Source organism: Podarcis tiliguerta, assembly GCF_965153285.1.
Source record: "Podarcis tiliguerta genome assembly, chromosome: 2".
NCBI lineage: Eukaryota > Metazoa > Chordata > Lepidosauria > Squamata > Lacertidae > Podarcis > Podarcis tiliguerta.
The window spans coordinates 119,503,705-119,751,300 of record NC_139535.1 but is presented as its reverse complement, the minus strand read 5'-3'; the positions used below and the strand labels follow the sequence as shown (position 1 = coordinate 119,751,300).

The 247,596-nt window shown below is 46.8% G+C and overlaps 2 protein-coding genes and 4 long non-coding RNA genes across 15 annotated transcripts; 2 read left to right on the top strand and 4 right to left on the bottom strand.

Annotated features, from left to right (window-relative positions):
- Positions 1 to 2,687: 2,687 nt before the first annotated feature.
- LOC310671931 lies at positions 2,688 to 22,301 on the bottom strand. Its single transcript, XR_014508283.1, has 4 exons — positions 22,162 to 22,301; positions 21,606 to 22,053; positions 3,579 to 3,761; positions 2,688 to 3,009 (listed from the first exon to the last, which is right to left on the bottom strand). It is a non-coding gene; the product is annotated as an uncharacterized lncRNA (long non-coding RNA).
- A 4,726-nt stretch (positions 22,302 to 27,027) lies between these two features.
- On the top strand, positions 27,028 to 210,939 carry HDAC7 (histone deacetylase 7). Of its 10 annotated transcripts, XM_083428200.1 has the most exons (27): positions 27,412 to 27,638; positions 30,080 to 30,304; positions 96,129 to 96,203; positions 159,769 to 159,977; positions 161,444 to 161,534; positions 170,504 to 170,606; positions 173,409 to 173,524; positions 174,450 to 174,572; positions 175,860 to 175,969; positions 177,286 to 177,408; positions 178,116 to 178,299; positions 179,879 to 180,090; positions 181,249 to 181,440; positions 183,179 to 183,404; positions 184,025 to 184,158; positions 186,910 to 187,030; positions 187,198 to 187,247; positions 190,365 to 190,472; positions 192,895 to 192,950; positions 194,994 to 195,081; positions 195,521 to 195,640; positions 200,248 to 200,345; positions 204,593 to 204,711; positions 205,533 to 205,666; positions 208,329 to 208,413; positions 208,886 to 209,018; positions 209,910 to 210,939. In XM_083428200.1, the coding sequence occupies exons 4-27, from the start codon at positions 159,816 to 159,818 to the stop codon at positions 209,950 to 209,952; spliced, it is 2,931 nt and encodes a 976-aa protein (XP_083284326.1). In that variant the 5' UTR covers positions 27,412 to 27,638; positions 30,080 to 30,304; positions 96,129 to 96,203; positions 159,769 to 159,815; the 3' UTR covers positions 209,953 to 210,939. The 10 variants fall into 10 exon arrangements, 9 of the variants coding, with proteins under 9 accessions (XP_083284325.1, XP_083284327.1, XP_083284324.1 ...); XM_083428201.1 differs by lacking the exon at positions 96,129 to 96,203 and having other exon boundaries at positions 27,031 to 27,638; XM_083428198.1 differs by lacking the exon at positions 30,080 to 30,304 and having other exon boundaries at positions 27,167 to 27,638.
- Positions 116,263 to 128,743, bottom strand: LOC310671951. The gene is made up of 3 exons (XR_014508310.1): positions 125,588 to 128,743; positions 122,134 to 125,327; positions 116,263 to 120,545 (listed from the first exon to the last, which is right to left on the bottom strand). It is a non-coding gene; the product is annotated as an uncharacterized lncRNA (long non-coding RNA).
- LOC310671953 lies at positions 129,547 to 139,034 on the top strand. The gene is made up of 3 exons (XR_014508312.1): positions 129,547 to 132,374; positions 132,601 to 132,831; positions 133,037 to 139,034. It is a non-coding gene; the product is annotated as an uncharacterized lncRNA (long non-coding RNA).
- Positions 170,279 to 172,544, bottom strand: LOC310671944. The gene is made up of 2 exons (XR_014508302.1): positions 172,424 to 172,544; positions 170,279 to 170,571 (listed from the first exon to the last, which is right to left on the bottom strand). It is a non-coding gene; the product is annotated as an uncharacterized lncRNA (long non-coding RNA).
- Positions 210,940 to 216,243: 5,304 nt separating the features above from the next.
- LOC310671909 (twist-related protein 2-like) lies at positions 216,244 to 238,632 on the bottom strand. Its single transcript, XM_083428351.1, has 2 exons — positions 237,828 to 238,632; positions 216,244 to 218,753 (listed from the first exon to the last, which is right to left on the bottom strand). Exon 1 carries the CDS (start codon positions 238,340 to 238,342, stop codon positions 237,842 to 237,844), a length of 501 nt encoding a protein of 166 aa, XP_083284477.1. The 5' UTR covers positions 238,343 to 238,632; the 3' UTR covers positions 216,244 to 218,753; positions 237,828 to 237,841.
- Between the last annotated feature and the right edge of the window lie 8,964 nt (positions 238,633 to 247,596).

Here is a 247,596-nt window from a genome sequence, read left to right as displayed (position 1 = left end):
GCGCTGCCTCTTTCCCAAGCAGTTGCAGTGGAAGGGGGAGAGGCCTTCTCAGGGTTCGTTTCCTTCTGAAGTCTGGAGTCTCATGGCAGTTTTGTTTTACTTTACCATTATTATTTTATTTGGGCTTCAGTAAATATCTCTTTTCCCCTCCCTTATTTCTTATGGGGGCAGTGTTACTGTTGGTGGAACAATTCACATCCAAGACAGAGGAAAGGAAGAGACTGAAGATTTAATGTAGATGGTCTGCAAAGTGTCTGACTCAGTGCTTCCTTTGTAACCTCTGAACAACAAACCTGAAAAACCCTTCCACTCCAGGTCAGATTTATTCCCGGCTTAAGAATATGTGCAGTGCTTAGATTATTGGGGGGGGGGGGTTATTAACGGAATCCCGCACCTCTCAACTCCCTCTGTTTTGGCCAAAACAACTCCTCTCATATCTTTGTCAAAACAGCAGCTTTCTAAACTTGCCAGCCCACTCTGCCCCTCCTTAAGATTTGAGGGTTCAATAAGTCAAACAATTAAAACCACAGAGCTGAGTTTGTGTCACAATTCTGTGCAAGTGGAGAAAAGGTGCAGCAACAGAATCCAGCCTCCTGGCACATCAGCTTTCATGCACGGGTGTGGGTGTGGGTGGATTTTTTTTTAAATGGAGGAAGTTTCTAGTCCTTATGATTTCACTGATATGCTTGAGAGCACATGGACAGTACCTGGCAGAATCTCGGAAGCCTTATGAATCCTATTTGCTGTTCAGAAAAAAGGAGTGCCACAGAAACAATCGGTGTCCATGGATGACATGCTATAGAGGAAGTGCAAGGGGGTCCCTTCCCTCACTTTTCAGTGTGATGGTCCTGCTGTCATCTTCTTCCACAGTCACTACTGAGCTAGATGGACCAATGGTCTGATGTGGGAGAAGATAGCTCCCATGAACAGAGAGGCAGTTGGGGAGACGGAGAGCTGGGAAAGGAGCTGAGGGCTTTGAAGCTGGCCAGGTCAGAGGAGAGAGGCTGTCAAAGACCTTTCTGTGCATTGCCTGCAAGTTCACTGTTACTGGTGGGAGTGGAGCACATGGTGGAGCAGAGGCACCCTCATGGAGCCAGTGGTGCATAAGAAGACAAGAAGAGCCCTGCTGGATTAGGCCAAAGGTCCATCTAGTCCAGCACATGTTTCTGACAGTGGCCAGCCAGATCCCTATAGGAAGCCACAAAGCAGGACCTGAGAGCAACAGTCACTCTCCCCTCCTGCAGTTTCCAGCAAGTGGCACTCAGAAGCACACAGCAGCGCCATCAAGATTCCTTATCCTCCATGATGGGACTAGGAAGGGTTGGGGTTAGGAACATGCCTTGGCCACTGCATTGGCCACTGCATTGGCTTGCCAATGTTCTGCCCCAGGCCTGTTCAGGAGAGCATCTCCTCTACTCTGCCCCTGCTAGTTAGAGACAAGCCCCACTGGCGGAGGAAGAGGAGTGCGGGGGGAGTGCACCGCCCCCAACAGCGTGGTCCTGGCAGGGTGCCATCGTGGCTGCCCCCCCCCCCCCCGCGGCGCTGGGCACCCTGCCCCCAGGATGTACGCCAGCCCCCATTCTCCTGCTCTCTGCCCCGGTGCCAGAGCATGAAGGTCCGCCACTGCCAAGCCCCACTTTGTTTGAAGGGACAGGAAAGGATGCAAAGGTCTGGAGCCTGAAACTCAGTCTCTTCAACAAAATGGTTCAACCGGCACCAACAACAGAACAAGCAGAAGGGGCCCCAAATGCAGCAGAACTGACTTCCCACATATTGGAGGAAGTGAAGTAATACACATTACTGGATAAAGAGCACCCACCCACCAGGGTAAGACCATTCTGCCCAGTCTAAAATTATTGAGCTATGCCTCTGTGAAGACTCCCTAGAAGTGGTCAACCTGAAGATGGGTTTGCACACTAGAGGAGAGGACAGGAAATGCAAGGACTCTCTCCCTTCCATGCCCCTCTTATCTCCTTAGGCTGAAAGAAGCCCCTTCTTTCCTCTCTCCCTCCCTTTCCACCTCGTGTCCCAGCTGCTTCTTGGAGGGCTCATCCACACTGCTGCTTTTCCAGTGCAAAGAAAGCACAGGGCCCAGCTCAGAAGCGGCGTGGAGCTTCTGCCCTGCACCACTTCTGAAGCAGGTTCTCAGGATGCAGCAGCAGCCGCATCCTCCGAGCTCAACAGAGCACACCTCAACTGAGGGTTCATCCAGGCTTCCTTTGCTGCCATGCTTTTCAGGCTCTGTGTTCAAGCAGTTTTATTTTTTGTCCCAGCAAAATCTACTACTGAATCGGAGGAAACGGTAGTATGCGAAAGACCAGATTCAGCAGTTAAAACGTGCGTTTTCCTGGGGAAAGCGCTAGAACACACAAACACACACACACACACACACACAGAGAGAGAGAGAGAGAGAGAGAGAGAGAGAGAGAGAGAGAGAGAGACTGCCAGGACATGGCGCTTTAAAGGCTGGACCTGCACCTAGAAATGTGGCACAAAAGGAAATCTGGATGATCCCTTAGTCCCGTTTTTGGCTTGAGACAGATTAACCTCCTCCATCTTCCCAGGGCATCATCAACGTCAGTTGATGAGTTACAGTATACAGCGGTACCTCGGGTTAAGTACTTAATTCGTTCCAGAGGTCCGTTCTTAACCTGAAACTGTTCTGAACCTGAAGCGCCACTTTAGCTAATGGGGCCTCCTGCTGCTGCTGCGCCGCCAGAGCCCAATTTCTGTTCTCATCCTGAAGCAAAGTACTTAACCCGAGGTAATATTTCTGGGTTAGCAGAGTCTGTAACCTGAAGTGTCTGTAACCTGAAGCGTATGTAACCCTAGGTACCACTGTAGTCTGCTTGGGAAAGGGATCTTAGCACTATGAGTGATCATAAGCTTTCCAGTCCTTGCTAAAGAGCCCGGGTTCAGTCCCTGCTATTCTCAGGTGTGTGTTTTCAAAAGGGTCTCAGGTAGATGGTGATGTGAACAACCTCTGCTTAAGATCTTCGTGGAGAGCCTCTGCAAGACAGAAAAGGCAAGATGGGCTGAATGGACAAATAGCCTGATAAATTGTTAGGGCCCTGTGCCAGATGACTCTGGAACATATTTTACTCCAGTACAGCAGGTGCGGGGACCCCCTAGATGTGGCTAAACTAAAACTCCCAGCAACCCTAACCATTGGGCCATGCTGGCTGTGGGAGTTGGAGTAAAACATCTGGGAGACCCACAGGTCTGTCCCGTCCCCTCCCCCGATCCTTGCTTCAGGTCACAGCTTCTCAAATGCATTGAGCCTTCCAAAACCTTAGGGAATTGACTTTTGACCTTCGGCTTCCTTACATGCACTAGCTGCAGTACAGAGGTTTCTGTGAGGGCTCAGCACACATTCCCAGGTAGACATCTTGAGATGTTCCTTCTTCAGCCAAGGCTTGCCTGTGGTGCAGCTCTACTTTAACCACAAAGAGCTCTTCTCCGCCAAGCGCGTAAGGTAAACATGAGGAGGAATTAGCTGATAAGACTACCCCCCTGCTAAAAAAAAATGGAACAAATACAGAAACAAAGATAACAGCAGAGAGACTCGGTAAATTGACCTCAAAAACACAGCTCCTGGATATCTGCTTGTGTCCGCCGTCTGTCAGGCGCACAGCCTCCCCATCTTGCACGTCCACATGCAGATTTTGAAGAGGTTCCAAAGGGTCCTGCTTCCTTATCTGCAGAAGCAAAGCTTTCCTCACCCTCTGTGATTAAGGAGACATTCAACTGTCTTCCAACTGCTGTGATAAAAAGAAGGTGGAGTGTTGGTGGGTGGGGTGAGGCAAGCAGGCAGAGAACATGGCTTGGCAGAAATAAATCCCTCCCTTGCCTTTTTAGATACGATGGATCAGCAGGGATGGATGAAGTGTTCCCATCAGAGGGTGAGTTGGCACGTTGCCTGCTTTCATCCCTCGACAGCTATGATATTTTTGTCAATTAAAAAGCCTTTGATTGATCAATCAATCCATCAATCAATCAATCAGTTGACTTGCTGATTTGAAAGAGTAGGAGTAAGATCTTGGCACACAGGGAAGGAAGTTCCACAGCTGTGGCAGCAGATCTGATAGATCATGTGTCTCTTAGACCTGTCTGCCTGACACTGTATGTCGCTTTCCATAACATGTTGTTCACTGGGCATAAAACAGAGAAGAGGTATCTGCACCCTACTAGATGCTGCGCAACTACGACTCCCATCATAGTCTGTAGACCTGCTGGTCAGGGACTGATGGGAGCTGAGGCTGCCATCATTATATTTCAAATTTATGAAGTGCTTCACAGCCTGAAGTCATTAAAGCAGGGGCCAACAAGATAAAAATGAAATACAGTCATACCTTGGTTGTCAAATGCCTTGGTACTCAGACATTTTGGCTCCCAAATGCTGCAAACTCAGAAGTGAGTGTTCTGGTTTGTGAACTTTTTTGGAAGCTGAATGTCCAGTGTGGCTTCCATGGCTTCTGATTGAGTTCAGGAAGATCCTGCAGCCAATCGGAAGACGCACCTCGGTTTTCGAACCATTCCGGGAGTCGAACGGACTCCCAGAGCAGATTAAGTTCGACAACCAAGTCAGAAAAACCCCCTAACAAACTCTAAACACAATAAAGCCATCTGTATGAAGTCTAAAAACAAGGAAACTATTTCTATAGGTGTAAAATCAATATCCCATAAATAAATGGGCCACATGTCATGAAAAGCTTTCTTAAAAAAGTCTTCAAGTAAATGCCTAAACATCCTGATGCAAGGCGTCTGTCTAATTGCAGCTGGTAATTGTTTCGGAATTTGGAGACCAGCAAAATCTGGAGGGCCACAGGTCCTCCCCTCCTGGCATAAAGACTTCCACAACTATTACAGTTTAGCTCTCAAGTGCTACATGCCTGTCACTCATCCCAGGGCCTTTGCACTCAGTAGCCAGAACTCTGGAGTCCTGGAAGGCGGGAGTAAGTTTTCTTCTTAATGGACAAGAGGGTCAAATGGAGCTTGCAGAGTCAGTCTCACCAGGCAGCTGCCACAGTCCAGCGCTTTGGAAGGGGCCCCTGCTGCTGACCGCTTGGATCCTGTAACTCCTGTCCCTGCTCCTCCTGCCACTTGCTCATCCACTCCGAGCGCCAGAAAGCCGTGGGTATGAGCAGAAGGATCAGCAGCTGCTCCTGCAAACTTGTTCATCCGCCTTTTCCCTAGGGGCGGTTGGTGGCAAACTTTGGGCTCTCAGATTTCAGTGGCACCTTGTGCGATGCTAAAATTCGGAGCCCTCCTCCACTCACACTCCATTCTGCAGCACTGCAGCATTGCAGTCGGGGCAGCCACAGTGGTCGTGCTACCCTGAAACTGCACAGTGGTGGGGCTTGGGACCAGAGGGAGACTGCAGTATGCCTGAGGGAGCCAGCCCTCCCTCTGGGCTTGGTTACATGCAAAAATGGTTCTTACTGATGATCTGGTTTATAACAACAGAGGCCAGGGAGGAGCTGCAGCTTACTGGTGGAGTATGTGTGTTCCCTGGTCAGAGCCGAGCTGAGCATTTCTAGGTGAAGTAATGGCCCAATCCTCATGCATTCAAAAAGACGACTTTCTCAGATGTGTGCATTGGGATGTCCCACTGTTTTGCCCTGAGGTTCCCAGTGGCCGTATCAGAGAAGGACTTTGGAGCAGAGATCTGGGGGACCCCTGAGTAGAATGAGTAAGAGGGCCCTGGAAAACACCATTTAACATGTCCCCTTCATAAGGCCAGGAAGTCCAGAGTCTAAAATCACTGCACATACCCCACTCTTAAGGCGGGACCTTTTCATCTCTGGACTGAACATGGGGACATAGGAAACTGGCTTATTCCAAATCAGACAGTTGGTTCCCCTAGCTCAGTATTGTCTACACTGACTGGCAGCTGTTCTCCATAGTTTCAGACAGGAAGACTCTCACAGCCCTACCTGGAGATGCCGGAGATTGAACCTGGGACCTTCAGCATGCAAAGCTGCTGCTCTGCTGCTGGGCTCCTGCCCTTGCTCTGCTTCCTGTCAGGCTTCATCTGCAGCTCAGGCTGGTTTATGGTGCATTCCCCCCCCCCCCACCTTTGCTTCTGGAAAGAGGGAGTGATTATGAAGCAGAGCTGGGATGAGCCCCAAGATCAGGCCGTGGGAAAGTGCACGGGGATTTGCAGTGTTTGTGATTAACTAATCCAGCTCAGAGCATGACTAGAAACCAGATCCTCTGGGCCTTGTGGGCAATTGGGTATCATCCCGGCCTTGCAAAGTGAGCTGCAGACCACAGACGGCTGTAAGCCATCGACACACCCAGACAGCTACGCAGGACAGCATGAGCCAAGATAGAAATATGTGCACACACAAACACACGCATTTCAAGAGGACTGTGTCAGTGAACACACAAACCTGAGCGTGTGATATGACCACACACACAATGCACTTCCACTTACTTCCCTGTTTAGGGAAGTTTTTAATATTTAATGCTGTATTGTTTTTAACACTTGACTGGAAGCCGCCCAGAGTGGCTGGGGAAACTCAGCCAGATGTGCGGGATATAAATTATTATTATTATTATTATTATTATTATTATTATTATTATTATTATTATTATTATTATTTTATTTATTGTACTTACATCTTGCCTTTCCTCTAAGGAACAACATCTGGGGGGGGGGGCATCAAGCTTCCTCCCCCAGGCATGCATGGCTCTCCTCCCCTATTTTATCATCACAGCAGCCCTGTGAGGCAGGTTAGACTGGGAGTGCAGCAGGCCCAAGGTCGCCCAATGAGCTTCATGATGGAGTGAGGATTTGAATCTGGGTCTCCGCGTCTTCAAAGGATCTCAAGTAGCTGGGCTGGCAAAGGTTGATAATCCTAGGACAGATCAGTGTGGGAGGAGTTAGACTTTGACCTGGGAGACTGGGGTTCAAGCCTCCCCACTCCCACATGAATTTCACTGGGTCAGTGGTTGTGTGGGATGAGCTTCACGTGGGATATCAGTGAAATAATAAAAAGATCAGACTGGCAAACCCCTTTCACAGATGCTGCCCAAAGTCTTTTAATTGGGCTCACTTTGGAGTAAGGGAGAAGAGACAGCAGCGCCCCCCCCCCCCCGATTTCCACCCCCACCAATTCCCAGGTTCTGAATGTGTCTTTTCCCTTTTGTTTGCAAAAGGATCAGAACAGCACTAATGATGTATAAAAAAGATCCCTCCTCCAGCGGAAATTAGAATGTAGTTTGGAAAAGACTTGCTATGCTTTGAGGAAGCCTTTGCTTTCCTTTTTGCCGTGTACACACATTTATTTTGTTCCACAGGCTTTAGAGCAGCCCAGGAGAAAAAGTCTGTGACCCTGAAGGCGTTCTTGGGCTCCAGCTCCCATCAGCCCCAGCCAGCCTGGCCAATGGTCAGGAATATGGGAGTTTTAGTCCAACAAACATCTAGAGGGCCAGCAGTCCCACATCCCAGCCAGTAGGGCCAGAGGTGAGCCTCAGATGAGCGCAAGCCAGCCTTCTTTCAAACTGCCTTCTTTCCTTTCAGTTGTTCAGTCGGAACAACTATGGGCAAAGAAGACTTTGCAAAAAAAAATTAAAAATAGAGAGAGCTCACAGTGGCTCTTTCAGCGGAGTGACCTTTAGCTTTGGCAACTGAAATGTTTATTGTTTTAAGAAAGAAGGGTAGGGTAAAACTGATCAGGCTCTATCTAGAGTCCAGCCCTGGGAAACCCTAGCTCAGATTACATCCCTGTTGGAAATTTAAGAAGCTGCTTTATGCCATCAGTCTGTCTAGCCCTGTATTGTCCTACTCTGACTGGCAGCTGCTCGCCAGGGTATTGTACAGACAGGGAGGTTTCCCCCAGCACCTGCTACCTGATCCTTCTTGCTAGAGATGCCAGGGGCTGAGTCTGGGACCTTCTGCATGAAAGTATCATCTGCTCCATAATAATTCAGCTATGGCCCCTGACCCAGATGTTGGGGTAAACAGAACATCTCTGAACAGCTGAACAGGGCAAAGGATTCTGTGTAGAGATAATTCTCTCCAAATCAGACTCCCCAGTTTGTGTGTGATCAGCATCTACACTTGGTCCCAACAAAAGCCTTTGAGCGAGACTTCCTGCTGGGGGAAAAGAGTTTTTTGTTTTGTTTGGCCAAAGTCCTATCCAGAAAAGGGAAATGCTCTGTGTGTCAATGGTTTATCTGAGATTCCTGTCTTTGTGGCCCAGGATCTCAACAATCCCTGGCTTTGCTAAGTTCCATTTCTTTTCTGGATTCACTTATACACACAAACGGAATAATCATCATCATCATCATAATACCACAAAGCAACTATGCAAAGCCTGAGTAAGGGCTGCTGCAATCCTCCTGTGTCCTTGTGCCAAATCCCCAAACCCAGGAATGGAAATTCACTTAAGGCTCCGGCATTCTCTCGAAACGAGCCAGCCAAATAAATTGTGATCCTCCTTGCCAGCTCATATGTTCCCCTATAATCCCACATACATTAGCTGCCACTTTTATCATCACAAACTACACCACAGTTATTTGCTCTGATCAGGCCTCTAAATCAGAGAGTTCAACCAAAAGAGCTTCCCAGAGTCAAGAAAAGTGTTCAGCTGAAGCTGCCCAGTACCCAAGGCCTGGGGCATCTGAGGCAGAAAACCTCACAAGCAACTGTCCCAGGGAGTAAAAGGGAGAAAATTAAATAAAGAACGATCTATTTGCTACCCTTTCTGCATACTCAAAATCAGCTGCATTGAGGGGGTCACAAGGAATGACAGAGGGATTTATCAAATTTTATTTGGCAGGGGGGAAAACCCAGGATAAAGCATAAATTATTAATTGATATTAAGAATAGAGGGGAGCTTTGCATTGCCAGACTTGAAACTTTACTATGAAGCATCCTGCCTATGTTGGATAAAAGAGTGGATAATCTTGCAGAATACAGATTTATTGAATTTGGAGGGATGGGACAATAGATTTGGATGGCATGCTTACATAGGCTATGAAAAAGTCAAAGTACACAGAGCTTTCTGAATCATATAATAAGGAAATCATTATATACAGTGTGGTATAAAAACCTATTAAAACAAAAAACACCCTGGTGGTTATCCCCCTAGAGGCCATTTCAGTAAAGAGGAAACATACGGGGGGAAACTGGGCAACCTATAAAGAAATATTAGAGGAGGAAGAAAACCAATTAAAATAGAGAAAGTTTGAAGAAATAAGACATCGTTTCATGGACTGGCTGCAGTACCATCAAATAAATGACACTTTAAAATTAGATAGAAGAAAAAGATTTGCGATAGAAGTTTTAAGGTTGGGAAAAGACTTAATACAAAATAAAAGGAAACTATTATCTAAAATGTATAGACTCCTGCTAGATTGGAAAGTAAAAGAGGAAGAAGTCAAGGAAGCAACGATTAAATGGTCAAAGGATTTTGGGTATACCATTCAGATGGATGCTTGGGAAAAATTGTGGACTAAATTTCTAAAGTTTACTGTTTGTTAAACACAAGGTAAACTTCATGAAAATGTTTTATAGATGGCACATGACCCCCAGCAAATTGCCAAAAATGTACAAAACAAATTTAAACATATGCTGGAGGTGCAAACAGGCTGAGGGAACAATGTAACACATGTGGTGAGGATTTTTTAAAAAAATTCAAACAAACATTTACAATAAGAGAAGGATATTCCTATACACAAGAGCAGCAAGAATGCTTAAGATTGCTAAAGGTTGGAAGAGAGAGAAAACTCCAACGAGAGGAGAATGGAGGATAAAACTCTTTGAGTATTTGGAACTTGCAAAGATGACAGAAATAATCAGGAATCAAATAAACGAAAAGTTTATAAATGAGTGGGAGCGCTATAGAGGGTACTTAAAAAAACATTGCTCCCAAATAAAATCTTTAGTGTGCTTTGCTTAATTTTTGCAAATTGCATGAAAGATGGATAATGTATTTTATTTGATGATGGTGATTGATAAGGTGAAAAAGGATGCAGTTAAAAAAGAAAGAATGGTCCTGCAGTGAGGTAGACAGAAGTCACATTAGAAAAGTAGACGATTATTTCTTTATGATTTAAAGTTACAGAGATACATGGTGTTGAATATTTTTAATAAGTAGGGGTGTTTCTTCATGATTTTTTTTCTTTTCTATGATATTTGTTGATGATGAATGGAATACATGTACTATCTAATGAAACCAATAAAGAGCCATGACAAGAGAGAGAGAGAGAGAGAGAGAGAGAGAGAGTCACATCGCCCTGCCAAACAGTAGAGCTGGACTCGTCCACCTTCCACTCACCCTGAATCAACAAGAAGTTGCATGATGCAGCAAGTGTATTGTGTCACATAAGCTTCTGTGAGCCAGAGACCACATTATCTGGGGTTGCCATATGCCCGGAATTTCCCAGACACAGCTGGAATACTGCAGTCGGAAGCTGTGTCTGGGCAGAAATAGCTAAAAATGTCTGGGGAAATCCAGTCATATGGCAGCTGATGTCAGGAGTCTACATTTTGGAGAATTTCCTTAAAACTAGCTCAAAATTTCACTTTTTGAAGTATGACAACCCTACATCATCAGATGCCTGAAATGGTCTCAAACAAGTACCGTAGGTGTGGCAAGTGGAGCCAAAATAAAATTTAATCATTCGTTTTGGTGTTGTTTTTATAAAGGAGACCAGAGTATCATGCAATGCAAGGAATATTGGTCTGGTATGTCACAATCCTATTGGGAGCATGCAGCATTCATGCATCCAATCACATGAGCGCAAGATCCAATCAGTACGGGTGCCACCCACACCAACGAGCTACTGGCATGAATAGACAGAACAAGATCCACAGGGTAATCCAGTGTTTCCTAACCTTTTTCTGACCATGGCCCTCTTCTGACCTTGTTTCCTTCCTGTGCCCCTCATGGGTGTAGCTAAGGGGGGCAGCTCCTCCCCATAAGTACAAATCAATAAAAATCAATACAAATATGAGGTTCTGCCCTCCCTAACAAAAATCCTGGCTACGTTCATGCTCCCCCCATCCTACCAGTAGAAAGGTAGCTATATAAATGTTTTGTTTTTTTGTAAATAGAACGTTTTATTTTAATAATTTATACAAAATACAATTACTTAAAATGATAGGGCCATAGTGAAATATTGTTGAAGCAGAAAAACATAGAATCACGGAGCTGGAAGGGGCCCCAAGGCTCATCTTCCTAGTGCAGCCCCCTGCAATGTAGAAATCTTAGCTAGAGCATCCAAGACAGGTGGCCATCCAAGCTCTGCTTAGAAACCTCTAAGGAAGGAGAGTCCAGAATCTCCTGAGGGAGATCCATCTTCCATGTATTATAAAAAGTAAACAGCACTTATTTGACCCCAGTTATTTGTCACAGAGGGGGAAATCAACAGATACAGTCCAAAAGTGCACAGGGAGTTCTGTATGAATGGGAGAATTTTAAAAAGCAAGTGGTCCTCACTGACCTGGTGTAAAAAGATCTTGTCATCCGGAGGAGCCCTGGCTGCCTAGATTAAACACTATAGCCCCCCCCCACCCTTACCTGGGAGTAAGGCCCACTGAAACTCACTGAACAAAAATGGAAGCTGAACCGGGGGACGGCAATACAAGGGGAGGGGGTTAATGATGTAGTGAAGACATTCTGTAAAAAGTGAGTAAACAGAGAGCTGTTATTACCCAGAAAGTATCCAGCGCAGAAGCAATCAGAAGAAGTCCTGCCAATAATAATAAAAAAGGCAACATTTGTGTCAGGAGCAGAGGGGTTTTGACAGAGCTATTTGTGGAATTGCTCAGAAAACCCACGCTGCCCAGTCAATGAAGCCCTAAAAGATGCAGCGCAGCCACACAGAGCACTTTCCCAAGCCTTCGGGCTCTCTTGGTCACATATGGATGTCTCAGAATTGCTGGCACACTTCCACACTACCTAAAAGTGTGATTCTCAGAGAACATAGGATTACTAGAAAAGTTTGTCAATTGTGTGGGTGTTTCCCTCAAACGCAGCAACGAGGCCAAAACCTTTTTAAAAAGAGCAGGCCCAGAACACACATTTCACCAGCTCCTAATGGCCAGGTGCCTTCAGAGGAGAGCTCCCTTGCCTGGAAACTCTTTCTCTGCTTGTACTTTAGGAGAAGAATATTGCAAACCTATGTGCATTTATCCTAGTAAGCACGCTAAAGCTGGTAGCCATTGCTCCTATGTAGCATCACAGAATTGTAGATTTGGAAGGGATCCCAAGGGTAATCGGGTCTAGCCCCCCTCCCCCCATTGCAACGCAGGAATCTCTTTGCCCAATACGGGGCTTGAACCCACAACCCTGAGATGAAGAGCTTCATGCTCTACCAATGCTCAGAAGAGAGTTTGTTTTATCATTTATGTATTTTATTATATTTATATCCCTCCGCTTTCCACCAAGGATGCAGAATGGCAGATAGTGACTAGCCCAAGGCTACAATCCTATACTCACTCACTTGGGAGCGCTGCAGTTGATGCGGCTTATTTTAAAATAGGCATGTATATAATTGTTTTGGTTTGCGGGGTCAGTCAGGATGACATCTGTGGATCCCTTCCAGGCCTTTGAGGTTAGAATCTACACTGAATGGATCAGACAAGTCTCTTTGTAAGATGCTGGCCAGTTAAGAGCTTCCATTTGCATGTCCTCCCTGTTGCCATACAGACAACGGGTGGGCCTTTTCTCACCTTACCTGGCTGGATGCCACATCATCCTTGGCTGGAAAACAACAGGTGAAAAAGCTTCATGCCAGAGGAGGGATTTGAGCCCAAGTCCTCTCCGGTTCTAGCCAAACACTCCACTAAATCACCCTTACAATACCAATTACAAGTTGAGTGATTTAACCCCTACCCTAGATTAAATTGTAGTTGATTTGACCAACATTTGTTGGGAACCCCAACTGGAGAGAAGGTTGTTGCCCTCCTGTCCTGCTTGTGTGCTTCCTCCAAGCACTGCGAGGGCAGGGTGGTGGACGAGATCAATGCCTGGCCTGACACAGCAGGGCTCTTCTTATTTTCTTAAGTTAGAACTTTTAAAAAGGAGTATGTCACTCACAGAACAGCGTGTTGCAGTTGGTCAAGGAAATTCAAAATTTGGGGAGGAAAAATCAGGTATGGCCCCAGGTCATGCTTTGCCAGCATGCAAGCAATTGAATCATGCAGGGATCGGCGGGTGCATAGAGCCATCTGCTTGGTTTCATTTGGGTGACAAGGAGCAGGGAAGGGGGTTAGCGAAGAGGGCAGGAAAGAGAAATAAATGGAAAGACAGGGCTGCCCCTGCCCACCTTTGGCCCCACCCACTTTTTACTCCAGCCCCAACCATGAAGATTGCTAAATCCCAACCCTAGGATAGGTAGCTGTTCAGGTGGGGTCCTGCCCTAGCTAAGCAAAAGACCCACAACTGAGCAGATCAGGCCAAAGCAGCGGTCAGCAACCTTTTTCAGCCGTGGGCTGGTTCACTATGTTTTGAAGGGAAAAAATGAATGAATTCCTACGCCCCACAAATAACCCAGAGATGCATTTTAAATAAAAGCACACAGTCTACTCATGTCAAAACACGCTGATTCCCGCACCATCCGCGGGCCGGATTGAGAAGGTGAATGGGCCACATCCAGCCCACGGGCCTTAGGTTGCCTACCCCTGAGCCAAAGCCCTGAGTATGTGGGTCAGGGAGATGTCCCAAATCTTGCTTACTCCACCAAGGAAAAGATTATTGTGCATTAGCTTCACAGAGGCTCGCTTATGTCATTCATTTTGCAGGGGGTGGGGATGAGCCTCCCATTTTACGACTTGGATGCTCAATGAGGGATCCTCAGCCTAGTCATCTAGGCAACATGCTGCCTCCATGCTAGATGCCCCAGGCAGCATTGTAGGGACTCACAGACACCCTGGAAAAGGAGGGCGGTGTGCAAAAAACCCAGACAATTATTTCATACTCCAAGTATTCATAATTGCCAATTCGATTCTGGGTTGAAGGGAGTTTGCTGCTCAACACTATTATTCATCATTACTCAAAACAAAGGAACTGAAGTGTATGTCAATTATTTTTTTCAGACCATCTGCCTGACCCAGAAAGTTGACATGTTAACCAAGATGCCACAGTTACTCAGCAGAGTGCTGGGGAGGTCTGAAACTGGGGTGCTTTGGGCATCATATGGTCAGAAGGCAAGACCCAGAGCTTACGTCTTTACAGAGGTCAACACAGTGAAAGCCAAGCCATATATGGGGCAGTAGGCACACTGTTTCCCCATTGCATGCTTGATGTCCTGAACCTCAGCATACCAGGAAATAAGTCTGATGGTGCACACGGTCTCAATGCTAGAGAGGAGTCAGGAAGTCCACTCTGCTCCGGTGGGGGATTGCTCTGACGGCGGCAGCAAGGGCTGGGGTGGCACAGCAGGCTCCATTCACCCTGCGCTCTGTGCCCCCCCCCCAGTGCCCACGTGCCCCCCCGGGCACTGGCAAACCACTCAACGCTGCTGCCTGAGGTGAGTCCCAAAGTCACAATCTAGTGGTGTCCCCAAAGCAGCCAAGCCATGGTTCATCAATGGAGAAAGCTGAGCAGACACTGAGTCTCTGCCGTGCTTCTCTTTTATCCTTCCCAATTTTGATTGATGCACCAGAGTTTGGAGGGAGAGGATATGAGCTGTAGCAATGAAGAAGACATCGATGTCAAGCCATAGCTTTTGTTTGTACAAAAGCCTCATTTCTCCCCAGGCCTGTCATTCTGCCTGGTCCCTTCACACCTTCTCTCTCCTGGCTTCTGGAATATATCTATAGCTGTCCCAAAGCCAAAATTCATGGATGTTCTTCCCACAGTGAAAAAGAAATACATAAGGTGCCTGGGTGGAGCCGGGAATTATTTTAGGGGGTGTCAGGCTTTATGTTGGGGGGGGGGGCAAAACCAAGTTATCTGTGACACAACTGAGTTCAGTGTTTTTATTTATTTATTTATTTGATTTAGTGGGGCAGCTGCTCCCCCCCCCCCCGCACCCCCTGGCTACACCCATGATAAGGTGCTGCATTCTCCCTCCCCTGGGAAGAGACTGGAGTGGGGAAGAGATGGGATGCAGGAGAGAAAGTTGTTGCTCTTTCTCAGAGTATACCCCCCCAAGCACCCCAGTTTGACTCCCTGACAACTCGTTCACTGGCATCGCTCCTTTTGAAGAACTGGCAGGTTGAAATGCCGTATCCCCTTCCTTCCCTCAACATCCATCCACCAGTAGATATGAATCAGCCATTTAGTTTTCACTGGCAAGGTGCACAATATTTCACAGCTACCACACTGAGAATTTTGGACAGGTAGTATTGAATTCACCAGTTAAAGAATAGGTCTCTCTGGAGGGATTTGTTGGCATCCTAGACCCAGGGACAGGCAAATATCAGGCTTGTTAGATCTACTTTGTTTTTCAGTCAAACCCTTACTCCCACTGCATGATCTACCAACCAGAGCCACACCAGACATTTAAAGCACATTGCTTCCCCCAAAGAATTGTGCCCCTCACAGTGCCACAGTTCCTAGAACCCTTCACAAGCTATGCTTCCTGGGATTCTATGGGAGAGTGGGATGTGCTTTAAATGTACTCCAAATGTACGGCAGCTTGTGAACTGGGTTCCTCTCTCAAGCGCACCCCCAATAATCTACCACAGGGAGTTCAAGCTCCCTCCTCCCCATTTTATTGCTGCAACAGCAGCCCCGGGAGGTAGGTTGGGCTCAGAAGGAGCAAGTGGCTCAGTGAGCTTCATAGCTAAGTGGGAATTTGAGCCCTGTCCAATGCTCTGGCCACTCTGCCCCAGACTTGCAAAAATGAATGAATGATCAGGGCTCTCTGGCCTTTGCCCACAGACCTTCCCAGCAGCCACAAGTCCCTCTCCTTAGCTATTTTTTATTTTAAGAGTTAGCAACCATAATTCTAGAGCTCAGCTCACTGGCATAGCCATTGGGGAGGGGGATCCTGTGGCTCTCTAGATGTTGTTGGATTACTAGTTCTATCATTCCTACCACTGGCAGCCTGGCTGTGGCCAAGGCCTCCTCTTTACTCTGGCTTTTGACACCTGGGTGGGGGGAGGTTTTAGGATGCACCTTCTTTCTGTAACTGTAAGTTGTTTTCAACTGTTCTCATCATTGTGCTTTAAAACATCTGCAGGGCCACTCTCTGATTTAAGGCACTTCTTAAAGAGCCTTAAAGAGCTCAACGTTTGCTTGCTTCCCTCTCCCTCCTCCTCCCTCCCCAACCCCACCCCTGCTGCCACCTTCAACCTGGACCTGGTTGCCTCAAAAATGAGATGTTAAACGGACAAGCAGGAGCAGACTTCAGGTGTCAAAAGCCTGGAGAGAAAGAAGGCGCCAGCAGGCAGGCGCTGCACCTGCCAGTGACATGGGAAACGTGGTTTGCCTTTTGATCTGATAAGCACCCACAGTGCAGGTGCAGAGCGGGAAAAGTGAGAGGCAGGCTTGGGGCTTTTGCATTTTCTCCTCCATGCAACTGCTTCCTGCCTCATTGCTTTCCTTTAACCCTCACAGCACCAAGCAGGTAAGGGATGTAGGCTGTACACTGCAGGGACTACAGGTCAGGGTTAAAAACGCAAGAACAAAGCTGCTGGATCAGTTGTGGGGCCATCTAGTCCAGAAGCCTCTTTCCAATCTTGGCTGACCAGATAAAGCCCACAGACAGGGCACCAAGGCAAACAGCCCTTCCCCCCTATGCTTTGTCCTCAGCATTTGGTATCAGGTATACTACCTTTGAGCAACAAAGACCCATTTGGAATAGAATTATCCTCCAGCATTTTGTCCAATTTTTGTTTTATTTTGTTAAAGCCATCTGGGCTAGAGGTGATCAGAAAATCTTGTGGCAGAAAATTCTACAAGCTAATTATTTAGTTAGTTATTTTATTTCTTAAATTTGTACACCGCCCTTCATCCAACGATCTCAGGGCAGTTCACAGCGTAAAAACAAAAGATAAAATGCAAAGTGCAAATAAGAACTTGTTTGTTTCTTCTTCTGAATCAACTGCATCTTTTGCCAACCTGGTGCCCTCTAGATATTCTGGACTACAACTCTCATCAACTCCAGCCAGCGCAGCTGGGGCTGTTTTGCAGGGGGTTGGAAGATGACCCTTTGGGTCCCTTCCAGCTCCACAGTTCCATGACTGGTGGAGCCTGATCTCCTGCCTATGAAGTCCTGCTGTCAGTGCCAGCATTGGGGGACGGGGGGTTGGGGGGGAGGCTTTAGGCAAGACACCCTCAGCAGGTCCCATCCATCAGCCTATCCCCTTCTTGCCATTGTTGCTAGCTGTTGCTGCTCCTCTCCCTCACCACTTCTTGCCAGGTGCAGCCACTGAGCAAGCAGGTCCAGTGGTTAGCTCCTCCCCCCAGCTGTTGTTTGCTAGCAAGAGTGAGGGGCAAGTGAACAAGAGCTTGCAATGGAGAAGACCAAGTCCAGTAGGCTGAGTCTTCTCAATGGTGCCCCTGCTCAGATATGGGCCCTTGGCAGGTGCCCAACCAGACCAAGCTTGGATGCTGGCCCTGCCTGTTGTTTGCAATGAGAAACGTTCCTCTCTGTCGACATTCTCCCCACCATTCATGATTTGGGAGATCTGTATCAGCTCTACCCACTGGCCTGCTTCTTCTTTTCTTCCCAGATTGGGAGATTTGCCAGGGATGCTGTGAGGCAGAAGGGCCTGGCATCGCAATCCTAGGCACGTTTGCTTAGAAATGTGTCCCACTAACATCAGGGAAATTTGCCCCTCAGCAAGTAGGTTCAGCATTGCAGCCTTCCTATGTCTATGACCACTGTTTGAGCTTCTGGAATTGGTCAAGTGGTCATCCTGGCCTGAAACCTTCAGATTCCTTCACCTCTCTTTGTGTGGGTGAGCAAGAATTGCCACTATTTTCCTGGCCCTGTTTCAATGGCAGCTTGAGACACAGAAATGTAGGAAGCGTGAGAAGCATTTTCCGCAACGTAATGGGGTGGCCAGGCTGGTTTCTAGAGCCCACGTTGTGTATTGTTCCATCAGCCTTAGCCACAACCTGGTGTCATCTGCACCAGCTTCTAACTCATTTCCAGACACAATTCAAAGTGCTGGTTCTGACCTTAAAAGCACCAAATGGTTTGGGGACCAGGATGTTTGAAGGAGTCCCTCTTCCCACTGAATCCTGTCCACCCATTGTACTCAGCATCAGAGGCTCTACTATGCATCCCACCACCATCAGAGGAATGATGGGCTGGGACCCGAGACAGGTTTTTTCTTTTGCGGCACCAAAGTTACAGAACTTCCTCTGCACAGAGGCTTGGTTGGTGAGTTGTGAAGGCTGAATAACTTCTAGTGGTTTCATGTAGATGTTAAACAATATGAAAATGGGGGGAGCTCCCAGAATTTGTGGCCCTCCAGATTTTTTTTTGGGGGGGGGGCTTCCAACTCCTATCAGCCCCAGCCAGCATGGCTAATGGTCAGGGATGATTGGAGTTGTAGTTCAACAACATTTGGAGGACTCCGGATTCCCCATCCCAGCCATCAGACGGGGGGGGGGGTCTCCTGGTGGCTATCGCTCTGCAGGAACCATCCAACCAACTCCCCAGGTTTCCCTCTCCATCTGCACACAGACACGGTCACCTTGCACATGTCAGTGCACAACTCAGAAGATTTTGTGGGTTGTTTTATTTGTTGGGGGGGGCAGTCAAAAAGGCAGCAGCACAGGGAAAGCAGAAGCTGAATAAGAGAGAAAGGAAAGTCATTGAGAAGAAACACACTCAATACGCTGGGTACTTTTGAAATGGTGGGGTAGAAAAGATACAGATGAGAAGCACTGGGCAAAATAGAGGTGCCAACTAATTGGCGGGGGGGGGGGGGAGGCACTGAACCAACCAGGCTTGTTCCTGTACCTTTAAACAGCCACTTAAGATGTACAGACATCAGCAGGGGAGCATTGCAGATTTTCCCCTGCTGAAATCTGCTTGCTTAGCTGAGGCTAAATGCCCAGCTACAGCAACAGGTAGAAAAGTTGGCAACCCTAACTCGAAACGAATGCTTCATAATATGCCAAGGGTAAGACTAGCTGTTGTACTATTCACCAGTAGAAATCCAATGAGGGAGATCTAGTGCTCTGCCCTGGCCCATTTCCTAAGGCATACTTAAAAGAAAAAGAAAATTTATGGAACTCTGGTATGGCCTTTATGAAACACACCCAAGCGCACAATGTGGGAAACCATTTTTCCTTTGGGGTCTGTGGGGTGGGGGTGAGCATGGTTGTAATGCAAGGGTGGAGAGAATGAAGCCATCAGAGCCAAGCTGCCTCTCCCTGCTGAGTCTCTGTTTAGTTTGCAAAGTCCATCCATTTCCAGCTTAGTGTGATTTCATAGAATTATAGAACTGTAGTGTTGGAAGCCCCCCTTTTAGCATCAGGGTGTGGAGGCTCTGGCTGGCTCTCCCCTAAATCCCAAGGTGGAATCCTAATAAAGTCTCTTTTTATTTTTATTTTTTTAAAGCATCTGTGGACCTCTGTCTATTTCCTGAAGTCTGCTGGGCTTTCCCTATAGGATGCATTTCTTCCCTCCCCTTTAGCAGCTGTTCCTCATTCAACCCCCCCTTCCTGTTTTGTTGGAATATTTGAATCTCCCCTCCAGGGGCTACGACAGGAAAGGGGAGCAAACAGCTGCACATGTTCTTCGCAGCCTCCTCCTCATGCCCCTCTTTTTTTCCTATTTGGAGCGGCTATAAATAGCTCCAGGCAGACCGAAAAATCATGGCTTGTAACTGGGGTTACTAGTCATAAAATGGAGATCAGCTGTTGCTGCCACACATTACAGCTGCTTCGGCTGCTTCGACGCCAAGCTGTGTTTTGGCAGAGGGTGCCAAGAGGTGCCAGGCAAATGCATTCTTGTGCCCCATAGAGCACATTGTTACAGAAAATAGGAGGAAGGAAAGTAACCAGGGGCAATAACATCAGCTGCAAACTTCTCAGATATGAAATAAGGCAGTTTACTTCAGGGTAAGCCACCCACACTGAAATCAGCAGGCTATGTTTTATTGATTTGATTTCTGTACCACTGCTTGTCATCTGTGATCCCAGGACGGTTTACAAATACAGTTGCTTATTTAATTAACAGATTAAAGCCAAGAGGAGCACTCATCAATTGCAACTGGCCAAAGCAAATCAGCCACACCAAAAACAGGCACACAGTAGAAGGCTATGGCACTGCGGGGGGGGGGGGGAGATGGGATCGTGGCCCTGGGTGCAAAATTCTGAAGGGGTACAACCAGGTGCATCCACAAAGGCATTGGCTTCCACGTCCTGCCCCAGGGAAGGTGGCAGAGCAGCCCGTTGGGTAGCTGCCGCTGCTGCCCAGGCATGTCCTGGCAGACCCTGTCCCCCTGTTCCCTGTCTTTCACTGTCTGCTGCCTTTCAGCTCTTGGGGGTTCCAGGCCACACCAAGGTTGGTCCCCTTGCAAAATGGCCACCTGGTCAGTGCTTGCTCACTCTGTGCTTGGCACACCAAGCTCTCCAGATGGCAGCAGGAGCAGCCCAGGCCCACAGTGAGCAGGCACAAATGGAGGGAGGTGGGCAGGGGGTGACCCCAGTCCTCTCCATGGATGTCAGGGGGTTCATTTGCCAAGGGCTGCATTGGCTGGCTGGGCTCCCCACTGTGCGGGTGGGCAGGCGGCACAGCATGTCCCCGCTTGGCTCTGGAGGGAGGGTGGTCCTGTGGCAGCAGCTTGCCTGCCCCAGGTGCCTGCAACCCATGCCATGCCACTGTGCCAGTGCTATGGCAGGAAGAAACTCTCTGAAGAAAAGTGCATCTCATGAAGTGGACTTGAGTCCACGAGAGCTTATGCTGCAATACCATGTGCTGTTCTTTAAGTTGATGTTCATGCATGCAAGTTTTTTCGCAACATCCACAAAATGCCAACTGACAACTCCTCCTTTAACCCTGATAATCCTAATCACCATCATTATCATTTGTAGTTTAACTTCTTAGTTGCTTGATCTCCAAGCATGCGCATGGGTGAAAGCATATTATAATATAAACACATTTACATGAAAACATGTCCAAAGCAACCCCCAACAATGCGTGGGCCTTTCTTACACATCGGATTTTCCATAGAAATGGTGCATTCTGGATTACATCATAAAATAATATGGGGTGTCATTTTGATGAGGACTCTGCTGTGTGAGTATTGTGCAAAATTTGCCATGTATGAGCAGCGTGGGGTCCACAATAAACTGCCTTGTAGAAGTACGGTACGTGGGAGACACAGTGGAAGGACAGGGGTGGCGGATTGGGTACTCTGCAGGCCCCGCGGTGAGTGCTGCCTGGCATTTTGTCACCCCCCTCAGTGGTGACACATGGGGCAGCCCGCCCCCACCTCCCCCCTTCCTCTGCCCCTGCTGCCGTAAGTCCCGGGTATTGGCCACAAATACCTTCAAACTTATCTCTACAATTTAATGTCTGACAAGTTCAGTGCCTGCTCTGAGTGACATTTCCCAGTGCCATAACTGCTTTGGAAGTGTGTGTTTGTGTGTGTGTGTTAACACTTGCAAAGGCAGCTAAAGGAAGTTCACACATTCCTATGCATCATATTTGTGTATGGATAGTATAATGAATACCTGGGAGAGAAGCGGTGGCTTGGGTGCATCAGCTCCGCCTACATAGGCCCACTGCCTTCCTGCTGTAGGGTGGCTGAGTGGGAGGAGGCAGGCAGACTCCCTGCGGTGTGCCCCGCCCCTATGGACGGCTTGCGCAGCCCCTCGGCACGCTGCCCCGGGTGCCCGAGTGGCTTCCTCCGCCACTGTATGGCGGTCAGCAGGTGGGATTTCAGAACTCGGCAAACCCTTTTGGTCTTTCCCTTGTCCAGCATTGGTTTCTCTGGCTCCACTGACCACTGGCATGAGGCCCACAGAAGGCTGCCCAGAAGGAAAAGTGGCCCTCAGTCTGAAAAAGTCTCCCACCCCCATCCTGGATGAATCAGTGAGTCCTGATTTTGACCAGAGAAGGGCAAGGAGTTTAGAGGGCACAAATGCTTATTTCTGAAGCCATTTTGCTTCTGGTGAGTTACTGTAGAAGGAAATGAAAAAAGAAGATATTAAAGATGGTCCTTTCTAACAATGGCAGCTAGTTTTGCTTTATGGTGGTTTCTTTTGTTGTCTGTTACACATCCCTTACCTTTTTCCCAGGGTAGACCTCAAAGTACCATACAGAGAATTCCTGACCCATCCTCACTGACCAGATGCAGCCCTGCTAAGCTTCAGCAAAGGGGCTGCTTAATATATCTTCATACCAGCCCCTGGGACCTATTAGAACTTAACCTGTTGTGTCACAATGCTCTAGTTCTGCATCAACCACCACATCCACCGCTTCACCTCATTGGCTGTTGAAACATCCCAAGAAGAAAGTTCTAGCAGACACTACAGAAGAGGAGCTGGATGTGTGATGTCATACTCACATGAGTTTGGATTCTAAAAACGGCATCTGTGCTGAGGTTTTGGTGATAGGTAAACTGACTTAAACTTAGTTGGTCAAAGGTAGACAAAAACAAATATTTTAAGCGGTTGACAGCTTAAATCACCAAATCTATCCAAATGAGATAGATTTGCATACTTTTATAAGGTCTTAGAATTGCTTCCTCCCATCCCCTTGAGAAAGAACTTGGTAGTGCAGTGTGTATATCTGTTCTTACCTTCCTGCCAACTGTCTCTCTTAGACTCTAGGAGCGTAAATTTCTTGCCCTTGATTGTTCATCCCCAATAATAGTGTGTGAGGTCCAACTGAAACAAGGCTCTTTGGCTCTTTGGCTCTTTGGATACAGAGCCTTGCTCACTGCCTGCCATCTGCAGAGAGATGCAGCCCCTGGTGCCAGAACCCCAAATAAGAACTTCATTTCTGCCAGATTGGGTCAAACTCTTTACCATCTTGCCCTGTCTCCAGTTTCCTGTGACCAAGAACCAACCCCAGATGCAGGGTAGAGAAGACACTTGATGCACTAATCTGCTGTGAATCAATCTGAAGTTTTTCCAGCCACAGGTAGCCTGCTTTGCTTGGCTGCTCCAGCACTAGCTGGCTCCCCTGGAGTTGTTATCATCCCTTCTTTCAGTTACCATAGTGTGTCCAGATGATGTCGCTGCCAAGCCATTGTATTCCAGTGTTTTCCCCACTGCCCTTCCAGCTTTATTGATTTAAAGACCTAGTTTGTGGTGATTGTTCTGGCTTTGAATGCACTTGCAATGCCAGCCTTTCACATGTGAGCTGGTAAAGAGCTATTGCCCTTAGTTGGCCACTGTGAAAACAAAGTGTGAATTTGTAGACAGGACAAGGCCTTTTGGGTGGTAGACTGGTGGCCCCTGTTGCAGCTGAGAACATGACCGGTGATATTTGCTCTGCATCTATAGATCTATCTCCTTACGAATCTGCCTATTTTTTGTAGTTTTTGTTTTAAAAAGTCATCTAGGCTAGTGACCTTTCTCACATCTTTTGGTAGAAGAATGATAACGTAACACTTGTTGGGGGTGGGGGGAGGGTAAGTGCACCCCATTGTCTGTCCTGAACCAAACAAAACGCAGTGGCTCTTGATAAGGGAATCTCCCTGGGGTGGAAAGCGATATGCAGCTTCTTCCATGCTGTATTCATGGGGGACGCTCAAAGCTCCATTCATCAGCACAAAGTAGCCTGCGCTGGGGGGCGGAGTGGAAAGGCGGGGGCGGGGGGATTGTGGGCTCCATATTTAGCACTGCAGCTTCTGTTCTGTGCCTGATTGAATAGGCTTTTCTCCAATTCCCTTTTCCCATGAGAAGATCCAATGACCTGTCTGGGGTGGGGGAAGGGAATGCCAAAGACCTTGCTCTGCAGTACCAGACCTCTTCACAAGAGTGACACTAGAAGTCGCAATGGCTTCTACAACTAGTAGCAATGACTGATAAAAGCAACCCTGTTTGGTCAGAGGTGGGATGCCAGTTACCGGGCAGAAAAGCCGTAAGAGAGGACCTTGGCCTTCAAACTGTGCACCACGGCGAGTTGCCATTTTTCATTTCCCGCCATGTTCCAGAGTGCCTGGCACAGCATCCCTTTGGGACACGATAGGGAATTTAAAATGGTGTTTGTCTGGACACTGCATGGAGGGCACAGCACCCACCTGAGGAGTAGCAGTCCCTGTGGTTAAGTCTGCTGCAAGAGGGACCCACAGGAGGGGGCTTCCATGGAGGAAGCTATGGGCAAAGGCATTTTGGGTGGTGATTCCCCATTGGTGGAACTCTCTTCCTAAAGAGGCTTGCCTGGTGCTCAGCCTCCTGTCTCCTCAGTAACAGGTAAATATGTTTTTATTTGCCCTGCCCTTTTAACATTTTAATTTCAAATCTGACATTGGATTTCTTTAATTCTACTGACCCCTTTCATATGATTGCAAGAGTAGAGTTTTAGCTATCTTTGTAAGCTGTCCTGGCAGTAGCATAGGAAGCCGGGGCAGTCTGTTTGGCGCCATGGGGGTCTGTAGGGTGGCACAGTAATCCCTAATGTGGCAACTTTTATTTCCTTAAAAAAAAAACCTCAAAAACTTTGATTTCCCAAGAAAAGCCCCTCTGTAGCTATGCAGCTGCTGTGTCCTGGGAGATTTATTGTAAATTGGAAGGCTAAATATTTCTCACTCACAAATGATAGAATAAACAAATTAACTAATTGCAATACACATTCTAGTTTTATTTTCTATATTATGTGATATAATGCTGGGTCTTGCAAATGCTTTAAAGCAAGACTGGGGAACCTCCAAACATTTAGATGTTGCTTGATGCTCATCTTTGTTGTCATCCATCTGTCTCAGGAGTCCATGGAGGAGTGTGCCATTGGGGGTGAAGTCAAGCTGTTGGACGGTTGCAGTGCCTGCTGTGGCTGTAGAGACCAATACCGGAGAGGCATATTTTAGTGCAGCTGATGCAGATGAAGGCATCCAATTGTGCTGCTGCAGATGCACCATGGCCTTTCTTCTCTCTGCACTCATCCCAGCAGTCATTCCTCCTCTGGTTACTGCTATGAATGCACAACCTGACTGTCTGTCTCCAGGCACTGTGGTCCTCTGCAAGAGATTCCCATATGGCAGGGTTAATGTTGCCAGCCTTCACGCCTTGTTTGCAGCCATCTTTATAATGCAGAGTTGGTCTGCCTGAAGCCAGCTCCCTGTAGAACATGTCCTTTGGGGCCTTGCCATCTTCCATTCTGTGGACATGACCAAGCCAGTGCAGATGTTGCAGAGGAAGGAGTCTGAACATGCTGGGATCACCTGCTGACCATTAGCCATGCTGGCTTGGGAGTTGGAATCCAACAACATCTGGAAGACCCATTTTCTTCATCCTTATTTTAACCCTCCCTCTTTCTCTCCCCCTCTCCCTCTCTCTCACACATATACACATCATATACTTTTTCTTATTATTATTTGTAGCTGGTGCTGATTTCAATAAGTATAATCCTATAGACAAGGCAGGCATCTGGTCTAGATAGTTCCACTAACAGATGTCATATAAGTGAATATAATGCCAGCTATATTCTGGCTTAAACTGGAATTTATTTTTAAGTTATTCAGAAGGCAGTAACATCATGTTTTCCTCATCTATTAAATCCAGTACTACACGTAGTCTAGCTTCCACACAGCCCTTCCAAATCACCAGCTTATTCCCAACGCACATTATTGGGTCATCACAAATATTCCGAAACAAATGTGCAAGAGGACCAAATGTTTGCATTGCATGATGAGATCTGCCAATCTTGTCTGCCTGCAGAGATTGTACATGGTAAACTGCTGTTGCTGCTGTGTTTTAGATACCACTGCTGACAATTCCATTAAACTCTTTGGGTATGACGTTTCTAACTGAATCCATCCTAGAGCCCAAAATTATGTTGCTTTAACAGAGGCTTCCCCAACCTGGTGCCTCCAGATCTAGTTGGGATACAACTCATGTGCTTTAAATGGGCATTGAATGTGCTTTAAATGGCTGTGTAGGCTCAGTGATAAGAAATGCCAGGCCATAGACACATAAATTAGGAAGCCCTTTGGGATTGGCTGCTGTAGCAGAGACAGCAGTATCAGATCTTCTTTAGTCCTCAAATCTCTTTACAAAAATCCTGGGGAATTGTATTTTGGCGAGAGTGGGTGCTGAAAATTCTCTGTTATTGATGTCTCACAGAACTGCAGTTCCCAGAATTATCTGGGAAATGGGATTGGCTGAAGCAGTTCAAGTCTGTTGTGCGTAGAGAAGCCAAAGAACACAAAGGTAGTTTGTTTTTGTAGAGGCAAAAAGAATTCCAAAATATCACCTGCATGTTTTTACTAAATTTTATTCTGTAAGAATGTAGGATGTGAAGAGTGTTGTCCTCTACCAATCTTAAAAGATGTGTGCAAAAAGCACAGTTGTGAAAATGCCACGTCACACCCAGGCTTAGTTAAGATATTATTATTTCAGCCAGAAGTCGCAGGAACTCAGTTCTGGCCCCTCTCAGGTGGACGCCATTGCCACTATAAGAGTGCAAGGGAGGCGTTCATGCTGAGTTCTGGCACCATTTCCCCCCTAGAAAAATAGCACAGATTGTTGTTGTTGTTGTTGTTGTTACTATTACTACTAATAATAACATGGCACTTGTTATCCAAAGATCTCCAAGCGAAAACACATTTAAAAACAAAACATACATTATGCCACCAGAAAGAATACAAAACACCCCACAAATACACAAACACACAAAATAATCATTTGTACTCTGCACCTAAATTCAGAAGAGTTCACCCAGGGACAGAGAAGCTGTTGACAAAAATCGCCCTGAGATTTTGCAGTTTGGTGGTGGGGACCTGCCTGGACCACAAAATGTCCTTTGCACAAGTTTGGACTGGGCAGGGGTCCGTCTTGATGGGCTGCGCCACCTGGGAATCCTTTTTTCTTTCTCCTTCAACATATGTGTATGTGTTTTATTAGCTATAAACTCTCCCGGATTCCACGTACCACATTGGTAACATTACGGTAACACATTGCTAACATTTGACTCACAAGATCTTGGAAGGATGGAAGTCGGGGAGAGAGAGAGAAAGAGAGACAGACAGGAGGAGGGTGTGTCTGAAAAATGCTGTTCAGATTCTAACGCTCTCTTTCTCTTTCTCATTCCCCACGTCGCGGTTCTTAAAGAAACTATACCTCATTTTATTATTTTCACATTTATTTTTTTAGAAAGCGGAGTGGACTGTTGCATTGTCTTGTGTGTGACATGGTGCTTTTGAGAGGACATCTGCTGCCAAGGGAGGGGACCACAGCAGCTTGGCTAACTTTTTTCTCTTCTGCAGGATCTCTCTCTCTGCCTCTTTTTCTCTCCGCCCCTTGTTCCCAGGGTAGAGTTGGCTGGCTGGTCTTTCTGAGTCTGATAAAGCATTTCCTTCCATTGTCATTCTATACGGCCTCTGGGCCTTTCTTTTTCCCAGCCCCTCCCCTTCTGCCTGCCTGCCCCTCTCTCCCTCTCTCTCTCTCATTCTCTGTGAACCTCGGTAAATCTTGTGGTTTAAGAAAACTGCCTCCTTCTTAAAAAGGAAGAGAGAGAGAGGGAGAAGTTATCTTCGAACGATGAGACGTTGCCTTCGAGGATTTTACTGAAAGCTCCCTGGATGCATGGACTTCACTGGGGTGAGTCGTTGCAGCTCACACAGGTTGCTTTATTTGCCTAAGAGAAGAAAACGGGAACAGGCAGCCTTGCGGGTAGCTGGCTGCTCTTGATGTTTTCTGTGCGTCTTGTCTTGTGACTTCCTACTTTCTCACATTAGGCAGACAGATGCACCCAAAGGGTTGGTGGTGGAAACCACTAGCTGGTAAGCATGGCCTGACACTATGCTGCCCCTTGAACGTGGTGGGAGAGAAAGAACTCTGTGGCCTGGCTCCTGTGACAGGCCTGGCCATGCCATAGCTGCCTTCCGACACATGCCTTCACAGCCAGACTCTGGATTTATGGATGTACATTCTTAAAACAAGTCAGCAGCGATTTCAGTCCCCAGCATGGATAAAATGGGCAAGGCACAGAATTGTCTAAGTTGTATTAACTGTTTGTTCAGCTAGCTTTTCTAGTCAGCATTGTCTGTTGTGGTAAATTGGCAGAGTTCTGAGTTACACAGAATGCTACTATTGGGAAGCATGGAAATAGAGTTAAATGCTTGGTGTTGTAACTGTTCCTTGAAGCACTGAATGCATTGCCCATTCTACCTGACTGAAAAGAAAGAGTTGCATGAGAAAGGGTCCACGGCTTTAGGGTGAGTCTGGCGAATCTGTGGCCCTCCAGATGTTGCTGGACTACAACTTGCTGGGACTGATGGGAGTTGAAGGTTCTCCCCCTCTCTCTGCTTCAGTGAGCCAGCCTCTTTTGTGATTTACCCCTCTTTCAGTGGCACCCCAGCCTGCACAGGCAATGTGCTGCCGTTTTCCTCCTGGCCGTCTCTTCTTGCCCATCCTGAGTATGAGCTGGAATGCTGTTTCAATGAGGATATCCTTCTGGAGACAAGGTGCAATCCTAGCTAGAATTTTAAAGGGGGTGATAACAAGGAAGGGAACTTTCAGGAGAGATCTTCAGGCTGGATGAAGGCAGGAAGTTAATAACTTTTAAGTATGATCAATATGTAGCCTGGCCCTGGGCGCCCCCAGGGCAGGCCCAGAGGCAGCTGAGGTGCAGCAGCGGGTGGGTTTGTCTAATGGGCAGGTGGATGGAGGCAGCAGGTGTGGAGCCTGTTGGAGGCAGGCTCTGTTTGCCCTCCACATGGGCTCCACACATGCCCCTGGCACATGCCCCTAACCCAGCTGCCTAGTCCATTGGGGGGCCGCAATACTTGCCCCACCCCAGGCACTAGCAAACTACGCTGCGCCACTGGCAGTAAGTCCAGCTAGGGTTGCAATCTATCCATTGAGTTCAAGGGGGCTTACTCACAAGAAACTGGGTGTACAATTGCCGCCTAATAGATCCAGAGCAGATCACTTTTTCCTCAGTGATGTGCTGTTTGCTCACTTTTGTTACCAGCTTCCTTCAGGAGCTTCGCATAGTTATTTGTTGCAATTGGCATGCATTGGGTTCCGGGTGTGATGTTTGGTACAAGGGTTTCAGACAGTGAGGCAAAAGCAGCAAAGCAGGGAGACTGAGGAAGCAAAAGGAGTTTTGTGAGTGGAACGAATTCTTAGGTTGCTTAGAAGCATGACTGTGTAAAAAAAAAAAAGGAAAGGCATACATATTTACGTTTCTGAGAGCGAGAGAGGAAGCATGGTTTGATGAGAACAATAAAGTTGCATCTGCACTGGCCAATTTAGCCAGTTCTGTTCTGGACTCGGCATTTGTGAGTTGTACTAAAATAGACACACAGGTTAGGCCCCCGCAGAATGGAGGCGGGCAAATGTTGTCCCCATCTTAAAAAAAAAGGGGGGGGGGGGAGAAGACCCAGGTAACTACTGACCAGTGAGTTTAACATCGATACCAGGGAAGAACAGAGGGGGTTCTGAATCTGAATTCCATTTCTGAACATTTGAAAATGTTGTGTAAAAAATGGGTTTTTTTTTTTTAATCAAATATTGTTGGTTAATAAAATATTCAACAACACTTTAGAAATCCAGTACTTTATATCTTTTACTTTTGAAAACATTTGAGTATTTTATATTTTTTAAAAAATAAAATATCATAAATTAACATGGAAAACCCATTATATATTCAGTTGAAAAACTCTCAATGATCACAGCAGCATGAATGTTCAAAAGTACCAGGATGGAAATGAGAATTAGGTGAACATAAATGTTTGTTTATTTGTTCCTAAAACTGATTGAAGTGTTGCTTGAGAATTTCCCCCCATTTATTCCAGTCCTCCTAAATGTGCAAGCACTGCGCGGGGTGAATGCGGAAGAGCTTGCAGCAAGTGGCAATTTACTCCCGCCTGCATGCAGCCGCTCAGGGCTCTCCCTTTTTGATGCAGTCATCATGATTTAGGCTCACAGTAATACCAGGGCAGTTATTCCTGATCCCACTTTCAATACTGTTTGTGCACATGTTCCATAGCTTCCTGCTGAAATCCTGTCTCTCTTTTATATCCCAAATGCTCCAGGTTTATTTTTCTGCCCACTTTTGTTGTGCCATAGCACAAGAGTGTCCCTCCAGATGACAATAATGCTGCAACATTGGGGAAGCATCTCTGAGCAACTAATAAAGCAGAACAATGTGTCCAGTACGGATCCTTTGCTGATGCAGTGTGATTGCATCAGTGGCGTGTTGTAGCAAAAAACACCAGTCTGGAGAGGCACAGCTGCTGGGAGTGGGCAGAGCAGCAATGGTAAATGTTGCCTTTTTGTCATTCCTTCACACATTCACACATCCCTCTCTATGACATGGCAAGCAGGCAAAAACATTCCACGATGGTGTGAGGCAGGGCCAGTAGCAGGTGGAGCTGGAAAGACGGTGTGGTCTTGACAGAGTCCTGAGGGCCAGGTGGAGGGACTTGGAGGGGTGCATGTGGCTTCAGCCCAGAGGTTCCTTATGCCTATCCTACTGCATGGAATAGGTTTTCTTGCAGCTTGACTTTTTTTATAAATGCCGTTTGAAGTCCAGTCCTATCTATACCTATATGTTCTCAGAAGCCTCACTCTGCAGTGCAGTCCTGCACAACTCACTCAGAAGCGCATCCCATTGCATTCACTAGGACTTGCTTCTAAATAAACCTTAAGTTGTAATCATGTTAATTTCCCTGTAGGGAACGTTCGACTAGACTCACACTGCTAAACTCATCAAACTGTACATGGGACTGTGACCTAAATCATGGCTGACTCTTCATATTGCTTCATTTCTAGTTTTCTCAGGCTAAGGATTGTCTTGTGACTTGTGAGATACCCTGCAGCCTGGGGGCAATGAGGCAAGAAGCCTGTGGCAACCAGTCGCTTTCCCTGCTAATGGAAAGGCCATAGCTCAGTGGTAGACCAAGCTCATTTTCTCCTGCTCTGGAGGGTAGGACCAATGGCTTCAAGTAACAAGAAAGGAGATTCCAGCTAACCATCAGGAGTAACTTTCTGACAGTAAGAGCTGTTTGACAGTGGAATGGACTCCCTCAAGAGGTGGTGTACTCTCTTCCCTTGGAGGTTCTTAAGCAGATGTTGGATGGCCATCTGTTATGGATGAATCTCTAGTTGAGATTCCTGCTTGCAGGGGGTTGGAGTAGATGACCCTTCCAGCTCCAGAGTCCCATGATTCTATGATTCGCTCTGCTTTGCATTCAGGAGCAGCCAAGTTCAGTCTCTGGCATCTACAGGTAGGGCTGGGACTGTCCCTTGTCTGAAACCCTGGAGAGCCTGTGCCAGTTGGTGAAGACACTCTGGCAGCTTCCTGTGTCCCCTAGGCGTCAACTGCAGCATGGGGTTTTTTGTTTTTGCTGCGGCAGGAACCTGAGCAGCTTTTCCTGCAGTCCTGGCAAACTCTTTGGCGATTGACATCCTAGAAAGGAAACTGGACAAAGGGAGGAGGATGTTTACTTCTTTCTTTGTGGTGCATTTCCTGGTGGGCTCCCTGGCTTGATCTTGCTTTGTCCTTGAAGGATGAGATCTGAGGCCCAGTTAAGAGGAAAGCAGCCCTTAGCAGGAGAAAGAAAGCCATAGACAGAAGGCTACACATGAGACAGTGGGGTGGGGTGGGGGCAGGGGCACTACCTGGCTGGTCCATTCTTATATATCCCGTCATTGTAGTGGATGGCTAGCTGAGAGGCAAATGTTGCATTACTCAAGGCATCTGGAGCTCATTGTTCAGGTCTGTATGCTCATAACAAAGGAATAGATCAAAGTTCGGGGAACCTAAATGTGGCCCTCTGGAACTCTTTATCAGGCCCTTGGCACTCTCCCTAGGCTACACACCCTCCTCAGCCACATACCCTTACCAGCCTTTCTCCACACCCTCATTGAGTGCTGTGTCTTTGTACTCCATACCTGTCAAATGTCCCTATTTCCCCAGGACATTCATGGGATTACAGAAGCCATCCCAGCTTCTGATTTCATCCAAGAATGCCCTGTTTTCTCCGCTCCAGCACTGCCACTGCCAAGCGGAGGAGGAGGAGGAGGTGGAGCCAGCACTTACGCTTAGCAGAGGAACTTTTGTAGAGCAGAACCCTTGTGTGCAGGGTGAGATGGGGCCTTTTCCCCACCATTGCGGACATGTGCAACGCTCATGCTGGCCCCTCTCTGCCTCTGCCAAAGCCACAGCTGCTGTTGTGGTGGTTTGAGGTGCAGTGCAAGTGGAGGAAGCAAGCGAAGAGGGAAGAGAGTGAGCAGCTGCCAGGTAGGGGCTAAAGCAGGGTAGGCAGCCAGCTGATTCACGCATCTTTGGGTGTCGTGCTCCTGCCCAAGCCAGCCGGCACACCAGCTGACACTTGTCCCATTTTCTGCTGGAAAACATTGGAGGGTATGGCACTCTGATAATGCCTCTTGCTTGCCTGCCTTGGGGATAGAAAGGGGGGGGGGGGAGTTTGTGTGGCTCTACTGCAGATACTGCAGGCTACGGGCAGGTCTGCATCATACGTGTAAAGTGCATGACTTTCCCCCAAAGAATCTTGGGATGTGTAGTTCCCGCCTCAAAGCTGCAATTTCCAGCATCTCTGGCGAATTACAGCTCCCATAATCCTCTGGGGAAAACTATGCACTTTAAATTTGGGTTGAATGTGCTTTCAATATATGTGTTGTTCTGTCCTCCAACTCCTATCATCCCTGACCTGGCTGGAGGCTGATGGAAATTGAAGTCCCTCAACATCTGGAGTGCCACAGCTGCAGGGCCACACGCCCCCCTCCTTAAAGCCTCTCCATGATTCCACTGAGAAGAACGATGTCTACATGAGATGCCACGGTGATGATGCATTGCTTTATTTTATTTTATTAAGAAGATTTATAAACAGCTTGCTCAGAAATATCTCCAAGTGGTCGACATATTTAATTATATATAAAGCAGGAGTAAAATAGACACAAACCAATTAAAAACAAATGTACATAAAATCATGTTAAAGAAAAAGATGAAGTTAATAAATATCTAAAACAGATGTCTTAGGTGGATAGCTTTCAGCTATGTCTTGATCACCCTACTGTTTTCTGTATACTTCCTGTGTTTTCCTGACTAGGAAAACATGTGGGTTCTCCAGATGTTGTTGGAATACAATTCCCATCATCCCTGACCATTGGCCATGCTGTAAAACATCAGGTTGGTGAAGGCTGTGTTAATTTTTTGTGGTTTTCTTCTCAGTTTAGTAGGGCTGCCATGCATCTAGATTTTCCTGGACATTACCAGGATTTCAAAGGCAGAAATGACGCCCAGGGGTGGGAATTTCCGAAATGTGGCACTTTATCCTGGATCTTAGGCAAGTCAATCAGATAATTGTGTTGGTGTTTTGGCATTTTTGTAAAAAAAAGCTCAACAGCTTTCAGGGTGTCCTGGTTTTTTAGACATGTTTTTAACCAACTACGAATTCTGACTTTTAAACAAATTTGGCAGTTAGGCCATAGGCACAAGGACTCAGCTGAGTTGGGTTTGTTTTCTGGTCAGCTGACGATCCAAGCTGAGAAGCAGACTGCAAACATTCAAAATAAATTAGATTAAAAAGGAAGAGGAGGAGGAGGAGGAAGAGTTGCTAAACTGAATTTACTGTTTTCACAATCATGGCCCCAAACTTGTGTGAAGAAATGTGCTGCATGTCCAAGGGATCACACAGAATTTTCCAAGATTTCTAGGTAAAAACTCACTCATTCTTGTGGTTCTTTGGAGCACCCCCTTGAAGCAAAAACAACGAAGAGTCATGACACCTTCCAGACTGCCAGATTTATCATGGTGTAGTAAACTTTCATGGACTTAATGCACCAGTGGACCAGTCCACAAAAACAACTTATGCCACAATAAATCTATCTTAAAGGTGCCACAAGACTCCTGGTCACTTTTACAGCAACAGGATAACAAGGCTGCCCCTCTGGAAGTGGTTACCCCTTGGAAGTATCCTGCTCTTTAATCTTCTCTCCTATCTCAGCTCCTGCAGCTGCTTGATTGTTTCTGTTGCTGCTCTCTGAACTTCTGCCAGTTTATTTGCCTCTTGATAAAACAGTGCCCAGAGCCAAATATTTATTGCAACCAAGCACTGACATAGAGCAATTTCCCCCCTCCCCTCTGATTACTCAGAATAAAAATGGAGTCCTTTCAGAGCCTTGTGAAGTGGGGAGCATCACAATATCTGACGTTTAAAATGGAAGCAGAGATATAACTCCCTCTGATTTCAGCAAGAGTGATTCTTCATTGAAAAATAAGCGTAGAATAGCAGTAATTGGGTTCTGCAGAACATGGGGGGTTACATCTGGCATCACAAATTGAGCAAGAGCCATCTTGAACCGGAGTGTTTGTGGAAGGGATAGTCTGAGCTGCTTTAGGTAAGAATTGTTAATTGATATAATTTGCACAGAAATGAAAATATATGTGCATTAATGATGGCCTAAAATTGAAAATGGCTAAAGGTATATTGTAGAAGGTTTAGCATGGTTTTTCCATGGGGCTATATTAAAGCCAAGGAGAACAAAGCTCCTAAATGGGTTAATGAATACCTGTGGATTGTTTTCTGTTACTCTAAACTTTTGTAATCTTAGATCATGTGATGAAGGTATTGAGTTGCAAGTCTCTATTTTGAAGGGAGTTGCCTTTGAGTCTTTGTCTCCCAAACTTCATGGAGTGAGGATGTAAATGAAGAGAGAGTAAATAGTCTAAGGCAATGAAAGCTGGAATGCAGATTGTGGAGAGAGAGGTACCTTTGTTTATAGGGCTGTTTGGATTATTTCATATTTTCTAAGATACTGAGCCTGTGCACAAGATATTGTATGGATAATTTTGGATGTATCATTTGATGTTCCTGTTTTATTTTGAAGAGTTCTGCTAGTAAAATTTGAGTAATATTTTCATGGGTCTCTAGACAATGTTTCATTGTCAGTTGTTGGTTTTGTTTTGTTTTTTTAAAAATATTTTCCCAAAGTTTTAATACATACACATTTTGATTACCTTCATCTCTCTGGTGTGTCTTTACTCCACCCCCTCCCATCTCTCAATGGTTTCCCAATTCCTCCTTGTCCTCCTGCATATCATTCTTTGCCACCCTCTTTCACTCAGCTTAGTATCTAATTGTTTATTACTGCTGCTCACAGTTCAGGTCCTACTGGTAAATTTATCCGACTGTTACACTTCTTCGAATACTCTACAAAGGGTTTCCATTCCTCCCTTAACAGCGCCTCCTCTTGGTCCCTGCTTGTAATTCATGTACTAGTAACAAGGTCTTATTTTAAAGTCAACAAATGCAAAAGTAGTTTCACGTGAACCTGTTTGCTAAGGGTAAGTATTTTGTTATCCCTGGCTATAACCTGACACCTTGCCTCATGTCCCTCTCTATTGCCTGCTACAGAAAGAGTTGTGGCAATGTGCAGTGGCAGCAAGGCATTTGGGAAGACCATGCCCCACTCCCTTTTCAGAGTGGCCCTCCGGCAAAACTAGTTGCTGACCAAGGTGCTGGTTATTTGGGTAGCTCAAAGAGAAAATTATTTTGTGATATGGGTGTAAACCTATATACACACTTACCTGGGGCTTACTTCTGAGTTGGCGTGTATGTTGATCTGTTAGTGTGTTGTTTGCTTAGCAGTGAGACTTTGCTATGCTAACAAAGATGGGTAATGTCCAGATCTGGAAACATAATCAGAGAATTGTAGAATTGGAAGGCACCCCAAGGGTCATCTAGTCCAACCCCCTGCAATGCAAGAATCACAGCTAAAGATCCCCTAGGCTGAATAGCATTCTATGTCCTTTTCAGTGTGTTTGGGGAGGGGTGTTATGGGTCTGTTTTGTTTTGTTCTTGTTTTTATTATACATTTTGTGTTTTCATTTTGTATTTTAATGCTGTGAATCACCCTGAGATCTTCAGATGAAGGGCAGTATACAAATTTAATTAAAAAATAAAATTAAATAAATTGATTGATTGATGGCCACCCAACCTTTGTTTGAAAACCACCAATGAATCATAGAATTATATAACGTTTTAGTTTCTTTTAAAGCTCAGAAAATAATTCTGAATTCCAGACAGTTCCCTCTTTCCCCAGGCTGGCTGGTTGGACTACATCTTCAGCCATTGCATCACAGCAATGGTGTTCAGTTTTTGCATGGGCAAATATGGAAGCCCACTTGACCCAATTTGTGGGCATTTTGAGTGAGTTCATGCAGAGGGCAGAGAGTCCGAGGGTTGCTTCATAGATGTTTAGCTATTAGTTGCCACAGTTTCCCAAGTATGAAGTAACTAGGTATACATCTGGCATGTGATGTTAGATAAGAGTGTCAGCCGCGAGTGGGAAAGGAGTAGGACCCTGCTTGCATATATTACTTTTATGAAGGGGGAAAACAACCATTTTCAAAAGCGTGGGCCCTTCATATCTGATTGAATGTGCATGCATTTTTGTTTTCAGGTTATCACCACCCAAGTGCCAATAGTCATGCATGAAAACAGCTCTTAAATTCAAGCATGGCAAAGGAAAAAGTTAGTGGTAAAACAGGCATACAAGAAAATATTTTGCAAAATGTAGTGGTAAGAGCTGAGAAAGATCAGATTCACTGATGACTTTGTAAAGTGTTTCCAAAGCAGTTTTGAAAATACCAGCAAAGAAAACACAACATTGCCTAGGAATTAGAACCTTGGTTTAGAGTCGTGATAAGATGTTTCAGTAATATGTTTTCAGAAAACCAAGTTTACAGACAGGTAGATCTTCAGTGAATGACAGATTTCTGTCCCTCTTATTTTTTACATGCATGATCCCCAGTTTAACCTAAGAATGGGTATCTTTTGTTTCATACAATCATAATAGGATTGTGTAGCTAATATGATATGTATTGATTGATAAAACAGCACTGACATAAAAGTGTCAAAGCCTTTGACCTCGTCTTTGCATGTAGCAGAATGAGATGGCAGCATCTTGAGGGGGCCAAGTGGACTGTACCACTTCAGACTTCAGGACAGGGATTACCATTTTGGAATGCTCCTTCACATTAATAAGAAAAAAATCCTGCATGTTTTTTTAAAACAAAAAACCAAGAACTATAGGTTTGGAGAGAGGTGCTGTAGCTGAGCTTGCTACTTTAGTTTTCTACTTGCAGGGAGACCCCCCCCCCCATTTGAAAGCAGTAGTCTGAAAGTATTACATTCTGTCATTCACCTCAGTCATCTGCCGTGTTATTACCACTTTTTCTGCTCCAAATATAGCTTAGACCAGTGCTTTTTTGCTGGGGGGACGTGAATCTAAGTTTGGCGTCATTGAGGGGCAGTATTTCAATATGAGTAGGAAAATGAGAGTACCCCTAAACATTTTTTAAAGAAAACACTGGCTTAGACTAATTCGTTTTTCCCATCTGGAAAACAGCAAGTAGTTTCTCTGGGACAGCAGGGGTTGGGGCAGTTTTTGGTTGAAATGAAAAGGGTTTGGCTGACCTATTGACTAGCACAGGGAATTAATGCTGTCCTCTTCTAGGATATAGCAGCCTCCCCCTCCCTTTTGATCCTTTGAATTAGGAACCCTGCTGCAGGCCTGGGTTAGGAGCTCTGCCAGTAGGTTGTAAAGAGCCTTGCAAACAAACCAGTTATGTCACCTAAAACTTGTATGGAGCTTGAATTCAGGAGGCAAGCTTCATCAGATGACACAACAGAATGCATGAATCAACCACAGGCTTAGCAAATTCCATGGACCATTCTTGGGGAGACCCTTGCCAAGCTTTATAAGAGCTTCAGGGGAGTGAAAGCAAACACCTTGATAGTTTTTCTGAATGTCACGAGTCTTCTGCCAGTAAGAAAACAGCTGTCTTGAAGTTCCTGGTACAGCACTTTTTTTTTGTTAATTACAATGAAGTCCTTCTGTATTCTATACTCGAAAGACAAGCAGCTGCATCTGTAACCACAAGAAGGCCAGGAGGTTAGGTGTCCAAATTCAGCTTCTCTATATGGAAGACATGTGTCTCAGCTCATTTTTTGCTTTCCAAAAATATTAAGTTGATAGCTCAACTTGGGTGTTGCACAATGAGTTATTTATAAATGTATACATTTCTTATGTACATGCAGAGTTGGTACTGTGTTGGAGGTAGCTGAGGCTAACTGGTGTGGCAGTGGGAGCTGTGCCTGAAGTGGTGTGGTGGTGAAAACTGTGCTGAAGACTCCAGCCTGTGGTTGACCATAGGAAGCCCTAGAGCAAGGGTAGCCAACAGGGGGCCATCCAGTCATTTTTTTACTACAACTCCAATCAACCCCAGCTAGCATAGCCAATGATCAGGAATAATGGGAGCTGTAGTTCAACAACATTGTTGGCTATCCCTCCCCTAGAGAGGCTCAGAAGTGGTTTCTAATCATTTTTTTAAACTAGAAGTGCCAAGGGTAGGTCCTTGGACCTTCTCCTGGCAAAGCATGTGCCCTGCCCCTGAGCCCTCTCACTTCTCAAGTCTTTCTTTAAGAGCTACTTCTGCATAAGTAGAACCAGGTTATGGTGGGAAACCATATGAAGCCACCACTTTGCTGAAGCTAAGCAGATCTGGGTCTGGTCAGTGACTGAATGGGTATGACTGAAACATATGCAAATAACTAACCAATCAACCCTGAACTGGCCTTGGTCTACCAGGTTGATACCTTCCTAGTCAACAGACTTTCCTTCCCCCTGTTCATTTCGTAATTTTGCCCACTCCTCACAACCCCATCTTGCTTGTCTAGCATGTATAATAGCCTTTTTCTGAGAAAAGCCCATAACTCAAGAGTCTTCTGTACAACAACTGCTCAAAGCCAGCATTAAAAATAAATGCAAGCTAATAATAGCATTGGCAATTTATGCAAATGATCACTTGCAAATGAGGAGGTGGCTGTAGTTTGCTGGCACAGTCTTAAAATATACACACTAACGTTGTTCTAAGCTCTGTACAAAAAAAGGCTGGGGGAAGTGACATTAATAAAAGTATTGAATGAGAGTACCAGGAGGGCTGTCGCACCCCACCCTCTCTTAGCAGCTAAAAACAAACACTCTACACATTACAGTCAAAAAAGAAAAAAAACGAGTCATGCATATAGAAAAGATTAATATGAACACCCACCCCACTCCCAGGATTCCAGTAAGCTTGAAGCATGCAGAATGTTGTGTCCATGCAAGATCTCTAGTGGTGGAGCATATGCCTTGCATGCAGAACGTAGCCTTGTACTGAATTGGGCTGCTGGTCCATCTAGCTCAGAACTGACTACATTGACTGGCAGCAACTGTGTAGTTCAGAGCCCTTAGTTCAGAGTCCTACCTAGATGGGGAATTCAACCAGGACCTTCTGCCTGCAGAGCAGGTGCTCTGCCCCTGAGCTACATGACTCTTGCTTGGGGGGGACGGGACACGACCTGTTTGAAATTGCACTGCCACTTGCCAGTTAGTTCAGACAGACGTGTGCAAGGGACCATTGGTCTGACTCTGTATAAGGAAGCTTCATCTTATTTGCCCCAGGGAACTCTAGGAATTATAGCTCTGTGCTTGAGGGCCAAGGGATTGTTGTGAGAGAGTTCTCAGCTTCCACAACCTAGAATCTCCAGGGTTCTTTGGTAAAAGCCATGACAGTTAACGTCACATACAATCATAGAATCATAGAAAATGTAGAGTTGGAAGGGATCCCGAGGTTCATCTACCCCAACCCCCTGCAATGCAGGAAGCTCAACTAAATCATCCATGACAGATGGCCATTCAGCCTCTGCTTAAAAACCTCCAAGGAAGGAGAGTCCACCACCTCTCATGGGAGTCTGTTCCACTGCCAAACAGCTCTTACTGTCAGAAAGTTTTTTTTGAATGTTTAGTTGGAATCTCCTTTCTTGCAACTTGAAGCTATTGCCTTGAGTCCTCCCCTCCAGAGCAGGAGAAAACAAGCATGCTCTCTCTTCCATGTGACAACCCTTGAGATATTTGAAAACCTCTCCATTCTTAAGGAAATCAACCCTGAGTCCTCACTGGAAGGACAGATCATGAAGCTGAGGCTCCAATACTTTGGCCACCTCATGAGAAGAGAAGACTCCCTGGAAAAGACCTTGATGTTGGGAAAGATTGAGGGCAGAAGGAGAATGGGATGACAGAGGACGAGATGGTTGGACAGTGTTCTCGAAGCTACAAACATGAGTCTGACCAAACTGCGGGAGGCAGTGGAAGTCAGGAGTGCCTGGCGTGCTCTGGTCCATGGGGTCACAAAGAGTCGGACACGACTAAACGACTAAACAACAACAATCGTATCTCCTCTCAGTCCCCTCTTTTCCAGGCTAAACATACTCAGCTCCTCCAAGCGCTTCTCATAAGGCTGTTTCCAGACCCTTGATCAGCTTGGTTGCCCTTCTCTGCACACGTTGCAGCTTGTCAACATCCTTCTTAAATTGTGATACCCAGAACTGGACACGGTATTCCAGGTGTGGTCTGACGAAGGCAGAATAGAGTGGTACTTCCCTTGAGCTGGACACTATACTTTTGTTGATGCAGCATAGAATAACATTAGCTTTTTTTGCTGCTCCATCACACTACTGACTCATGTGAAGCTTGTGGTCCACCAAGACCCCTAGATCCTTTTCATATGTACTGCTAGTAAGCCAGGTGTCCCCCATCTTATACTTGTGCAGCTTCATCTGCTGCTGCTTGTGAAGAACCTTACATTTGTTCCTGTTGAAATTAATTTTGTTTGTGCCCAGTTTCCCAATCTGCTAAATTCATATTGAATCTGGATTCTGTCATTGGTAGTGTTAGCTATCCCTCCCAGTTTGGTATCATCAGGGGGTTGGACTAGACCATCCTTAGGGTCCCTTCCAACTCTTGGCATCCCCTTAGATATTTTGCTGATGGGAGTTGTAATCCCAAACATCTGGAGGGGGCTGGGTTGGCGAAGGGGGCTGTAGGATGAAGCAGCAGCAAAGAAAACAAACATGAAGGATTGTTCTCCTAACAGCGCTACAAGCCTCCCTCCCGCCCTCGTTTCCCCAACAGTGGTGTTGACCTGGGCTGCAAGTGAGTGCTGGAGAGACTTTTGTGGCCCTTTTTGTTTGTTTAATCAAAGCTATGCTTGTTTTCTGATTGGAGGCCTCAGATAGGGCTCCGTGTTCTACAAGCAGGAAACAGGGACTTCCTGTTCACTCTCCTCATCGCAGGAAGTAGGGGCTGTGCTGCGTGTTCATTTTTCAAACAAGCCCTCCCTTCCCTCTCCCCACTATTATTTTTTTTTTGGGGGGGAGTCTTCTATGTTTATGTGAGCGTGTGTTGTTTTTATTTTCTCTTTCATCCACCGTGAACATGGTTTTGCATTGTCAGGCTCCCCAAGGGAATGATAACTGATGACGACAACCAAATAAGCATTTGCGAGTCTTGGAGGGGTCATAGCAACTATCCCCAAATATTTACCGTCCCTCTGGAAACCTCCAGCTGAGATTTATGCCTCCAGTAGACAAGAAAGGCAAGAGGTCTGGAGTTTGCAGAGGTCTCTCTCTCCATCACCTCTAGGCTTCTGCATATGCCGAAGAACAAGACAAACACTGGAAGTAAGCAACAGTATCTTTCATTTGACCCACTAAGAGGTTCAAGATTCTCCAGGGATTATTATCACAGGGTTGGGGAACCTGTGACCCTTCAGATGTTCCTGGTGGACTGCAGCTCTCATCCTCCTTGACTGTTGGCCAAGTTGGCTGGTGAGCGCTGATGGGAGTTGGGAGCCCAGGAGCATCTGCAGGGCCACGGGTCCCCATCCCTGACCTACAAAGTGCACTCAAAACCACAAATGAGGCTTGTGGTACCTTAATGACTAAGAAACATATTTTGGAGCTTTCGTGGATCACTGTTGTGATGGCCTGGGATTCCGATTCGGAGGATGAAACAGAGGAATCCCGGCCTGCACAGGAGTCCCCGCCTCCAGGGCCGGCTGAACTGGGGCAAGGCCTAGATGCTGAAGAGCCTGCACCTGTGGCAGTGCATCAGGAGCTGGCCCCAGGTGAAGCCCGTCTGGCCCCAGAGAGGCTTGACGACTCAGTGGCCACAGGTGAGCCTCCTCCAGGGCCCAGTAACCCTTCGGCCTCTCCTGATCTGCAGAGGTTTAGAGCAGAGAGGCGAAGGGAACTGGTTGCCCCCAGGAGGAGTGCTCGCCTTAAGGCCAGAGGAGGCGGGGCTCCTGGGGGCCGGGACCGCCCCTGGCCTTAGAAGAGGATAAAAGCCCAGTCAGCCCGGCCCCAGGTTGCGGGAGCAACGTCGTTGTTGGCTTCGGACCTTCCTGCGTTCTTGATCCCTGCTCGGTCTCCTGTTCCTGACTATCCGGTACTCCTGTTCCCTGCTCGGCCTCCTGTTCCCGACCATCCGGTGTTCCTGTTCCCTGCACAGCCTCCTGTTCCAGCGTTCCTGTTCACCGCCTGGCACTCTGCCTCGGACCTTGCCCCTCTTCGTGTGGACTTTGCTACACCCAAGGTACCTTACCCCCGGGACCAGCACAGTTTGCTCCCGCCACCTCCCGCACTCCCCCTTCGTAGGGGTGCGTTCGGGAAGAGCCAGAGGCCATGGCTGAACAGGCGGCTGCACTGGTGGCTTTGGCCCAGGAGAACCAGGCCTTGTCTCACACCGTGCAGCAGCTCAGTGACGCGGTTGAGGCACTTCAGCAACGCTTGGAAGCCCTACCGGCTCCTGGGGCCGACGCCCCGGCTCCGGGCAAGTACCCAGTGGCTTTGCCTGAGAAATTTGATGGAGCCCCGGCCAGCTTTCCCATGTTCCTGGCCCAGGCCAAACTGTATATTCAGGGGCGAGCCCGGAACTTTCCTGACGACCGTACCAAGGTGCACTTTTTGATTAGCTTGTTAAAGGACCAGGCGGCCAAGTGGGCGTTGCCGCTACTCAGGCAAGACTCCCCCTTGCTGGCAGACTATACGGGGTTTTGCAATCGTTTGGAGGCCGCGTTCGGCAACCCCCAGAAAGAGAGTCAAGCCAACCGGGCGATTCGGCATTTGAAACAGGGCAAGTCCACGGTGGCCACATATACCACGGAGTTTCGGCTGTTGGCACAGGACTTGACCTGGAATGACTCGGCACTGCGGGACCAGTATCTCGAAGGGCTTTCGGACGAGGTACTGGACCAGTTGGCCACAATGGAACGCCCCACCACGCTGGACACTCTCATTCAACGGAGTCTACAAATAGACGACCGGTTGGAGGATCGTCGTCAGGCCCGGGGTCGCCGACACTTCCAGTTCACGGCACCAGCTTTTTCCGGCAGCCCCACGGTCACAACTGATTTAACGGAGGAGCCTATGCAGCTCGGGGCAGTGCGGCCACGCCTTTCCCCCGCAGAGAAGGCGCGGCGTCGGGATGGAAATCTCTGTCTTTACTGTGGCGGAAGTGGACACTTCGCTCGGTCCTGCCCTGAGAAACGCCAGCCGCAGGGAAACCGCCAACCCCAGTAGCTGATGGCCCTAGCTACCGGGGGTCCCAAACCGTACAGAATGGGCCCGCACCAATGGACTTGCAACATCTTATGGTTTCGGTACGTTTATACCCTCCAGGTGGGCCCTGGATCCTCACCCATGCTTTGGTAGATTCAGGGGCAACCCGCTCCTATATGGACGCTGCTTTTGCCGCCCATCATCAGGTGCCACTTCGGAACAAGCCAGTACCGGTCCAGGTGGAAGCGATTGACGGACGACTTCTGCGGTCAGGTGCCGTTACTCAGGAGACCCAGCCTCTGGTCCTGTGTCTCCAGCAGCACCGGGAGTTGCGAACTTTGGACATTGCCTCTATGCCCCGCTTCCCCCTGGTGCTCGGGATGGACTGGCTGGAAGCCCACAACGTTCAGATTGACTGGGTCAAACGGACCGTGCACTTCCCAGTCCCATGTTCCCATGCTCAATCCGGAACGCTGGCGTCCGCGCCCTCAGAGGAGGCAGCACCCACGCTCCCAGCCGTGTACCAGGACTACCAGGACGTGTTCGAGGAACGGGGGGCAGACCAGCTGCCGCCGCATCGGCCTTTTGACTGCGGCATAGACCTCCAACCCGGAGCGCCTTTACCAGTGAGTCGCTTATATTCCCTAACAGAGCCAGAGCGCGAGGCTTTGCAGGACTTCTTGCGCAAGAACCTGGAGCGTGGGTTCATTAGGCCGTCCACCTCGCCCACCGCGGCACCGGTGCTTTTTGTTAAGAAGAAATGTGGGGAACTCCGCCCTTGCCATGATTACCGAGCCCTGAACAAAATTACCGTCCCAGACCGGTACCCCTTGCCCCTTATCTCGGAGCTGCTGGAGCGGGTGCAAGGGGCACAGGTGTTCACCAAGCTGGACCTCCGGGGGGCCTACAACTTGATTCGGATCCGAGCCGGGGATGAGTGGAAGACAGCGTTTGGGACCCGGTACGGGCAGTTCGAATATTTGGTTATGCCTTTCGGTTTGTGCAACGCGCCTGCTGTGTTTCAACGCTACATCAACCACGTGTTTCAGGACTTGTTAGACAAGTACGTGGTGGTGTATTTGGATGACATACTGATTTACTCCCGTGACCCGGCCCGCCATGAGGGACATGTCCGGACCGTGCTGCAGCGCTTGCGTGAGCACCGTTTGTACGCAAAGCTCAGCAAGTGCGAGTTCCATCAGCGGACTGTGGACTTCCTTGGTCACCGGCTCTCTCCAGATGGGGTGCAAATGGACCCGGGGAAGGTGACAGCGGTTCAAGAATGGGCGGCACCCCGGAACCGCAAGGACCTACAGCGTTTCCTGGGGTTCGCCAATTACTACCGGACCTTCATCGCTGATTATGCTCATCGCACCACCCCGTTGACCCGGCTACTGCGCCCAAAGACGCCGTTTTCCTGGGACAAGGAGGCAGAGGAGGCGTTTCAGGGGTTGAAGGCCTGTTTCCAGAGGGCACCAATCTTACAACATCCTGACCCCTCTCGACCCTTTGTGGTGGAGACCGACGCTTCCAGTACGGCTCTCGGTGCCGTCTTGTCTCAACAGATTGGTCCTGAAGCGCCACTCTTACCCTGTGCCTTCTATTCCCGCCAGCTCCTACCAGCGGAGCGTAACTATACTGTGTGGGAGCGGGAACTACTGGCCATCAAGGTAGCCTTTGAGGTCTGGCGCCACCATCTTGAGGGGGCACGACATCCGGTGGAGGTGAGAACCGACCACCGGAACCTGGAGTACCTCCAGACCACCCGCAAGCTGAACCAAAGACAGATCCGGTGGGCGTTGTTCTTTTCCCGGTTCCAGTTCCGGATCCGCTACATCCCTAGCTCTCAGAATCAGAAGGCGGATGCCCTGTCCCGGAAACCTGAAGACAACGCAGACACGGTACAGCAAGCAGAACCCACCACGATCCTACCTCCGGCTGCATTCCTGGCCACCCAGGAGGCGCAGCCACTGCAGGTTCGGGTGCGGGAACAGCAGCGGGTCGACGCTTGGGCCCAGGAACGACTCCGGGAGCTGGCTGAAGGGTCCAGCCCACAGTATCCGGGGCTGGTCCTGCATCAGGGCCTTCTGCTGCACCACGGTCGTCTGTACATCCCGCCAGGGCCACTACGGCTGGAGGTTCTCCGGATGGCCCATGATGCCCCAGCAGCGGGGCACTTTGGACGGTATCGGACCACCCATCTGGTCAGTCGAGAGTTTTGGTGGCCCCGCCTGAAGGCTGACGTGGCTCGCTACGTTGCTGGTTGTGATGTCTGCCGGCGCGCTAAGGGACCTACCGGGCGACCCCCCGGCCTACTTCAGCCATTGCCAGTTCCACCGCACCCTTGGCACACGGTTTCGTTGGACTTTGTAGTGGACTTACCCTCGTCTCGTGGCTGTACCTGCCTTCTGGTTTTCTCCGACCATTTCACCAAGATGGTGCACTGCGCTCCCTGTCCATCTGTACCCACAGCCAAGGAAACTGCTCAGCTGTACCTTCAGCATGTCTTCCGCCTGCATGGCCTACCTGAGCGCGTGGTGTCCGACCGGGGCGTTCAGTTCACATCCCGGTTCTGGCAAGCACTACACCAGACCCTCGGGACGGAGATCTGCCTCTCGTCAGCCTATCACCCACAGACCGATGGCCAGACGGAACGGGCGAACGCGGTGCTGGAGCAGTACCTCCGGTGTTACTGCAGCTACCAGCAGGATGACTGGGTCGACCACCTGGCATTGGCGGAGTTCGCCTACAATAACGCGGTGAATGCGTCCACCCAGCAGACCCCGTTCCAGGCCAGTTATGGTTATCATCCACGGCTGTTTCCAGAGGTGCTGCCGACATCCGCAGTCCCGGCGGTGACGGAGTGGCTTCAAGAGCTCCAGTCCCAGCAACAGCTTTTGGTGGAGCAACTGCACCAGGCCAAGGAAGCGTACAAGGCCCAGGCCGACCGCCACCGCCAGGTGGGGCCGGAACTTCGCGTCGGTGACCTGGTTTGGCTCTCCACTCGCCACCTCCACCCCTCTCGACCTTCGCGGAAGTTGGACGCCCGCTTCACCGGCCCGTTCCCTATCGTAGACCAAGTCTCTCCTGTGGCATTTCGTCTCCGGTTACCCGCAACCCTGAAGGTTCACCCGGTCTTCCACAGGTCCCTTTTGAGTCCGGTGGCCCCACCCGACGAGTTCCACCCGAACCGTCCCCGACCGCAGCCAGTGTTGGTTCGGGGAGAGCCTGAGTACGAGGTGGAACGCATCCTGGACTCCCGATACCGCAGGGGAAAGCTGCAGTATCTCATTGACTGGAAGGGGTACGGACCGGAGGACCGTTCCTGGGAACCTGCGGCCAACGTCCACGCACCTGCCTGCCTCCGAGAGTTCCATGCGACGTACCCCGGCAAGCCGGGTCCGGACCCTCGGTTGAGGGGGGGGGCCTGGGAGGGGGGATGGTGTGATGGCCTGGGATTCCGATTCGGAGGATGAAACAGAGGAATCCCGGCCTGCACAGGAGTCCCCGCCTCCAGGGCCGGCTGAACTGGGGCAAGGCCTAGATGCTGAAGAGCCTGCACCTGTGGCAGTGCATCAGGAGCTGGCCCCAGGTGAAGCCCGTCTGGCCCCAGAGAGGCTTGACGACTCAGTGGCCACAGGTGAGCCTCCTCCAGGGCCCAGTAACCCTTCGGCCTCTCCTGATCTGCAGAGGTTTAGAGCAGAGAGGCGAAGGGAACTGGTTGCCCCCAGGAGGAGTGCTCGCCTTAAGGCCAGAGGAGGCGGGGCTCCTGGGGGCCGGGACCGCCCCTGGCCTTAGAAGAGGATAAAAGCCCAGTCAGCCCGGCCCCAGGTTGCGGGAGCAACGTCGTTGTTGGCTTCGGACCTTCCTGCGTTCTTGATCCCTGCTCGGTCTCCTGTTCCTGACTATCCGGTACTCCTGTTCCCTGCTCGGCCTCCTGTTCCCGACCATCCGGTGTTCCTGTTCCCTGCACAGCCTCCTGTTCCAGCGTTCCTGTTCACCGCCTGGCACTCTGCCTCGGACCTTGCCCCTCTTCGTGTGGACTTTGCTACACCCAAGGTACCTTACCCCCGGGACCAGCACAACTGTCCACTTCATCAGATGCAGGAAGAAGTGGACTCTATGAAAGCTTATATGCCACAATCGGTTTGTTAATCTTTAAAGGTCTCTTTGCTGAAGCAGACTAGCATCTTCCCTCTGGGGGAAAAACTTACAGTCAACGGGATGTGTAGATGTTGAATGTAGAATTCAGCTTTATGGAAATCTCAACTTTCTTTCTTTTTGAAAAGCACATTTCTAAGCCTTCTGGCTACAAAGTTATGCTTAAAAGCTCAAAAGCTAAATAGAGCCTCCATGTTTAGGGGTGTACCTAGGGGTTGGCTGCGTTAGCCCCTGTCAAAGGCACAAGCCCAGGGGGGCGGAAAAATCTTGCCTCTGACTGGGAGTGGCTAGGAGCCCACAAAGGCCACAAAAAGCAAACTTTTTGAGTTTCTTGTCCATGGTCCTCCTGGCTTTGGAGGTGCCGATACAGCTCCTTGCCAAGGGTGCAAGGGAGCCTAGGTATGTCTTTGGGGGGGGGGGTGTTCTTCAGAATATCAGATGGACATAGACGACAGGAGAGGATTGTTGTTGCTTTCAAGTAAGCTTCTCAGAAGCATCTGGCATACCCTCCAACGTGGCCCAGAGGAAAATCGGGACACACATTCTTGGGGCTGTGCTCCCACATGAGTCATGTGACTCTTGTGAGAGCATGCCCCCCCATGGAATGTCCTGCTTAAATCGGGACAGTTGAGGTTGGCCAGTACTGGGAACAGAATTCTGGGCTAGATGGCTTTTAGTTCTGATCCAGCAATCCTTGGACCAGGGGTAAGGAGTCAGTTTGTGTCAATAATGTTTCCTAGTGGGTGGAGCCGGGGTTTGAATGCCCTCCACAGATTCTTGCCCCTCCCCACATGTAATAAAACCAGGACAAATTGTGCAAAACACAAAATATTGCACAATAAATTGCACAAAATAAATGAAATTGTGCAAGTCTGCTTGCTTTGCGCAGGCCACAAAATCCAGACTTTCTTGATTTTGGTGCCCTGGGTGCACAGTTGTTGTTGTTGTTGTTGTTGTTGTTGTTGTTGTTGTTGTTGTTGTTGTTGTTGTTGTTATCATTGCAGATTTCACAAAGATTTCAGAATATAGTGCAAAACAGAGTCAATATGCAACTGTAGAAATAGTTTTCAGTGCCAGGAAGAGTCAAGTCCAGGAGATATGAGAGAGTACTTCTAAGCATGTACAGAGTGCTTCCACTGAGTCACTTGAAGGGGGAAATGACATCTGTCTGGAGGGTTCAGACTGAATATAATTGTTGTCTGATATGGGAACCCAGGTCAGTGTGAAATCCCAGTGTGTGGTTTTAATTGTGGATATTGTGAGACTTTCGCATAACAACTGACATGTGCCTCTCCCTTTGCCGAATGTAGGGATGGTCATACTGTGTTTGAGCTCACTCAGAAACCTCCATCTGTGCGGTGCTGTAATGACTCCTTTGATCCTGCAAGCCATTACTTAGTGTTGCAGTCATCATGCATGCATGTTGCAAGTGAGGAGCAGGCATGTGTGAATGGCGCTTGTCCTTCAGAGGTATCACCAGCAAATTTATGGTGGAAAGGTACCATGGGTTCTGTTTGCATAAAAATCAAACCATCAAGGATACATGAGACATTTGCGGTACCTGCACATCAAAGTGCAACTGCTTAACACCGTCCACAAAAATGCTCGCCCACAAAAAAGTTTGCGTGTCTGGCTGCCCTTAGAATCCCCACATGAGTCATTTGTGGTGTAAAAAGTGGCAGCGGAGGGAGGGGGACACACGCATCAATTTTTAATATGTTTTCCTTTCTGGTCGCTTCTGGGTAAATTTTACTCACTAAGTCTGTGCTATGTTTTTTCTTAAACCAGCCAGCAGGACTATCAGTTGTGGATCAGCAAGGTCTGGGGGGCAGAAGAGGTTTCCCACACCTGGTTTGACCCTTCCAAGGGACACTCTTCTGCTTTCCAACCTTTGGTGGTGGTCAGCCCAGTAGAAATGGGGAGGGCTTTCTCCCCCTCCCTTTCTGTGTGGGCAGAGTTGGGGCTGGGGAGTGTCCTGCCATTCTACTGGGGGTTGAAGCCCCGAGATCCAACCCAAGACCTTTTTATTTTCTCCCTTCTGCATGAAGGGGGTGATCCTGGGGCAAGATGCACCAGAGCCAAACTTGGGTTTCTAAAGCAGATTCCGCTGACTCGCTGTAATCAGCATGAGTCATGAAACTTGAGACCCTTTTGCGTCACCCCTGCTCTGAATTGTTTAAACCTGCCCCATTCGGAGCCAGAGTGATGTTTTTTGCCTGAGCAGGTTACGCAGCTGGGGCTTCCTCGCCTTCAGGCTGTCCAAAGACAATATCTATTGGGTTGCATTTCAGCTGACCACATTCTTGCCCCCACCTCTCTCGCTTCTGAGGTGACTTCCACTCCTAGGCACCAGTTCTCTCTGGTGGCTGCCTTTTGGCAACATCACTAATGGTTGCTATGGGGAGCCATGATGGTTCAGAAACATGACCCGACCGATGGTTTCATTCCACAAACGTACATAAAGGTGGGGGGGTAGGGGATAGTTTTCGTAGTACATTTTGTGATGGAGCAGCATAGCTAAGCCAGGGCACACTGGGGTTTAGCTCAGGATTGCAGTTAAAGAACCAGGACTCACCCATGGAATCTGTGAAGCAATTATTCCTAGAAAGCCTCTGAGCATGCAAAGTGTGCTTTCCCTTTAGTGCTGAGTGCCTCGCAAGACGAAAAGAATCCGTTCCGCGGGTCTTTTCGTCTTGCGGTTTTTTCGTCTTGCGAAGCAAGCCCATTGACGGAGTAGCGCTATTAGCGCTATTGGCGATTTAAAGGCTAAAAACGGCTTTTTAAGGGGTGGGGGATTAGTGGTTTTGCCGCTAAAATGCTTTTAGCAGCTTAGCGATTCAAAATAAGGGGTTTTGGAGCAAAAAAAAAATAAATTCAATTTTTTTCGTCATTTTTCGTCTTGCGAAGCAAGCCCATAGGGAAATTCGTCCTGCGAAGCGCCTCTGCAAACGGAAAACCCTTTCGTCTTGCGGGTTTTCCGTCTTGCGAGGCATTCGTCTTGCGGGGCACCACTGTACATACAACAAGAGGTGGGATGGACTTCCTTTTGCTTAATTTCAATTCAGCTAAGAATACTAAAGTATTCCCCCTCCAAAAAAAAAAGAAAAGGAAAGGAAAACAACTTGTCAGTCCACCCCTGTCACCCCCACTGCCTGAACGCATTCTTAAAATACAGATGCTATTGTACTTCTTAAACCAGCCAGCAGGACTATCAGTTGTAGATCAGCAAGGTCTGGGGGGCAGAAGAGGTTTCCCACACCTGGTTTGACCCTTCCAAGGGACACTCTTGAGAGCACGAGAAGGCTTGAATGAATCATAGAATCATAGAATCATAGAATCATAGAGCTGGAAGAGACCACAAGGGCCATCGAGTAGAACCCCCTGCCAAGCAGGAAACACCATCAGACCACTCCTGACATATGGTTGTCAAGCCTCTGCTTAAAGACCTCCAAAGAAGGAGACTCCACCACACTCCTTGGCAGCAAATTCCACTGTCGAACAGCTCTTACTGTCAGGAAGTTCTTCCTAATGTTTAGGTGGAATCTTCTTTCTTGTAGTTTGGATCCATTGCTCCGTGTCCGCTTCTCTGGAGCAGCAGAAAACAACCTTTCTCCCTCCTCCATGTGACATCCCTTCATATATTTGAACATGGCTATCATATCACCCCTTAACCTCCTCTTCTCCAGGCTAAACATGCCCAGCTCCCTTAGCCATTCCTCATAAGGCATCGTTTCCAGGCCTTTGACCATTTTGGTTGCCCTCCTCTGGACACGTTCCAGTTTGTCAGTGTCCTTCTTGAACTGTGGTGCCCAGAACTGGACACAGTACTCCAGGTGAGGTCTGACCAGAGCAGAATACAGTGGCACTATAACTTCCCTTGATCTAGATGCTATACTCCTATTGATGCAGCCCAGAATCACATTGGCTTTTTTAGCTGCTGCGTCACACTGTTGGCTCATGTCAAGTTTGTGGTCAACGAAGACTCCTAGATCCTTTTCACATGTACTGCTCTCAAGCCATTTTTTTTGCCCAAGTGCAATACTTTACATTTCTCCCTGGTAAAATTCATTTTGTTTGTTTTGGCCCAGTTCTCTAATCTGTCAAGGTCGTTTTGAAGTGTGATCCTGTCCTCTGGGGTGTTAGCCACCCCTCCCAGTTTGGTGTCATCTGCAAATTTGATCAGGATGCCCTTGCCCAGCAATGTTATAGGCACAATGAACTTGGGACATGGAGTTTCCAGGGAAAGGACAATGATGGTAAGAAGTCAGGAGCCCTGGGAAATGCCCTGGGGCCCTGGTGTCGCAGCATTCAGCTGCATGGAAGGAGGTGCTCAGTTTAAATCCTGAGTTGGGTAAGAGAGGATTAATGAGAAATGGTGCTTGATTTGTGATGCGGGGTGAACATGAGCTTCCAAGTGACATTGCTGACAACAATTGACTTTGCGCATCTGGAATTTGGGAATGGGTTTCCAGGCCAGAGAGTGTGACAGTTACATGCAAGCAGTGTTGTGCCTTTAGAGTGCTTGCCATTGCTTGCACCTGTGTACGTCTTTATTTTCCTGATTTCATTTGTACCCTGCCCTTTCCCGAGATGCACAGCACTGTTTAGCCTTTCAGCAGCCCTCTGAAAGATATGATAGGTTTTTTATTCCTGTAGTGTTATCTCTGTACCGACCCATTTATACATGCAAGTCCTCCCTTGATGTTAGAGGAATGAGCATGCTTGTGTGAACAGGGCCTAAGTATTCATTTACCCAGAGGTTAGCCAGAGAGAAGGGGAGAAGGAGCGTGCAGAGCAGACCCAATATGTTTTGCTGCTTGAAGCAAAGGAGATGATGGTGTCTCCTGTTCCCCATTCCCATAACATCTGGAGGGCCACAGCTTCCCCACCCCTGGCCTGTAGTACCTCAGCTAGTGCCTCTTGCAGGACATCTGCATGACTTTGCTAACTCCCCAAGTGCTCCAGGGGAGTGGGTTGTTCAGGGCTGATGGTATGCTAGCAGGGGGCTCTTATTGCAAAACCAACTTGTAGATTGAACGTCATGGTAACAGCCGAGCTGCTCAGAATGGGCTTTGGCTGTTGAATGGCTCCCTCATGGGATGGGTGGAAACCTTCTTTCTCAGCGTGTTTCGGCCTAGGTTGGACAGAGTTTAGGAAACAAGCAGTTAGGAACAACCCTCTTCTTCTCCTTCTGCTTAGATGCTCGTGAAAGTGCTCCCCTCTTACACAACAAATCTGAAAAGGTGCTAACTTGTGTGGCCTGTCCCATCTGGAAACTGGGCTGCTCTCTCTCTTTCAGACCTTGGATCAAGAGTGGGAACAGTTTTTCCAAAAGGTGGCAAGCTGATCTCAAAAGGTCCAGTCAAGTAACAATAAACTGGAAGAAGTGGACTCTCCTTCCTTGGAGGTTTTAAAGCAGAGGCTGAATGGCCATCTGTCATGGAGGCTTCAGGTGAGATTCCTGCATTTCAGGGGGCTGGACTAGATGACCCTTTGATCCCTTCCAACTCTGTGATTCTACAAAACAGCCAATGCACACAATAGTGGTCCAACCCCTCTCACTTTGTTGTGCTTCCTGCATTCATGTACAAGATCGGTGCAAACCACAGTCCAGTGCAGGCTTGCTTGAGAGTAAGTCTCACTGAAAGCAGTGGCATGTCTGGGTAAGCCTACAGGGGACCCCCTTGCAAGTTACCTGCATTAGGATCCAGAACAGTTTTGATGCATTTCAGTGGCCATTTGGAAAGAGACGTGCCTTTGGTACAAAAAAGGCAGGGCAGGGCACAGAATCACGACCCATTTCTAATGCATGCCAATGGTTATTTGGAAATACACAGCATTCTTACGTTGTTTCGGAAGGACTTCATGCATTCCAATGGTTGTTCTCTGTCATTTGTTTTAGTTGCATTCCTCCCCCCCTCCAACCCCCTTTCCCAGCATAAGATGCTAAATTGAAGGTTCATTTCAGCAACAAGCTCATAATTGAATGAGCTGCATATGACACACAGATTGCAACATCATAAAACAAATAATAACTGGCTTATTTTATAGCATGTTTTCATTCATTGTCAGGTTAAAATAAGCCAGGTTTTTAAAAATAAATTATGCAGCATTCTTGAAAGTTTATTGCAAACACACACATACACAAACACTCCCCCATGCTCAGTTCCTTAGCATCCCTTCCCTCCCCACTCCCAACCTACCTTAAGCCAAATATCTCTGGTTGTAGGATACTAGCTTAAAGAAAGAAAAAAGGGTAGAGTAAAGGGTTGATAACTGGCAAGGATGCCATGATAGGGAAGGTGGGTGATTATCATGTCTACTCTACTTTTTGTACCCGTAGAGCAAATGTGGAGAACCTCAGAGCCCAAATGTGGCCTTCCAGTGGATGGAAATAGCAGGAAAGCAGTTTGGGGTTAAATGTTAGGAGAATGGTAAGAGTTGCTTGATGGGGAAACAAATTGCCTTGAGATGTGGTGGAATCCCCATCGCCATTTAAGCAAGAGGTTGTACTAGCCCCCCCCCCCCCCCCCCGGTCTCTTCCAGCTCTATTCTGTGATTCTCTTTAAAAAACCAATCTAAAGAAGAGGGTGCCTATTGGCTTTCTGCATGAGTTACTGTACTGGGTGGGTCTCCTTTTAATCTGGCAGTATAGCCAGAACAGTGACTCATGCAGAAAGTGGGTTCCTGTGAGGGCAGGAAACGAAATCCTTTCCAGTGCAATTTATAAATCCAGTGATTTCATTTTTTTAAAAAAGAGGGATGTATTTTGGGTATCAAAAGTCTGAGAAGTGCTGAGATATGGCATATGCAATATATCATCATCATCATCATCACCATCATTATTAACTGCCCTTCACCATCAGGTCCCAGGGGTGGGTTGCAACAATTTGTATAGATATGTCAAGTGCATATATTTTGGAGGCAGCAGCCACTCCACCACTGCTCCCCACCAGATCTGCTGCAGTGCTGCTCTAGTTGTGTTATTTGCCCTTGTGAGCAGAAACCGTTGCCAGCCGTAGCTGAGAAACTGGCAAACTCCCAACAGAGCAGAGAGCAGATCAGCCTGCTTGTACTCTCTAGCACAAGGCGCACCATGGCGTGGGCGTTCAAGGGTTAAAAATAGACACCAGATTTTTTTTTTCAGTTAGCAAATGTGGAGGAGGGAAAACAGAGCGCTCTTTATCAGACCCAGTGCTTCCCCTGAGAGATTCCGTAATTAGTCAGATCAGAGGAGTGAACATAGCTGTGTGTGTACGTGTTGTGTTTCAATTTTAGGACAGCGATGCGACAGATGTTTCATTGTGTGCTGGACAAAAATTTCAGGGGCAGGAAGCAGAACTTCACTGGGGTGGGTGGAATTAAGTTCACCCCATTTCAGGATCCAGCATGTCTTATAAAACATTCCCCACACCTATTCTTACCATCCACATTCAGAGAAAGAATACAGTACCATTGTGAGTGCAAAGTGCTTTAGTGGCTAAAGGCAACTCATGCTGTTTGTGTACAATCCTAACATTGGCAGAATGGTGTCAGGAAGATGTGGCTTTGTAATGTAGGAATGTGGATGGGTCAAGGCAGGATGTTGCAGAAGAAGAAAGTTGATGTGGCTTATGAGCTTCTCAGAGATATCCAGGAATGGATGGAGTCAGTCTGTTTCTTGCACGTGTCAGTTTTGTATCTGCCCGTCCCATCCCATTTCCACATTAATCTGTTAAAAACTATAAGAACACCTGTGTTTTCTCTCAAAGTGCCAATTAAATAGATATATTATTGCAATGTATGCACTTTTTATTCTAATTTACTTTTTCCAAAAAAAATATATTTTTTTTTAGCTGAAAACCATATCACAAAATCTGGAGAATTGCAGCATCTGAAGGATACTGAATATCTTGCCAGCTGCCAGTGCTTTAAAGTACCATAGGCAGGTGTTGTTGTAGTTGTTATATTTAATTATGAATCACCTTTCATACAAACGTCAAGGTCATGGAAGTCACAGCATTGTGGAGCTGGAAGACACCCTGAGGGTCACCCAGTCCAGCCCTTTGCAATGCAGGACTCTCAACACACGATTCCCCATCCAACTGGAAAAGTGATTTACAACCACCAAATAAAAGCAACTAATAACTAGTTTCAAAACAATTTTTTAAAATTGGGTTCAGAACATTACAAATAAACACCACCACAGATATCTATAAATGGAAAAGGGGGCGGGAAAACATGATCTTAAGAATGCATGGCTGTGGTACCCTCATGGGAGCTATAATCGTGTTTCCATATGTGAAGCCAAAATGGTTTTTAAATAAATGGTCAGATCAGTATATCCAGATTGGTGCTGAAACATTTAGCTCCAAATTCCAGATGTATCTGCTGGCAAACCATCTGACAGTATTCACCCTCCGGCCTGTCAAAAACCCTGAGCAGCATCCGTTGCCTGGACTTGTTCTTTGCTTACTCTCTCTCTCTGCTGCTGCAAGAGGCTTCCTGATTGACTCAACATGCCCCACCGAAACGACTCAGCTCTATGTTTGTTCGCAACAACTGAATGGGGCTGTTAGTAATTAAAGCATATGGGCTTCCCAGAAAGTGGCTTAGACCGGATATCCTTCATCAAAATACCCTAGGCATCACTACCTAAAAATAACTCCAGCAGAACAGAAACTAAATAAACAAGAATGAGAAGAGAAGAGGAGGCCGGGAGCCAAGCAGCAAGAACTGGCTTCCTGGGACAAGGGTGCGGCTCGCAGGGTGCCGCTGCTGACCCTGAAGAGAAGAGGGTTAAAATGGAGCAGAAAGTCTTTGAAATGTTGGTTCTAGGATGGCTGAGCGGCACCATTTGGCTTCAGGCATCATCATCTCTTAGGCTGGCGCTGCTTTGAGGAGTCTTGCAGTGTTTCCAAGGACCCCCCAAGATTCCCTTAAACTGGGGTGGGGAACCTGGTGCCCTCCAGATGTTGTTGGACTCCAGCTCCCATCAGCCCCCTAGACAAAATGGCCAATGGGATGATGGGAGCTGGAGTCATAGAATCATAGGGTTGGACGAGACCATGAGGATCATCTAGTCCAACTGCTGCAATGCAGGAATCTTTTGCGAGTATGATTTCCCCCCAGTATTTATAAAACTTTATAAAAATTGTTTTGAAAACCAGTATAATGAAATGTAATGCTGCTCTTTGAACTGAGGGTGGGGAGCCTGTGGTCCTCCAAGTTTTGCTGGACTCCAGCACCCATCAGCCCCAACCAACATGGGCAATGGCGTTGCAGTCCAGCGTTGCATGATGGGCATTGCAGTCCAGCAACATCTGGAGGGCCAAGGATCCCTATCCTTGCAGCACAGGGAAAACTTTTGACGGCTCAGCTTACACCTTCAGGAGTGAGGTGAGCAGCAGAACTTCTCACTTCCGTACAGGTAGAGCTATGGAAGGTACAGGTGATGTCCTCTTGTGGTTGGCCATCCCAGATACCTTTTGGTCATTTTGTTAGTTTGGCTTATGCCTCTGTGTGCTTCAATAGTTTAGCAGTTTAGGTTGCAGCACATGACAACAGGGAAGGTGCTGTTCTATTTTATTTACTCCACTTGGTGCAGAATGTCTGAGCATGTGCAGGACACCTGATAGTACTGAGACACCCAAGCCTTCCGTGCTGCCATTAGCTTAATTAACCTACGAGCAGCCATGATAGAGACTGGCCTCAGCATGCTTTGTGGACCCGTCTTAAGAGATCAGTCATGGATGCTACAATAGGTAAGAGACTTGTAGGGAAAGAGAGAGGTTGTAATGGAAGGGGCCAGTCCTTTTTTCCTAAAAATATGTTTAGAGGTACTCTCATTTTCCTGCTCATATTGAAAAACTGCCCCTCAATGGGGCCAAACTTAGATTCACAAAATGTTTAGGGGTATGCGCACCTTCGTCCCCCCAGGAAAAAAGCTCTGGAAGGGGACATGAGATTAACAGGCTGGAGGAGATTTGGGGAAAGAATGCATGGTCCCCAGCTTATTTCCCCTTCTTTCTGCAGAACATTGGGGGAGTTAAATAGACACACATATAGTCAGGAGTGATTCATGCTTTTGCTTTTTGCTCTCTGTCCTTTACTTGGGTGTGTGTGAGAGAAGGGTGAGTGAAAGGATCCCTCTGCTTGAGCTCTAGAAGACTGTGGTATTCTAGGTGGAATTATTATTTTAGGCAATAAAAATAAAAATCATCAGCCACACTGAAATGTTGTAAATCTTCCATATTAAAGTATGGAAGGTAAATGTGTTGGCAGCTCTCTCTCTCTTTTAATTGTTTAATTGCCTTGATAGTTCCCTTTTTGCACATTACATTTGTAAGGTGTATACATAAAGCTTTTAAAAATAACGCTAGCAGACCACTAAAGATGTAAGGCGTAGGAGAATAAGCAGTGCAGGTTCATCCATCAGAGACAAGGTAGTAGCTGTGGCTCCCCAGTGAGTACAGTCCGAGCAAACCAGTGTGTCTGGTGTGCTGTCATGTGGGAACAGCCTGTGCCATGCAGCAATTTAGCCAGCAACATTTTCCAGATCTGTGTGAAGATAAGGCCAGTTTGCTGTTGAAGGCACAGCAGCACGGTCAATGCATATGGGCAACCTTAGGAATTATAGTTGGGATGGAGTAGAGATTTTTTCCCTAGTGATGGCTAGCAGAGGAAAGATGGCTAGCAGAGGAAATGTAGAGCACCTGCTTTGCATGCAGAAGGTCCAAAGTTCAGGTCCTGGCATCTCCAGGTTGGACTGCGAAAGACCCTATATGAAACCCGACAGAATTGCTGCCAATCATTGTAGATCGTGGTCCTCAAATGCTGTTGGAATACGGCACCCATCAGTCTTGTCCATTGGATTTGGTGGCTGAGGCTGATGGGATTTTGAGTCCAACAGCGCCAGGATGGCCACAGATTCTCCATCCCTGGTGCAGACAGTACTGAACTAGATCGACTGGCTGACTATGAATTAGCTTCCAATGCTCTATTGAGGGAGTAAACTCCCGTATGAGGAAAAGCTACCTTTGCGGGTTTTTTAGTTTATAGAAAAGGAGAGTGAGAGGCAACATGATAGAAGTGTCGGAAGAGCATAAAATTATGCATAGTATGGAGAAAGTAGGTAGAGGAAAAGGTTTTCTCCCTCTCTTATAGCCCTATAACTCATGCTCATTCAATAAAACTAAATGTTGGAAGATGCAGGAAGACAAAAATATAATAATTATTCACACAGCACATAGTTAAACTGTGGAATTTGCTTCTACAAGAGGCAAAGATGGCCACCAACTTGGATGGTTTTAAAAGAAGATTAGACAAATTCCTGGAGGATAAGGCTATTGGGGTTACTAGGCACAGGAACTATGCTTGGCCTCTAGTGCTGGAGTTTGTTGACATCTGCTTGTCTTGGGAGCCCATGGAGAAGTGCACCTTTAGGAGTGAAGTCAAACTCAAACTGTTGGAAGGCTGCAGAGACCGACATGGGTGAGACATGTTTTGTTGCAGCTGGGGCAGATGAAGACATCTGGCTGTGCTGCTGTAGATGCATAACAACAACAACAATTTATTTATACCCCACCCATCTGGCTGGGTTTCTCCAGCCACTCTGGGTGGCTTCCAACAGAATATTAAAATACAATAGTCTATTAAACATTAAAAGCTTCCCTAAATAGGGCTGCCTTCAGATGTCTTCTAAAAGTCTGGTAGTTGTTTTTCTCTTTGACATTGGTGGGAGGGCGTTCCACAGGGCGGGTGCCACTACTGAGAAGGCCCTCTGCCTGGTTCCCTGTAACTTGGCTTCTCACAGGGAGGGAACCGCCAAAAGGTCCTCGGCACTGGACCTCAGTGCCCGGGCAGAACGATGGGGGGGGTGGGGTGGAGACGCTCCTTCAGATATACTGGGCCGAGGCCATTTAGGGCTTTAAAGGTCAGCACCAACACTTTGAATTGTGCTCAGAAATGTACTGGGAGCCAGTGTAGGTCTTTCAAGACTGGTGTTATGTGGTCTCGACGGCCGCCCCCTGTCACCAGTCTAGCTGCCGCATTCTGAATTAGTTGTAGTTTCTGGATCACTTTCAAAGGTAGCCCCACGTAGAGTGCATTGCAGTAGTCTTAAGCGAGAAATAAGTAGAGCATGCACCATTCTGGCAAGACAGTCTGCGGGCAGGTAGGGTCTTAGCCTGCATAGCAGATGGAGCTGATAAACAGCTGCCCTGGACACAGAGTTAACCTGCGCCTCCATGGACAGCTGTGAGTCCAGAATAACTCCCAAGCTGCACACCTGGTCCTTCAGGGGCACAGTTATCCCATTCAGGACCAGGGAGTCCTCCACACTTGCCTATCTCCTGTCCCCCCAAAACAGTATTTCTGTCTTGTCAGGATTCAACCTCAATCTGTTAGCCACCATCCATCCTCCAACCACTTCCAGACACTCACACTGGACCTTCACCACCTTCATTGGTTCTGATTTGAAAGAGAGGTAGAGCTGGTTATCATCCGCATATTGATGAACACCCAGCCCAAACCCCCTGATGATCTCTCCCAGCGGCTGCATGTAGATGTTGAAAAGCATGGGGGAGAGGACAGAACCCTAAGGCACCCCACAAGTGAGAGCCCAGGGGTCTGAACACTCATCCTCCACCACCACTTTCTGGACACGGCCCAGGAGGAAGGAGCGGAACAGCTCTCACCTTTCTCCCTAGCCCACCAGAGATCATCGACCAGTGCAACCAAGGCAGTTTCAGGCCCATGATGAGGCCTGAAGGGATCCAAATGGTCTGCTTCTTCCAGGTGTGCCTGGAGTTGTTCAGCAACCACTTGCCTTGCAAGGTTTTAGCCTGTCAGAGGAGCTGTGATTGGAAAGTGAAGGAAACAAGCTTTAAACAAACAGACAGGCCATTGACAGGTAATCCAGAGGGCAAACAAGGAGGCTGTCAGCAGTAAGGCTGGGTGCTGCTGTCATTCTGAAACCAGCCTTGGAAATTATAGTGGCTCTCACACAATGCAGAATGCAGACCACATGAGAGAACAAGATGAGATATAGACAGGGAGGGAAGGCCCCCTCAGATGGAGAGATGTACAGAATGCAGAGCAGACATTTGAAACATCCTATGCTGCTGACACGCACATGGGCACCAGCCACACAAATAGGACTAGGTTTCTGTTTTTTGGTTCCCCTGAATTGCTCTTTAACCAGTGCTGTCAGGCTTGACATTTCGGCTGCAGAGTTATCAACCAGTTTTGCTGTTACTATCCTATGCTCCAGTGTCTACCGAGAACACTGCCGGCTCCCTCAGCCTATAGAGTGGGATGAGTGTGCAATCCCAGAGATGTCCACAACTGAACTTACCGGTCAGGGGTCCCTTTACCTTTTAAAGACACCTGCTTCTTGGGAGAAAAGTGATAATAAACTAGACAGCATATCAAAAAGCAGAGACATTACCTTGTTGACAAAGATCTGTTTAGTTTAAGCTATGGTTTTCCCAGTAGTGATGTATGGAGGTGAGAGCTGGACCACAAAGAAGGCTGATCACCAGAGATGCTTTTGAATTGTGGTGCTGGAGGAGACTCTTGAGAGTCCCATGGACTACAAGAAGATCAAATCTATCCATTCTGAAGGAAATCAACCCTGAGTGCTAACTGGAAGGACAGATCCTGAAGCTGAGGCTCCAATACTTTGGCCACCTCGTGAGAAGAGAAGACTCTCTGGAAAAAAACTCTGAGGTTGGGTAAGATTGGGGGCACAAGGAGAAGGGGACAGCAGAGGATGAGATGGTTGGACAGTGTTATAGAAGCAACCAACATGAGTTTGACCAAACTGCGGGAGGCAGTGGAAGACAGGTGTGCCTGGCATGCTCTGATCCATGGGGTCATGAAGAGTCGGACACGACTAAACAACTAAACAACAACAACAACAAAGCAGAGGTGTCTTTTTTCTTGTTTTTTTTTAAGAATCCAAATTCGTGTGGCACACCTTCAACATAGTGTTCCCAGGGTGTCTCACAAGAAATATAAAATACAATACGGCATAAACAAAACGTACCTGCAGATCAAACCCTGGTCCCAGGGTACCTATGATTCTATGATGCCTGTCTCTTTAAAAACCCACTTGGCACAGTGGTCTAGCACCCCCAATTCACAGGAGCCTATCTGTCACATTGTAAGCAGCCTCCATGCACACAAACTGAAATTCTACCTGATAGTTCTACCAGGGTTATATTGTAAATCTCTCACCTTTTCCTTTCACCTTTGTGGGTCGCTGAAAGATGTCAGTAGATTCTTTCTTTCTCCATATATAAGGGGGGGGGGGCAGCGGCTATTGGCAGTCCCTCCAGATCCTGTTGGACTCCAACCCCAATTAGCCACAGCCAAAGCATGAAATTCACACTTCTTAGAATTTTGTTACTCAGTCTTCCAACCCAAATGTTGTGTATGCAAACATACATATTAAGGGGAAAGGATGCATTGGGGGAATGTTGTACTTTCCAAAATATGAGATGAGCTACAATGCTGGTATCCTTTGAAATTCACACTTCTCCAAATTTTGCCATGCAGCTCTCCAACTTGATAATGAGTGCAAAAAAAGCAGTATTGAGGAAAGCAATGTGCAAAATGCGTAGCCCTATTTTTGCTTGGGAATTATGTGGCCAGATCCAGGCTGTGTCTAAACTGATTCTTATTGCTCTGACACAAAATGTTGTTGTGCTGCTTTCCCCTATATGCTCTGCACAATCACCCACCCAGAAACTGAATATTGTCGAGGGTGTTTAAGAGGCAGCTATTCTATTTTTTACTAAAGAGATGTCCGCTATAGTTTCTCCTTCTATCAATGCCCTAGCTTTGGATAGTTGCAGAGATGGCTTTGGTTGACTGGTGCTGTGGCCAAAATATCACGAGACAGGGAGCTATACTACCTTCCATTTTAGCAGCTAGAAAGACGTGGTGCATATTGGCTCATTGGTTCAGGAACTTAGAGAAGTGTGGAACAGGGAATGAGAAGGTTTTATACAACCTAAACATTTGAAAATTGCTTTACAATCTATACTGGAGGTTCCGTAGAGCTGAAATTGATTTAGCAAAAATTATTACTTTGAGCATATTGGACTCCACTTTGTTTGTATAGAAATATAATATAATATACATAATTTATTATTTATACCCCACCCATCTGGCTGGGTTTCCCGGATGGATGCTCTGAATGTCGTGTTGAGGCACATGGTGAGGGCTTGTTCAGTGATACATTCCTTATATCCTGAAGTTGTAACTCGCATCAATTTTGTACTGTTGAAGTTAGGCTCTGAGGCCAGGGCATGTGCGTGATGTCAGGATGCCACACACTGGGCACCCATAAACTGGGGCCCAAGTCGGCTCCCCTGCCTCCCCCCTCCCCCCGCTTCAGCTTCTGCCTCTGATTCTCGACTTCTCTCTGCCACGGAGTCTCCTAGCTCATTAAGCCCTGTTAACTCCTTGGCACCTGACACTCCCTTTTCCCAGTCTCCTCCCTCTGACCACTCATCGCTGTCCCACCCCCACTTCCCGGTTCTGAGCTTTCTACCCTTGGGGGTTCTTCAGCTGGTTCCTCCCACTATTCCTCTGTGTCCAGCCAGTCCATGAGAGCCAGTATCTACCCCCAATAAATCACACCTATCTTCTATTCAAACAAGCAAAAGTCATTATCAAAATTCAGGGACACACCCTGGCCAGGCAGAAACACCCAAGGAGGGTGTGAAGCAAGTCCCATCGGGGATGTGGCTTTGGAAGAGGTTGTGTGGCTGTGGAGGGTATACAGCCTGGGGAGAGCTCCCAGGGCCAGCTTGAGAGGCCACATTTGGCCCCTAAGCCTGAGGTTCCCTACCCCGGAATACAGGATGGAGCAGGCCAAGTCAAGTCTTGTTTACAGCAGTCCTAAGCTAGGCACACACAGCCCATTATGTGCAGCAGTGAGCAAGACTGGAACAAACTTGAGCTGCTGCCACCACTGCCTGCTGGAATCTTTGCTACCTTTCCTTGTTATTCTATCGCCTGGTTGCCAGACAGAATTGGACTCTCAACATGTTTGGCAGCTACATGGCTCACAACCAATGAAATGATCCGCATCTCTCAGAAAGTGGACGAGTGTCAGTCCCACCCCCTGCCTGAGACAGCTGGCCGTACCGCTTTGATAGCTTTTCATTTGGCAGGTTTTTGATTGATCTGCTTTTCCTTGTCAGAAAGGTGGGAGGATGGAGTGGGGCTGTTGAGACAGGCAGGAAATGTGTTCAGTTGTCTGACTTTCCAAAAGCTGAGCAAGTGGGACCTCAGGACCCATTTGGAGGCTCTCTTGGCATTCAGAAGGGGGGGGGGGCTTTTAATGTGTGGGCGCTGAGCGGGGAGTGAAAGTCACAAGTAGTAACAATAAGTTGTGTAACGTTTTTCAGGGATTTTTCAAAAAACTGGACCCTAGACCTCGAGACCTAAAATACTGACCCTGGGTGTGTCGGGCAGAGAGAGAAGCATATGCAGATCCAGCTGTTGCATTTGCTGCTGCATCGCATGAGCTACAAGAGACATTTCCATCTGTGGTGCCTTGAGTACCAAACAGTATTCTGGAAACACTGGAGGACAAGATGGGTGCTAGACACAGACCTGGGAATCCAAGTCTCGGTGGGAGAGGAGTGTGTGACTTGCAGTGAGGGGGGGTCACAATTTTTCCCGCTTGTACATTGACGCCCTCACCATCCCTCACTGCCTTCCCCTTGAAAATGACAACCATTCCAAGAGAGAAGTGGCTGGGAGGGAGGGGTTGATGGAAGGTGGCGGGAATGTATGAAGGGGGAGGATTAAGCACCCCCCACCAGCAACTTCTCACTCCCTTCATCACTTTGCAGCCATTTGTCCTGAGCCAAGTGTACTGTATGTCCAATTCCAGCAGGAGGTGCTCTCCTTCCATAACTGGCACCACACAAAGCCAGCATGGTGGAAATTGTTTTATAGAATTGTAGAGTTGGAAGGGGTCCCAAGGGCCATCTAGTCCAACCCCTGTGATGCAGGTATCTCAACACATGGTCTCCCATCCAATTTGAAACCATACCTAGCCCTTCTTAGCTTTGCAAATTTGCTGGCAGTTTTCTTGCTACGCCACTGATGAGACTGTTGTCTCAAATTGGTGGCCGGTGGGGGTGGAGGCTGCCGTGAATGCATTTTACGCTGAGATCTCATAAATAATCTCAACAGTGCCTGTCTTATCCATGGTGAAACAGCTTGAACTCGGCACTTCAGATTCCAAAAGTGGATCGTGCTTTCTTACTGCTAATACCTCTTGTGTCATTTCTAAAGAAGGGTGCTTTGATTTGGAGCAGGAGGGTGTGGGGGGCATCATTTTAACTTTGGGCTTCTGTGCTGCCCCAGACTCTCAAGCTCTGATCTCAGTTCTTGAAGGCATTTTCATTCTCCTCTATGCTGTCTCAGCCACAGGGAAGTTCAGTATCAGAAGACTGGAAGTGAAATGGTTCTCACTCCCCCATCTGCAAAGGGAGAAAGACACCATGTGGCCGGCGGGGGTGGGAATTGTTGTGGGCAACACAAGAGGCAATAATATGTGTGTGTGGACTTGAATTGGGGGCATGTCTAGCAACTGCAATATGCTACTTATATTTATGAGATGCTTCGTAAAAATAAATCCCCTGGGCAGTGTACAAATAAAAAGAGAACAAACATGGAACCATAATGCAGTGAAACCACAGTATGGCTAAGAGGCAACTGGAATAAAAACCCAAGCACCATAAAACACTATATACAGCCCAGAACTAAACCAGGAGGAGGTGGTGGACCAGCTGTGTCAGCCACAACAGCTGCTTGGCTCAGCGAGGAGATCATCTGCTTTGCATGAAGAAAGTCCTGGGTTCAATCCCCAGCATCTCCAGGTTGGGCTGGGAATGCCCTCAGTCTGAAACCCTGGAAAGCCACTGCCAGGCAGTGTAGACAATACTGAGCGTGAGGGTCCTACTTGGCACAAGGATCTGGCAACTCCACCTGACCTGATTTGGATGGGTCTTGAGTCAAATCGAGTAATTAATTAAGACGAAGGGCTTGTGGCAGTCCCGTGGATTCTTTGCAGCCCATGACCTGTTGCAAATGCTGAGTTAGTGGCTTGCTCAGCACCCGAGTCCCCTTCTGCGGGTATAGTGATCCTCTTAAAGTCTACCAGTTTTATACTGGTTTCACTGTTATGGCTTCCCACTACAGAATCCCGGAAAGTGCAGTTTTCCGGGGGGGGGGGGTCGTAGCTCAGTGGTAGAGCAGCTGCCTTGCATGCAGATGGTCCCAAGTTCTATGCCTGCCTTCTCAAGGTAGGACTGGGAGAGAAACAGGCCTGGAATTGCAGAGAGCCTCGGCCAGTCCGTGTCGATAGTAGATGGGTTGGTGGCCTTCCTATATTCCAAAATCCACTCAAATCCCACCATGTGATGTTTTCCACAGCAGAAGCTGTGGAAGCTCAGGATCAGTGACCTGGGTCTGCACTAAGAAACAGCCTAGATGGTCTCTGGCCTCTTCAGCACCCTCAGCTTTTGTAGCTGGAATCAGTCAGGGCCCCTCCCTCCCAGGGAAAGGCTCATGGGGGTCAGGAGAACCCCTGTGGGGGGAGGAAGGGAGTCATTCATGCACCATAGTGTGACGTTGAATTCCCCTCACTGAATCATTTCCCCACACCTGCTATGTGATCTTTTTATCCAAAGATGTCAAGGATTGTACTTGAGAGCTCCAGTCTCTTCAACTTTGCGTACAAGCCAAGTGTTGAATAAATGCTATAACATCTTTTAATCTTGCAGAACTTAGCCGTCCAAGTGGGTGGATTTATTGATTTATTTTCTTGCGGCCCATGGAGTAAGCCTTGACTTTTCACATTGTACCCAGTCGATCACTGCTTCGTGGCAAAGATTGTGCAATTCCACATAGTCCTTTAAATTCCTTTCTGGGATATTTTCAATGTTACCTCAGCGAAACATTATGTGAAAGTGCAAGATCAGTTTATATAAAGCAAGCACAAACTTTGGCGAGAAGTGACTACTCAGGAGCTGGTGCTCCTCGTCAGTTCTTGGAAGAAATCTTTTGGAGGAGACTGAAGTGTTGGTAGTTGCTTTGGCTCCTCCAAATGAAAGATGCAGACCAGATTAAATATCCACATATTTATTGGATGAAGTGTTTGCTTCCAAGGTCATGGACATGTTGAGCTGTTCTTCTGCAGTTCTTGAGCTGTTTAACTCACTTTGTGCGGCAGAAGGGATGCAGAGTTGTGGGAGATAGAAAGGGTGGAAGAGCTCTGATGGGCTTATAGGTTGGGATGCAGCCAACCTGTCAGAGTTTGTCTCAGGGCCAGCCCTACTATTAGACAGAGTGAGATGACTGCAACAGACGGCTGGTTTTGGGTTCCAAGAAAGGGCAGCAAGTTGTTATTTGTCCATCATCATCATCATCATCATCATCATCATCATCATCATCACCACAATATTATCTTTTCCAATGTGTGAGATGGATGTTGTTGTTTTGGATACTTAACACAACCTGGGCATGACAGTGCTGGTTTTACACCTGTTGTGTGTCCTCAGTATCTGGCAGTCAGGGGTATACAAACTTTGGATGTGGAAATTCCACTTGGCTCTCATAGCTGATAGTTATGGATAGACCTCCCCTCCTCCACAGATTTGTGAAATAAATCTTTTTAAAGATAACTAATTATGTCATTTCTCAAAAGTGAGTGGAATGGGTCTTACTCTTAGGTAATTGTGTGGGATTACAACCTTATCCCGTGGTTGTCTCCAGATCTTGTGTCAGTGAGTTCCATATGTTTGTATGTGTGTGCTTGTGAAAAAAATACTTCCTCCTGTCAAATTTCATTGGATGGGCCTAAAGAGAACCGCATGCTAAGGCTGTCACTTTGCCTGGGGAGATCCACGTTCGAACCCCTGTTCAGTGGTGAATGTTGGTCAATAACACTAAGTCAGCTATAGCATTGCTGTGCAGAGGAAGTGGGAGAGAAGGACTGTATATACAGTGGTACCTCGGGTTACATATGCTTCGGGTTACATACGCTTCAGGTTACAGACTCCGCCAACCTAGAAATAGTACCTTGGGTTAAGAACTTTGTTTCAGGATGAAAACAGAAATCGTGTGGTGGCGCCTCAGCAGCGGGAGGCCCCATTAGCTAAAGTGGTACCTCAGGTTAAGAAGAGTTTCAGGTTCAGAACGGACCTCCAGAATGAATTAAGTTCTTAACCCGAGGTACCACTGGACTGCCTTGAGCTACTCAGAGGAAAAGACAGAGGTGCAATAAAATAAATAAATATACTGGGGTGGGGGGGGGTTGCCTGCCTCTCTTTATACCATTCATAATTTTATATGAATTATACGTGCTCCCCTTAGGCTTCAATTCTGTGCACACTAACCTGTGAATAAGTCCCATTGAAATCAATGGGTCTTACCTCTGAGTAGAACGACCACCTATCAGGGATGGGGTAGCAGCAGATTCCCTGTATTGACAGGGCGTCGGACTGAATGACCTTTTAGGTCTTCTCTAACTCAGTGATTGTATTATTTTCCCCTTAAACAAAGGAACCCCACATGCCTTTGCTTTGTTTCATGTGACAGCTCGTCTAAGACCTTGAAGCCAGGGGTATTCCTCCTATAGCATCTGATTAAAGTTTCAGGCTGGTTCACATATAGAGCCTCCATGTGAAAGGATGACTTTCAAGTGTGAATGAGCCATTGCAGATGGAAAACCACAGAGGCATCATTGGCATCACCCCATGCCAACCTCAAGCAAACCCTTTTTCAGCTCAATCGCTTTACACCTTCAGCTGTCAATCACCATCAAGGATTGAGTAATCTGGTGACTGTGAAGCAGCTCCCTGTTTCATTTCTCGCTCTCCCTGCTGCCCCCAGAAGCTGGAGAACCTCCTAACAGGGTCAGTTTCCTTATGCACAAATAGCGCTGAAAACATGCTGAAATTATTTGTCATATCTGTTCATTTACTTTTTACTTTTTATTTACTTAGAAATATTCAAGCTGAGAAGCAGGCAGCAGGCAGGCACTGTCAATCTTTGATGTAGTTATGCAATTATTTATTTAATAAAACATATATACCACTTGATCATAGAAAACCTCAAAGCAGTTTACAAACAGAATAAAGCTGGAATATTATTAGTAAAAAAAACAACAACTTTTTTTTTGGGGGGGGTGAATGAGGATCCAACAATAAACTAAAACCACATTGGCATTCTAAATATCTGGGTAGGCTTGGCAAAACAAAAATGCTTTTGGCAAAGGCTGCAAAGAGTACAGTGAAGGCGTCTACCTGATGTCAATACTACCAGTTCCCCTTGAAACCCTCTTCCTCTGGTCTCCTTTCTTACCAGCCAGGCACACACCTCTGTCTCTTAAAACTCCCTGTCCCCTTCAGCTCTGCCCCCAAGCAGGTGGAGGGGTCTCTCTCTCTCTCTGTGGTGCAGTCTCCAGCAGCCACCAGGGGCCAGGCATCAATGGTAACTGACAAAGCACACGTGGGACCTGCAACAAAATGTGGCAGCATGGGGCGCTTCTATTCATTGTTCCAGCCAGCCAGCCGACTCCATTCCACCCCCCACCCTATTCTTTATTTCCACACATGCAAACCCCAATATCATCCAACATGGTCTGACCTCACTGGGCTGTTGGGGATGTGTGTGTTCCTTTCCGCAGTTCTATCCCTCAAAAGATTTTTTTCCACTTGGGACTCCTGCAAGCTTGGGCGTAGCCAGGAATTTTGTTAGGGGGGCAGAACCTCAGCTAGCTATGTCTTTTTACTGATTTGGGGGTGGGGCAGCAGCCCCTCCCGCCCCCCCCTGACTACGCCCATGCCTGCAAGTCTGCTGGTGCTTCTTGTGCTGGGTGGTGGTGCATGAGCCAGGGGCAACTTTCAGCACACCCTACTCTACCCTTTCATAGATGAATTTGCTTGAAATGTGGCGGGATAGAGGAGCCCTGTGGGGGCTAATGTAAGCCCCCTTCCCCACAACTACTTTTTTTTAGACATCCTGATTTATGGGTAACCATTTCAGACCAACTATATTATTGATTTTGATTTTGAAACAACAACAACAATATGGTTATATGGTTGCATCCTGCCTTGTTATTTTCAAAGGAAATACATAATTTCCAGTTGACATCTGCAAACTCATCGGATTCAGCACAGAGCCTTCTGCTGAGTCGCTGGGTATTCTGCGAAGGAAGCAGCGCCCAGTGGGTCATGGCAGAAAGCGAACATGACTGAGGGGTCACAGAGCGAGTCAGTTTTTTCCCCTTACGTAGAGGAAAGAAGAATGCTTTCTGTCTCAGAAACCGTAGAAGAAAACCACTGAATATATTTTTTTAACTACAAGCTTGAATGTGTGGTTAATAAAATTCATTTTTATTCATAATTTATTAGGTTGTTTTTTGCTACTTTGAAGTGCGTTTTGAAGTCTTCTCCACCATTCAGAAGATGTCATTGACATAGTATTACTATTCCCATTCTCTTTTTTTCATTATTACTTTAAATAGCAGTAAATGTGCTAGAGCTCCACCCTTTACATATCTCATTTCTGTATTAAATAGTTTAATGTGAACTACATTGTAGAGAAGCCATTCGAAATCCACTCCTTAGTCCAGCAAGCCAATCTTTATTTCAAGGTTTTTATTCTGCAAGGTTTGAACTTGTCAAGTGTTATCTTGTGTTGTGTGTCCTGCCTCCTGATGCAGTGCTTTGTTTCAGGGATGAGGGACCTGTGACCTTCCAGGTTTTTCTGGACTAGAACTCGTGCCGTGCTGGGTGATGCTGGTCAGGGCAGACAGGAATCCACAGGTTCTCTCCCTGCTCTTTTGGAACAGAGTTAGTATTAAAGTGGTGCTTCCATGCAGCCCTTGTTATTCAAAGAGGAGAAAGGGTTCTCTCTCAGGCAATATTTGCTGGCTGTTGATGATAGCAGATGAAAACCAGTGTCCAGTGAGGTCCACTGCTTTATTTTTCGGCAGAAAAAAAAATCTGTTTTGTGAGTTCATTAGTAGCACTGAATCGATGCCAACTGCAAATAACTGGGCAAGCTTGATGCCACCTACAGTTGTTAGGCAAGCTTTTGGCTTTGTTGTCTACATGCAAGTAAAATAGTCAGCTAAAGTAGATCACTCTCTAAAGCAGGTATCCAGAACCTGAAGCCTGTTTGGGACTACAACTCCCATCATCCTTGACCATTGGGAGCCAGTGTGGTGTAGTGGTTAAGAGCGGTAGTCTCGTAATCTGGGGAACCGGGTTCGCTTCCCCGCTCCTCCACATGCAGCTGCTGGGTGACCTTGGGCCAGTCACACTTCTCTGAAGTCTCTCAGCCCCACTCACCTCACAGAGTGTTTGTTGTGGGGTAGGAAGGGAAAGGAGAATGTTAGCCGCCTTGAGACTCCTGAAGGGGAGTGAAAGGCGGGATATCAAATCCAAACTCTTCTTCTTCTTCTTCATTGGCCAAGGCTGACAGGAGTTGGAGCCCGGCAACCTTTATATATAAATTCAGTAAATAATACAGTGGTACCTCGGGTTACATACGCTTCAGGTTACAGACGCTTCAGGTTACAGACACTTCAGGTTACATATGCTTCAGGTTACACACTCTGCTAACCCAGAAATAGTGCTTCAGGGTAAGAACTTTGCTTCAGGATGAGAACAGAAATCGTGCAGCGGCAGCACGGTGGCAGCAGGAGGCCCCATTAGCTAAAGTGGTGCTTCAGGTTAAGAACAGTTTCAGGTTAAGAATGGACCTCCAGAACGAATTAAGTACTTAATCTGAGGTACCACTGTACTACTATGCCCTTTTATAATGTGTGTTTTTTGGGGGAGTTATTGGGTTGTTTTTATTTTTATTCTGTATTTTGTGGTTTTATATCTTGATTTTATTCTGTTAACCACCTTAAGACCCCTGGCTACCTTATCCCTAATTTGCACAGGAAACTTTTCTTCAATTCAAAATTTTCAGTGTCAGTGGTTTGTCTCGCCTAAAACTATATTGGAAGGCACTTTGATTCAAAGCCTAGTTTTGTCAGTCTGTCAAAGCTGCTGAAAGATTTCTGGTGAGAGAGGATTGTCTTTTTCTTTTGCGTTGTGGGCGGAAGAGGTTGCTTTAGGGCTAGACTTTCCTGTGTGCTTGTCTCCATACCCCTGCAGTCCTTGCTCAGGATGATATTGTTGTTGGCATACGTTTGCATTGAGAGACAATGGAGTGCGCCTCCAGAGGTGAAGTGTGCCCTTCAATTTCCATCCCACCAATTAATTAGAGTGGGGATCATAAGGGCTAGTGACTTAATCTACATATGAACGTTATTATGGTTTGCCTTCTTGAAAACACAGAATTGAAGAGTTGGAAGGGACCATGAGGGTCGTCTCATCCTGCAAGGCAGGAATCTCAGCGAGATCATACATGTTACCTTAAATTTAAAGCATGGTTGATGCCAACCCACACCTCTTGTTTGCATATTGTGGCAGTGCCTCGTTTAGGGGTGGGGAGCCTCTGTCCCTCCAAATGCCATTGGACTCCAATTCCCATCATCCTCAGCCAGCGTGGCTTAATAGTCAGGGATGATGGGAGCTGTAGTTCAGCACCAATTGGAGGGCCACCAGTTCCCCACTCTTGGTCTAGTCAAAGCAGCACCTATCTGCGCCCAAAAACGGCAGCCAGTGAAGCAGGAGAGGACTGCAATGCCATCACATTGCACAGCTGCTGCACTGACATGTTTTTGGGGCCAACAGAGTTTGCTTGTGCTGTGTCAGTCATGACGGAGGCAGCACATAGTTTGGCCTTTAGTTTTGGCAAGTAAAGCTAAGAAATGGTTAAAGGGGTTGAAAACGTTTAGATATTGAGCAGAGCTTACAAGAATGCAAATAACAGCTTAAAGGATTTTGTATAAATGTTTTTGATAGCTACATTTTTACAGCTTGTGTATTTTCATTTATCTGTTTTGGTTATTTTTAAGTATCTGGCAAGGGGAAGAGGGAGCCCATAAAGTGTAGCGAATAATCCATTGCTGGACTGGTGCCAAGGAAGCTGGTGAGCCTCTCAGACTCAAAACTCACAGCTTAATTGGCAGGCAAATTTTAAGCTGCAATTAAAGCTTTAGCTGATTCATCTACCAATTAAACGGATCCAAAGTTTGTAACACTAGAAAAACAGATGGATGTTTAGCCAAAGATTACATGCGTAAAGTAGGGCAATAGGGATCATAGCCAAGTCTTGGCTTTCCCCCCAGATTACAAATATTATAAATTCATAAACGAGGCTCATAAATTGCAGTGTTTTCTCCATGACCATCTAACACATTGTCCTGAAATTTCAGAAAATGTCTCAATATCTAACCAGCTATTCATTGCTCGAAGGTGCCAACAAGCCAGTGCTGATGGGCTCCTGGATTCTGGGCTTCAGAATGTTTCTGTCATTTTTACTTTAATGTTACATTGCTCTGTTTATTCAGTTCCCGGGAGACGGGGGCTGTCAAGCCCTCTTGGCAGAGGCTGGAGAAACAAATGATTTGAGAGATGTGAAATGCCATTTGCACAGCTTTGATAAATATGCTACCTATAGGGCAGGGGTTGCCAATGTGGTTTCTCTCCAGATATTGGTGGAGTCCAACTCTCCTCACCCCTCACCGTTGGCCATGCTGGCTGAGGCTGATGGGAGGGGTAGCCTGGCAGCATATGGAGACCAAGGTTGGGAAAGGCAGCTATAGAGTATCTCACCATGCCAAAATAGAAATTTCTTTTTGACGATAGGACTCTGTGGTATTTTTATAGTTTCCTGCTTCTGCAGATTTAAGCTGTGTTTCTATTTTTATTATTGGAATGACTAGTGGTTAAACAATACAATTGTCATTGGAATCTAGCGGGGCATTGAGGAAGTTGCGTAGCAGCCTCCTTCAGAGGCGTTCCTGCATCTGGCCAGCCCACTGCCTTGAAAGAGGCTGGTAAATGGACGCAATGCCAGTCATAGGTATGAACATGTCAAGAGCGAGCCAGCAGTAAATCACACCCTGAAAGTTAGCGTTAACTCCTTATTAGAAAAAACATGATCAACAGAGGAGTGCCACAGGCCTATTGAGCACAGCAACTCATCTCTGGCAGGTCTGGCCCCCATGAGGCAGTTGCAGAGACTCCCCACAGCTGTCTTCATCAGCCAGAATCATCTCTGCCTCTTGGCCTCCCTCCTCTCCTCCTTCAGCTCCTGCCTCTGATTCTGGGCTTCTCTCTGCCACACACTCTCCCAGCTCACTAAGCCCACACACTAAGCTCTTCAGCTTCTGACACCTCCTCCCCTATCTCTGAGTCTTCTTCCCTGGTTGTTCCCCAGCTGCTTCCTCCCACCATTTCTCTGCATCCAGCCAGTCCTTACATCCTATCCGTTTGAAGAGCTCCCACAGATTGTGGCGGAAGCAGTTTGCATCCTTAAGTTTGCTCTGAAAGGTATGGCCTTGGGGGGGCCAGTGATAAAAGTACCATAGCTGTAACCATATCTACCTGTATAACTTCATCAACAATGCCAAGTAGCCTTTTTCTCCAAGCAGATTTGCTGCTGTTTGTTTCCCCTCTTTTCCGTGGTTGAAGCATCTTCATTGCTGTTTTTCTTGTAAGGGCTTCTTCCTATTTTGCATAAAGAATCTATCATAGGGAAATGTAAATAGATACACTGCACAGCAAAGGCAGAAAAGGGACTGATCCTGGCCACAGAAGATCATGTAAGCAACCGCTGCATCATGTAGCAACCATTATGACGTCACAGTCTCCTGCTGTTAAGTCATCTGGCATAGTTGTAAAGATACGACTGGGGAGCCCAATTTAAAGCAAACAGCCCATACATTTCCTGATAAGTTGCTGTTTTTTGTGTAACCAATTGGATTTGGTTTGTCAGGGATGGGGAACCTTATTCAGCCTGAGGGCCATATTGCCTTGTGGGCAACCTTGGAGGGGCCGCATGCCAGTGAAAGACGAAGCTAGAGGCACAAATGGGTGGAGCAACAGGTGCGACTCAAAACTTTGCACCATAATCTACGTTCCACCCACACAAAAGCCAGAGGTTTCTACGCACACCCCTTTCCACCCAGGCAAGCAAGAGGCATCAAGAGGAACGCCTCCTGCACTCGTCACCTCACTGTGTGGGGCAGATACTTTCATCCTCTTTTGATGCAGCAGCTAAATCAAAGAAACAATCCAAAATCACCAATGGGAGGGCACAAGAGGGTGCTTTTCAGTGCTGCTGAAAATGGTCAACAAAGCATGCACTCCATGCACCCACCTGGGCTTCGGGCTCATCTGACCCCAGAGACAGGGCCGGCTGAGTAGGTTTTGCAGCTTGAGGCAAAACTGAGAATGCCTCCTCCTCCCCCCCCACCCGTTGCCCCCTTCTCCTCCACAGCCCCCCTCCTGCTCTGCAGCTGCTGCTGCCTGACACAACTGAAGGTGGCCGGGGAATAAATGGATGCCAGAGAAGAGTGGGTGGTATTGTGTGGCAGGCAGCGGCAGCAGCAGAGAAGGAGGCCAACAAGTGCAAAGGGGGGGGGGGGATCTGCCACCTCTCCCAGCTGCCCAGAGTTTGCCGCCTGAGGCAACCGCCTCACCATGCTTCATGGTTGGGCTATCCCTGCCCAGAAATAACCTACTAATGAAACAATCATTGGCATTTTCATGGGTATGGCCACCACAGGTTTTGTTGGCTCTGGTTCATCTTTCTGGCCCTGACCCGGAGTGTGGGTGAAACAGAGGCGAGTGTCCCGGTCCAAGGGCCTGGGAGCTCCTGAGGTGGGAGTGCATTGAAGGCACCGGGAGTTCAGATGAGAGGGCCAGGGCCAGGTTGCCCCACATCTCTTTCCAGTTATTGGGCGTGTTTTTCACTTAATTTGGCAGGTCCACCTGCAGCTCTCCTTGGCTCTGCACCTTATATGTGTGTGTTTTCTATACTAGGAGAGGTCCACAGCCATCGCAATCCCTGAGAAGCAGAGGATGCGTTGGAAATCCAGCATTTGCTCTTCATGCCTTTCCACCAGCATTTCATATCATACATGTCAGGACTCGTCAAGGTGCTCCTGAATGAACCTCTATTTAAATTTCCCATGACCAGGAAGTGGGATAAATGCATCTGAGAAAGCAGAGGACGCATTGGAAAATCAATCCACCTCTCCTCTCCTCATCCTTTCTTACCACCCCTTCTTTTGGCTCTGCCAGGTTATGCCTGAGAAATTATTTATCACATTCCCCGCCCCCAATTTTCCTCCAAGGAGTTTTATGGCATAAAACTTTAAGCTGTTTTACTCTCACAAAAACCTTATGAGACAGAAGAAGCTGAGGGCCCACCCAGTCACTCATGCATCACCTCAAAGCCCCCCTTTCCCCAAGTTCCTGTACAAGTTTTGAGGGGATAAATGAAGAAGAAGAAGAAGAAGAAGAAGAAGAAGAAGAAGAAGAAGAAGAAACCAATTGCAGAATTTTATCTGCAAATGTGTGTAGTCTGTGCTTTAATTTGGCACCTGGTTTGGCCTTCACTATGAGTATAGAGGTAATTCTAGATTTCAGGGCATGAAGGGTATGTGATGACTTTTTTTTTTGTCATTGTCTAGATTCACTCATCAAGTTAAGGACGGTTAGCAGCACTTGGAAGAAGGCTGTTATGCTGCCTAGATCCATGCTTCAGTAAACCAGTTAGCCTAGAAGGGCTCAGGAAGCTGGTCAGTGGTCAAGGCAGTTGCAGACCCCTCAGCCGCAGCCAGTTTGTTTCACTTGTATGCTGCCCTTTCCCATCTGGCTCACGGTGGCATTCCAATTGCTCATTCTTAGACTGGTTTAAGTGATTTTTTGCATCCTGCTTCTGCTCTGTTGCTGTTTGCCAGAATTTGTGGTTTTATAATCACATTTTCCTATTTTCAAGGGGGGGGAATCGGGGGGAAAGAGAACATTTTTTAAAAACTGCATCCTGTTGCCGTGGGAAGGAGCTGCTTGAGTACCAGGGGAAAAGGTGACAGCAACAGACGTGTCTGGATGCTGGTGCCAAAAGCATCAGCGCCAAAGGCCAAAAAATAAACCTGATGTCCTTTCCTTGCCTTCTCTCTTTCGCATGGGCATACAGTGCCCACTTGGAACAACGGCTTTTAAAGCAAGCATTTACACTGGCCTTCTCCAATCTGGTGCCATGCAGATGTCGCCGGACTACAACCCCCATCATCCCTAACTGGCTGGAACTGATGGGAGTTGTAGTGCAGCATCCAGAGCAAGAGGAGCTGATGGGGTGCTTTTCGGGGTGCCCTGCAGAGATGTCAGCTCCAGCCAGCATGGCCAGTGGCAAGAGATGGTGTCGTCCAGCAAAATCTGGGGTCACCACATTGGCTGACTCTGATCCAGAGGATGCCAGGATGGAGACGGTTGATTTATAGAGGGATGGAGACAGCCAGACCCTCCCTACACCCCCTGCCCTACTCTCTCCATAATGGGACTGGAGTTCAGCCTGTCTGGTTGCGACCCATGGCCAAGGGCCATGAGGAAACTGGGGCAGCAGCACCAGGCATTGGATCTCCAGTTCCATCATGCTTCAGCTCAGCTGTGACAGGAAAGGCTTGTAGCAATCTTCATTGTGTCTTGCCTCACAGCAATCCTGTGAGGTGGAACACTATTTTTCCTTTAAAAAATAATGGCATAATGAATAAGACACAATGGCTTACTCAAGTAAATTTGCCGGCAGTAGATTTGTGATCTTGGACCTCCCCTATTATTGCCCATGCTCTGTTGGAGGCATTCATGCTGCCCCCAGCTACTACACTGGATAAATGCATCTCCTTTGTCACCAAAGTGCTGAGATATAAGCTGGATTTTATCATTAGAGCTACATTGTATTTTTTGAGGTTTGATTTTCCCTTTGGAAAATGATGCTTTGGAACACAGGGGGAGTTTTGTTCTAAACACCAGGACCCACCAGCAGCAGGGAGGGGAATCGCCTTTTCCTGTGAAATGGTATTCCTCCCTTGCCAAGAAAGTGGGAGAATTGGGCTGCACATAGCACTCTCCTTTAAAGCATCTTCCGTTGCTTTCTAGAAGTCCAATCTACACCAATACAGTGGTACCTCAGGTTACAGACGCTTCAGGTTACAGACTCCGCTAACCCAGAAATAGTACCTCGGGTTAAGAACTTTGCTTCAGGATGAGAACAGAAATCATGCTCCGGCGGTGCGGCAGCAGCAGGAGGCCCCATTAGCTAAAGTAGTGCTTCAGGTTAAGAACAGTTTCAGGTTAAGAACGGACCTCCGGAACAAATTAAGTACTTAACCTGAGGTACCACTATACTAGAGTGTGGCAGGATCAGCTACCATACTGCTGCTTCAGTCTCCTTTAAAGGAAACACACCCCTTGCTCTTGTGCTCATCTAAAAGGTGACAGGTATGGGGAGGGGGTCCCCTGCCAGGATGCAAACTGGAGACCTCCTTGCACACACACATTTCAGATCAGCCGTGCTTATGGAATGGGAGCAAATATTCCATTCCGCTCATGGAAGGAGAATTCCACTCTCACAATTCCATTCACAAAAGGAGAATTCTGCTTGCAGGAGAATTCCACTCCTCCTGTTCACAGATTGGATGGAACCTTTGGACCCCAACCGACAATGTGCTGCAGCTGAAACCTCCATTTGCCTCCTGATCCAGTCTGCACCTTGCTGGTGTCAGCAAAATATTTCTGGGAATCTGGCTAGGTCTTCATGCTGCACATCTAGAACAAAGTTTGTTCACAGATGGGTTTGTGTTGCAAATCAAGTGCACTGAAAAGTCCCAGGCTCTGTGTGCGTGTGAACCCTGTGGCTGCCAAACACACCCAGCCCTGCCCTGCCCTGCGTCCCTGCTCAGCAGAAGCGTGGCTTTCCCAGCTTCACTGGTGCAGTCTTGTGCAAGGCAGGGCATGAAACCGCTGCTCTGATTCCTCTCCCGAACCATGCATCAGCAGATAATAATAATTAAGGAGACAGAGGAAGATAGAGAACACCAGCTGTTCCTAACCATCCAGCACTCAAGTCAGCAGGTTGTGGGCTGCCCACCAGTCTGACAAATCAACTTCTTTTCCTGAGCCGGGTGAGGAAAGCAACCCCCATGCTGGGGAACAGTCAAAAGCTGGAATAATAGAACAAGTGGGGAAACTGCTGGCAAGGAGTGTTGAACAAATATGCTTATTTCCTCGCCCCTTTGCAGAAACACCCCGATTCATAGCTTTTCAAAGTCCTTGAGCCATGAAGCTCACTTCACCGGTTGCATGCTCTTAAGTCTACCTTGCAGGTTTGTTGTGAAGATAACATGGAAACACCCTTGTGGGCACTGCCCTTAGTTCCTTGGAGGAAGGGCAAGATGCAAGTGTGATTAATAAGTGGGGGGGGGGCACACGTGCGATTTCATAAATAAATGTGCTGTTGAAGATGGTTCGGAAGAGGACTTGGAGTTGCTCAGTTGGTAGAGCAGGAGACTCTTAATCTCAGTTGTGGGTTTGAGCCCTACATGAGGCAAAGGATTCCTTCATTGCAGGGAGTGGGACTAGATGACAGTTGTGGTGGCCCCTTCCAACTCTACAGTTCTGTGATTCTATGATTCTGGTGTGAAGTGAGACTTGCCGACAGGTTTCCTGATGCCTGGGAAATGAATATATGCACAGCCTACATTGTTACATTGATTGCTGTAGTTGACAGTATGCTTCCGAGCCCACATCTGCTGTTACTAAAAGTTCTTCATAGCGCAGATCCTGCATATTTCACACTGTAATCTTATGAATGTCTATTCAAAAGTCTATACACAGAGTTCAGAGTGTGTGTCTTAGATGCTGCTTCTCCCACTGGCAATTATGGCTGGTCATTTATTCAGGCCCTGCTTCAAGGCCCAGCTCCTTATGAGATGCACGCCATCGTGGCCACAAGAAGGCTTTTTACACCTGTGCTGTGTAGTGGTTAGAAGGCTGGACTAGGGTTGGAGAATCCTGGGTTCAAATGCTCACTCAGTCATGAAGCTTACTCTCAGCCTAACGTACCCTCACAGGGTTGTTGTGAAGATACAATGGTGCCTGTGCAGAACCGTGCCTGAATACTTAGAAGAAAAGTGAAGGGTGTGGATTTAATAAGGAAGAAATAAATACGTCAGTTGCCCCCAGGATGTGGAATGTCTGTGCCCCAAACGTTAATAGTTCCTCCTGCTTCTTTGGCTTGTAAGCAGAGTTCGCAAGGCACATCTTTTCCATCCTGCCTTCAGTCCTGCTGGCTGGTCTTTGAAGATTTTTCAGAGTTATTTCTCTTGGATTTTATCGTTTGTTTAAATGTGCCTTAACATTTATTTCTTGTAAGCTGCCTTGAGCCTTGGAAAGGTGGCATAGAAATATTGTAAATATATATACATATAAATATTATTTTTTCCCTGGGTTACTCTTGGAAAGTCCCTGGTTCTCAACACATGCTGGGGCTATGTCTAATGATAAACTTCTGGAGACTTTTGTGGTGTCTGCAGGGCACTGATCCAGCAGTGGCATCCTGGGATTCTGGCTCAGCCCCCTCACAAAAACTGGAGATCTGAAGGCTCCTTGTAGAAAAGCTTTGTTTGTTAACTTAAATCCAGTTCAAACTTTGAAACTCTACACACTAAGCCCACCCCCCCCCCCCCAGGAATTCTGGGGACTGCAGTTTGTTAAGGGTGCTGTGAATTGTAGCTCTGTGAGGAGGTAAACTACAGTTCCCATAATTCCTTTTGGGGGGTGGAGGCAGGGCTGTGATTTAAAGTTATGCTGTGTGCACAAAGGAATTGCTTCTTCCCAGATTTATAGCAAGCTCTGCGTGGGGAATGTGGTTGGTCAATGCATGAGAATGGGTCTCTGCCTGAGATTAGGGATAGGCAATGTAGTCTCCTCCAGATCTCGTTGGCCTGCCTAAGGATGCCAGCTGCATGGATGAGGGAAAGTCACGGGAGGCATCTCTTACTATGACGAATTTAGCTGACCTATATCTTTCTCTTTTATCTCTTTTATCTGGCAATCTTCCCGGTGCTTTAATCACATCAACCAGGAATTGTTCTCCTTCATAAGTGGAGGTGCAAAATGGCAGAGCTGAGGAGTGTATCTTCACAAGTTGACTAGCCCTGCCAATATGGTTCAGATCATGCAAACTGAGTACTGTAGGGCTATACTATTTATAGCAGGGGTTGGCAAAGTTTTTCTGGCTTGGGCCAGTTCACAGTCCCACAGATACTGCGGTGGGCTGGAGTGCGCACACATGCACGCATGTGCAAACGCTATTTCCGGTGCTCCTTCTGGCACGGAGGAGGTGTGCACAGCTTCCCATTGGCTGCAGGAGCTTCCTGCAGCCAATGGGAAGTCAGCCAGCATTGTGGAAGGCAGTCCCTGCTCTGCTCCGCGCCAGTTTAGCACGGCGCACGGGAGTTGACCGAGCAGGTGGCGGGGGTTCATGGGCCGGTTAAACGACCCCCACGGGACACTTGTGGCCCATGGGCCTCAGGTTGCCGACCCCTGATTTATAGCCTGAAGAATACCCTGGTAAATATTCCAAAGTAAATCTGTACATGTGTGTGAAGGTCATCCTGGTGATGGATCTGGTGATTGGCTCTGCTCCCTGACCCACCTTCTTTTTTTGCACCTGACTCCTCCCACAAGCCACTATTTGAACTGTGGTTTGCCTCTAGCTCAGTGGTTCTTAACCTTTTTGAGGGTCACACAGACCCCTTTCAGAATCAGATGAAGGGTATGGACCCTCTCCACAGAAAAATGCCCATAAACATATTTTTAGCATCCATCTGTCTTGACAATGGAAGAGTGTGCCATTGGGGGTAAAGTCACTGTAATTGTTGGAGAGTTACAGCTCCTGCTGTGGCTGTAGAGACCGATACCGGAGAGACATGTCTTATTGCAGCTGGAGCAGGTGAAGGTATCCGGTTTCAGATGCACCATGACATTTCTTCTCTCTGTTCTCCTCCTAGTGGTCATTCCTCCTCTGGTCACTGCTGTGGATGTCTGTCTCCAGGCACTGTGGTCACCTGCAAGGGATTCCCACATGGTGGGGTTGGTGTTGCCAGCCTTTGTGTCACAGTTTCAGACCTCTTTGTAACACAGAGTTGGTCTGCCAATGGGCCTGGTGCCTGAGGCCAGTTCCCCATCAAGCAGATCCTTGGAGATCCTGCCATCTTCCATTCTGTGTACATGACCCAACCAGTGTAGATGTTGCAGAGACAGAAGCGCAGACATGTGGGCTTGGGAGAGCGCATCTTTGTTTGAGACTCTGTCCTGCAATGTGGTGCCCTAAATCTCCCTGACACAGGGCATATGAAAGGCATTGAGACATTGCTCCTGAGGGGGTGTAAACACATACACAAAAACTTTTGTATGAGGTTTTTTGTATTTGTTTCATCCTGAAGCAAATCCATGGACCCCTGCATCTAGTTGGTGGACCTTGGAATCCTTTAAAAAATATATATATATTGAATGATTTTATGTTACAAAAAACAATACAGCCATACTACCACTGAATATAATTAAGAAATAAAAATTACATACATCAATATTTAGTTTGTTTGTTATTTACCGTCTTATTTCCTCCCAAACATTGCATACAACAACACTCATATGTGTAGACACCCACATACCCACACCCGCACACAAAATGATAATAATGAAAGTAAATATTTTTCCCCTTTTATCTTCCAAAATCTTTTCTTCAACTTTGACTTCCTGTCAAGTCCCTTTGCATATATTTTATCTTACATTTGAATGTACACAAAACAATAAACCTTTCTATATAATTTTTCTAATACATTCTGAAAACATAATAAATCCTTAATTGCTGTCCACCTCCTTTTAGTTCCTTTATCACTCGAATGCTAGCATGGAGTCAAAACTATTATTGTAGTTTTGAACATATCTTCTATAACCATCCCATTTTCCCGCAAATTTTTGCTTTGAGTTTCCTCTGAGTTTACTAGTCAGTTGAGCCGTCTCCATCAATTCCTGTAATTTGATTTGCCAATCTGTTATTTTTGGAGCCTCATGGACCTTAGAATCCTAGTAAAATCAATGAATCAATCAAAGTAGATCCTGCAAGCCTGAAATCTGTCCACAGCTGCCTTATACCATACCTCATTAGGTTCGGTTTTCCAAGGCTTTGCTGATGGAAGAGCCAATCTGTGGATCCATTTTACATCACCATTGACTGAGACTGACACCATAGCCTGGTTGCAGCAGCACCTACAGTATTATTATTATTATTATTATTATTATTATTATTATTATTATTTATATACCACCCTATACCCGGGGTCTCAGGGGGGTTCACAGAATAGAAACACTGATTGCCCATTCATCCTCTTCCTGACTGAAGGAGGGCACGCTCCCCAGGCCTGCCCCCTACTTTGGTCTTAATCCAAGGGCAGAACTGGGTGCCAGCAAGCACATATTTCCCAACTGGACCGCCTCTTCTTTTCTCTTCATTTGCATCCCTCCTGTGGGTTGCAGCCTGGAGATTGCGCAATGCACTGGGGTGAATCACATTCTATTTTCCCGGATGCTTTCTTTTGCAATCGTGCTGTGAGCACGGAAGGACTCGGATCTCGGCTCTTCCCCAGCAGCGCCTTCCTTCCCCAGCTGGGGTTCTAAAAATGGCTTCCCCAAGCAGCCTTCCTTTGAGGTGTGGCGAGAAACCCACTTCTCGTGCCTTTCGAGGAGAGAAGAGGAACTCCACGCTTTGGAAACCTCTCACCAGAATAAACTGGTTTGGGTTCCAAAAATAACTTGTGGTGGTGCCCTGACAATGCACAGGGTGGAGAGTGGTTTTGTGGAGCAACGTCCTTCCTTCTCCACCAAGGGTTTAGATGGCAGAGTCACAGCAGTGAGCAATTGTGCTGCTCATGGGCTCAAGAATGCTATTTTGTTGGTTTGTAATTTATATAGTACCCTTCATCCACAGATCACAGGATGGTTCACAACATAGAAAACACAAAATATGTAATAAAACAAAACAAAACAAAACAATAACCCCACTTCCCTCACATTGAGCCAAGTTACAGGGAACCAGGCAGAGGGCCTTCTCGGTAGTGGCACCCGCCCTGTGGAACACCCTCCCACCAGATGTCAAAGAGAAAAACAACTACCAGACTTTTAGAAGACATCTGAAGGCAGCACTGTTTAGGGAAGCTTTTAATGTTTAATAGACGTTATAGACATATATTTTAATATTTTGTTGGAAGCCACCCAGAGTGGCTAGGGAAATCCAGCCAGATGGGTGGGGTATAAAATAATAATAATAATAATAATAATAATAATAATAATAATAATAATAATAATGATAATGTTACTCAGTCAAACGCCTGGTTGAGGATAAATGTTTTCGCCTGATGCCTAAAGATATGTAATGAAGATTTGTAATGAAGGCACCCGATGAGCCTTCCTGGGGAGAACATTCCACAAATGGGAAGCTACCACAGAAAAGGCCCATTCTTGTGTTTCCACCCTCTGGGCCTCTCATGGAGGAGGCCCACGAAGAAGGGCCCAGTGGATGATCCTGGCATCGGGGTAGGTTCATAAGGAGAGAGGTTTGAGGTATTGTGGTCCTGAGCCATTTAAGGCCTTGTAGGTCAAAACCAGCACTTTTAATTGAGTCCAGAAACTAATTGGCAGGCAGTGCAGTTGGGCCACGATCTGTTATATGCTTAAACTGTCTTGAGCATATAGCTGAAGTTTCCAAACCCTCTTCAGAAGCAGCTGTCTGTTTAATGTGTTGCAGGAATCTAAACTAGAGGTTGCCAGAGCACAGATGCTGTAAGTTAGGCCATCCCTGTCCAGATAGTGGTGCAGCTGAGTCCTGCCAAGGATTACGGGTAGATGTTCTGCGACCTCATTTCCTGGGAATACTCCTGTGCCAGGCACCACAGGGAGGCACTTAACCAGCCAGGTTTTCCCTTGCATTAAGTTACAGCAAGCCCAAGTTATTTATTTTGTTAAATGTCTATCCTGCTCTTCCAAGAGTCCAGCACAATGGTGCCCCGTGGCACAGCTTTGGTGGATGTTATCGAGCCAGCAGGAGGCCAGAGCCAGTGACAGGAAGAGCCACCTAAGGCTCCATTTACACTGTACATTTACACCACTGTAAACAAGCATGGATTCCCCCAAAGAATCCTGGCAACTGTGGCCTGTTTAGGAGGCTGAGAGTTGTTAGGAGAGCCCTTTTCCTCTCACAGAGCTGCAGTTGCCAGAGTTTCCTGGGAAGAGGGAACGACCATGCCTGGAATTGTAGCTGTGGGGGAAATAAGGGTCTGGGGCAGGGGGGAAGCCATGACTGTTACAGTGGTACAGTACTGCTTTAAATGTATGGTACAGATGTGGCCTAGTTTTGTCCCTGTCCTCTTCATGCTGAGTTCTGCAAGGGGCAATGGCAAGACTGAAGCTGCCACAGAGGAAACTGACAGGCAATGCCACTCCCAGAACTGGTCGTAAGAGAGGAGACAGGCAGATGGGTGGTGGCGGCTGAGGGCAGGTTGAGGGTGGTGGGGCAGTGCCCTACTTGTTCTGATGGAGCAGCACCAGAGGCAGATTAGGGGAGTGCTACTGGTTGGCCCACCCTGGGCACTGAGCCGAGAGTGCACAGCAGTTGGTGCCACAACAGTGACTTAGAATGGAGTGCAAGAGGCGGGGGGAGCCCAGGGCGCAGCTGAAATTTGAAAGCCCAAAGTACGCCATTAGCAGCTCCCCAGGCTCAGTGTGAAGAGCATGGTCTATCACTCCCACCACTACCACTTTCCCCTTTATGCTCTTCGTTGGCTCTGCTGCCACACGCTGTGCCAGCCAAATCCCAAAGGCCTTCCAAACGTCTCATGCCAGGGGTGAGTAGTGCCAGGGTCACAGGAGCATGCAGGTAGGCACAGTTCAAAGATGGAGATAACTCTTCATTAGCAAAAACACAACCTCCGCAGACTTGGCTGAGTGTCAGGCCTAAGGAGCAGAACACCTCATTCCCAGTGGCCTTCCTCCATGAAAATGAGTTGCCAAGACTGAACATCCCTGCCTCCTCACAACAGTCTATGTCTCCTCCTTTCCAGGGCTTTCCCCAAGCAATTGGAGATTGTGCCTGCCTGCAACCAACCTCTCCTCCGCCCTTTTCATACTACTTCTGGTTCTGGGAGACAAGGAGAGAGAGGAGCTTGTTGCAGCAGGAGGGGAAACACCTGTGACTCTTCACCAGCCTGACTCCTCTCTGCCTCTTGGCCTCCCTCCTCCCACTCTCCTGCTTGAGCTTCTGCCTCTGATTCTGGACTTCTCTCTGCCACAGACTCACACGACTCACTAAGCCCCATTACCTCTTCAGCTTCTGACACCTCCTCCTTCCAGTCTTCTCCCTCTTCTGCCTCTGACCACTCATTGTCATCCCACCATCACTCCCCAGCCTCTGAGCCTTCTTCCCTTGGGGGCTCCCCACCTGGTTCCTCCCACTATTCCTCTGCTTCCAACCAGTCCACAACATCCAGAGACAAAGGTGGGTGGAGCAACTAATGTGAATTTTCCTTGTGCACAGTAGGCCAGTTCCTACACATGCTCACACCCTCTTTATCTTCCACCAAGGCAAGCAAGAGGCGCTATCAGGATTCAGGAGCACATTCCAGCTGCAAAAACTTGGAGAGGTGAAGCAGGGTGAGGGAAGGGGAGAGTTCTAAGAGCCAGCTCTAGAGGCCCGGGGGGGGGGGGGCTGCATTCGGACCTTGAGCCCGAGGTCCCCCCCCCCCACAACATGCAGGCTCTTACCACACGGGATCTGAAGGCACAAGGTGGTGCAGCAACTGTGATGAAGCTCAGCTGGTCCAGATCTGGCCCATGTGGGGATGGGAGATTGCATGGAAACCCCCTGTCCATTGCCCTGCCTGGAGTTCCACAGAGGAAAGATGGGGTAGAGAGATGTACTCAATAAATAATTATGGGGAGAGCTTCTCCTGTTAAGTTTTTGTATGTCACACCACTGTGAACTGCACATGCGATCCTGTCAGGAGGAGGATAAAAAGTCCGCAGTCCTAGTCAAGGGAGCTTGCTCTGAACCTCTGTGTGATTGTTGTGTGTTTCTACCTTGGTCATTTATGAGTGCGGCTTCCAGGGCTGGGGGGGGGGGGCACATCCACATTCGACCTTTTGCTGGAGTGTGGCTCTGGTAAACGGGGATAGTTTGCACAGGCGGGGAAGATCATTCACTTGCCCTGACACTGTGGGTTCTGGCAACCGAAGTCAGGTTACGATTGCCAAGACACCCTGAGCAGAGATGAGAAACAAACATATAACAGGAAACAGGGGCAGCAGGGGCTTCAGTGTGTAGGCACAGCTGCATCCAGAGCTTCGGTCTTGGTGCAAAAATAGTGTCTTTGAGGTGCAAACTCACGGGCTGGAGCCATTTACCAGCGGAGACCCATCAGGCATAGGCTGGGGTGAGCTGCCTGTGCAAGTACAAGTCACATCTACACCATACATTTAAAACACATTTAAAGTTCATTTGGCCTTCCACAATCCTGAGAACTGTAGTTTGTTCAGGGTGAGGGGAATTGGAGGGGTAAACTATAGTTCCCAAGATTCCTTAGGAGAAGTCATGTGCTGTGAATGCATGGGGTAGGTGTGGCAGTAACTACTGGTCAGGGATTCTAAATTTTAAGGGAAGAAATCTAGGGCACAAATGGAATGATAAGTGCAATTCAGATGCTTAAAGTGCTTTACAGTCATTACCTAGTTGGAGTATTTGCAACAGCTCTGTTGGAAACCAATGTGGTGTCATTGTTAAAGAGTGTCCAATGAGGACCTGGGAGGCCAGGATTCAAATTCTCCCGCTGGGCCACGAAACTCCCTCTCAGCCTAACCTACCTCACAGGGTTGTGGTGAGGATAAAATGGGGAGGAAGAAAATTACATGCATCTTGGAGGAATGGAAGAAAGGAGACTGATCCCCCATGCTGCAGGTGGAGGGGCGGGGAGGTGAGTGAGTGAGAGTGAGAGACTTCGCAAAGGCCGTCTAGTGACTTCATAGCACATTTGAATTGGGGTCGCCCTGATCTGCAACTCCATCTCTTAGCCATTATGCTCCGCACAGCCCTGTGATGTTTGTGGCAAAACTATAATTGGCGCTGGGAGTGTCTTGCTGCTGAAAGCAAGGGTGAGGCTAGCCCTGTTTAAATGCTAATTGTGGCGGTTAAGGTCATTTGCTAATGGTACACAAATGTAGCTTGAAGGAGGAAGGGCCAAGTGGGACTTGTGCCTCTCGCGCTCTCCCTCTGTCTCTCTGTGTGTTGACTTTTCTGAGAACGATCCATTGGCCATAAAATAAAAAAGTTGCCATGCCATGGTTTATATTGTTTGGGGCACGGGGAGTATGTTAACATTTCCGTCAGTAAATGATGTAGAAAGTAGGTCAGAGAGGCCCCTAACTATAACCAGACTCTTTCAGAGGAACTGCACGGCTGCTGCTGCTGCACCCAGCTGGCTCTTTCACTTTAATTTCCAGCATAGCATTTCTGTCCCTCCTGTTGGAGGAAAGAGACAATCCTTTTTAAAAAGAAAAGAAAAAGAGTCAAAGGCAGCATGGTAGAAAATGGTGCTTCTCATGGTGCTCATTTCTTTACTGCCATCTTTAGCTGAAACAATTTTGCAGGGTTGTTGCTTTTTTAAAAAGCACTGTGAAAATCTGAGAACAGAGACAGACAGCTGTTTTTAAGAATGCAGAGAAAGTGGTTGGCAGATGGCTCCGCTTCCTGTATTTTTGTTTGCCTACTGGTCAAACAGGTTCTGTAGGTTTTAAAACAACAAAAACCTGCAAAGCCTGTTTTCCAGAGAAAAAACTGTAACGGTACTATGTACATTAGGAGCACTGACCCCTTCTTCCAAGCTACCTACAAATCTCAGGTGGGGAGAAAAAACACCCTGTCATCTGTTTCCAAACATAGTGGGAAACTGCTTTGGATGGTTGAAAGACTGTGGACATCAAGGAGTCTGTGACATCACCTTCACCCCTCTGAAAAAGCACCCAGCCCTTCACTTCTGCAGAGTTCCCCGAATGGAGCGGTAATTATCGTAAATACTAGTCCTCTGTGATGTGACCATGTCTCCAGGCTGTCCCTTTGTACTGGGCTTTTCAAGTGTGTGTTTGTGTTTAAATCAGTGTAAAGTCATTTAAAGCAAACCTCTCTCCTGTACCACTAGGAGACAGCGCCATAGGATTGGGGCTGGGAAGGGGGTCTCTGCATTCCCCTTGAGCAGAAGATGGCCCAAACTGTAACTCTCCTGAAAGAAGTAGAAAGAGGAGCAGAGCAGTCGCTCACAGTCTTGTTTATTTGGAATCAAATGTAGGACACACATGCAGTGCAGTCAACCTTTGCTTCTTTCTGGTTTTGATTTAGTCTGGGTGGATCCAGTTGCTTAGGTGCTGCTTTCCTTCTGCTCACTGCAGAGCTGCCTTCCTGAAAGAGGAACCCTGTGTTTCCCCAGCATTTCTTTTATAGTTACCCCAGAACTTTCAAGCATTTAACCTGGGCACATTCAGCTTTATGTGTGTGGCAATAAAACAACAAAACAAAAGAAAACAGGGGAGGGGCTCCAGGGGAAATGACAGTTGGCAATCCCAGCTGCCACTGAACCCATACACGCGATTTTGGTTTTAGGCACAATCTGTGGAACATGACCCCCACCCAAATTGCTGGCTTACAGAGCCATCCCTCCGTGCTTCTGCATGAGTCACCAGTCACTTCCAGGCAACCTGTTTACTGAGCATTCATCCTGATTACATTTACACATAGCTTGTGGGGAGCCATTTATTGTGCATTTATTCTCATTTGTTTGCAGGGAGGTTAAACAACGTTGCCTCAAGCACCCCACATTTTCAGGTGCATTCACTGTCACTTTCTTTAGCCAGAAAAAAACGAAGTCTGATGGTGTGGGAGCAGGTTTGTTTTGTCCCACTGAGAGCTGCGTGTGCAAAGCAACAGGCAGGGCAGCAATGACATGGGGGAATCAGTGTCTCTGTTGCATCCCACTTTGATGTGTGACTTCAGTCTCCAGGACAGATTGAGATGGATACTACCTGCCCATTTGGGGTGACAATGCTGCCTCCCTTACCTGCCTCCTGGTGTACATAGATTCTGCATGTGGCCAAGAGGGGAACATACTAAAAAAGGTAAAGGTACCCCTGACCGTTAGGACACACTAAGGACAAACCTTTATTGCTCCTCTGAGGAAACAGGTGCTTTTCTTCTTGAACTTCCATGCAGATTCTTGAACATCATCAAGGACCACATACAGTCCCTAAGTCACAGTTTGGTCCTTCCATTAGACCAGCCTTGTTGCCTTTCAGATGTTGCTGGGCTGCAGCTCACTTAATCCCTGAGCATTGACCATGCTGACCAGGGCACATGGGAGCTGTACTCCAAAACACCTGGAGGTACCATGTTGGGGAAAGCTGAATTAGACCATGCAGGTGGAGGCCTACAAATAGGTTTCTGGGTTGAGGAAAGGGAGTCTTTTATGAGTCTGCTGAAGAGGGAAATTTTACCTGGTGTATTCCTTAGAAAGGCAGATCCTGTATTTGCAGCCAGCATTCTCTTTTGTGGACCCAGTTGCTTCTCATCTGCTGGCTTGAGCCAGGACGATCTCTTCCAGTCAATGGGGACGTTGAAGGAGACATTGAAGAGAAAAGCCCATGTGCATCCTTGCAGAGGGAGTCAATGGGTTTCTTTCTTTCTGTGCTGTTCCTTCTTTGGAAAAGGGAAGTGCAATCCAGTGGCCAGGGAAACCTCATGCAATTCTGTTTGTTAGAAATGCAGTTCCTGGTCTTTTAGAAGAAGCTGAGTTGAAGCTGGTCTATGTGTCACATCCCTCTTGAGCAAGAAGCTGGAAATTGCCTTTGCCTGATGGCTTCTCTACTTTGTCACCATAAAGAGTGGCTTGGTGGAGCATCACATGGTTCTTTGGTGTCTCAAGTATGGGAAACCCCCACATCAGGCAGTAGAGCCACAAGAAAGACCATAATTCAGTGGTAGAGCGTATGAGGGCGAATGAGTGTCCATATTATAGCAAGTGCTACTCTGGAACTGACTGAGCTATTCCTACAATTGCAGAATGCAGCCTCGAATATCTGTAAAGCCATGCGAGCCACACCTTTATTCTATGCAACTATTGGGGGGCAGGAGTTTCCTACCTCCTTTGCACCTGGGTCATCTATACCATGTTCACTCTGAGTGACCTTGTGGCACTTGCTAGGACCTTAGCATCTTGGGACTTCTTTTTTAGTTTCACATGAATGAATTCTCTTGATTTGTACAACACATTTCCCCCACTTCCATGATAGTCATGCTCCCTGGTATATATTTTCTTGTAATGATAATCCAATTAAGCTACCTTTTTTGTGTCTTGTTTTTGTCTTGTGGGTATAAATAGCCGCATGAGAGCGGCTTGTGCTAATTTTATGCCTCTTCCCTTGCTGACGTAGTTTTTGGTTTTGGTTTTGATGAGCTGGGTCATATCAAATGTCAGAGAAGCAGCCACTTGAAAGGAAGTGTAGCTCATAACTGAGTCCCCTGGAGACCATGTGCAGGAAATGACAGCAGTGAAATGAAACACCTCCAGCCTCACTCTCATCTGGATATATGACAGCCTTGTAAATAAACTCAACAAAGGTACCAACCAGCCTACAAACAAACAAAGAAACTGGGGGGGGGGGGGGAGTGGCTCCTGCAGGCAGTTCACTGCATTTCTATGCTGGATATAGAAGAGGGGGTTTATCTCTTCTAGCACCCTGATTAGTTTCTGTGTGGAGTGCAGGGGAGGTAAGGAGTCATCTGTTCCTGCTCCTCCAGTCCTCCCACTAACCTGCATGGAATTTCTGGTTGCTTACCACTTCCAGGCTAGTGCTTAAATGCAAGGTTGGCAGTGATACAGCAGGACTCTTCTCATGTACTTAAATTTTGAAAGTTTCCTCCGACTACAATAGTTTCCTTTTGCTGATGTTTGCTCTCTAGCAACCGGAGTCTGGAACAGGAGATAAAATCCAGCTATACCTGACTCTGAAGAGAAACTCTTCGCTCAACAATCTTAACTGAAATTGAAACATTTGAACTGGGGTAATAACCATTCAATTGCCAGGACCATGTAGGGTGGGCAGATGCAAGAAGCAGACAGGGATTTAATAGCTGACAAACTACATCTGCTAAAAATCCCTTCTCTTATGCCACTCTTACAAGCACGCGAGTCCTCTCCTCTTTTATATCTTTGCACCCAGATTTGGCCATTGAGGTTCATCACCTTGAGTTGGTAGGGTTGCCAGAGAGACCACACTGGGGTCTTTTCCATTATTCTGTGATATACTAAATGTGGATGCTAATTCCCACCAGCCCAACCCAGCATGGCAAATGGTCTGGGATAATGGGACTTGTAGACCAGCAACATCTGGAGGAGACCGCATGAGCTTTCCCTGCAGGCATATACCTTTGAAAGAGCAGAGGAAATGGAAGATAGCCCACCCAGTTTCTCCATCCACCCCTGTCCTGCCCCATCCTCTGTACATTACTTTTGCCAATAGGGAAGGAGCAATGCAAAAGCTCTAGCAGAGGAAGAGGGCTGGAGAAGCTTTGCTTCAACATGTCTCACTGCCAGAAGAATTTAGCAAAACTGTTTTGCAAGGTGTCTGTGTTGAGCTGGCAGTTCTATGAGTGCTGAGAAGTTCATATTTGAACAATGATCCAGCTCTATTGATAACCCTTTTCGGTAAGGGAGTTGACCTTTCACCTGCTAAGATGGGGATCTAGCCCTCAAGGGACCTTTTACGTATCTCTTGCCTAGACATAGCCTTCTGCATCACCCTGATGCTGGTTTTGATTCAAATACCTGGAATAACACACATACATAGACGTACACACACAGCCTCTGTGTTTGAATAGCAGTCCCAGATCTAGCTGAACTAAAACAATTTTGTTTGCCAATAAAGTGGCAAACTCATCACATAAGGCAGGCAGTGACTCAACCGCTGGGTAAAGGCTGGCCGGTTCCTTTCTTGAGATGCCAGGTGATGACTCAGCTGCTGGGTAAATTCACTTCTTGGGACTGCTTTACTTTATCACACTTTGTAAATGCAGTCGCATTAAAGAGAACCCATAAGAAAATGCAATTAATGGAGAGTGCGCTAAAAGAATAGTCCCTTTTACTTTATCTAGAGAGCACCAAAGTTTTGTGACAGAATGCACATACTTTCCCTAGGGCTCCGTGAAGTGGAACTGGTCCTTTTTCTCATTTTCTACAGCAAAAGTGAGGAACCTGTGCCCCACTCCCAGCCGCTGCTGCAGAACTCCAATTCCCATCATTAAGTATCACCAATAGTTAGGGACAACGGGAGTTGCTGTAGTCAGCATTGTTTTGGTAATGGAGGGTTGTTGTTCCTCAGAAAAACAGAAATGCATCATATACACACCTGAGCTTCTTTCTGAGCAAATGTGTATCAGACTGCCATCTCGGAGGCTTGCTTTGGGCAGGCAGAGTGGTTCTGCAGCAGTTTCTTCTTAGCCCTCTGCCTGCATCCTAAAACAGCAAAACCCTGTTTGGTGCTGTTTGGTGAGGAAGGAGAAGATAGATGATGATCATCTGACAGCCACCAGCTTTATTTATTTATTTTCCACAACAGTTCCTCCATTCTCCAATAAACAGGATTTAAAAAATAAATAAATAAAAATGGTGTAGGGGCACTATGGAATAGAGAATAACATTTATCGTGTTTGTCCATCAACCACAGTAGAAGTTTACTCAGGGAGCTCCAAAGGGGAAAGAGAGGTATTGCTCCCATTCCACCCACAAAACTCCATTCCGCCGCAGCCTCTGTGTCACAATGTACTATCTATTTATTTGAGTTATATACTGCCCTTTGTCGAAAGAACTCAGGGCAGTTCGCAAGACAAAAACATGAGATAAAAGCACAAATAGTTAAAACAGAAACAACAAAAGAATACCCCCAAACTTATTTAAAATGCTGTAGAATATCAATAATTACTCTTTCCCCTTCCTGGGTACATAACACAGTAATCTCTCTTTCTTAATGCTCAAAATCATACTTTGATTAAGCATAGATTGATCTCTCACAAAGATATCTCAATCCAATTAGGTGTTGTAGTTTTTAAAAAAGAACAACAACAACTTGGGCTATTATCCTTTTGGTAATAAAGGAATGAGAAATGTGAATTAACAATAGAATACTAAGGAAACAGCCCTTCTCTCTCCCCCCCCCCCCCATGCTGTGCTAGTTCTCATCTCTTCAAGGCCGCCTTCCTAAGCATAAAGTGGAATTAAATGCCATTAAAAACAAGTTTACGCAGTTCAAGCAGTTACCTGTTACTAAGCCCCATGGAATTTAGCAGGACTTACTTCTGAGTAAGTGTGCTATCAGTCACATTTAATTTACATTGAAAACAATGGGATTTAAATCATTATTAAGCATTTGACTGGGACCCATGTCTGCCCCTCGAGTTCAGTGGGGCACCTCATTGGGTCTCCCCCTCCCCAGGTAAGCAGAGTGTGGCTCAGACTTGCATGTTTCCTTTCCTTGGAATGTGTGGGGAAAGGTAAATGACTTCTATCAGTCTTGACCCTCCAGGTGTTTCAACTGCAGCTCACATGAACCCCAGCCAGCAATCCAAAACATCTGGAGAGCACCAGTTTAGGGAAGGTTGCCTCACCTGTATACTTTGTTAAAGCAATGCCCGTTTTGTGTTTGTTTGGGTTGTGTTTTTTTTTAAAAAAAAATCTATTTATTTTAAACAAGGGAATAGAAACAACACAGGTATTGTAAAAAGTTGACATGGGTGGGGGAGAAGGCTAAATGCAGACTTGCATAACCAAAGAAATAACTTTAGTTTTACTTGAGGAAGAAAGATGGGGGAGGGGAGGGTAAAGAAGGTATTAACATGCCATACACAAAACGAAGGCTGAAGCAAGTCTGTGAGGGCACCAAGTTGGGAGTATGTATTATTATTATTATTATTATTATTATTATTATTATTATTAATAATAATATACTGCCCTATACCCAGAGGTCTCAGGGAGATTTACAGAAGAAAATCAGAATATAAACCCACAAAATACATGATCAAAATAAAAACAGCCCAGCTATAACCCAATATTCTTCACTGACTCCTCATTCCCTGGCAGGGAGGGGCATTCTTTTGTCATTCACATCAGGTAGCCAAATGGCTTGGGTTGCCATGTGTCCTCTTTTTCCAAGACATGTCCTCTTTTTCGTGGATAGAGTTGTCATAGGAATCCATAGTTAAACGTGGAAGTCAGCAAATGTGTCCTCTTTTTTGCTCTTCATAATATGGCAACCCGAAATTAAATGAAATTAAATTCCGTTTGAGGCGGGTGTGGGAATCAGTGTGCGCTTTGGGTTGTATAGTATCGAGTCATATCATATAGTATCAAAATAAATTTTGGGATATACAACCAGATACAGTATCCACGCCTCTCTCAGGAGCATTGGCTATTCTTCCGCAGTTCTCCTTGACGTGATGTTGTGAACAGGGAACAAACATGAAAGTTCAGAGAGGCTTCTTTATATTGATGCGTGTTTGTCTCAAAGGAGACCTAAAATGCATGAGATTACCCGGCTAAAGGCAAGTTCACAGCTCTCACTGGGATTGTACGTACTTATGGTGCCCATGTCAGAGACTCGTATATAATAATATTTTGGGAATGATTCGTGTCCTTATGGAGCTGCTTTCTTTTGTACTTTCTGGATGACCCATGATCGTATTCTAAAGTAGTTGGGTTAAATATTATCAGTCAAGGAATCAAGTTGCTTCTTCCCCCCCGTGTATTTCTTCTCAGTAATTAATTCGGTGTGGCTCCAGCAAATTTTTATTCTAAAAGTCCGGCCCAGGACAAGAGAAGCTTTGGAGCCGCTGGCGGCGGGGCTCCGCGCCCGAGATCCCGGCAGCAGATGGAGCGCTTGAACGGCAGCAAACTTGCCATCAGCCCGCCTCTTGGCTGCGCTTGCGCCAATCGGAGCGCCCCGGCCGAACAATGCGGCTCCCCGCCCCTCCTCCCGCGCGGGTTCCTTTCTTTCTCTTGCGCCCCCCCCCCTTGTTCGCCGGCTCCTCCCCCGCCGCCTGCGCTGCGCTCGCTGCCGTCGGGGGTGTGAAGAGGGCGGGCGGGGAGACTCGGGGCCGGGCGCAGGTGGATCCGCCCGCGGCTGCCGAGGGATGGAGCGGGCCGGTCTCGCCGAGCCCCGCCGCTGAGCTCGACTTTCTCTCCGCCGCGAAGGACAAAAGCGTCGCGGGCTTGATGGCCGCGGGAGCAGCCGGCTCGCCGTGGATGTGAGCTCCGCAGGCGGGCTCGACGGGGCTCAGCCGGCGGAAGGAGAGCCCCCCATGCCGGGACTGCACCCTGCGCTGGGCAGCGGCAGCAGCAGCAGCAGCGCCACTCACGACGCCGATTCTCTTTTCTCCTCCGCAGATGGACTTAAAGGGCGAGCAGCAGGCGACGAGAAGGGCGTGAGCGCCGACGGCGACCGCGGCGCCTCCAGCCAAGGTAAGGCGCGAGCAGCGGCGCGCCGGGGGCGACTCTCCGGCCAGGGCGGGTCGGCCGGTTGCACCGTGCAGGGCGGAGGGGAGCCGGCTGCCCGCGCGGCTGCGCTTGCGAAGGGCGCAAAGGGAGACGGCGCTTTGCCGGGGATGCGCGGCAGAAAGGGAAAGGAAGGAGGCGGCGAGGCCCGCAGAAGCTATTTTTTGCATCTCTCCCCCCCCCCCCCCCGCGTGACTCGGCCTGTGTGTGACAAGGCGAGGGACTTGGCCGGACCGCCCGCGAGGAAGAGAAAGGGGAGGCGGAGGCTTGACTTTCCTTTCTCTTCCTCCGCCGACGGGAGGCGGAGAGGCCGTGTGCTGTGCCGAGGGCAAGGTTTGTTGAGAGCCCGGGGCTGCCGTCCCAATGACGCATGGACTTCGAGGGAAGACTCTCACAAGTTACTGGGGCTTCCAATGAACGCCAGGTCAGACTGCCCGTGTTCTCGTGGCTTCCTGGTGGTTCATCTCTTTCCCCAACCTCCGCCCCCCCCTTTAAGGCGCGCGATGTTGCCCGGAGTGTCATTGCGCCCCGTTACATGTTCTTTGGGTGCATGGCTTTGACGTTGTTCATTGCGGCTTGGCTCACTGGCGTGAGTTGTCTAGATCCTTTTGCTTTCTCCCAATCCTCCTTCCCCAGTAATGTGGTATATAGAATCGTAGAGCTGGAAAGGAGCACAAGGGTTTATCTAGTCCAACCTCCTGCAATGCAGGAATCTTTGGTTCATTGTGGGGCTCAAGCCCATAGCCCTGAGATTAAGGGTAGCATACAGCAGATGGTATTTTTAAAAATGTGTCTTGTGTTTTCAAAACGCTTTATATATATAGATTGCTTGATTGCAAATCTCACTCCTCGCCCCATTGCATTTATCTACCTGTGGACACAGACTAGTTTTGCCTAAGTTGTTCTCAGCATCCTGCTTTTCAATTTATCTGAAATCTGCAGCTTAAACTGGGACATGATGTGGTCTTTACACTTGGGAAAGGGTTGTACAGCTCAGTGGTGGAGTATCTGCTTTGCATGCAGGCTCAATCCCTGGCGTCTCCAGTTAGGCTGGGAATATCCCCTGCCTGAAACCCTGCAGAGTTGCTGTCAGTCAGCATGGACAATATTAGTTAGATGGACCAATGATCTGACTTGGTATGAGGCAGTTTAATAGGTTCTCTGGGCCTTGGGGGCTTTTAAGGGCCAGGCCCCCGGTCTGCATGAAGACCTGGCGATCTATTCCTGGTTTCCACGAGGGAGCAGTGCTGCTTTGGCTGAAGCAATGGGTGGCACTAGTTGGCCTTTGGATGAGTTCCAGCTTGCTTGACACATTTAATAAAGTGTAGCTTTAAAGCCTCTGCACACCCACACACAGCCCAGGTTAGAAATGTCTGTGAGAAGCTCTGGATGTAAAGAGATGGTTCGTGATGCGCTGGTGGTGCTCCTTTCATCCTCATTCACCATCCTTTTGGAGGTGAGAATTACTTGGGGACTTTCCATTGTGCTCACAACTGGTCAAAGCAGCACAGCTTAGCTCTCTTTGCAGTCTTGAGGTGTCTGTCTGTCTGATTGTGTCTCAGGCCTTATCCACAGTTAACTTTTGCCACACACTTTCTGGGCACAGGTCCGTGGTTTCCCAGTCCACACTGGAGCACTCTTCTTTTTGCCCCGGAGCTTTTGCTATAATAACTCACTCTTTAAAGCTGAAGGGCAACAAACAGCAATTCGAGTTTTCTGTGAATTGCAATTTGGTGCGTTGCTGCGGTGAAGAGTGGATTTTTGTGGGAAAAGCTTCAGAGCCAAAATAGAGCACTCGGACCCGGAACTTGAAAGTGCAGGCTGTGCCTAGAAAGTGCAGAGGCAAAAGGTAAGTGTTGATAAGCTCACGGTCTTGTCCCTATACTTGATCTTATGACTTGGTGCAGATGAAAAGTCAACACACTTCAGGCTTTGGTAGTTAGTATGCACCCACCTCTGATACTTTGTTAGGTTGTTGTCATGGGCACTTGAGTGCAATCTGTTTGAAGTTTGTGAAATGGTCAGGAACAAGAGTCCTCAAAATGTGAGGAGGACCTCTCTTTCGGGATGTTAACAATTTGAGGGAGTGTGGTTGAGCAATGGACCTGGCGACATTCAATGGGCATGAGAACCTTTTTCCCATGTTATTTGCATTGTAGGGCAGGAATGAAGGAAAGTTTGACCCTCCAGATTCTGGTAGATTCCATCTCCCATCATCCTCAATCATTGGCTGGGGCTGATAGGTATTGGGGATCCAGCAACACCTGGAGGCCTGCAGGTTCTCCCTCTGTGCTGTGGGGTTGAGTGTAACTGCACCATTGGTGCTGTCTCTTGATGTTTATATGGACAATATGGACAAAAGGAGTGGATAGTTGTGAGCAGCTGCTCATAGGAAACTACTATATCATGAGGTAAGCCATTGGCCCATCTAGCAACTGTATTGTCTACCTTCACTGATGGGCAGGTACTTGGAGATGCCAGAGTCTGAACCTGGGGTTTTCTGCATGCAAAGCAGATTCTCCACCATGGAGCTGTTGTTCCATGTTAAGAACATGACTACTGTTGTGTAGGTGGTCCATGCAGTCGTGACCTCTGAATCAGTAGGGTCTTCAGTTATTTGCAGCATCTGTAGATGAGCAGTTGCTCATGCAAAGCCACCCTTTTGCTGAATGTGCAGCCCTCATAGGAACATAACAAAAGCGTGGCTCGGTCAAGCCAATGGTCCATCTAGCCCAGCATTCTCTTCTCACAGCGGCCAACCAGATGCCATTAGGAAACTCGCAAGCAGCACCTGAGTGCAAGAGCAACTCTCCCCTCCGGAGGTTTCCAGCAAGTGGTATTCAGAAGCCTTGCTGCCTACAGCCAAGGACAGGCTTATGTGCACAGTCCCATTCTACTTTCTGCGTGTGATCTAGGGCTTAAGGGACTTTGGTTTCTCTCCTTCCAGAGTCAGGATACACACATTTAAAGCTGGTGATCTCTAACGGGGCACCCATGGACACACAAGCTCCCACAGAGGTCTTCTCTGATGCCCACAGGATTCACTTCCCTGCATCTCCCCCCTCCTCTTGAAAGCAGCTTGAATGAAGACAGTGTGTTGGAGCCAGTAGAGTAAGTTGTGGTGTGCACTTGGTTGCAGGGTGTGTGCAGTGCACATGGGCTCCAAAAGGTTGGCAGCCCTGGTTCTAAGATATCTACTCTGGAAACTGGGTAGAAGATTTCAAGCACTTCCTGGCTGAGGTTGTACCATTCTGGTGCTTTTAGTGTTTCCATCTGACATGTAGAAGAAAAAACCAGAAAACGAGAGAGGTTGGAAATCCACTATTTTTCTCTTACATTATCAAACATTTTTAGGGTTTCAGTCCCACCAGATAGGTTTATCCCAGGTGTAGGTGTTGTTGACCTCTGTATCGCTCTGACTTGTTTATATCTCTTAAGAACTCAAGGCTGTAATTTTATACTTAACATTTAACCTGGGAGTAAGCCCCACTGAACACGTGTAAGATTTTGCCTTTAATTTTGGAATGAAGTCAAATTCTAGAGTGTGCGTTTGTGCTTTTCAGAGAAGAAAGAATTCCAGCAGGTGAGTTTCTTCCATCTCAGCAGCACTTGGGTGAGACATGCCCCACCTAGTAATATTCTCGCCTCCCCCCGCCCCGCCAGCCTTGATATGCATTTCCTAAAGGTGCAGGGTGAGCCCTCTCCCATCTTTCTCACCAAATAAGATTTATGACTCCTCGAGGCCTTGCTCATCTTTGCCTGTTATCTCATGCTGATCTATACCATCCATATTTTGATTCAGGTTACTGGATCTATTTTGTGTTTTCTAGAGTCAGGGACAGACCCATACAGCAGCCTGATGCATGCCACCCAGGAGCGTGAAGAAAGGAAGGGGAATTGTAGTCCAGCAGAACTTGGAGGGCCGCAGGGTCCCTTACCTGCTCTAACAGGTGTGGGTATCTCAACAGGCTTTTGACGAGCAGCATCAGACAAATCCATCTTTTCCACAGAGCTTTTTAAACCCTTCTCATGAGTGGTGGTTGAGCTAGCTAGATGCAAAAAGGGGACAGGAGGCTCCTGCACTTTTAATAGTTATTTAGTAGAGGGGATTTTGGCGTGCAACAGTTAAAGGTGCTCCCTGTCCTTTCTTTGCACCATGGCAGGGTTTTTTTGCAAAGGTCTAGGATGTGGAGGGGGAAATGGCTGTGCAATTAAAGTTTTAAGCACCCCAATTCCCTCTCAGCCCTGATTGCAAGGTGAAGCAGCCTTTAGGTTGAGTTCCAACCTGTAGCTCCATCTCAAGTGTTCAAAGGATTTTGTGGTTTTTTTTGGTACAGATCTGTTTGTCAACACATACCTTGGTCTTGATCAGCCCGTGCAGAGGAGAGGGCAGCCGGGTACACTTGCTCTGGGCCTCCGTGTGCTATGCTGACCAGGCAGTCCAACCAGGAGATGGCTGCTTTTTTGTTTGAGTTTATTCCTGGCTAGGCCTCAGACAAGATCTGTGTGCACCTGGTCCTCAGTGTATGGTGGTCCCAACCTCATTTCAGATTTGGGGTGTGTACCCACCCACCCCACTCATACATGAAAACAAAGACCACCACAGGCAACCACAAATGAACAACCACACCCTAGGCCAACCCCAAGCTCTCTCACCACCAAAGGAACACAAGTGAACAGCAGAGAACCTGCACAAGCAACGCTGATACCAAACCCCACATATAGTAAGCAAAATAGAAACATCACCCTACCCCACCCCCACCCACCTCCCCCCCTCCACCTCTTTCCCCCTATTCTTCCTAATGTCTCAACAAATGAAACAGATTTGTAAAAACGTTACATGGTAAAAATACAAGAGACAGACATTACATATACTTTTGTAAATCAAGAAAATCTTTAATAAAAATACATTTTAAAAAGATTTGGGGTGTGTATGTGAGTGGTGCAGAAGCTCAGAAATCACTGCTGTTCAATTGTAATGTGTCAAAGCGATGATTGGAGGGCACATGATGTAGCAGTCTTACTGAAGCTAGCCAGGTCTGCGTCTGGTCTGTTGGCCATGCTGGCTGGGACTGATTAGAGTTGGAGTCCAGCATTTGGAGGGCCTGATCCAATTTTCTATGGAAACTACTGACTTTGGGGGTGAGGCTGGTACTGGTTAAGGTCCCTTGCAGAGAGAGGCAACTAGATTTTGGCTTAGGAGTGCTGCCCCACGCATTGAACTATTCCATGTGCTGCTGTGGGTGGTGTTTTAGTGCCAGAGTTCCAATGGGGAATTCCACTGCCATGGCGATTCCGGAAGGAAAATGCGTCAGAAGCTCCTGCTTAGTGTTGTGTCTGGTGTCTGCGATTGCCTTGTGGGACTTGCACTACAAGAAGCTCTTTGCACATCACTGAGCACATCACTGAGCACATCACTGGTTCAGAAGGAACCTCCGGCGTGTGCACACGTGACAGGACGATGGCAACCTAAATCTGCTGAATTCCGCAAAAGAGGTGCTGAAAATGGATGAAATGGTGGAAAACACTGCTCAGCTTTCCTCTCTGTCATCATTTTATTTTGTGCTTGTATTAATAGCCAGACCTGTGAAATTCATGTACTCTTGTGCTATTTGGGTGGGTGGGGCTGGGGGAACTGGCATACAGCTTTGCTTCTGAGCAACCTCTGCTTTCATCATGGGTACGTTTACATTTTTTGGAAAATGTTCAAGAGGCGTTTGCTGAAGTCTCAAGTGAGAGGAGGGTCAGTCAAAGCTTCTGGCATTCAGAGATTAGTCTCCTCTTTTCGCACGGGGCGAAGGCTTACTATTTATCTGCCTGTATGCCAGATAAGTGGAGGGGGGGGGGAGATCTGCCTTCTTTCACAGGGAGCTGCAGCTAATCCGTGCTTCTTGCTCTGTGTCTGCCACTCATCCACACGCCTTCCTCTTCAAATACACAGCTCAGGTGGTACAGCTGCTCCTGGATTGTACCATTTCAAACTGCTTGTTACCTTTCGGTGGGGTGGGAGAGACTATTAAATTCTTCCCTGTATTCAAAAAACAAACATCAAAAACTAGATGGCCTTGCTATCCTCATCTGCTTTCCTTACATAGGGTTTCCCTTTCCTCTCCACTGCCCCATGGCAAAGCATTCAGGCATGTGGTTTCCCCACCTGCAGTCAAAAGTGGGACACGTCTTTCTTCTGCCTCAGTGTTGGAAGCTCAGGTATACAAGCCAGGTGTCCCGTGGCTCCTTAAACCAAGGTTACACTTGCCAAAAGAAAATGCCTAGTTGCCATTTTGGGGCAAGACAACGCTAAAGTTGTATTTTTCAAATGATGGACTGACTGTGATAGATTCTCAGTGAAACATCTTCCTAGGTCAGATGACAATCTTGAGCCAGGTTAAAAGCTTTGAGAACTTAAAGAAGAAAAAGCACTTGATCCAGGGATGGTCCACATATCCTTTTCTTAATGGTGTCTGCTCCTGCTCTGGCTGCACAGAAAAAGCATTTTGGTTCCTGAAACTCATTCCAATTGTGCAGATAAAATATAACTGATGGAATTCTACATGATGGGGTATTGGTGTGTAAAAACAGTCAAGATCCAATGATCCCCCAGGTATGCACCTCCAGATGGTGGAGATGTCGGGCCCCATCCTGGCACCCAGGCATCTTCACTCGGTCGCAAGTGTCGATAGGCAGGTGCAAAATATGCCTGGCTAATTTTTAACACTGACCTCAGTTGTAGTTTCGGATCAATTTCACCCTATATTTTCTGTTTTTTCTTTCTTGTTCTCATAATTTGTGGACCTTTGAGCAACCTCAAACAACAGCCCTGTAAAGTAAGTCAGAATTATTATCCCTGCCCTGCCTTTTCCAGATTGGGGGGCGGGGGGCTGAGACTTAAGAAAGAATGGCTGACCTAAAGCCACCTAGTGTTTTCATGGCAAGATTTGTAGCTCAGGCTGCATATACACTATACGTTTAAAGCACGAGGCTTTTATGAAAGAATCCTGGGAACTCCACAGAGCTACAGTTCCCAGCATCCATAACAAACTACAATTCCCAAAATTCTTAGGGGGAACTCATGTTCTTTAAATATATGCTATACCAGCACTGATTTTTTCCTGTAAGCTGTACACTCAGTTCACTTGGGCCAATGAGGAGTTCCAGCTGTCCTGGCCAGTGCTTTGTGTGTGCCCTAAAATGTGGTCCCAACGTCCTGTGCAATGTTCCTCAGCAGGCAGCCTATGTTTAAAGTGTTCTTTGTTTGTAGAATGTTTGGAAAAACATTGCTGTCTGTAACCCCTGACCTTTTCATTCCCTTAAACCTTGAACTTGCCATGCTCTGTCAGGCATGAGATCTCCCAACATTGGCAGTCTTTGCCCCAAAGTGACTACAGTTCATACAAAACATAGGGAAGGGATGTATGAGTCACCCTATTCCCCCCCCCAAAAAAATGATCTGGGTTCAGAATTATGGTGCTAGGAAGTGGGGTGCAATTGAAAAGGCTATTTGCTAGTTGAAATAATAATTTTAATAAACTGTAGCCCCAGTGTAGAATCAGCTGAAATCATTGCTAGCTGTTTTCTTGTACTTTCAGCATTCTTGCCTCTGCTTCACTGCCAAACTGTTCAGTGGCAAAGATTATTTCATAGCGACCTACCGGTATTTCCAAAACTTTTCTGCCTTCAAGCCTTGTTCTGCTAAGGGTTAAGGTGCTATTGGTCTGCTCCCACCCCTTTAAGGTGTGCTTGAGAATTTTCCAAGAACTATTAGAAGCTGGGCATCTGGGTTCCAGCAGCTATTTATAGCCTGGATAATAGATCAGAAAGCCACCTGAGCCTGCCAGCTGCCTTTCTGCTGGGTTTTATTTGAATGCTCTTCAGAGGCAACAGAGTGCATAACAAACAGTCACTCCAAAAAAACTCCTGTAGGCAGTTCCTGGTAGAGCAAGTGAGCAGGCTTGGCAAATGGACACTGTAAACCGAGGAAGTGGCTTTGGGAGGCAGCTGGGGAGCTTCTTTCACTGGGCATCTGGAAATACATAATTCCAGATATGGATATTTTGGGGACGGGGACGGGGACACACATACATGCAAATAGTGGGAATAAATTGAAATATTTTTCAGTAGGCCAGGCTTCTGGGCAAAGAGTCAAAGCTGCCTTTTCACATACACAAATTTCGTGCTTCAGCAGCCTTTTGATTCCAAACAGGGGGAAAATGTGCATTTCTGGAAATTCTAGATGCATGGTGATACATCTTTGTTTTGATGTTTTAAAACTGGGCCACTGTCTTAGTCACAGCCCTCCACTGTGTGGACCACCCTGACTGGCCCCCATTCTCCAGGTGGAGTCCCAGCCTCACCAGGGCTGAAAGCTGGAGGACATGCAGATAACCTTTAAACCAGGGGTCAGCAACCTTTTTCAGCCATGAGCCGGTCCACTGTCCCTCAGACCTTGTGGTGGGCTAGACTATATGGGGGGGGGGGGGGATGAACGAATTCCCATGCCCCACAAATAAGCCAGAGATGCATTTTAAATAAAAGGACACATTCTACTCATGTAAAAACACACTGATTCCCAGACCATCTGTGGGCCGGATTGAGAAGGCAATTGGGCCACATCCGGTCCACAGGCCTTAGGTTGCCTACCCCTCCTTTAAACCTTTTGTGGCAAGAGGCAAAGTCTGCCTGGAGGCTCCTGCCTCCTCCCTCTCATCCCCCCCCCCCTTTGTGGGCCATAAGTCAGGCTTGAGGAACCTTAGGCCTGGGAGCTGAATGTGGCCCTCCAGACCTTATAACTCTTCTCAGGTCATACCCTCACAGAGAAGCTAGCCAATTATACAAAGGTAAAAATTCATGTTAGTGGCTTAGCCTACGTCTGCCCCCTGCCCAACCTCCCCCCCCCCCCCCCGCCCGGTGTGTGACTCTCGGGAGAAGTGCATCCTTTGGGCTTAGAAAGGGTGGCCATCTCATTTGGAGCAGCTAGAAAACAGAGGAAAACGTCTGTCCCTTGATTATTGGACTGCTAGTGGGAGGCAACAGATTGCTTCTACTAGTTGGGCCATGGGGCTTCCAGTCTGAGGTTTCTGTGTGTCCTGTGTGCTGGTTCACTGTGCCCCTTCTGATCATGCAGGTCTATCCACTTCCAAGCTGATGCGCTTGTGGAATCAGGCCCTAGTCTTTGGTGGTGCTTTTCGCCTTTTAGGATTCCTGAAGTCTTGCTGCATGAGATGTGGGATTTGAAATGGTGCATTGAGTACTATACCCTGAGAATTCCAGCTTTCAAAGAAGAGCAGTTTTACTTTCTTTCTTAGCTGAAGAATTCCAAACCGTTGTACTTTCCACACGTGCAATCTCCACAGACTGTGTGTGCCTCAAAGAGTGTCTATTCTGTGAAGGCCCTTCTGGAGCCTCTGAGATGCATGTTGCACATGGCCTCCTCCCCACATCCTGTTTCGGCATTCCTCTTTTACGCTCCAAGCGTGCCAGTCCTGGATACATGAAATTTCATGGACGGCATCTATTCTTAGCCCACCAGCTAGTTGAGTAAGTCACGTTGCCCAACAGCAGTCATGAGTTCAAGACTTTTGAGGGTGGGGAAGGGAAGCGAGATAAGAATAACAGCTGTAAACATAGAGAAGGGGGAGAGGAACATGACTGATTCCAGCCCAGATGTTTTAAATTCATGATCATCTAGCTCATTTGACAGGAGAGCTATAAATTACGGGGTTGTGTCTGTATTAACCGAGTCTGTTTGAGAGAGGAATTTTGTAGAGTTCTCTAACTTCTATAGCTGCAGCAAGAGGTACTTGAATGCTGGATGCTCTCCCCTCCAGACTCCAAGCAAAGCCTGTTCCCACCTCTGCTCTGACCTTTATTTCTGGCCATTCTGACAGTGTTAAGCAACAAAGAGCATGTCTTTTGTGTGGTTCAGTAGGGATGGGGAAACCTGTGTGTGTGTCCACCCTGATATTGTTGGGACTCTGTTGACCCAGACAAGCATGGACAGTGGTCAAAGATGATGGGAGGTGCAGTCCAGAACAATCAGGGTTAGTGTCATGTGGAGGCCTGGGTTCAACTTTCTTCCTTGGTGGCCTTGGGCCACTCATGTGCTCTCAGCCTAACCAACCTCTTAGGGTTGTTGTGAGGATCGGAAGAGAGCCTTGTCTGCCCCTCTGAACAACTTGCAGGAAGGCTGGGATAGAAAGGCAGCCTATGTACCCAGATCAATATAGGGGAATGCATGGACCATGCTTGCTTACCCCTTACTGCCATCATCTAAACTGTGGCCTAAAAGGCGGGCTGAGCTGCCCCTCTGTTTTCTGTGTGTTTTGACATGAGCCCCCACCCCCTTAAACACGCAACATACATAATTCTAGCCAGAGCTTCTGTTGCAATCTAAACCTAGAGCTGCTGCTGGGAAACTGTTCCCCTCCTCCTCCGCTGCCCCCCCCTTCTGCCCAAAGGCACAAGCTGCTGATTGCCCCTACCAGCTCCTCGTGACTCTAAATGGGAGGAAAGTGCCTATTACTCTGCAAATGTCTCATCTGTGATTTGGAAAGGGATGATGGAAAAGTGCCAGACCTGCAGTTTAAAGTAGTGAGGCTTTACTGAGGACTTGGAGCACTCTCTGTGCAGTGACGAAGTTGCTCCGGCGCTGGGGGCGGGGGCATGGCACGCCACCCGTGGGGATGTGGCGTGAGTTCTGGGGGTGTGGCGTGCCGCCCACTGGGGCATGGCACTAGCACAATGGGGGGTGCACGGTGCATGTCTGGGGGGTGGCCGTGATGGTACCCCTCCTCCCCGATGGTGCCGGGGGCGTGTGCTCCCCCCACCTGCCCCCGTTCCTTCACCAGTGGCTCTGTGGGGATGGTGTGGGCCAGACTTGTCTTTCACCCTCAGTTCCTCAGTGTGCAAAATTGACACATGGGAGAGTGCCTTCTCCAGATATCATGGACCCCTGTCAACCCAATGCGGTCAGAGAGCAGGTGATGGGAGCTGGAGTCCCAGGTTAAGGAACAATGTTGGATGTGGAGCTGGGCAGTGCAGGCTCAAATCCTCTTTCCAGCATGGAACAGATGTGGTAGCCTTGTCAACCATTGTGGATCTTCCAAATCTCCTAATAATCCTCCAAGCAACTCCTGGGCTGCATGTGGCAGAGTTTGCCATGTGGATTTTTTATTAGCTGACCCAGAATGTCAAGCTGGTTGGTTTTGTTTGTTTGTTTTTTGCTGTGTGGTGAAACTGGTCCTCAGTAACGGTCCCTGGGACAGTTAGGGCTTGCATAACAAGTGCACACCTCTGAGCTTGCTCCCAGTGCCAGCACACCTGATGCATATGCAAAGGTGAGCATGAGTGACAAGGCTCCAGCCCAGCCTTTGTGCCTTTCTGTTGAGCGAGTGGCTTCTGTCCCAGCTGTGTGGGTGATGCAAATCTCTCCTTTGCTGCAATCAGATGAGGCGAGTGATAATGGCTTGGTGTGTGGAAGAGGAAGGGCAGGTTCCAGGGTGGAACCTGTGGGATGCTATCTCCCTGCCCACGCTGAGACATTTGCCACCTGTGCTGATCTCCTCCCACAGTTGTGACTGGTCCATGCTGTGTGGGAACTTCTTTTTTTAGGTCTTTTGCTGTTTCCCTGTTGTTTTGCAGCCTGCCAGGGCAAACTTCCCCACCCCCACCCCACCTGTACCTTTTCCTTCTGCACCCAAAGAGTGCATGAGAGCAAAGCAAGGCTAGAGGGAGGAGGACAACACAGGCATTGCTAGCTTCTCTTCAAAGATGAAGAAATGGCAAATTCTGTGCAGAGTTGCCAGGAGTGTGTTGCAATCTCAGGTCACATAGTGCATAAACTATGTATAAGTGCCAGGGGCTCTTACTACCTTCTTATTTCTGATTGGATATAAGGCCCTAGCACTGGGCACGATCCAGACAAAAGTTAAAAGCTGAAGTCCACTTGCAGATGAGTCTGCCTTATACTTGCCTACTGTTATCTACACTGATTAGCAATGGTTCTCTGGGATTTCTGAGCAGAGGTCTTTCTTTCCCATCATTTTGTACCAGCTCTTTCCAACTAGAGATGCTCAGGATTCAACCTGCTCTGGTTTGTCCCTGATATTCAGCAGGTGCTTCCCTGTGGAAATCAATAGCACTTTTTAAAAGGGGCCATGTTTGGGCTAGACTGCTGCCACTGCTAACTGTTAACAATTCCTGTTTTGTCCTTGTGTTGCAGTGTTTTTTTAATCTCAGGTGTAGGAGGCTTGTGAGGGAAGCAAATAACCAGGCAATAGGTTTTTGCCTCTTCTCTTGATCACACTCTGCCCAGCTGTAGCAATGCCAGCTCCTGAATGGGAACTCCATGCATGTGATTTTACAGTTCTGCAACCACATCACAGTCTTTTTCTGAATGCCAGCTCCCATGCCACAGGTTCTCTCTTTTGTGCCTTCTAGCTGTACTGGCACATGTGTAGAGAGCAAGAGAGCCTTTGGTTATCTCCAGGGATAGGATACCTAAAGATTTCTTTATCGCATCTAGCACAGAGCTTTCCAAACTGTGTGTCGCGACACGTTTGTGTGTCGGCTCCAGTGTGTAGGTGTGTTGAGCGAATGCTCCCTACACTGCTCCCAGGTCTGGAAAGGGGTTACTTTATTTATTTATTTATTTATTTTAAAAAATAATATTTATTACTTTTCCAGCAATTCAAACACTACACAAAAAAAGAAACACAGCAGAAAACAAGATAAAAAAAAGAATACAATACAGTACAATACAATACAAAGAAACCACACAACATTAACACATTAACCCAACAAAACCAAACAAAAACAATTTAAAACAGCTCAAACAATTTCAGTATCCTTTCTTTCATTCACTTAATTCAACGACCTCCTCACACCTCCCTTTTTGTATTCCACTTCTGTTAATTGTTTCAGCAGTTCCTTTCCATCTTCCTCTATTTTCTATCCTATAATTATCTTAACACATTCTATCCTTATTTCCCCCCCCTTTAATATTCTATTAATCTATCTATACTTAATTCCTTATAACATTTCTACTAAAGCCATATAACTTCATTCCAACATTTTTCTAACATTCTTTAACTTTACAGCATTTCTGTAAATAATCTTTAAACTTTTTCCAGTCATTTCCGCCAGTTCCATATAATCCATCAACTTCATCTGCCATTCTTCCCAGGTGGGTAAAGTCTACTGTCCGATGCTCTTTGCTCTAGTCCTCTATCTGATGATCTTCTATCCGGTGCTCTTGGCTCTTCTAGGTTCTTCTGGTAATGCCAACTCAAGATTCTATCTCTCTCTTCCCTAGCTCGAAGGGTGATCAAACAATCTCTTATTCCATTCTTCTCTTTTTCCCCTCCTCCTCCAAGTCTGAAGGCCCTCACAATTCCAAACTCTTCTTGACCCAAGTCCAAGTCCCATAAGTCAGCAAATTCCTGTGTAAGAAAGTCTATCAAGCTTTCCTTCTCCAATTCAGGTAGGGCTCTAATCCTCAAATTCATCTGTTCTTCTCTAAGTTCAATCATAGCAAGCGTCAACTTATGTTCATCAAATTGCCTCTGTAGGGCTGGGACTCTCTTTCCCTCCAGTTGTGTTACTTTCTCCCTAGCTTCCTCCGCAGTTTGCCGTATCAAAGTAGATTCCTGTATCAATTTCTGGGTGATTTCTGTATTGGTATTCACATTTTGTCCCAAGTTATTTATACTTTCTGTAATTAAGTCGATTTTAATAGTTGTAGCATCCACTTTCACATTTATCGCGTCTGTTTTCTTGTGAAGCTGTTCCAGTGAATCATTTATCTTATTTAATGCAACCACTAAGGCCTCTTCTGTCAACATTCCTCTTGGTTTTGAATGTACTGGTACAGAAGCTTTTCCCCACAGTTGACTGGTCTGTTTTTCCCTTTCCATTTACCATAACAGCTAAAAGATTCAAGGTCAATCCCAACGTCTCACAGTCTTTTATCTTGCAGCTGGAAATTCCCCTAGCCCAGCTCTGTAAAGCAACCAGTTTCAAAGTTTCAAAGGCTTCCACTAGGGGGAAACAGTTTCTATTTATATTATGTCCTCTTTTAAACACAGTTCAAATGATCCAAAGTTAGTTTCAATTTTCAGTTACTTTTACTCCTTTTTAAAAGCATCTGGAGACAGTAGAAACAATGTATTTCTCTTATTTAGCTAGCTGTCAATGAACATTCTAAACGCTGTCAGTAAGCATTCCAGAAGACGTCAGTCCTGCTAGCAGTCCTTTTCCAGGGTCAGAGTATTTTTAACTCCCTTCGCTCTCTCCTGCCGGCATACTCAATGCACAACTTTCCCCCCTCTTCTCCTGCCTCAAGGGGGGGGGGGTTATGTTCTTTGCCGATGGAAATGTAGTCTTTTACAAAAGGCTTTCCAAGACTTCAGCTTGCAGCCTCATTGCTTCAATCTATTTACAAAAGGGGAAGGCGGACTTCCTGTGTTGAGCCTCCCCCGTTTCGATGCCAAATTAAACATTTAAAAATCCAATTTTCTCGATTCAGCTCTACTCACGGGTAGTTACTTTGAAGTCAAATTGTTGACAGGAAAAAGTCAGTGCTCTCCGGCAACAGCTATGCGGCTTCGCTCCGTGGAAGAAGCAGACGATTCGCAGCACCACGCCGCTCACCCCACATGGCTCCGGACCCCTGAAACCGGGTTTCCCCGCGAGTAGGGGAGGCGCAAAAGGTGCCCGCTGAATCCCACATTCACAGGCTTCTCCCGCCTGTGATTTTTTGCGGGTCTCTGCCTTCACCGTGACGGCCAGACCCAAATTCCCACGGGGCAAATTCCTCCCAATCAGAGGAATTCAGCCATTACCGGAGGCACCAACCCGGAAGTCCCCGACTGGAAAGGGGTTACTTTAACCTCCAGTTTGCTAGTAAAACTGAATTACTGTGTTGCGAAATGATGCATGTCTAAAAAGTGTGTCACCAACATGAAAAGTTTGGAAAGCTCTGATCTAGCAGTTACATTGGAGAGGGCAGGAAAATGGAGAACAAATTCTGTGATGAATAGTTGAAGAAGGGGAGACTTGTGATGTGACAGCATTCTTCAGATACCGGAAGGTGCAAGGAGTTGTTTTCTGCTTCCTTGGAGGCAGAAGTAGATAAGTTATTTTATCGTTGCCTATTACAGTGGTACCTCAGTTTTCGAACAGCTTAGTTCCCAAACAACAACACTTTAAACAGACATGGTTTCCCCAAAGAACCCTCCTTGTGATTAGCTGTGCCAGAATAAACAATTTTTTAAAAAAATGGAATGAATTCATTGTGCTGCATTAGAGAAAAGCAAAGTTTTGCATAATTTCTGCTTGTCGAGAATCCAGCTTTTCCTTGGCACAGAATTGTTAATTGGTTGATTTTAGAACAAAGTTTTCACAGTCTAGACAAGGAGGGTGGTTGTAATCAGTTTGTAGCTTCAGTCTTCAAGCTTCAGAAAATTGATTGGGTGTAACCAATAAACCAAAGCTTTGATTAAAGTTTAAAATTTGATCTGGATTGATTGGCATTTATAATGCAAGAGAGAACTGTGAAATTTATGATTCCTGAAGGACATTTTTTCTGCTTTGCAGAGCACACCTTGAGCCAGATTTTATGAAAAGGAATAATTTAGATTGCTTTTCTTTCTGGTTTGGTCCAAAACCAGCAGATGTGTATGCCTTTTGCTGATCGTACTTTGAACTGTTATTATTATTGTGATCACCTTCTGCACAATGTACAATAAAGATATCAGAAAACAACAGAAATATTTAAAACAGAAAGCATGCAAAATAGACACAGGGCTGGGAAACCTTTAGCCCTCAAAATGTTGTTAGACTGCAGCTTCCATTGGCACCAGCCAACATGGTCAGTGGTCTGGGTTGATGTAGTTCAGTTGCATTTGGAGGGCCTCAGATTCTTCATCTCTACAACACGCAGTGTTAGAAACTCAGATACATAAGCTCAGTGCCAAATGGCTCCTAAACCAATGTTACAGTCACCAAAACAGAATGTCTAGTTGCCAGAAACCGTAAGCACACTGGACCTAAGAGTTTTTAATGTTGTTCTTAATGCTATAACGACAGCTCTAAAAACTTGTGTGCCCCCCCCCCCAAGCATTGACTGACTATGATTGATTCTCAGTTAAGCATCTGGCTAGTTCAGAGGACAACCCTGAGATCGGTTAAGAACTCTGAGAACTTAAAGAAGAAAAGCCACTTGATCCAGGGGCCATCCACATATATATTATTCTCTACCTTCCTCTTTTTCTTAATGTTGACACAGACCATTTATAACATAGAAATATTATTCACAACTGTGAGCAGGGCAGTGGGGTGGGGTAAATGAAGACAAGCTCCAATAATTAACTACAGTGTACACTGCTCCTGCTTAAATCATGTCCTTCTAGCTCCAAGGGGGTACTTTTTGCTGAACATGAGAGCATGATATGGGCAATCCAGTAATGGAATCAGGGATGGGGAACCTTTGACCCTCAGATGCTGCTGCACTCCAGCTCCAATCATCCTTGATCTGGGGCTGATGGGAGCTGGAGTGCAACGCCAGCGGGGGGAGGGCAGTGCTGCAGGCCTTTATTGCTTTGAGGCTGGATCAGTACTTGATCAAAATGCAAATATTTCATCTGTGAACTGCCCTAACAACTAGTCTGGAGTGCTGGGGGCAGCGGGGAGAACATCAGCTTTTGTAGACATGAAAAATGAACTGCTAGTTAGGTATAACAATATGAACTGATCCAACATCTGCATAGCATGTACCTGACCTCATACCAAGTGTTTTGCCTAGTAAGAAGAGAGGTGATGTTATCGCTGTGTGCTGCGTTGGTAAGTCATGGTTGGAATACTTTTGTTCAGTAAAATTATGATGTTGACAAGTTGAAAAGGATTAAGAGGAAAGCTATGAGGAAGATCAAGTATCCTGAAGAGGAAAAGCCAAAAGCAGCGGATATGCTTGTTCTGGAGAGATAAGATTAAGGAGAGAGATGTTGACTTGCTGTTGTTTAAAAAATCAAAAACAAAACTCAAGTATTTAAAGAAGAATGTAAGAAAGGGGAAAAATAGGAGAATAGGAAGTTAAAGGGTTTAGATTATTGGATGGGTGAAAGCAGATTTAGAGTAAACATAAAGAGATTTGGGCAGGTGGGCAGGGAAGAGGAGTAGAGAGAAATCATGACTATATAAGAGCAATTCAATGAGTTGTGGAATCTCCTTCCTTGGAAATGTTCAAAGAGAAGTTAAGATAGATGTCTGTTAAGGATGAGTTTTGGGTGTAGGCCGGCCTGTCTTTCTGGCATAGCTTTAACCAGAACGGGTTGTGATAGCCCAGCCAGTGATGCTTCAAGCATAGAATGAAAGGAGGTCTCAGGTAGAAGGTCTGGGACAGACCTAGAACCTGTGTTTGAGGACATTGCTGCTTTGGTGGGTCATTGACTAGGTGGGTCATTGATTTAACTAGATGGACGCCTCCTCTTGCACAGTGGAAGGTAATGCCTTGATGTGTGTCCTTCGCCCAGACAAGCTGTTCACCAAATCCTCCACTGCTTATTTCAAGCTGCAGTAGAAGGCCCAGCGAGCAGCCCTTATTATTCAATGTAGCATCAAGCAGTTCTAGGTTTTGCTTTTGTTTTTTGGCTTTCTTGAGGTCAGGACCCCTTTGTCCTTGGCAGCTCCTCTCGTCATTATCTCAGTTCTGGTCCTGAAAGAAGCATCATTAACTTCCCTCTCCCTGTTCCCAGGCCAGTGGACAGGGGCCCCAGTGCTGGCAGGACAGTGGGTTCGTTCCTAAGTGGGAGATGTCCAAGAACATATCTGCACGCTTGGTTCCTGCCAGGGCATCTGCAAGGGGACCCCAGGCATCAATTTGCCTTCTTGTCTGCTGTGTCCTTTTCTGATCTCCATGTGGCATGAGAGGTGCAGCCTTCTTTGCAACCAAGTATTGGTTTCCTATCCTGTCCCTTCTTCCAAGTCAAATCAAGGCAGAGGTTTCAGAAAAGGCCGTGAAGTGCATTTGAAGCATTTCCAAGTATGTGTGTGTGTTGGCATTATTATTTCCCACCCGTGTTTGCAATGGAACCTGGGATCTTCTGCATTCAAAGTGTGCTCTCTTCTGCTGAGCTACGGTATAAGGTATGGCATCCATACAGGAGCCTCATGATCAACAGCAAGGCTGTTCTTCACCATGGAGCTTCAGTTCCACGCTTCCTTGCTAAATTGGTGCACTTAAGCAGTAGGCACGGTTTAAACAGCTAGACAGTGAATATGATGATACTCCTATTTTTATTGATATTTATTTAAAGCTTTTATAGCTCGTGCTTTAGCTAAAAAGGCTCTCACAGCAGCTTACAAAAGTCAGTGCTAAGACAGTGCCTGCCTTCATGCTCATGATTTAAAAAGACATGACACTTAAGGAAAAAGGGCTAGGAGGGAGGAGGGAAAAGTAAACTCGAGCACATGCTCTTAAAGTTACAGTATATAAACCTTTGAAAAAAGAGACATACCAAAAGCCATGTGCATCACATTTGGGATAGCCAACATGTTTTGGGGGCACATGCCATAAGAATAGTCTCCAAATTTCTCTTTTAAAGGCTTTTATTTGTTTATATTTTTTAATAATGTGTTTCTGCCAAAATCTCAGAAACCATCTTGAGGTGGCCTAGACCCAAGTTCACCACACTTCCCAGGTCAGTGTCCGCACTAGCTATCCAAACTTAGAACTCTTAAACTATATATTTTTTATCAATGCAAACATTGTCAGAGTCCACTTCCAAGTTGGTTCACCCCCACTAGCTCCTCAGCTTGTGTTTGCTGTGTTAGCGGAATGAAGTGTTGCACAAATGAATTCCTCTTGCGTTTGTTTGATTGGTTGGTTGATTTTAAAGAGTATCTAGCTCTCTGTAACTCCTAAATTGTGTGCTCCTTAATGAAAAATGAAATCTCTGTGGCTTCCTGTGACTCTGAAATACCCACGCAGAGAGGAGGTTGCCCAATGCATCTCTGCAAAAGATTTGGTCTCTCCTCGTTCCAATCAACCTTGGGCTAGAATAAATCATCTATTTCTGCAGCATCTATTTTTATACTGTAGTGTTCATTTTCTCTTGAGACAAAAACACAGCAGAATCATTGGCTCTCTGAAGATGCTGCCTGTGTCCTTGCCATGAGTTGAGGCATTGGGTTTCCTCTCTTCCGGTCAGGAAGGACACTGTGGGGTCCTCTGAGGTCGGGTGCAGAGGTGGTGCTGATTCTCACCCTTATACTCTTGCAAGGCAGAGAAAACTGGCCCTCCAGTCTTGCTGGGTTACAGCTCCCATTGGTACCAGCCAGCATGGCCAATGGTCAGGGCTGGTGGGAGTTGTAGTCCAACAACCTCTGGAGGGCACCAGGTTAGAAAGGCTGACCTACTGCACTCTTGAGTGGGAGGGGGCCAAGGAGGATTTTCCATGATGAGAGGATAGGTGCCATTGTTTTGCATGTCTCTATGAGTAAGAGAAGCAGAATGAAAGATGCAAAGTGGCAAGTATATGGAAATTGGCGTGGGTTGTGCAATGTAGAACAATTGCAGAGTTGTAACTTTATTGGCAACAGATTAGGATGGCCTCTGTGACCTCAGATGATGATTCTTCTTTGCCTTAAAATTCAAGGTTTATATGTGAGTTTTCAGTATTCGCACATACAAATCCTATTCTAAGAGGCAAACATCAGGTGATAAACATAAGAAGGATGTAGTTGGATCAGGCCCAAGGCCCATCCAGTCTAGTGTCCTGTTCTCACAATGGCCAACTGGGTGCCTAAGGAAGCCCGCAAGCAGGACCAAAACTCTTTGGAGGTGGGCTGCCTGTGACAGAGGAGAGGAAACACCATGGCTCAGTGGCGTAGCGTGGGGGGTGCAGGGGGGGGCGGCCGCACCGGGCGCAACATCTGGGGGTTAGGGTTAGGGGGCGCAAATCCACGGGTTAGGGGGCACAAATTACTTGCCTTGCCCCGGGTGCTGACAACCCACGCTACGCCACTGCCATGGCTTGTAGCCATTGGCAGCCTGTGATGCTCTAGAGCTTGTTGGACTCCAACTCCCATGGCAAATTGTAGTCCAGCAACATCTGGAGGGCCACAGGTCCCCCCCCCCATCTATATATGGGGAAATAGGGAGATATGTATCCAAACTCTTTCTCTTGGAGGGCTGAGGCTCAAGATCCAGTGGAAAAACATGACTGGGCAGTGCATATGAGTGTGTTAGCATGCCAGCTTCTTTCACCTTCAGTGTAGTCTCTGCGTTAACTCAAAAGCAAGAATGTAGGCCAGGTGAGGATGGTACCTGGAGGAAGCAGGCTTCATTTCTCCTGTGCCAACCCATCATCTGCACTGGGGCATTGACTGAGCCTGCACCAAGCCACTCATTTAGGCAGTGTGGACATGGAAGTGTGGCTGGACTGAGGAAGAACTGGGATAGTCCTGGTGGCTTTGGGTGTTCAGAAATCTAACTCTGTTGCATAGGATTATGGGGTTTCAGGGGTTTTTTTTGGGAAGGCTTAATATAGTTAATATGCATTTCATAATTTCATAGACCACAAATATATAATTTTTTCGAGTTGTGTAGAGCATATTTAAAAACAGTACCAAGTATGGAATAACTAAGATAAAAGCCACCAATTTGAAAGACCTATAATGAAAGACAGCATTGCTATAAAATCAAAGGGGTCAGACCCAGCAAGTAGTTGTTGTTGTTGTTGATGATGATGATGATGATGATAACAAGTCAGCACATTTGGAAGAGTAAATCACAAAATGACACACATCATTGAAGGAGGGGCGGGGGATGCTCTCCAGATGTTGTAGGACCACAACTCCCTCATTTTTTGGTCTTGATGTTATATCATCGTGAACCACCCTGGCTGTTATAGAAATGTTTGAAAATAAAATAACAATCCTAGAGAGGGAGCGCATGTTTCTTGAAATGTACTGCTTTTTTGCAGCTGAACATTGAATGTATCCAAAGCCAACTTTACAACTTGTTGAGACTGTCCCACTTCCCACTTCTGCTGGAATTTCTTTCCCCCTTCCTTTCTTATATAAAGCAGAGGAAGAGGAGACTATATATTCCAAGCTGTGCAAGAGTGCTTAGGCAGTCTTTGGCAGTTGTTATAAATAGACCAAATGGATTTTCGTCAATGGTGGGTTTAATTCACCCTGAGTGGCTGAGCGGATCTGCTCTTGGAGGCTCCTCCAGGATTGCAGTGTTCCAGTTGTGCATCCTCAGAAGGGGCTGCTGCTTCCTCTGCCCACAATAGCTGGAAATGAGAGGATCCTGGGTAAACGGGGGGGGGGGGAGAAGCACCCAAACCACTTCCTGCCAGACTCCCCAAAGAGACATTCCTTTCCCTGCTTAGTTTAGACAAGTTCAGAAACAAATGTGTTGGCTGGGGGGGGGGGGAGCTGCTTGGGGTGAGAGAAGGAATGATTTTGCCAGATGGGCTGAGGACAGCAGCTTTGCCGGGAGTGGTGGTCTGAGCACCATTGGCCGCTTTGCCTAGGCAGTGGAGCCTCAGGAGCCAGCTTAGGCTTTGGAGGTGTGCAGATTTTTGCCAGCTGCAGACTCTGGGGGACGGGGCAGCAGCAGCAGCATGTGCTGGGAATTTGGTGCATTACCAAGTTTGGCTCCTGGCATGGGGGCTGAGAATCTGGAAATGGGAGTGTGAAATGCGGCATTTAGCACACCAGCCACTTGCTCCAGCAGTGCTTCTTTACCTACCTGCCTGCCCCCATAACTTAGCATAGTGTTTCTAGTCCTTTTATCTTTTAAAATTATTATTACTATTAATTGCCAACAGAAGGTGTAGGTGAAGGCTGCAGTGATCTGCAAGTGGGATTTGGTAACAGCCTAGAGCTGATTTCTTCCAAATACATGCTGTTCTTTTTCTTTATTCACAGCTGCCCATTCCAACCCAAGCTTCCAGCTGTGCTTAAAAAGGGAGGGAATCCTGGCTGCTTAGATTTGGATTGCTGGACTCAGGGAGGCCAGTCCCTGCCCCACCAACACATGCAGCAACCGCTTGCAGACTCTTTACAGCACAGTTCTATGCATGCTTACTTGGAAATAAGCTCCACTTTGTTCAGTGGGGTTAAGGGCTGTCTTAAGCATATGCGGCGCCAGGGTACAAAGATCTGCCCGGTGCCCCAACCCCCCCGGCACACGGGAGGGTGGAGCTGGCCACCTCAGTGCCTCGCTGGCTCGGTCGCCCCCAAACTCTGGCGCCCCTGAGAGCCCAGGTGCACCGCACCCCTAGTGCCTATGAGTAAGACGGCCCTGGTGGGGTTTCTTCCCAACTAAATGTGCATAGGATTACTGTTCTAGACAGGCCCAGCTCATGCCAAGCCCCTTTCAGTTAAGTTATATACGAGCATTCTACCCACAGCATTACGCTTGGGCTAGTGCTCTTCGGGGTCATGGGATGGGGAGATAAACTCTGCTTTTGTTTGCAGTGGGAGACGCACTGATTAGGGCAGGATGAATGAGGTTTCTGCAGGGGGCGGAGCACATAGCCAGTAAGATCTCTCTCTCTCCCACTCCATTTAAATCAAGACATTTCTTAAAATGGGGACAGTTTTGGTCAGGGCCAGTGGATGAGGCTGGATTAGATCAGCCTTGACTAACCTGGCATGCTCCAGATATCTCTTGACTACAGCTCCCATCGTCCCTGACTACTTCCTGTTTTGGCTGGGCTTAGTGGGATTTGGAGTCCAAAACCCTGGAAAGCAGTAGTTTGGAGGAAAGCCGGGTTAGATGGTGGCTGGTGTGAAAAGTGTTTGTGGGGGGTGGGGGTGGATTTTGGATGGTTGCAAGATGTGCTCCTGCAATTATGGAGATTAATATGTGTAACGGGAGAGAAAATAATCACAGAGGTGCATGTTTTGATGGCGCAAGCATGGTGGGTGGGGGAAGCTGTCACTATTTGTTTATTTGCATCCACAGATGCCTAATCACTTGCTCAACCACATTCCATTCAGGACTTCCAACAAGCAAGGGCCCCACTAGCTGAGAGAAGAACTGCATTTTCCCAGTGACAAAATACTAGGATCTGAATGCTGGAGAAAGGGATTTATTTTTTTTCAAATGGGGGCTGTGGATTCTTTTGGTATTGCTTGTTGCACAGAAACACCATGGAGATGCCCCTGAACCCCGTTCAGTCCCATTCCATGCAGGAATCGCAGTAGCTTTGAACAGCCAGCCAGTGTTGCATTTTCCAGGGTACAGAATGCTGCACTTCTGAGGAGCTGGCAGATGTGGTGGTTTGAATCCAGCGTAAGTCGGTTGTCTTTGGATCGCATTGAAATCAGTGTGAAAAGTCAGCTAGTTAGGTTGGTATCCAATTCTGTATCCCTGATTGTGGAATTGGCACTATTACAGGTGCCACAGAAAATCCCTTCCGTCTTTGTAAGAGGAACTCAATTGCACTTTGGAACTCCCTGCCTGTTGAGGTCAAGCAGGCGCCTTCTCTCTGTTCTTTTCAGCACCTAGTAAAAACGTTCTAGTTCAGACAAGCCTGCCCGCCCAGATGTTTAGAAGTTGATGTGAGTTTTAATTTGTTTTTGCTCTAAATCATTGTGATTTTTTTAAAGTGAAAATTTAGTTTTAACTTTTTTGTAAACAGCTTTGAGGTTTTTTCTCCATTAAGCAGTCAATGAATTTTATGATTTTTTTAAAAAAATGCTTTTTATTGGTTTTCCAAAACAAAATTAAATAAAACACATACTCTTACATTCAACATTTTGTATCTTCTTATTTACCATGCGCATTATTGCGCCCGGACTTCCCTCCTTCCCTACATCGGCTTTCACAATTAACATCCTCTCTTACAGATTCTTATTTACACTCTGTCCACGTCACAAGATTTATATTAACCCTGCTACAGTCTTTAAGCTTCTACAGTTATTCCGTATGTACTCAACACATTTACTCCACTCCTCTTCTAACTTTGTTACTTTTTGGTTCCGAATCTTTTAGGTCATTTTCACCAATTCTATGTATTCCAACATTTTCGTCTGCCACTCCATTAAAGTTGGGATTTCCTGGGTTTTCCATTTTTGAGCCACTAGAATCCTAGCGGCGGTCACGGCGTGCATAAATAATTTATGATCTTCTTTTCTTAATTCATCCCCTATTATCCGTAGCAAAAAAGCCTCTGGTTTCTTTGGGAAGGTGTATTTAAAAAGTTTTTTCATTTCGTTATAAATCATGTCCCAGAATTTTTTCATTTTTTCACATGTCCACCACATGTGAAAAAATTCACCATCTTTTAATTTACACTTCCTTTTTTAAAAAAAATAATATTTTATTTTCCACATTCAGTGAACAAACAAAAAACAAATCGACAAACACATCAAAGAGAAAATAGCAAAAGAAAAACAATACATACATTGTACAAAGACAAAAAGAAAAATGAAAAAGGTAAAAATAAAAGAATTAAAAACAAATATTGTGTCATTGTATTCTTCAGCATTAACTTAAGTCTGCGACTTCCCCATGCCTTCCCACTCTGTATTCTAGGTCTTATATTCTGGTAGTAAACTCTTTCCCTCTGGCGTATCTTTGGTTCAGATTAATGTTATTGTCTTATTTATCCTTACGTTTCCCTATGTTTTCCTAAATATACTTTCTTTAACATTGTCATTTTTATAATAACATTCTTTTACATTCAATCTGATAACCTCAAACGTTCGTAATTTTATAATGCTTCTGTAGATAGTCTTTAAATTTCCTCCAGTCTTCCTTCACCATCTCTTCTCCCTGGTCTCTGATTCTGCCAGTCATTTCTGCAAGTTCCATATAGTCAATGAGCTTCATTTGCCATTCTTCCAGCGTGGGTAGATCTTGCGTCTTCCAATATTGCGCGATGAGTATTCTTGCTGCTGTTGTAGCATACATAAAAAGAGTTCTGTCCTTCCCTTGAACCTGTTGGTTTACCATACCCAGGAGAAAGGCTTCTGGGATCTTTCTAAATGTGTATTTAAATATTTTTTTCAATTCATTATAAATCATTTCCCAGAAAGCCTTAATCCTTGGGCACGTCCACCAAAGGTGAAAAAAGGTACCTTCTGCTTCTTTACATTTCCAGCATTTGTTATCAGACATATGATACATTTTTGCAAGCTTGACTGGTGTCATGTACCACCTATAAATCATTTTCATTATATTCTCTCTTAAGGCATTACATGCCGTAAACTTTATTCCAGTGGTCCACAACCTTTCCCAGTCAGCAAACATTATGTTATGACCAACATCTTGAGCCCATTTAATCATAGCCGATTTCACTTCCTCATCCTGTGTGTTCCATTTCAGCAGCAAATTGTACATTCTAGACAATATTTTTGTTTTGGGTTCTAACAGTTCTGTTTCCAATTTTGATTTTTCCACCTGGAAGCCAATTTTTCTGTCCATTTTAAATGCCTCCATTATTTGATAATAATGAAGCCAATCTCGGACTTTACTTTTTAGTTTGTCAAAACTCTGCAATTTCAATTTGTCACCATCCTATTCTAAAATCTCCCAATACTTTGGCCAATTGGCCTCCATATTGAGTCTTTTTACTGCTTTAGCTTCCATTGGAGACAACCACCTTGGGGTTTTGTTTTCCAAAAGATCTTTGTATCTGCTCCAAACATTGAACAGTGCTTTTCTGACAATGTGAATTTTAAACATTCTATGCACTTTAACTTTGTCATACCATAAATATGCATGCCAACCAAATGCATTATTGAACCCTTCTAAATCCAATATATCTGTGTTTTCAAGAAGTAGCCATTCTTTCAGCCAGCAAAACGCTGCTGCTTCATAATAGAGTTTCAAGTCTGGCAGGGCAAAGCCCCCTCTTTCTTTAACGTCTGTTTAATTTACACTTCCAACAAGCTTTGTTACTCACTCTGTACATTTTTGCTAGTTTAACCGGAGTGATATACCACCGGTACATCATTTTCATTAAATTTTCTTTTAAAGTAGAACATGCCGTAAACCTCACACCTTCATTCCATAATTTTACCCAGTTATCATAATCAATATTATATCCAAAATCGACTGCCCATTTTATCATAACTTCTTTTGTCAGTTTGTAAATTTTATGAAATAAATTCTTGAGAAGCTAGGATGACTGAGCAACTTTGAAGCACAGAATTCTGTTGCTCCATAAGCTGATCAGGCTCAGTGGTTCTTACTCCTAGGTAGTGGAACATGTGGTTATAGTCAGTGCTTTTTTTCTAAAAAAAAATGTTTAGGGGCACTTTCATTTTCCTACTCATATTGAAATAGTGCCCCTAAATGAAGCTAAACTTAGATTCACAAAATATTTAGGGGTATGTGTACCCCTGCATACACCCCAGAAAAAAGCACTGGTTATAGCAGGGGAGGGGAACTTGTGGCCCTCCGGATGCTGTTGAGCTACAGCTGACCATTGGCTGTGTTGCTTGAAGCTCATGGGGCTGGATTCCCCGTCCCTGGATTGCAGCCTTAGGCCTCAGCCAGGCTGCAGAGAGATTTCCTTGATTTTTGCCTTTAGCTATGAGTAAGTTCCCAATGAGATGTTGGGAGGTGGCAGAAGGGGGCTTGCTCCAAAATGACCATTGCCAGCAGCACCTCTCCCTTGCATTTCCCCGAAGAGCGCCTAGAGTTAATCATTCAGATCCTCAGGGGATTGAGGGGAGGAGGCAGGAAAGAGATGCAGCGAACAAGCAGCAGAGACAGTAAAAGAAGTGGGAGCTGCTGGGAAGGGAGTGTGTACACACAGCCGCAAAAGCAAGGAGAGCCTGGGGGTGGAGGAGAGGAGGAGGAGGAGGACACAGAGACCGTGGTCCTCCACTGAAGAATGGGGCAGGCATTCAGGTGGCCAAGTGTCCTGCAATGAACAGTCCTCTTCTTGAAGGTGTTCTGCCTTTGATGGGCGGCTTCTGGTCCACATCTGGTTTGAGGATCAGGAGCCATAAAAAGCCCCTGCAGGAGCCTTGAAGTTACCCATCGCCCCTTGGCATGCATTGCATTTCTGCTTAATTTACAGTGATGATTTCCAAATGTGCACCAAACCATATAAATTCGGTTGCGCAAAGCAATGCAAATGGGTGTCCTCTTTTATCCTGTGATGCATTTCCTTGTGTAAGTCAGCCACTTTTGCAGGCACACTTCCTGCAGGTAAAGATTTGGAGAGTTCCTTTGTCAAACTCAGTTTTCCTGGTCTTTCCTCACCTGCCCACCCCACATCCTGTACAGGCCCTCTCCTCTCTCTCTTGGCCTACTTTCCCCACTGGACTTTCAAACTCCTGAGCTCCTGCCCTGTGGGGGCTCTTGCTTTTCAGTCAGCCACCTTGGCCTCCCATTTAGAACCCGCAAATAGGTTTGGCCACTTCTATCTTGAAAGGGGGCCAAGCCTACCAGTGGGACCAGCCTTGGATTTCACTAACATTGCCTTGGGGCCCAGGAGTTTCTCTGTCAGGAGGAAGTTTCCACCTCCCTCCCTTTAAAAATCAACAAGTTTTTATCCCTGACAGTTGTGAAGATTTGCTTGAAAAAGACTCTGGGCTATGCCCAATAAAATCTTTAAAAACAAAACAAAACACTGACCATGTTGTGATCAGCATGAGTTATGCAGGTCATAAATTTAGTTGTTATAAGATTTGAGCATCTGTGGAATTCACTATTTCTTTTTAAACACTGCACTCCCTCTCTCCAAATCACACTGTGATACCATTTCCCACAATTCACCCTGAGCATAAAGAATGTTTGACAGACCTACAGATATGTAGGGGGTGGTGTGAGATTTGGGCTAGAGAGACATCGTCCAGAGGTGGTGGCGGTGGTGGAAAATTACTGTTATAAACACGGCAGGTTATATCTTGGAATCCTACCTCTTAAGACCAGCTCCTGTTGCAAAATTCTTACAAGGAAGGGTGCAGTCCCTGTGTAGGTCTTGAGGTGCTCAGATACACACAGGTACTGGCACCCCCCATTTTGCACATGGGTTACGTTCTGGGTCATTGTCCACTTTGGCGGAGTGTGTGGAAGCCCACCTCTGCCACGCCACATCCTCTTGCGGGTCCGGAAATGCCCCTTGCGTGTGCGTTCACACTTTCTTTGAACACATTCAAAACTGGAGTGTATAAAAGTGTCTAATGAAAGCTTCAAACAACACAACAGACAAGTTTGATACAGATCCTGGTAGACCCCCCCCCCCCAAAAAAAAAAGAAAGAAAGATTTTGAATTCTTATAGCAAAGCTTTTCAACTTCTGCCTTCATGCAGGTGAAATCTGAAACATTTTGCTATAAGAATTTGAAGTGCTTTTTCCATTATAAAATAAGTGTGTGTGTTGTGCATGCACACAGAGTATCCTTGTGACCCAATCAAAGGATGCTTAGGGCTGGTTTTCATTCCCTGAAGACTGCAGTGAATAGAGCACAATGGCTATGATGCCACCAACAGAGCATTCATGTCTCCCCCATTGTATTGGCCCAGGATCCTGGGTTTGGGTGGCACAGCAAACCAAGCTTAATTTTGACTTCACTGCATTTTCCACCAGGGGATGTGTGATCAGGCTGCATGTAGCAATGTAGTGCTTATTCATAGTAAACTAGCAGCTTATTCTGACATGTGAATGTGAGCAGTCCTTTTCAATGGAATACGTTCACACATTCATCTGCCGTCAAGTGCAAAGAAATGAAGCAGTGTTCCTGCATGGGTGAGCCAGCCCTGGGAAATTGGGTTTGAGAGCAGGACCAGCCCAATGGTCCGAAGAGTTACTGGGGAAGGTGATGGATTTTTCGGAGTGCCACTGTCCATCTTGAAAGGTATCTCTTCCCCTCTCCAATTTTATCACATGCAGTGTAGCCAACAGTATCCGAGATTAACATTTGTTTGTTTCACTAAGATTGATTTGCTGTACTCTTCCAAGCAATCTGAGGGGTGAAGGGTAAGGATATCTCTCACAACACGCCCAGGCAAGAGGAGGCCACCTTGATTTGGAGGGAGGGGGGCAGGAGTCAACTTCTGTCTCAACAGCTGCAACCCTTGTTTGAATCCCTGGTTTAATGTTAGCAAGATTCTTAAGAACTACCGTATTTTTTGCTCTATAAGACTCACTTTTTCCCTCCTAAAAAGTAAGGGGAAATGTGTGTGCGTCTTATGGAGCGAATGCAGGCTGTGCAGCTATCTCAGAAGCCAGAACAGGAAGAGGGATCGCTGCCTTCACTGCACAGCAATCCCTCTTACTGTTCTGGCTTCTGAGATTCAGAATATTTTTTTTCTTGTTTTCCTCCTTCAAAAACTAGGTGTGTCTTATGGTCTGGTGCGTCTTATAGAGCGAAAAATACGGTAATTGGATTACCCGTCCCTTATTATTCCATTGCAAGCCTGCACATAGATACTGGAACTTCAGACCAAGATCTGCTGACAGAGCAGTGATCAGGGTATGTGCTTTTTAAAAAAATGCATCTAGACAAATGCCCTTTATAATTCATGATCTGAGGGTCATCTGCCAGAACTGCTGATCTCCATGGAAGCTGCAGTGCTATGTGTTATTATTGGCTTTGCTGCTCTGATGTCACAGAAACGCTTCTCAACTTTAAGGCAGGGGATGGGATAACTTGAAGTCTAAAGACTCAGTGAGTTCCTTTGGTACATCCCATTCAGTGCAGTACTATTCAGAAGTAAGACCCCTGGGGCTTATGACCAGATTAATTGGGTACAAGAGTACAGGGGTCAGCAAACTTTTTCAGCAGGGAGCTGGTCTACTGTCCCTTAGAACTTGTAGGGGGCCGGACTATATTTTTTTTTGGGGGGGGGGGGGGTAGAATGAATTCCTATGCCCCACAAATACCCCAGAGATGCATTTTTAAATAAAAGGACACATTCTACTCATGTAAACACACGCTGACTCCTGGACCGTCTGTGTGCTGGATTTAGAAGGAGATTGGGCCGGATCTGGCCCCTGGGCCTTAGTTTGCCTACCCATGGGTTAAGCGATCTAAATTTGACTGCAGGTCAGTTGAGCTGCATTAGATGGAGCCTTTCACTGAAGCAGGTAGAAGCCAAATTCTCTTTGCTTCTTAGTGCATTGATACATAAGGTGTTTTGTTTTGTCTTGTCCCTGATGCAAACAAACTATTTTCTCTATATCTGGCCACACATAGCAGTTCACAATGGCATTTTGTCAGCGTTGAGGCCCATTGTGTTGAACCTGAAGGGTTTCAAATCCCTGAACCAGTTGTTACCTTTCTGCCAGATGTATTTGAAATGGTTGCTTAAAAAATGGAAATCTGATAGTCCCCCTGCTTCTCCCCAGCTTCATGTAGAAGAATAAAGTACATTATCTGGAAATACTACCAGCTTCGGCACACATGCAAAATGCAGCACTGTGGGCAGATAAGACTGTTACTACTTAATTTCCCCAAATGTGGAAGTGTGACAAAAGATACAAGATTTAAAGAGAAAGTCACAGCCTGCATTGTGGCGCAGGCTACCTCCTGGCTTTGCAGTTCACGTGATGGATGCATTCACAGTCAGCCTGCATCTTACGTGGGGGTTCAGGTCGAATGGTAATGTGTGTATGTGAAAAGGGTGCTACCCTTGGAGCCACCCATGTCTGGCCAGCCTGCCGTCTATAAGGTGGCCAGAGAGGAGGAGAGCGCGCCTACCAGTCACAGAGCTGGCACCTCGAGTGGGTCTAGCCCAGGAAGCAAGGCTAAGAGCTTGAAACCTCTTTTTGCACAGGGTAACCCCAAGGGGATGCAGCAGGCAAAAAGCCTTTAATCTCTCAGTGCCTGTACTGCACGACAACTCCAGAACTGGGAGGGCTTTTCTCATGAGATCTCACGGTACACGCTGACTTTGCGCGAGGTCTTGCCCACGCGTAGTTGGAATCCTGCACACACCATCCGGCCGTACTGTGCCAGCAAATCAAATGTTTGGTTCAGCACTTTGCCTTTGTTCATGCACACTCCTCGAGATGCTGCTGCCTACGCTATATATTCATTTTCAGTGCTACATATATTTTCAGTCATTGATCCAGTCATTCATCACCTCATGTAATTTTAAAAAATGTGAGTTTGTTTTAAAAGTTATTGGTGAATCAGTACCATAATTGAATTACTCCCCAAAAACTGAGGAACAGGGGTGGGTCTTTTTTTTTTTTTTAAGGAGTTTTCTGGTCTCACTTTGGTTGACCCTTTGGCCGGCCCTCACGGCCCCTTACTTCATCAAATCTGGCCCTCTTTGAAAAAAGTTTGGACACCACTGATCTACATGGATTAATTGCCCACCTGCCTCTCTGTCCCAGTGTAAGGCGTTGTGCACACCGCACATAGAAAGCACATGGCTTTCCCCAAAGAATCCTGGGAACTCTAGGTTACCCCCTTGCAGAGCTGCAATTCCCAGTGCTCTGAACAAACTATAGTTCCCAGGAGTCTTTGCAGAAAGCCATCTGCTTTAAATGTGTGGTATGGATGCAGCCCAGGACGCTGATGGCCTTTTTCCCCTCTTGAAAGGGTGGGCAAGGGTAGAGAAGCAGCTCTCACGTAATTTGCAAATTCTTCTCTAGCTGTTCACCTTAGTGGCAATGGTTACTCACCGCAGAAGAGTAGGCGAGTAGCTATTTACAAGCTTGCCTGAATGGGGAGTTCTGACATTGCTCTCAAGAACTGAAGAGAACTGAAACTTTCCAATGAGTTTAAAGCCAGAAGTGGAAATTCCATGATGTTAGCTGAGCCTAGAGGTGCTCCTTTGATTAAAATCTCAATATTCAAGCAGTAAAGGGTAGCTGGTTAGTGCTGAGGTCACTGCACTTGAGAAAGCTACGGCCCTAGGCAGGGCTTTTAGCCTACTTTTCCACCTCAGTTCATTGTACAGCGTTTACACCAGCCATGTGCCTCGAAATCTTAATTTGAACAATAGATTCCCGTCTGCTTGGATTGGAATAGTTTCACAAATAGATGTTTATTTGTTTTTAAAATTAGATCCTGGACCATAAACACACAGCAGGTGGTTAATGGCAGAACTGGAACTTGCCTGAACTTGGGAGATGACTGAGATCATTCATAGCTTGGAAGAAAGGCAATTTCTGTGGAATAGTCATCTGGAAAGCAGCCACACACGAGGACAGGATCAACCCCCCTGCTAACTGTGCTGTCGATTAAGGCTGTGTCTATTTCCTGCATCAGGGATGGGGAAAGTAAGGCCCTCCAGCTCCCACCCACCCCGGTCAGCACGTCGGATGATCAGGGATGGCAGGTGTGCTGTCCAGCAGCATCTCAACCCTTCCCCTGTACTGAGACCGAGAGCCTGGTTCAATTTAAGGGAGCTTTCTGTGTTCCCAAGAGGCACTGCTGGACATTTCACAGGAACGTAGGAAGCTGCCTTTTATTTTTAAGAATCGGTTTAATAAATGCCTCTTTCAGTGGGTCTGGGAAGGCTCCCCCAAAGAGAGAAGCCCCCCCCCCCCCCCCGTGGAGCCCATTGCCTAGCCCTGCCCAGCTTGCTTTTGTAAGCCAGGATGGGCAAGGATTAAGAAGACAGGTGGTTGGTTTCACTTGTCCTAGCAGCCTGTCCACATCCTCGGAGGTAACAGATAGGAATTGATTCCATGCAACTCGACTAGACAAGATTCTAGCACTCTCCGGCCCCTGCTCCCCTAGCATCCCTATGATTGCTTGATTAAAATGTATTTAATTGGGTTGAAGCTTGAAAAGGAGCCCCTCGTGTTCCAAGGAGCTGCTGTTTATGGGGTAGAACCCAATGGATTCTTAGAGTAGTGCCAATGAAGTCCATGGACATCAGGCTCGACTCTGCATATGACTAATGCTGGATGTTGCCCATTGTTCTTATTTTATTTTGCTCTTCCTTATTGACTTTGTAAATGTGGTGTTGACCTTCGGGCAAAATCTCTTCCCCAGCTCTTCCAAACAGCCGCTGGCTGTGAAAGGCAGGGATCTCTGAGGCAGCCACTACCACCTCTGTGTGGCCTTCTCTCTGACGCAAGCAGCACGTCTGCCTGGGCGCAGCTGCAGTGTCCGGAGCCTGGGCTGCGAGGTCCCTGTGGTGCTGTTTGCTGCCTTCACGTTGGGAGGGAGGATGAGCTAATTCAGCAAAAATGTGCCCCCTTCCATTTGGGGAACTGCTTCCAGCACAAAGAATGAATACATTTGTTCCTGAAAGCAGAGTCATCCATGTGCGATTGCAACACCCTGTGTTTCCAATTAATGCACTCGATCTGTCCTGGGTGCTTCTAGAAGAGGGGGGGCGGTGTGGGGGGGGGAGTTAGGCCCTGTAGCACGGAGATAGTGCTGGCAAAGGATCCACTTTGGAATGCACACAGGGCTGGCAGGAGTGGGATGGAGCAGCCTCAACATGTTGGATCCACACAGCCTTGTAACGTTTTGTGCGGGATGTGCGTCACTGCAGTGCCCTTTGGCGAGGGGCATGGCAGGGTGGGCGGTGCACATGCCGCATGTGCCAACAGCGGGCTTGGCACTCTCCTTCTGCCTGCCATGGGAAATGCTGGGACCCTGGGCTTTTTATTTCACCATGCTCCTCAGGGTGGGGAAAATGTGTGCAAGTTTTATTTTTTCCTCTTTTTTCCTCCCCCCCCCCCGAAACAATATGCAGATGCTGCATTTGGCCAAACTTCCTTACTGCTGCAATGTGGCTTTCCTCCCCATCATACTCTTCAGGGCTGGCAGGGCTCCAAAGACCTGTGTCTTAATATCTGTGTGTTCCAAAAACGGCAGACTCTTTTTGAGGAAGCCTTCCTAACTCTCTCTCTCTCTCTCTCTCTATCGATCTCTCCCTCTCTCTCTCTCTGTGTGTGTGTGTGTGTGTGTGTGTAAACATCCTGATGTCATTATCCTGTTACGTCACTCCCCTTCCAGTACCAGCAGCATCCGATTGCGTGGAGGAAGGGTGGAGAAGCACTTGGTGGCGTCAGGGCCACTGCGCAAGTGAGGGCCTGGGGCTTCCTGGAATTTCTGTAGCTGCACTCACTGACCTAATATTTCTCTCCTTCATCCAAAGTCCACAGGACAGTTCACAAAATAAAAATGCCAAATCATACAATTACCGAGCCATCATCTACTCGGTTGCTTCATATGGGGAGAGGCAATCCTTGAGGCATTGCAGTCCTGAGCCATTTAAGACTTTATAGGTCAAAACCAGCACTTTTATTGGGGGCTGGAGCGCCCACCCACCAAAGTGTTAGGTTTCCCCTGCCGCTGACCCCCTATTTCCTCCCACCCCCAGTTTATTTTGCTAGTGCAGTGGTAGCACAGCTCTGAGAAAGCTCTTCTTTCTGTGCAATGGAAGCTCTGCACAAGGGCTAGGGCATTGTGGCCTGGACACCAACTCCCATCAGCCTCAGCCAGAACAGCCAATGGCCAGGGATGATGGGAGTCGTGGTCCAGAAGCATCTGGAGAGCTGCAGCTTCACCCCTCCCCCATTTTTTGCTAAGGGTTGAGAGTATACGAAGAATGGACAATGCTTTGGTACAGAAGTTCCTCCTGGCTGGCTGGCTGTGTGCATGAGCCAGGGACCGGGTCAGCAGGGAGAGGCTGTGTGTGACTGAGCCAAATAAACAAAAGCCTCTGCTGTGCATGTGTGTGTTTGTGTGCCGCTGTGTGTACAGACACACATACCCCACTCCGCATTGCAGCTGGTCTGACTCTTGCAGGTCCATCTGCCAAGAAACAGCCTCCGTCGCTGCCAATTATGATTTTGCCTTTTGTGGAAGGGGAAGGTGGGGCTTTCCTCACCCGTTTCGGTGAATAAATATCCAACGTATAGCAAAGTTTTTGAGAGCTGAGTGGAAGGGCAGGTCAGACTGAATCCCCATGAGCCAAGCACATTCTCTCTCTGAATGGCTGTGGAAGTCCCTCCCCCTTGGGGCCGGAGATTGTGCAAGGCAGCTCCTCGGCTTAAATCTGGACATTCCTTTTGTCTCCTGTGTTGTTTTCTGTGCAAACAAGCATTGAAATTGGATCTGGAGTGGAGCTGGGGAGCGTCCCTGCTGGGTGGAGAGCGCTGCCGCAGGGCCAGAGCCAATGCAAACGTTCTCATGGAAAGTGATGTCAGCAGCCGTCACTACTCCGGTGCAAAGTCCGGGCCTCACCCTTGTCCCAAATCTTTTTCTTTTTCTTTCTTTTTGGGGGGTTGGGGGAGATGAAGGGGGGTGCTGGCTGCAGAAGGTTAGAACAGCTCCAGAAGGCATGTCAGCCAAGCTACCTTCCAATTTGATAAAATCCAAGGTGGCCTTAGGTGAAATATCTCCATTTCACCTCTGCCAGGAAGAAGAAACCCAAAATTTGAAAAGCTTTCCCCTGTGAGGCAGTTCACAGGTGCATGGAGAGTCCCTGGAGGAAGTAGGATTGAGTGGGGGCCACAGCATTCTGCAGGTGGGGGGGAATGTATATTGAAAGGCATGTCTGCACGGTGCTATGTTTCTCTGAGCATAATGCTGATGGGCTGGCCCCTGCGCCCGTCACAAAGGTCCAGCCCAAATTTCAGAGCACTTTTTAAAGTGTAAAATGAAAGCAGGGGAAGTGCTGAACAAATATTTGAGCATATAAACATGTACTCCTTCCTGAGCATGGGAGTTGGCAGAGGATCGTAAGGCTGTACACAGTGCTTTTTTCCAGTGCAGTTCTGGCCCCTCTCAGGTGGGTGCCATTGTGGGCTGGCACTCCCCCCGCCCGCTTCTTGTGTTTACATACTTCTGAGAAGCCAAAAGCAAACATTTCAAGTCAAAAGGGAAGCTGGCCAGCATGTGCGAGTCTACCCTTTTTTTAGATCTATGTTTTTTGTTGGACAGTTATGACCCTCATCCCCCAACAACTGTTAAATTTTGAACTAAAGCAGTAATCAAGCTTTTGGCTTTTAAACCAGTGGAGAATAGACAGTTGGAGAGTAAGTCTTGGTTGACCACAAACTTGACATGAGCCAACAGTGTGACGCGGCAGCTAAAAAAGCCAATGCAATTCTGGGCTGCATCAATAGGAGTATAGCATCTAGATCAAGGGAAGTAATAGTGCCACTGTATCTGGTCAGACCTCACCTGGAGTACTGTGTCCAGTTCTGGGCACCACAGTTCAAGAAGGACACTGACAAACTGGAACGTGTCCAGAGGAGGGCAACCAAAATGGTCAAAGGCCTGGAAACGATGCCTTATGAGGAACGGCTAAGGGAGCTGGGCATGTTTAGCCTGGAGAAGAGGAGGTTAAGGGGTGATATGATAGCCATGTTCAAATATATGAAGGGATGTCACATGGAGGAGGGAGAAAGGTTGTTTTCTGCTGCTCCAGAGAAGCGGACATGGAGCAATGGATCCAAACTACAAGAAAGAAGATTCCACCTAAACATTAGGAAGAACTTCCTGACAGTAAGAGCTGTTCGACAGTGGAATTTGCTGCCAAGGAGTGTGGTGGAGTCTCCTTCTTTGGAGGTCTTTAAGCAGAGGCTTGACAACCATATGTCAGGAGTGCTCTGATGGTGTTTCCTGCTTGGCAGGGGGTTGGACTCGATGGCCCTTGTGGTCTCTTCCAACTCTTCTATGATTCTATGATTCTATTCTAAGTGACTGCAAGACAGGTGAGGAAGAGTCTTCAGGAATGTGCAACAGTGAGTAATTGTTTTTTGTCGTTTGCCCCCCCCCCCCCCGTTTGAGCCGAGAACTTTGTAAAATACTTTCCAGAACTCACCTTGAAGTTGTTGCTAGAGCAGTATATGCTCCATTTCACTTATAAAAAGGAGACTGGATGAGATCTTCAAGTGTCCATAGACTGGGGTTCACAAAGCGATTGTTGGTTATGAGAATGGAATGTTGCTATAAGCATCTTTCTGTTGGGCCGAGAGTTAACGTAGCAGCATTTAAAGAACCCTCACTTTGGTTGGTTGGTTGGTTGGTTGGTTGGTTTATTTATTTGTTTATTTATTTCATCAATGTATAGACTGCTCAACATGCTAGTTTCCAAACAGTGTACAACGAAGGTTTAGAAGAGAAACGATAGAGAAAATCAGTTAAAATTAACCATAGAATCAGAAACTGTAAGCACACTGTACCTAAGGGTTTTTAATGTTGTTCTTAATGCTATAACCCACCCTGGGACCTTATAATGAAGGTTGGGTGATAAATAAAATAAAAATAATAGATAATAAAAAGGGTCAAGTTAGCACAATCAGAGAGTCAAGAGGAACCTTCAAAGGACATCTAGACCAGCCCCCTACTGATTCATGAAATCCATTTCTGCAGCATCCTTGACAGTTGAATGAAAGCTGTTACAGGACTTTTTCATACATATTTGATGCTGGACAAGTAAGTTCACAACACCATTTGTAGCTTGGTAGCTTTTTGGATCCCTGGGTCTCGCTGTATCTGGATCCCTCTTCCCTCTTTAGACAGACACCAAGCTTCCAGGGTCTACCTTGCTTTCTTTTTAGCTAGTACCTCGAGGTCCATCCAACAAAGGAGAGCTGGGTTGCAAAACACTGACTTGAGGGCACAGAGCCCATGGATGATTGCACCCCATCACAAGCTACTCACTGGGACGACCTGTATGCACAAGTCCCAATCTGCTGATCAGAGATTACAACACAGCCTTGTTTGAGTGTGGATACAACCCCTGTGACTGAAAAGCAATTAGCAATTGCCCGAACTACTGCAAACCACCCTGCTATCCCAACAGATCCTGATCTGCCTCCTGCCTTGAGAGTTTTCAGTGATTGTTATTTTTCTAATTTTCATTGCCGCTTGGTTCATTTCATCTAATCCTGCCAGTCTTTGTTCCTGGTGCATCTGGTGTCATTCCACAGGGCTCTCCCTCTCTCCTAAGAATGAGCAGGCAAGGCGCACAAAAGCACTTCTCTTCCCTCTCCCTCCCTGCTTCTGCATTGACGTTGGGGAGAACTGCCTCTGCCATCACTAGCTCTGTCCCGGAATGGCATCTCCACTTCCCCCCTCCCCAGGAGGCCTCCTGCCAAGGATTTTGAGAAAGCCATTAAGGAAGCCTCCTGGAGCTTCAAAAGAGGAAATAGTAGAAGCAGGGTGGGGGGGGGGTGAATCTGGATGAGCCGCCTTTTCTGATCTGCCCAGAGATCAGTATTCATTAACACATCTGTGCATTTGCCTAAACAACTCTTATGGTAGCAAAGGGAAGTGGCTATAAATACTTTCAAGACTGCAGGGCCCTCAACTCTGCTTCTCTTACACTTTTATAAGTCTGGCTGTTTTCTAACTGGGGTTCCTAAAAAACTGTTTTCTAACCCAGATTCCTTAAAAAACAAGGCCCAACTATTCTTATTATTACTTATTAAATTTGTATGCCACCCTTCATCTGTAGATCTCCGTGTAATTCACAACATTTAATTACAATATAAAAACAACAAAATACATAATAAAAATAAGAATTACAACAAAGCAACAAACAAGCCTCCATAATGGACTGGATGAGAGCCAACAAACTGAAGCTCAATCTGATGAGACTGAGGCCCTGTTACTGGGCTGTTCCCTAGACCAGGTCAGTGGGAGGCTGCCTGCTCTTGATGGGGCTACAGTCCCTCTGAAGGAGCTGGTGCACAGCTTCGGAGTCCTTCTGGATCCATTATTGCTGCTTGGGGCTCAGGTGACCTCAGAGACATGGAGTGCCTTCCATCGGCTTGGTGGCCCAGCTGTGCCCCTATCTGCACAGATTATTTCAGATCACACATACACACACAGTTAAAGGCCAAAAGAGCAACCTATAAAGTCTTGCTTGCTTGCTGTTCTTTAGATTCTGATTTATAAAATGAGCCAGCAAGAGACAGCTTACGCTCTGGCACATGCTGTCTTGCCGGCAGAGTTTGCTAGATTTTGGTTCTGCTGCTTTACTATTGAAAGAATCACTCTGTTGCCTCATTGGAATCTGCCATGTGCTTCTCCAGGCCAACAGCCCATCTAGTTCCTTGTAATGACTGACAGTGGCTCTGCAGGGTTTCACGAAGGAGTCTTTCCCTGCCCTACCTGGCAATGTCAGGAATGGAGCCTGGGACTTGGTGCAGGCAAAGCAGATGTTCTGCCACTGAGCTACAGCCCTTAAAGAAATGGCCAGGCAGAAGGAAATGGCCACTGGGCGGGGGAGAGAAGCTTTTTGCCTAAAGAGCTGCAGAAGAGGCTCTCAGTTATCTTGCAAGGAGTGGCCAGCTCTGCTCCACTGAAGTTCCTCCTCAAGCTGGGAACTCCCTAAGGGCCTCCTTCCTTCCCCACGCAATAAATCAGGAATCTGAGGACTTGCCAAGCACTGGCACTTTGTGCCGTCTTCTGCTCTAGGTATCTACTGTCTGAGTCAGACTGTTAGCCCTGGGCTAAATGGACCAGAGGGTAGTCCTAGTGTGGGACTGACAAAGATGTGTGGTGGGCTGTAGGATGCTGTAGCTCAGTATGGAGGGCCAGGGAGCCACTACCAGCCAGTGCAGAGCAGCAGTGGGGAGGGAACCTGAGGCTCTCCAGAGGTCCTTGGACTCCCATCTTCCTCAGCCATTGGCCATGTTGGCTTGGGCTGGTGGGAGTTGGAGTCCACCAACACTTGGGCTCCCAGGTCTAGGCAGGAGTCTCTCATCCCTGCCTGGAGATGCCAGGGATTGAAAACCCAGGACCTTTGGCATGCAGAGATTGTGCGCTGTCACTGGCTTATGGTGTCATGTAGTCCATCTCAAGAGTTCATGCCACGGTTGTGTCATCACACAAGCATGATATGCCAGTCTCTCCTGAGCAGACAGGATGGAGGGATTTGCAGATCTGTGTTAAAAGCCCACCTGATAAGGGATCTAGCGGGGCTGATGGCAGGGCCAACACACTCTGTTCTGCTGCCATAGGTGGGAAGGATTTTTTATGTTTCCAGTGGCCCCAGAACTAGTTGTTGTTGCATTTCATCTTTAAAAGTTTTGATTGTTTTGATTTACAAGACAAAATTTAAATCAAAATTGTTTTGATTTACAAGACACACAAAGCTGGCTTATAGAAGTGGAAGTTCAATAAAACCATTAGAACAGCTGAACGCAGTTGCCATGCGGTAACATCCTATGTTAGCCATACTTAGCAGACCCATTGAGTGGGTTTATTTGTTTTTTGCATTTATATGCCACCTTTTCTCTTTAAGGAGCTCAAGGTGGGGTGCACGTTTCTCCCCCTCATTTCATCCCCACAACAACCCTGTGAGGTAGGTTAAGGTGAGGGGCACTGACCTGCCCAAGGTCACCCAGGAAACTTCATGACCAGGTGGGGATTCGAACCCTGGTCCCACAGGTCCCAATCTGACACTCCAACCACTGTGCCACGCTAGCTCCTGACTTGTGTTACTCAAGTCCATTGACTTGAATAGGTTTGTTCTGAGTGTGACTTAGCTGGATAAGCAAACCATTAAAAAACAGCAGTGGCTAAAACCAGATCTTAAACAGCAGGTTAAAAGGCAATCACATCACAGCATAATGTTTTAGGGAATAGGGGAACCCTCACAGATTAAAGGCACGCTAAGATAAATTGGCCAATTTCAGCAGTTGGGCTCTACAGTAGGAGGAGTTATGTGGATTGCAACCTCAGCAAAATAGGTGTGTGTGTGCCTTTTAATTATTTACTTTGATGATTTGGAGCTATGAGAATTAATAATACAATTCTCACAGCTTGAAAACCAAGAGCACCCCAGGCAGAAGCCCAGTAGTTGGCTGTGGTTGTTGGTGATGTTGCAATGCTGTGGTTACATACGCTTCAGGTTACAGACGCTTCAGGTTACAGACTCCGCTAACCCAGAAATATTACCTCGGGTTAAGAACTTTGCTTCAGGATGAGAACAGAAATCGTGCTACACCGGCGGTGCGGCAGTAGCGGGAGGCCCCATTGGCTAAAGTGGTACCTCAGGTTAAGAACAGTTTCAGGTTAAGAACGGACCTCCGGAATGAATTAAGTACTTAACCCGTGGTACCACTGTAGCAGTTTGGGGCAAAAGAGATTCCGCTCCCTACCCCCCCCCCCCCCATCGGCACCTCCAAGTTGCAGCACATTCACCCAAACTTTTGCAAGGTGCAGAAAAAGTGGCCATTCACAAGGATGCTCAGATGGGTACCCGAGGCCAGCTGGCAGACCCCATCTGGAACTTTGAGTGGGGGATTCTGCTGTGATTAAGCAGAACAGCAGAACTCTAAAACCAGGAGGAAGGCAAACAAATGGCAAGTTATCATGTTGCACAGAAGTTGCCCACAGAAGCGCATTGCACTTCAAGCAACAAGCCACAAATGTAGTACCTTTTGCTGAATCAACTATGGACAGTGTGCAGGTTTTTCAGTTTGCAGAAAACCTCACTGTTGGAGAGTTCTGTGTAAGCTGAAAATCTATGGGGTGTTTGCGAAGCTTCAATCCTGCTTTCATTTGTGGTTTATTGTTGCCTCTTTCTTCCTTTTGATTTTATAAAAGAAATATAAAGAAAGGTGTGAACTCTGTAACACCCAAGTGATTTAACAGAGTTGTTTGCTAGGTGTTTGAAGGTATGCTGTGCATCAGTGGCATACACAAAGACAGATACCAGTGAAGGCATCCTTCCCATTTCAGGGGGTTGGACTAGATGACCCTTGGGTCCCTTCCAGCTCTACAGTTCTAAACCCCCAAATAATGTGATCCCTTCCCAGAAGGCAGGGAAGTGATTTTTCTGTGGCAGCTCAGCAACATAGACCTTAGATTCATAGCCTGGGACATGCCTATTTTCAAGAACTCCTTTCTCATTTCAGATGCAAGATCTCTCCTTCTTGGTCCTGCTCAGCTCCTTTGGGAACCTCACAGTGAGGCTCTGCAGGTGACAGCTCCTGACAGAGCTGACTTCCGTCACCCTCTTGCTCCATCCCCTCAAGGTGCTCCATCCAGCTTCTTTTACCTTTCCCGAGGGAAGCAGCAAGTCTGTTGGGAAAGGCAAGAGAAGGTGGTTTGAACTGCTTTAGAGCAAGATGAAAGCCAAGGCAGGAAAGCAGTAGAAAGCTGGTGGGCTGGTTCAAAAGATTTCGTAGGCTAATCATGGACCACCTTTTCCATGCCCCATTGCAGTCTCCCTCACAACAACCCTGTGAGGTAGGTAGGGCTGAGAGGCCGAGTCGGGATTCGAACCCTAGTCTCCTAGGTCCTAGTCCTGCACTCTCACCACCATGCTTTGGGTGGTGCCCTTTGTCCTGAGGTCACACAGCGAGGTATTCTTCGGGATTGTTCCCTTCCTTTGCAACTCCTTAGCAAAGCTTGGAGCTTCATAATTTCATAACAATGTGAGATCCTTTATTTGATAGGTTTGTGTGTGTCTTTTGTGGTTGCATACTATTAGAATGTTATTTTGCTGGTATGGTTGTTGGTTGAAGCTGTGTTTTGACTGCTCATTAAATTAAATGTTGGCCTCTCATTTAGCAGGGTGGGCCAAATGCTAAAATACATGAAAATGTAAATATCCTTGCACTGGCAGAAGAGTTTGCCCTTTTCTCTTTGGCATGTCTTCTTCTCTGCAGCCGATCATGTCAGCAGCTGTCTATGCAAATAGCAGGGCTGTAATTGGTTCCTCTAAGGGAAACTCATGTTATGTTTTTGAGAAATGCTGCTACATGCATTATAGCTGCCCTGTGCAGGCCCTTTATGAAAACAAGAGAAAGTTGGGAAGTACGTCTGCAAGGGGCTATAGTCAAGGTCTAAAAAACCAAATGCTCAGAAGTGGGGAGAAGAAACATGACCGTGTGAGGCCATAGGGAAGGGACCTTCAGAAAGCAAAGCAAAGCAAAACAAAGCAAAGCAAATATTTTGTAAAAAGAAAATGTGCTTTAACACAGTCTTTCCCCAACCTGTGGCCTTCCAGGTGTCACTGGGCTCCAAGTCCCATCAGCCCAGCCAGCATGGCCTGCAGTCAGGGATGTTGTAGTCCCCAACCTGGAGGACGCTGGGGCTGCTTCCAGACCACCTGTTTATTGAGCATATATCCTGATATGTTTGCAGAGAGGTTAGCAGTTGGCGGTTGGCTATTTAGTGTGCATTCATTTCGGTTTGTTTTTAGGTAGGTTAGATGACGTGGTGTGAAAGCAAGTTCTATCTCATACTTTGCATCACTTTCTTGATCACAAAAAGCCTGGTTGGTTGGTTTTGGAGAACCTGATTTAGTTGCACAAGAGCTCCAAATGAACCCTAACTGAATGGGCCAGTATGTGACTGAATCCTATGCAAACACAGTGGCAGTCCAGAAGTGCCCTCAGCTATTGAATGGGCAGCCTGTGACACATGAGGACAAGAGCAGTGTGGACGTTATAGCGCCTCCTACTGGCCCACCTGGTGCTGTGATGTTGCCTGCCACTAGTTCAGCAGGCTGCAGTCAAAGCACTAAGACACAAAGGGGCAGGGGCAGGTGGTGCATATATATTGCAGCACACTCTATTTAAGTCTTTAAACATTTACCGTATTTTTCGCCCTATAGGACACACTTTTCCCCCTCCAAAAATGAAGGGGAAATGTGTGTGCATCCTATGGGGCGAATGCAGGCTTTCGCTGAAGCCTGGAGAGCGAGAGGCGTCGGTGCGCACCGACCCCTCTCGCTCTCCAGGCTTCAGGAAGCTATCCGCAAGCCTAGCGAGCCCGGCGGGAGGTCCCACCGGGCTCGCAAGGCTTGCGGGCAGCAGCCTGCAGCCCGAAGCACAGGGCATGCTCCGGAGCATGCCCCGTGCTTCGGGCAGATGTCCGCAAGCCTTGCAAGTCCTTGCAAGGCTTGCGGGCAGCAGCCTGTTCTGGGGTCAAGGGAAGCTTGGGCGGGGGGGGGGGGGATAATTAAAAAAAAAACATTTCCCCCCGAAAAAACTAGGTGCGCCCTATGGGCCAGTGCGCCCTATAGGGCAAAAAATACGGTATTTGTTTTAAATATTTCACATTCCTCCATATGATCCAGTGACTAGGATTCTTCATTTTCACCCAGGCAGCCTGAGCCTGATTCCCAGTACAATTGTACCTAGGAAGTCAAATGGAATCTATTCTGGAAGTCCGTTCAACTTCCAAAACATTTGGTTTGGTTCAGAAACCGAAGTGTAGCTTCTGATTGTAGGAAGCTCCTGCAAGCCAATCGGAAGCCACAGAAGCCTCATTGGAGGTTCAGCTTCCAAAAATAGTTCGCAAACCAGAACAGTCACTTCCGGGTTTGTGGTCTAGACAAGCCTGGTCTAGACAAAACTGAACTAAATGGACCAAAGGCCTGTTTATCCATTATTCTATTACTATTTTTGAAAAGTTATATTCTGACACATGCCACAAAAGTGCTTTCAGGGCAGGTAAAGACCATGTTAAAAAAAACAACAACGGTTTTACACAGAACATAATTGTGTTTGTGTTCTGTTTAATCTTAAAATTTTACAAACCTCTGCAACCTCCCCGCACAAATGCAAATGTTAGCCAGAATAAAACAGGGAGTGAGCTATCCAAATCAGGTATCTTAAGGGAGGGGAGATTTCATAAAGTCCATGTTGAGAATAGGCAGGCTGGAAGAATCCCATCTTTGCATATTTCTGTATGAAATAACCTTATCTGCACCTCTGCTGTGCAGCTTTAAACTTAAGTCATCCAGCAGATTTCATACTTCCGCAAATGTTTTGATGCGGCTCTTGGCAGTTTAAAAGTGCTGAAGCAAGGATTTAAATAGTTATTGTGACAGAAGAAATGTGGAAAGGACAGGAAGTCATAGGTTGATGAAGAAAATTTAACGTCAGAGGGTTTGTAGCTTTTTTTGTTGGTGTTGATGTGATGTTTGACAATTTTGATTTACGGATAATAACGAATGAACATTTATGTTGTACAGATGTGTTGATGAACAATAAAGCAGAAAAGAAACAGCAAAAAAGAAAAAGAAAATGTTTATTTACATACTATTAATGCGCAAATGGAACAGCACTGAACCACGAGTAAAAACATGCAGAAGTGATGTAGAACACAAATAGACAGATTCATCTGTAACTGCTTGTGACGGCTTCGCTCGCTGCTTCTGCCAATGCAACTTCAGTGCAGGTTGGTACTCAGAGCAAAGCCTCCTTCAAAGAACCAAAAGCACCACGTGAGCTGGTTTCTGATGGGAGGAGGAATGCCCTGACTTACACTGAATGAAGCCTTTTTAGGGGTTTAGAATTCAAACCAGGAGTACCTAACCCCCAGGACAGTCCCATGTGACAGCACCAGTTTCCCCAGTACCGCTTCTGGGGTCAGGCTTGGCAGACAGGCGTCAAAGCCACTGGAGAAGATCCCACCATGTCCAGGTGAGGTAGGGACTTTCCCATCTGAACCCCCAAGAGCTATTGGCTGTCAGTGTAAACAAGGCATGGGGAACCTTTGGCCCTCCAGATGTTGCTGTACTACAGCTCCCATAATCCTTAGTCTTGCTGATTGGGGCTGATGGGAGTTGTCATTCAACAACATCTGGAGGACCAAAGGTTCCCCACACCTGGCATGAGCAGTCCTAAGCTAGGTGGCCTAATGGTACAGTAAAGGAGCTTTTTACATTCCTGGGTAATAGCACCCCCAACACCCAATCTAACCAGAGAGCCTAGAAGGAGACTGCATTCAGTGGCATCAAAAGCAGCCCAGAGGACCTGGGAAGATCAACAGGGCAATGTTCTTCATGTCTGCCTTTCATCCACCAGGGTAGCTAAGGCAGCTTCAGTACCAAAACTGGGCCTGAAGCCAGACTGATAACAATCTGAACAACTCGTTTCATTCAGACATGTCTGGAGCTGTACTTGCCACCACATAATCAAATCACCTGACCAGAATTGTTACATTAGAGATTGCCCAGTAATTGTTCAGATCAAGGGAGCCCAATTATTGCTTTGGATGGATGGATGACTACTGAAGATCTCACAAATTTCTCCTTCAAATGGGAAGGAATTAGCTGCTGCCCGCCCTTGCCCCCACTCCCCAAATGAAGCGAGACGCTGATCATCCTGGATCACCCCAGCCAACCAATCCTAACTAGCAAAGACCAGCAGCCAGGAGGAACTGGGCCAGGTTCTTGAGGGGCTGGCTGGAACATTCCAGGTGCCCTGCTCACATCCTTAGGTGCCAACAGTTGCGAAATCAATCCAATGCAACAAGTGACTTCTCACAAGCAGCCTAAGTTGGAACATACCTGCTGTTCCTGCCTCCTCCCCAGTTTTCCTGTAAGCAGGGATGAGCACAGAGTGGTCTCATGGACTACCTTTATGGGGCATGTGCAGACAATAAGTTGCCATAAACAGCATAGCAAGCAAGCACCTCATCTTCCTGCTCCTTCCTAGGTTCCTTGATGTATGCAGATTTATCAATGGCTTTCTAAAGTGAAGTACCTGATCCTGGCTTGCTCAGCTAAACAGCTCTCCACCCCAAGCTGATGGCAGCCCACTAGCTGCATACAGTATCATGGCTTTCTGGACACTTGATAACAGCCCACATGCTTTTGCAGTTCCTATGCATGCTCCGGAAAAAATCCCAAAATATATTATTACTGTATTGGGCCACACAGTGGGTGGCTATTGGCTGATTTTGACTTGGTGGATCCACAAGCAGTACAAGCCCAGATTAATCTAAAACTATTGTAAGGACTGCCAGCTGTCCTGGCCTGTTCCTGTGTCTTTAGAAACAGCACCTTGATGTTCAGAATTTGGCTGGTGAAGCTTTTCATCACATGGAATGGAAGGGTGGAGGAATGTGTGTCTGACAATCAGTTCTTACCTCCTGAAGTTTTCAAGCCAGCCTGTGGTTAAAGACACAGGAGCAGAGTACAGTACAGAAACTGACAACCCTAAACTCTTTGGGCCCTGCAGAGATCTCCGGTTGGGCAGGATTTGTTGGCTTGTGATCCACCGCCCACCCACTTACCCTGCCTTGCTCCGGTCATAAATCCCTGCCCACTTGTTCTGCCCATGCAGATCACCTTACGCTTCTGGCCTCAGGATGCTGGCAGTTTCCTCTCAACTTTGCTAGTTAGACTGGAAAGGTTGGAATAGGCTGGAAAGTGGGAGCACTTTGCTGGGTGCGATTAAAATCAGCTGGCCGCCTTGCCAGCCCTCAGGTAGACAGGCTATAAGGAAACTGAACCGGGGAACTTGGCTGGCATCTTTTCCCTTTTCATAAAGGATAATGCCTTTGATCCTTTACCATTAAAACTTAGCCAACCGGTTTTTTTGCTTCTGCCTTTGTTCCTTGCCAGTTCTGCTGCCAACTGGCCGGGGCAGGGGGGCGTGGCGGGGCTTGGCTTGTTCCTGTATCTTTTGCAGTAGCTCAACGTAGATCAAGCTTTTGTTAAAGGGTCAGAAATATGTGCCACTAAAATAGGGGGAGGGGGAGCTGGCAACCTTACATACAAGGATTTGTCACGTTGCCTAGATCAGCCATCGCCAACCTGGTGCCCTCCAGATGTTTTAGACCGCAACTGGCATCAGCCCCAGCCAGCATGGTCATTTTGTTGGTCTCGGCTGCAGCACGAAGCAGAGATGTTGCAGGAAGGTATCAAAAGGGACAGCACACATCCAACTGTGGTTGATTTTGGATTTGGAGCTGCTGCACAGCAGACCCATCCACCCACCCCTGAGCGTTTTGTAATAGGCAAAGTAACAGGGAAAATGCACTGGAAAGTGTGGGGAAATGTTTGCTAGATGCAACCTCATCTAACCTCCCTGCAAGCTTATGCTCAGCAAATAGCTGCTAATCATCTAATCATCCAGGTTGGGAGCTCAAAGCCAGGGGGGATAAAAATCAATGATTGGGTTTTTTTTTATAAAAATAATAATCATATTTTTAAATTTTAAATTGGATTTTGTTGATTTAAATTGGATTTTGTTGATTTAAATCAGATTTTTTTAAAAATAAAATGCTTTTGGAGGAAGCATCTTTCTAAAGATAGTTTTCTATTTTTACATTATAGTCCAAAGGCTACTCATCAGGAAATAAGGATTTTTTAAAAAATTATGTGGTATGAGGCTTTATATGAAATATTTATTTTATTTTATTTTGGTAACTGAATTTCATTAATCCATTCACAATGTCATGCTCTTCCAGAGGTTTCTGTAAGATTACCTATTTTGGGCAGTTTTTCTAATGAGATTCTAATGAGATTATCACAGATGCTTGTTTTTGCTCAAAAGTGTAAATTTGTGTCTACAGAGATAGCATGCCTTTTCTTCACAGGAAAAAAATGTTATAAAATAAACATACAGAGTTGAGGAAAAAAACCTTAATCCCATTGTTCCTTTGCAAATTCATATTCACAGAATCAACCCCTTACCTCTTACCGGTAAATGCTGAGTTCCAAGACATTCAATGAATAGTGGAATAGATCTGCACAAGTAGCTAAGTGTGAAGCAGTAAAAATGAAAGTGCAAACCTTGTGAGCAGAATATTCCACAAGTCTTGGGATATTTGTGTAACGATTGTGCAAGTCAGTGGCATGTCTGTGCAACTCGGACTTGAGGCAAGTGCTGAAGGCTCTTCAGGGCTGGCAACCTCTTCCCAATCCCACCGGGTCCCAACAACTGCACTCACCCTTAACTGTACAGAATAGGCGCCTGAATGTAGAAGCAAAACTACTCTGAAAATTTATTATTCCTAAAATGAAACCTTTGTCTTGTTGTAAATATTAAAATTATACCCTCAACAATGAGTCTTTCTGTAAAAAAATATTTAAATCAAGTCTTACTGACTAGTGATTTAAATCATGATTTAAATCAAATCCACTCTGCTCAAAGCACCAGTTGTCTGGCAGTGACCAGGGAGAGTGAAAGGCACGCAGAGCTGTCAAATGCTACAGCCAGGGATCTCCACAATCCTTGGTGGAGGATGTTTGTTGAGGCAGGATGTGAGCCCCATTTCACCCAGGTTGGAACATGCATTTGTGTATACACACACAGAGAGAGAGGCTGGGAGCCTCAATGGCACCCCTCTGGAGGCTTCCCAGGGCAAAAAGACCCAACTCCCTCCTCCCCCATAGCTACAGCTCTGCTTTATGCCTGTAACAGTTTGGAGCATTTTTTTTCTTTTTTCTTTTTTCTTTTTTTTGAAAGACTGCCTACAACCTTATGAGCCTACCGGGCCTTGAGCTCATCTTCAGAGCCCGTCTTCTCAAGCCTTTCTTGATGGTGACCCCTCATGTCCCTGGTTCCTTTCCTCAAGAAACTAATTTAGCCCCAGCACTTCAGAGTCTTTTGCCAAGCGACAAAATCGCACAAGTGTCCGACACAGCAGAACCTAAGAAGATGGGCTATGGTCCATCCCTCTCCCATAGACATAGAATCCGAGAAATGTAGAGTTGGACAGGACCCTGAAGATCATCTAATTATGATGCCCTGCAGGAATATGCAGCTGTGCTGCACCAGGATCGACCCTGCAACCTTGGCATTATCAGCACCATGCTCTGTGCAGGGAAGCTACCTCATCTGGTTGGCCCTTGGGAGAACAGAAGGGCCACTGGCCTGACCCAGCAGGGCTCTTCTTGCATCCTGGCAAGCCGGACTTCTGTGTGATTCTGTTCCTAGGTTTTATTTGTTTCGTGTGCTGGTGTGCATTTTAATTGTATTTAATGAGTATATGCTGTTTTGGGAGAGCTTCCCCAGAAAGGCAGTTGTATAAGCAAATAAATGCTGTATTACTTGCTGGAGTGGGGTTATGGCACATGCAGTGCCCTGGTCCAAACCATTCCATTTCTTTTCTGTTAACTTATGGATTTAAAAGCTTTCAATTAAACAAATACCAAGGCAGTGTACAACAAGCACTAATAAAAATCAGCTGAAACCTTTATAAACATTAAAATGACAAAGCAGACAAGGGTGAAAATAAATAAAAAGCATTAAAAGTATAGTAAGATCGTTTGAGTTTAGCCAGGCAATTTTGCTTAAACTCTTAAAGAGAGCCTGTAGAACATGAATATAGAAACTCGAACCCTTAAAGGCTCTGAAAAGACTCGGTAGCACAACAAATGGCTGACACAGCCCTCTCCCCCACAGTGATGGCTTAGCGTTGGGTGCCATAAGTCTCTGATGTGAGCATAAGATGGCACATTGATGGTGCACATGTGCACCTTTGCCCCTCCAGGTATTGCTGAACTCACATCAGCCCCTGCAGAAGCTAGGGGGGGGTGGGAGTTGTAGTTTGGCCAGGGGTTCCCCACACCTGGTGCAGAGCAAGGGGCACATTCTCTCTCTCACAGAGAGAGGTGTTCTTGCAATGGGGCTGGTGCGCCTTTTGAACAAGCTGCCTTGCTGCATCCAGCCCAGAGTGAACTTCCAGCCCGACCAGTTGGGAGATCCACCCCTGCTTATGCAAATGGCCGTTAATAGGACAGAGGCACTTGTTTTGCCTTTGATCTTTGTTCTGCTTCCCTTGGCACTGCTGCCGCATCCTCCCTGTGCTGATGTAATCAGCTTGCAGTCGGAACCCATTGCATCCTCCAGGGGGAAGCGACGTCTCCCTTTCCCTTTCCCAAGGTGCTTGGCTCTTCTCTCCCCGACTAGGCAAGGCAGCGCTCTAGGCAGAAGCCTCCCTTGCTTGGGCTCTTGCCAAGGCTTTGGGCTCAGCCCTCTTTGACAGCGTCTGTCCTGCTGCCAAAGCCACAGCCCCACAACTTGGGGGCCAGGCCTTTTTCCGTGTGCAGGGAAACACATGCCGCTTTCTCCAACGGCCGCTGGGAGCTGTGTGAAAGGAAACTACCTTCTCCAACACACCTACCCAGCCACGGCAGCAGTGGAATGCCTGCTCCCCTGGCAGGTGTGTTCATTCATGTGCGCATAGAACGGCTCTCCCCAACCTGCCGCCTCCAGGATGACAGCTTCCACCTGCTGTGCTGACTGGGCAGGTGGGTGTTGTGCTTCAAAACATCTGGAAGACACTGGCTGCCGAAAGGCTGGGGGGAAAGGATCTGAACATTGGGGGTTGCGGAAGGGCGGGGGCTTCATTTTGGTGATCGCTGCTGCCCTAGGAGAGTCAGTGGAGAGATCTCACATCTGAGTTAGCAAAGCAAAACCCACTTGGCATATTAAAGAGTGTGCCTGTCACCCTCCGTTGGGTGGGGAGCAAAACCATCTCCTGCCCCTGATGTTCCCAAAGTCTGAAGTGAAGGTCAGAGTTATGGCTGTTTTGCACTTGCTCCACAGAACAGATAGGGGTCCTTCGGAAAACAGAGCCACTCTGGATTGCTTGGGAACCCTTTGTGGTTGTTGAGCTCCACTATCCCTCAAGTAATCTGCCAGGGTGTGTTGGTGAACAGGGGTGGACTTTGGGATTTCAGATTTCAGCAGCGAATTTGAGAGGGCAAAATCTGGCAAAAAAACAAATATTTTTTTTTTTTTAAAAAAAATATTTTATTCGTTTTTGCATAAAAGACAACAAAGCAAAACAAAACAACAAACAATACACCAAAAACATACAGAATTACACAAACATAACATACTACAAAAAACAGAAATAAAAACAATCTTATCTTCATATTAATCTTGCATTAACTTGTTTCTCTGACTTCCCCGAGTCTCCCTTCCCTGTATTCCAATTCATACAATTAAACAACAAATCCCATTCCTCTGTCATAATTAACCTCTTTTCTGATTTGAATGTCTTAATATAGCTTATTCAATGCTTAGAACTTAGAATGTTGGGTCTTCTGATCCTTAAAATTTTACTCCAATAACCTTCTACATTCAATCTGATGTTATTTTAACATTCATTAATCTTGTAGTGTTTCTGTAAATAGTCTTTAAATTTCTTCCAATCTTCCTCCACCGTCTCTTCACCCTGGTCTCTGATTCTGCCAGTCATTTCTGCGGATTCCATATAGTCCATGACTTTCATCTGCCATTCCTCCAGCGTGGGTAATTCTTGTGTCTTCCAATACTTTGCAATAAGTATTCTTGCTGCTGTTGTGGCGTACATAAAAAATATCCTGTCTTTCATACGTACCTCTTGGTTGACCATGCCCAGGAGAAAGGCCTCCGGTTTCTTTGGGAATGTGTATTTAAATACTTTCTTCAGTTCATTATAGATCATCTCCCAAAAGGTCTTAATCCTTGGGCATGTCCACCAGAGATGAAAAAAGGTACCTTCAGTTTCTTTACATTTCCAACATTTGTTATCGGGCATATGATAAATTTTTGCTAGTTTGACTGGTGTTATGTACCATCTGTATATCATTTTCATAATATTTTCTCTTAGGGCATTACATGCCGTAAACTTTAGCCCAGTGGCCCATAACCGTTCCCAGTCGGCTAGCATTATGTTGTGACCCACATCTTGTGCCCATTTAATCATTACTGATTTCACTTCCTCATCCTGTGTATTCCATTTCAGCAGCAGATTATACATTCTTGACAATACCTTAGTTTTGGGTTCTAGCAATTCTGTTTCCAATTTTGATTTTTCCACCTGGAAGCCAATTTTTCTATCCAATTTATATGCCTCCATTATCTGATGATAGTGGAGCCAATCACGAACTTTACTTTTTAATTTGTCAAAACTCTGCAGTTTCAATTTATCTCCATCTTGTTCTAGTATCTCCCAATATTTTGGCCAATTGGCCTCCATATTGAGTTTTTTGACTGCTTTTGCTTCCATCGGAGATAACCACCTTGGAGTCTTGTTTTCAAAGAAATCCTTATATCTAATCCATACATTAAACAATGCTTTCCTGACAATGTGAATCTTAAACATTCTGTGAACTTTAACCTTGTCATACCATAAGTAAGCATGCCACCCAAACGCATTATTGAATCCTTCTAAGTCCAGTATATCTGTATTTTCAAGAAGTAGCCATTCTTTCAGCCAGCAAAAAGCTGCTGCTTCATAGTAAAGTTTCAAGTCTGGCAGGGCAAAGCCTCCTCTTTCCTTTGCATCTGTTAATATTTTAAATTTTATTCTTGGCTTTTTGCCCTGCCAGACAAATCTGGATATATCTTTCTGCCACTTCTTGAAACAGTCCATTTTATCAATAATCTGCAGTGTCTGGAACAAAAATAACATTTTTGGCAATACATTCATCTTTATCACAGCAATACGACCTAACAGTGAGAGTTTTAGATTAGACCATATATCTAGATCTTTTTTTATCTCCATCCAACATTTTTCGTAGTTATCCTTATATAAGTTCCCATTTTTTGAGGTCATAATAATTCCCAGATATTTCACTTTTTTCACCACTGTCAAACCTGTCTCATTCTGAAACCTTTCTTTCTCTTTTTCTGTTAGATTCTTTGTCAAAACCTTAGTTTTTGTTTTGTTGAGTTTAAAACCTGCTAATCGACCAAACTCTTGAATCAGTTCTAAAACCCTCTTCACACTGGACTCTGGCTCCTGCAATGTCAAAACCAAGTCATCTGCAAATGCTCTTAATTTAAATTGTTTAACTCCGACCTGTATCCCTCTTACCATCTGGTCCTTTCTAATCATATTCAGCAACACCTCCAGGACCGATATAAAAAGCAGAGGGGAAATAGGACAACCTTGTCGTGTTCCTTTTTCTATTCTGAACTCTTCAGTCAAAACATTGTTAACAATTAATTTTGCTTTTTGTTCAGAATAGATTGCACCTATACCATTTTCGAACTCTTGGCCTACCCCCATACTATGGAGATTCTTTTTCATAAAACCCCAAGAAATGTTATCAAAGGCTTTCTCCGCGTCCACAAATACTAAAGCTGCTTTTGTGTTTATTCTTTCCTGTAAAAGTTCCAAAATGTCAATTATATTCCTTACATTATCAGATAGGTGCCTTCCTGGGAGAAAGCCTGCTTGGTCCTTGTGAATCTCCTCCGCTAAAACCCTCTTTAATCTTCTAGCCAAAATGTCAGCAAAAATTTTATAATCCACATTAAGTAATGATATAGGCCGATAGTTCTTAAGTTGGTGTTTTTCCGATTCTGTCTTTGGTATGAGAGTCACAAAAGCTTCTTTCCACGTTTCTGGTGTCCTTTTCCCCTGTAATATGTCATTACATATATCCTTCAAGGGTTGAATTAGCCAGTCTTTCATTGATTTATAATATCTTGCCGTCAACCCATCAGGTCCTGGGGACTTGCCAAGTTTCATATTTTGGATGGCGCTCTCTACCTCTTGTTCTGTTATCCTGCAGCTCAATTTAAATTTACTTTCTTGAGATATTTCCGGTAGCCCATTTTCTTTCAAGAATTCCTCCATATCTGCTTCCTTCTGTGGTTGTTGTGAATAAAGCTGTTTAAAGTATCTTTGAAAGGCACTCCTAATTTCCACTGGGTTCTGAATAATTCTTCCTTCCTCTTCTAAATTTGTTATTGTATTCATTTTCTGTCTCTTCTTTATTTGCCATGCCAATAACTTTCCACATTTGTTTGCTGATTCGAAAGTTCTTTGTCTCATTTGTCTGACCTTCCATTCAATCTCTTGATTTATCATTTGCATGTATTGTACTTGATATAACTTTATCTCTCTCAAGATTTGTTGTGATTTTGGATTTGATCTCAGTCTTTTTTCACCTTCCTTAATCTTTTCCAATATCTTTTCTCTTTTTTCCTGTTGTAATCTCTTCTTGAGTGCGTTCTGTTGTATCAAAAATCCTCTCATAACAGCTTTACTTGCGTCCCATACAGTTCTTTTTTCCACCGTAGTGTTTAAATTTATCTCAAAATAGTCTTTCAGAGTTTTCTGGGCCTTCTTGGTTATTTCCTCATCTCTAAACAGAGAGTCATTCATCCTCCATCTGAAAGAACCAGTTGGTTGTAAGTTCATTACCATCTTTACAGCATTGTGGTCGGAGTAAGTCTTTGGGCAGATTTCTACTTTTTTTGTCTTTGGTGCCAGTCCTCTTGTGATCCAGATTTGGTCAATTCTTGTCCATGTCTTTTTGGCTTCAGAAAAGAAGGTTCCTTCTCTTTCTAAAGGATTTTTGGTTCTCCAGATATCCACCAAGTCCAGGTTATCAGTCAGTTCAAAAAAGGTTTTCGGTAGTCTCCCATCTTTGGTGACTACCTGCCGTTGTGCCTTGTCCATATTTGTAGAAACAACTCCATTCATATCTCCCATCAAGATCACATTGTACTCCAGATAGTCCATCAATGTCTCATGTAACTTTTTGAAAAATTCCGATTTTCCTTCGTTCGGTGCGTATACGCCAACAATCAGATATTTCTGTCCATGGTGTTGAATTTCAATTGCCAAATATCTTCCTTGTTCATCTTTAAAAATTAATTTTGGTGCTAGGCTCTCTTTTGCATATACCACCACTCCTCTTTTTTTAACTTTGTCCGATGAAATAAACTCTTGACCTAGTCTTTTATTAATTAGAATTTTTCTATGGAGCCTAGTTACATGTGTTTCCTGTAAACAAATCAAGTCCAATTGTTCTTTTTTTAAAATGTGAAAAATTGATTTTCTCTTAGAAACCACGTTTAGACCGTTGCAGTTCCAGCTTAATAGTTGCAGAGACATCTTGAAATTGGTCTGCTATATTCCTCCAGAAGCTCCCAATGTGTCTTCTTTCTCTTCTGGTCCCGGTGGTGTCGTCTTGTCCAAATCCAAGATTGCTTTAGCTATATCTCTCCTTTTTCTCTCTTGTGTATCGGACGGGTCTTGGTCTTTAAAGAATTCCTTCTGTAAGTCCTCCTCGTAGTCCTTTAAAAATCTGTCTTTATCTTCCACTGATTTTATTTTTATTTTCCTTCCTTTTATACTAAACGAAAGCCCTTCAGGGAACTCCCACCTAAAGATGATGTTGTTCTTTCTCAGCTGTGTGACCAAGTCTCTGTAGCTAGATCTGAGGTCTAAGAGATGTTTGGGGATGTCCCTGAACAATTCCACTCTTGATTCACCAACTTCCAAAGGCCTTTGGAAATGTAGTCCCAAAATTTTATCTCTCTCCTCTTTAGATCCAAAGGTGACCAAACAGTCTCTTGTCTTGATTCTCCTGCTTGTTTTACCCAGTCGGAAAGCACTTACTATTTTGATTTCTTCTTTATCCAGATCCAGTTTCCAGAAATCTGCAAATTCCTGTGCAAGAAATTCCTTAAGACCTTCTTTTTCAATTTCTGGCAAGGATCTGATCCTGAGATTCGTTTGTTTATCTTTTAATTCAAGCATGGAAAATCTTGTTCTATAGTCCTCAAGTTGCCTGTTAATCGGTGGTATTTTTTCTTCTGTGGCCTCTGCAGCTGCTTTAGCTTCTTCTGCAATTTTCCTTGTTTTTGATGATTCCTGCAATAATTGCTGAATTAAATTCGTATTTTGTTTAATACAAGCTGTATTTTGATCTATTTTAGAAGATGTCTCTGACACCTTTTTGTTTGTTTCTACAACCTCATCTGTCAATTTATTTAATGATTCTTGAATTTTTGCAAATCCTGTATTGAAAAGGTCCTCAGTTGAAGACATAGCTTTTGGTTTAGGTTGTACAGATGCACCTCCAATTGGGTCAGGTATAGAGGCTCTTCTTCCTGAGTAAAAGGTTTTCCCAGATCTTGTAGTCTTCTCCGGCAGCTGGTCTACTTTTCCCTTATCACTTGCCATACCACAGCAACTTATTTCAAGGTCACTCTCAGCTGAGGCTAGCTGTCAGACTTGAAGTCAAAACAGTGGAAAGTCCCCAGTCACTTTCCCAGCTGCAGCAAGCTGTCAGATTTTAAAACCAAACAGTGGAAAATTCCCAGTTGCTTTCTGTTTCTTTGTATCAGTCTTTGTAACAATCCTTATGTCCACCAGGGGGATACAATAGCCCCTGGGAACAATGGCTCCCGTCTTCTCCTTCTCCTTCCCAGCAACTTTGCAGCTAATTCCTCCCAGTAACAAGACTTAAACAGTCTCAGCTTTTAACAGTATAATCCAGTTTGCAGAGCTTAAAATCTCAGAGTCTCTCTCCGCAGTCCCTCCTTTACCCTGTGTTTTCAGATTGACAGATCAGAGCCGGGCGCGCCGGGCGGTGGTTCTGGGCGCGCCGGGCGGTGGTTCCCCCACAGTCAGCTCTTTCTTACGCAGGCAATACAGTTTCCAGTCCTTCCCCCCCTTTTCCCTGCCACTTAGGGGGGGAAAAGATCCTTATCAAAACGCCAGATTCCGTTTCTTCAAAAGCACTTTTAAAGGTTTGGCACGCAAAAGTCTTTGTTTCCAGCTATATACAGAGCGGAAGGCTGACTTCCTGGTTAAACCTTACCGCTTCGGTTCTAATTTAGCTTGCTTTTTTAACTTGCCAAATCCAAAAGTTCCTTAATTTGTTTCTTTCCCTTTTAAAATTTGTAATTCTCCTACTCACGGAAAGTTCTTTTATAATCCAATTTGTCCCAAGAAGAAGTTGAGCGCTCCTCCGATCACGGCTGTGCGACGTCTCTCCGAAAAAGAAGCGATTGACTCTCAGCACCGCGTTACCCCCTCCACACTCCGGAGCTCTTCCTGAGCCCCAGAAACGTTTTAGGGGATCGCTGTTGGTGCCCGCCGAGTCCCACGGACGTAGGCTTCCTCCGCCTACGTTTTCAGGGGCTCACCACGTCGCCGTAGCGGTAGAACCCTGTTTTTTTCGGAGCTCCCCCTCCGGTGCTCAGCAGGGGGCCGCCATGATCGCTGGCGCTCAACTCGGAAGTGGCAAAAAAACAAATAAACCCACCCCTGCCTCTTGGCTTCCATTCTGCTCAGTTCACTGCATCATAGTTGTGGCACCCTGTGGCACCCCCTCGGCCTGACACGCAGTGCAAGGGAAATGGTCATGCTGCCCTATATCTGGCTCTATTTGAATCCCAGTGGGTGGAGCCCGTGGTGGACAGCGGCTAGAGACAGGTGGGTCAAAAAGGGGGAGGGACCAGAGGGGGGAAACGTGGAGCTTCACCATCTTCCCTCTCTCTCTCTCTGCCACCCCTTTGCTGTTGCATCACCCATGCTCCCCAATCTGCATGAAATCAGCCAAGTTGCCCACGCCCAAGCGATGGCTTTTATCTAACGGCCCACTCCAGAAATGAGCGCTATCTGGATGGTGGAAGCAGAACCAAGCAGAACTCTTAGGTAGCCACATATTTCAATTGAGATGACCGGTGACTGTCCAGGTGTTATTGGACTCCCAACTTGCGCTATCCCCAGCAGCCAGCATGGCCAATGGTCAGGGATGATGGGAACTGTAGTCTTTCAGCATCCAGAGGACATCAGGTTCCCCACCTCCGGTTTAGAAAAATTCATGCTAAATCAGAGCATCCATGTTTGGAGGTAGTATGCCTCTGAATTCCAGATGTCAGGAGAAAAGGCAGAAGGCAGTTCTTCTATTCCACAGAAGTAAGGCACACTTTCCTGAAAAACTCCTACAGAAGGACCATTCATAGCCAGGGAAACAGGTGTGGAGATGAATTTGGGTCACCAAAGCCCCCCACACCTGCAGGCAGCGTGGTGTGCTTTATGAGTCTTTTCCCAGGCACTGCAGACATTTTCTCATACTCTTTCCTATGGCCTTAGGGCCTTAGAAACTTAGTTTTTGAGAGAGAAAGAAAGAAAGATCACACAGAATACACATGCAGGGGAAGTGGGAGCAGGAGAGCCTTTGCTGCTGCTGCTGCTGCTGCTGCTGCTGCTGCTGCTGCTGCCTCCACATGGCATGATGCCCCGAGAAAAGACAGTAGGGAAGTAAAACGGACTTCCAGAAATCTGACTTGCTTCCAGAGATTATGTATGCCCGGCCCTGGCCTTGGGGCAGCAGCTGTTGTTGGGAGAATCTGTGGGAGGGCGATAATGCCTCATTAAACCACCCACGGCAGCGTCCAGCTCAGCAAAATAGAAGCACATACCTGACGAAAGAAGTCATCTGCGTAACAGTTGTTGGGAAAGATTGGGAGATGAAAGAGGTAGAGTTTGTGTTCCTGCGCTCCAGGGATGGTGCTTCTCTTAATTCCCAAAAAACGACGGTGGCTTTTTTGCCCATGGGGTGAGCCCAGGACAGTTTATATGTTTAACAAATGGCAAAGCCTTTCCTGTACAGGGCTATTTCAGGCAAGCATGTGCCTTCATGGGAAAGGGGTGTTCACACATAGAAAACTTGCCAGGGAGAACTAGCAGAACTCTTCTTGTTGACTTTCTAGTTTCTCTGGCTGGTGAGAAGGATGCTGTCACCCTCACCCAAACCCTGTTGCTATGCCAGATCCCCGGCAGGGCAACCCTGTGCCTTGTCTTCTCAGAAGTAGGTCCCGTTGGAAAAAAAGGGGTGGGTGGGAAGTGGATCCCATTGACTTCAGTGGCACTTGCCACTAAGAAAGTGCTCCTAGGATGGCTTCCTTGTCGACTTGTCTGTTCTCTTGAAGACCCTGTGAGGTTTTGATCCTGCGGCATTATGATGTGCTGGCAAAGATTTAAATGCTGCAGCAACTCTCATGAGGCACAAATGTTTGGCCGCGCTTTTTATCAGTGCTTAGAAAACATCCGTCCGCAGGCTCGATGGGCATCGGGGTGGCAATGGAAGCTGCTAATAGCAGCTGGCAGAGGGCACCATTAATCTGAGAATGTCACAGCACTCTCAGCAGGGTCTGGTTAATGAGACCCTGGCAGAGCATTAAAAGTAAATAAACTAGCAAGCAAGAAGTGGTTTGGGCCAAGCTGAATTGAGGGCTGAAATAATGAGCAAATGTGACCTTCCCCAGGGACTTGACCTCAGGAGGCTGCCTAGGTTGGCCTTTGGAAGAAGAGGCCACAGTTGCAGCCCATTTGGAGGCAGTGTCTCTTGCTACCAGGATCCTGACCCAGTGTTCTCCTCTGCTGCTTTCTGGATGCGCATGAAGCTGCCTGTTGGACTTACTTAAGTGAGCCTATTCCTTCATCTGCCTCATGGGTAGGCAAACTAAGGCCCGGGGGCCAGATCCGGCCCAATCACCTTCTCAATCCGGCCCGCAGACGGTCCAGGAATCAGTGTGCTTCCACATAAGTAGAATGTGTCCTTTTATTTAAAATGCGTCTCTGTGTTATTTGTGGGGCATAGGAATTCATTCATTATTTTTTTCCAAAATATAGTCCGGCCCCCCACAAGGTCTGAGGGACAGTGGACTGCCCCCCTGCTGAAAAGTTTGCTGACCCCTGCCTCATCTGGCCCCAGAACTCCTGCTATCTGAGATGATTTAGAAACTCTTCAGATTCTGCTACTGATCTCCACAAAGGAAGACCTGTGGCTCAAGAGCAGAGTGTGTGCATTGCATGCCGAAGGTCCCAGGCTCCACCCCCAGTTAAGACCAGGAGAGAGGGCCTGCCGTGTGGACAACATTGAAGGCAAGATGAGCCAATGGTGTGATTTGGCAGAAGGTAGTGAGGTAGAGGATGGATGGCAGAGGAGCGAAGGCAAAAGCATGTTTCTCTACAGATTAACCACAATGTGCAGCCATCAGAAAACAGGCCAGCAAAGTAGATGGCCATCCGCACTGCAGGGGTTGGACTAGATGACCCTCAGGGTCCCTTCCAACTCTACAATTCTATGATATGTGAGCTAGTGTTTTGTTTTCCCTCATACAAATGAAAAGCATCCATTCAGGGGAGATAGTCAAACTCTGGGATACTGTTTTTGGGGTGGGGAACTAAGCCTGTCCTCTGCCCTAGAATGAGATGTAGGATTTGTCACCTGCCCAGCTGCTTCTCAGAGTTGCAGCTTGTTGTGTTTCTGCATGAGTCACTGTTGGGAACCTTCCTCCTCTGGATTGGAAATAGGCTGTGCAGAGATGTGCAGTGACTCGTGCAGAAATGCAGCAGGCAACCCACTTGGTGGATGGCTGGTTTCGTGGGAGCCTTTCCTTAATTCATTTCTCGTCTTCCACTTTTCTAAGCCTATTTATCCTGTTGGTCTGACACACGGAAGGAAGTTTGGAATAAGTTAACAAAGACAGCAGCCTCCAACCAGCCCTGCTTCTTGGGCAGGGCAGGGCTGGGGTGTTCCTGCTTCCCTTCCTGCAAGTGCCCTATTGCCTGCTTCTCCTATTCTGATCCAATTGGAGGTGGTTGGGGTGTGTGTGTCTGTGTGTGTGTGTGTTTTCATATTGGCTCTCCTCCCAAGGATCAGTTTAACACCAAAAAATGTCAGATCATGTTAGATGCTACAAAAGCAAGCCATTCGCTAGCTGTCAGGGTGGTTTTGGTGGGCTTGTTCGTAAGTGTCTGGAGGGAGAGGATGCGATTAGTGGTTTTGTTTTTCTGGGGTGGAATCTTAAGCTGGCTTCCTTTTGAGGCTGCTTGATAGCTAGTTGGGAGTTTCTATAAAGAAGTGCAGCATAACCAGGGCTAAGTACACTCTGCCATCTCTTCACTGCCACCCACAATCCACAGTCTGTGCCAAACCGACCCAGATTCTGCCCCCGGAAAATGCCTGTTCATGCCAAAATGAAACTAATATGCAGATAACCTGGGAGGGGACAGGGAATGATATATATCACTCACTCCTGTCCAGCTACCCACTGAATTGGAAGTTAGCACCAGTCAAGGTGTGCAACTCTTCCTGAACGATCTCCACACCTGTGAAGGCTAGATTTTAAAATGAAAGCAGAGGCTTCCAGGATGCTGTCTTCTGCGCCAAATATTGAATATTCTGTGTCATGATACATTCAAACATGCACAGAATGTACTTGATTCTAAATGCAGCCAACTGCCCTGGTTTTTGTTTTTTTGGTGTGTTTTTTTAAAGGAGGTTTAAAATTAATGAGACTAGTCTCTTGCCCAAACCAAGCCTCTTGTTGATTTCATTGGGATTTGAGCACAACTGGTTTTCAGTGGATCAGCACCACTAGAATGGCTTTGGGATCTGGATTACATTGAATTTTGTATGGAAACAGAATTGCAGCATGGATTATTCTGTTACTTGGAGTTAACTGAAGCGGAAACAATGCACAATGATTCTAGTCCTCACCTCAATGTGGCTGCTTTGACTGACTGGCTAGCTGTCAGATAGATTTCTAAGTCTCCTTTCAGCTGGTTCTTCCAAGCTGGCCAGAGGCAGTTTTGTTTGGGAAAGGCAGCGTCTGCCACGGGGTCTGGTCTTTCTGGTACCAGATATTCTTCTGTGGCCAGGAGGGCTCTTTGCTCTCCCTTGCAGGCTCCTGGTCATGCTTCCCTACCCACCTGCATCTTCTCTTTGCCTTACACCACATGTCTCTTCCGCAGCATGAACAAACCTGCCCCTTCATTGTGGACATCAGCTGAGGCCCTGCTCTGGGTGCTGCCACCTTTAGGAGTTAGGTGGGGGCTATTGAGGAAATGGCCTCCTACGGCAGTGACCTGATTGTGGAATAGAGTACTGTCCCCAGAGATCTTCATTTGGCAACTACATTATTATCCTTTAGACACCCAGTGAATACCATTTTGTTCCCAGAGGCTTTTGGGGAATCATAATGTCATTGCTCTGGCATTACTGCCTGTTTTGCTGGTGGTGGGTCTGTTGCTGGAGGGATTTATGTGGAGGCTGATGAGAGAGATGCTCCACCCTTGACTAGATGGCCTGCCAGATGTGTTAGTGCAGACATGTCCAACCAGTCGATCGTGGGTGTGATCCTGGTCAATGGTGGGATTAGATAAAGTAGGCAAGAAATATTGCCACCCCCCAGCGCTGGGTCCCTCCATTGCCGCAGCAGGGAAGGCCAGGCCAGGCCGGGTGGCAAGTGCAAGGAATGTCGCCCAGCCTTCACTGGGGTCCTTGGTCCCTTTGGCAATGGGAGGGAAGGAGGGGGGGGGGCAGGCGCTTGAGCCGGAGGGAGAGAAGCTGACTGGCTCCTCAGAGAGAGAACTTTTGCCTCCTTTCCCTCCCCCCTCCCACGTCCAGTTCACCACCTCTTTCCACACACGCACCTCGCGCATGCTCCTTGTTCCCCCAGTGACAATGGGTAGGTCACTGCCAGTTTTTTATACTGGGAGTAGATCGCAGTCTCTTGGAAGTTGGACATGCTTGTGTTAGTGTATTTGATAGTATTCGGCAATTGCTTTATTTTGCATTGTTAGTCACCTTGAATACCTTGCAGTGGAAAGGTGGGGAATAAGCATGTTAAATACAAATAAACCTCCTGGCATGCCGGACGGTGTTGAACTGCAATTCCCACCATTCCTGACTATTTGCTGCCCTGGGTGGGACTTATAACCTGAAAACATCTGGGGTCGGCCAGGTTGGAGAAGTCTGCTCCAGAAGGCTAACCACTATTTTGTGGTGGGCAATGAAAGCGATTACTGGTAGATGTGAGCCAGCTGTCTTTTGGAGAAGCCTGCTCAACATTCCGGAACTTTTCACTGAGGAAGCTTTGCTGGGCTTCCTAGAAATGCCACCGTTCCGTGGAACTCCGATTGCAAGCCACTGCTTTGAAACAGCGTACTGTACTTCAACCTTGGGGCTGCAGGGGCTGTTGGACTACAACTTCCTGGCTGGGGATGATGGGAGTTGTAGTCCATCCACATCTGAGTGGCACCAGGCTGGGGAAAAGTTTATCTAAGGCATACAGCTTAGTTGAGTAAAAGCTCAAAATGGCACAAATGGCAAAACCTAATAGAATCTGTGATGGGCACATACTGATCAGTGCATTTTCCTGCCATTTCCACAGCCGCCGTGAAGCTCTGCGTCTCCTTGCGGGTCCCCCAGACCATCCCCATGGACCTGCGGATTGGACAGCGTCTCGCCAAACCTGGCCCTGACACTGCCTTGCTGGCCTTGAAGCAGACGCAGCAGCTGCAACACCAGCTCTTCCTGGCTAGTTTGCACCCCCGACTGGAGTACCAGCAAGTGGAGCAACTCAGCCACCAGCACCTGCGGGTCAGTATCCTGCACTTTCTCAGGGTTGGGTGAGGGAAGCAGGTGATGCATACATATACTGCCCCAAAGGGTCAGCTTTGCCTCAGTTGCCTTCCTGATGCTTCTCATGAGGCTTCTTTGGCAGAAGTGCTCCTTTTGCACTTCTGCAGCAAACATTGTTAGGAAACATTGTTTCACGCGTATGGACTTCTCCCCTCCAGCCGAAGATGTCCTGTGAGCCATGCCTCCGACACTGCAGGGGGTTGGACTGGATGACCCTTGAGGGCCCCTTCCAGCTCTACAATTCTGTGAAAGAACTGTGGTGCTGTAGGGGACTCTCCATAATCCCAGGAGCTGCTGCTGCTCTTCCGTCTGATCAAGGGGCCACCAAGTTCTCTAGCCTGCCTCATCTGCTCACTTGGTTCCACAGACAGGGCATGCAGTTTCCTCAGGCTATATATACCCAAAGCAAATTTTGTACCATCGTACGTTGGCAACTGGAGCCCTGTCATCTGGTGGTTGTCTGGGACCTTCCTTCCCCAAATGATGCAAAGTGTTCGTGGGCATTTTTTGCCATGGATGGAGAAGGTGCCAGCAGTACCATGTTGGCAAAGCCCAGCTTCTGTGAGGAATGTCAGATGGGAGACAGTCACCCCAGACAGGGTGTGAGGACAGGAAAAGAAGGGGTTAACAAGGCAATGGCAGGTGAGTGGGATGACCTAATTGCATATAGGAACTGGAAGGGAAGGGAGCAATGAAGGGGGGTAGTAGATTGAAAGACAGGAACCTGAAGGACGTATGGGTCCAGTCACCAGGGGCAGAGTGCATGCTCCAGATGCAATACCAGAATCAGTCCCTGGTATTCCAGTTAAAGAAACAAGTAGAAGGAGATCCTGAAGAGCAGGTGCCATTTAGGGTAGAAAGATCCAGACTCAGTGGACACATAGGCCTGTAGGTTGGGTCTGCCTTGGACACAGCTCCTGAAAGTGAGTCGGGTTGGCAGAGGGAAGGAGTTTGGACGCTTCATGCTCCTTTGGAGCCCTGGAGTGTTTTGAGTCACAACTAATGCCTGAGATCACACTTACAGTGGGGGACCATCTTGCCTCCTCAGCAGTCTCCTGCCGTGGGTGTGCCATTGATCCCCGGTGCTGGGAACCGAGGTGTCTCAGACTCGGGTGTCAGACTCCAGGTGGGCCATTTCACACAGAGCTTTCTTCCTGAAGAGGTTATTGACTCATACAAACACAGGAGGCTGCCTTCTGCCGAGCCAGGAAATTGGTTCATTGGGCTCAGGGTTGCCTCCACTGGCTGGCAGCACCTCTCCAAGGTCTCTGGCAGGGCACATGTCCAGCCCTACCTGGTGATGCTGAGGATTGAACCAGGGACCTTCTGCATGCAAAGCACATGCTCTTCCTCTGGTCCATGGCCCCTCCCTTGGACTCCATCCTTGATATGCTCATCAAACCTCGTCTTCTCTGCATTTGCAGGTGTCGATGGAGCCACCGCCTCAGGATCCCGTGCCTGGGAAGCAGGAACAGGAGCTGCGGCTGCTCTTGAATAAAGACAAAAGCAAACGCAGTAAGAGCCACTCACTTTCTCCTTCCCCCTGACTGGAGTGCCGACGGTTCCTTCCTTGCTGTTCTATAATCTTGTGTCACTTACTCTTTTCTACCTGCTATGTGACATGATGTATCTGGCAATGGCGACTGGCACCCATTGGACTGGTAGGGCAAGAGGCCGGTAGGCCAAGCACAGGGTGGATCCAGAGCCAGTCAGAGCCAATCACAGGCAGAGCCAACTGATTCTCGGTTTGTCCTCCTGGCTCAGTTCCACAAGGGGCAAATCAGAGACCAAGGAGGAAGCTGGCAGCCAGTGCTGCCCCCTAGATTGGTTGTAGGTAAGAAGGTGGCGACTGGCTGAGGACAAAACGAGGCTTTTGCTGATACTGCTGTTACATTTATTACCTGCCCTTCATCAGCTGGTCCCAGCGTAGGTTGCAACAATTAAGAAAGTTTAAATGGTTTACAGGAACAGGGTGATCCCTGAAGACACACATCTCAGGTCTTGAAAGGGTAGGGTGAAGAGGTCTGCAGCATTCACTGAAGAAGCCAGATGTACCTCTGTGGGGAGGGAATTCCACAAACATGCCCTCTCCCACCTCACATCCCAAACTTCTTTGGGAGGTGCAACGACCAAACGGGTCTTCTCTGGTGAGCTTAACCCCCAGGAGGATCTGTAGGAAAGGAGGCAGCCTTTCAGATATTTGGGGCTGAAGTCACTTTGGACTTTGAACACTAATGTGAGTGCCTTGAATTGGCTCTGGAAACAAACTGTCAGCCCGTACATTTTTTCCAAGAATAGGTTATATGAATTCTGAAGGCAACCCCAGCCAAGAATCTGGCCATTGGTGGGACAGTGCCCCATTTGCCCTAATGGATTATCCTCCATTGGTACTCAAGGTGGGAATCTGGTCCCACATTTACAGTGCAATCCTGCACATGTCTACTGTCAAATAAACTATACTAAGGGCTCGTCCACACTTCTGTTTGTCGTGCTGCTTTCCCCCAGAAAAAAAACCACTCTTTACTGCTGAATTGGAACAAATGGCAACCAAATTTTCTGCAGATTTCCGTTCATTCTGCTTCAGCAATAAAGAGCATATTTTTCAGGGGAATGCTGTGGGGCAAATGCAAAACCACTTGGACCCATGCTTAGAAACTGGGACACTCAGAAAACCACTGGGACCCAATGCTTTCAAGGCAAGGAGCAAGCAGAAGTGTGGAGGAGCCCTGAGTTCAGTGAGACTTAATTCCCCAGTAAGGGTGTATAGGAGTGTCTGTTTAGAGATATAAACATTCTGGATTTATTGCAGACACAAAGGTGAAATGGTTTAAATTTGAAAAAAAAAAATCATGTCTTGAGAATTGTTTGCAATATTTGACTCTAGGTAAACTTGGGAATAATATATAGAGATGCTTTCAATAGCTATCATTTCTTAAATTTTTATTATTTCTTCTGTGAAAAGCTCATATTCCCTGTTGTGTATAACTGTAGATATGGCAGTATGTTTAAAAATCATATTATTGAATGTCTGTGTGAAGAAATGGATGCATTAGACAGGGAACAGTTAACTCATTTGCAAATAATAATGCACAATGGATGCATAACCCTGATTGATGTCTTCATAGAGAGACGTCTGATTTGCTTTTGAATGAAAACTCAACACACTGTTAGTTCAGTAGCAGATACAATTATAAACACAGGATGCATAACAATAGTATGAATCCAGTTTGCCCACCCCCTGCAAAAATAAAATAAAATAAAATCAACGTTCTCTTTTGCAGATAAATGCCCCAAACACGAAATACCAGTAAGTAGTAAGGTGCAAATACCCATAGAAGTAAAAGGAGAGCTTTCACAAATCTGTCACCATATGTGAAGGATGTTGTTGTGCGAAACAAAAATTCAATATCTACTGAAACTATAAAGACTCAACAGATTTAAAGCATGAGTATTACATTCACTCTCAGTTGTATCTCGTGCCTATGAAGTAAAAAATGGTAAAGGACCCCTGGAGGGTTGCGGCATTCATCTTGCTTTCAGGCTGGCGTTTTGTCTGCAGACATCTTTCCAGGTCATGTGGCCAGCATGACTAAACCATGACGGAAACAAGAGTGCATGGAAACGCCATTTACCTTCCCACCACAATGGTACCTATTTTTCTACTAGCAGTGGCATGCTTTCGAACTGCTGGGTTGGCAGAAACTGCGACAGAGCGACAGGAGCTCACCCCGTCACTGGGATTTGAACTGCCAACCTTCTGTTTGTTTGTTTTTATAATGATATTTTATTAAGATTTTCACAAAAAGAAAAAAGAAAAATACAAAAATAAAAAGCAATTAAAAACAGTTCAATCTTTCATAACATATCTTGCATTTGCTTATTTCTCGGACCTCCCCACACCTCCCCTCTTTGTATTCCAATTCAATTTATTTATTCAGCAAATCCTTTCCCTCTTTACCTTTATCTTAATCTTGATCTTAATATATTATAGCTTTAATTTTCCACCTGTTAACATTCCATTTTTGCATATTCTTTCATAACATTATTGCTAAAAACCCCTTAACCTCAATCCAACATCATTCTAACATTCATTAATTTTGCAATATTTCTGTAGATAGTCTTTAAATTTCTTCCAATCTTCTTCCACCAGCTCTTCTCCCTGGTCTCGGATTCTGCCAGTCATTTCCGCCAATTCCATATACTCCATCACCTTCATCTGCCATTCTTCCAGAGTGGGTAGTTCTTGTGTCTTCCAATACTTCGCGATGAGTATTCTTGCTGCTGTTGTAGCATACATAAAGAAAGATCTGTCTTTCTTTAACACCAATTGGCCAACCATGCCCAGAAGAAAGGCCTCTGGTTTCTTCTGGAAGGTATATTTAAATACCTTTTTCATTTCATTATATATCATCTTCCAAAAAGCCTTGGGCACGTCCACCAAAGGTGAAAGAATGTACCTTCAGTTTCTGAAGGAACTGCCAACCTTCTGATTGGCAAGCCCAAGAGGCTCAGTGGTTTAGTGCCTATGAAAGCTAATGGCACAATCAGGGGTTGGATCCTGACAGTGTTAGTTGCACTTTCCATTGAAACCAATGATTATTCAGACATGACCAACTTTTCACATTGACTTCAGTGAGACCTGAGTGTAACCAACTTTGTTTGGATGCAGCTACTGTTTCTTTAAGTTACCACAATACTCCTTATTGTTTTCATTGTGACATACCATAAACTGTCAAAAAGAATCACAAGGCGATTTGGAAGGCTTTAACATAATGTTATGTGAAATTTGGGGGTGGGGGGGAGACCCTCAGCACATTGGAGGTAGGTTTCCGTCCCCCTCCTCATTTACTTGTGTTGGGATCTAACTGACCCCATTTCCCATTTCATTAACCCCTTAAATGTAAGCATACATGGTACAGATCCAAAGCAGGGAGAAGTGAAACACCTCAAAAATTAACCCCCTTAAAAATTGAGAGAACTAATGAAATATGAAATTCCTACAGGTGGGTGGGAATTTTAGATCCTTTGTATAATCCTTGGGGCTAAGCTGCAACCACAAATGCAGAGGAAGGTTAAACCAGGAAACGGGGAAATGAAAAATAAGCAAACCGCCCTCCTTTTCCTCCAGTGTTGTTTTTCTCAGACCCTCCTATCGCTAATTCCATCTCTTCCTGTCTGCCTGGCATGCAGGAGTCATGATAAGGCTGCCTGAACATTGCGCTAGATGTCTGCTGCTTCCCCCCACCTTTTTTAACGTATGGATATTGTAACAGAGCAAAAATCCCACAAGTGTTGAGAAACTTGCCTGCTTTGGCAATAGTCGTTTGCTGCCTGCAGTGTTGATGTGAGGCAGATATAGCTCCCATCTGTGCTGTGTTACTCCAGCATCTCAGAGCTTGCCTAGGAACAGGTGTGGGTGTGTCAATGCAGTACAAAATTGGAAGAGGCTTCACGGCATGCAAAAATGTTTGCTGGCTGAGTGCCCCCCCCACCTCCTTTGGCCACTAACAGATGCAGTTTTGTAAGATGCAGGACATTTCCATGTAACCAGCATGTTCCATTGGGCACATTCGTCATTCGTCAGGGATGCAGATGGACCAGTCATACCAAGGCTTCTTCAGCAAGGTGATGAGGGAGCCGAAAGGGTGAACTTGCTCCCCCAAAATCATCAGTAAGAAAACACTCATTGTGTTTTGAACCAAGTTGCTTCTCAACAGCAGGTATTAAAAACAGTGGGAAGAGTGGTCTCTTCAGCAGTCACCCTTAAGCAACCATTAAGAAAAGCACAGAATTCAGAGGCTCCATAGATCCCTGCACACATGAATTCTCATGCTCCTGGGAAGGGCCATAGCTCAGTGGTAGACTTCATGCTTTGTGTACAGAAGATCCCAGATTCAATCCCAAACACCTCCAGGTGGGGGGTGGGGTGGGGGAGACAGACAGTAGACTTTGTCAGACCTTTGCTGAGCTCCTGGAGAGTACGGGCATTAAATGTGTCACTGGTGGTCATGACAGTGCTGTTTGTTCATTTTATAGCAAGAACAGGAGTAATGATTTCCTTTGGGACCACAGCACAGGGAAATGGGAGATTTAACCCTTTCCTCCACAACTTCCATTGCAATAGCAACCCCTCTGTGTACTGCAATTAGTGATAGGGGGAAAGCTTCCATTGGTCCTAAAGGGATCTTTTCCCATTGCCCATTCTGTGTACTGCTGCTCCATGTGGTGAACTATGGGAACTACAGCTTAGAGCTGCTTCCTTGGTAGTAAGTATTCTAAGGATCAGGACTGGCCCTGCCCACCGTGGCTGGCCTTTGGGCAGTTCTAGACAGGAAGGCCTATAAAAGGCTTCCTCTTTCGACTTGGGAGCTGCCAAAGAAGTAAAGGCTTTGGTTCTGAGTGTGCTGTGTCCTTCTGCCCCTCGGTTTACAGCCCCAGTCTTGATACAAGAGCACAGCGCACATGACGGTGCCCAGCCTTCTCCATCCTGGTCCCTGCCAGCTCTTTCAGACTACAGCTCCCATCATCACTGATCATTGGCCATGCTGGCTACAGCTGATGGGTGTCATAATCCAAAACATCAGAAGAGCACCAGCCTGCGGAGACGTGGCATAGTCTATGACACATGTTAAATTTGGAAGCACAGGAGAAATGGGTGACCAGAGCTCAGCATCCTCCTAGGCACCTGCTGTTCTTAGCTCAGCCAGCACCTTCCTGGAGCACTTTGTGTTCCTGCCTGCACTTCCCTCGTGGCATATAGTGGTCCAGGCGATACAAGCAATCATGGGGCAGGCTGATGCTCAATGAAATAGGGTGTGTCACGGTGTGTACTTGAGCAGTGTGGCAGCCCTCCGTGAAGCACAGCAGTGCAAGGAAATAAATAAGCTGTGTAACTCGCCCTCGTGGCCGCGAGACAGGATATCCTATGTCTCAAGCATTCCTGGCAGATGCCTACCCAACTGTGCCATGAAACTGCCCAGCCAAGAGATTCTATAGCTTCCTCCATTTGGTGATTTACTCCATTGCTGGACTACTTTAGCTCACGACTGGTGTGTTCCTGGAATGGCACAATGGCCACTTCCCATGGCTTTCTCCTGTGATGTTCCAGTGAAGAAGGAATCCTGGAATCATGGGATGAGGTAGATTATGGCTCTCAGGTTTGGAGGTTCGGAGCTGCTGCCATGGGTAGTACCCATGTGCTGCACCCATCCCACATGATTCCCAGCTTCCCAAACTGCGTAGGATCAAGACCCAAGAAGAAGCAACCACAGCACTCCAGAAATGTGTGAACCAGGCTGAAGAGCAGCCTAGTAGCAGAGAAAACTGCATGGGTTGGGTTCTGGAATCTCCTTGCTAGGCAGGTTTGGGAGCCTATCTGCAGGAATGCTTTAGCCCAGGAGCAGAGAACATGTGGCACTCCAGATGCTGCTGGACTAGAACTCCCATCATCCCTGTCCATGCTTCCTGTGGCTGATGGGAGATGGAGTTGAACAAAATCTGGAGGGCCAAGGATCCACAGTCCCTGCTTTTGATACAGAATATCAGAGTTAACTGGGACAAACCACATGTCCCATTTGATGACTCACATCTTGGTGATTCGCCTCCACAGTTGTGCTGCTGGCAAGGTAGGAAGCTAGTGGCATTTCTTAATCTTTAGCCTGGTTGTATCTTCCTGTAAGTCTGACTCCAGCTTCTTTACATCCCCGGTGGGTGGAATGAACAATTCGCCCCATGCACTTTCTGGCATCCTTCAAAGGATTGGCCCGTAATTCTCTTTTGAGGGCTGCATTCTCTTTGGGGGCAGGGCTGATCTGTCAGGGGCTGCAGGCTGGTGCTCCATTTTGTCTCTTTCTGCTACCCATCCTCTGCTCCTTGCCACTCACATGAAATTTCATCCAAGGGCCACATGAAGCCCACCCCCTGCTGTAATTCAGTGTAACTGGTTGTCGTGCATTGGCCAGTAGTGTGGAAAAGGCCATGAGGGGCAGCACTCCTGTATTTATCCCGTATTTTATTCTGTGAACCGCCTGGAGATCTTATGATGAAGGGAGGTATATAAATCAAATAAATCAATAAATTAATAAAAATAAGCTGAAGTGAGTGTGTGGATGGAGCCTGTGAGTTGACCGGCAGGACTATTCGGAAGCAGATGGATGAGTTTGGTGGTTGATCAGGAAAGGAAACTGGTGGATGGCCCTGCCTCAGTAGCCAGCTAATTTAGGTCTCTTGCATTTCTAAGATATTTAGGTGGTCCATGTCAGTGGCAACCAATTTCTCATACTTCTGATGGCATTGGTCCCCATATGTTAACCCTTCCTGCCATCTAGCGTCCAGCTCTAGAGCTGCACCTTCCCTGTTTCACGGGTTTCTGTTTTCCCTTCCTTCAAATCACCTGTTGTTTGAAGCTTCTTCTCCCTTAGTCTCAGCCCATGTGATGCACTGCTTAATGGTCCAAGTGAGCTGTGTTGCTCTTGCATTGTAAGTGTGTTCAACCCCACAGATTCTAAAATGGAGAGCAGCTGCATCTCCCACCATTTCCTAGAATACGTCTTCATGCGCATTGTGGTAGCCAAGTATCATCAGGAGAGGAAGCTTCTGAGGTCTGGAGCCTGCACCATTTGAACATTGTAATCTCAAATGTTTTTCAGACCAAGGAGTGACTCAGAAAGTTACACCCAGCTGTTGTTGTTTTCAGATAATAACACTCAAAGCAGCCCTGCAGATCATAGGATCTGCATAAGATCCTGAGATTTTTCAAAATTAGAACAATGGGCTGGCTTGCACCTGTTTCTTCCTGGATAGATACAACTCTCCTATTTTATTTTTATTTATTGAATTTATATACCTGGGGGTCTGGTGTTTGTGTGTGTGCATCATGTTGTTTAGTCGTTTAGTCGTGTCCGACTCTTCGTGACCCCATGGACCAGAGCACGCCAGGCACTCCTGTCTTCCACTGCCTCCCACAGTTTGGTCAGGCTCATGTTCGTAGCTTCGAGAACACTGTCCAACCATCTCGTCCTCTGTCGTCCCCTTCTCCTTGTGCCCTCCATCTTCCCCAACATCAGGGTCTTTTCCAGGGAGTCTTTTCTTCTCATGAGGTGGCCAAAGTATTGGAGCCTCAGCTTCACAATCTGTCCTTCCAGTGAGCATTCAGTGTGCATCATACACAGCATAAATTATAGTAGAGAAAGAAAAATACACATTGCAGAGTCCAATCCTATATGTTGCAACTCAGAAAGAAGTCCCATTGAGTTGGCATAGGGCTGCCGCCATCACATTGTATTAATAAAAAGCATTTGGTAGTGACAGTATAGGCAGATGAAAGGATACAATATAAATCTGAAATCCCTGTCTTTAGCTGAGGATGGCAGATTTACTCTATTGTAAATGGAATTTCTTATCTAGTGGGGCTGTAATGTTCTTGCACTGATTATTTTTTAAAAAATAAAAAAATGTAACTTTACAATATCCATACATGCCACTCATTTCACAACCACCATTGTGAGCTGGGTCAGTAATGCACCTGTTTTACACATAGGGAACTGAGGCTGAGACGGTGACCTAGGCAGTCCTTGGCTAGGAGGAATGTGAACTTCAGCCCCTTGGCCCAAGGCCCATCCATAGCACTCTGCTGGGGTGGTTTTATAGTTATTGGAAGCAGCCTACTTTCTGGCTTGCACTCACACCTCTGGGGTCTGCTGAGAGACACCCCTGGGAATTCCTCTCAGTCACTTCCCATGCTGTGTCAGCACTTTGGAGGTGGTGCTGTGCCCCAGAATGGCACAGCACAGTTCTGATACTGGAAACAGCAAGCTGGTTCTTGGGGAGACACAGGAAGGGTGGCCTCATCCAAGTTCTGAGCGTGTTTCCCCTTAAAGTAGTGTTTCTCAAAGTGCCACAAATTTAACAACAAAAATGAGGTGTCGGCACTGCGTACTCTTGAGGTGGGGGGGGGGAGCACTGGCTAGCAGGACCAGTGGTCAGAGATGATGGGAGTTGGAGTCTAACAACATCCAGAGGTGCACAGGTTCCCCATCCTTGGTATATATACAATACTGTGGTAGGTGGGCCCATTGGTCTGAGTTGAATTAAGGTGACTTCCTATGACAAAGAGAAAAAACTTGGTGTGTTGCTAACTTTTGCAACTTACTATTACCGCATTATGAGAATTAAAGGGGGGAACATTTGCCTTCATGTCCTACCAAATGTCTCTTTTGAAAAGTGAGAATGGCAAGCTGTTTCCTTTAAAGCACACAATCTTCTTAAGTGAATCCATTCTTTAATTAGTTATTGAAAAGCGTTAGCATGCATTTTGAGTTTAATCAAATTCCCAGTGATTTTCTACCAGTGGGTTGATGCAGCTTCAGGGGCTGTGGCTTTTGCTGAAAGGAGCTGAAGCCTAATTCCGATGGGTGGCAGGTGCTAAAGACGGCTCTGAGCTGTGTCTCGGTGGCATCGTCTCATGACGGTTTTTTGCTCAACAGGTGCTGTAGCGAGTATGGTTGTGAAGCAGAAGCTGGCTGAGGTCATCCTGAAGAAACAGCAGGCCGCTCTGGAAAGGACCAATGCACCAGTCATTACATACAGGTGATCTGGTTGTAGACGCATATGGGTCAATACATACATGTGTGCTGGCTGTGTCCTATGCCAGGTCTCAGTTCTTGTTAAAGCCCAAACCCCAAAGAATGTAAAGCAGGGATGGCTTGGCTATTGATCTCCAGCTGGTTGGGTTGATTTTATACCCTGGGTTTCACCCTGATTTATCCAGATGTGAGCGCCCTTGATTTACACCATTTTCACACACAGCATATGCTCATATCATTTTCTGCACCCATATTATGAACATTGAACCTCCATTGGCTAGAATGGACATTCTGGATGAAGAAGACAATCCTGCATGCTCCTGGTCCTTGGGCAAGGCCCACTGAATAAAAGCCACATTCAGGCTCTGTTCTGTGTTTAAGCAGCTTGTGGACAGTGTGTGTTCCACACCCTTCTTGAGCTGCTCCACCCTGGCCTTCCCACGGTTGGGAACCCTGAATTATCAGAGTTCCCTGTCATGAGGAATAATCTAAAAAAATCCCCTTCAGAGCTCCCTGCTCAAGCAGGGAAGTCAGAGGGTAGAGGGTGGGGCTGGTGCACATGCCCATATGCTGCCCCCCAACACAAGTTGCTTAAATATAGTGGTTGTGATGCCTTAATAGGGTTGTATTTCCACGTAAACATGCATAGGATCCTGCTTCATATCTTGGTTCTGTGTTATTTTTCATGCACTTGGTTCTACATCTCCATAATCCTCCACCTGCTTTCTGTGGGTGTTTGGTGTGCTGGCAAAACTGAGCCAGTTCACACACCCCTGGGATCATGATTAGCCTGTCTGGCATTACACCTCCCACCTCCCGTGCTCTGGCTCTTGGCACACCATTGCCTTGCCTGGGCACATCTCCAGTGACCTGCTTTCACTTCTATTCTTACACCCTGTGACAGAGTGGTTGGCCCATTTACATTACCAGCATTCAGGGTTATGTCACAAAGAAGTGCTGGCCATATACATGCATACATACCCTGTGAGTGCCTGTCATTTCTCATGGTCCTGGTCAGGAAGGTTCATGTGGAAAAGGACTTCTGCTCCTTCTGATCTGATCTTGCCCATGAACACCATCAGAAACATCCATCCTATTCCACTCATCCCAAATATTTTCTTTTTAAAATGTTTTATTTTTTGGAATGGGGGTACCAGGGTTTATGGGGTGGGTATTGCCTGCTTTTTTGTTTTGTTTTGGGGTGTTTGTAGATGTGTTGCCTCTTGCCAGCATCACCAGTTTTTCTTTGGTTAAAGGAGTGTTATATGGTGCCCACAACAGTTGCTTAGTCTGGAGACACATTTCCAGATGTATCTCCAAACCCAAAAAGAATTGGAGGGGGGTTTTTGCTGTGCTAGCTGCTCTCCACATCTGGAAGAAAGAAAACCTGTAGTAGCCCGTCAACCTGATGTCCTCCAAAGGTTTTGGATTACAACGCCATCAGTTCCAGCCAGCATGGCCAGTGGTCACAGATGATGGGAGTTGTAGTCCAGCAACATCTAGAAGCCACCAGGTTGGAGAAGGCTGCTCTGCCGGTGGGTGGGTGGCAGGACTCAGGGGGCAGACGTACTTAAGTTTTACGCATGCTAGTGCAGGAGTAATCCTCTTGAACTCAGTGGGCTTTCATCCTGAGTCCAGCTGCAAAGATCCCTGTAGTGCTTTTTCTAAGTGCTCAAAGTCAGCCTTAGCAACAGTCCTGTAAGACAGGCCAGTATTCTCATCTCCTTGTTGCAAGTGAAGGGCTGAGGCTGAGAGATAGTGGCTAAGGTTGGAGAAGCACTGCTGTTTGGAAGCGAGTTTAAAGTGGTGTGATAGAAGTACCGTTGCTGATGTCATCCACACAAATCTCTTTTCCCCACTTCCTTCTCCAGTCAAAGATGTTTGACAGGTTTTCAGAATGCACTGCCCAAACCTGCAAGACCTGTTTACCCTCCAAACCGATAAAGTCATGTCAGCCAAGTTTTTCACAAGAGCATGAAGTTTTTCACAAGAGCATAACTAGAAAGAGCGCTGGAAAATTCTGCATAATTTAATTTGGTCTTCCATTCTGTAGTGCTCTGTGACGTTGCGTCTAAAGCTTTTAAGTCAGAATGTGTGGAAGGTTTTGGTTTGGGATGATAGAAGTATGGGAACTGAGTCAAAGGTCGCTGACCTATATCCCAAGTAGGTCTAATAAATCTGAGGCACTGATCACATGGAGAGCCCTAAACCACCCAACTTTCACATCTCAAATAGAATGTCATTCGTTTGCACAGAAGTATGAAAGTGTAAGCCAGCCTTAGCCAACATAGTGCCCATCAGTCCCCGCCGGTGCTGGCTGGGGATGATGGGAGTTGAAGTCCAAATAGACTGGAATGTGCCAAGTTGGTGAAGGCTGTTCTAAGTCATTGGGAAGAAGACCCGTTTTGACTGTCACTTCCCATGCAATGTTGCTGGAGATAGGAAGGAAAAGTGCTGTGTATGAAGTGTCCTTTCTTGGCTGCAAGAGTGACATTAGCTGCTCCTGGATGGATGAACTTTGCGGGGGGGGGCACACACGAGCCAAGCTCAGTGGTAGAGAAAACACTTTGTATACAAAAGGTGATACCTCAATCCCCAGCATCTCCAGCTCTGAGGGGTATAAATACTTTAGAGGTAAATGTGCAATACCAGATTTGACACAGCAACTGTCCGTCTCCAGCCATAGTTCACAGCTGAGGTGAAATTTGAAGTGCAAACTTCCTCCCTGGTTGCTCATTCCCTTAACCACAATGTGGCTCAGGTCAAACCTAGTCAGCAGCAAAGCTCTCTCTTCTCCTCCATGCAGATCTTTGGAACCGATGGAACATGAAGGCCCATCCAACCCTGCCCTCCCCAGTTTCTTCCCTCCTGTCTCCAACAGCTCCGGAGACTCCCCAGAGCACTTTCCACTGAGGAAAACAGGTGAGGAGGAAGAGAGCATTTTTGTGGGGTTTGCCAGGTGAACCAGGGAGGGGCAAGGAGGACAGGGCTGCCAGCCTTGGTCTGATCTGCAGAAACCTGGTTTTCCTGACCTGGAGAGAAATGTGATCTACGGCTTATCTGTGAGACACATGGCTGCTGGGTTAATCATTCAATCATTCATATTTTTGTCTGCTGCTTTTCCACACACACAAACAGATTATGCTCAAAGTGGCTTACAAAGAAGAAAACAGGGCTATACAAAAACAATGTCATAATTAGGGAGACTCAAGGGTAACAGGCAGGAAGCATTAGAGAAATTCTAGCTGCATTGGAAGTATAGAACAATCGAGGGAAAGCCTGGAGGTCTCTTAAGATGTGTGTGCACCAGCAACTTTTCATGCAGTCTCATGCAGGCTAGCTTCAGAGGGGCCTCCCCACCACCTCTGCTGAGAGGGCAGATCCTTTGGCCTCCTCACCCCTTCAGTCTAGTAGTAATGATAAGGGTGATGACAGTAAGAACTGTAGAGACAGAAGGGACCCCAAGGGTCATCTAGTTCAGCCCCTGCAATGCAGGAATCTCAACTAAAGCATCCATGACAGATGACCATCCAATGTGAGATGAGATGAGATGAGAAATGGGATTGTGCTGTCTGCAGATGTTGCCTATCACCTTTATTCATTCAAATCCACCTTATGGCATACATTTGGATTCTCTGCCTCAGAGACTAGCAGAGGTCCTGGGTTTTGGGCTGGCCTTGGTTCCACCAGCCCTGCATCTTCCCCATTGTGGAGTTGGGGAGGTTCTCTTCCCCAACCTTTGTGCTGAGCCTGCCTTGCCAGAGCAAAGACTCACTGGCCAGTGCACTTCCTGACCTCCAGCTGTCAAATAGGGTGGTTCTCACCTTCTTTCCTGAATTTGCTTCAGCGTCTGAACCCAACCTGAAGTTGCGCTACAAGACAAAGAAGGCCGGCGAGCGGCGCAAAAACCCACTGACGCGCAAGGAGAGTGCACCCCCTTCCTTGAAGAGGCGCCCAGCAGAAGCCATTGGTAAGAGTCTGGTGGGTGTGGTCTTGCTATGGAGCATCCATTGCCATGAGGATGCTCCGGGGTTCATTAACTGCCTTTGTTGGGAATGCAGCGGGACCATAGTTTGTGACGCAGCTGAGCTAAGAATGAGCTTATTTGTGAGGAAGCCCACATTCAGTCAGCTGAGATGAGCCCATTTGAAACAGAGGTCTGGGGAACTTGCTCACCCCAAGCTTAGCTTCCCCCTTCGTTTCAGTGCCAGTGAATATGGGAGCTCCTGATATTTCCACTGTGTATAGCTGACGGGTCACAAGCTATGCAGGCTTGCCTTACAACAGTCCAGTGTGGTTGTGGTCAGAGTTATCCAGTATGCACAAATAATGAGTGTGGATCCTGGTGTTGCCCATAAGGGAGAAGTATCAAATTTATTATTATTTATTAAATTTAATTATTATTTATTGGATTTATTCCCTGCCCCTTTCGTCCAAGGATCACAGGGTGGTTTACGATATGACAACACAAAAGTATACAACATAGTAACAAGCAAAAACAATAACCCCCACAACACAGTTATTTTTATTTATTAAATGAAAAGCTCAGCGGAACCCGAAAGATGGCAAAAGTGCCCCCCCCCCCGTAAGAAAATAATCCTGTAAGGCGGGGGGGAACCTAAAGAAAAACACACCCCAAGGAGGACTGAGCTATGAAATACTGTTGGGGTTTGGGTGCAAACCTGGGAATCTGGGACAGAATGAAGTTCATGCGGCTGGGTAGAGGTATCACATATCATGTGCATCTGTTTGCACAGGGGAATGACACTTCCTGAATTTATACTGCTCTGGTTAAAACCATTTTACTTGTTTGATACTTGTAACTCTTCCACATTTTTATAATTGCATACCATATTGTCATAACCCACCCTGGGACGGTATGATAAAAGGTGAGTAAGAAATCTTAAAAATAAACAAAATAGAACCTGCTTAACTTCATGGTGAACCTGCATGATTGGTTCACCATACCTGTGTGGCATGAACCAAGGATGAGAAACCTGTCCCCCTCCAAGTACCACTCTCATCATCGCTGACCATTGGGCATGCTGGCTGGGGCTGATGGGAACTGAAAGTCACACAACATCTGGTGGACCACAGGCTCTCCATACCTGATCATGACTGCATCCAAGACTTACGGCATTCCTCCAGTAATCCTCAAGCCTCCCATGACTGTGTACCTGAGCATTCTCTTTCCCCTTCCTTTGCTTGTCCTGGTCTTGCTGTAGACAAAGCCGTGCATGTTCTTTCTCACCTGCAGATTCATCTCCCAGCAGCAGCAGCACCCCAGTGTCTGGGTGCAGTTCACCCAATGACAGCCTGGTGCCAGAGCACGGAGCCCTGCCGGCCGCGCCAGGACTTGCACAAGAGGTATGGACCCTGTAGGACTGGAGACTTGGGTTGATCCCCATGGAGTCTGTGATTGGTCCTGTGGGATCAGTAAGCCAAGAAAACTTGCAGGAAGAGCAGGTTTCTTAGGTCTGCTCTGCACCCACCCACCTACCCAACGCTGGCTTCCACCTACCAGGATCACACAAAGAGGCAGTTGTGACTTTTAACACCCAAACACCTTTCCACCTGCCTTTTGATCATTTTAATTCTAGTAAGAATGGCTCCGTTTCACTCCCTCGTCAGCCCTTCTCCCCACACAAAAGCTTCCAATCTTCTCTAAGTTTTACAACATTCACCCTATAATTGAGGGTTATTTGCACTACGATTTGGCAAATTTTAAGTCCATTGCAAAAAATGTCATTTTCACCACTGTGCCTCTTCCAGCAGGTCCATTTGCTAAGCTGTTTTTTCCCGTCTATTTTATCTACTGCTTTTTTCTTTCTTTTTAAAAGAAATCGAAATCTTTCTTCTTCTCCTCCTCCTTCTTCTTCCTCCTCCTCCTCCTCCTCTTCTTCTTATTTTGAAGAAGGGCCATAACTCAGTTGCTGAGCATATATTTAAAAGCAGAAGGTCTCCCATTCAGTCCCCTGCATCTTCAGGCAGGGGGGGGCAAAGAGTCTCTGCCTGAAACCCAGCGAAGCCCCTGCCTTTCAGCTGTAGAATTGTAGACAATACTGAGTTATGTAGACCAACCTGTGGTGTGAATCCATTTAAGGCAGTTTCCTATGTTAATAAGTTATTGCCAATGGTATTTTTGTGATTGTAGAGGCCCTTTCTTAGAAAATTGGGGCAGAAAGGCATAAATATGTCAACTTTCTTCTGCTTTTGCAACACCAAAGTGGTTGAAAAGTGGAGAGTTGGAAAGTGAGTAAATGTGTTGCTGTACATACAGTTGGATACACATTTCCATACGCAAACATGTCATTGTGCTGGTTCTCCTTTGTAATCTGTGGTGGAATCAGGGTGAACGGGCATCAATGGGTGGACTTGAGATTCAAACAAGATCAAAGCCAGAATCTGCCAGCAAATCTGCTGAGGATGTCCTGCAGACGGAGGATTCTGGGAAGTGTTCTCACAGGCGCACATGATTTATGCAGATGGGAAGGGCCAGCCGGTCTGTCAGAGGGTATTCATAACCTGAGCAGATCTCCCAGAATCCTCTCCACCATGCAGTGGTTCTATGGCAGAAGAGCAACAATGGGGTTGCTTGGCGACAGCTCATGCGTCCCCTTGAGCCCAGAAGCTTGAAAGTCGCTGAAGTTGATTGATTCTCCCACCTGCTGTCTTTAATGCAGACACCCCTTGCTCAGCGCCTGAGAATGCAGGAGAGCTCATTGGCTCAGTTTGCTCTTCAGACCACTGGCTCCCTCCCAGCACTCACTCTTGGACTTCCGACCACTTCTGCAGCGTCTGCCAGGGTAGGTCTAGAGGGGCTTCGCCGAGGGGACAAGCATGATAGAAGCTTCTGGAGTCATCTGGGTTGGTTGCAGTGGGAAACAGAAAGCTGAGCTAGATGGTCTGCTTTGCATGCAGAAGGTTCAGTCCCTGGCATCTCCAGGCTGGGGGAGGGGGAAACCCTGCCTGAATCCCTGGTGAGCTGCTGCTGGTCAGTGCAGACAAGGCTGAGCTAGATGGACCAATGGTTAAATCAGCTTCCTGTGTTCCTCTCTAGGCCTTGGCCTGATCCAGCAGGGCTCTTCTCCTGTGTACCTGGGACTGTTTCTAGAGTACCAGGCATTGTCAAGGGGCAAGTGATCTGGGGGTGGTATTCTGCTGTGGTTTACTCAGAGTAGACCCACCGAAACCAGTGGGCATGAGTAAGTTAGGCCCATTGATTTCAGCTGAGGGCTGGTCTGGATGCCCCTCGGGTTCTCTTCCAACTCTACAGTTCTCTGAGTAGCAAACTCAGATTCTCTCCTGAAGAAAAGCTTCAGTGACAGTATTTTTATGGGGCAGAATCTCCTTGCTTCCCTCTGCAATCTCCTTTCTGCCCACCCCCTGATCTGAACTAATCCCTCATACCTCACCTGTTTTGCACCCACCTCATCGCTTTGAGAACTTTGTGAACAGGTTCAGGTCTCAGGGAGGTGTTCTTGATCCACCATCTCCAATTCTCTCTCTGTAGGGCGATGGAGATCACCGGACACACCCAGGCCTTGCTCACAAGGTGCCTGTCCTGACCAGCACTCATGCGCCCGTTTTCCTGCCAACCAGCTTGGAGCAACATGAGCCTGGGAACCCACTGTCCACTCGGCTGCAGCCTGTTATAATCTTGGAGCCCTCTCTCCCCCATTCTCCTCTTGTGACAGGTGCGTACCAGCCCCTCACTTTGGGGCAATAGGGCAGGGAAGGGTCTTACTTAATAAGATACTGGTGCGTGTTTGCATAGACAAAAGAGAACTTGTTCAGTATTCCTCAAAGGGTAATTGAAGATGAGCAAGATTCGAGGGAGAAAAAAATAGCACAGCATGATGAGTTTTGTAGTGTTTATAGCAGGTTCTGTAGCAGCAGAGGGATTCTTGGGAGAAGAATGCTCTAGGCTGATAACGTTCATACTGAACAAGCAGGTTATATATATGTTTCTGCACTTGTCAGTTCCTCATTTTGCTGCTTTGATGATCACCACAAATACCACAATAACCATCATGCTATGTCCTTCATTGTCCCCCTTACATCTTGGCCTTCGGACAAGATTGTGCCACAAAACCCTATGTAATTAAATGCCATGCAGAGAGGCAGCTCACACTGCATTATTGCAAGAACATTTGTTTTGATTGCCCCACACGACATCTTAGGGGAAGGAGGAAGAAGAGGAACTGTGGTTCCCGTTTAAGTGTTCTCTCTGTTAGTTTCTGTTTGTCACTGAGCAGTGCTTTGGAGTCACAAGACTCTGTTTACATTCCACACATTCCATACTGTTGAAAGTCTCACAGGAGACGGATGTGACGTTACTGGTTTCCTGTTCCTTTGTTTCAGTTGCTCTCTGCTCTCACAGAGAGAGGATGTATTTTTCTTTGCTGTCTGTGTAGTTGGAAATAAAACTCCTAGCATGTAGCTCATACTATCTCATCCTTCCACATGCTGCTGGAAACTCTGCTGAATGGGGGTTGTGCCTGGAGCCTTATCAGAGGCTCAGGTCGTCAATCACGTTGAGGGTGATTCCGAAGGACTCGGCCGGAGGAGGAGGAGGAGGTTTTATCAGCTCGGTCAAATGGAGATCCCAACACTCTCATGCAGCTCTTTCCCTCTGCCAGATACATAGAATGAGGGGAAGAGGAGAACATCATGGACGGATTTTCCAGACTAACCTTGCAGTGTCTGAATTCTGCCGCCCCAGCTAGCCACCTGTGCTGTGGCAGCTGTGAATGTGCCTCACTTATCACTGCTCCTCTAGATTTTTTAAGCAGCAGATAGAAGCAGATTTCTGGCATTAAAAAAAAAAAAAATCTAAGGATTTTGCTCCTTCCCAGTTTGGAGTAGGTTATCAGAACAGAATTAAGGAATTTGTTCTTGTCTTTTCTTCTATTCTTTTATTATTATTATTGCAGCCTGTGATGAGTGAGGCAGACAAAAGCCCCTTCCAGGCCACTTTGACATTTCTAAGGATTCAGCAGAAACTGTTTGCCTGTTTTCTTGCTGCGTTGTTGTTGTTGTTATTTTAATCTTGTGGGATGGAAACGTGAAAATGGAGGAACTATCACAAAGTGATGCTTAACTCGCTTTGCTGCATTTCCTTCCCGCTTGTGCTGTGAACGCAGAGCCTGCTTTAGCTGGAAATGTACACTGGGTTTTTAACATTTCATTCTCCCACTTTCCCACCTATGGGAACAATACTGACAAGCGATGCATTCCAGATTATATTCTTAGCTTCTCTTCTTTCCTTTGCAGTTCCAGGACTGGGAACTGTCCCTTTCCACTTCAGCCGCTCCCAGCTGCTTCCCCCAGAGCGATTGTCGATGCCTACGCCCCACAAGCCCTTGGGAAGGACACGCTCGGAGCCTCTGCCGTCCAGCCCCAGAGCCGTCCAGCAACAGCTGGCCTACCAGCAGCACCATGCGCTCTTCCTGGAGAGGCTGAAGCAGCAGACCCAGCTGGGCAAGGCAGGCTCTTCTCTGGTCTCCTCCAGATGGGGAAGGGCTGGGTTCAGTCGTGAAGCAGGGCTGGGAATGTGCCCGGCCAGAAACCTGGGAGAATCGCTGCCAGTCATACACATGCACATGCACGCATTTGTATGCTGCCTTTCCACAGTTACAACCATGCTCAAGGTGCCTAGCATAATTACAAATGTAACAAAAGTAGCCCTAACTAATAAAAGACATCAAAAAGTACACAATTTCCACATAAATCATAACATATAAAATAAAGTTACAAACAAAATTAATGTCAATAACCCTCTAAACAATCCTCCAGCCCAAGAGTCATCCAGCAGCCTCAGCTTCTGCAGCTGGAGTCAGTCTGGGTCCTACCCTCCAAGGCCAGGTGGAAAAAGGCCTGCAAGGCAGGCAGCAGATCTTCCAGGACTCACAGCCAAGAGCAGTGTGGACAATGCTGAGCTAGGTGGAGTGCTGGTCCCACTTCATATAAAGCAGCTCTCTGTGTCCCTGTGTTGAGGGGGCCACTGACATAAACAACCTCTAGGCAGCATTCCTTGTGTGTTGGTGTGGTAATGCAATGCAGGGGGCATGCTGTAACCCCAGCATCCAAGGTTCTGCTTTCGTCTTGGCTGTGAGTCCTGGAAGACCTGCTCTCTGCCTTGTAGGCTTTTCCCCACCTGACCTGGGAGGAAACGGTCCTGACTGACTCCAGCTACAAAAGCTGAGGCTGCAGAACGAACTCTTGGGCTGGGGGGTTGCTTAGGGGGGTTATTGTGGGAAGGGATGGTTGCTGTTGATTTTTGTTTCTTTACTTTGGATTTTATGATTTATGTGGAAATTGTTCTGTTTGTTGTGTGCTTGTTGACGTTTTGTTTATGAGTACTTTTGCTATGTAATTTTTAATATATTGTAAGCCGCCTTGAGCATGGTTTTAACTTTGGAAAGGCAGTATACAAATAAAATGATTAATTCCCTCGTCTAACAAGCTCTTGAGGAAAGGTGCCTAGCCATTCATTGGTATGCAATGCATTTCAGATACAGGATGCAGAATAGGAAAACACAGCCAAACTGCCTATGTTTGCAGAACCAGTGAAGTTTGTGGGGCTGGTTATCTTGAGCCTGTGTAGCCCAGATTTACTCGGTTTTCTCTCCCTCCCACCCCAGCGCATGGCCAAGTCCAGCGAGAAACCTCGGCTGCAGCAGATCCCCTCTTCAGAAGACATGGAGGCAGAGGCAGGAGAAGACCCCAGCGACCCGGCCCAGGCAGAGCCTTTGCCAGCAGGGGGAAGCAGCAGCAAAGAGACAGAAAGTCGCTCCCGGTTGGGTCAGCCTCAGGAGGAGCATGTCCTTCAGCAGGTACTGGAAGAGAGCAAAAGGGACACACGGATGGGGGACACACACAATGCTTTCTGCATTTCAAAATGCTATGTCAGCAATATGCTATGTCCCAATCCTCAGGTTTGGGAAGATCCATTGCTCATTGGCTGAGCATCAGGTTTGCATGCAGAAGGTCCCCCCACCTGCTCAATCCCCAACATCTCAGCTATAAAGCCTGGGAGAGAACCCTGTCTGAAAGAGATGATGTTCAGCCGCTGCCAACCCGTGTAGACGGTAATGAGCTGGGTGGACCAATGGTCCCACTCCGCATAAGTCAGCTCCCTAGGTTATTGCTCCCAGCACCCTACAGTTTGGTTGAGATTCCTGCATTGCAGAGAGTTGGACTAGATGACCCTCAGGGTCCCTTCCAGCTCTACAATTCTGTGACTCTGGTCCTTTTTAAATGTTCCTGATTTCGCTGTGTAAGTCCATACAGACAGGAAACGGCAGTGATCTTTGGCTAATAGTATAATATTTAGTGGCCTCTCTTTAAGCTTCCTGACTCCAAGGGGTCAGGAATTGCCCCTTTTCCCCTGAGGTAATTTTCTGCTTAACACCTTTTTCCTTCCAAATGTTTTCTCAAAGCGCCTAAAGCCCTTCCTGTCTCAAAAACCCAGATTCTTTAGCCCAGTTTGCCAAATGGGATACACCAACATTAGAATGCAACTGCAAAATAAAAACTAATTAAAATTGTGAACACACACACTATCTATGCATATGTATATTGGAAAACACTCTCCAGGGAGGCTTGCCTGGTGCCGTCGTCGTTACAGTGGTACCTCTGGTTGCAAATGGGATCCATTCCAGAGGCCCGTTTGCAACATGAGCAGAATGCAACCCGCGTCTGAGCATGTGCGCGGGCCGCAATTCGCCACTTCTGCGTATGCATGCAATGTCATTTTGCGCGTCTGCGCATGCGCAAGCAGCAAAACCCGGAAGTAACCCTTTCTGGTACTTCCGGGTTGCCATGGGACACAACCTGAAAACGCTCAACCTGAAGCAAACATAACACGAGGTATGACTGTATATATCTTTTGGCTCCAGGCAAAAGCTTTGCTCTGAAACCAGGCCCTTGGCCTTAAACTATCTGTGGACTTTTAGAAGTGGGTGGGGTGTTTTTACTGTATTTCTTTTTCCTCTAGGTTTTAATGTATCTATGTAGGGTTTTTCATTTGTGTGCTTGGTTAGCTCATTGTAAATTGCTTTGGGTTTCCTTGGGCAAGTTAATGTGACTAACAAATAAATTATACATAATTTTCCAAGGAAAAAATTGCCACCTGAAAAAAGAAAACATTGCCATACCCTGAACAAGGGCAAATGCGACAAGTCTTTGGAGACGTCCACAGATCCACATTCCCAAGAGGAAGAAATAGAAACAAATTCTTAAAAGCACACCATGGTTCTCTAAAAATAAGAGAGAAAACACTTCCGCAACACTCACAAAGCAGCGAAATAGGGTGACGTTGTTTCTGTGCTCCATCAGTATAACTAGACCCCAGCACCCCAGAAACACTTTCCTGGGCCAGCCTCTGCTTTTGGTGAACCAAAGGGACTCTGCCTATGCAGGGCAGAGACACTAGAGGGCAGCCTCTACCCAGGTGCGAACTCCGTTTCTCTCTGAAGGCAGGTACCCCCGCAGCTGCGCTTCAAGAGGAGTAGCAGGGGACATGAGGGGGTTCCCTGTTTGACATGGTGCCTCTCTTAATTCGGTCAACAGGCCCAGTACGTCTGGGAGCAGCAACAGCGCATGCAGCAGCAGCAGCTGCTGCGGAGGCATCCTGACTCCCTGCTTGTCTCAGCAAGCCGCGGCTCCCACCGGCCGCTCTCCAGAGCTCATTCGTCACCTGCCCCTGCCACTGCGTCCCACCTGAGCCAGGACACATCTTCCAAGGCAATCCCCTTGCCGGTGCAAGAGCAGTCGAACAAGCCACGCTTCACCACAGGTAACGCAACAGCTTTCACACACAAGCCAAGGACTCCCTACAAGAGGAGTGGGAACGTGTGGCCCTCCAGATGCTTTTGGACTCCAGCTCCCATCAGCCCCAGCCAACAGGGCCCAATGGTCAGGGGAGAGGGTACTTGTAACCACTGCTTTGGTGTTGTTGTTTTCCGCATTAGCAGCACTGAAGTGACTTCTCTGGGGCTGCGTATATGGCGGTCCTGTGCTGCCCAGGCGACAAGGCCACAGGGGAAGTCCCCACCTCACTGAGGGTTTGAGACCCATTGGCTCCCCTCACCTGGTTTACCTGGCCAGTTGAAGCCATTCCCAGGATTGTGACCACTGTCACATGCTGACAGCTTCTAGGAGCCACAGGTGGGGAGCTGAGTGCAGGATGGGAAGCAAAGGTGGACAGAAGAACCAGGACATGTTCCCCACCAGAGAGTTTATTTACATTAGTAATTATTGCAGTTCCTAATTCCACACCTGCAGTACATACTGCATTCTGGAAGAGCTGTGCCACATGGTTCCTGTATGCTCGAGTTGGTTTTCCAGTGCTCACCAAGCCCAGAGAGTGTTGCAGCTTTGTGAGTGACCTAGGTGCTGCTTTTCTTTTCGTTGCAGGCATCGTGTATGACTCAGTCATGTTGAAGCACCAGTGCTCATGTGGGGACAACAGCAACCACCCTGAACATGCTGGCCGCATCCAGAGCATCTGGTCTCGCCTGCAAGAACGTGGCCTACGCAGTCAGTGTGAGGTAGGAGGCAGTGCAGGTCCAGGGTAATGAACGGAGGGTTTGAGACTGTTTTGCTGTAGCTTTTGGAAGTCTGAGATGGGAAGTTTGCACAAAATTTGCATACATGCATACCCTCGAAATTATGTGTTCTGAACACTTTCTTCAAACAAAGCATCCACGGATATATTTGCTTGGCTTTCCATAATATATTCTGCTTCCTTTTCATTTTTAGCTCATTGGTATACCTTTATACCAATGCAAGGAAGGAGGTGGCAGAGAGGAGTAGAAGAAAGGGAATTTTCTGCAACCACAAGTGCTAGAGTTGAAACGTATAATTTGTCACAGTGCCTATTAACTCCTCTTATGACCAGTATTTTTACTTGTGGTACATCTGGGAGCAGGGCATTTCTCTTATCCTTGGATGAAGGAGTGGCCCTTGTGTTCCAAGTGGTTAGAAAATTTAGAGTAACTGTTCTTGAAACTATAGCCAGGAAACACCACTGGTTGCCTGTTGCACTTTCAGGTGCTCATAGAAGATCACGGTGAAAGTAATAAGATGATGAAGAGCGAGGAGTGTGTGTGTGTGTGTGTGTGTGTGTGTGTGTGTTTTCAAGTTTCTATTGTATGCTGAAGAAGTAACCCCCTTTCCAGTTTAAATTGAAAGAGAGAAGAGACTTCCACCTTCAGCCGTGCATGTGGCTGCAGTAGAAACTTCAAAGACACGCTGGACGTGTGCTCAGCTCTCCCCACTAATCTCATGTGGCTTTATTAGCTCATGGTCGCAACAAAGAAATGCATCTGTTGAGTTTAATTTGGCAGCTGCTTAATCATGCTTTCTTATGGTGGCTGAGAAGTCTGGAAATAGGACAGAGCACAGAGAACCAGCAAACCCAAATTGTGATTGTCATCTCAACAAGGTGCATTTCTAAAGTATAAACATATATGCATTTTATAGCAATTCAGCAAGGGTTGCCAACTTTTTACCAGCCTTTGTAGCTCTGCATTTAACAGCCACTTAATCTGCATACCTTTACAGGTGATATCTCCACACTGTGAAAAGCTTCTTCACCTTCTGATTTCTGCATATCTAGCCACAGTGAAAACACAGGAGAAGGCTGAGCCACTTCTTTTCCTGATCATTTGTCTATCCTCCAGTTTTTAACCCAAAATAACCTCAGGAATTGTAGTTTGGTGAGAGTGATGAGAATTCTCCAGTAGAGATCTGTAGCCTCCCACACAGAACTACATTTCCCAATGTGGTGTAGTGCTTAGAGTGTCGGACTAGGACCTGGCAGACCAGGGTTCAAATCTCCACCCAGTCATGCAGCTCACTGGGTGACCTTGGACCAATCACTGTCTCTTAGCCTAACCTACCCCAAAGGGTTGTTGTGAGGATAAAATGGAGAGGGGATGGAACTACATATGTCACCACCTTAAACTCCTTGGAGATAAGCTGGGGGCCAACTACTAAATAAAATCTATAGGAGCCTGGCATGATTAGTGTTTTTTAAAGTGAGCTTTTATTAGTTTAAACTTTTATAAAGGTGAAGGTAAAGGGACCCCTGACCATTAGGTCCAGTCGCAGACAACTCTGGGGTTGCGACGCTCATCTCGGTTTATTGGCCAAGGGAGCCCTTTTTTAAAATGGGCCAAAGAACAAGCTGCAAAATAAAAAAGTGTCTATTTTCCTGAATCTTCCTCCCCAATTCACCAACAAGCCTGTGTTTGAGTGTGTGTGTTTGAGTGTGTGGGGGGGGGGAGAGAGAGAACACTATAAGAGGAGAGGAAAGGAGGAAAGTTTTTGAGGCCCTCAACCCAAGATGAAAGGCAGAAAAACCAGCTCTTCACAGAGAAACAATCCTAGGACAACAGGGACCCTGGATCCCCAGTGCTGTCCCTTCCCCACCCATGCTAGCTGACAGCATTTACTCTAACCAGTGACTAAGATGCCCTTCAGAAAAGAAAACAGTAAAACAATGCATATTTCCGGTTAAAATGTTTGTTCCCCAACGTGCACGTAAAATAATGATGAGTGTCGCAGGATGGCCCTGTTAATTCAAAAGTTGTTGACTCACTGAGCAGCAAAGCATTCTCAGGCTCTGTAAATCCTATCCTGCAAGTGAACATTGCCACATTTTATGAAGACGCCCGCTCTGCAGATGCTGGGCAGATGTGTGTTTCACCAAAGCATTCACACATTTTTGGGAAATTTATGAGCAGCCATTTTTCTTTGGAACAATTGGATTCCCTGTGTAGATCCTTTTCTTTGCTCCCCTCTTTACCTGGCAACTGCAAGGCAGGCTTTAGAACGGTCCGGGAAACCTCAGGTCTGGGTGCCAAACATACCTCCCACTTAAGAATCAAACATGACTGACTCAGTCACTCTGAGGTTGCTAGGCAATTACAGTTTACTTTTTCCATGCCATTGAACCAGGGGAAAAACATCTAGCCAAGGTTGAAACATGGTGGCATCTTGGCAGGTGAAGTGGCAGCAGAAGAGGAGGACTTAAGAACTCATTGAGTGTGGGGAGGCAGCTGGGAAGAGCCTGGGATGAAGAACAAGGCCAGCCAAGCCTTTTTTTGGCACGCTGCTCATTTGAACAGCACTTACATGTGGCAAAATTCCCCTCCATAGATTGCGCCCCTTGTGTCAGAACCACCTAGACTTCTGCTCTGATTAGCACTCCAGATCTTCTTCCTTGGGGGACCTCTTCGCCTGCCGCTGGCCCTTGTGCTCTCTTGACTTAATGCAGCCACTTGTTTCTCTGCCAGTGTCTGCGGGGGCGCAAGGCCACTCTGGAGGAGCTGCAGTCCGTCCACACGGAGCGCCATGTGCTGCTGTATGGCACCAACCCCCTCAGCCGCCTGAAGCTGGACAACGGAAAGCTAGCAGGTAGGAGCCAAGGCATGCCACCCCTCGCCCCCAACCCATGGCTGAGAGGAAACAAAGAGGCCTGTAGTCAGAAGTTGTGCTCTAAATTGATGTTTTACAATGCACTTATGCACATAAAATGCTCATCTACACCTTCAGTCCCTTTCTTCTTCTCTTTTCTCCCACAGGAATCCTTTCCCAGCGGATGTTTGTCATGCTCCCCTGTGGTGGGGTTGGGGTAAGCTTCTTCCCTGTCAAACCAGATTCTTCTCATCAAAGATGCCCTCCCAAACCTTGCCTCGCCCAGTGAGGGGCTCTCCCTTCTGAGGTCAGCTTGTGTGCTAGGCTGGCACAAAATGGAGGAGGCATTCAACTAGGATACACGCGGGTGGATGGGTGGATGTCGGGGGACAGCTTGAAAGTTTAAGTCGCAGTGACTTCTGGCCTGCAGCCTAGCTACCCCTCCCTGGGATAGGCAATGATGTAAGCAAGAGTGGCCAGTGGGGATTGGAAGGGGGGTGACAGTGGGGGGAACCCATGCTTCACCAATGCACTGGCTCCTCATTGCATCCACACGGCGCCATCCCCCCCGTCTCCTCTCCCCGCCAGCTGTTCCTTGATGCAACATTAGCGCAGGCAAGAGGAGGATATGACTAAGGGGGTGGCGCAATCCTTAGGCTCTGTCAAAGGAATGGGGGATATATATTCCTGTCCTGTTCTTTCTCATTCTGGCTGTCCCTGTCTCCGACTACAGAGGATCAAGAGTCCTTCCCCAACCCTTGTTATGTGGCTGCCCACCACTCCCAGCCACCCTTGCTCACCAGCAAGCCTTTCCTCACCAAGAAGCTCTTGCTTTGAGGAGGCCTCTCTCTGGCTCAAGGGAACAGGCCAGTGAAGAGAGTCCCCTTCCCTTGGGCTTCTCTTTGTGGCCAGCCACTTACCTCCTTCTTCCTGCGCCTGCCGTGGACCTCTTCCCAACATCCTGGCTGGGGTGGGAGGGGTAAACTGGTAAACTGGTAAAGTGGAGGTGCCCCATAAACCATCCCACAGAGAGTCAAATGGCCTCCACCCCAACCGGAATCCCCCCTGGTGTGTTCTGGCTCCAGCACTGTGCCTTGGCAGCATCTTGCCACCGGATAAAGCAGGTTCCAGTAAGCCTTTGCTACACACAGACAGGGTTCGCCAGAACATTGTGAGGTCACAATGACATTGTTGGTGACACCAGATCCCACAAGAGCTGCCTCTGGGCATCTGCAACAGGGCCTGGTGATCACCCCGTAATCCATATGCAGAGCCTGAAGATATCCAGAACACCAGCCAGAGCTTTTGGTGGGATCTGGGTGAGTGTCCTTTAAAATCTGATTCAGCCAAAACATTTCTGAAGCAGGACCAAGAGGTTCAGCCCATCCTAGACAAGGCTCCCTTCTTCCATATGCTCTCCCCATCGCCACCTCACTGCCAGCACCGGTAGGGTGACTGAGTGCAGAAAAGGACAGGCTCCCCAGAACTTGGTGCAGAAGAAGGCATTTCACCAGATATCATTCACCTGACATGCTACTCCTGGTGAAGCTCTGGCTTCTACACAGCAATTGTCCATTTTTTCAGCTGGCCACCCTGCTTCAAAGGCCTGCTTCTCACTAAAGTCTTAACCTGGTGCTGCCCCACTCCAGACTGCAGATGTGGTGGGAAGGGGGGCCCTCACATGGCAGGATGCTCCTCTGTACATTTGTCAGCATAGAAAACTAGATGCCAAGACAAGGCTGTTCCATGACATCTAGTGTACTACATAGGACAGGTTTGCATTATTTTTATTTGGTTTTTTTGTATGGGGGAGGATTTTACCAGATGAGCCTCCTCTGAAATGGTGCAGCCTGTGCATGTGCTTACCATCTCTGTTAGAACTAGGCCTTACGCTTGCAACTTCCAGAAATCAATAGCTTTAAGGGGGTGCTCTATGTGATCTCCACAGATCACCTACATCTTCAAATGCACATATATTTCCATTGTGGCTGCCTCTTCAGCTTTGGAGCTCAAACCTACAGCTCCACCCACCCACAGAAATTGCTGAGGGTTTTGACAGACTTAATGGTTCTGTTGTGCCTGTTTTAGCAATGTGCTAGATGCTGTATGATTTTTAATTGCATTTTTATTGCTTCTTTTGTTCCTTACATAGTATTTTATTGCATTACAAAATGAGTCCCATAAAATACAGTATGAGAAATAAAAGAAGCGATGAAAAAAACAGTTACAAAATTAACATGAGTATTAAATGCGGACACACCGTGGGCCACCTGAGTGAAGCTCGCAGACTGCTGGTGGCCCCCTGGTCACAGTTTGGGAGCCCCCTCATTGCCTCTGGGGTGGGAATAGGGATAGTTTGGGGGGATCTTCCCCATCCCTCCTTCTCTCTGTCTCTTGTGTCCCCCCTCCCTCTGGGCGCTCTGCCACGCTCACTTTTGTTCATGGCCTTCTTGCGTGCCTCTTCTGTTTTCTGTTTTTGTTTTTTTCTCGCTCTCTTTTCCAGGATGCTGCCTCCCAGCCCAGCCCTGTTCTCCTTCTCTTTAACCTCTTGCGCGCTCTTTCTCTTGGGCCTCTCTGTACCTTCATCCCTCTTCCTTCCCCTTGTCCTTACGGATGGGCCTTGGCTCCTCTCCCCCCCCCCCCCCGCCCCCTGCACCCGGAGAGAAAGAGAGGGAGAGCGAGAGAAGCGCGCCCGGAGCAGTCAGGCAGAAGGGGGGTTCTGCTCACACATGGAGTTGATCAGAAGAGAATCTCTGAGGTTTTCCGGCTCTTACTTTGCCGATGACGTGATCCTGATCAAACCAAGATGTTTGTTTTTGAAAAAAAAAATCAAATAGAATCAAGAAGGTAAAAAGAATGGGTTCTTCCTGCCCCTACTTTGTTGCCTAGAGGGGGTTGTACTGGGCAAGTCGAGCCCCACTGGAATGCAGCCGGGGGGGGAGGATGGTGTGAAGTCTGAGGGAGGCCCACAAAAACTTTGATTTGTTGGGACCACATTTCCATGGTTAATCATGAATGAGCACTTGTTGCATGCAAAGTGCTGAGCGATTCTTATTTGCCCTCACAACAGCCCTGTGAGGCAGATTCCTTGAAAATGCCTATTTTACAGGCAGAGAACTAAGGTTGAAAGGTATCCTAGGCCGTTCAGTGAGCTCTGAGCTTAGTTGATGTTTGAATCTAGACCTCCTTGGTCCAAAGTCTGCCCTGGGGGGTCTTTCCAGTGCTTTTATAGCCCTGTGTGCTCCTATCCTGCCATTGTGTGACCTGGGATTAGATGGGGGCCCTTCACCAAGGCGCTGTGGGCTAACCTCTCCTCATTTCCTCCTGCGTCCAGGTGGACAGCGACACCATCTGGAACGAGCTGCACTCCAGCAATGCGGCACGCTGGGCAGCTGGCAGCGTCACAGAACTGGCCTTCAAAGTGGCCAGCAGGCAGCTCAAGGTAAGAGGATGGCAGGAAGGCAGGGCAGCCCTCCTTCCACGAAGGAGCACGTGTCTCTGCAGATTCTGCAGCAGAATCTCTGAGTAGAATTGCACAGAATTTCAACAAACCTCTCCACAGCCCTGTCTACTTTTGTCCTTTTCTTTCTTTTTGCTGCCACCACCCAAATTGTCAGAGTGCTAAGAGGGGGAGAAAAAATTTGCTTGCAAGTGTTGGATGAGGCCCCCAAACCAGCCAGGTGTATAGGGCCAAGGTCTCTACAGTTTGTCGGCTCTGAGTTCATAGCAGAGAAATACACTTCTGGAAGTGGCTTGGAAAAGACAAAGGAATGGAGATGATTCCCGCAAATGCATAGACAGGCCATTTGTATTCTTTGTCCTCAGCATCTCATATTTCTTTGGGTGATATCCATCATTAGTCATATGCAGAGCAGACCCATTGGAATCTGGGCCTTTCTTTCTTTCTTTCTTTCTTTCTTTCTTTCTTTCTTTCTTTCTTTCTTGTGTCTAGTCCTCATTGTTGCATGGGGTAGAGAGTGGATCGAGGAATGCCTTTCTATAGCTAGTCCTTCATCCATTCTGTCTCCAGTTTCACGGTCAGATATTCCAAGCCATTTAATAAACCAGGAATCTGAAAAGCTGATGCAAAACTCAGCAGATGTGTGGAAATAGATGTGATTTGCGATCTGATGAGGCTGATTAGAGTTTCTCAAAAGTTTTGATTTGTTATGGTGTAGAACACACACGCATCTGAAGAGAGGGGAGACTGTTCCAGTAGACTTACTGTGAGAAATTGCTGCTGTTAGGAACTTACAGTAAGGTCTTGCTCAAAAATCACATCCTGCAGTGAAGTCACAATGGCAGCTGGGAGGAGGAGTGCCTTTTCTGTAGTGGCCCCAAGGCTTTGGCATAAACTTCAGAGGAGGTGTAGCAATGTTTCCTTTTGCTGGGTTTTCAGTTGGGGGGGTGCCCATTTCTATTCACAGACATTTGGCAATTGCACCAGGGACATTTTAATTAAGGCTAATCTGAATGTTTACCTATTTCCATTTTCAGGCTGAATTTCTCTCTCTCTCTTGATGAGGGAAAATACTCCCCCCCCAAAAAAAAAAAAAAAAACACCACACCACATCCCACCCCTTTAATGGTCAGCTTTTTCAAGCCTATTCACTGCTGCTCGTTTCCCTTCTCATTGTCTACTTTTGGCACATCCCGCCCCCAGTAGAGTGAACCCAGTCACTCAGGGCAAACATAATGGCTGTGATGGTGTCACATTTAAGTATTGATGACATCACCAAGGGCAAACAAAATCAGCTGAGAGTGAGGGCAAACGTTTAAATGTTTAGCTTTAATCCTCAATGTGGTATATGTCTGTCAGTTTTAAATAGTGTTTACATGAGCTTGCTGTTATTTCCTTTAGATGTATAGTTTGATGGAGTGAGCAGTGTTATAATTGATTTTATAAAGCCACCCCAAACTACAAGAGAGGCAAATAAATCAGAAACAGCATTTGTTTTAAATGAATCATGCCTGACAGGTTTTATAATATATTATCAAACCACAGTTACACATTTCTTAGATAACATTCTTTCTGTTCTAAGAGTGTTTAAGAGCTCATGTTATACAAAACACCTTTCTCAAAATGCCAGTATTTTCATCAGCACATTTTGTTTAATAGGTTGGATCCAGAGCAAGCAAAGTGCACTTGTGTCCCATTGGAAATCAGTGGGACTCACCTTAGTCACGACTCAGTTTTCACCTGGATTTAAATGGGAACTGAGTTAAGCGCTTCTTTGTCTAACCATTTCAGTGGAATAGTCAAGCACAGGTTTAAGTCTTTCCCACCAAAATCGGCCAGATCTTACCCAAAGGAACAGCCTTCTTAGTATGTTGCTTCAAAAAACCAATGAAGAGTGATATGGCATCTTTAAGGCCAACTCATTTATTGGGGGGGGGGTCCTAACACACAAACAAACACACCAAACCTCATTTATTCTGTTTGGGGGCCAAAGCCTATCTTGTCAGATGCTAGAAATAGTCACCTAAGTGACAGAAGAGCTTCGCTTTGGGTGTGATGTGCCTATGAAATGTAATGAATACAGTAAGTGCAGTAACTACATCTAAGGAATAATGAGACCAAGGCAAAAGAAAAAGAAAACAGAAGAAAATCCAGTTATTTAACTTACAGCCACATATATTCAGACATGATTCGAAACAAGTAGAAGTCAAAAACCACTTCACTTATGATTACTCATCCATTATCTATGATTTGATACTCGGACCCTTAAAATATCCTTGAAGCACTTGTTTTATTTTAAGCAATGTAGATATTAGTAATGACAGCAACTGTAATAGCAATGATGCCGCAATGCTGTTTATCAAACCAGTCACCCAGTTTTTGTTTTGTATAATGTTTTTTGCAGAACGGCTTTGCTGTTGTACGACCTCCTGGACACCATGCAGACCCCTCAACTGCAATGTAAGGACTGCACCTCTCGGGGAGGAATTCCTTTTGTGCTGTTATGATAGTTCCATCTGCACAAGCATTTCTGCTTGCCAGACAGAACAACCCCCACTCTCCTACCCCCCCCATGCTCTTTAAGGGTTTCTCCCAGAACCACGTTGTGCTAACTGGAGGTTTTGTGCAGCTTGCGATAGCTTGCCCTTTGTCCAATCTGGCCCTTTGTCCTCTCCTTCCTGCGTCAACAGCTTTTCATCCTAATGAGAAGGTGCCCTTTGAGCCCATCATCCCAGTGCTCCAGACTTTGCACCATTTCCCAGTTGCAATCCAGGCACCATTTGAGATGCTAGTCTTAACCTATAGGAAGTGCTAAAAGTCTTGGCCTGTACAAGAAACAGCGGCACTTGAAGGATTCACCCTGGTGCGGACATGTGAGTTGCATCACTTCAGTGCACAGCACCTGTTGGCTCTCAGCTCAGCACATGAAAAGATTCCAGTGAAAAGCATGGTGTCTGAGACAATGTGAAAGGTTTGCATGTGGTGTCTGACCCCTGGTTGCTCATTCACACATGCATGGCACCACCTGATGCTGAGCTCAGGCTTTGGCAAGTCTCCAGGAGAAAACAGTTTTCTGGTGGCGAGGGGGTCAAAAATGTGTCCTTGTGATGCACTTTTGTGGAGTCCAAAAGAGGTGCATGAATGAAATAGTGCGGGGGGGGGCACTAGGGGCGCATCAGAAGATGGCTGACAATAACATCTCTCCGACCCACACGAGGTAATTTGGAGGCTGTGATGGGAGTAAATAGCCTCCCTACCCCCCCAGGATTGGGGGGGCTGCCCTTGCCTGCTGTGCCCTATACCCCCCCCCCCGAATTTGTGAGGATGGGGGCACTAGGCAGAATGCCCTCCTGTGGGATCTCAGCGCTCCTGGACGCTGTCTCTGATCCGCACCACTAGCTGCAAGAACTTCAAAAGAAACAATTAGGAGAAAGCGAATGCACATATTTCAAGGAAGGAGGGGGAGTAAAGACTGCTAACAGAAGAAATCTCTGATAAACAAAACGAGTCGGAGGAACAAGAATTAACCAGCTGAAGATACACCAAGACTCGGTATGGCAAAAGGACTGGATGGGGGAGGGGAAAGAAAACTTTCCTTTCTTTCCTCTATGTGATTAAACAAGAATCCCCCCCCCCCCCCAAGTCAGAAATGTCGTTTGAAGGACTTAAGCTGTGGATTTATGTCTGTGTGGAGATAAACTTTCTAACCAAAGCATGCTTTAAGAAGAGCGTGGAATGTATAAGGGCTTTGGAATGACGCAGTTAAAAATACCGTCGCCATATTGGGAAGTTCTGTCGGAGGACTTAAGTCTGGGAGGAGAAATAGAGAAATAGAGCTGTTTTTATATTGTGGGTGAAACTCCTCAGAGGGACTTAAGAACGACAGTTCTCTGATTAATGATGGAAAGAGCGATGTTATCTATGAATGCGATGATATATGGAAACCATCTCGATTTGAGGATTGGACGAACGGAAAATTCACACAGGATTATTATTGGTGTTTATCGGTTTAAGGAGATTATCAGAAGAGATCATAAAGAAAAAAGAAAATATACTAACAAGATGAGATGTGGAAACAGCAAGATAAGACTGGATAGAATTATGAACTTTGTTTGGACTGATTTGGACATTAACACAGTAGCAAGAAGATGATCAGAATCCCCCTTCGGATCTTGAAATATGGGTCCCCTCAACAAAATTTAAAATTCGGCTTTGTAATTCGGAATTTATGTGATGTGATGTGATTTGATTTGATTGATCGGTTAATAAAAAATATTTTTTTAAAAAAAGGAATAGCGCAACAGATTTCATCACCTTTGCTGCTTGTGATCTGGTCCTCTTGAGGAATGTCAAAATTTGGTCCATATTATAAGACTTGCCTTTGACAAAGGGACAGGGAGTGGTCCATTCCATGGAGGCAACAGTACACAAGAGAGGGCCTGGGGTGCCCCAGGTGTGTCTGTCTTGGATGCTGACCTTCTTGCCTTCCTCCTTCCTTGCCAGGGGCTTCTGCTTCTTCAATTCAGTGGCGATTGCAGCCAGGCAGCTTCAGCAGAAAGGGAAAATCAACAAGATTCTTATCATAGACTGGGTGAGTCTCCATCCACCAAGCTGGTCTTTCTCCCTCTTCCCAGACTGCAGGTTGGTTTCCCATGATTCTTGCAGGGATGTAGAATTTAAGCTTAGGGTTCAGCAAGCAGGCGAGGCAGTGAGAGTAGATGGCCAGCAGCTTCCCCCTCCCACCCCTCCAGAACGAGGTACATCCAGAATCCTCTTTCTGTACTTTTCGTTGGATGCTGAAGAGGCATCTCTTTACACACCTGGCCTGTAACCCCTGAGATATTTATTTTAGGGCACCACCCTGGTGTTTGGATTGTAATCTGTTTAAACTGTTTTTAATATTGCATTTTTAAATTGTTGTAACCCATCCCGTGACTTTGTAGTGGAGAGCGGATCAGAAATCTAATCAGTAATAATAATAATAACAGCATTCTCTCACATTGTCTTGCCCTCTTCCTGCTCCTCCTCAGGATGTTCACCATGGCAATGGGACTCAGCAAGTGTTCTACAGGGACCCAAATGTCCTCTACATGTCTTTGCATCGCCATGATGATGGCAACTTCTTCCCTGGAAGCGGAGCAGCCGAGGAGGTGAGCTTCTGTTGATTGAATCTCTTCTGCACAACCCTGGAAAGACAGCCCCTTGTTAGGGGAAAGTGGGTAGAAGATAGGACAGGTTGGGGGAACCTGTGTCCCTCCAGATGCTGTTGGATTGCAGCTCCTATCATCCCTGACTATTCACCATGTGAGCCGGGGCTGATGAGAGCCAGCAACATCTGGAGGGACACAGGGTCTGCATCCCTGAGGCAGGAGGTATCTCAGAATTGAGGAATGCAAGCCAAGCAACATTGTTTTATAGCCAGTGTGGTTCAACAAATAGTGATTTTTTGCTTCTGGAGACTTGACTTCAAATCCTGACTTAGCAGCTTTGGGTAGAATCCTGTGTAGTGCTAAAGTGAATGCCCTGTGGGACATATTTAGGAGAAGAAAAGGGTAAAGAGTAAATCCTACACAAGAGTTCCTAAGATGGTTGGATGGTGCCTTGTACGCCTCCTTCCTGTAACTCCTGCAGCCAAACTGGTGACAAACATCTTGCTCTGCTTTCCTGTGGACCACATCACTGAGGCTTAGAGCGGGGTTTGTCACCTGGGCAGCCCAGGACCTCCAGACACACTGCCCAGGCTTGCATCCCAGAGAGGTCACTTTGGTGCTGCGAATGCAGTGAAAACAATGCAGGAGGTGGCAGTTACAGTTGCCAGTCTCAGCAGCCACAGCAGGAGCTGTGATTCTCTAGTGGTTTGACTTCACCCCTGGAGGCACACTCCATTGTCTCTCGAAACAGACGGATGCCAACAGCAAAGCTAAAGCAAACATTTCTTTGGTGCAAGGATTTCTACTTATGCAAAGGAATGTTCTCCCTCTCTCCTCCCTCTGCCCACATGCCCTCTAAAAATCTGTTCAAGTAAGCAGATATGGGGAGAGTGTGGGGTATGAAGAGGAGAGAGGGGAAGCCCCCTTTCACAAGTGCTGACAGGTCTCATCTGTAGAACAGTGCCACATGCACTCACCATGTGACCGTGAATGGATTGCTACATCACAAGGGCCCAGGAGTGATAGGGGTTTGGTGCCTCCACCAAGAAAAAGAAAGAAAAGAATATGGGAGATGCAAATGTATCTTTTTGTTTGTCCACAAACGACAGCAAGTTTGCATCATTCACCAGATCCCTGAAATAAAAATAGCCCAGGAATTGACTGATCCATTCAAACTGATAAACGGAACCCAGCACTCTCCCTCACTGCTTCTTTTATGATTGCCCAGTCACAATATTGCGGAAATGGGAGGTGGCAGAGCTGGCAGAATGTTCCCTTCTGCTGGAGTCAAACAACATCTGGAGGGCCTCCAGTCCACATCCCTCTCATAAAAGCACAGGACCCTCCCAGGGACGAGGCCTACCAACCTCATGCTCTCTTATCTCCATGGCCCACAGCCCTCAAGCCTCCCCTTTTCTTTCAACCACCCTTCCTCTGAGCACTCTGACCTATAATTTCTCTACCTTCTAAGGTCTCTTCCCAACCAGCTTCCCAGAATTTAGTCTTACACAGGTAGTTCAGTTTTCCCACAGTTTTCCTCCTAACTGACCAACTTTGTTCCCTGAGCAACTAGGGCACTGGTGGACACATCAGCTCAAGCAGTCAGGAGGTTACACTGTCTGAAGTGCAATGCAGTATGAATAAGCCCTTGGAAACCTACCAGGATTTAAGCAGTGGCTGCTTCCAGTATTTACATACCACATTCACCCATATTCACAAGGTTTTAAATGACAAAAATTCCCAGTTAGGAGCAGAAGAGCCTTCTTTGAAGGCTGGGGAAAGCATTCTCAGGGGAGAACTCCTTATGGCAACACTGGAGAGCTCTAGCAGGAGATGGTGGGGATTCCTGCAAGCCAAGGGTTGGGGAGAGTCGGCCGAACTCCCTTTGTCATTTCAAATCCATCATGTTTTACAACCTGCTTTCAAAGGGGCTTAGCGCTGAGAGTGGCCAGAACTATAGTTGGCTCCCATCTGGTTCTCATCTTTCCCTGTGAGCAGGAGATATCAAAGGGGCTGAGGGATTGTTTATGATGCTGTGCGAATCCCTGTGAGACTGTGGCGTATCACCCGAGGCTCCCCTCCCTGCGCTTTATGAGCTGTTTCCCCCTCCTTCATCTGCCCCACTGTCTATTTTGATGTTGCAGCTCTGCCGAGATGCAGGACTGGAGCAGAATTCTCAGGGCCTCTGGTATGGGTCCCTCCCTCCCTCCCAACTAGCATACAAATTAAGATATAGATGTGCAGAACTACAGGGAACAACCATTTGGTGGGAGGGGTAATTTCTGACCCTCACGTGTGTCAGTGCCCCCACCCCTGTTATGCCCCCTTTTCTGGCCATTTCTGGATTGTGGTGATGTACAATGTTAATTGGACATGCATAAATTTGTCCTCTGTACACCAAATATTATCTTCTCCCTCCCACCCACCCACTGCCCCCATCAACCATTCCCATTTGATTTTGTTTGATTACCCTTGCTACCATGGAAAAAGGCCACTGCTCTGGTCCCTCCTGCAAAATTCCTGCCCTGTCCTGTCACCTGGTTGCATCCCAAAGATGATGAAGGCTGTGGAGCAAGCTCCAACAGCTGGCATGCAACTCAAAGTTCTACAAGGACCATTGAATTACATGTAATAAAAGTTAGTATATGCCAGTCCTGCTGTGGGCTATGTTTGCTCTCTGTTTACAGCAATAAAAAGCCATATTTGGGGACCTAAGTTACCTCCAGGGTCAGCAGGCGTCTGCCTCTGAATACCACTTGCTAGGGATCACAAGCAGGAAAATGCTGTTGCCCTCAAGTCCTGCTTGTGGTCTTCCCATGGGGACATCAGGCTGGCCAGGGTGGAAAACAGGGTGCTGCATGAGCCTTTGGTTGGCTCCAGCAGGGGCTGCTCTTACATTCTTTTGACATGCTTTGGACTTGCATTTTCATTTGGCATTATGGTGTGTGGTGCAAACATTTAGACACACGCACACAAGTGCACATGACCATGCACACATGCACACAGACAAGCCCCAAACTCTCTGCAGTATCACCAATGCCAGATCAGCACTCAACTTTTGAGATAATTTTTGATTTAGCTGGCAATGTAGAACTGGGGCCCACCCTGCAGAGGGGTAAAGAAGTCAGTGTGCGTCCTGTACATAGAGCTGCAGCTTGGAAGAAGTAGCTAATCCTCTGCTCACATTCTTAACGTATCACACCACATGAGCATATTTCAGAAAGAAACAACTGCCCATGCTATTCGTCAAAAACTTCTGTTGCTTTTCTGAAACACTTTTGTACATGAATTTGGCCTCACAGCTATGAGCTGTTCCCCTAACAAATCTTTTCAGGCTCCAAAATTCTTTGGGAGACGCCTTACTCTGGATCTCATGTGCAGTGCCAAAAGGGCAGGGTCTTCTGAAAGGTGACACTGCAGTCCTGGACAAAGATCCATCAAGCCACATTAAAATTACAGTGGTGCCTCGGGTTACATACACTTCAGGTTACAGACATTTCAGGTTACAGATTCCGCTAACCCAGAAATATTACCTTGGGTTAAGAACTTTGCTTCAGGATGAGAACAGAACTCGTACAGCAGTGGTGCAGTGGCAGCAGGAGGCCCCATTAGCTAAAGTGGTGCTTCAGGTTAAGAACAGTTTCAGGTTAAGAACAGACCTCCACAACGAATTAAGTACTTACCCGAGGTACCACTGTACTGCTTTAGCAGCAATGTGAAAACCTTTCATTGTTGTGATAGGATCCTGGATCCCCTGACATTACTCACAAGCACTCAATCGTTTAAGTTTTGATTTCTTACAATCTGGGGGTTTTATTTTAAAAAACTTCTTTTGTGCATTGCATTCAGTACATGTTTAGAAATACACATTAATACATTTAAGAAATGGATATATATTGTCATCACCATGAGGCTGTTTCCTCTAGTGAGTCTTAAAATGCCATTGTGTCCCCATCCATCGTGCAGCACAGAAAAGAGCCAATTTTAATTTGAACTAGGAAAATGCTACGAAAACACCTTGCTTATCCCCAATATTTTTCCTCTAGACATTGCTGGACTACAGTTCCCATCATCCCTGACAATTGACTGTGGTGCTAGCTGGGGCTGATGGGAGTTGAAGTCCAACAACTTTTAATGACACAGCACCTGGGTTCTCCTGTCCTGAGAAGTTGAGGATTTGCTTTGTACTTTAAAGAACATTTTTTAAAGTTTACATTTGGACCTCTATCTTGCAAGCCACTGTGATATGATCACACAGAAGCAAAGTATATTTAAAAACTGATTCAAGGACACATCTCCAAGTTACATTGTTTGTTCTGCTGTTTTTCCTGCTATTGTAAGCAATTCCATAGATACCCAGTGTTGAGAGTGTATCCAATTTGCCTGGGTCTTCTGAGCATGTTATCTAGTACATCAAGAAACCCAGTGTGGAGCATTCAGTTTCTCATGCTTCTCTCATCACAGCTGAATGCAGGGGGGTGGGAGGGGGCGAAGCTGAAGTCTGACTCCTCCCTGATTCTTTTTTAAATAAAAGCTCCCTTTGTATGGCTGAGATGGGCCAGAAGAACACACTGCATAAGGAGCCTCTGTGTTGTTTTCTCTTTTAGGTGGGCTCTGGTGCTGGAGAGGGCTTCACCGTCAACGTTGCTTGGGCAGGTGGCCTCGACCCACCCATGGGGGACCCCGAGTACTTAGCTGCTTTCCGGTAGGCCTCCCCTTCATGCCAGACTTCCTGTGGCCCCCACAGCTTTAATGCCAGTAGAGTATTCTTGTATTAACCTTTTGGTTGCATTCGGAACAAGTGGAGGATTCAGGGTCCCTCCAGACATCCTTTTGATTGTGCATATATGATGATTTGTGCTCATGATATTATCAGGGTGGTTATATGTGATCACACTTCAATAACGCTTGTGCCTACAAAAGCTTTGGGGTGGACATACTGTTTCATTTCCAATCTGTGCATGCCCTCTAGCTTCCTGCTGAACTCCTGTGACTTTTTATACCATTTACATTTGAGTTTATTTGTTTTCTCCCACGTTCATTGAACCATAGTGCAGTAATGCCCCTCCAGGCAGCAATTATGTCTTTACCTGGCATCTAAAACTGATCAGGGTTGCCCGAAGCCCTATTTCAGAAGGGGGCGGGAATTCCACATTTGAGGTGCCACTGCCAAGAAGACCCTCCCTTGGATTGCCACATGGTGAGCCTCCAAAGGTCGACTTCTGTTCTGAGTTTACAATTTAAATCGGGAGGGAGAAACAGAAGAACGAGGAAACAGGCACAAGAGAGTAGCACATTCTAAGTTAAATGTGCTCTGCAGAACCTGAGCTGATCCTTGCAAAATCTCAGCTCTTATATTTGTTCTAAAGCTGTGCTGTTAGAAATTTTCAGTTTAAGTTTCTGCACACAGTCTCAGCTTCTTAACTACTTAGCTAAGTAGGAGATACCTCAATCTGGTCTGAAAAACTTAGTACAACGAAAGCTTGTCTGCCCTTTTGACTTTACAACATGGCATATGAACTGTTTGAATCTGGTTACTGGTTTTATATTATCTGAAGGAATGCAGAGTTGCCTGGTTTTCTTTTTATTTTCATCACGAGGGGTGGGAGGGGGGGTTGGTGGGCGGGGAGAACTTCAGAGTCAGGAAAGGAAGCCTTACGGCTGCAATATTGAGTGTGCATACTTGGAAGCGACTCTCACGGAATCCAGTGGGACTTACTTCCAAGCAAACATGATTAAACCTAGGACCAGGCTGTAAATTTCTCTTTCCTGCATTGTCAAAAGTTGCACGCACACCTCTGCTGACAGCTCCAGCACTTCCCCCAACACACACTCCTCAGGCCCTGGCCCCCATCCCTGGCTGCCCCCTAGCAAGCCATCTGGAACCCTTAAGCAAGACCCAAAGTTCTGTTTGGCCCCTTCTCACATTTGCTCTGTGGCATTTGCTTTGCTGCAGCGGGGCTGCTCCTGCTAGCCTCTCCTGTGGCTCTCTGGATATTGCTGGACTACAACTCCCATCATCCCATACCATTGACCATGCTAGCTGGCAACATCCAGCAACATCTAGAGAGTCCCACATGGACTAGCCCTGCTGTGGAGGCAATGTCAGAAACATGGTCCCAGTTTCTGAGAGATTTTGGCCTCCCCATGTAATAACTGCAACAATTCTCTTTTTTTGTACTTTTGGAATATTCAAAGCACTTTGCAGGCATTGCCTTGTTATAGTTATTACAACAGCTCTGTAAGATAGACCCGTACTCTTATCCCTGTATTTTCAAAGGAATAGGCTCTGGGGCTCCAAGAGTGTGGCTACCCAGTGACTTCATAGGAAAGGCAAAAGTGAGACCTTCCTGATTCATAGCTCAGCCTCTTGTGGCCAGTCAAGACCTGATGCGTTTCATAAATTAGCACCTGTGTTAATTATGTGAGAAAACTATATCGCAGGCACAGAGCACATACAGGGTAAGGAAACTTTTAACTCTTCCCACTCCCACAATGGTCCCAATCCAGATCACTCACACACACCATACCTGCTCTTTGCACTGTGTCTGACCTGGATGGAAGCTCTCCTTACAATGCAAATAAGCTAGCAAACATAGGCAGGCTGATCAGGGCCTGGAGCATAGAGGGGAACAAGGGATTAAAGCCCCCCATGCCCACCTTTGTGATGCAGTCTGGACCAGGGTCTCCATAGGTGCTGTTTCAAAAAACACTCACCCAGTTGTGTGACTAATGTCACGTGTGGTTTGGCCTTTAGCTGCTACTCTCCACTAGCTGTCAGTTACCTTCTCAGTGTGAGAAGGAGTTGCTCCCCAGTGGGGAGAGGGACAAGGGGTCCTCGGGCCTCTTCTTAGCCACGTGGCCAGAGCCTGCACTTCCAGGACTCCGTCCCCATGAAGGAGGCTGAAATTGCTTGGCACAACCCCAGTTTGGAATCACAAACCCAATACGTGCCAAGCTTGGGCTTTGGAAAAAGGCCGCCCTCCCACAGCTGCCCAGCATATGTGCTTTGATTGCACTTAAAAGGGCTCTATAAATAGTTTTCCCCCACCCTCACTGTACACAGAAATGCAGCTCCCAGGCCCTATGGATATCGTGCCTCTTTTGAGTTGCTTGGCAAGCATGACCCAGCTGATGGATGGGCCTTTGGAGTAGGCTGGGATTTTATCCCAGCGGGCAAGATTGCAGGCCTGCTGAACTTTCTGTATGAGAGCTGGGAAAAGCTTGCACCATGGAGCATCTGAAAAGGAACTCAATCCTGAGCCAACTTAGCCTTGGCGTTGCTGGGAACGGGTCCAAGCCCGTGAGCTCTCGTCATTTCACAGGCAGCGCTACAGAACAGCCTCCTGATGCAAACAAGGGCTCTGGGTTGCTTTCATCCCAAGGCAACTGGCAAGAGTTTAGAAGTGGTCCCAGAAAGTAAGTCTGGCAACACAGGGCTGAGAAGCAGCTCGCCTCTGGCCGAGTGTCAAGGGGAAGGGAGGGAGGCTGAGCTCAAAACATCTGAGAAACACTGAAAGAGAAGAGGAGCAGGGAGAGAGAAGCCATAGGCCACAGGGTCCATGTCATACCACAGAAACTCAGGAAAGAAAGATAGCAAAAAGTAGAAGATCGAACTGGGCGCAGCTGGAGAAAGAGAAGTTCTAGCCCTTAATTTGCTAGAGTGAGCTTTGGAAAATGCACAAACAATGGCTGCCAATGTCTCTGATGCAAGAGAGGGTGCTGAACATTGGCCAAGCTATCCATGTTGCTGAACCACATTCAGAAAATAAAAATCCTCAGAGTCCTGTTCATATATTCATGTTTGGTGGGTGTTCTGGTTTGGGGGGAGTGTTTTGAACTGCTTGTTTGTTTCGGAGATGCAGCTACAGTCTCCTCTGAAAGACCTATGCTAGGTTGGAGAGTGCATCTCAACCCTCTCCCCTCCAGACATTTTTCTGCCTAAACTTTCCTGCCCTCTCCTTGCTTTATGGAAAGAAAGAAAAAAATTGGTTGATTAGCCATGGAAGAAATGCTTTAGGAAAAGTTTTAGGACAGAAATGCACACTTACTTGTGTCAGATTTTTAAGGGCCTTCCTGGAAGTGCTCTGTCAACATTTGGTCAGCTTTTTCTTGTCCATCATAGTCAGCGGTGCAGTATGCTGTATTACATTTAAAGGTTATATGGTGAAAACACCTCAATACATGTCCCCTTTTCCTATTTCAACTTTCCCTTTTATTTTTTGTTTGTCTGGTACTTCAGCTGTATTGCTCAAAATATGTAATAAAAACCTCCTGATTCATTTTGTCTAAAAAGAAGCAGGCATTCTGTTACTGAACTATGACCCTTCCATAATTACTTTATAAAGCAGCACCTTGGGGTAAAAATTCTATATGGCCCATTGTCTTCTGTTGATTGGTCTTAATATTTCATAGGATGTTGTGTGTCTGTTCCTTGTGTTCTATGGTTTGCTTTATTTATAGTCCACTTTCCATCCATAATAGGATTGAGGATTGAATTCATGGGGTTACCAGGTGATCCCCCACTTAGTCAGGGACCAGACCCCGACCCTGTTAACTTCAGCAAGGTGGCTGAATGACCAGGTGCCTTCAGGCCATGCCATGTGTAGGTTCTTATTCTTCCACGTGACTTGCAAAAATCAGAATGAATTATTGCAGAGAGGAAGGAAGGAAGGAAGGAAGGAAGGAAGGAAGGAAGATGGATAGTTTCAAGCAGAAGTATAATGCATCGTAAAAGCACACACAGTTCTGTGCCTTACACACTGAAGGCAGGTCATGAATTTCCATTGCAGAATTTTTGGTAGGTGTTTGATGCAGAATTCTGCACTATCCTTACAGCTAGTGTGTGTTCTGCTTTATTCTGGGAGCAGAAGCCCAGGAGCATTGAGTGTGCTAGCCCAGTGCCAGTGATGCTAGCCAACCTAGACTGTTGTTATTTTCCCTCCTCTGCAGGACTGTTGTGATGCCAATAGCCCATGAGTTCTCTCCGGATGTGGTACTGGTGTCCGCAGGCTTTGATGCAGCTGACGGCCATCCGCCGCCACTGGGAGGCTACAAGGTCTCAGCCAAATGTAAGGCATGCTGACAGACTGAAAAGCTCATCCTTCTTTCCAGATAATTAGAAATCTGCCTCCATCACCTAAGTCTGATTGGGTTTGGTCACAAATGATGGCATCCTCACCTAGGTTTGGTCACAAATGATGGCATCCTCACCTAGCCATCATGGGCTAGGTGATGTCACAATCAAATGATGTCACAATCAAACACCAGGGCCTCAAAGCCCACTGTGGCCTTCACACCATGAACAGTGTGTCCTCCTCACCAGCCCTTGGTTACACATGACTGTGGTGGATCTGAAGAAAGAGGACCCACAGGGTAGCTAAGCAGGAAAAGCGCTCTTTACAGTATCAGGACCTCAGGGTCTGTAACGGAATCTGGGTTCCCAACCAGTTTGTCCTGAAAATGGCCAGAAAAGGAATCCATTGATTCAGTTATATCCAGAAAGTGTTTAAAGGTGGGGGCATTGATATCTGCTTAGCACTCCACTCAAAAACTTCAGTAAGATTACTTGCTGGCAGGGTGCCAAATACGGATTTAGTGCACTTAGGTGACCCATTGATCATTATGCCCACGTCAGCCTGGTCTGACTAGAGATGTCACTCCTTGGGGGAAGAGGCATTGCAGAGCTTGCCTTATGAATCAGCCACTTTATAACTGGGAAGGAGGTTCAGAGAAAGTGGGGTACTGGGGGGCAGAAAGGGAGAGAGAGAAGTGTGGAATGTCTGGGTGTGTTCAAGAGGACAGCGTGGGACATCTTCCATGCACAGGGAGGGTGCTCTGTCTGTGAGGGCCATAACGTCTAGTTCTCCCATTTCCTTTGGCTTCCCTCCAGGTTTTGGCTACATGACCCGGCAGCTGATGAGTGTGGCTGGAGGTGCTCTTGTCCTTGCCCTGGAAGGGGGCCATGATCTGACTGCCATCTGCGATGCCTCAGAGGCCTGTGTCTCTGTGCTGCTGGGCAATGAGGTGAGTGGAGCCCATCCGTAGCAGAATCAAGGACAGCCTCCGGGGATTAGAATGATATGTTTAGGTAACTGCCAGTGCTTTTTACTGGGGATACCCAAGGGTATTCAAGACCAGCACCATTTCCCCCCAAATGCTGAAAGTGTGGCACTTAATATAACAACTTCATGGTGAGTACCAGCACCTCCACACACACACACACACACACACACACACACACAGCACTGGTAACTGCCATCTATGTACAGGCTACAACTGATTATTGCCATCATGTGTGCGTACACATCACCAAACCCAGAACTGACCCAAAATGTCACTCAACACGTCATGAAAAGGGCAGTACAGGGGTGAAGCAGGACATGCACAGGGGCCAGGAACGAAATCCCCATGCGAAATTGCCCTTGACTGTGTATAGCACTTTACACCCCCCCCCCCCGGGTGTAATAGGACCCAATCTCACGAGGCTCACAATCTAAAATAGAAACAGAAAAACTGGCAGTGCCAGGGATCAAACCCGAGACCTTCTGTAAGCCAAACAGGTGATATCACCACTCAGATGTGGCCACTCCACAAATTTATTTCTTCTAACCAGGTCCAGTCCAAGACATTTTGGCACCTGAGGCAAACCACAGAATGTTGCAGGACCAATGGTCAAGGACGATGGGAGTTGTAGTCCAGCTGGGGACCCAAGTCTGGGAAACACTGCCTTATCAGGGATGGGAAACCACAGGCTCTTGCCCTTGGTACTTCCCCCAGCCCTCACAGGAGCTGATCTGTACTTGCTTGGGTGGTTTTATCCAGCTGGATTGGTCCACGCACCAAGACAGCTCTGAAGAACTCTGTTGCCCGATTGGCCTTGTCTTTACTGCAGCCTGCCCTGCCCTGGAGTCTTCCTCTGACTTTGCTACCAGGCACCAGAGGGCAGCATTTCAAACTGCCTCTTGCTCTCCCTCGGTGCTGCAGTCAGGTCTTCCCCTTGTCTCTTCAGCCTGAGACAAGTGATCTGGTCACCCAAGAAAGTCTTTTGCCACCAAGCCACTAGGTCTTCCTCTCAAGTCTAGCACATACCAACATGGATCCAGCCTCCAACCCACAGGAATAGATTGGCCCCAACTCAACAGCACCTGGCCATTTATACCCTTCTTGTGGTCCCTCTAGCCCAGCACCAGCCAATCACACAGTCCAAATGAAAATTCTAGGCCTGTAGCCACCAACCAGAACATCCCTCTTTTGCTACTGAGATATGCGTCTCCACCCCTTCCGACTTTCACCTGACCAGACAGAACCATAGAATTGTAGAGTGGGAAGGGTCATCTAGTCCAACCCTCTGCAATGCAGGAATCTCAGCTAAAGCATACATGACAGGTGGCTGTCCAACCTCTGCTTAAAAACCTCCAAGGAAGGAGAGCCAACCACCTCCCGAAGGAGTCAGTTCCACTGTCAAACAGCTTTTGCCATCACAAAGTTCTTCCTGATGTTTAGTCAGAATCTCTTCTCTTGTAACTTGAATCCATTGGTTCGGGTGCTACCCTCTGGAACAGCAGAAAACAAGTTTACTCCCTCTTCCATGGGACAGCCCTTGAGTTATTAGAAGAGGGCTATCATACCACCTCTCAGTCTCTTCTTTTCCAGGCTAAACATACACAGCTCCTTCAACCATTCCTCATAAGGCTTGGTTTCCAGACCCTTGATCATCTTGGCCCTTCTCTGAGCACGTTCCAACTTCCCCCATCAAACACTTTACAATACAAATGGCAGACCACCTTGCACCATCCTCATTAAAACACAGTTGAAACAAGCAGGATTATTTTCTACACCTTCTACAAGGGAATGTTGCCTTCAGGCTGAAAACCCCTTGCTCTGTATGGAAAAACAGTTTTGGTAAAACAGTTGCCTGCAAGCATCCTTTTTTCTTCTCTGAGGGTTCCTCCACACTTCCTCCACATTTCTGAGCACAATTCAAAGTGTTGGTGCTGACCTTTAAAGCCCTAAACAGCCTCGGTCCAGTATACTTGAAGGAGTGTCTCCACCCCCATCGTTCTGCCTGGACACTGAGGTCCAGTGCCGAGGGCCTTCTGGCGGTTCCCTCCCTGTGAGAAGCCAAGTTACAGGGAACCAGGCAGAGGGCCTACTTGGTAGTGGCACCCACCCTGTGGAACACCCTCCCACCAGATGTCAAACAGAAAAACAACTACCAGACTTTTAGAAGACATCTGAAGGCAGCCCTGTTTAGGGAAGCTTTTAATGTCTAGTGGACTATTGTATTTTAATATTCTGTTGGAAGCCGCCCAGAGTGGCTGGGGAAACCCAGCCAGATGGGCGGGATATAAATAATATTTTTTTATTATTATTATTTCAATTGTCCCATGTTTTCTAGGCGATTTTGCCTTGGCCCCTCTGCTTTCCCTCAGAAAACCCCTCTTTAGTGCTAAATTGGAACAATCAGCACTCCACAGAAAACCTGATTGTCATTTCTGATTCATCACTAGGCTGTGAGTTTTCCCAGGGGAAAATGGTGGGGCAAACCGAGGTGTGGATAAGCCCCGAGTCCATCTCCATGCAGGACATGTGGATAAAGCTCGCTGTGAGGACCTGCTTGTGTGCAAGCCATTCATAGCACAGTCTGAGAATGACAGTCACATCCCAGCCTGTTTTGTTCCCACAGCTGGAGCCTCTCCCCAAGGAAACCCTGCAGCAGAAGCCCAGTGCCAACGCGGTGCGCTCCCTGGAGGCAGTGATCCGGGTACAAAGTAAGTGTGGTGAAGGCCCTTCCTTCCTGCACAGCAGGCTGGCAGGCGTGCGGGAGGGTGGACTAACAGGCAGCAGCTAGTTCTGTCATTTGCCTTTTCCTTGGTATCTCAGAGTTCAAAAGGAAAGGTTTGCTTCCCTTTTCCTCAAGACCACAGCAGGAGAGAGAAAAGGTTAAATTCCCTTTCCACGCCTGTTCTGGTGCCATTGCAACACACCAACAGCTGCAGGTTGTTGTTTAAAAACCTGCACATGAAACGCAAAGGTGTATTCACCATCCAGTCTTGTTTTGCCCTGAGTTACCATAGGCTGCCATCACAACTCAGCTGGGAGCAGCATCCTGAGGTGGTGGAGTTGGGTCAACAGGTTCTGACCCTCAAAGAAGCTCCTGTGCCCTGTGCACCATTTTAGGTGCTTGACTGAGTACTGGCCAGTGGGGACAAGCCAGGCACTGATCCTGCTCTTTTGTTTCAGGCCAGTACTGGAGCTCTGTGCGGCGCTTTGCCCCCACTGTGGCCTATTCATTCCTGGAAGCGCAACATCATGACACAGAAGAGGTGGAGACGGTGACAGCACTGGCCTCACTTTCCGTAATGGCAGAGAAAAGGTGAGTGTCTGCCTCCTTGGACTATGAAAGAAGTTTCATGGGTGAAAGTCGGTTTTGCAGGCAAACTGTGCATGCATGCGCACACACAGCTATAAATATGGCTGCTACAACATTTAATTCAAAAGATAACCACTTGAAAGAAGGGAAGAAGCAAAATTTCCCAAATGCAAATCCTACTGGAGCTCATGTACCCTTCTGGGGCACGCTGGGAATTCCATCAGACTTTTTTTTTTTAGGAACGGCTGAAATGCATTCGTTTGCAGGAGGAAACATTTCAAAACAGCCATCCAGTGAGGATTGCAGCATCTGTTTCAGTGGAGGCTCACACTTTGAAGAGACAGCCACCACTTTTAGAAAGAGCCAGGGTGATATATTAGATGAGAACATTTGATTTAAATCTGGGAAACTTGGATTCATGTGCGCACTTCTCTATGAACCCACGGGGTGGCCTCACATCCAGTCTGTGTCTCAGGGTTGTTGTGAGGACAGAATGCAAATATGGTCAATAAATAGATTGGTGGGCCCAAGTTCATGATAACTTTATTCCACACCTCCAACAAGAAACAGTCAAGGATATGCTTATCTTTTGACACTCCATATTTGGGGCTGGAAGTGAATTTACTCCTAGTTCAGGTTGTGTGTTGATCCTCAGCTGTTCACAAATTATGCAGCACAGACGATATATGCTCTCCCACCCCAACCAGGAGGTCTGTTTTTGCTGCATTCAGCACCTTCTGAACAGTCTTCAAGAACTGTCCCATAAAGTGTGTGTTGCGGCAGTCAATCCTTGAGGTTACAAATGCGCATAAAGAGCGCAGAGAACCCTGGCTCTTTAGCCACCTGTGATTTTACAAAGGTGGTAAAATCCTAACTGATTTCCTTTGCTTTTAGGCGGCAGGATGAGCCAATGGACGAAGAGCCCATGAACCAGTGAAGGCTTGCTTCATCCTCCTACAGGAACACAGCTTCCTTTGTGGCTTCTTACTCATATCACAGCCCAGGCTCCTGCCGGCCATGCAGCCCATGTTCCCCTGGAAAACGGACTAAAAGTTCAGGCAGAGACTCTGTAGAAAGGGCCTGTGGCAGGTGGCCAGGATTAATTGGTGACTCTGGGAGCTGCCTCATGTGGAACTCCACAGGGCAAGCAGCAAACCTGAAGTCCTCTCTGGAATCGTCTTGGGTTGAAAATCTGACATCACAAAGGGTTCCCAGTGGGACACAGGGGGCTAGATGCAGAACTTGAGGGTTTGCTCTGACGTTGGGGTGGTGCCTTTTCCCCTCCAGAACCAAAGACTCCCCCCCCCCCGCCCACCACCACTTGGAAGGAGCCTGCTGAGGAGGAGCCAAGATGCTATTTCCCTTCCTTTTTCTAAGCAAGACATCGTTACCTTATGCCAGGATGCCCCATCATCACAGGAGCTGGGTTTTGCAAGGGGAGAATTTTCAGAAGAAGACATTTGGATGTCAAACAGCTCCTGTTAACCACTGTTCCAAACTTACCCTTTTTGTCTAGGACCTTCCTAAGTTGCACTATATACAGATCATAGAGACACACACTTTGTCTACCTTCCATAGAACTTTGTGGGGAGCAATTGCACCTCCTTGTGGACTCAAAGCCCTTGGGCCACTGTTTCACCATCATCAAGGCGCTATGTAAATACACAACCCTATGGTGCTTGCAGCTGGTTTGTTTTCCCTGATTCGTGAAAACAAGCAGCCTTATTCCAAAAAGCAAACTTGGGGTGGGGGTAGAATGGAAAACATGAGTGAGGAATTTGTCCTCTGTTATCCCAACCAATATGCAGACTTTGGATTCTTGTAAATCTAATTTGTTTGGGGGTTTTTTTCCATGTTCCTTTTGTTTGTTTGAAAGACACAGGCTTCTAGTCCTTATGTTTTAAAATGTGCAGATGCTCCATTATTCAGATGAGCAGTGTTTCTGTTCCACATAGCTGCTTTATGGTTTTATGGGATGGTAGATCATTCTCACCTGTAAAGGGCTGCTACTGACACAACAATCTTTCTATGAAAACAAAAAACAAAAGCACTTAGATGTAGTGAAAAGGCATGTCGTCTTCATGCAGATTGACATGTGACTATTCTGTGTACAAGCAGTCTACGTATATTGGAAAGCTGCAGTCAGTTGGTGTTGGGCACCTGTGGAAATGAGCCCAATGCCATTTTTTCCTACGCTGAGGAATTTCCCTGTCCTGGAAAATTGCCCTGTTCAATGGGGCCGCAACCCATTGTCAGTGGCCAGATTTGAGAGGTGGGTGGTTGCAACACTGCAGGGTGGTCTGGCTAAGGAATGGGGGTGGGGGGAGGATGCAGTGTACAGACTGTATAGAAACCATTGGATCTCAACCAACCAGTAAATTGAGCCTTTGCTGCAGCCCATGCATGTTGCTTCTTGTAGCCCAAAGCTGGACCATTCTTCCATGTGTTTGAGCTCTGCTTCCATTTCTCAAACAACGGCACAACTAGAACCAGCCCTACCAGAAAGAAGGGCAAAGCAACCTGCTTTAGGCAGCACCATGAGAGGTGGATCCTGGGCGGGTAAAGGCAGGAATTGGTGTCCAGACCTTCTACTAAATCAGACCCTAGGTTCATCCAGCTCAGTGGTGTCTAGCATTTCAAGCAGAGTTCTCTCCCAGCCCCACTTGGAGATGTTGAGGCTGGAGCTTAATGCCTTGGGCCTGCAGACCAGATGCTCTACCACTGCTGAGCTATGTATGGCCCTTCCACTGGTGCGGAGGCGGGAAATATTATTGAGATGCTATTGAGCTCTGTTTCAGGCAGCACTGAACACAATACACTAGCCTTATCCAAGATTGGTACTGGCACGGAGTCACTTCCTTCAGGACTTGCTGCAGTCATGCTGTAATGACAACCTGCTGGTCTAAACAAGTTTTCTCTACCTCCTTTCTCCACACTGAACTGAGACAGCCTGCATCGTTCAGAAACACAGGACGCTACAAAAACCGCAGTCTTGTGCCACCTTAAAGCAGGGTTTCAGTCTGAGGGCTGCATTTGCTCATAGGAAATCTGCCAGGGAGGCAAAATCAGGCCAAGCAAATGGGTATGATTCTTTCCTCGGTATGGTAGTCTATATTCCAACAAAAGTCAGAGGTTTCTCCTTTCACACACACCTGTCTCCAGTCAGGCAAATGAGACATTACCATAGTTTATAGATGCATCCCAACCAGAGGAAAAGCACTTGAGGCAGGGCATGGAGCAATCTGGAGAGGGGTGTGGTCTGAGGAGGAGGCATGGCCTGTGGATCTGCATTTGGCCCCCAAACTGGAGGTTCCACACAGCTGCAAATGAAGTTTGTTGTGCTTTGGACTTCTTTGACTTCAGCTTCCTCCATCAAATGCATGAATGGTAATTCTCAGTTGGCAAGTGTGTATATAGATACACGTGTGAAGCAGGGGTGGTGAACCCCTTTTTGGACAGAGGGCTGCCCTCAACCTTTGCCGACCCTCCAAGGGCAGCATACCAGCAGTGGGGGTGGGTAAATGTCACTGCACACAAAGGCAGTGACTGATCCTTGACTGATCCAATGTGTTTTGGAGCTCTGGAAAATTAAGGATCCAAAACATGCAAAGCCTCGCTGAGTACAGAAGGCTTCCCTGCTGCACACAGTTCAGGTGAAGATGCAGCGGGCGATGGAGACAAGGCTGGGGAGGGAGGCTAGCACACTTGCGCATGCTCCCCCATCATCACACATTGACAAGTCCTCCTCAAAATGCATAAACAGGGCTGGTGGCTCCTCCACAACCTGCAGTAGGGTGACTAGGTAAAAAAGACCCAGGGTGCCTGCATCTTTAACAGAGGTATAGAAAAGGGGATTTTGGCAGCAATATCCTTGCACAGCATTTTTATTTAATTTTAAAGTATTTATAGCTGCCCTAACCAGCCCCAGCAGCCATCAGGCGGCTTGCTGATAAACAGCTGTTTGTTGAAGCAGATCTGCAGAGTTGAAAGTATGAGAAATGGGCTGAGTGCTCTGTCCCAGGTGTGGTGGTGACAGTAGCAGTGCTGGTGCTGATGCTGAGGGTGGTGGCTTCTGGAGCTCTGCCCAAAAAGTGGGTAGATTTTCTTACTGAGGCTCTGTTTCCTGCTTGGCAGGGGGTTGGACTCTATGGCCCTTGTGGTCTCTTCCAACTCTATGATTTTATGGAGCGCTGCTCTTTTCCAGCAGCAGGTATTGATCAGTGCTGCCTATGGGAGTCAGCACACATCTTGCTAAAAAAGGAAGGGTGCTGGGTATGGGCATAACCAGGATTTATGTTGGGGAGCAAGTTTTGGGGTGGGGCAGAACCAAGTTATCTGCAATGCAGTTGGTTAGTTAAGTAATTTTTATTTATTTACTTGATTTAGAGGGGCAGCTCTCTCTCTCTCTCTCTCTCTCTCTCTCTCTCTCTCTCTCACACACACACACACACACACACACACACACACCCTCCTGGCAATGCTCAAGGTACTGAGTCCTCCATTATGAAGTCGTCTTGTGCTGATCTACCTCACCTCCGGTCATAGCAGGGGCCACCACAAAGAAAGCCTTGTTGCACTGCCTAGTTTCATGGCACAATGAGATGGTTTCTTCCTTCCAGGGACTGAACTTGCCTGATTGAAGCAAGACTGGGAAAGTGAGCTTCCGGGCTAGTGGAATTGGCAAGGGTGATTGGGTCTCCTGGGACTTTCTAGGGCCAGACAGAGCATGCATGTGCAAATGTGCTAAACCGTTGACTCACTGATTACCAGTCTGGAATCAGACACTCTAAGCAGGGGGAGGTCACAAGGTTTAGGTGTGTGTTTTGTTTGGGGTGGGTTGAGGTATGCCAGACCTTATTAAGGAGTCCTGCTGCTGGCTAAGTGGGAAAAGGAGAGGCTGCTTCAGCCTTCGGAGGAAGGGACGAGAGAGCTGCAACAGGAAGTCAGATGACAAGAGTGCGGAGACATTTAATTACTTCCAGACGTGGCGGTGATGTTGTTACACATATTAGGATGCAGGACTGAGTCACACTCGCAGGGGTATCGGGATCGTTAGGGTGCTGGCTGCAACATGAGCCAGAAAGCCAGAATGTTAAGCACTAAAATTCCCCGATTACTAAGAAAGTCTGAGAAATGGAGCATTTTTGACACCCAGAGGTCAAACTCTCTACATCATCATAGAAGGCGCTCCAACACAAAGCCGCTTGCAGGAGGAAATGCTGGTTTATGGGAGTTCCAGGGCCCCTTTCACACACTTCACGTTCCTGCCAGCCTTGGAAAGTGGGGGTTTTCCCCCTCATTGCAGCATTATGAGATTCCAGGGTGCTGGGAAGTGTAGCTTCGTGAGAGGCAAGCTATGGTCCCCATGGTTCTTCGGGGAAGTCAAATGGACAAATAACCTCCATAGTTTATTCATGGTCTAGTAATCCCACCCATTTCTCCATAACCACAATTGCTCAGCCCAGAGGTTTTTGCCAGCCATTTTAGTAGGCATCCTTTAACTGGAGATTCTGGGCATTTAACCTGCGACCATATTTGTGCCAAGCATATGCTCTGTGACTCTTGAATGAATGATGGCTTCTCCCAACTGAGGGGTGTATGTTTGTCATGCTTTTAGGAGAACAGAGAGATTGTTCCATGTCATCAGGGGTTCTCCATTTGTGGAGGGGGACTTCCCCAGGGAGGTTTCTTTATAACTCTTTCCAGTTAGCATCTTCTCTGGGGAGAAAGATAAATGCCAGCTAGGGTTGCCACCTTTGTATCTCAGATCTGATCTGAATGATAAGAAGACATTCTATAGGTGCAGTATGACAAGGTTGGACCTCAATTTTCAAGCTACCTGCTCTCAATCACGCCCATTGAATGCAGCTACACTCGGCCTCTTTCCCTCAACTCCTGTCTTTCCCGCCAGGCTTCACAACATCCCTTCTTTCCAGATACCACCCCATTCTGTTGATAAAAATCACCCCCGGCAATGGGCTGTTTAGTTTTCCAGGAACCTCATCCTAGCTTCCTAGGAGAAAACAATATCTGATGGATTTCTGTTTATGCAGCTATTGACATCCTACAGCTTGTGTGTGCTGCTGCATGTGGGCAGCAGGGGCTGCTCTGAGTCCAGCAGCACCTGGGGGCTGTTCCACATGCCTAAATCTGCCCCCCTCCCAGATGCTTAGCATCTCCTGTGCCTGCTTTTTTTGCTGCAAGAGGCTAACACAGCAGCCCTTCTGGGAATTGATCGCATTTACCATTCGTTCTTTCCTTTTCACATGTACCACCCTCTCTCCCCACTCCAACCCCAACTCTCTCTAGGTACATTTGTGCAAGCCCTGATCTCAGGCCACAAGCCCATCTTTCCATCTCAAAAGGTAGCCTTGCAGCAAGATGTAGCTACAGCCCACTTAGTGGTGGATGGGGCTCAAAAGTTAAGTGAGATGTGTTTGATTGGTGCAATCTACTCTGAGGTCACAATGGCCTCAATCCATGAAGTGAACTGCTGGGGAAGGATGCTGTGCTCTTGCCTAGGCTTAGTAGAGGAGATGGGAAGAGACAGTAGGAAGCAAGCTTCTCTTAAGAGCTCTTCTAGGAAAACAAACTTGGGGAAATGGAGGCAGCACGTCCCTCAGTTTTGCAGCATCCTGCTGGATGATGAAAAGCTGCTCAAGGAAGGTGAGTGTCAAGACTGACTTTTGTGGAATATTGGAGCTGTGTTTTAGATTCTGTGTGAATCGGGTTGCTGATAGACAATACAATAATATACAAAACAATACAATAATGTTTGTGTTGTGTGCAGTGGGGAAGAGGTGATGCCAGGCTAGGTTCACATCCACACTACACATCTAAAGCCTGGAATCTAGTAAAATTTGTGACACATCTAAAGCCTGGAATCTAGTAAAATTTGTGACCAAAGGGTTGCCAGCGTTATTATTGGCAGTTCCTGTACCTTAAGTAGCAACTCATCGTGCAGATATTTAGCACTTTGTTTTCACAGCAGGAACAGCTCTCCTTGCTTTCCCTCTAAGTTCCAGGCTTCTGCTGAACTTTTTAAAATGTTTGCTTAACTTCAGCAGTTAAAGGCAGATGCGCAGGAGCAGTTCAGAAAGCTGACAGCCTTGTTGGTAAGGCTCTCTAAAAAACATTCTTACTACAAAATCACATGTTATATTGGGTGGAGGATGTTGGCTTGTTTTTGAATCCTGGAAAATATATTAGTCTTATCTGCAAACAAGGGCACCATCATAGCTTTTATTGTGTTTTGAAGTGCTTGAGATTTAGCAAGATCCAAAAGCCCTGAATTGGGGGGGGGGGGGGTTAAACAATTGCAAAACAACTTTTTTAAAAAAGTCTCCCTCTGTTTCTCCATATGTATGTTTATACATCTATAGCATTATCAGATCAGAATAATTACAAAGTACGTCCTTCCTGCCATTTGCAAAGGGATTTATGCCCTTTGAATGTCTTTCCAGGGACCCATATAACCATACATAACAATAGTCATTTGTCTTGTAGAATCAGGGAACTGTTCAAAGATACAGGTGCTTTGTGTTCTTTGAAACAGGAGGCTGGGGTTGCCAGCTGTTTTAACACCCTCCTCAGCTGTGCCTGTATAGCAGTTGGATCTGCAGGCATGAGCCAGCAATGTTCCAGCTGGCAGTGAAAAGCTTCCCATTCTGGTTTTTGCAGATAGTCAAGCTACTTCTAAAGGCAAGAGCAGGTGACCCCCTTCCCTCCTCCTCCTCCTATCTGGGAATGGGAACTGTCTGCCTGCTTCCCACACCTCTCTAAATCAGAACCTTTGGCCCTCCAGAGGCTGCTGAACTGCAACTCCCACCAGCTCCAGTAAGCATGGTCAGTAGCCAGGGCTACTGCTCTCTATGGTATATGTTCCAGTGGTCACCTCTGGCCTCATCCCTTTTGCAAGCCCCCAGTTTATGTACCATAATTCAGTAGGTAGCTTACAGGCAAGGGCTCGGCAGTTATTCTGCCCCGTGAAGCAATTCAAAGAACGTGTCAGTTACATTTAGTGAGGAAGTGTCATTTTCCAGCCTTAAGCCACCCAACAAGGGGAATGATGGGATATCAGCACAGTCGCCAAGTAACCCTGGCAAAGAAAGCTGCCTTGGACTAGTCAGGCCATTTTCCAAGGACTATCAACTCTTCAGGATCTTGGTGGAGAGGGGTTTCTTCTGCCACCATCAGTTTCCTGATCCTTCTACCTGGAGATGCCAGAGACTGAGTCTGCGACCAGAGCCGGCCCAAGACGTTTTGGCACCTGAGGCATACCACAAAATGGCGCCCACCTCCTTGTCAGTAGTGAGTGAAGATCTACATCAGGAACAAGGGTGTCAGGAGGCCAGCAGCACCTCCTCTTTGCCCAGAGGCCACTGTAGATGCAACATGGGGAGGACTGTCAAGGAGGCAGCAGATCTGGCCTTGAAAGAGTGTGCCACATCTGTCGCTGTCACATGGCAGCAGGCAATGCATTCCTTGGAGGCCAGATGTCTGGGAAATTGTTTGCAAAGTATCATCATCATCATCATCATCAGGACTTCTATACCACCCTTTATCATAAGATCTCAGGGCAGTTCACATCATGTGCTCCACCACTGAGTTGCAGTCTCTCAATGAAGGCCTTGCATCCTTTGCAATCCACTTTGTTCAGAAAAAAAATGAGTATGTCTGAAGTATAAATTTGGGTTTGTTTTATAGGCTACTTTAAGATTAATGGCTCACCCAGTCCCACAGTTCCTGGGAATTGTGGTTTGGTGCGGGTTCTCAGAATTCTCACAGAACTACATTCTATGAGTCCCTCAGTTCCCAGGGTTCCCTGGGGAGACAGAATGACCACTGCACCACTTACTGAGCCTGTGCTGCTGATAGATACACATCCACCCCAGAAGCATTTGGTTTCTCTCATTTCCCACCACCATATGGTGACCATTTAGCAGCAGTGAGTAGCTGTGTTAGGCAATAGCAAGGTGTGCTTATCCCAATGAGACTTGGGCCAGAATGGGCCATTGTGGGATCACTAGAAGGGGCAAGCTGACCTCAATGGAGGAAGCTGGGTCTCACCTGCTTCCTGCTTTTTAGGGGCAGGATTTAGCCTTGAATCATAAACTAGCACCACCAAAAGTGTAATGCTCCTGAGCATGTACAGAATATGGTTTTTTTTTTTTTTTTTTGGCAGCAGAATAACCATAACCCCATTGGGAGAGGAGGGAGTGAGGCTTTTAGAGCTCAAGTCCTTGTTGAAGGAGGGTGACAGGAGATCACCTCAAGAGGATTTAAGTCATTCCTGTTGTTTTGGGTCCTAGTGGATAGCTGGAGGGGAGCAGGTGGAAAGAACCTCCCGGGAAGCAGAAAGCTATTGAAAATAAAACAATTATTCTTAAAACCTGCAAATTCAAAAATAAATTAGCTCATCGAAAGAGTTCTAGATATACATTTTGAGATCAGCTTGTTACAAGCAAAAGCAGTCTGGGCCTGCTTTGAGTCACTGCCTCGCTTATGTCTGCAGTTCTTCCCAGAGTAATGGTGGAAAGTCTGGATTCTCCATCCTAGATCTCAGCTGGGCTCTCTTCTCCCCAAGAGGATGGTGGTCACGTTTGGTCTCATTTTTGAGCTGGCGATGGAGAATCATACAGAGTATATGCCCTGAGTTTCTCTGGAGAAGAGTTCCTCTGTTGCTGCTCTTGGGTGAGGCAGAAGCGTGTTACCTGCTGGCCACCTTCCTGAAGGGACCTGGAGAAACAAAACCCACAAAAAGAAATCAGTGGCAAACTCAAACTGACAACTTACAGGGGGTATTTGTATGGGAGAGGAACAAACAGCCTGGCCTACAGAAGGTCTGTATTTATACTGGATGCAACAAGTACTATCACCATGGCTCCCCCCTGCTAAGCAGAACGGATGAGGCCATCTGGGTGCCTGGGCGTTCGTCTCTCAGCAAGTAGCTCATTGCATGGTATACAAGTTCTAACCTCTACTTCAATGGGAGATGGCAGGATTGAATGCACTCAACCCGGCACATAGAAAACCAGTATGTCAAGAAGGGTAAGCTACAACTCTTACCACAATGTGCTAGATTTCTCTGTGCACGGAGGCATTAAAAAATTCATTTGTGCCCTGGTTCATTTTTTCCAATGCCATTATTGTTGGTTGGTATGCTATATATTGCTTTGAAAGTCCTTTGGGCAGAGCTGTATTAAGAAATGCAATAATTTCAATAATAATAAAATTCCCTGTCTCCAGTCTGAAGTGATAACAATCAACTGAACAGGTTAAACTATCAGCTGTTTGTTCAGGGTAGTCTCAGGAGGTTAAGCCCAAACCTTCAAGGATGTTGACATATGGAAGGCACTGGCCTGGCCTGAAAGTCTTCCTCCTTTTTGCTTCTGTTGGAAACCTTTAACGTCTAAAAGTTGCACCTTCTGATTGGCTGGGCTAGCTCATATTTAGTGCCTCTCTTTTCCCCAGTCCTCTCCGGGGCCTGTTCTCCAAAGGAAATTAAATGCATAAAACCCCTTTGAGATGAGAGAGCTGATCCTTTTGAACTGCATTTCCTTATTATTTAAATGAAAGCAGCTGAAAACCACCATCCAGGGATCACAAACCAGATGAGGATTATATATATATATATTGATCAGCAAGTCTTTGTAACTCTATCTTGCTTTAAAGATTTATCTGCTCCTAACGAGTGCTAAGTACCTACAGTCCAGCTCTTTATGTTACAGGAATACTCCACTCTCCAAGTTACATGTAGCACTAATGCATTGTGTAAAGCTATCATCAAAGGTCCCTACACACCACCACACTCCCACACCGCCGGGTCTGGGGTGGCAGGGCTGCCACTTATGTTAAGTGAAAGAGGCGAAGCTCAGAAGTCGTCCTTGCTTGCCTCCTCTTGAGCTCCTCTTAGGAACCACCATCCTCATGGCCAGACCTATACCATTAGGCAAAGTGAGGAGGCAGGTGGGGAGCAGGGACACAGCGGGGTCCCTGGCTATTGCTGGACTACAGCTCCCATCAGCCCTGACCGCTGGTCCTGCTAGCTAAGGGTGCTGAGGGTTGGAGTCCAGCAATGGAATACAACAAAGTGTGTTGAAAACAGCCATAAGAGACAGGTAAAACATCAGAGTAAAAGCATCCTGTTGCAATGTTTGTTTGTTTGTTTGTTTGTTTGTTTGTTTGTTTGTTGCATGTTGGCTAATGGGCCAAAAGTAGAGAAAAGGGAGGATCAGACATTCTGAACCTTTTGGGAGCTGCATGGAGAAAGGATTTCAGCAGCTGTGCCTGCCAGGCCTGCCGGAGGGTCCTTCCACAGGGCACTTCATTGTGGACTTGGGGCTGCCAGGACAAGTTTCGTGCAGCATCTACACAGCACCCTCATCCAAATGCCACCCTCTTTTATTTTCAAGTTTAATCTTGGTTAACTGTTTCCACCGGAAATCTGATTAAGTAAAATCTTGCTGGCTGAAGGTAACTAGAAGTGGGGCTAGCCAGATCTCTCTTGGCCCGGACTTGTGGAGCCTGGGATTGTAGCCACAGAGAAGGCCCCCGGCACCATAAATCATCAGCACCTTAAATTACTTGGACTAAATCATCAGCATAGCCACATCACATTAAATTACTTGGATTTTCTTTTCACACTTTCAATGCCTGCTCCTCCCCATTTCCCCCTCTTGTGTCCCTCCTGGAATGCAAGGAAGGAGGAGAAATGGAGCAGCTGATGAGCTGCTAAGGCGGTCAAGTTTCAAGCATGCCAGTTGGGGCTGAACTACACATGACAGCCTTGGCTGGGTCTGCAATCTGTAACTGACGCCCTAAAAGCACAGTTGAGTGTTTCTTCTGCCATTGGTGTGAAAGGCAACAATGCATTTTAAAATGTTCTTATACTGTTATTGTGCATCTTGTGAGTGGAAGTAACTGAAGCACAATTCCGCTTCCCGCCATTTTTGCAGGGGTGTATGTGCATGAGAACAACTTCCTGCTCCTTTCTCTTTCATTTATCTCCATACGTATAGAACACTTCCAGAGGAACTGTTTGTGGAGCCTTTGTCCTGATTTGTTTGCAGGGATGTTAGACAAGGGAAGTTATTTCATGAACATTCATTCTGGTTTGCTTATTTGGGAAGGCTGGATGAAGTTGCGTCAAAGCAAGCGCTGCCTCACACTTGCCAGTGCATTTCCGTCCATCAATTTCCTTACCACAAAACTCCCATTTTAATGGAAGTGGGTTTGTTGAGCAAGACCTCCCAATAAACCATAATTGTGCAACCTGTATTCGCTGGTGTGTGATTGGATCCCTTCTGAAAAGAGTGGCAGTGCCCCCCACCCCAATCTTTCTCTCTTTTTCATCTTTTCCTCCCCCAACAAACTAATGTAGGAAAACCTTGTCAGTTTTCACCAGTTTCTCCACCTACACCTTTTCTGCTTTCTACTGAAACTGGCAAGTTTAGGGGAAACAATATGGATTTCCCTGATGCCAGTTTCTCTCGAAGTCTTCCTCTCTGTTTTCTCATGAAATTGATCAGGCTTTCCTCAGTCTTGTCAGTTTCACTGCAGAGCTCTGTGTGTGTGAATGAAAGTGTTGGAGCAGGCTAGAAGGATACCTTTTGGGGTTGTTTCCAAACTTAGATGCAGACATAGGAGCCAGCTCTAGGGGCTGTGGGGCTTTGGCCCTCACAATGAAATATTTGAGGGGGCTGGACCCCCACAAAGTTTATGGGCATTCCCATTGAAATCATGTGTGTGCACTGCATCATGTGATTGATTATGCAGGTGGGGCTTACCTGGGCCCCCACAATATTTTATTCTAGTTGGCACTCCTGGGTGCAGAACAGTGTGAGCCAAGTTCCCACCCAGGGAAAGGGAATGTGATGACACCTGAAGGTGGGAACAGCATATCTTCCGGAAGGGGCCATGCACATTATCTGATGCGGGGGGGGGGGTATTCCAAAATGCTTTTAAATGCACTTGTGGCTTTTGGCTGATGCTGCCTCTGTGGGCTTTTCCAAAACTAGAAAGCAGTGGCTTTTTTCTCCCTGACAGCTGAATTCAGGCACACTTAAAAGTGGTGCCAATAGGCCACCAGTGGCAGCATCATATTTGGAGCGCATCTCCTTTAGCCTTTAGAAGATCTAAAATTGCAGGCAGAGGAGATCCACATGGGTTTGTTCTCTCTTGCATTTTCAAACCAACTCAGCATTTTGACTCAGAAACAAAGTTTAAAATACAGGTTGTAAGAAAGAAGAAAGCAACAAGATCACTAACTAAGAAGGGAAAGGAAGTTGAGGAGAAGTTTGGTTCTCCATAGTCATAGGGAATATTTAAGTTTCTGTCTGTCTGATGTGGTCAGAAGCTCTTGTTGTACTTGCAGCAGCTTGAGATGCAGTCGGTTGAGTAAAGCTTTTCACACCGTGAGATAAGCATTTGTCTCTGCTAGTGTCTCTTAGAGACACAGTTACAGTGACCTTTCTGAAATGGCCATCCTGCTGCTCATCGCATCAGTGGTCACCGTGGGTGGGCGGTGTCCCATCAGAGCAGTGAACTTGCGCAAGGTTGCTGCTCCGACATTAAGCTGCTTGCGTAAGTAATCCATTCATGTCAGCAGGGGCTTTTGAGCAAGCAGGATGCGGGCAGATCATTGGGATGGATTCACTGCTCAAATGTTTTGCAGAGTTTTCTCAAACCTCTTTGAGCTGAGACGTGGGATGAAATAAATGAGTGTGCACACCATATGAGGCCTCTAGTCACGGGACGCTTGCTTGTCCCTGAATCTAAGGCTGTTGAAATTAGGAAGCAGTTGGGCAGAAATCCGTCTTTTGTTGTTTCCCCAGCTAACTATGTAGTGCTAGCAGGTGTTTAAAAGTTGGCACAGAAGGTGCCTTCTGGATCTCAGTTGGCAGGGGATTCCATAGCACTGGGCCAATGATGCCAAAGGCTCAGTTTCTTGTCACTCTCAAGTGAGCGCCACCAACTCAGGGAATGGCCAATGATCCTCCTCAAGATGATCTTAGTAATCGAGCTGGGCTTCAGGGTTCAGGTGATCCCTAAGGTACACTGGACCTAAGTCGTTCGGGGGCTTTGTAAATTAAAACAAGTAGCTTGAACCTGGCTTGATAGTAAAGGGGCAGTGAGTGCACTTGCCATTTGTTTCAGAATGAAAGGAAACAGAGCCAAAAGAGTCCAGTGCAGTTAAAATTTCAAAAAACAAACAAACAAAAAAACTCCACCTAAAAAAATGCCACTAGCCCCAAAACACTGGATCAAATCACATACAAATTCAAGTACAATTATAGTTGATTGGAGCTGTTGCACAACAAATCGATTTTCCCAAAGATGGGAAATTGGTGAGGAAATGCACAGGATCACACTTGCTTTGGTATAAACGCCACCTAACTACCCTGAAAAGAAATTCAAAGGAATGCTCATTAAATAGCCAAAAGCTCAATAAACGGCTGTAAGCAGCCGGCTCTTTAAAGATGATTCTGAGTCGGCAGAACCTGTTTGCCTGTCTACTTTGCTGGGTTTTAATTTTTTTCAGATTGCTGTTGTTTTAGTTAGTGAGATCCCGCTATTATATCCTGCTCCTATGAATTTTATTTTATTTTTGGACTTTTACTATCTTGTTTTGTTGAAATCTTTTGCATTTCATATTTTAGTGTTTTATGATTGTTTGCCACTTTAGGTTAAAGTGCAATATTGGGGGGGGGGATTAAAATCATGTTTCCCCACCACCACCCTCAGATCTTTTGAATCATTGTTTTGGAGTGGAGGATAAAACCCGTTAAGAGTTTTCTTAATGGGAGGCACATTTCCCCCCATCCTCCTCCATTACAAATGATATATTGATTGATTTTTAATATACATTTTTGCTCTGTTCAACTTGTATGGAGTGAGGGAAAGGAGCTGCAGTTAACAAAGCTGGGGGGGGAGCCACAAAAGGTTGGGTGGAAGATTTCGGGGGGGGGGGGGGTAGAAGCTGTGGTTTTCCTTTTGGCCTGGGAGCTCTGCAGTGCTGGTGCCCTGGACCAGCCCACCTCAGAGATGAAAAATCTGGACAGAGCCTTTGTCCTTGATGGGCAGTTCTTGGAAAGAGGAACATTAAGGCCCGGGGGGGGGGGGGGATCCAGGGGGAAATGCTTTTCCGGGGGGGGGGGGGGAGGAATTGGCAGAGGGAAAAATTAAAAAAAATGTTCAATAGTAACGGCCCTTCTGCAAATACCAATCTTCAGGGAGGGGGTTGTTGGGGTGGTAGCCCGGGGGTTTACACACCCACACCATTTGCCAAGAGCCTGATCACTCGCTTCCCGCGAATGCCGTTAAACAAGAAAACAATGTAGAGAAGTGAAAATCAATCATGCCTTGGAACACATGGAATAGTTTGGCCTTATGTGTAGCAATAACTCACACCTTCCTGCTTTCAAAAGCGAAATGCTTGGGATGAGCGAACAATGCACCAGCCAAGATTTTTTGAAAAGCCCATCCTGGAAACCCCTCTCCCTTTTAATCTCTGTGCAAGATTTAACAAGGCCAAAGTCCCCTCTCCCCACAAAGAAACCCAAGCCAGCATTTACTGAGATGGATGGACCCTCTTTGAAAACAGGCTTGGCTCTTCCCCTCTCAGTCGTCCACATCATGCTCTTTCTCCGTCAGCCCTGACATGTTGGGGGGCTTTTGGAGATAAGTCCCAAGAGGGACAGGGCTGCAGTGCAGCTCTCCATCCTTTGCTGGTACAGTGGTCACTTAAAGCCCCACCCCAAAATGACCCTACGGTGGCTGTCTTCCAGTGCCACAGCTCTGATTCAAATCTCTCTGCACCCTCAAAGATCAGGCAGACCATGTCTGCTTTTCGTAAGAATAAAATCAGATGGGTATTCTTTCCACTCCACCATAATGCAGTTGTTGAACAAGCGATTCTAACACTGCAATTTTAGGCATGGATTCTTGGGACTCTCTAGTTCTTTAAAAATAATAAAATAAAATAAAATCTAGTCTTGTGGCCCTGAAGGTTGAGCAATGAACGAGGAAGTTCTTGGTTTAAATTGTCTCTTCCATAAACTTACTGGGTTCTCCTAAGCAGTTCATTTATTTTTATTTTTTTATAATAATTTTTATTGGTTTTTCCAAATATTTTCCATCATAACATCAATCTTATAAATAAATAAATAAAAACATTTGGCTATATAAGTCTAGAACTTCCCTCCTCCTCGACTAATGGTTTTCCAACTTAATCTCTAATATGCATTATATTCTTATTAATATTACTATTAGATCCTAATCTTAAATAAATAATTTGTAAATTGCATTTAGTAATAAATGATAATTTAAGCCTCTGTGGTATGCCCCACAGAGGAACCTACGGTCTGCAAATAAAAACATCCTGAAGGTCCCAGGCCTCAGAGAGGTTAGGCTGGCCTCAACTAGAGCCAGGGCTTTCTCGGCTGCGGCTCCAATCTGGTGGAGGTGTAGCATGGGCAAGTCTGGGGCACCATCACCCCAGGTGCAGGGTTTTTTTGGGAGGGGGTATTCCTCACAATGTCATCCAGCTGGAGAGTGGGTGAGAAGGACGCAACAGGCACGCACCCTGCCATCCTGCACTGTTTTTGCAAGTCTTGCAAAGTGGTGCTGGGCTTGTAGGGCGCCGTGAGTACACTCCTCAAAGCAGGGTGGCACTGGCTGGGCAGGCAGTGCAGTGCAGTGCGGCCCCACTTAGCTCCGGTGGCTGGGGATCGTTCCAGCAGTGCGCCCTCCCCCCACAAGGCAGCTCCCGCACCTGGCACACACGTACCTGCCCTGGGTGCCAGCAAAGAATGCTCCACCACTGCCTCTAGGATCGGGGCCCTGAAGCTTTAAGCTTCATTCGTTTCATAGGAAATCTTCATAGGAGATCTGTGAAGTGCTCTGAGCACTTTGAAGCACAGTGGCAGGGCTAAATATGATGAGCTGGAGTGGAAGAGACATTCAAGTAAAACGTGCCGTATTGAGCTGACATGTATGACCAACAGCCATTCCCGCTTCTCTCCCCCCTGCCTCCCCCCCCCATAGCCCTGGGAACTGTAGCTTAGAGGGTGTTTGGGATTAGCACAGCACCCTAATGAAACCACAATGGGGCGCAGGGAAGAAACCTTAGTAGCTAAACTGGTATAAAAAGTAGCAGTGTGGACGTGCTACAATCTGGGCTGGGAGATGCTCGCTGTTTGCCAAGCTCCCTGTTCTCCACCCCACTCTGCCACCACCTGCTTTCGCACAATCTTTCCAGCAGAGCAGCCATTTTGCTGTGCTTCTCTGCCTATTGTCCAGAGACTATCCCACCCTTAAACTGATCATCTAATCCATTGGTCGTTTTTTCTCTGGGCTACTCTTTCAGAATAAAAAAAAAAAAGGTGCCGCACTGAATTTTTTATTGTTAACAAACAACCAACCAACCAACCAGCAGTGCATGATTTATAGCACAGAACCCAACTACTTTATAATAAGATCACAGGACAACCAGAAAGTATAAAACAATGCAGCTACAGAGGAACATGAATCATTCCCAAAATATAATTATAAACAAGCCTCTTGCAATAAGTATGTATACAAACTCAGTGAGAGGAGTGAGCGTGTTTTTGCTGGGTAATCTCATTTACATTTGGGTCTTACTTGAGACAAACAAACTCTCTCCTCAACAGAAAGAGAAAGAAGCCTTTCTCTTTTCCAGTCTTTCATATTTGTCCAAGTTGAACATCCCTGTTCACAACAATATGGAGAACTGTAGAAGAATAGCCAGTGCTCTTGCTCTCATTTTGAAAAAGTATCCCGCCACACTTGTCATCCTCTCCTGCCACATCCTTTGAGAATCACTGATCGAATCTCCCAGTTCACTAGATATCTGTGCAGCTAATGCTGACCTGAGTGGGGAAGCTTCCAGAAGTTGCTAGACAACGGCTCCCAGCATCACCCTCTAATAAGCCTTGGTCTTTCTGACTGGGGCTGATGGGAGGTGGAGTCCTGCAACATCTGGAGAGCAAGATGTTCCCCATCCCTGATGTAGATGGACCATAAGCCCTCTGGGCACAGACTTCACATGTTCCATGCGCTGCACCGACCCTTGCCGCAGGCTTGCCACTTCATTGCCCTTTAATATGTTGATTTAAAAAGAGAGAAAAGGTAGCTGTGGCCCTGCCTCTTCCTTCCGTGGCCCTTTTGCTTGCCCCTTCTTGCCTGCCATGAAGGGTGGGGAGCAGGGGCCTGAGGGAGGGAGATGCTGAGTACACAGGCCGTGGGAATGTATCCTAGTTTCGTTTTGCTTCTTGTGTCTGGCTAGCTGCATCAGGAGGCAAGGAGGCCTGCTGCGTCACCCAGGCCACATCCCTCCAGAATTAGCAGGCTAGGGCTGCTTGTATCTTAAGTCTAAACTTGCACAATGCATAGGAGGAGAGAGAGAGAGAGAGAGAGAGAGAAGAGAGAGAGTGAAAAGAGAGATTAGTATAGAATCCAGCATCCCCCTGAGGCTTGCCTGCCTAAAGATAAGTGATATGTGAATCAGGCCAGATTCTGGCCCCACAGTAAAGACTTGAATTGAGCTATACAGTGGTACCTTGGGTTACAAACTTAATTCGTTCCGGAGGTCCGTTCTAAACCTGAAACTGTTCTTAACCTGGGGAGCGCTTTTGCTAATGGGGTCTCCCGCTGCTGCCGTGCTGCCAGCACATGATTTCCGTTCTCATCCCGGGGCAAAGTTCTTAACCCAAGGACAGATCCTGAAGCTGAGGCTCCAAACTTTGGTCACCTCATGAGAAGAGAAGACTCCCTGGAAAAGACCCTGATGTTGGGAAAGATGGAGGGCACAGGGAGAAGGGGACGACAGAGGACGAGATGGCTGGACAGTGTTCTCGAAGCTACGAACATGAGCCTGACCAAACTGCGGGAGGCAGTGGAAGACAGGAGTGCCTGGCGTGCTCTGGTCCAGGGGGTCACGAAGAGTCGGACACGACTAAACAACAACAACAACAACACTACGTCTAGGTTAGCTGAGTTTGTAACCCAAGCTACCCCTGTAGTTTGCTGGAACATTATCTGTGAAACTTGTTTTGAATGCCTGGGGACAACTTGGGAATTTATTAAGCATAATGACAAAACTTTCTGCCACCTGTGCACCTGGTGCCTTTCCTTCATTAACTGCAGCCTGCCCCGCAGACGCAGGAACGTGCCTTGTATCACATCAGACCCATTGGTCCATTTAGTTCAGCGCTGTCCACACAGGCTGGCAGGGGCTTTCCAGGGTTCCAGCCGAGGGATGACTGGAATTTCACTTCAGAAGAAATGGGTTTTTGCCTTCAATCAAATGCAAACCCTGGAAAGGAGCCAGTGGTCACTTCCAGACAAAGCGAACGTTGAGTAATCTCTTCGATTTGCTTTCACGGAATTTGTGCAGACGTTATACAACATCACTGCCGAGTGGTTTTTATCTTACCACACAAAGTCCTACTTATTTCTTTACTGGAAATGGATCCGTTATGCAATAGCACTGTTTAGCCATGTTATTTATTGCAACGTAGCCTTTTTCTTTTATGGTGAGTTATGAAGATGCATTCTTATTGCGCAAAGGGCGTTATCGGCATCTACTTGAATATATGTGTGATCCTGGCAGGAAGTGCTAAAGTCCAAAAGCACCCACTATCCTAGGTTTAACAACAACAGCAACAACACAACCCACTGAGAACCAAACCCAGATCTGAGAGGCTTCGGCTTCATCACACAGGGACAAGCCTATACTTCTCTAGGGTCTGAGTTATATAGCAGCCCCCTCCCCGGTGCTCCGTCATGATTTCTGAGCACCCTCTCATATACATGCTAATTCCTTCTGGGAACATAAATGGGGCATTGGCAGTTTGTGCCCTTTATTTTCATGGAATTCTTGCTTTTTAAAACATTTTTGGTAGCTTTGGGTGGCATGGGTGATATTAAGGATTGACAAATATGTCCGTTTTGTTTTGCCTCAATTTCTCATCTTTGCAACCTTAAATTCAGCTTTCCACATTCCGGCAGCCATTCGGGTTTCTTTTTTTAAAAAAACAACAACATGAAAAAATTGTCAGCATTTTTGTGTGAAGTTCACCTAACATTATTGCAAGCAATTTCACCTAATGTAATGCATTTTTTCTGTGGTGTTTTCACGAATGTATGCATTTATGCACATTTCCCCTGAATATATGAATTTTGTACCCATTATTAGGTTGGGGAACTGCATTGCAAAATTCAGAAAAGTCCAAATTTCTTGTGTTTGGATTCAAGGAGTGTGAATTAGGTAGTCTCTTATTAAAATGCAAACAATATGGAACTTCTCCCACATCCTAGTGGTATTAATATCTCATGGAATGCCTTACGCCATGTGCTTCTGTCCAGTCACCTTGTTTGTCAGGAGAAACCTTTTGAGCAGAGCCCTGTGCTCTTGATGTCCACTCCAAGATAATCGGGAGCAAGGTGTTGCAGCACCTGCCTTATGAAACACCTTTCCTACTTATATTAGGCAAGCACCAGCCGTGTTAAGCTTCAGACTCTTGCTTTGGTATTTTTCTTTTCGGAGGCTTTCCCTGAAATGTGACCTCAGAGCTATGTACTGTGATTCATTTTATTCTGAATTTCATGATAGGTGTTATGCGGCTAAATTTTGCTCAGGGTAGATCTACTGGAATTAAATGACCTTAAGTTTGTTATGCTCATCAGTTTCAAGGGGGTCTACTCTAAGTGACACTTGGTTGAATAGCACCAATTGTTGATAAGGTATGTGGTATTCTCTTATTCAGAATCACTTTGATACATAAACTTGGGTAATAATTAAAGTATGGGAAAGTGAGCATGTGTTTGTGCGTGTGCTGGGAGCATGCAGCAGGTGGGGGGAGAGTGTTGCAGGAAAACATTTAAGTCAAAATGATGTTTGCCAGCCCAAAACTGATATGTGCTTCCTACATGCTTCAATGAAGCATTGGCACCATATGTGATCATGAAGGTTGGGGACTGACTTCCACCTAATCTGGGCCACCTACTATTGGCTTCCCTTCAGCAAGCAGACTAAAAGTGGGGATGGAACTGGCCTTTGGGGATGCCTGCTGTAACCTGGCATGCATTTTCTGAGACACTTTCCACACACACATTCCCAATTTCCTTGGGATTGTAGTCCAGTTCTCAGTTTGAGGTTAAGATCCTGTGCACACTTTATTGGCATTGAGCTCCATTGAACACAGTGGGACTTAACTTCTGAGTGAGCATGCATACGCTTGATTGCACCAGAAATAACTAAAGGAGAAGGAAAATCACCCTGTTGGTACACTAGAGCCTATTTGAGGGCCGTTTCTCCAGATTCCACCCCTTGATGATGCAACATACATCCAGCGAATCCCACCCCCTATAGACCCCAACTTGTATTTGTAAGGTTTGCGCATTTTGGTTTTGGTTTTAAATCCAGTAGCAACAAATACTATGGTTAATCAAATTAGTATCCATCACAGCTGTTCATTTCAAATCTGTTCTAGGAAAGAACCATCATTTGTTGGAAGAGCACCAGCTTTGCCAGCAGAAGATCTCCACTTCAGCCTCTGCCATCTCCACGGAGGGCTGGGGGGGAAAACCTCACCTGAGACTCTACCGCAGGGGTGGTGAACCCACAGTCTGCATATGGCCCAGGTATATCTAAAGGCTGCAAAGCTACTTCTGGTGGCCTAGCAGCCCTTTCCCAAAATCAGGCACCTCCTTCTCTTCCCCCCAATGTTCGTGCAAAGGTGCACCATCTCCCTCTGGTGTGGCACCATCCTCTTTCCTGTGTGCAAAAATCTTCTAGCAGCAGTGATGTTCCTGTTGCAGTGCTAAGCTAGGAGGAGAGGTTCCTCTCCTGGCCCAGCCCAGCGCAGTGATGAGGAGGACAGGTGAGGTCTCTTGCTCTGTAGGGACTATTTTCTGAAGATCAAGAGACAGTGTTTCTGCTCCTCCCTTGGTCTTCAGGGAACAGTGAGAGCTGCTAGAGGCAGTACTGAGCTAGATGCCAGGGTTTGGCCTAAAGGTACGTGAGGCAGACACCTGGCGGCAGCTAGGCAGGTCTGGGTCTGTTTAGTACCTGAATGGGTGACCACCTGGGAGTCCAATGCAGGACACATTGAGTTCCATGATGAAAAGAGGCTGGGATATAAAGGCAGTAAATTTAAATAGATGGGCCAGTGGTCTGACTCGGTATAAAGTAGCTTTCGATGTTCTGCATTGCAGGACTTCTCTAATCTTGTTCTGAAACATTCTCCCATCGGTAACTTGATGGAATGCAAGACTTGCTACATTTTGGAGGTGGCAGGGAAATGCTTTGCTTGCTCTTTCATTTTAATAGTGAGCATGGATGGGTTAGATGGCTCTGAATTTAGCTCACCGTGTATTGGTTTTGCTATTTTTGTTGCAATACAGCTTCATCTTTTGTTTTTTAAAACTGAAGTCATTTTGCTCCTTATGCGCTCACTGCCATGAGTTGATTGATTGGCAGGTTTAAAAATGGCAACAGTCCAGAGGAAAATAAATTAAGTGGGAAAATAAATAAGCAAAATGCCACTTAAACCAAAGGACCCAGGTGGTTAAATGGGAACCAGGTGGCAGGTGGTTCCACCAACTTTCCTCCTGAAAACATCTGAAATTCAAATGTAGTGTAGTGAATCTAGGGTGAGCCCAGGACCACAAGAAGCTGCCTTCTCCAAAGTCATACCGTTGGCCCATCTAGCTCAGTATTGTCTACACTAATTGGCAGCAGCTCTCCAGCATTTTGGATTGAGGTTTCTCCCAGCCGTACCAGGAAATGCCAGAAACTGAACATGGGACCTTTTGCGTGCAAAGCAGATGCTCCGTCTTTGTGCTACGGCTCTTCTGCTGCATGTGGCACAGCGAAGGAGCCACAGGACAAGTGGAGAAGGGGACACTGGGCATGCACTAATTCGGCAGTGCAGACAAGAAGTCCTAAAGCACGACCTTCGCAAGTCCCATTGAAGTGAATGGGTGCTTCAGTTGGGGAACCAGGCCTGTGGCATAACACAGAAGTCTACTAACACAGAAGTCTCCCACAGCTTGTGCAGCTCCAGCCTTTCTAACAGAATTTCAAGAGCAGAAAGAACCTATTTGCAGCATCCAGGAGCACAAAGTGCTCCAAGATTTCCTTGCCTAAAGTCTGATTAGGGGACTTCTCTTTATTTCCCCCTGTGCTTTGGATTTGTGAGAGTTGTTTGCCCCAATCAGATGCTGCTTACTCGGGTAGCAATACTGATGGATCTGAGCAGGACTGAGGATTGTTCCTTATGCACTCACAGCCTGGCCAATGTTAGCTGCTACTTAAGCCCCATTGATTCTAATGGAAGGACTGAGCACATAGATCATGGGATTTAGTAAAGGTAAAGGGACCCCTGACCATTAGGTCCAGTTGTGGCCAACTCTGGGGTTGCGACGCTCATCTCGCTTTACTGGCCGAGGGAGCCGGCGTACAGCTTCCGGGTCATGTGGCCAGCAGGACTAAGCTGCTTCTGGTGAACCAGAGCAGCGCACGAATACGCCGTTTACCTTCCTGCCAGAGCAGTACCTATTTATCTACTTGCACTTTGACGTGCTTTCGAATTGCTAGGTTGGCAGGAGCAGGGACCGAGCAACGGGAGCTCACCCCGTCACGGGGATTTGAACCGCCGACCTTCTGATCGGCAAGTCCTAGCCTCTGTGGTTTAACCCACAGTGCCACCCGTGTCCCTATATCATGGGACTCATAGGCTACAAAAATCCAGTACGTGCTGTATATATTTGGAACTTACTGTAAGTACTTTGCGCTGGCTTGCAAGGTGCCCATGATCATTGTCAAGGTACGAAGTGAGAACCAACCTAGAGAAAATGGAAACCTCCATAGGCCATCAGTCTCGGGCTTCCATCAGTTCTAACTGTAGCCCAGCTGAGGGGTGTTGTCCTCCTGACTGAATGACCCCGGAGCTAATGTTACCCAGACTCATCCTGAAGGTTGAGGGGCCAAGGGGAAAGACTCTCAGGTTGGTTAGATTTCCCCCCCCCCCCATGCTTCAGCTCTCCTTCCTCCGGCAGCAGACAATATTTTTCCAACATATGGCAGAAAACAAAAACTGAATTCACTGTTGTATAATAAAAGGGGGCTGAGCCAAAGGGGGGGGGCATCATGAGAGGTTATTGCCCTGTGGGAGAGAGTAGCCACAGGGTCAGAGATCAGGCTAGGTCTGATATACTTTCCTCTTTCCGGGTGATACTCTGCCTGCAGCAATCTCAAAGAGCAATCACCGTTTTCTTCAGCATTAATTGCCCTGTTTTGTTTTCATCCCATCCCAGGGGCTTAAGCCATGGATGGGACATGCTAACCAAGAAGATTGTTCCAGCATGTGCAGAGCTGATCCTGGAGTGTGCGCTTTTGAATGTACACTTTTGCGGATGATGCCACTGTCCGAGGTAAGATTTGGCATTTCCAGGGTTGCACCTACATGGTTCTGAAATTCCTTTGCAGGGTGTTGGCAGGGTGATGCATCAAATTTGTTCCATTGACCCCATTAGGAGGACAGGGCAAGCTACTTAATTCAATCATTTCTCATTATTTTGAAGAATTGATGCCATTTCCTGTTTTTACAAGCATTGATTTTGATATATATTTCTGCTTGCTAGTTTTCAATTTGAAATCAAATGTTCCCATTTTTATAAAGGTGTTGGTCAGCTGCTTTGGGGAGCAGCTGGTCCAGAAAAGCAGGCTGTATACTGAAGAAGTCAACAGAATGATCGGAGGTGGACGGGGTTGTCTTTTAAAATGTCAAGCAGCATTCTGCAGAAACCTCTCCTCACTGGGGGGGGGGGGGTATTGGAATATTGACTGTGGAGTTTGTAGCACATTTCTGTGCAGCTTCACTTGGAAGTAAGTCCCAATGAATTCCATGGGACTTAACTAACCATCTAAATGTGTGCAAGATTGCAGCCTTCATTTCTGAAAGCTTCCATCCTCTGCATGCTTACTTGGAGTTTTGGTAGCCCTAAAGTGCAGTGGAACTTAGCGTTTGAGCAGGGGAGTATTTAGGAGGTGGCCTAGAGGGCCCATGTCTCGTGTCTTTTGCAGCAGACCTCGGATCTCCTGCCTCCCCTTTATAAAAAGAAATATATATTCACTTTCCCTATTTCATCCTGGTGAGACCTCTGCTCCTCACATGCCATTGCAATTTATCAGAGGCATCTATCCATAGAAATCAGCATATGCAAATATTATGCAGAGTTGCGCCGTGGGCCTCTGCCCCAAGTCTTTAAGCACTAGAAAGCAGAGTTGTAAGGACTGGGCCACATGAATCCTGGCTTGCTTGCTTTTTTCATAAGGCATAGGAAGCTGCTCCCGCAGAGAGAGACGCCTGGTCTATCCAGCTCAAGCGCAGTACTCTTGGTACGGCTTGCCAGTGGCTCTCCAGGTTTCTGACAGAATTATTTCCCAGCACGACCTGGAGATGCCAGGATTTGTACCTTGGGACCACCTGCACGCAAAGCAGATGCGCCACCACCACTAAGTTCTATCTCTTCCCCTACCCTAAGCTTTCTAGTCCTTATGGTTGCAAGACTATGCTTGCTGAACAAGAGTTCTGGCCACCAGAAGACTGGGCTTCCCTGCTCTGTCACACAGTTATTTGCATCACTTCATGATGTTTAGCATGTGCAGGGAAATGTATGCAAAGGAAGAATAAAATGTAGGATAAATGATGCAAAAGAAGAGAGGTTGTGAAATTTTGCCCATATCTTATATGGGTCACATAATTATGCTTTCCTTGTTGCAGAATTTTGGGGTACTTTAGTGCAAGTTTCCTTTTTTCTTTCTTTTTTTGTCTTGGCATCAGATACCTGTTTGATATGAATAAGTAACCTTATAGCATTCTTTAACTCCCTGGGCAACCTTAGTGGCATCCAGGACCAGATTCTTCAGTTTCTAAATGAGAGAAATCCAGGTTGGGGGGGGGGGGCAGGGGAAGGGATCACAGCTCGTGAAATTCTTCCTTCCTGGAAACCCTTAAAGTCACAGCAGACTTGTCAGGGTGTCAAGCAATGTAGCCAACTAGGGGTGTCTAAAACCTGCCTCGGTATTTCTGTCTCCCCACATGCTGATTTACAATTATTCTGTTTTGCAATGCAGATCCGAATCTTTGTTCTGCAGTGCATTTCATGTGCATCTATTAACTGAGGTAGGCATATCTGTGCATCATGTTTCCTGTTCAAGAGCATAGAAGCCTTTCTCTCTCTGATTTGAATCATTGCTGTACATCCGATGTGCGTTTAGCTTGTTTGCGCAACACCCTGAAAAAAATTTGGGGTGGCTGTGTGTGGATCTGATGGTAATAATCACAAACTGGCTCCCTGAATATTCAGTCTATGAATTTACAGCAGGAAACTTGCAGTTTAATGCACCAAAACTGAGCCAATCATACCATGCAGCAAAGTGATGCAAGCTGCTTCAGACGGCTGAATTTTGGGTTTTTTTAAACCATGTCCAAAGGAACTCATTGCCCTCTGCAAGAAAAGAATAGGTGAAGGCAGTAATTTAGGTCCAAATGGTTCAGTGAGACTTTTAAAAATGTTGACCCTAACTGCAGAGGGAAGTGGGGTAGCATTTAAGGTCTACTTGAGGCAGCAAGGAGCACATAAATATTTGTGGCATAAAAAATGATCAGACAACAGCAAATGTTGCTAGGTTTATCAAGGGTGCAATGAGATTAAGGGCCACTATCTGAATGATAATCTTGGCCATTTGATTGCCCTTTTTACCCATTGCTGTCTTTTTTATTTGTATATATTTTATTTGTATATATTGCTTGTTTTATGTTGCTATGGCCATTGGCTAATCCGAATAAAGTTTATCTTATCTTATCTTATCTATTTGTGGCATCCTAATTTAAAACCACATCTGCAGTGGTGCAGTTTTAATCCATGTTTGTGATTACACATATGGAGGCAGGAGATGCTAGCTGTTTACATTTACCATATAATGCCAAAAGTGTGGTTTTATTCTGAGGGAAGTATACATCATTTTCACACATAGAAATAATGATCAGGTGCCATTGTTATCCAGGGCAGGCACATGAACAGGCATCCAGGCGATTGGCTCTTTTTATCAACCTCCATTTCCAAGTCTGTGAAATGGGAACAGCAGAGCTAGCTTCTCTTGCAGGAACATGAAAAGGGTGACAGATGGTTTGTGCATAATATACAAAAATCAGGATGCCTTTGCAAGTCATGTTATGAAGTGTGTTTGGGGCTCTGGCATGCCTATTTGTCTCATTATGAATGTGTTTAATATGGAGGAGAATTGTGGGGGATTGAATGTACGTTTCAGTGAGTGTAGGTTTTATATTTCTATTAGAAATGGATGAATGCAATGTGTCCCTGGTGAAAAATTTGTTGGCCTGCTTATAAAGGCGATATGGAATGGGTGTGCCTTCCAAACACAAAATAAAGATAAAACATTGTATACAACATCAGTCGTACTCCAAAGTGACTCACTGAAATCAGAAGGCACAATTTAGTCCTCTCGATTCATTTCAGTGGCTCTACTCTAAATATGACTGACATTGGATTACAACCTACAGCCAAAACAGAAAGCAATTTGTACTTAATTCCCTACAATCCAGCTCTTCATTTAAAAGGATAAAGGCATCTTCTGGGCCTGACCATCTCTGAATTTATCTGGATTTGTGGACAAGCCATTGGCAGGAATCGGTATCTGAATGGTGAAGTGAGACTTTACAAAAATGTTGGTCTCGGTGAGCTCTGCTCAGGCACCAAGAGAGAGGGGCAGAGAGAGACCGTCTTGGGCTGGCACTGCAACAGGCACAGAAAATGATACATATTTGTGGCATTTCTGCTTACATAAATACCATTTATAGAAATAAATGGTTCATGAAATTTGAATACACATGAACATATAGGTTGAGCTTAATCAAACACATAAAAATGCCCAGCTCAAGCATGTCGGTTTCAGCTGAGATCCAGCACCTGCTTGGCATATCCAGCAGTTTGTGGTGGATTTTGCTACTGAAATCCAGGAACTGCTCAATTAGGAGGGACAAAAAAACAACAGCCCAGGCCTATTTCTAACAAAACAACAACCCAAGTTGCTGACCCAAGTTTACCTTTCCCCCCCAGTCCCATGCAAAGTGCTGCACAGTCCTAAGCACCGTCTTTCGAATGCAAGTCCTACCAAATGCAGAGGGGCTTGCTTCCAAAGAAGTGTGCTTAGGATGCAGTTCTTGTATCCCTGTTCAATGTCTTTATGAAATGACATGGGATTTTTTTTTTTACTTTTTTTACAGGGGACAAATGACAGTGTGCACATTGTTTTATGCTGATGTCTTAGAGAGAGGAGTCATTTGCCTGTAGTGTGGTTATTCCTTACCCGCTATCTTCTGGCAAGCAGGTCTGGGGACCAGAAGTGACTGTGGGATGAAAGAAAGGCATGTGTCCATTGGTTGTAGGAATGTGCCACTTTCAACTTCCACATTGTGTAGTCTAAAACTGCTCAAATCTAAAGACTGTCAGGGTACCATGTTTTTTCAACCTTCTGACCAGAAAGCCCTTATGCCTAGTTGCAGATATCTGGCAGCTGGTTATGGTTGTTCACTGGCGATTGGAAAGATATTTTGCACATGCCCAAAGTTGTGCTTTTTTTGTATGTGCACTACAACTTTTTACAGTTAAAGAGCAGTCTGCAGCTAACCATGCCCTGGTCTTGGAACTCAGCCTAGAGAAGAAGTGCAAGGTAGGAGAAGAGCATGGAGCAGGACATACCTTCCCGGTGGGTCTCAGTGGGATGCTGACATGGACCAGGCCCCTTCCATCCTCCAGACGGAGAAGGCGTAGCTGAGCCTCTCGTGGGCCAGGTAGTTGCAGCTGGAGATCTTGTGGTCGAGCTCATCGCTCTGCAGAACCTGGTAGAGGAAGTCGATGTATCGCGCCGCCAGCTTGAGTGTCTGGATCTTGCTGAGCTTGTCGGAAGGCAGCGTGGGGATGATTTTGCGCAGTTCAGCGAAGGCGTCGTTCAGCGACTGGGTGCGCTGGCGCTCCCGCACGTTGGCAATCACCCGCTGCGTGTGCATGTCCTCGAAGGTCTGTGGCACCGGGCTGCGCTTGCTGCGCTTCCCCTGGGGCGAGGGGGCACTGCACTCCTGCAGGGGAGCCGAGGCCAAGGGCTTGCCTAGTTGGGTCCTCTTGCGCAGGCCTTTTTTGGGGACCCTCTCGCTCTCCTCCTCGCTGGTCACCAAGCTCCCCTCCGGCGAATCTGGGCACATGCTTTCCTCTTTCATCCTTTGCGAATCTCCCTCCCTTCCCCCTCAGTAGACGCGGCAAGGACCTGGATCTAACAGGCCGTGGTGCATCCAGGCCAAGGCGACCCGAGGTTCGAATGGGGCAACCTTAAAGGTGGGACCCTTCCGAAAAAAAGCCCCACGGCTTCCAGAGCGGCAAAGGCTTTCTGAGTTACTCCAACCTTCAAGGATCTGCTTATTCACCCTCCTTTCCCTCCACCCTTCCTAAAGGGCTAAAGAGAGGAGGGACGTTATGAAAATGTTGTTAATGCCCTTTACGGATAGGGTAAGGCGTTCCAGGGGAGGGGCCGTGCACAGACCAATGCAGTCCTCCACGATAATGCAAACATCAAGAGAGCTTATGGGTTCCAGATTGCCTTCCTTTCCTCTTCTCTTCTCCCCCAACATCCTCCCCCCCCCCCAGCCCTTAGGCACAGATGCTCTAGCCAGCCGTTTGGATGCCAGAGGATGTTTCCCTCACCCAGTGTAATTGACAAGGGTCTGCCGGGGCTGACCCCTGCCCACAACCTTGTCAATGAAGATTGCAAAGCAGTTGTTGCATTGGGTTGGTGCCTTCGCTGCTGATCAAAAGATAAATGGGGCAGCATTTGCTGCTGCTGGGTGGACTCTTTGGGGCTACTTACTGCAGTGCCACAAGCTGATAACGATGCAGGCTATTCTCAGGAGGAACAAATCGATATAGATATATCTGAGAGAGATGGGGTGTTTGCCATCTTGGTCACAGGGGGTTAATAGTAGGTAAAGTGGTCCCTTCCCTGTGTCAACTTCCATTTACACAGGAACATAATGGTTTTAGAGTTAAAGCAAATGCTTTGGCAAAAAAAGTCTGAAAATGTAGTTTTTTTCCATTGGAGACACAAGCATTCCAACCCAACCCTATGCTTTTTTTCTCATAAATGTCCCAGGGTTGTCTCCGGGACTTGTAAACAGACTTACGGTACTCTTTACCAAGCAATCCTCTGCAGGTTTGCAGTCCCCATTTTGTTGAGATATCCCCACGTAAGCGAGCACAGGATTGCAGCCTTGCAGAAGAAATGTAGGGAGGGGTGGAGCCACTGCTGTTTCCAAAACCCGGCCAGCTTGTGTCAAGCAGCCAGAAGGAGCAGGGACAGTTTTGATTGTCCCCCCCCACACACACACACAGCTGAGGGACCCGAGGTTTGGGCCACTTCCCTTAGCCTGAAGTGTCTGTCTGGGGACTTTCCACTGGCTACGAGTTGCAAGGGATCCAGCGATCATCCAGCTTCCTGCAAACCCCCTGCAATGAGACGGGCCTTGGGCAACTCCAGAGAGCTGGCGGATGGGGTAGGTGAAGGTGGGTGTGTTGGAATGTGTACCTTCCCAGAACTGGGGCGTGGGAGAGAACCCAGCAAGCCCTTACTGGGCCATGTCAAAGGCTGACTTGGAAGCCTCTGTAACCTTACCAAGTCAGCACCCAGCACTCTGGCCCTAGTGCACCTCCACTGCAAGGCAATGCAAAATCACTTTTAATATGCATGTATTTCAATGAATCTCACTCTCTCTTTGAGAGGTAGCAATCCTATATGGGGCTTTGTAGGACAGAATGTGGCAGATGTTTGGCATTTCAGAACTTGACTCAGCATTGGGCAGGCCTCTTGTCTGGTTGCCTCTGCGAGCATAAACCTAACCCAGGTGACCATGCAAGCCAAACTCCATTTGATTCTGTCAAGCCACAGATTTTGTCAAGCCACAGATAATTTAGCAGCTATGCTAATAAATCATTGTAGGTGTATGTCATCAGATGGGCTAACAAAACCTAGTGTGGACTAGTGACTCTGGGGGTTTGTTTTGTTTGGCAAGACTAGTGTGGGACATTGGGATCTTTGAAAGGGGTAAGCCATGACTGTTCAAGTGGTATAGGAGTGGGTGGTGTGGAGATGGCTCCAGAAGGAGAAAGCAGGAGCAGCAGGAGAGAGGCCAGTGCCCAGCAGAGGGAGAGACGTATCACTGTCACTTTTGGCACAGCTCATATTCTCAAGTTCACTTTGCTACATTTCTCCATCCATTTGCATTATTAAAGCTCATCAGCACAATGTGCATTTCTCCTAATCTTTTTGTGCAGTTTTGCTTAAAACAATACATTTTATATTACTTTCAGCAAGATGTGCATCTTAAAACACACTTTCCCCAAGTGTACACAATTTTGTTTGCAATTTTTTGGCTGGAGAAATACATTGCAAAATTCAGAAAAGTGTGAATTCTGAAGGATGGCGCTGTTCACAGTATATTTTTTGTTTGTTTGTTTGTTTATTAAATATTATTGGTTTAAAATACAAAGATACAAACATATGTATGTTTGTATGTTCACAGTATTGTTTTGGAATGTAGGTTATATTCAAATAAGAACCAAATCCTCCCTCCCCATTCAACTATTAATTCCAAAAATATCTTTTTATATATCTTTTTAAAAGCGGTTTCGCCCATATGATTGCTCGAAGCAATGTTAATGGTGTCTCTGCAGTTTAAATTGTTAAAATATGTAGACCTTTTCCAGTCTTAAGAGGTGCAATGTATGGAAGCTGCATTTTCCTGCCTGAGGTTAGTGAATGATTTATGTTATTTCCGGGACCTCCAAGTTGGGAGGAAGTGCCTTTCGATGGCTGGCATTGCAATACCTTCAAAGGAAGTGATTGGCGCTGTCAAAGCTGGGGAAGCCTGAGGGATTTGATTTTTGGGAATTCCAGTATGAACTGACCTCCCATCGTAATGTGGGATTAGTATGCCTCCCAGACTAATGTGGATAAGTTAATGTTTTAATTATGGTTTCATGCACTGAAAACTGTCCCTGAGACCTTGTTGTTGTTGTTGTTGTTGTTGTTGTTACTGTGGATCAGAATGCAGTTATCCTTCAGATTTTGCACATCTCCAAATTTTGCACTGCAGTTCTCGGAGTAAAAAATGCATCAAAACACATTTAGGAATACATTCAAGAAACTGAAATTCACTTATTTGTGTTTTTTCATGGTTGTTTTTTTTTTGTTTGTTTGTTTTTTAAGCAAAACAAAACACAGATCAATGTGGAAATGGTATGGAATGAATATATGTAAAAGCAACATGGGGCTGTATCTAACGTTATTCCTACTCAAAGTAGACCCCTTGAAATGAATGAACATGACAAATTTTGATCCATTAATTTCAATGCAACCTATGGGATGTGGGTTGCTTGTATGTGCTCTTGTCAGTAGCAGTGGCATGCTTTGACATGCTGGATTTTGGCTGGATTTGTACATCCAAATTTTGCAACATTAATATTTGGATGGTTGGGTGGGGGGGCAGCGGGGTCTATCATCTTGATCCCTATTCAGCTCTGGGCATATGTTGTACACTCAAGAAATCGCCTCAGAGAGCATGCAGGCACCATTCACAATGCATAAAATCCCAATCTATCAAGTTCAATGGGACCCAAATGAGTGTCTGGGTGCAAATACAGTGCATAGCCACATCTGCCATAACTGTGTTCCAATTTACATATTGCAGGGTTGGGGAATCTCAGGCTTCGGAGCCAATTTTGTCTCTCCAGCCCTCTCTTTTTCGTCCTGTGGGCTCTGTCTAAGCTCCAACACTCTCTTGCCCTGCTCCTCATCCTCTTTGAGTGCTTTAGCCTGGTTGGAATGCATCCCTGACCTGTGATGATGCCCCTTGCTTCCTTGGATGGAGAGATATGTTGTTATGCAGAAACCAAACCTCTACCTTCATGTGGATCTGAAATGTACCCAACTGTCGCAACCTACTTGTGCTCCACCTATTTTTTGTAGCTAGCCCTGCCCACCACTGCACTGGCGTGGCCAATGATGGTTTGCCTGGGAGGGTGTGTGCTTCAGAGTCTGCTTTGCCAAACTGTTCTCTGAAGTACCTCCTTTAAACAGCTTGCCTGGGCTGCCTGCCACCCCCACTGCTTGTTGGTTCTCCTGCCTGCTGTTTTGATATCATTCTGGAATTACATTGGCCACCTATGGATGGCCATGCAAACTGCAGCATGATGACAGGCTTACAAGTCCAATACATAGTAAGATACATGTCTTTAATGGGTTTTTGATGGTTGTTGGCTATTAGTTAGCTAGTAATGTGCACAACCTTAATGGGAGGTGGAGAGAAACAGCTTGGAAGATATTTGAGGTTTACAGCTGACTGGAGGCTCCAAGCATATCCTTTGGGAGGAACTGATGTTGCTTTCACTACTATAACTGTTGGCCTGGGTGCTTTATTTCCCCTGTATTATCAGTGTTTCTGCTCATGCAGAAAGCACTACATTTTTAAAGGACATCACAAAACCCCACCATTACTTTCCAATGTGCTTTCCTTGCAAGAAAATCCCTTGATCCTGTTGCATTTGCCTCTGGAGGTTCCTCAGTGAGCTGAGGATCCATGAAAAATGCCACTTCTTTATTTTCTTTTGACAAATAACAACTTTATAAATGCCCCCCCCCCTTTTTTTAACAAAAAGGCTTTTGGATACCTTTGGGTTTTTGTTTTGTTTTTTACTAAGCATCATACAAATTTAGCTAGATTACAAATCGGAAAAACATGTCAGTTTTCAACAGAAGACAGGAAAAATGGGTTATGATTTCAAAACACTTCAGACAGATGGATGAGCATTGGACAACATCAGGAATTTTGTGAGCCAGACACCTTCCCCTTAAATAGCTTTACTGCAACCGTGAGGAAGCTGACAGAGAGATTAATAATCTCTCAAGGGCTGAATGCAGAAGAAAGTTTGGGAAGTGGAAAGGAATTTAGAGAAAAAATGAAGGCTTTTAAATGGGTTCCTATTTTTGGTGTAATGAAGAGTTAAACTTGGAATTTGCTCGCACCAACTTGGATGGCTTTTTAAAAAGAGTTGGCAAATTCATGGAGGATAAGGCAAACAATGGCTCCTAGTAGGGCTGGGAGTTATATCAATATATCATCCAAAACTGATTTGAAGTCCATATTGTGATATTGGTTTCATAATTTTTGACCTAGCAATGTATTGTGAATTGTGTGTGTGTGAGCGCTATGCAAAAATCACAATGTGGAAAAAATCATGACAGACACTGCGATTTATCAGTATATTGCAATGTTTAGCTGGTCATCTATCATGATGTTGAAAACCGGGTATTGCCTAGCCGTAGCTCCTAGCCGCGATGGCTCCCCATATCTTATGTTCCCAACTTGTCAAAATCGAAAGACCTATCAAAGCTACTCTGTCTCTGTCCTCTTCTTAACTTTTCATGCTCAGAACTACAATTCCCATCATGCTGTATTCTTAGTTCACTCACCATTGAGCCAGTGTGGTGTAGTGGTTAAGAGCTGTGGACTCATAATCTGGTGAACCGGGTTTGTGTTTCCACTCCTCCACATGCAGCTGCTCCACATGCACCTTGGACTAGTCACACTTCTCTGAAGTCTCTCAGCCCCACTCACCTCACAGAGTGTTTGTTGTGGGGGAGGAAGGGAAAGGAGAATGTTAGCCGTTTTGAGACTCCTTTGGGTAGTGATAAAGTGGGATATCAAATCCAAACTCTTCTCTTCTTCTCACTACACCTTTGAGCAGTCCACGGTTTTTTTGCTCCCACCATCAGCTTCTCTTTCAAAAATAGCAAGTGGACTGTGGCCAGCCAATGTCTTCCCCACCCCCACCCCATCTTAGGGAACACCTATTTGCCCTGATACAGCAACTACCACCCACATCTGCAAAAAAGTTTGTCCTAGCAGATCTATTGCATTAAAGACTCTCATCCAGAAGTGGAAAGTAACAGAGGGAGCGCCTGATTGTGACGTAGGCCAGTGTGATGTGCCTGGAGCCACAACAAGCTTCGCCAGAACCAATTCAAAGCTGCATCCCATAATTTCACCCTCAGCCTTCAGCAGGGGCTTGTGACACACCACAGCCAGAGCAGGAGCAACCCTAGAGTCTGGAGTATATTTCAATGGGGAAACCTATGACCCTCCTGATACTGCTAGACTACAACTCTCATCATCCCTGATGATTTGCCATGCTGGCTGGGGCTGGTGGGAGTTGGAGTCCAACAGCTGAAGGGTCACAGGTTCCCCATCCCTGGTAGCGTGTCAGAGCAGCGTTCCTTCTTGCCTCTCATGTGCTCAGTAGACCAGAGCAGTGGCTTTTGCTATGTGCTAGAGAACCCTGGGCTTCCTCAGACACTTGTCAGGGGGCTTTTGAATGAAAAGTTCACTAATGGTGGAGAAGCTTCCCTGAAATGCATATGGGGGTCAGCTTGAGAGTCAAGCACAGGACTCGTCTCTCTGTTACTATTGTGTTGCCTTCCAGAGTTTGTTAGACTCCAGATCCCATCAGCCCCAGTTGGCAATGGTCAACAGTCAGGGATTATGGGAGTTGTAGTCCATCAACATTGGGAGGGAACCATGTTCGCTACTCCTGGGGCAGAGAAGGGTGAGCTAGGTGGCCCAATGATTCTACTTGGTATGGAGCAGCTTTGTATCTTTAAACTGTCCCCCCACTGCCACCTGCACCAAAAAAATGTTCAGCCTTCGCCCTTCTAAAGACATCCAAATCCATACCTTATGGGTGCAGGCTGTTTCTTTCACCAGAAAGCAGTTCAGAATACAAGAGTGATTTTTAATCAAGAAAATCAGGACATCCAGCAGTACCTGGCAGAGAGTCAGAAAATTATCTCTTAAGTGAACAAAACTGGCTAAATGCCTTGCACCAAGAAATTAAAGAAGACATAAATAGCCACTGCCTGGTGGGTGTGAATGTGGGTGTGCGCGTGTGTCCTTGTGTGCGTGCATACATACTGGGGGAGGGGTTGTGGGCAGCAGATTTGGGTTTGCAGGTTTTTCTTATTATTCCTGCCGAAGAGTGGAAACATGTGTGGTGTGAATAAAAATGCAAAGCATCCGCTGGAACATGCTGTTGCTCCAGTAACCCCAGGGAACGTGGGCATGCAGGATCCCGGGGAGGCGAGCTGTAAAGTCCCTTTGATCCTGGCGCCTGCGGCCCTGATCGATGATGGCCTCTCCGTTCATTTCCTTGTCACTGTGACATCTCCTCTATGGAACTCCCTCCCCCGCCGCTTCTCCTTTTTTGGAAATGGATGGAAACCTAAAAGACGCTGGCTAAAGCCGTGGTCCCCACCCCACCATGAGGCAAGAGCTGAGGAAGCTATGAAAGCTTAGCCTAGGCAGCGCAGGGGGAACCTGTGGTCCTTCCAGATGTTGCTGCACTCCAACGGCCATCAGACCAGACCATTGGCTATGCACGCTGGGGCAGATGGGAGTCCAGCAATGTAATGAAGGTGCCCGGTTCCCCATCCCTGGTTCAGAGCGGAGGAAGGAGGGGCCCAAGCCACTGATGTTCCCTTACCCATTTGCAGAAACGGGGAAGCTGTGGTCACCGGACCATAGCTCCTAAAGGGCTGAGGAGAGCTGGAATCCAACAATATTGGAAAGTTCGAAGGTTTCCCAGCCTTGCTGCTCTCCATGAGGACACTGTCTAGGGTGGTCTCACCTAGGTCTCACTTTTGACAAAGATAATAATTTTCAAGTAGGCAGTGACACCTGGAATTTCCAGGATTTTCAGTGAGCGGAGCTTCACTATGACTAGCATGAGCAGAATAAATTAAGAAAGATAAATATGAGTAATTTGCACTGTATTGCAAATCCAACTTTTCCTGGTGCAGAATTTTAAATTTATTTAGGTAAGTTGGGAAAAGATGAGCAATCTGAGCAAATAGTATTCCTTTGTAGTGATTAACATTGTGCATTAGTTTCAAAAACAAATGCAAAAATCAACCAGAGTGTAGCTGGTGTCGGACCTTCCAGATGCTTTGTTGTTGTTTGTTTTTACTTTTTATGCTTTTATTATATAGTTTTGTCTTATTCCTCCAAGTTGGTAGGCCCACCACCTGCCTCCTTGATCCGTGCCCGTCTTGGCTGATTAGGGAGTGTCCAGATGTTGCGCGGACCCCCCTGGTTGAAATTATCAATTTGTCCCTTGACACAGAGACATTCCCAGGGGAACTGAAGGAAGCAGTGGTGTGTCCACTCTTAAAGAAAACTTCATTAGATCCCTTAGACCTATTCAATTACCGCCCAGTTTCAAATCTTCCATACCTGGGTAAGGTAATTGAGAGAGCGGTTGCTGAACAGCTTGGTAGGTTTCTGGAGGAAACATCGGCATTAGATCCATTTCAGTCCGGTTTCCGTCCTGGTTTTGGGACAGAGACGGCTCTGGTTGCCCTAACAGATGATCTCCGTAGACAACTGGATCGAGGCGGGTCAGGACTGCTGATCCTTTTAGATTTGTCAGCAGCCTTTGACATGGTCGATCATGATCTTCTGGACTACCGCCTCGCAGATGTGGGGATACAGGGCATAGCCCGTAACTGTTTGTGCTCTATTATCACTGTACTGCAGAAGATGGAACAGAGGTCTGACTCTATATATACAGTCCTTCAATGGCTGTGCTCATTTCTCTCTGGTCGGGGACAGAGGGTGGCACTTGGGGGGAACTGTCGTCATGCCACTCCTTGGTGTGTGGAGTGCCGCAGGGCACAATTCTCTCCCCAATGCTTTTTAACATCTTTAAGTGCCCCCTTGCCCAGATTATCTGGAGCTTTGGGCTGGGCTGTCACCAATATGCTGATGACACACAGCTCTATCTGCTGATGGATGGCCACACTGACTTAGCCCCGAACACACTGACCAGATGCTTGGAAGCTGTGGCTGGATGGTTTCGTGGGAGCCGATTGAGGTCCTATGGCTAGGTCCTATGGCTAGGTCGGAATGGCATGGGGGGTCCTATGGCTAGGTCGGAATGGCATGGGGATGAGGGGATGAGGGGATGGGGATGAGGGACCAACTCCCTTCTCTTGCGGGGGCCGAATTAGTGTCATTGCCTTCCGTTAAGAGTTTGGGTGTAATCCTTGATGTCTCCCTTTCCATGGAGGCGCAAGTTACAGCAACAGCCAAGGCGATATTTTTCCACCTTCGCCGCATCAAGCAGTTGGTCCCTTACCTTTCCCGCCCCAATTTGGCCACAGTGATCCATGCGACGGTCATCTCCAGGCTTGACTACTGTAATTCACTCTACGTGGGGCTGCCCTTGAAGCTGTCCCAGAAACTCCAGCGGGTACAGAATGCTGCAGCGAAGCTCCTCACGGGGTCTCTGCCATGGGAGCATATTCATCCAGTGTTTTTCAAGCTGCACTGGCTCCCGGTAGAGTACAGGGTCAGATTTAAGGTGCTGCTTT

What these genes read in the sequence shown, in the direction of transcription:
- HDAC7 (XM_083428196.1), top strand. Translation starts at nt 96,347, where the DNA reads ATGCGCGGCAGAAAGGGAAAGGAAGGAGGCGGCGAGGCCCGCAGAAGC. An exon ending in CTTTCCACTGAGGAAAACAG is followed by an intron (nt 173,525 to 174,449) that starts GTGAGGAGGAAG and finishes AATTTGCTTCAG; the next exon opens with CGTCTGAACCCAACCTGAAG. An exon ending in GAAGCGGAGCAGCCGAGGAG is followed by an intron (nt 195,641 to 200,247) that starts GTGAGCTTCTGT and finishes TTTCTCTTTTAG; the next exon opens with GTGGGCTCTGGTGCTGGAGA.
- LOC310671909 (XM_083428351.1), bottom strand. Translation starts at nt 238,342, where the DNA reads ATGAAAGAGGAAAGCATGTGCCCAGATTCGCCGGAGGGGAGCTTGGTG.